At 37.4% G+C, this 288358-nt stretch overlaps 5 protein-coding genes across 6 annotated transcripts; 3 read left to right on the forward strand and 2 right to left on the reverse strand.

Moving 5' to 3' along the window:
* Window positions 1-24555: 24555 nt before the first annotated feature.
* asic4a (acid-sensing (proton-gated) ion channel family member 4a) lies at window positions 24556-193748 on the forward strand. Its single transcript, XM_038276364.1, has 10 exons — window positions 24556-25665; window positions 162991-163135; window positions 165001-165128; window positions 165264-165417; window positions 178762-178815; window positions 181034-181187; window positions 184202-184293; window positions 184436-184515; window positions 187612-187722; window positions 191929-193748. Exons 1-10 carry the CDS (start codon window positions 25090-25092, stop codon window positions 192112-192114), a joined length of 1680 nt encoding a protein of 559 aa, XP_038132292.1. The 5' UTR covers window positions 24556-25089; the 3' UTR covers window positions 192115-193748.
* Window positions 193749-204926: 11178 nt separating this feature from the next.
* Window positions 204927-218020, reverse strand: chpfa (chondroitin polymerizing factor a). The gene is made up of 4 exons (XM_038276365.1): window positions 217525-218020; window positions 213491-214055; window positions 209001-209183; window positions 204927-207525 (listed from the first exon to the last, which is right to left on the reverse strand). The coding sequence occupies exons 1-4, from the start codon at window positions 217812-217814 to the stop codon at window positions 206263-206265; spliced, it is 2301 nt and encodes a 766-aa protein (XP_038132293.1). The 5' UTR covers window positions 217815-218020; the 3' UTR covers window positions 204927-206262.
* A 10731-nt stretch (window positions 218021-228751) lies between these two features.
* On the forward strand, window positions 228752-247778 carry LOC119777479 (pyridoxal kinase-like). Its single transcript, XM_038276366.1, has 11 exons — window positions 228752-229004; window positions 234580-234634; window positions 240445-240549; window positions 241896-241979; window positions 242061-242095; window positions 242251-242336; window positions 242407-242452; window positions 242544-242655; window positions 244535-244671; window positions 244793-244859; window positions 246665-247778. The coding sequence occupies exons 1-11, from the start codon at window positions 228924-228926 to the stop codon at window positions 246799-246801; spliced, it is 945 nt and encodes a 314-aa protein (XP_038132294.1). The 5' UTR covers window positions 228752-228923; the 3' UTR covers window positions 246802-247778.
* A 3991-nt stretch (window positions 247779-251769) lies between these two features.
* Window positions 251770-272877, forward strand: agpat3 (1-acylglycerol-3-phosphate O-acyltransferase 3). Of its 2 annotated transcripts, none has more exons than XM_038276367.1 (10): window positions 251770-251990; window positions 265105-265162; window positions 265284-265515; window positions 267726-267895; window positions 268001-268162; window positions 268490-268643; window positions 268727-268829; window positions 270213-270288; window positions 270379-270577; window positions 271164-272877. In XM_038276367.1, the coding sequence occupies exons 3-10, from the start codon at window positions 265338-265340 to the stop codon at window positions 271253-271255; spliced, it is 1134 nt and encodes a 377-aa protein (XP_038132295.1). In that variant the 5' UTR covers window positions 251770-251990; window positions 265105-265162; window positions 265284-265337; the 3' UTR covers window positions 271256-272877. The 2 variants fall into 2 exon arrangements, with proteins under 2 accessions (XP_038132295.1, XP_038132296.1); XM_038276368.1 differs by lacking the exon at window positions 251770-251990 and adding an exon at window positions 259653-259927.
* An 8034-nt stretch (window positions 272878-280911) lies between these two features.
* LOC119777525 (olfactory receptor 52K1-like) lies at window positions 280912-282033 on the reverse strand. Its single transcript, XM_038276429.1, has 2 exons — window positions 281916-282033; window positions 280912-281738 (listed from the first exon to the last, which is right to left on the reverse strand). The coding sequence occupies exons 1-2, from the start codon at window positions 281983-281985 to the stop codon at window positions 281053-281055; spliced, it is 756 nt and encodes a 251-aa protein (XP_038132357.1). The 5' UTR covers window positions 281986-282033; the 3' UTR covers window positions 280912-281052.
* Between the last annotated feature and the right edge of the window lie 6325 nt (window positions 282034-288358).

Consider the following 288358-nt stretch of genomic DNA (forward strand, 5'->3'; position numbering starts at 1 on the left):
ATTTGTCCTGAAGTACCCCAACAAGTGTGACTCTCAGTTTTGGTTCCAGGTTAATATTAAATACACAACATAATGTTCCAAATATTTTTTCACAGAAATCATTCAAACTAGGGCATTGGGAGAACATATGGTCAAGACAAGCCTCCACAAGATTACATCTGATACATAGTGGGCTGAGACTAGGGTACATGAAAGACAGCTTAGCTCTTGAAATATGGGCCCAGTGCACACTGGATCAACCGGTGTTGTTCACAGAGTAAAGATGAGTTAACCAGCCCAAGAGCAGGACCCCAGGCCTCATCGGATATGGCAAGACCAACAGCCACATCCCAAGCCAACTTCAATTTATCTGTCAAAATTTTTTTCATATCCAGCATTAGAGTTGTACAGCTTACTGTAGCAATAAGAGTTTTTTTGATTGGTTTAACTACGTGATTTTTTGTGTGGTGTGGTAGGTGTAAATTTAGATGTTATCATAGACATAATAACTTGTTTTTGGTGAGTGTTATTTCTGCCTTGGTGCCAGATTTAAAATCAGACTCTACTAGCTCTTTTCTAGAGTGATATGCAGGCTAGAGGAGTCATGAACTTTGCATCGACCCTCAGTGGCATGAGCAGAGGTCATAGGAGTGGGCTCTACAGCACGTCCTCTCTAATGTGAGAGGATGTGGAGGATAAGGTGGTGATGGGTGTCAGTAGAGTGTCTTTACCGCTGCCTTAAATCTCTCCTTTAGTTCAGCAGATGATTGAAGATGTGTTAATCCTCTTTTCTGCTTAATATTGCTGGCATAACCACAGTGACTCTTGCAGCTCATCAGCTAAGGCCGAGGAGTGCTAAGCAGATGGGATGTAGATGACACTGCTGTGGATGATGTGGGTAAGTGCCTGGGAGACACAACTGCAGCTGACAAAGCCTTGGGAATATGGAAACTGCCCCATGACAGCATTGTCTGAGACCTGAGGAAGAGGTTGACGTCATTGCTGTGACGACAACATGCAGGAGAGCTGTAGAGGAGGTGGACCTGTCTCGGGAAGAAGGATTTCTTGCATTAGGTCATCGTAAAGTGATGGCCACCTTAATGCAAGATTCATACTGATCAGGTTTTATCCATCAAAAAAGTATTTAGTTCCTTTACCTGGAGACACATGTAATTTGAAGTCAGTTACTCTGGATGTTTGATGCTCCAGTTATTTAAGTAGATGCCCTGTTATTTCCATTGCATTCTAGAGAGTGATTTGGCTTTATTTGCTTTGATAAGTTGAAATAAAGTGGTTTTGACATGTTTTGAATCAAGAAGGGCACAATGAATTGTAATCTGTGCAGTCATGTCATCAGGGCTACGATCCTACTTAAATATTCTGTTCTGACCCCTCGCATACTGGTGGGGTACTGCCTGGGTATCATTAGTGAAAGCTCTACAAAGCCGACCAGGCTATCAGGTATTTCCTGCTACTATTAGGAGTGGCTGAAAGCGGATTTAAGGCATTGTTTAGTTTTGTTGTAAAAACTGCAATTACCAAAATATCAACTTTTATTTTTTTGCTGGTTTTAAAATTTTTATTTAATGTTGGCGTTATAAACTGTTATGCCACAGCTCACTAAGAACATATTTTGGTGGAATAATATAATATAAAATATAATCAGAGCATTCTCTTTTCCTTGTACATACAACTTATATTCTCCAGGCTTTTTAAAACCAGTGGGGTTTAACCCCTTAGCATGTATAAAATTTGTTATATGCTGACAGCTCTGCAAAAGTGATCATGGCTTGCATGTAGTGTCAGTCTCCAGGATAGCCCCTTGATCAGTTTCTCTTATTGATTGAGGCTCCCGGTCCAGTTGCAAAAGCTTAGATTTTCCAACTCTAGCATATGGAAGCTCTAGTGGATTAATGCCTGTTAAGCAAAAGGCATAACAGGAAACAGCAACAACACCTTGAGGCACATCCACCATTGACTTTGTATGTAAACCAGATTCCCTTGACACTTAAGACACAATCAGTTTGAGTGCATACACAAGGGTTTGCAGTATAACAAACCCTGTGAATGGCATAGGTTCTTATCTTCCTCCAGAGAAAGAAAAGGTTAAAGGTATATAATATGTTGCTTGATTCTACCTTGATGGGTGACTTTTGTTGAGAGAAGTGGTTCTTGGTGTTGGAATCCAATCCAGACAGCCAGGCAGAGAAAACAATTGTGGGCCTAATCCTCAAAAAGAAAAAGGAAAAGGTTACATTGATGACATGGGTTTAGAAAAAAGGCATGGCATGGTAAACATTAATGTTTAAAGGCATGGTGTTGCAAAACAGAGGTAAGCTAGCATTAAAAAACATGTATAACAAAAAGAGATAAAGGCATGACAAGAAGCAAGAAAGTAAAAAGACTACAACTCAAAAAGAAAAATTCCACAAAGAAATTATGAGCTATAAAGAAAGAAAGTAAGTAACTTTGCAATATACTGTATACTATAAAACAAAACTACCTTTTACCGGAGGCACTGGAAACTGCTAAACAGAGTCTCACAACTCTGGCTTTACTTTATGAAAAGGTACATATGTTGGCTAAATGTTTTGATGAGAACAGCTCACCACATCATTGACAATGACAAGTAATATAGAAAGCACATGTGAGAAACGAATCTTGTAATGTATTTACTGTCTGACTGATGTGATAGCATGCCAGAAAATTCACAGAGAACAGGAACATAGAACCATTATGAAAAACATTATATATGTTGGAATTGTGCAGGCAGCTTACATGGAAATTCTGAAAAAAAGATAATCAAAGGGTTAAAGAAGTGTAAACCTGTTATAACTTTTCTACTTTTCTCAGAGACAAATCTCCCAAAGGAAACACTGCATTTCTCAGTGAAAGTGTCATGATCTTGGTCCTGATTCCTGGTGGAATTATTAATTTCACATACCTGCTTAGCTCCCCCAAGTTCTCCCTTCTAGCTTATCTGACCCACCTGCGTTAGTCACTATATAATCAGCCTTCAGACCAGTCATCAGTGCCAAATTATTTCGAGCCATTGGTGAGACTTATTCTAGCATTTCTGTGTTCCAGTTACCTGATCCTGACCTGTTCTGCCACTCGACCTCTGAGCCTGCCTGTTTTCATTGGATCTGTTTGCCTGACCTGTCTTCTGACTCCTGCCGGATCTCTGCCTACTGGCAGAGATGGGAAATGTGGGTTCAACAAGTCATCTCCATGTCATGTATTTGTTCTACCCACCCACTGAAGCAGGTGAGTCCAACCTTCAACCTGTGCAGATTGGACTCACCGGGTTAATTGGTTGTTGAGATTAAATACATGATATGGAGATCACTTGTTGACTCCACATTTCCCATCTCTGCCTCCTGGCTCTGACACCCGAGCACATCACCGACATTCACTTTGGCTTCGCCCTCTGGATTATCCTGCCTACTCAGTTGCTGCTCAGTTCTGACCTGCTGCCTGTCCTCTGACCATGAAACGTCAGCGTCTGGGACTACCGTGCTGCGTTAGCTGCAGGCCGAATGGAACCATTCTCACCTCTGGATTCAGAATGAATCATAATGCTGCATTCAGACCAGAGCGCTGCTGAACGATCTGCTGAACGATCTGCTGAACGATCTGCTTTGCTATATTTGCTGTTATGAGTGGCTAAAAAGTAGTTTTAATATGTTCTTAAGTGAGAAAGTCCACCTGAAAACTTAATCTGTGCAGTCAGTTTTTCAAGATTACAACTCTGCTTTAACTATTATTTCGCTGTTGGACCAGCACGAAACCCCTGTACACCGGCGGTGCTCTGTCACTAAAAATCCCCTTCAAGGGCAGCCTCTGGCCGGGTCGCCTCTTGGGGGGTTTTTGCTACTGTTCATGGTAACTGGAAGGTGTTTTTCCTGTAAGTAATCCAAACTGTAGGCACCAGAATAATAAAAGCAAATATATCTTGCTGGCATTTTAACTTAATTTAGTCACTGATAAACTGTTTTACAGGAGTGATGATAGCTATCATAGCAGGGCTGTGTCTGTCTCCCTGCCAGCTCCCAGCTCAGCTTCTCTGATTGGTTGATGTGGCACGTTGAGGAGCAAAAATTGAATTTTTCGAACTCCATCAGCTGCTGCTTGTGCAGAGCGTCCCATGCCTCAGATGCTCATGAGGTGCTGCTCAACTGTGTCAAGATGCGCTTCTCCAGCTTCTCTAGACCTGCAGTACCTTTTGATGTGCCCTGATGTGGGTCAACCATTGACTTTGCGTGTATAATAGCTGCTTCTGCTACTTCTGCAGCATGTGGTCTGAACATAGCATTAGACTAGGTAAGTGACTCACATGTTCATAATCATCTACTTCCAGAAAGACATGGTCAATGACCTGCTGTATCCGCCCACAGAGGTTCCCGCCTTTGATAAAGACGCCACTCACTCAGATTCAGTTTTTAATCTGTTTGGCCGTTTTGGAAACTGGATCATTCTGTTCTGAACTTGACAGATAAAAAATATGTACAGAGGCTATAATGCTACAGTATAAGATCTGGGCTGTATGTCTCTCGCTTCCTTCTCTGCTACCTTCTTCCTCTCAAAACAAAACCAAACAAATGAAACAGAGTATTGGGTAGGGTGACCAAACGTCCGTATTTCCCGGGACATATCCGTATTTCACGTCCTGTCCCGGGCGTCCCGGGTTTTTTTTAGAAAGTGAGGAAATGTCCTGATTTCACTGCGCACGACGCTCAGTGTGACGTAATCCCTGAGCCGCGTCAGTGCAGGCAGCCCTGCTCTTAATCAGAGGCTCTGTTCAAAAACCTGGGCTGCATCCTCCAAGGACGCGGTCTACCTAGACTGGTTCCTTCGAAGTCCTTGAAAATAAGGAGGCCGGAAGAGTTCTGTCTGTAAATTCGACCAGGTCTACCCTTCGGCGGGTTTTACCGCCGTATGCTCTGTTGCTTAGCAACCGTGAAAGTTGACACACAAAGCAGGAAAAGAATGAATACCGAGGTTTTCAAAACTGTTTGTTTATTTATTTATTTTTTTTAAAGTTAAAGTGAACAAAGACTTCACTCACAAGAATCCAGAGTGGAATAAAGGTTCCAACCACCGGGAGGAGGAACAAATCAAATCAAATGTAATGATAGAAACCTTAGTCAGTTAAATAACAAGCTGCTGTCATTCTGCACATCTCTGATGTTGCTGCTATTTTCAAACATCCATTACTGTAAAAATGTCCATAGCTGCATATTGGTTATTAATTCTCCAGTTTTATATTGTTAAAACACTTTACAGAATTTTATTTTTTATATTTTAACTCTTCCCTATTATGTTATTCTTATACATTTCTCTAAGGTCCTCATTTGTGTGACCATTTTCAATAATCTTTTTGCTGCTGTAAATTTGCCCATTGTGGGACAATAAAGGGATTTTCTATTCTATTCTATAAAAGGGTTAGAAATGTATAAGTAAATCTAAACAATGTATCTACAAAATATATCTGCAAAATCTCTAATATTCAACAACAAAAAATACTTAGTTGAGCATATTGTGCAAAACAACAATAAAAAAATTAAAATCCTATCAGATTTATAGTTCCCACTCTGCAGATCTATTAGAATCTGTCCTTAAATTACAGCCAAACTCATTTACACAGTAACAGATTAAAACCTTTAGATAAACCAAGCCACATATCTGACTCAATAACCACCACTATTTTCATTAATTTCAGACGGAACTATTCACAGAGTTGTATTATTATATTAAACTGAACTTCAAATTTTCTGCGCCAAGTAACATTTCCCCTGATCACGGAGCAAATCCCGATGATGAGACATTTGTTCTTCCAAAATCCCCCCCCCCCTTCCAAGGTGTCCTGGTTTTCACAAATGAAAATATGGTCACCCTAGTATTGGGGATGTTTTTTATTTCACATAATTTGAGAACTTAGCAGCTTGGTTACAAGGTATGGAGTTGTGTACTTTATTTATTTATTTATTTTTGTGTCCTGTTTTGCCCATATGGGTCTGGGGATAGATGTCCCAGAGTTAGATGATAGCCCAACAGCTTTGCTTTCACAAGCAGACTATTATGACTGTTGCCATAAGGTTCCTTTTTATTCTTGTACATTAAACTGTATTGAAAACTTTTCAGAGTAAAATCATACAATGGACACAGAGATTGAAAGGGAGGTGAGAAAGAGGCTATAAGAACTAATAGGAGAGAGAGAGATAGAGACAGGAGAGGGTGCATCAAAAGAGAGAAAATAAGACAAAAAAGCATTATATTCTATTATAGATATACCGTAACTCCTGGAAGTCTGCTTTCAGACCTGTATGGAATGAAAAAGGTTAAAGAAGACAACATACAATCAACCCGAGCCCAGGTGTCAGCCCCTACCATCTGTTAAAATAAAAAACTTGAGCTTCCCTACTCTTACAAGATGAACTGCAGTTTATTTATGCAGCACGAATAGTCTAAAGTAGAGCACAGTAGCAATTTCACCTCGGAAGAAAAAAAGGAAGTTTAAAGTCAAAGTGTAGTCAAAATTTTAATTTAATCAAACTGAGATGCTGAGTAAGGGAAGAAACATATTATTGCCATAGTTCTTATTCTATTTCTTTCTTAATGAGATTCTTTTAGTTTTCTAATTGCAGGTCAGTATAGAGAACTAAAACATCTAAAAAAAAGACCAGTGGATGCTTAGGTGCTAAGGGGTAAATGCCTCTAATGTAGTGTTTTATTCCCCTTTTGATCTATATTAAAACACAAATCTGAAGACTGAGTTTTTTAATACATTTTCTTTATATTTACCTTTTTTACGGGGTGGGGGTGCTTTATCCATTGTACTCCTTACACAAAAATTGTATCCCGTTGGCTAATCACAGGAAATAAAGCATTAGTTAACAGTTACAGTTTTTAATATGTTTCATTAAATGTTGATTATGTGTATGTGTGTGAATGTTACATTGCAGTGCTTAATAGAATAGTATGCTTGGAGTGTAGTTGAAGAGAAGCTAGCCCGAGGGCTATTAAAAAAAAAAAAAATCACTGAACCCTGTACTTTGCACTCATGTGCAAAGCATGGCAATTCCTCACTCCACTGCACAAGCTTCCCATATTTTCTTTTCCCTTCAGGCAGTGTGTTCTTATATATACAAAATAAATTTGTTCGCATATGGTCTCTCAGAAGATAGTACAACCCTAATAATGAGAGCTCTCATTAGGGAAACAGAACCTTTGACTTTCATCTACCATTATAACATTGTAGCAGAATTTGTGCTCACAGAGGCTGAACTAAGCTACTGAACCACACCATGTCCAATCTCAGCATTAATGCAAGTTGATATGTTACCTTGCAAGCCACACCATTTCAGTTCAGCATTTTAATGAAGATGAAAGTCGCATTATAACTTAAGCGCTCAGAATGTTCAATGAAGTAGCAACTGAGCTGAATGGCTTTTGATTCCCAGCTGTGGAATAACATCAGAATCCTAAAAGCTTAATCACAATCGAAAGGACATATAGGCTGTATAGGACTGTGTCAGCCTATTTCCTGTTTTTGTGACATTGTTTGTATTATGCTAGATCATATCTTGACATAAAAGTGTCAAGCATTTGATTTATTTATGGCAACATTGTCATAAAATAGCTGCATTAAACATAATACCAGTAATCAATCAAACCTCAGTCCCAAAGGGTGGAGGCTTATCTTTTCCGACAGCAACAGGAATGATTTGGGGCGCCGTTCTTTAAAGGGTTTTTAAAGTAATATAATTTGATTTTTCATTTTAAAACTTTACAACTGTAGGACACTCTGTGACTGACTGTAAAACCATATTCCACACTTTTTTCACCTTTAACTATTTTGCACAATGACAGTTACTTTAGGAATATCATGCCAATGCGTACATCAAATTGGATTAAAAATAAGAGAGGTTATAACTTTTTTTTTGTAACATGTAGAATCGCCTCTTTTTGTGTTAGCTTTATGTTTTCACTAGAAATGTATTAGAAATGACAACAGTTTTAATTAATGTCTTTAGAATCCGTACACTTTTTGCAATTTATTGTGATTTTGACCTGAAGGTAAACTGGTTGTTATGCCAAAAATGCTGGTTTGTGTTTTAGAAACTAAATGAAGATTTCAGAAATCATAAACTATGTGTCAAAGTTCAAATTAAACCAATTCTACAAAAATCGTGGTATCATAATTTGTTGGCTGGGACCAATCAGCAGACAGAAACTAGGAAGAAGCATAATTGATTATTTAATAAAATAATAACTTTACTGGAAACCAGAACTTGAGCATGTAGACAAGAGACAAACCAGAGGATCCAATAAAGAATGACCCCTCATTCACTGGAGGCATGGTTAGTTTCCGCTGTAGTGCTGTTCTGAATGGTAAAATAATACACTGTATTACTTTTTCACTTAGTACGGTTGGTTTCACACTGGGTTTCTGTCACTCAGGACCAAAGGCCGCAGTTCTTGGACAGCATCATGTCTACATTACAATTTGTTGAAATCTGGAACTGCTGAAACAGGTATAAATGGATAAAACTTTCGCGGTGGAGATTGAGGTATGCTGGTTGTTATAGCTCTCAACTTTACTCTAAGCAGGCTGATAGCAGGTTGGAGAAGGCAGATGATAGAAGAACAACATGGTAAAAGGCTTAACAGTAAAGAATACTTGAAGAGGCAGATAAATACAGAACCAGTGGATGACAGGCTAGACAAGCTGATAGGAGGCTTGCGAAGGGGGTTGATGGATGAACAATGCAATGACTGGCTTTGAGCAGGTTACAGACAGGTAGAATAGACTGTTGACAGGCAGAGGGAATCTGGGAAATAACCAGAGTCAGAAGCCAATGAGTATTCAAGGCAGGGCAAGGATGGGAGGCGATGCACACAATCAGTGGGATTAAGCATATGCAAAGAAGAGACTATCTGGTGGAGACTGACAGAGAGACAAAAACAAGAAAACAGGCAGAGTGTATACTGTAGCAGAGTTTTTGACTGATGCCCTCCACATTTTATGAGAATAAGTAAGTGGAGGAAGAATTTATTATGCGTGAAGCTGATCTACCAACAGGCTGAATGTTTAAATAAAGCAGGGCACAGGTGCAGTACATAGGCAATCTGAGGAGACTGAGGTGAACATAATCTACTTATCTAATGGCTCTGACTGAGGCAGAGATGAAAACAAACTATTTCTTAGTGTTCTAACTGTCATGGTTTTGGTTATGTTGTGCTTTACTTTGCTCCTTGTTTTCTAGTTTTATTGGTTTGATTCCTATTTTGTTGTAATTTCTAGATTTATGTTAGTTCCTATGTTTTGCTGTTGTCCTCTGTTGCCTTCTTGTGTGTGTGTGTTCCTTTCCCCTTGGCTCCCTCGTTGTCTCCTCACACCTGCTCCTTGTCAGCTCGTTAGCCCTCCCTTTGTCTATGTCAGCTATTTATGCTCTCCCTCTGCTCTCACTCTTTGTTGGTTCCCCTGTTGTTGCTGGTCCTGTCTTCGCTGTAGTCATCTCCCCTCGTCTCTCCCTGGCTCCTTGTACGTGTTTTCCCTTGATGTCTTCATGGTTCTGGTCTGTTGCATTTTTAGTTGGATTTTTTGGACTGCCTTTGTTTACCATTTTCATTAAAACTGCAAGTATTCACCTCAGCCTCTCTGCCTCTGCCTTTGGGTCCTAAACCACAACCAACCCTGACACTAACTACTAGAACACTAAGAAATACACAATGGAATAAGTTTAAAAAAAACAAACCAAAAAAAACAGGAAAAGTCAGTATAAAGAACTAATATGGCAACCCCCCCCAAAATGGAACATAATAAACACTAGGGCAGAGGCTGTTAGACATGAAGAAAATCAAAACCATAAGCTAACAACCGCAAATTGACACAGGGATTAAGCTCTTGTAGTTTTGCTACAAACATTGGATCTCTCTGTCTCTATGTTGTTTTCACCTGTAAAGAAGTTTGCCCTGGGCAGAATATTCCTTTTTTTTTGCATTATTTCTTGTGACTCTTCTTGGTTTGCATTATGAGACATTTAACTTTCTGCATTTTTCTCTCTGTCCCAAAAGTACTTCACCAATAGTTAAAATACAACAAAAATTCAAAACATAAGGTGGCCTAAAGTAAACTCGAGGCTGTGTTTTCTGGCACTTATTTTATCTGCACCATTCTGTGTTTAAAGTGAAAGAAACAGTTTACACTAAAAGCTAAAAATAAAATGACGCAGAAGTATATTTTCTCTATCAACTGAGAAGGCAGTACTTGGAAATTATAATGACCTTTTCCCAAGGGTTCTCTGAGAAGCAGATTCATGTCAAACAGAGTTACGTATTTAAGGTATTGCACTATGGAACAAAAAATATGAGTACAAAAATGTCAGTTTTATTTTTTATTTTTTGAACGAAATTTGTGCAAAGTGGTTCACTTTTTAAAGAAGTGTAATTGTGTCAGTGATAAAATGAAAATATAACTTTTAATCTAATTTTTTATACTAAAGGCATTATAAGGAGTTGGGTGGTATTATCCTGTGTTGTTATACATTTATTCAATTAACTGGGTGTAAAAAAAAAAATGAATGGAATGGTTTTCATCACTCATTTCACTTTTCACAGTTGGAGCATGTTTAAAGCAAATAGAAAAAAGACAAAAAAAAAAACTGCTAAAATATAATTTAGCAATTTTTTTGTGAGTAGACACCCTATCATACATTTTCATCAAGGGGTGAGTTTGAGCAAAACAATGTTGCACTACAGATGACGTTTTAGATGAAATGGTAAGTCCATGGAGAGACCTATCCAGATAAGGATAAAAAAAATGAAATAAATATAAAAAACATCAAAAGTAGGCTTAGTGACTTAATTCACTGGAGTACTCTTCGGTACATTTCCTCATTAGATTATGAAGGTTCAATTGAAGTTTTTCATTCGATGAGCAGCGATCTCTGCTGTTTGTTCAAGAAAAAGGACAAACATTAGCTTGCTGTCTGGGGACTCTACAATCTGAGTCCTTCAAATATGGAACAAGTAGAAAAACAAGAAATACAATATTTTGCAGCCTTTTATGCAAATTTGACATTTCCCCTGCGGTTTTCAGAGAGCCAGGTTTTCTGTTGCCCACAGATATCTCGCTGTGTTAGTGCTGAGGTAGCAGCAGACCCTGTTGCATTTAGTCATCATGAATGTTATCATTACATTGATATCAGTCAAAAAAACACTCATGCAAGCTTTGACATTGAGTTGCATCTGTACCGAACCTAAAAGTGTTAAACATAAATGCATATCCTTTTCCTGCACCTTAGAAATGTAAATGTATTACTTGAGTTAGAATTCACTGGGTTTGGATTGTAAAAAAAAAAAGGCACCTATAGTACAAAAGAGCAATTTTTTCACATAATTGGTTTTCTAAATAACAGATTTTGTCTAAAACACTGCAGCATATTTGTATAAAAATTCTATAGTGGAAGGCATTCCCAAAATTTGGTATAAACTGGAGCTGAACCACAACTACTTATTTTTCAGCTCTTGAAATATTTCCTACCTTTTATCATATAGATATCACAGTGCAACACTTCAGGCTTTCATAATCAGCAGACCACATCTAAATCATAATTAATGCCAGAAAATCGCTGTTATGGTAACAGCTTTACTCAAACCTGAGTGCTATCTGTTGACCCGTATCCACAAAACAGCCTTGAGCAAATCAAGTATTTCAAAAAAGGTTCAAAGACAGAGAAACACAGAAACACTTGAGAGCAAAAGGGTACATTCAAACTGTCAGCTTTTAGAAGGCTTTTAAAGGTACAAATATGTGTCATTATTGCAATGAGAACCCATAAAAATATCATCATCTGGTCTACATTTTTGTCAAGTGGACTGTTAATAATGGAAAATTCAGAGGTCAGGTTTGTACAGGCAGATAGAAGAACAATCATACATGTTATCTAGCAGAAATGTTCACATTTCTTGACTGTAAGTCACTGAATTCTACTTTTTGTGGACATAAAGACACAATTACTAAATTGCATAAATTGTAAATATTAGGCTAAATATTCTGTCTGACTGAAAAATAAAGCACATTATGTAGCCTTAGAAAATTTTCAGAATAAAATTAATACTTTTGAGTTGTCACAAAGTAGGGGGAACTTATTCGCATATAAAACGGTATTGGTTAATGTAAGGATGAAAACTAATCCTATTACAAAAATATATGTAAGAGCACAAAATGACAATGGTCCTCCATTAACTACCCAATTAAAAGAAGATAAAGAAAATGTTTTACCATTACGATCAAGCTAGCATTGAGAATAAAAGCAGGGCTTTAAACAGCTTCTTCAAAACAGCTTCTTCAAAACCTTCACTTTATTGTCCTTAATTGTCTTTCTAGCTAACTTGTTGGTTTGCTTAGACTTAGACTTATACTACTTTTATTGTCATTTTGTGTAAACAGAGCATATACAAAACAAAGGATTGTTTTGTACAGCTTTCAAAACATTTCCATTTCATTAAGTGCAGCATTGATCAAATGGAAACAGTGTGGGAGAAAAGACATGGTGCAAAAACGCATTGATATAGAAGTTCAGAGCATTAATATAAGTCATGCAAATATGCAGTATTTTGGTTTGGTGTTATCAGTGTGATGCAGAGTTTGTGACATGATTTAGAGTTTATTCCACAGCTCAGCAGTCTGATGGCAGTAGGGAAGAAACTGTTGCAGAATCTGCTAGACCTACATTGATTGCAGTGAAGCTTCTTCCCAGGGGGCAGCAGGGAGATCAATCCATGGTGGGGGTGTGAGGGTTCATTGATGATGTTAGGGGCTCAGGACACGCAGTGCTAGGACGAAATGCCTTTTATTGAGGGAAGAGAAGCCTTGATGATCCTCTCTGCTGTTCTCACCGCTCTTCTCACCTTCTTTCAGTCTGCGGTGCTGCAGCCTCACACAGTGAGGCATCTGGTCAGAATGCTCTCGGTTGTGCTTCTGGAGAAGGTTGTGAGGATAGGATAGGTGGGGGCAGTTGGGCTCATCCTCCTCAGGAAGTACAAGAGCTTTTTTTGCCCTTTTGACTAGTGATATGGTGTTTCCATTCCAGGTGAGATTGTCTGTGATGTGCGACCCCAGGAATTTCATGCTGCTGTCCACCTCTACAGCTGAGATGTTGATGAGAAGTGGAACATGTTTGGGCCGCTTCTTCCTGAAGTCGATGATCTCCTTCATCTTCTCCACATTCAGGATCAGGCTGGTATCTCTGCACCAGCCCACCAGCTGCTTTGCCTCCTCTCTATAGTCTTGGTCGTTGACGTCTTTTGGATAAGATAATAAGATAATTTAACTTTATTGATCTCACATTGGAGAAATTAACCTCTGCATTTAACCCATCCCCTTGGGGAGCAGTGGGCTGCCATCTTGGGGCACCTGGGGAGCAGTGTGGGGTTAAGGGTCTTCCTCAGAGACCCAGAGTAGCAGACTGTGTAAGTGTTGTCCATGGCTCTACTAACTAATTATTTTGATACTAAATTAACTTGCCACTTCTCTGGGGAAGTAACCTGTAACTAGCCTATACCTATTACATTTTAAAGTTAACTTTCCTACACGTTGTAAAGCACATTGTATCCTTGATGAACTACAGAGGATACGTCTTTATAGAGCAGGATGGCTACCTCTGCCTTTCTGCAAGTGGAACAGGAGGAGCACTGCCAGAGCCCTGCAAAATGGCCTGCAAAATGACATCATGCAGGCCACAAATGTGCATGTGTCTGTACAAACAGTTAGCAACCGAGTCCATGAGGATCGGACGAGGGCCCAACATCCACAAATGGGTTGTGCTCAATGCCCAATACAGTGCAGGATACTTGGCATTTGCCAGGGAACAACAGGATAGTGGCCTGATATTCAGACTAAATGTGAGATTAAATGTGTCATTTAGTCTGTTAAATACGTCCTTCTTAAAAATGAATGACCGTGGAGCCTCTTCCTGCTCACAGTTCAACAAAAACCCCAAGTCTAATCCTTCCAAAACTGATTCCAAAGCTGAGTCGAACGAGAACTGTTCAATAGTTGTTGCCATCTTCCTTGTTGTGCTTTCTCCAGCGTCGCGCAGCTTTGTCGTCACGCCCTCAAAACCCCGTCTGAATGGCATCCAAAAATTAAAAACACATCTCTGCGTTGTGATTGGCCCGCCAGTTCTAGGGCCTGGGGCATTGATCAAGGCTAGACCACTCGCACACAAAAATGAATTTGGCCACTGGCAGGTGGGGCTAGTTTACTAGGCTACCAGGATAGGCTAATTCGTACCTGGCAACCTTTGCTCTTTACATATGGAAGACGTGACATAGCTAAACAGTTTTTACTTAAACTGAAATGTCGATTACAATGCAAACTGTAGTCGACAATAAAGATTGATTGATTGATTGCATCTGATAGCCAATTTTACTAATAATGTTTGTGCCCAGAAGAAGATAAATACATTGGATTTTAAAGACTTGTATGGGTTTAATAAACATTTGCTCCTCAATGGAAAGCTATTAAGGCTTTATGAGCCCTAACATTAACAGTTAATTTATTAAGGTGATTATTCAGTCTACAAAAAGTATACATTTTTTCACACTGAAAGGAATATACATATTTTGATTTTATATTTCTCAATTCTGGTATTTTTTCCCCATCATTTTAAACATGGAGTGATTATTTTTATATATCATCACACTAACTTAACTTTATTTCCTCAGACAAAATCAAAGAAAGAATAAGGAAATTACTGTCCTATCATCGTCTGAATGAAGACTTTTATTTTGTATTTTCCCCTCAGCTTTCTGCCAGCATAAGTCTATCAGCTCACCCAGGTGTGTGCTTCTTAGCTAATTAGTCGCTCTTCTGGGAAATGTGTGCTGACGCCACGCCAGCAGCTCTGCAGTTAGTCTGCTACATGTTAAAACCACAATTAAGCTGTAAATTATGTTAGCTGCCAAAGACGACTTGATGGGTATCATCAACTGGGACGCTAACTCACATTTATTTTTTGCTGGATGTTAACAGGAGACCAAGTAGCCTAACATTTTGTTGCAACAAAGCAAGCAAGATTGATTCCTACTTGAAATAGAATCTATTCCATTTTATTTGTTTAACCTATTTATGATATACAGCTCAGAAAGGGTTCCACTTTTCAAAAAGTCCAGGCCAAATCCTCCTAGAACATAGTGCCATGGGAACATATTTACTCTTGTACAAGTTCAAGAGCAAGAAAGAAAAAGGTTTTAATCTAATTAAGAGGGCCAGGACTTCTGTGCCATTCCTGTGCTGGCATTGAATATAACAGTGGGCATATTTACCTTTACCCCTGGCAACCCCGTGTCATTACCTGTCAAAGTCTCACTGTCTGACAGCATTTCACAATAAAAGCACAGGTGAAACCTAACACCACAGATTTTTTGTGGGAGAATATATATGTAGCGCCCCGATCCACCCTCCATTCCAGTAGATGGTGGTAATGCATCAGTAAGTTGCTTGCCAACCGCCATAAAAAAGAAGAAGAAGAACATCACAGACTAATGCTAAATTGTCCCTTAGAAAAATCTTTTGAACCGACTTGTGAAGACCATCATTTTTTGGAAAAGCCCCAAAAGCTCAGAGAAAGAGTCCAATTTGGTTAGTCCAGATGCTGCTCTTATGCGGCGAGATTTCCGTCTAAATCTACCTTCTGCAGGCTTTTTTTAAACCCACTTAAAGACCTCTAGAGCACAATCCTTATTTCTACCTATGTTTATATTGTTTATCTCTATATTCCATTTTAAGTGAAAAAAGCTTAGTCAAGATTCTGCCATGTCAAGATTTCATAAAAAGTTCTGAATTTGTTTACTTCAGTGATCTCCGCTCCTCTCTCTCCATGCGGTGCCACTGTTTGACAACACCTCACTCTATCTAGTAGCACGAGGTGAGGGAGGGGCAGTGAACATGCTCATTGTGTGGAGTTCACCACTTGCCGCTACACCGCCCTTCACAGCACGGCCTTTATAGGGATCGGTTGTGGATGCACCATAAGGCTTTGGAATTTTAGTAATATTTGAAATATACTTACACATCTATGTTTCATACTCAGTGTGCTGACCTAATACAGAAACAACATTTGCTAAAATGTCTGAATGCAATTTAAAATAACAAAAAGTGAACCACTACAATTTGTTTGATGTCCTTCACTCTATTAATTTTTTTGGTTACTTGTTAAGTAAATTTTTTTCTTTTAATTGCTTTTGTGGCTTACACTTTTTATGCATTAAATGGTTGCTGTAGCACCCCTGGGTTCCACAGTCGAGGAGAGTGGATTGGACTGGGACTGGTTTGAATGGCATTCATGTGTATGTAGCATCAGAGCACAAAAAGTGTAAATTCAGGGTAAGAATTTGGTTGGCTAATTTAGACCTAGACAACTTTTATTGTCATTTTGTATACACAGAGTGTATACAAAACAAACTTTAGTTCTGTACAGCTCTCGTGACATTTCCATTTCTTAAATTGATCAAATGTAACCAACGTGGGAGAAAAAAACTCATCTTAACAGATTATTGACACTTGTCTGAGGTATAAGTGCTCCTGTATCTGAACAAACAAGGACATACAACTTATACAATCTTCTTTTCATTCTGTTTTTTAGAACATTAATAGGTTTACATATGTGGTTGATAGATCTGTAACAAAAAGCTTAATTCCAATGGGAAGAAATAGTTTTTTAGAGCACTGGAATTTTTTTTTACGTAACAGCTCTTTTCTCAAACTTTGGAAGCATTCAGCCCGCATGTTTTTTTTTTAACTGTTGACCTGTTCGGGGAGGTCACTGATAATAACATGGTCCATTTAACATTGTTGCCTAGCAACATGTGTGCCTAAAGAGATAGTCATACAATATTGGCTTTTATTTTCACAAATTACAGAAATAAAACCAACTTTTTGCATTCAGAAAAGAAGTCAACTAAGCTGATTCACCTTTCCCCCTTAATTAACAATCATAGATGGACATTGCTGGAAGATCAAAGCCCAACCCTTTTCATTTTGGAAAAATATAGATATATCTCCTATTAAATTATTAGAGGAACCTACATATAACATGAAAACATAAAGAGGGTAATCAAGAAATTAGGAAATTAGGAAAAAAATGAGGATGCAGTTTCAGGTCTCCCTGCCATTGTTGATATAATGATTTAGTTTGATATAGAGAGAAGAAAGACAACAGCAAGAATCACAAACAGAGGTAACCATGCCAAGGGTGGCGCTACCTGTTTCTCTGAAGCACAAATGACTTACTTTCAGAAAGTAGCTACTTAAAAAAACAGACATGTCACACATTTTATCCACCTCACTTCCCAGTGGTAAGAAACAATAATAAACTCAAACTTAAGATTTTGGATTAGACTGCATGTGTTTCATGTAATTACTATGGTCAAATCACAGTACCTTCTAAAACGGGTAGGGAGCAGTATTGGGAATGAGTTGAGTGTAATTGAGCTGTGACTAAGCAGAAATGGAAAGAAATTACAGCAGGAAGAGAAAGGAAGAGCGAAAAAGATAAAAACAAAAAATGTTTCTCTGAATCACCTAGAGAGATGTTTACCAGTTCCATTTCAGAGATTTATGATCAACCTTGGCTGTGGTGCAGTTTCTAAAGAGGCATATTCTAATTATTACTATTACTGATTAAGATTACTATTGATGATTTATTATTAAACACATTTTGCAATTTAAACAAGGTTATTTACAAATTATTCAGTAACTGCTTACAGTACTGATAAGATTCTACCTTAACATTTAGTTTCCATAGTGTAGTGGTTATCACGTTTGCCTGACACGTCAAAGGTCCCCAGTTTGAAATTGGACTGAAACATCAATCTGTAAAGGAGAGCTCTGTGTTTACACCTTCAAGCTTTCTCTCCCTGAATTTTTCCTGAGAGGACATGACTTGTAAGAAACACTTTACAACGTATATGTATTGAATGATTCTAAGACATGACAGCAGGTTTAACAAAATGTATTCTAACTTACCAATGAGATAGTTTGCATGGATACAATGGCAGCACTCATCATTGGGCTCGCTTCTGCAGGAAGTCAGCTTACAATAACAGTTAAGGAAAGCGTTTTATACATCTCTGGAATCACACCCTGCCACATCACACCATGCAAGCATGTTGTTTGTAAATGAGGATCATCACTGTCTCAAGACATATCAAGATCATACACTGTGTTCTAGATCAAGGGCAATCTGAAACCACATTAAAAGAGCTCTGTGTCTGAATTTCATAAACTGCTGGGGAAAATATTAACCTTAGTACAGGTAGAACAGGTAGGTAATATAAGCATTTAACAAGAACATACATGCATACAGTAATAAAAAAAAATCCTAACATTCCACATTGCATTTTACAGTCAACTTGCTAAATCACCCCAAAAAATAGCTTTTAGGAGCTGTCTTGTTTGTTTTCCTCCCACAAAATAAGATAACTTTTTGCCCTTGTTAGCAAGTGTCACTGCATGGCTATTACTGTAAATGAGCTAAATAGCATAACAAGCGCTATAAAACTTTACTTGTATCTTCTGTATATTTCTCAAGAAAGCCTACTTAACTGAAATCTCTCAGTTATGTCTGTGATTTACTATGGGTAGGTAGAGATGTATGACAATGACGCTTTCAAACTACAACATGAAGAAATACTGTAATTACTGTGTTCTACCAGATTTATTTTTTTGCAACATCATTAAAAAACCTAAAACAACTTGTCACAATTATTTGCTGAAATGCTTAACCACAAAGCTAACGGTAAACTGCCTCTGGCACTGATCAACTAGACTTCATATACTGCTCATGTTTTTCCCACAGCAGCGTTTGTATTACAGCTGTCAGACACAATGCAAGTAAAACCAAATCTGTCTAGATGACATGTAAAGAACAAGCTGTATGAACTACCAAGCTGGGGCAACAGAATGATGCCATATTTCTCTTGCAGCTCTGGAATAGCAAACATTTTTTTTCTTTTCTTGGGGAGTTTGTATAAACTTGTAGACATCCAATCCATTCATGTTTTATTCCAAAAAAAACAAAAAAAGATTATTCGGTTCTGTTTTCTGTTTGTTCTTTTTGATTTGTTTCTTTTCTTATTCATTTCTGTTTAGTGTTTGTTTTTCTTCTTCTTCCCTTTTCCTCTCCTCTCGGATTCTCCACTCTGCTTTCACTCTAATAATGAGGCTCAAACCTGCTTCTTGTTTCGCTAATCTCTCCTCATCAGCTTGTATGCCTGATTTGTTCAGTTGTATCTACTCTTTGTGCCCCAGTCACTACATTGTTTTGTAAACTAACCAAACACTGACAGTTTCATAGACCAGTTAGAGTCCTTCAAAAAAATATATTTGAACTTTTTTCTAAAATAAAACAAAAAATGTGGGATCTTTTTTCAGACAAGCACAGATTTTATTTATAAAATAACTGATTCTAATTGTTGTTTAGCTTTCCACTGCATTCTCATTGTGTTCAAAGGTAGTTAGTATCTTTGCAAGGAACTCTTAAAAAAAGTGTTTTGGTGACATTATGGCAGCCCATGTGCTTTTATTTTGTTGTTTCCATTTTTATTGTTAAAAAAGTGGGAAAAAGGTAAGTTATAAGGATATGTTTTATGTGAAGTTATGTGTGTTTTGCTGACTTAAACGAAAAGTTCGGTCATATTCAGAATTTAAACTTCTGAAAGTACTTTGAATATGAAATTATTACATACTGTTCAATAGATAAGTGTTTTTAATCAAGAGTAATTTCATTTGAATGTGCTTTACAGGAGGCATCCATGTTTGTCAAAGAACACTACTGCCACCTACCGGATTGTGATGTCATGGTGATGTATTGGCTGTTGATCAAGTCCCAGTGCTGTATCTGGTGTTTGTCACAACACGCTCTTATCCAGATTATCTTGAAAACATTCTTCTTCCCAATGTTGGCTACATATTATGTATTTTTTCTCTGGCCAGAAGTTTGATGGCAAATCCTCCCTCTTCAAGTTGGCAATCCAACAACGAACCCGTACTTGGAGGATCATGATTTAAAAATATGAAATGGCTAATTTCTTTTTTCACTTTTACCCAATGTATTTCAACATCCAACCGCCATGCATGTGGGAATTGTCAGTTTAACTATAGCTCTTGCGTAGTTCAGTGGGGAAGTTATCTCGGAATCTTAAATTATTGTTGTTGATTGCAGATGTGTCTAGTAGTTCCCATTGATTTTGCTTGTAAAGCGGGAAGAATGGCCTTTGGCTTACCGCACTGTGACGTCACAACCGGAAGATGTCAGGAGTGAAGTGTTACTATAATTGGGCAAAAATGGCCGCTCCCGGAATCAGTGATTTGGACGAAAATTATAATTAAATTTTTTTTACTGATTAACGCTAACTTCATTAAATCACCGCAAACGTATTAGTTTTAGGTAAAAATAATGATCCATTGATAATTCCTTGCTGACCAGACTTTTTCTTTAAATGATTGCTTATTTTCTTTGCTAATGTTTTTGCTAATGTTTAAGTTACCCCTGATATATACTTCTACCTTTTTCCCAAAATTTGCCTTAATGCTGGCACAGGTTTATTCCGTTTTTATGTACTGTAATTGAGTTCCAAGATCAAACTAGATTTCTGGAAAAAAAAAATATTTTGGATTGTGGTCCACATTAAGAACTCATTTCAGGGGCTTCAAAACAATATACTCTCTGTGTGCATCAGTGCACTGACTTTACGGTGAATATATCTTTTTTTCTAGGGCATGCCTGTTGCTGAGTTACAGCACCATATTTGGCATACTTGGGGTAGTCAATGCAGTTTGTTTTTTTTGTCCTTTCCAGAATGAATAATTCTGGAGAGTGCATACTGTTGAATCTGAAGTTTTTGTTAATAATACATTAAAAATAGTTTTTACAGAATATTTGATATTTATATTCACAAGACAGCTTCACAATTGTCAAGTCTGACTTTGGTGTGACACAGTTGTCCAAGTTTTGATTTGATATGGCCAACAGCTAAAGAACACACAAAACCACTGACTTTTTACCTGTCTATTCATTAGTTTATACTGTGACAGCCTCACTACTCTAATGATTGAAAAGCAGCTGATGACATAGCAACTATTGACTGCAGAGGCATCCAATAGATGGAGCTCTTGTGCATTGAAACAATCTGCCTTTTCTCTAAAGTACCTTATTTTCTAGATTCATAAGCTTTGATTGGATCCTGAACAAACCAGTCAAAAAGGCCAACTTAAACTATTTCTTTGGAATAGAATAAAGTTACAGCCTTGTGGCCATGAAGTTGTATAGCACAAAGAGCCCCTGCTAATGTTTTAGCAATGAAGTGGCATTATTCATATAGTCAAAAATAACCTGAAGGTCAGTGGCATTTAATTGTGGTAATTGTGTGGCATCACACAAAAGCAAGCCTTCTGTTTAGCGTGAATTCGGCTCTGACAAACTATGATGCCATCTACTCCTTGAGTGGTTTCCATTCACCAGATGTGTCTGCATGCTTTTTATTCACATTCGGTATTTAGCCATGGCGTGGAGTCTGAGCTTTTATTCCCTCTGTGAGACTGTAAATAACCCCAATATCCTCAGGGGTTCACAGCAATAAACACTGCTGTTAGGGGACCAAAGTGCCTGCAATAGGCTGAGCCTAAACATGAACTCTTCTATTCTTCAAAACTAATATCCTCCATATCTCTCTTGACCTAACTAGAAAAAATCATGACAGACATGCCCGCTCAGAACCAGTGCTAATTTGTGAAGGAGAGAAGGATTTATTGATCAGAGTTCCTATCCTTTACATTTGTATACTTTTTTCAGAACCATATTGTGAGAGCTCTCCAATGGCTGGATGGCTGATAGAGAAAGATTTGGATGCATTGACAACTTGTGCATACTTAGAGAAATGAAAAACAGATGGATGGATGCTAAATAAAAATGTACATTTGGGTACAGGTAGTCACTCTGCTGTTTGGTGACATGGTGTATACCACACTGAACATGGAACAGAGGAAGCAAAGGAAAGAGTTTGAGATTAGAAAGAAAATTATAGACAATCATGTTAAAAGGTAAAAGCTATAAGACAATCTCTTAACCACTTGATGTTCCGGTGAATACAGCTGCACATATTATTCAGAAATTTAAGATCCACCTGGCTTTAGCCAGCCTCCTTGGAAATGGTTGCATGAGAAAATTTGATGACAAATTATAGCATTGTTACAACAATCTGTAACAAAAGACCCCAGAATATTTTGCAAAGGTAAGCTTCAAGCTTAAAGGATATTAGTAATGTCAGATCGTATCTGTCATTTGAGTCAAAATGAACTTAATGGGAGATTACCAAAGAAGACACCATTGATAAAAAATTTAGTATAAAAAAGCATTTCTAGAATTCACCAGGCTAAATGTTGACAAGCCATAAAACTTCTGGGAGAATGTCCTATGGACAGATGAGGCAGAAATATTTAACTTCTTACCTTGCCACATCAGCTCTATGTTCATGGATGGAAAAATGAAGCATATGAAAAGAACACTGTCCCTACTGGGAAGCATGGAGAAGGCTCTGTTATGTTTTGGGGTTGTGTTGCTTCATCTGGAACAGGGTGCCTTAAATCGGTGCAAAATGGAATGAAATCTCACTACTATAGAATAGACAATTATGGCGTTACGGCAGCAAAAAGATTATAGCAAAAGTGCTTACACAAATCAAAATGAATGTGACAATTTATTGACGTTGTTGGGAACAGTGATGGTTATAAAGTCTTACAGCTGCTGAGAGGAAGGGACTGTGATAACGCTCCCTGGTGCATTTAGGGTGCAGCAGTCTGTCACTGAAGGAGCTCTCCAGTTCAGCAACAGCTTCATGCATGGGGTGGGAGACATTATCCAACTGAGATGTTAATTTAGTTAGGATCCTTTTGTTTCCCATCTCCTGCACTGAGTCCAGGGGTCATCCAAACACAGAGCTGGCCTTCCTGATCAGGTTTCTCTCAGCTTCAGATGAGCCACTGCTTCAACAGACAGCTCCATAGAAGATGGCTGATGCCACAACAGTGTCATAGAAGGTCTATTTAAGAGTGCCCCCTGCACTCCAAAATACCTCAGTCTCTCCAGGAAGGGATTCTAGAGAAAAATGGGCTGCCCAGTGTGAGAAAGCCTGGTCACAGTTGCAGGTCATGACTTGCAACAGAATGATGGTCCAAAACACACAGCTAACACCCCAGAATAGCTTAGAGAGCAAAACATTTAACTACAGTATTCGGAGGATGCCTTCTATGAGCCCTGACCTAAATTCTTTTAAGTGTCTTTGGAAGGAGCTGAAACATGCTGTCTGAAAAATATACCTGTCAGACCTGAGACAAATGGAACAGTGTGTGGATGAGGAGGTGGCCAAAATACCTGCTGCGAGGAGCAGACGTCTTATTGACAGTTACAAGAATTGTTTGATTCTAGTCATTGCCTGAAAAGGTTGGCAACAAAACATCAAGCAAAGGGTACCAAATTGTTTTGTCCAGACCTGTTTCATTAGTTATGTTTTTTTTTTATGATCCTGTGGAAGCATTGTAGAAAAAGCATGGCTCTCATTTTTCATTTTCATAGATATACAGATGCAAGATAGATGGATGGTTCAATTTTTAGAAAATTTTAAATTAAAATTTAAGTGATTTCAATTTGAAATAGGTAAATACAAATTATTAATCTCCTCCTAAATCAGTCATTAATTTGATCAAATTTCCATTTTTGCTTTTTACAAAATGCACAAGAAATGTGTGCCTTTCACAAAATCTAATGTTTAATTCTATTTTTCGGAGTGACACCTTTTTTTATATATATATATATATATATATTTTAATTACTGTCTACTAATTTGTATTCTTGTTTTAAGTTAAGTTAAATTTCAGAAGCTCTGTGTGACTTGAACTGGCTCGTGTTTTCAGAGCGGTTGAATTCACTTTTAAATATGCCTTTCCTCTGGAGGTCCCAGCCCCTTGCGATGTGACCCGCATGACTAATTCCTTTTAAAGGGGAATAACATGCATTAGAGCTCTCACTTTTCTTCCTTCTATTTGCATAATTTTGTTTGGCAACTTGGAAAGAGGCCATTAACGGCACAAAGACTTGCACTGTAAAGGTTAGGGATGGGAGGTAGATCGATACTTTTATTTCAACATCTTCAGCTGCATCAAGCTCCAGATTAGGAATGCATTCCTTGATTTAAATCCACATAGAATGCTTTTTTTTTGTTATAAGCAACAACATCACTCCACCTTTCATAATCTCAGAAATTCACATTTCCCGGATTAATTATTTTTATTGCTCTTTAAAACAAAAAACAGCTTGATTGCCTTGTTTCTTGCTTGGTTTCATTTCTGTTTATAGGTTTTAATTGGACTTTCCCTTGAGATGTTATCTGAATTGACATTAGACCTCCTGTAGTCAAGCTGTGTGGGAAAAACCTCTGACACTGGTTGTATTCAGGTCAAAATGTGAAAGCAGCAGCGAAACAAGTGGATTACGTAGGAAGAGAGGGTTGAGTCAGGAGGATGACCGGGAGAAGTTGTGACTAGCGCCAGTCAGGAGGAAATACTCAAAATCTTATCTTCTCATCAAATATTAATCTTCCTCTTACTATTTTAGCTTGGTTTTAAAGAAATCTGCATTTCATTTTTATGCTTAAAACAGCAAGAAATAGGGGTTGTTGTTTATTTTTTATTTCTCTAGGTTTTTTACAGCAACATTATTGCTGATAAGTGGGTCTGTGCGAGCTGATCAAGTAGTGAGACAAGCATTCAGAGCAGCGGCAGCAGCACAGCAGCAGCGCTGTAGTCACAAGGAGCCGTGGCAGAGAAGCAGCAGCAGCACTATCAGTCACAGCGCAGGCAGTAGCAGCGACAGCAGCAGCAACAAACTCTCTCCCGTCTTCCCCCCCTTCTTTCTGGAGTTGTATCCCGCTTCGAGGACAAAAGCCGGGGAAGTAGGAGGGAAGTGATCCAGGGCTTAAAGCTGCCATCAAGAAGAAACAAACAAAACAAAAAAAGAAAAAAAAAACGCAGACCTGGCTGCCCACATGCCTATCGAATTTGTTTGCAAAATCAAATTTGCAGAAGAGGATGAGAAGCAGAAAAGCAAGCAAGATGGGGATAAGGAGAGCCTGATCGAGGAGAGCTGCACGCCGGCGGCCAAAGACTTGGCAGGGTTTGCTAACTCTTGCTCCCTCCATGGGATCAACCACATCTTCGTCTCTGGCCGCCTGGGCATCCGGCAGACTCTCTGGGCTCTTGCTTTCTTGACTTCTTTGGCACTCTTCCTGTACCAAGCAGCCAAGTGTGCCATCTCTTACCTGGAGCATCCTCATGTGACGGCTCTGAATGAGGAGGCAACACCTGAGATGGTCTTCCCTGCTGTGACCATCTGCAACATCAACCGATTCCGTTTCTCGGCTCTCACAGATGGAGACATCTATCACCTGGCAAACTTGACGGGTCTGCCTCCCAAGAACCGGGATGGACACAAACCAACTGATTTGATGTATCCTGCACCCGATATGCAGGACATCTTCAACAGGACAGGACATCAGTTGGAGGAGATGCTGATGAGCTGTAATTTCAGTGGGCAGAACTGCTCAGTTGAGGACTTCTCTGTGGTGAGTGTAAAACTTTCAGAAAGTTTTGCTTTTGCTGTATAAATTACATCTATTATTTTTCAGCTTTCTCAAGCAAAAAGTGAAAATGAACAGGAGAAAGAAAAGTGAATCTCTTTACTTCTATACCTACATTTCAAGGATATGCAGATCTGCAAGAAAAATGTTTTTTGCTTTGCTGGATCATAGGGCTGAATGTCTCGTTAAGTTCCGAGCAGCAACAGTGCTTCTCTTCAGACTAAATTATTTTATGTTAATGAACAAAGTCTGCCTCTAACAGATGGAAAACACAAAGCTGTCACATGCATTTATGTACTTTCCTGTGTTTCTCCTAAGCAAACTGCACTTTAACGCCACCTCTACACGAGGTAGCTGGGAGCGCATGGCAACCAAAGTCTTATCAAAAATAGCCGAGCATTTTCTCTTCCTTCCATCTCTTTCTCTCTCTCTCCTGCTTTCTCTCTCTCTCTCCCCTAGTCTGACATTGTAGATCAGGAGCCTCTGCCTCTCTATCCAGCTCTCAGAGCTCTTGTACCTTTCAGGAGGAGAAGGAGTAATGCTTCTTCAATGTTGTATTTCAATCCTGCTGCTGTTAGGATTAAATATTGAAAGACTGACATACATGATTTTTGCATTAGCTAGATTGACTAAAAGGAATGAAACAATTTATATGAGAGGGAAAGTGTGTTTATGTGTGAGTGTTGGTGTGAAAGAGAGGAAAGGAAGAGAGGGGATCAGGTGAAAGAAGGGCAGATTGTGCCTGTTGTCTGTTTATTTAAGGCATTGTCCTTACAGGAGATGGATTTCCCCCCATTTTCCCTGCTGGAATATTCAATTGATTTAGTGATGATAAACTGCAGGTGTCAAGGCTTAATAGGGTATGTTGAGCATTGACGGCGTTGCAAAGATTGTGTTTTATCCCTCAGATGATGCACAATAATGTGCAACTGTAGGTAAAACAAAAAGAAAATTCCCTATTTCTTTTCTTTTCTGACCACATTTGGGATGTTTATTATCATTTTTTTAAGCAGCCTTTCATGCTAAGATGCAAAATTACCTGTGACATTAAAATGGATGCCCCTTGAAGAAATTTTCACAATTGCTCAATCAGGCGAAAGGAAATGTCAAGCTCCTTGGGGGAGCTGGAAACTTTGATAAAATTGTGTCCAAAGTAAAAGACGACAATTTCTTTGTTGATATCCTGCAACTCTCTGACCCATGCTTCCCCACTTCTCCTGAACGCTTTTAAGCAGACATGAAAGAAGTCCAGGAATCATCCATCCTATATCGGCCTCCTTCGGACTTCATCGCAGATTAAGATCCTGTTGAAAGTTTGCCCCAAGGCGCTGTTTTGTCTCCTGTCAGCTGTGTGATCTGCATTTCCCTGCCGCTGGCAGTTAGATCTTTTTCAGACAACTTCACAGCTCCCTCAGCCTGCATCCTGGTGGGGAAACACAACTTGTGGAAACACTGGGATCTCTGGGACCACGCCTGAGAGCAACACATTATAAAAAGAAAAGAAAGTGTCTGAACGAACCCACTACAACACACATATGTTGGACCGCTGCTGCTGTTTGTGATTGAATGCTCTAAATATATTTTTTTTAAAAAGCAAAAGAAATGAACCAATTTATCAGCCAGAGACCGGAAATGGATACTCTATGATTACATCGGTCTGATTAGTCATCTGCAACAAAAAACTGTGAATAATGTTTTGCTTCCAATATAACTCCCATTGTTTTATTTAAACAACCCAATACACAACATGTCCTATACAAGTATAAATGAATCAAAAATCAGTATGAGGTTTAGGACATTTAGTTGGATTTCACAAGTGTTTATACCCTTGTTAGAAACAGCAGATTCTGGTGGTGAAGGAAATAAAATTGTCAATCATTTTAAATCTATTTCATCTCCAATATGGTCTCTATGCAGTCCAAAATAGCTGGAAAAACTGGAAAAGAAAAAAGAAAAAATCTAAGTGGGGAATTATTTACAGATACAATCAATGCATTAGGTTTCTCAGATGTTCCATATTTAAACAAAAAAGGTTAGGTTAGGGATGGGTGGGAAATCAGGGATGTTTTCTGTGATTTAATTTCATGTCCATTCTGTTAATGCACTATGTCTTGACTCTGTTAACAATCCTTGTTAAAGTTCTCTGTGTTTATTATATGTGGAATATATCTCTTATACACAGGCTTGCTCAGATGACCTGACTGGCTTTGGTTATGAATTTAAAACATATCTGTCTTTCTTTATGCCATTCTTTTATCAAGATGGATCAGTGGTGAATGGCTGAAAACTAAATCTTCAACTTTTAAGGAGATACCTATCAGTTTTTCTACAAAAATGGAGCCATTTAAAGCTGATCATGTTTTTAGCCACCTTGACTGAAACTTTAGTTTCATACAAAGTGAAAATATGCAAGGCATGATGCTCCCGCAACCATGTTCTGTTGTGGGACGTACTTCATCTAGTGGCAATCATATCTTTTTTCTTTGTATAGCAACAAACTCCTTTCAATATTGTTCCTAAAATAGTTGCATAAGATCTTCAAAAAAGGTTGAGAGAAATCTTAATGCCAAGCTTTATTTCTAGTCTGCTGTGACTGTTGATGTTATATTGTATGCTGATGTTATAGTGTATACTTACCCACAATGAAAATATGTTCAAACTGTTGTTTTGATTTTAATTTAAACGATTAGTATAGTTTTGTAAGCAGGTTATTGCCCGGTTGCATGAATATGCAACTGGGCAATACCTGGTTCCAAAAATAATATTCTGAACAGGATTTCCTCAACATTCTCCTTCTATATATGATTTCACGTTAAATATGAAAAATACAATGTTTTATACGTTGTTGTTTATCTGGACTTATTTTTGTGATATATTTTATTAAGGAGGGGATTCACTCTGAGCTTTGATTTAATGATCTGAAAAAACTATAATTTTCAGCTTCGGTGTTGGTTTTAATTGTATTTATTTTATCAAAGAAAAGGCACCATTTCTTTTCTTGGACATAATTTATAAGGGAAGAAAATCTGATGGGAACTGGTCAAAACTTCTCAAAGAATATGTGCCTGTGAGGCACTGAGCTGTGCACCTTTTAGAACAAGGATATTTAATACCAGTGAGCCCTGATTTATCACATATGCAAACACATAAACAAGCCTTGTAGAATCGGTGATTATTGCCGCTCCCATGTGATCCTCTTTTTGGATCAGTTGCTTGTAATGTGTTTTAGTTTGGTTGATCATACATGGAGATGATATTTTTTCAGAAAAAAAGGCTTTGTGAATTTGTGGCTCATGGGGAAGATTTGTGATAAAAATAAAGATTCTCCATTTTCTGACATCATGTATGTAAAAGATCTTGATTTTTACCTCTGAATTCCAAGTTTTGTTGTTTCTCCCAGCATCTCTATCAAAAAAAATATATTAGATATATCTATTAATGTTACATTCAACCTAAAAAATTAGGTCATTTAGTCCAACTTATTGCTGCACATATTCAATATCAAAACTCCACATTTACTTACTGTTTTGCAGTCCAGCTTAAGGATTTATACCTTGATTTCCAATCAGCTTATCATTATCCTTCAATTAGAGGTCAATCTTTAAATAAGGAACATGTAAAACTATAAATATCATAGAATAGGATGGATAAGAGGGGAAGGATGGACTGTTGAATAGAAACCTACATTTATGGATAAATGATGGAACAAGGAATAAAGTCTGGAAATGGACATTTTCTTTTATGTCTCCAACCTGAAAGAAGGTTAGGGTGGTTAGAGTACTGAAATCTTTTCAGGCTTTTCTGAAAGTAAAAACCACTGTTGATTTATTTATAGCAGACGTTTGTACCATGGCCAGGCTTTTGAATATGCAACCTTTGCCGACAATGATGAAGCAGGTGAACAGATGAGCAGAAGAATGGACAGATGGATATGCAAACATGGTTGGATGAATGTATGTGACTTTATAAAAAATGATATTGGAAATAATTTCTTAAAACACAATAATTTTTGCATATGTTCACCATACTTTACTACAATAGAAAAAAAGAACTACTTTTTAGGATAAAAATATCTGGAGATTTCATATCTGTTTTGCTCATTCCAATTAAATAAGGTTGGCTTATTTTATAGCAGTTGCTTTTGCAAAGGCTTTGTTTAATCAACCAAAAAATACAGAAAGTAATGAAGCAGGTTGTGTGGTTACATGGACTGTAAATAAGTGCATAGATGGAAGAACATAACTATTTATCACTGGGATACTTTTTGTACCATTATGTATAATTTTTGTCTCTGCTTATCCAGACTTGGAAAATACAGAGGAATGTATGAGTTTCCAATTCATTTTCTCATATGGGATGGATGGATGGATGGATGGATGGATGGATGGATGGATGGATGGATGGATGGATGGATGGATGGATGGATGGATGGATGGATGGATGGATGGATGGATGGATGGATGGATGGATGGATGGATGGATGATTAATTTTTTTATAATCCTATTGTTGCTTCAATAACTGTTCATTTTATATGGTTGATGAATGCTGTTTTAGCAAGGTGTTAAAGCTTCTATTTTGAATAGTATTTTATTAGAAAATCGTTTCTCACTCATCATACAAAAACAAAAATAACAAGGCCAGAGCCATCAAAGTCCTCTAATTTATTGCCGGAAAATAAACGGTCATGCAACAGAGAAATGTGTTTTGCTCCTTTCACCGTCACAGACTACCGTGATTATTTGATGTAGGCAAAAAGGTTATTCCTTATAATTAAAGATAGCATTATTGACTTGGATTAATCTCAGAAGATAAAGCTGAATCAACAAGCCTCGAATAAATAGATTAATATTTTTTTCACAAAGTCCGACTGCCTGCATAATTGTTCATCTAGTGCTGAGAGCTGTCGTGAAGGAAAGCAGCAAACCCTTTGGTTGTTCTTTTTTTTTCTTCTTTTCTAAACAAAGCTTTGAATTGGTTTGCTCTAACTCTCAGCTGTGTTTGCTGCTATCAGATTTCACTCACAGCAAGGACAGAGCCCCGCTGCATATATTCATGGGGTTTGCTGAAACACCTCCCCTTATGGGTGGCATGTGAGGTAATCTATAAAAACCTGTGTTAACAGCGATGGCGCTGAAGAGCTCTTCGACTTCAATTTGTCATTTCACTGACTGAAGCCTCTGTCGTGTATTTTATAGATAATTGAACATATAATAGTGAGAAGGCACAGATGATGTTTACCCTGTTTAAGTCCCTGACAAGAGCAAAAGGATCTTAAACCACATTAATTTCATTTCATAATATAGAGAATTTGCAGGAAATTAGAAATCTCAAGTGTGCTTCATTAGAACAGAAAATTATGATTACCATGTGAATAAATTTGGGTAACTAAATGCTTTATTAACATCACACAGTGAAGTCAAGTAAAAATGTAAAGAATTAGTAAAACAAAATCAAATGGAAAAAAAAATCACAGTAATAATTACATCAGTAAGCATTTGAAATACGTAGTGATATCAGTTTGACTGTTTATGTTAAAAAAGCAGTGTTTGTCTGCAGGGCTTTGAAATAAGGATAACCGTGTGAGTACACTGCAAAAATCATCTAGAATTAAGTAAAACAATTCTTAAATTGAGTGTATTTACCCTTAATTTTAGTAGATAAATAAGATGATTTGCCAATTGAATGAGTATTTTTACTCCTAAAACAAAATAATTAGATAAAACGTACTTGAAATAGGAAAAAGGATTTTTTTTTTCTTATTTTAAATGTAAATTGTCTTTTTCCATTGGCAAAGTATCTCAATTACCTCCTCAATTCAAGAAAAAATGCACTTAATTTAAACAAAGATGACTAATTTAGATTTCCATTTTTTTGCAGTGTACAGTAGTGATGTGGTGCCAAGACAATAGCTAAGAATGGAGGCTTTTCCAGTGGTTAATAAAAACCCCTAAGGACGACTACCTTCATTAATGAGAATTATAATTCTAATACCCTTTTAAGTCTATCAAGATAAACTATGAGTAAATATATAACAAAATATTGCCCATGGCATGACGGAGCATTAATTTGTTGTGAAATGTTGTTGTTTTCTAAGAAAACAAAAAGAAAGGCGCTTGCCTTTACTGTACGGTGCCTCTTGTTGTTTTGGCTCCCCTTAGTGGTTTGATTCCAATTCTGTAGCTGTTACAGCGCCACCAAAGGGTCTGGCATATGTAGTGCAGTATTTCATGTGTGTTGTGTGTAGAAGCAATTTTTCCTTTAAGCCGTTATAAAAAAAATATATATCTAGTTTGTCTTCGTATGGACTAGGCAATAAAACTACAACTGATAACTAAATTTCAGAAATAACTCTATGCAACATTTGTAAAATCTCTCTAAACTCAATAAAAAGGATTAACTTTTACAAGATTGAAGCTTAATTAATTTTTGCCTAATTTGAGATATATTAAATGATTTTTGGGTCAATATAGAGCAGTGTCACTGAATGAGTCGTGACCCAGAACACCTCTTTACTGCAGTCTGAGCTCCTCTTATACACCAGTGCTAACTATGCTAAAAGTTGTTGTTAGGCAGCAAATACAGTAGATGTGACACTTACCTAATCAAGCATATTTGTTGGTTCTCTTGTGTAGGATTTATTCTAAAAGGGTGAATGTAACTTTGTCTTTAGTCTTTGTCTAGAGTGGTGGCTAAGTGTATAGAGCATTTTGTTTCGGTCCCTGAAGTTGTGGGTTCAACTCTCACAGACTGCCACTCTGGGGGCCTGAGCAAGACCCTTAAATCCACTGCTCTCCAAAGGGATGGGTTAAATTCACTGGTGAATTTTCTACCATGTCAAATCAATAAAGTTGAATTATTATTGAATTTTTGCAACAGTGCACTGTTGCCAGTTGCTTTCCAGGGAGCTAATTCTGGTAGTTGATGGTATAGCGCCCGTAATAGAACTTATATTCCGAATTCCTATTAACCTGCAGAAGAGAAAAATAAAGAAAATAAAACGGCAAGAGTAATAGTCTGAGTTTCCATACCAGAAGCTTTTTAGTGCATCTAATTTAATTGTCTAAAAGAGGAATTGCTTAGAAATCTGAGAAATTTTGTCTCCTTTACTCATGTTTATTTCATATAAAGTAAACAATGCATTCTAAGAGGAGCACATGCACAGACTTAAAATGAGTTGATGCTGCATAATACTGGGAAAGAGTTATTGTTAATTTGTATACCTGAACACACTGTAAAATATAACAACAATACCTAAAGCAGACCCAAAAATAGATACCATGAGTGTTTTTATTCCCTCTGCCTCCACAGATACGGAAAGCTGAAGTCCATACTTGATTTAATCACTTTAATTAATATTTCCACTTAGGATTGCTGAATTTATTAATGCATTTCAATGTAAACAAGTACTTTAAAACTGTGATGTGGATGGGGCTGAATGTTGTCTGCAAAAAAAAGTTCTCCATTCCTTTAATGAATAATTTAAAGAAGAAAAAATATAAACTCCAGATGAATTTAAGGTTGAGATTAATTAATTGTAGTACTGGTTATACTCAAGAGTAGTTTGTGATCAGATCACATACTTTTATTTATTAATTTTTTTATCTAGTGGTCCTCATTTTAATATTTTTGAAGTAGGCAGACAAGTGATGAGATTAGAGAAAGGGGGGGAGACAAGCAGCAAATGACAAAAGGCCAAGACCTGAACCTGTGACGGCTGCAGATCACATGCTTAAAAATAGATTCATTATCAAAATTGGTTGATAAAATGTTATGTTATACAAAAACCCAAGGTTTTGTACGGAGCTGGGATAGCAAAGTCACCTGTTGGAAATAAACAACAAGTTTGATCATTTTGTTTTATACTTTGTTGTTTTTCTATTTGATCATAGATGGTTAAACATTTGAACTCATTTATTATATCTTATACTATGATTTAAAGTATTTCTATGAGATTGAAGTTTGTAGTAGGTTTAGAACCATAAAGATTAACCCTTTCATGAAACAAAACTTTGCTCATAGTTGATTGTACAGTAAATAAAAAAGTGCTTCTGCTGTCCCTTTATAACTAATTAATTGTAGTTTCCACAGTATAACAACAGTGAAAAAGGCCTTGGAATTAACAGTTAAGATTTTTTTTTTATTAAAGCCTTGAACAAATTAAGTTTTCAGTTTTTAGGAGCAAAATGATAGTGAGAGTGAAATACACTTCCCTGGTGGTTCAAATGTCTGAACACCACTTAGCCTGCACACCAACACAACCAAACCCCCGCCCACACACCCACTCCCCCACTCACATGCATTTTTTCCAGCTACCAGCCTCTCCCCCTGGCGGGGAACACAAAGTGTGGGAGCGTGAAAGTGACTGGCTATCCTGACTTGCTTCATCTCCACCAGCCTGTCAATTAGCCATCCACAGTTGCACTGTTGTGGGAGTCCCTGCAGCTCAACATGCTGTCTGATATCTGATCCACACACACCCAACCCTGGAGACTGGCTTAAAGTGTTATTACGTTCCTCACAACCAATAAACAAACAAATGCATGTCAATTTTTCCATGCCTTGACATCACATTGATCCCTTTTTAATAAAAAAACTAAAGAAAATAAAACACGAGAATCTGTAGGAGAATCTATAGCTCCTCCTCCAGTGTATATCCGTGGAAGATGAATTGCAGTACTGTGCAACTGGTCGACTGCCCCCTCTGATATGAATCACTGCTGTCTAATCAGATTAAACCCACCTGTGAACAGAAACTGGATAACAGCAATATGCAAACGTTTGGGTAAGGTTTACTTTTTTTTCTCTCGCACTGGCTGTCTGAGCCAAGAGCCTGATGAGGAGAATCTGCAGCTCTGGGATGGCTTTTAACTCCACGATAAAGGCTTCCGATGTTGTGGTGGAGCTAAACCCCCCCATTCTCTAACCCCTGGGAGTCTTTTACTCACACAGACATTTGTCTCTCTCTGACAAGTCATACACCAAGCTGCCGGTACTGTTAATGTACCTGGAAAAGACACACATACAAGCCTTCTACCTGCACACCACACAAATGTGTAGTGTGCAGGCAGAAGGCTTCCCCGGACAAACACACAAGTCTCATCACAGATTGAGAGAGTCGGCTCGCAAGATTGATCATGACTCCTGACTGGGTGCCCCTCCCTCTCTGGAGGATCAATACATCCTTCAGTCAGATTGCTTCCCTTCCCTCCCTCCACCTAGTCTGGTGTGACTAATTATCTTGTGTCTGTGTTTTGGGCCTGGTCTCAGCTGCATTTGTTAATGGTGTGAGAGCAGGCGTAGAATTTGATCTTTAGAACAAGATATCTGTTTATTTTAGCTTATATCCAGCTCATATCAATCAATACACAATGTCTGCTGATTCCCAAAGGGCACTGAAATTATGGAGCGATATGAGATGAGTCACAGCCCGTGCTGTCTGTGCAACAGAGGAGGAAGGAGCATGTTAGGCAAAGTAAATCAGGATTCAAAGTCGGAAGTAAAGGTAAAAATAGAAACATGTCTTATATTAAGCACTGTTGGTGTTAAAGCTTCACTTGATCAATGCAAACACTACTTGATATATTATTATATAATTTAGTGTGGTTGATTCTAATAGCTGGATAATCTTAAGCAAAATCTCAGGACTTTGCAAGTACTGAAATCAAACAGCTTAGGTATGATATGATGTTTGATATGAGCTTCTAACTTAAACTTGGAAACAAAAAGTTACCGTGATAAGGACATTATCTAAAATAATGACATAATATTTGTTGTTTTATTTATATAGTGCTCTTATTTAAACATTTGATTTGGGATTATTTTAGCTTTTTTCTCTATTCATTTCATCATCTGAGGATCAAGGTTCAGTGCTTCAGTTCTAGAAATGCCCTCAAGTCACCAAATAATCATTTGCTTAATTATTAATAAACTAAGGCCAGGTTGTCGGACATGTCATTCTCTTTAGGTATTTTGCATACAGTGGTGAGTGAATCTTCATTAGTGCAGATAAAGCAGCTGTTCAGCAAAGTACAAGATTAAGTAATGGTATTTTCGTGTCATTGCTGCAACATTTGAGTTGTTACTTGTTTAGAATCTTCAGCAGTACAAATAAGTGCAGTTTATATGGCACCAGGTTTAGCATAGGGAATGAAACCCTTTATTTGTGTATACATAATGTCAATATCACAGATGTTACATCTATTAGAGATTATTCTACTTTTAAATATGGGCTGCACAGTGGGACAGCTTTTGGAGCCTTTTCTTTGAAGCAAGAAGGTTCTGGGTTTGATTCCCAGCCTGAGGTCTTTCTGCATGGATTCTGCATGTTCTCCCCATGCATGCGTGGTTTCTCTCCGGGTACTCCAACTTCCTCCCACAGATCAAAAACATGACTGTTAGGTTAACAGGTGTCTCTGTAGTCAGTGTGTATATGGTTGTATGTCTCTTAGTTTCCCTGTAACAGAATGGCGACCTGTCCATGTACCCCACCTTTAGCCCCAAGTGTGCTGGAGATGGAGACCAGCTCTACTATGACCCTGATGGATAAATGGAAGAAGATGGATGGATGTATTTTTAAACTGCTATGTGCAATCTAAACTTTTCTTAAAATTTCTTCTGTCTAAAGTAACATAACTGTAGTAGATATTAACAGAATGGCTCTGTAAATATAATTTCCTGAGAAAATATATTAATTTCAGCAACACAATCTTTTAATTTGTCCATCTGTATTTTCTCATCTTTGGTCATAATAAATTGTTTTTTCTCACACTTTGCTTTAACGATGAATGGCATTTCTCATGCAGATAGTTGTGATTATGAAACTCTCTGCCTAAGCTTACTTTAATTTCACATGTCATCCTGCCTGCCAATGTAAGCTCTCTATTTTGTCATATTTCCCAGACTTTGAATGCATTAGTGGAAAATCCTCTGAAAAATTAACCAAGCTTGCTCTTAGGTCGGCACATAATGGGTTTGTGCTTCTTCATCCCCCTCACACGTAAGGTTTAATTAGTTTGTGAGAAATGGCAAACACTTGTAGACCAAATAAAAAAAAAACAGAAAAGAGACACGGTACGAAATAATTTGGTGCTTACGTAAGAGTGAGTTTTGCTTATGAAAGCTAGAATGTCATTTCTAAAACACTGAGATGTGCCATCTGAGGGTTAATTAATAGCTTAAAGCAATACATCTATATATATATTTTTTTATAATTTAATGCCTGATTATTAAAAACATTCTACAGAACTTACATTGAGCCCTTAGATAATGTTAAACAGTTTATTCTTCCATTCTAATGGCAATGGCTGATAACCTATAAATATAGCATTAGATTTGGAAGAAAAAAAACAGATACTAACTGCTGCATATCAGATGTTTTACAGACTTTGACAGACTGTGACAGAGTTACTAAAAGCTTTGAAACACAAAGCTCAAGCTGGTTTGTAAAAATGAAACAACATGTGGGCTTGTGCATAAAGCTGTAGGCTTTAGAGTGGAAGATTGAAAGCCACTGTAATGAATGAAAGATTCGACATGCTGCCTTATTTGGCAAAGGCTAGTTACCAGTGTAAAGTTAGCAAAGTCACAGTTTGAAATTTGTCTCGAATTTCCTCTACCATTTCTTTGGTTAAAAGTAATTCTAATGAGAAACCAAAGAAAGTCTCCTAGTGTGGCTTTTTTTTTAAGTACAGCAGGTAAGTCATGATAAGCATGTGGCCCGCTATATGAGGAGTCTGCCCAACCATTGAACCTGCAAGTATCAGCTTGTTATAGTTGTGTTAGTCTATTTAAAGTAGGGCTGAAACAACTAATCAAATCAATTGATTGATTATTGGAATATTCGTCAACTAATTTAGTAATCGAGACTGTAAAACATGCATTAAGCTGGCAGAGTGACCCCCTTAGAGCAAAATTGTAAGAAAATATAAAAACATTTTGTATTTAAGAATTGTTTGTTTCACCTCGTTTAATTTAATAACATAATTTAATAGATCTTCTTTAAGGAATCTTTGGTTATCCAATTATTAATCGATTCATCACAAAAATAATAAACGGAATAATTGATTTACAGAATAATCATTAGATGCAGCTCTAATTTAAAGTGAAACATAACTGTATAATATACATGCTGACCACCTGACAACCTTCACTATATTTATTTTATCCATTGTTTTTTCTTTATTATTGTTGACCACTGTAGCTTCCAGTGTCAAACATTACAGATATGTAAAAATAATTTTTTCCATTCAATTTTTCCTTACCTGATGCTATTTTTTACACCTTCCAGGGTGCAGGTTTGGTTTTTCTCTGTGATTAAAGTAAAACTGAGGTTAAAGGCATGTCTAGACCAAAGTTTACTGATGAAGTAGGGAGAGTGGATACTGCCCAAAGCACATCACTAATCAGATGTTAAATTAAATTTTTTATGGCAGTAGTAGCATTGCATGCACATTTCTCAGTAAGTTGATCACTGTCATTCTTTGCAAACTGTCATTTTTTTTTTAAATGATGGTAGAAACATGGCAAGTCTGACTCTGATGAAAATGTCATTCGGCAACAATCTAGCCAACAGAGACCGCATAGAACACAAATGTCATAGTGAATATTTACCCCTGGCATAGTCAGAACATGAGACTCGTCTGTCCGCTTGGCTGGACACTTGGCCCTTATTCTGAAATACGTCTAATGTCACACATTTGGCTGTGCCCTGACTACTTTTTCTAGTATATTACCACACACACAATGTCTCACCGTGTCTTTTTAGCATCACTGTTCCATCACTCCTCTTCTGTTTTTTTTCCCCACAATTTACCGTAAGCTACAATAAAGCAAACAGAGTTAGAGGCATGAACAAAAAGAGGTTTTGACAGGTGTGATATTTTGTCTGAGTCTATATAAGTTGGTGGTGTGAACCACCTGAGTAAAGCCTTCCTTTATGGCGATGCTTGGCTCCTAGCTTGCTCTTAGGAGGTGCACGTAATCATTTACCAAACAGCCTTTAGGCTATCTCACCAGCAAATGCAATACATGAGCATTTTCCGTGTTTGTTCGCTGCTTCTTATGTTGCTTAGTATTGTACATGATGCTTATAAAACACAAGGTCGTGCTATGATAGAAACCGCTAAATAATTCAAGTATATACTTTCCAAATGTTAGTAGCTCATTGGCCTTTGAGGCCGTTTGCTGTGCAGGAGCCTTTATATATTTACACCATAATATAAAGCTAATATGAAAAAGCATTGAATAATAGTTTTTTACTTAAATTACCTTTTACTGTTTCTATTCAGAAGGTACACCTCATGAAACAATATAGCATAAACAGAATAGCTCAACCTTCGAAGAACTAAAGAAATGCAATTTTATTTTACTGCCATACTAGATGATCAATATTGAGTGAATAAGAATGATGCAATTTTAGATATGATACAAAAAATGTCTGTCCATAAATAGTATTAAAGTACATTTACTAAGCCATCTATGGCTTTACACTTTTAAATCTACATTGGTTTTATCAGGTTGGGGCCCCTATTGCCTTTAGTGCTACCATAATTCATCATGGCATAGATTCAAGGTGGGGGGGGGGGGGTCCATGTTAAAAAAACAGCATGATGCACCATTGCAATAGGTTTTTAACCAATTCTATTTCTTGTAATCCAAGCTCAGGGATGCCAAAGCTCCACGCTTATAAGTCAAAATGTTTGCTTGTTGGATGAATTAACCCACACAACTCATTAAGCCATCCCCCAGTCTCTGTGCCACTACATGATCAGATCTCTATTATCAAACCACCAAATGGGTTAGACTGGAACTTCCTGCAACCTGAAGGGGGGTGGGATGTAAACTACTTTACTTGCTTTTTAAAAAATTGCACCCAAAGAATGCACCTCTCAACGGGAGTAAAATTGCTGCGTGTGAAGCTACCATAATGGGACATTTACACCAAAGAACTGCAGCTCCACTAGAACTGACTGATTTAGAAGGGGATACAAAGGGTTTCAAAGCATGTTTTTATCCTTTAAATACCAGTCTACACGACACTGTCAACCCTGCTGCATTAGGAGTAACTGATTCTATTTGAACTTAAGCAAATTTGACCAAATTCTGTCTGACTAATTACTTGTCGAAAACGCAGTTGATGGGTTTACATAAAAAAGTGATTGGTTAGTGTATCTATACACCGGACATCTGAATAAATTTAGATATAATTTACATTTTTACAATAAAATATATATATATATATATATATATATATATATATATATATATATATATATATATATATATATATATATATATATATATATATATATATATATATATATATATATATATCATTTTTACAATAAAATATATATATATATATATATATATATATATATATATATATATATATATATATATATATATATATATATATATATATATATATATATATATATATATATACATAATAACAGTATTGTCTGCCTTATGGAGAAGAGATAAATGACCAAGAAGAAGAAAAATCTTCAAATCTTCACAAAAATTGTCATATTTATCTTTGTCTAATGCTAGATTTTATATTTTTGACCTTTTTTGAACACTTAAATTACAAATACTTACAGTAAGCTTACGAAAGAATAATGTATTAAGATTAAGATTAAACACAATTTTAATTTTTTGGAAGCCTAAGTTAGTCTGTTTGTGCTTTCAAAAATACTTTTTTTGTGGGTGATTTTGACCAGCTCTGTGAGTTGAATATCTACAATAATTAATCTGAAGGTTTGAAACCTTTGTAGCAGCAGGGAGGTCACATTCCAACATGCATCTTTTATTTGCCTCTTGGCTTGGCAAGCTCACACGAGGTCCATGTTGGTTTGGAGCTGTTAGATAGTGGTTGTTAGAATATTATTTCACACCCAGACAGAGCGTCTCAAAACAGTGTAGATCTTCACACAATTAAAACTAACTTTGTCTAATTTAACACACAGCATTAGCCAAGTTGTTCTGTTAGTACCAGTGTCATCTTTTGGTAAATTAACATTTCAAGGCAGAAGTCCTAATGTGTTTTGAGGTTATCTAAAGGCATAATTTCTTAATGATCTCTGAAATCCAAAACTCCTAAAACAAAAATAATACATCCATGATTAGAGTGAGCAGATGTCCTTCTTTGAGTTTGATTGCAAACTGTTTGAGTTCTGAATGATACTGTTTTTCAAAAGGCAGCCATTCAGGATGATTTGTCTCCCTAACTTGGCCTTCATCCAATGATTGTGAAGAAAAGAAAGAGGGTTCACATTACAGGGGTTGGGTAAATGTCCAAAAAACTGCATATGTCTGTCCATTAGATTAACTCTCCTCAGCTGCTCTTGCTGGTTATATCAAGAAGGGAAAACGAGACAAAACCAGAAAAATTTATTTAAAAAATCCATTAAATGAATTAAAAAATGGAAGATGAAAAAATACAATCACACTCTGTGTAATATTGTTCACTATAGGCTGATTGCTGTCAGGCAAGCAGGCTCCATTTGGAGTCTTATAATGAACAAAAAAATATCAAATAAATAAATGTGTATGTCCCATTAAATAATGAAATGTACCATTAAATGTCCCAATATATAATTAAATGTATAAGTCTTTTTACTTACTAAATTACTTGATACATCATTAAATAGCTTAATGTACCATATATTACAATATTAAATGCACAATTAAGCAATTGACCCATTCAATATTTAGATATACCCTTTTTAATGTTTACATTAGACAATTAAAATGTCATATTTAAAATATAAATAGATGTATCACTATTTAACTATGTCATTTTTTTTATTTCAATATTTCCAAGCAGTAAAAAGGAAATTGTTTTAAACTGTCAAGTTAAACATTCAAACACAGCAGGCAGGGTTAGGACAGCTCCTGTAAAGACTCTAAAATATTATTGGCAAGCAGCAAATGGAAAGGACCCATCTGCAGGGACTACAAATATTTCCAGTTTACACCTAATGTCCCATTCATTTCTTCTTTGTGATTTTTGCTTTTTCAGAGCCAGTGAGAATAAGCATAGCCCTTCATACTCTATGCAGTATTGCCAAAAGTATTTGTTCAAGTATTTGTGACTCAGGTCTAAGCTTAAGTGGTATCCAATTCCTTAGCCATAGGGGCTATATCATGTTGGTTCACCCTTACAGCTAGAAAACTTTCAACTCTTGTGGGTACGCTGTGCATAAGGTTTAACAGTGTGTTTATGCAAATTTTTGACAAATTTTCCAGAGGAGAATTTGTGAGGTCACAACGAAAGGTCAGGCAAACATATCAGAATGAAACAGGCAGGCTCAGAGGTTGAGAGGCAGAACAGGTCAGCATAAGGCAATCAGAAACACTAAGGTACACAGGAACACCCTCACCACTACTGTAGCTCGAGAATAATCTGATGCTGATGACTGGTTGGAGGGGTTGTTAAATACAAGCAGGAGCAGATGATCAGAGGACTGGTAACAGACATTTGAATAAAATGAATAATTAAGCCAGTCATCAGCACCAGGATCATGACATTATTTTTTTGTTACTGCATTAAAAGATACTAACTAATTTTTGAAATAAATAAACTTCCTCAAAATTAAAACAATTAAAGTATAATAATAAGCACAAAAGAAGAGGACGTCCAAACATAATGCTTAATATTGGATCTCGTTTTTTAAATCTATCTTTTAGCATGAATGAAGTGCACTCATCGGCCACTTTAATAAATACTCTTTTTCAGTTGTATGTTAACACAAATATCGACTCAGTCAATCAATGACAGCATCTCAATGCTTTTAGGCATCTAAACAAGGTGAGGACAACTTGCTAAAGTTCAAATAGAGTCTCAAATGGGAAAGAAAGTGGATGTAGGTCAATTTGAACATGACATGGAGATGAAAGGAGCTGGACTGAGTCTTTCACTGATGTACTGTCTGCATTTTCTAACAAATACTTGAAATGGTCTGGAAAAATTTAAATATGTGGGCATCAGCTGTGTTTAAAAATTACTTTACTGATTTAGGATAAGAGTAGGCAGACTGGTTCCAATGACAGATTAGCAAAAGGGGTAAAAAAAAAAAAAAAAAAAAAAGAAAAAAAAAAGAAAAAAAAACACCTATGTTTTTATAATGTCATCCATAAAAAAGACTTAATCCTTGCAGCAGAAGAAATCATGAAACTGAGAAAATACTTCAGAAATATGGATACCTTACAGGTACTGTAACATTTAACATTATCAATTTCAGCTGCAACATTCAGATGATTGGGTCAGTATTTATAATAACTGAAAAGCTTGAATGAGTGGTGAAGACAAGTGGTGGTATAATTCTGTGGAGGATGTATTCTTGGTAAAGTTTAGGCCACTTCCTACATTGCAAGCCGCATAAAAAAGGACAGATGTAAGCCTTTTCTGATAATATTGTGCATCTCTCCATGAATATACAACAGGATAACGCCCTTTATCAGAAAACTTGAGTCCACTCAGTCTTCTATGTATGTATGTATATAATTATATATATATATATATATATATATATATATATATATATATATATATATATATATATATATATATATATATATATATATATATATATATATATATATATATATATATATATATATATATTAACGGAAAACAATCTTAGAATAGTATTTCAAACAGAGGGTAAAGTTTATATTGTGAATATTTAAGGCAGTTCTACAGGAAAAGGGGGATAAGGTATAATACCTGCAAGGTGCACCCAGTAAAATACCCCTTTATTTATTTTTTTCTTTTTGCTTTCTAAAAATATTGCTTGTTTCTTTATCTAATAGCCCTCATTAAATTTACATAAAACAGTTAAAATATTAGTTATCAGTGGAATAAAGAAAAAACATATTTTAGTGTGTCATAAATGGTATATTACTGAAGTGTGTTCTCTTCATCAGAATAATTATAATTAAGTTTTGCAGGCTTAAAGTAGAGTTACATGCTTAGTTTAGTGGGGTATCCATTTACCTTCCCTTACGTCGACCTTGCATCCTAGGAACCTTTTATCGCAGCTTAAAATATGTGTTTATGTCTTGTTTGGGTAATATGCGGATATTAAATCTTTCACTTGATTTTGGCTGCCTTCTCGTCTCCTCCTCTGTCCTTGTTAACAAAAAAACACTTGACCTTCAGATGCAGTGAAATGCCATCTGATTTAATACGCCCAGTTTGAATTGCCACCACTCATTTTGTCATCCTTGCACTGCATTTTCCTGTGGAAGTGTCAAAGCAAAGACATTACAATGCAATGAGCTTGTTTGGAGGGCGAGACTAACACACAACTGGGTTTATGTGATAATTGCTGCATAGAATTTTCACAGCAGAAGCATTTGTTTGTGCATGTCTCATTGTAATTATAGAGACAAATAAATGTGAAAAGCGATGGATATTTAGTGTTTAGTTCCAACAAGGGTTTGAGCCATCTAGATTGTTGCTGCCCTGCAGGACCAAGGTACTAAATATATGCCCTACAAATCCTTGAAGTTTCATTCATGCTGAAAGCTATGATTTTATCCAAAATGACAGTTGGGGTGGTCATGATTCACTGAGGTCTTGAAAGATTTAAGACAAAATCGTAGATTGTTTTATCATGCAATGTTTCATTTATATTTAGAAAACAGGCTATCTGGTCTCTGCTTCTTTGCTGAATTCCCCATGAGTTAGCACAGTGGCTTTTTGTCCAGGGTAATGTCTTCGCAAGCTTCATTTCCCAACAGTCCTTCTATTTCTATTCTCTTATAGACACTAAGTCACTGTTAGGTATGTTTGCTTAAATAAGCATGTAACAGCAGTCATGTTCCCCACTGCTGTTGTCAAGATTAATTTTGTGTTATCCTAATGCATGCTAATGAGAAAGTTGTGTCTGTTTGATTGTCAATAACGTGAAAAACTGCTCTGCTCCCGAAATGCTGGCTTCGTTCAATATCCTATTAAAGTTGAATCACAGATAGCTTGGCGCGCATCAGGAAAGCAATCTGAAATTTGTGCTGACATTGATCCAGCAGGAAGGAGACCTATTGCTCCGATTAACACTGTTGCCCCAAGAGAGGAGTCCCTTGACCATTAATAGCCCACTGTCCCAGATTCTACTTAGGCCATCTAAAATGCTTTTATTTATGAGCTACACCGCAGCAAAAGCTTTATGGACATTGAACAGCAGAAACGTTTTTTAACTATCCCTGGGAGCTATGTTGTTTATCACAATGTGTTTCATTTCCAGGCGATACCCTCACTAAAATTATTTTGTGCTTATTGGCCCACATAAGCTGTTTCCTTTCTCCAACATATTTACTCAATGAATGTTATACATACATTTAGGTCTAAAATGTAAAAAAAATATATATCATTTAAACCCAGTATTTACTTGAATGTAGATTATACAGTATCTTCACATATTTGAAGATTTAAAAGTCTTTTTTAAACTTAAAAACACTCACCTCATTAAAGCGGTATACCCGCAGGGGGCCCTTTAACGCCCTTCAGGGGCCTCAAGGCATTGACTCTCAGGGAAACAAAGAACACAGCTACAAGAGTAACAAATACACTGTATTAAAAAAAAACCTGAAATAGGCCAGATGATCCCAAATTTAATCATTTGATATCAAAATAGTGCTGTAATATAAGCAGCTAATCATGTGGTTTTATATTATTTAGTATAACAATGGCACCATGGTAAATTACATCTGAGGACTAATATTAATGCAGTTTTATCAAATCCCCTGTGCAGCTCTTAACTCTTCATTAAAATAGTAAGTAGGGCTGCAATTGATGATTATTTTACAAACCAATTAATCTGTCGATTATTTTTAGGATCAATTGAATAATATCAGACAGCAAAAATTCCTTGAAGAAGACTTTTTGCTAAATTAAACCAGGTGAAACTTAAACCTTTCTACTTCTGAGTTCTGGATAGAGCATACTGACAGAAGAAAAATATTTTTTTTTGTCTTGAATGCAAAATGTTTATACAATTTTTTAAAATAACTCCTGCTATAAGTGAGTCGCTCTGTAAGCTAAAGGTATGTTTTAGAGTCTCTATACTCCAGTTAACGATTAATTGATTACTAAAGTAGTTGATGATTATTTCTATAATCGATTAATCATGATTAATCTAATTAGTTGTTGCAGTAGCAGTAATAGCGTTCTGAATTCTAACTCTAATATTTTTATTTATCATAACACTAAAGCACCTACTTTACATTCTACATTCTAAAATCGACAGATGTTGCTAATTAAGCTTTAAGCTAAATTTGAATTGATCCAACCATGGTGGGATTTAAACAGACGTGTCAAGTAACAAAGTACAAATACTTCGTTACTGTACGTAAGTACACTTTTTAGGTTTCTATACTTTACCTCATTACTTAATTTTCTTCCTACTTCTTACTTCTACTCATTACATTTTCACACAAGTACCTTTCTATTCCTTACATTTTTAAAACAAACGTTACTTGTTACTCTTGGCTTCGAATTTATGTTTATAAATATTTATTTTACTTCATGTGCACCATCCAATGCAGATCTAGTGAAAACTAGTGTAATTGGATGAGTCATATAACGCAAACACTCATTGGTTAGCTAAAGGAAATTATCAGAAGCAAGCAGGTGTTTTTCAAACTGCAAACGTGAATTGTCTATGCCATGTTAGAAATGTTGGATTCAGAAAAATATGTTAAAATGTCTGAAAGGTCGGGCACAGGCGAGAGCGTATCGGGAGATTGAGACCAACAAGACCTCCCTCATCCTGGGCCTTATCTCAAAGAATTTTTTCGAAATAGTCGAAAATTTAGCTTTTGATTCATATAGTGGCATCTGGCTGTTTTTTTTTTTTTAAGGTAACTTTATACTTTTATACTTTAAGTTTTTTTTGAGCACATAGTTTTTCAATTTTACTTGAGTAATGAGTTTAAGTTGATACTTCAACTTTTACCAGAGTTTTTTTAAACTGCAGTATCTATACTTCTACTTAAGTAACAAATGTGTGAACTTTTGACACCACTAGATTTAAATCAACAAAGTTGAGTTTAACATGTGATCCATTACAACAGAAAAGAGGGTTAGAGTGACTAATGTCTGATGCCAAAATACTAACCCATAATTTGAATTGTTAAGAAGGTAATATTTGAATTGAGATAAGTTGTTTAGCTTTTGTTCAATAAGAGCTGAAATATATGACCGGATTGTTGTATAGTTCCATTATGACAGTACTAAAAAATGACTTAGATCCTTTTCTTCTCGTCATTAACCTAACAAATTGATTTGTGTTAGAATTTTCCAAACAGTTTCCAGTTAAAATTTCCCTCCTTCCATCATTTGGCATAATCCTAGCATTTGAGTTATCTAAATAACCAAACAGGTATTTAGTTATTTAGTTTTGCTTTAATCCCTGTTGCACAAAAGATAATGCGTTCTAATTGGTTTTGTGTGTTTTCTGTCCACTTGAGGTTAAGTCTAAATAATTTTATACTAATCTATATTTAAAAAACCCTTGAGCTGGCAGAGGGAGTACTTTGCTTTAAGCATAATAAACTCTAAAACAGAAAACAGACTAGTAATATTTTACTGTGCCACAGATTAGGGAAATTTCACTACTATAAGCCAAGTGCAGCTCAAGTTAAGGTATTTTCTTTTTTTTTTTATAACAGATGATATTCATTACACTACATTCCATTTGTAGAATTACTTTTATGACGAAAAATAAGCATATTGGAATAAGTGTCAGAGCTCTGCCCTCTGCTTTGGTTTATTTTATTTTTTTGTGTGTGTGTTCTGTGTCTTTGTAGTTATTTCTACCAGTGCTGAGTTCTTTAGTTACCCTCTGTCCTCCTAGCTGGTCTTGCCCACACCTGCTCCCAATCGGCTGATTTGCTTGTCTTGGTTCAGTCTCCCAAAATATACACCACCTCTGCAGTCACTCAGTGCTGGTTTGTTGTTTTGTTGTTTCCTCGCCTCTGGCTTCATGAGTTTTCCCTGATGGAATCTTAGTTTTGGTTCTCTGTATTCTAGATTTTTGTATTTCTGCCTCAGTTGCCTATTAAATCTGCAAGATTCACCTCTGCCTCCATATCTCTGTATTTAGGTCCTCAAAAACCTCCAACCCACCGTGACATTAAGCTCATTAAACAGATGGCGTAAAATATCTTACTTTCAGAGTTTGTTACAAACTCTAAAATAAATGGTTTAATCTTATTCTCAAGGTTGCAAGAACAAGAAAAATGTTTTCTTTACCAACAAGTATTCGTTGTTGGTCAGATGCTCAGCTACCAAACTAATAGAAAGTCATGTCTGCAAAAGAAAAAACAACAGCAGCCCAATGGTAGAGGAGGCATTTTTTGGATAGATTAGGAGGAAAGCAACATGCTTTCTATTTCTTTAAGGTCCTAGGGAAATCATATTTGAAAGTCAAATCATTCCAGCTTAAACATGTATATAAATGTACTCTTCATCAGACGATACTGTCTCACAATTTAGAAAATTTAAATTTTTAAAAAATCCTGTCTTAAAATCTGTAGGGGGGTTTTCGCTATTTTATGCATGCCAGTTAGTTGTACGTCAGCCTGAACACTTAAATTCAGCCAATCATATATCAACGGTCATCTATCAATAAGATTTTTTTGGTCATAGCATCTTTCTTGATATGTCGCAGCTAATATATGCAACAGTTGAAATAAGAATCATTTCCCATTGAGATCCGTCCCAGCTCTATGCGTGTCTTCGGCAGGCGTAGAGCTAACAGAACTGGCAGAGTTGTGAGGCAAGGGCTCAAACATGTACGGCTGTAAGCCTTCTACACCAAACCAAGCTCCTGCTGCCCTGGCGTCCTCTTCCCCAACAACTTCATCCCCGCTTTCCTCCTCTAAATAAAAAATGTATGATGGAGGAGACTCATCCACGACCTCCGACACAAAACTCTCCTCCTCTTGCATGTTTCCGCTGTCCATAGCGTTCCTTGACAGTGTCGTTTCTAAGTCACCAATTTAGTGATACTTGGTCCCAATGGAATTTCCCACTGGGACCCTGCTAGCACCAAGTTGGTAACTGGTTAGCATGATGCCTCTGACAAACTGGCCACAATCAAAGTTGCTTGCAAATCTTTGGCTACAACAATCCCACCCTCTTGATAAAGGACCGACATTCACTTTATTCACTCGTGTAAAGTCGTACACCACTCGGGAGAATTCAGAAGTGCAACAGTTGGAAGAGCATTTTCCCTACGACTTTAAAGACGTATCATAAAAATCTTCAGTCCTCAAACTATCCATTGCATAACAGATCGTTGTACGGATTTCCACACTTCAAATACATAAAAGACCTTCTAATCCAAAAACAAAAGTGATAAACCACCTCCGCTTTCCTTACTTAACAACAACCACTCAAAATATAAAATATTATACAACTGTTTTCTGATACGCTGCAAGAAAAAAGTTCTGCCCAGACGTGTCAAGAACAAACAGGGAGAACACCCAAGGCAGGACTGAGAGAACAAAGTTACTTCATTTTGGTATTGGGGGTCTGACAGGCAGAAAAAAAAATCTCACTCTTTGTGATGCATGTAACAATCTTTTTGGGCCATACCAGAGAAGTAATCTTACTGCTAATAGCTGAGGCCTTGTTTGCTGCATGAAGCTGAAGGATGCTTTCCCAATTACATTTAAGATTTACATTATTTCTAGGAACTTTTTAAGTTGTATGTCAGTACATTGCCATAGCCTAAGTTCTTCTGTTCTTCTTTTTGAGCCTTAAGTACTTTTAACATAAGTTTAGGTCATTTAAAATTAAATTGATGTTAAATTGACATAAACATTTTACCCCCTCTTTTTGCCCACCTCTGCTAAACAAGTAATCAAGTCAATCATGGAAATTCAAGACCCTGCTTGTTGCAAGTTCAAGTTTGTAAGGCATTTTAATTTAGAGTCTAAATAAATAAGGAATACCTTCTAAAGTACAGTTTTCTTTGCATTAATACTGATTGGTCAGGTTAAAACTGATATAATGGATGCATTTTATTAAACTTAGCCAGTACCGGTAAATGTATTAATTTATATAAATTGCAGCTAAATCAAACAGCAACGCAGTATTATCAAGTTCCTTTTGTTAAAGAGATTTGAGGAAAATAAATGTTGCTAAAAGGTGGCAAAAGGAAGGAAATTGTATTTAATTTTTTTTATTACTAAACTATTGTAAAAAGTTTTCCTTGTAAATCCCCAACAATATTTTTTGATGGACATTTCATCAGCAGTTCACCAGTCAATAAATTCTGAAACCGACATGTTTATTGGAAAAATAGATTAGAAACACCTTTTTAAGATGATTAGATGAGTGGAATGCTCCTGGGCACAAGTCCTCATTAGCCCTACAGTAGCCCTCTGATAACCCTAATGTCATTAGTATTCTTAAACTGTCTGGTTCTGTTAAATATAACCTTGATACCAGAGATTTACAATATTTAGACCAAATAAATGGCTAAAACAGATTTGGATGAAGCGATTATCTGTGAGGTTACTGTGAGGTTTTGTCATTGTGTCACAACATTACTGATTTCTCAAGGCTTTAGATTTGCTCGTAAAAGAGTTGGAGGTCCTCACCTACTTTTCAAAACCTTATTTTGCAAGATGAATAGTGTTTTTAAAAACTCGATAACAAGCGAAGTCCTTTTAAATTTAATCTCTGCTCTTTTCTTCATTTCTTTTAGCTACGCTTAAAGATGTGAAACCTAACCTGTCCTTAACACTGTTTGAAGATAAATACGTCTGAAATCTGAGATTTCTGGTGTCTGTCACTTTAACAGACAATTTGCAAAAGCTGGCAAAAATGGGCAAAAGCTTCTAGAAAATGTCACAAAACCTTTTAAAACTTTCTTATCATACACCACAATCAACACAATGTATATTTATATTGTGCCTTTTTAACAAAGGTATTTTCAAAGATGTTTATAAAGAAAATAGAATTAATGGAGCTGAAGAGTAAACAGCTGATAAAATAGTCATAATAAGTAAAGGGACAACTAATAAATAAAACTCTTTTGATCCAATTCTTAACTATTTTTCGGATTTCTGGAGCTTCAGAGTATATTTCATTAGTATATTTACCTACGCTAAATGACACCAAACTTATTTCTTATAGATGCCTTGACAAAACTTTGGAATATTGTGTAGGTGATTATTCTGTACCTTGATACTTATCAAAAATGATAATTATGTAAGAGCAATTATTAACTAACAGGCTGTGTGTTAGGACAACGAATGAAAGTGGGAATTGAGCAGTTACCTCCTGACACATATGGGATAAATTCACCACAATTACCATAATAACCATAATGATGCAATGATATCACAGCTCAGCATCGACTTTATGTTTGAGAACCAAGTTTCATCAGTTTTTTTATTTTTATTTTTTTTGTACAGTGTCCTGTCTGGCAGTGTGGCGATAGGAATAATTCTTGATGCCAAAAAGAGCCCAACAGATTTTGCTTTCACAAGTGGAGCAGTACGGCTATCGTCATGGTGTTCCGCCTGATTTATGCATATAAATAGCTTTATTATAATTCATGCAGGGAGTATTACAGATTATATGGACACTGCAATGTAAGTAGAACAGGAAAGGAAAAACTGAAAAAATGAGAAAAGATGAAAGAAAGAAGAGATGAAAGGAAGATAATGATAAAAAGTCTTCAGTCTGCTTCATCACCTACAAAGAGATGTAAAAAGAACAGCACAACCAGCAGATATAGTATAAGAGATACAATAAAGTGGCACCTTGATACTATCGCTGAATTATAACTTGTATTATTTAATTTGACATGTATACTGTGGTAACTGAAGATAAGAATATGGGTCAAAAAGCTTTTAACTAACTTAAATGTGCTCAAACCCATTCTAAATACAAATCCAAGGAGGTAAATAAAATATTCTTTGGTAAAATTAGAAGGATTTGCCAAGATCATAAATCAAAAAACTTTGAGACAATTGATTCTTAACCTTCAGTGATTAATCACAGATTAACCCTCTGTGATCAATGAGCACATAAGGAGAAACAAAAGTTAAAGCTATCTAAGTCTTTAATCCCTTAGTGAAATAAAGTTTGTTTTAGGTTTATAAAAAAACAGCTCATAAAATGTCACAATGGGGTACCATGGGGTCACCATTAGCTTTTGAACTTTACAAGGCCTCCAAAATTTTGAGTCACAGTTGGACGTGATGGTGTTCCTGTGGTCCTTGTCCTGCTGAAAAATCACATTCAAATCAACTGAATGCTGATGACTGCATTCTTCTTCAGGATTTGGTGCTAGATTTTAGGATTAATGGTTCCTGCGCTCACATTATCTACTCCGTTTCCTGAGGCAACAACGCAGGGCAGGACGATCAAACCACACTGAACATTGTTACATAGTTGTCTATTTGTGGATAATGGCTCCTCTTTTGGTACTAAAGCATTAGAAATGTTCTTGTAAACTTTTCCACACAAAAGTTATATGCCTTTGTTACTCGCCTAATCTGTACTCATTAGGGGTATGGTGTATTTTTTGATTATTTGAAGCTTACCTCATAACATTTAACAAGCTTTATGTATAAGTTTTGTTTTAGGTGGGGGCTTTTCTATGGATTTAACAGATCTGGCAATAATCAGACTTGGTGTGGCTCATGATATTGAACTCATTTGCTTTCAAAATGGGAGGGTAGAAAATTTTGCAGAAAATATTTTGTTTAATTAGTTTATTGCTAACAACACTTTAGGATTTAGCTGTTACAAAGAAGCAAACTAATCAATCTGAAAGGGTTTAAACACTAAAGCTTGGTTTATGCTTGCCTCGCCCCTCCACAGAATACTTGTAACTATAGAAATGTGTCACTACCCGATTCATACCGGTACCACTATCCGTACCATCATCTCATTTGTGCATGTGCCACCAGATATAAAAAACACCTCAATTACATTTTTCCCTCCTTAAAAATAGTAAGCAGACTTAACTATACCATGCTAAAGGTTAATAATGTAGTTCCTGAGAAAATAAAGGCATTAAAATCCTTGCTGTTTTATCACTCGTCTATGACCGCTCTGTGCCGGAAATGGGACTCTCTGCCACTTCTGGGAGCTTTGGATTTAAACATATATATATAGTCTTTTTGAGTTTTCTTTTTTTTTCCCTTTTTTTTAACCGTATGGTATATAGTGCATGAGCTAAAGAAAGAAAAAAACTAAAACGCAGAAGAACATGGTTTACTCATACTTTGCCAGACTACTCTGAGAATGTCCGATGATGACATCAGACAAGCAGTTTAATGGAGAAAATGTACACAGCATCAAATTGTCTCAGAAAAGTCATTAAAAATTATTTTAGAGATGCAGTATTTCATAATATTTTGATTTGAGGATACAAATAAGTACTTTTAGTACCATAAGTATGTTATTTATGGTGACCTGGATTAATATCTGCTTGCACGTGCGCAAATGAGCTGATGGTACCGATAGTTCTTCCGGTAGGAATCGAGTAGAGACAGGATGGATCTGCACTGAAAACAGCGAGCGAAAAACTCTAGTAAAAAAAATAGAAGAAAAGTTGTAGTGTTGTCAGCTTGATGTTTGTGGAGCCGGCTAAAATGGGTGAAAGCCGCACAGAGACGCTGTGACGGGCGGTTAATTTCTCGAGCCGAATGTCCATGCTTCAAGAATAATGAGCCCTTTACTGCACTGCTAGTCTCACAAAACCAAGCATGATTATGCTAATAGACAGCTGCCAAGAGAAGAAAAAATAAGATAACTGAGATAGCGTTACTTTTATTTCTAAAATTGGTTAATCAATTTCATTTTGATAAGGGCATCATCTTTGACTAAAGAGGGCCAGTAATGAGCTATGGCATCCCTGTTTATGCATGTCCTTGACATTCACTTTGAGAAAAGAGGTAAAGACATCCCTCTAAACAGATCTTAAAAGTCCATTGGAAGAGATAAATGTCAGCAGGCCTCACTGAGAAATTGCCATCTCTTTTTTCCTCTCTCCTGACCTTCCCTTTGCCTATCCTAAAGAGAATTAGCAGAATATTAATAAATAATCAGTATGTGTACTATGATGAAAGTGATCCCTTGAGACAGATTGGGCATGTCTGCCATGAAAGAATGCCCTTAAACTGACAATTAATTAGTGTGTTTAGTTAATGATAAATAATTAATAAGCATGACATTGAGGGACTTCTGGGACAGAGCGACAAGTGGATAAATTACAGAAATAAGTGTGAGGATGCAGCCTGTGCCTCATAAACCCACGGTGCATTTGAATATCAGTGTAATCTAATAGTTGCCATCATATCTCTGTTGGCAAGAGCTTTGCCGGAGGATACTGTTTGGCTGCTCCAGTGGAAGTGTAACAGATCAATAGATGTCACGCACATGATTATGTTACAATAATACACTAGGAGAAGAGAGGAAAGGGCTTTGAAGAGGGGGTACCACACCTCTTGGCACAGCTCCTTTGGCTGGGAAAAAAAAACTCAGTGGGAAGCAGAGTGGTCAGCACGCCTGGCTGCAGCACTGCTTCAGGACCAGCTGGCTCAAGAGCAAAATTAGAGCCTCCCTTCTTGTTTCCACCTGCCGTATGCTGCTCAAGTGTTCCAAATCACACCATTATTTGCTTCATTTCCTTGCTGTCCCACTCAACTCGCAAGTAAGTCAGCTGCTCACCCGTGCTGCATGAAAACCTCCCTGCTTAGAGGAATCATGGAGAGGAGAGTCATCCCAAATAATTAGCATTCCAATGAGTTTTGCCCAGCATATCCACGAGAGCAAGATGTCAACATGAATTTTTCTCCTTTAACTCTCTGCTTTCATAATGCAGCCTGTTTGGGGATTTTTGCTGTGGATAACTGAGCATGCTGCGCTTAGAAATCCGTTATGATATGAAAAACAAATCAGAGGAGATCCTCACAGAGCTGGCAAAGATTCTCAGAAGAGGTCACCTTTCACCAGGCTTCTAACTAATGCAGGTTACGATGTTGGACCTCAATACGCGTTGCCTGTGTGCAGAATAGATGCATATGAATAACTAAAAAACCTCACCTTCAAAACAATAGCTCAAGATTCCTGTATTACCTCCTTTTACTTGCATATGAAAAGAGCGGGAAAGTTTTTAATGACCTAGGATTACATGTGAAGCACATAATACGGTGAGGTGGAATTTATTTTTGTGTAGGCTACAGTTATTGCTTTAAACATTCACCCAAAGAGATAGCGTAATCTAGAGAATACTAGCAGTGGGAAAAAAAAAACAACTTGGTGACAGTTTACTTCAGAGATAAATTGGCCTCAGCAAAAGTGTCTCCTGCTGGTGGCCAGTCTGTGTTATCTGTGCCACGAACATGCAATTTCCCCTTGATTGTGCTCCCCCACGGATAAGTAAACACATTCAGCAGAGCGGTAAACTACATAGGACAAGCCCCAAAAAGACAGTGGGGTTTAATCTGCCTGAGGAGACAAGATCTAAGCCCAGTTCACAGGGATGTTAGCTTTTGAAATAAATAAAAAAACATTTTATTATCAATATAATTTCCCATATATCATAGAGACATGCTGGTTAGCTCTACCAAACTATCACCTTTGTACTGCTGTGTAGATGCAAGTTGCAGATTTGTATAGAATAGGTTTCCAGGGTTTTCAAATGCTCACTGAGATGTTTGCCTTATTTATAAACTGTTACACTTTTATAACTTAGAGTTGATTTAAATGAGTTCTTCTTTATGTTGGGTTTATATAAAATATTGATAGAAGAGACAAATTTAGTGATGATTAGTGTACTTTTCCTATTCAAACACAGTCTAAATTACTCTCTCAAATACAGCACTTTGGCCACTGTTATTAACAGAATGGGTAGAGGTGTTGACCTCTGTTCTCCTACTAAGTCAGTTTGTAAGCAGTCAGTAAAGTTTTAAAAGAAATCAGCTTTACGCTTTGTCAGGTTAATGCTTTTCTTTAACCAGTTTGAGATTGTTACCCTGGAGAAACACAACAGTGTGGCCAAATCGACCTGTCTAAGAGGTGATTCTTATTATTTGATAAGATTTTTTAAAGAATTTGTTTACAATACAATATTTGCTCTGAGCAGTGCAACAGTTTCATAATCAATGCAACAGTCCCAGTTTATAAACCATGTTGGTACAGTGTTTTTATTGTGAAAAACCTTTACTTCAACTTATTTCTTGGCATAATAGTCAAAAACGTTTTTGTCTTTATTGCCCATGAAATTTTCCAGTAAAATAATTTCAATCATCACTGTTAGATATTGCATGTTTCCCCCATCTTACAGATCCTGATTCCATTTAAGTCTGGAATTCTGGTCGGTTGCCACCATCTTGTCTGACATTGTTTATTCTCTCCTGAGAGTGGCTCTGGTCCTCCAGCATTTTCCTGTTTGTGTTAACCTTAGCAATTGATGGTTACTAAGCTGTTGTTGGACAACATAACCAATATATATCCTTCCTCATAGGCTGACTGTTTTGATCAGATGTACAAACTTAGCATTCTAACAGGTTAAACATCTTGCAATGGATAAAGTAAGCATTAAGCGTCTACACAGGTCTCCATAGGCACAAACTTCAACCATCTTACAAATTTGGGAATAATGCTTAAATGTTAGACTTTTTTTTCCCTCCAGAAACTATTTACAATTTAGATTAACTCTGCTAAAAGGAGAGGTCAGATTGTTTTAGTCGGTAAGTGACAACTTTTTTAGAAATATTTATTTAAAATGTAATGACAGACTATGGGAAGGTAAGTTTATTTATAGAACAGAGTTGGATTCTCCCGGTCCAGAAAGTAAAACCCCTGCCTTGTTTTCCTTCATCATGTTCACATACCCATTTGATTAGCTCCCAGTTTGCATTGCAGATCTGTTCATGCAAATGGTTGGAATTAATCTCAATCTCTCCATTCCTAATGTCTGGACCTGGATTACGCACCTCTAGTAGCAAGACAATTCAAGGTGCTTTAAGAGATAAGAGAAAACGAAAGTACATATCAGAGGCATTAAAGTAACACAAATATTTACACAGAATAAAGATAAATAATTTAAATAAAATGGTTTTATAAAAATTATGAAATGCTGAAAAAAAAATAAAAGGAAATTTGGACTGAAAACGTATTATGTTTAGTAAGCACAATCACGTGAACAAAAGGGACATGTTTATTATTTGAGTTAAATCAGATGTTATGGCAGGAAGCTTTTTTAAACAATGATGTGAATGAAATATCAAGAAAGCAGTAGAAAGAGTTTAGTTGTTGTACGACGTCTTCCACGTGTTTGTAGTTTTTCTGGGGAGGTTGCGAAACTTTGTCAAACTTCATTTTAGTTGGAGACATCCTTGGTTCTGGACATACACGCTGCAAAAACAATCTGGAAATTAGTAAAGATTTCTTAAATCAAGTGTATTTACCCTTAATTTGAGTAGGTAAGTAAGAGGATTTGCCAATGGAATGAGTATTTTTACTCTTAAAATAAGACAATTAGATCAAATTCACTTGAAATAAGACAATGCAATTGTTTTTTTCTTATTTTAAATGTAAATTATCTTGTTCCATTGGCAAAGTGTCTCACTTACCTCCTCATTTCAAGGAAAAATGCACTTATTTTAAGAAAGAATTACTTATTAAGATTTAAATTTTTTGCAGTGCTAATCTCTTAGTTTCTTCCAGTTAAGAAACTAGAAGAACCGTAGCAGGTCCTGGTAGAGTGGAGTTACACTGCTACAGTTACAGGAGGGTCTGTTAACCTGGCAACCTTTGAAAATACGGCATAAGCAATGTTAATATTTTTGCTAATGATCTCAGAGAAGAAAGATTTTTCGCCTTTTTCAGTTGTAAGCACTGAGCTGTAGAGCCAATCTTTATTGATGTTATATTGAACCAGACTTTTGCCACCAGTAAAAAATATCTTAGGCTGTTTATAATTTTTCACACTAAGAAAAACTGCGTAATTATTTCAGACTAAAGAAAATATCACAGATATAATATTTTCATAATCATTCTACCTTGAAAATAATGGGCATCCGAATACATTAATTAAACCTCAAATTTAACATGACCTTGACATCCACGATAAACATAATTATATAAACTCCTCATTGAAACACTGGGGCTCTTATTTCCCATGTTTAGATCTGCAAGTTGTTCTAGTTTTAAATCCTCACTTCCAAATGGATGGTGAAAAGGGAATTTCCTTAGATAAGATAAATTGATACAAACTATAAGCAGTAAATGGATGTTTTGACTGAAACGACAGCAATGTGTTTCCTTTTTGGATGCTGATGGGACTGTAATCTCTCAATCAGAGAGTTAGAGTTGTTAGTCTGCAGCTTTATCATAAAAAATAATCCCATCAGAAGTAGCACGGTGAGAAGTCACACATTGAATTTTATTGAAGTTAAAATTTCCTGCCTTGTCATCATCTCGGCAGAGTCTTAAATTAACTTCTTTGCTCACTGCCAAAGGCTTTAAACTGAAATAAAAAATTACTGTCCGACAGAACCTTCTCTTATCAGGTTAAATATGTTTTTTCTTAAATAAAAAAACATCAAAATACAAGAACAGAAATTGCATTCAAGTTTTGTTAATTTAAAACAGTGACATTTGTTTTTGATGGTTCACCAAACAGTTAGCTTTCAGCTGTTTGGATTCGCTCAGGCAGCTCACTAGTGGATTTCACTGTGAGAAATATAAAAGCCTGCCCACCTGCTGACAGGTTAGAAAGCTTTTCTTCAAGCACACAGTGAGCAGTCTATTAAAGATATCTGAAGCTGATAGAAAAGGCCAAATGTGGTAAAGAAACAAGCATTTAAAGAAAAAAAAATTGAGCACTCATGTTTGCTTTTCTGCATGCACCACTGACTCAGCTGATATAATGTTCTTCTTGGAAAATTTATTTAATTTAACCTTATATTGGAAAGTTATAGGGAACGAAGATAAACTGGCTGCTCTGTCAAACTTTGATTTAGTTTTATTGCTAGAAAAACACATTTAAGTGAATGTGACCACTACTGATACTTTCTGTCTTCCTGCTACAATTTTTTAAGGCTTTTACAATGATTCACCTTGTGGTCTGGTCCACTTTTGGGTCAGAGTGACATTTTGGCTGAACATGAATTTCCAAAAATGTGTTCGCCTAACAGTTTTGGTGACTGGTCAGTCCTAAATTATGACCAGCACTCAGACCTGCAAGGCATTATAAAAACACGCCATTTTATTGATTTGCAGTAAGTCTTTGCTTTATGCTTAATGGAGATAGAATTAATGGTTGTGTAAATATAACATCAATGGATATCAGGGTTTGTTTATATTAGGTTGCAGGTTAATGCAATATTTGGAACTTTTGCCCAATATTGCATGATTATTAACTGACAATTCAACCATAAATAATTTCTTAGTGTGGTTGTACATTAAAAAAACAGGTTAGAAATGTTGAAATGGTGAAATCTGAGAGGGATTTTGTGCAATATCAGTTGTGGCTCTTTTGAGATGTTCCTGATTTGAATAGTGTGTGTTTTGGTATTAAGGGTCTGAAATTCAGTTTATCAGATCTGGGTGTATTACTTTTAGTGCATCTTGTATTTTCTTCCCACATCCCACAATTGACCATCTGTAAAGGACAGAGGATTATTAGAATTTAGAAAGTAGTTCATACCATTTCCTTAACTTCTAGATTGGATTCTGCAAAGGTGAGTAAATCTTTTTTTCTGCGAGACCATTGTGTTTCCACAATGCTGCGTGAGATTTAATGCTTTCAGTACTGCTTCACTGCTGTGATATCTGGGTGACAGCTTTGCAAAGTCACAAGCATGCTAATCAGTAAAAACCTGGTGATTATAGTGCATAAAACTAGATGAATAAAAATGTGAAGCTATTCAAGGAAGGTATACAAAAGGGACTGATGTGATATTTTGGATTCCATTCCTGTTAATAGTAAAAAAAAAAAGTGGCATTAGATATTAGAAATGATCATTGATTTGCTCCATCTAAGCTGACATTTTAAAAGAGGCATGGTTTATATATGTTCAGATCAGTCATAATTTAGCTTTTAACATGAATTGGTTAAAATTTGGAAGTAATTCAAGTTAATAATCAAGGTTTACATATTAGGTTTTATTAGAAAAAAAATACTAAAAAGAAATAATAAAATGAACAAGATCCCTGTTTTCTGGCTGCTAATAGTTTCTTAAGAGCTAATGACGTTTTGCCCTGTAACACCCTGGTTCAGTCCAAATTAAAACATTTTAAATAGTTGAAAAAGCAAAGTGCGGAGATGTGTTTAGATTCATTGGAACAAATTCACCCTACGCTGCAAAAACAATCTAGAAATAAGTCAACATTTCTTAAATTTAGTGCATTTACCCTTAATTTGAGCAGATAAATAAGAGGATTTGCCAATGGAATGAGTATTTTATTCTTAGAATAAAAAAATTTAATAATATGCACTTGAAACAAGACAATGCTATTTTTTTTCTTATTTAACATGTAAATTGTCTTGTTCCATTGGCAAATTGTCCCACTTACCTGCTCAATTCAAGGAAAAATGCACTTATTTTAAGAAAAAATGACTGATTTAATTTTTTGCAGTGTAACAGGAAGTGGAGATAGCAAGCAGGCTTGGACCACAGTTGTCCTTTTGTTTATGTCGTCGGCGCCAGTAAGAACATAGTTGTTACCAAGGTATGTACTTTTTGCTATAAATGAAAAGAGAGCATGGTCATTTGATGAAAAACAGGTGGGATGCGCTATCACCTACTCCAGAGTGCAGAGATGTAATTCATTTTTTAAATTCACAGGCACAGAGGAACATTATCAGACAAAATCAAGAAAAAAGGCTCCTGGTGGTGAACACCACTGGGCTGTGGAAAATCAGACATCTAAATGTTACAGCTTAGTATCGGCTGAATAATAGAAAGCTACTTAGACCCATTGTTTTCCCTTTGATGTACCGTCAGTATGTCTGAAGGCAAGTGGTGACAAATAGAGAAAAGAGAGGCATTGAATTGTTGCTTAAAAGGCAGTGTTAATTTCGGCAGATTACAGTTGTCAGGGTTGTGAATGACTATAATTTGGTTTTTCAATTTAGAAAAGATTAAAAAAAAACAAAAGGACTGCAGGGATTGTTTTTTTTTCTCTTGTGATTATAGTAAAAATTATGTCAAATCATATGTTTTTTGAGGTTTGCTTTTTATTTTTATAACTGCTAACAGAGAGTGGAGGTGATGATATGCACAAAACCTTGTTCCTGCTTAACTTCTCTACATTTTAAATGCTACAGTTATTAGGAAACCAACACAGATGTCGGTGTATAGTTAAGTGGAAGGAAAATATATATTTTATTTATCGATTGATTTTTGTTTAACTCTGTCATTTACAACCGTGATGGGTCAATAATTTGTAAAAGATCTGTAATTCAGTGCTCTTTGTGCTATGTCTGTAGCAGCTTTGTGTATCAACAGACTGAAATGTTTGCCTATTCTTCTTTGCAAACAGCGGAAGCCCAGGCAGCCTAGATGGAATGTGTCTGTGTGTCATGTTTTGGTGTAGTTGAGAACCCAAATGCAGAGAGAAGGATGGCAGCAACACAAAAAAAGGTCATTTAATAAACTAGAATGGAAATACCTTTATTATCCTGCACTGGAGGAAATAACAGTTCAGACCAGAAAAAACAGGATGAAGACAGGAAAGGATCTGACATGGAGTAACTGAACCAAGGAGAATTCATAGTGGATGCTGCACAGATGAGTACATGAGCAGATGGGCACAGACTGTAAAAGAAAGGAAAACTGTGGTTAAAGCAACTTTTACAGCCTAAAACCCCTTAACCATTATTGTTTTTTTAAGGGTCCTGCAAAAAGGTGCACCCATGCCCCTGTCTTATGTCTAAACTATAACAGGTTAATTTTCTTCCCTTTATATTTGTCTAATGATTCTGTCCCAGCTTAAGAAAAGGAATCCCTACAGATAGATGCTGCAACCAAAATGTGTCATTGTTGCTAATTGGACTTTACACAACTGGGTGACTTCTGAAAGCAAATTTTTTTTACTTCCTTTATCTAAAAAAGGACAATGCACAGAAAATATTTATCTCAAAACGAGAAGAAATGCTCTGCACCGATTTAAGCTATTAGATGCTCTATCTTAAGCCAGTCACACCACAATTCATACTGTATACCACTATAAAACCTGCAGTATACAGTGATTCAATCATTCTTCCAAATCAACACTATAATCAATATAATTGTACAATAAAAACTACATAAAAGTCATCATCCTCAATGTATACAGTATGTCTTGAATCAGTCACATGCAAATCTATTATACATGTAAATCAGGACACTGCATTCACCCATACAAACATTAAAACGCTACTTAATGTTGGCAGGTTTGCAAACTCAGAAGCTATTGTTTTAAGCCCATAAGCGAAAGTATGATAGTTGATGCAGGTTTTTTAGCTCAACAGGGAACATATTTTTATGTTTGTTTGTGAAAGACGCCAGACTGTCCCATCATAGTGTCTGAGAGGGATGGTCGAATCAGAACTAGCAGCTGATTGAGACGTTCTAATTGTTGGATCTGGTCAAAGCCGAATTAATTCTTCTAGAGGAGATGGAGCAGTGTTATATAAAATACTAAAAAGCAGTCAGAGTAAAGTTTCATGCGATCAAACTTGAACAGATTGTCTCCATTTAATATATTACAGTGATGGAAGTTCAATGTTTTTCAATCAAATACTTGTTTAAAAAGACTCTATTCAGGTGGATTAGGATCAAGAGGCCTGAATAGAGATAAATATTACATATTAAAAAACATATATGTTTCTATTTTAGAAATATATGTACTTTGTATTTGTATATCATATAAAATAAAACTTTAACTCCAAAAAGGAAAAGATCAAGTGGTTATGAATACTTTGGCGAAGCCATGCTGCACAGTGGAATATCGGCCTAATAATTTTAAAGCTGCTATCTCCTCCCATGAAATATTGACAGGAATTTGTGTGAGCAGCTTCTCCAGAGGTGTGCCTGTGCTGGAAAAGTTAATACCATTTGATCATCCCAACTCAGACATCAATAGAAGTGATTTACTCACTGTATTTTATCTTATATTTCCATCGAGCCAGACATCTGACTTGGCTTGAGGTGTGGATCCTGGATTTACCCTCTGTATTCTGTCAACCAGATTACATCGGTTCATCAGGCATTTGCTGCCCACTGTTCATCTGAAGCCTTTTGAGGGGCCTCTGGGACATGGCTTTATGCCGATGATTCTGAGATGGTGCTTGAGGTTTAATCCCTGCACTGTGAGAAATGAGGTTCTCCCGCTCTCCCTCTTGCTCCTGCAACTTTGATCAAGCACTAATGTGATTAGGCAGTGACCCTGACGTGACTGGCTCAGGAAGTTGTAAAGGAAGCTCAGAAAAGGGGAATGCTGGAAGATCGTCTGATCTGACCAGTAAACCAGGAGAAGAAAGGAATTATTCTAAAGGTGTCTTGTCCCGCTGCCTTGCCTTGTGGGTAATAAAGGTTTCATGTATTCGCTTTACCCTGGCAAAAATTGCGATTCATAATGACCTGACATTTCTTTTTCTTTTTTTCGTTTTAACTAGCCAAGAGGCCCGTGATTTGAATGTTAACCAGGACTTTACGAGATGTAAGGTGACGTCCACTGGGAGCAAACTTCATTTGAATTTCACTGGATCTAAGCACGACTGAGATGAGTCTTCATGGTAAATTAATGTAAATCTTCCGCTGCCTGTTTTACAGACTGAAAAATCTGAATCAGCTTCCTGCCACTGCACTTCAGCTGTGAAAATAACACACGTCAGTTATTCACAGAAATAAGACTGCTCAAACATATCTGCTATCTGCAATCACAGACTGAGCTTGTCTTTGGTGTCATGCCTGGGACTGCCCCCATATGCTCAAAGTATTATTCTTTGCTTTAGCGTTTGTCTGATGTGTGAGTGTGGAATATGGGGCCTTCATCTCCACAAGCCAAATGTGTCAAGTCTCAATAAATTAACTATTAACTACAACATATTTTATCGTCTGTGGTTCAGAAAACCATGAAGATTAGAGCAGAGGGAGGGACTGCTGGATTACTTTCAAACACTACTGTATGCTGGCAGCAGCATTAGTATACAGTACCTTAAAAAAAGTATACATACTCTTAAAGATAATATATTTTCTGACATTATTAGTTGTGTGTCATAAGTATTTTATTAAAACATGCAGTAAAATGGATTAAAAATTAAACACAATTTTCATTGTTTTTTTATTTAAAAATATGAGAAGTGAGAATAAACATAATAATTTTTGTCTTTTATTCGGGTCCCACAGGGCCCACAGTAACTATTATGGTTATGGTTTGCTACATGTTTTTTTGGTAAAATGCTATGGGGAAAACATCATGCTGAGAAGATGCTGGAGATAATCGATGATAAGAGAGATAAAAGTAAAAAACAGGGCTGTCCTGTAAGAAAACCTTTTTATCAGACTGAAGAGACCCTCCAGCAGGTCAGTGATACAGAAATACAGCAAGAACTCCCATTGAACGGCTTTCATAAAAAAAATGCATGTTATATCAGCTCAGTTTTGAAGACACTCTTCATCCTCTCTGAGCTTCAAGTCTTTACACTGGTAGCCATTCAAAATTTCCCCACTTTCCTTGATGGGCCATTGGCTGGTCCTTGGGTGATCCCCTAAAATTCCTTTTTTAACATCAATCTTTGTACTAAACTATTCTTTCTGTCATGATTTGTGGACATTAAGATCTAAAGAGAAGCATTATCTCCTGATCAGACCCTGTAATTTAGTGAAAGGGTGGAGTCAGAGAAAACAAAATATGCAAGAGCACTCCAGTGGCTGGAAGTTGGAGGGGATTTCACAGGCAGTTGGAGGGAAATGGGCTGCCATTGAGCTGGCATTTGACTGGGAAGGGCCATTTTGAACTGATGCCGGTATATGCTGCCTTCACCCTCACCAAAACTAAGAAAATGGAGCACACCACCCAAATTTAAAATACTTCCGTTAGTCTATGAATCCCTTCTCACAAAAAAATGCATTACAGACTTGATAACAAACCTCTCAGGTCTTCTTGCCCAAATCAACTTTGCAGACTTAAAACAAGAACCAAACATGGAAAAGCAGCATTTACTTCTTCTGCTCTGCTAATCTCGAATAAACTCCCAGAAAAATGTAAAAGTGCTGAAGCATTCAGTTGCTTTAAATCAAGATTAAAATGTATTTGTTTAGAGCGGACTGTCACTGTTCCTTCTTTGCGAGTTTTTATATTTTAAATATAATTGCCTTATATTAATGTCACTTTTGTTCTCTTTAATTACTTGGGTTGCCACTGCTGTACTCTACTGTACTGAATTATCTTGGCACTAAAATGTGCTATATAAATAAATTTGCCTTGCCTTGTCTATACAATACATTGAGATAAGTGACTGTAAAATTTTAATAGGTTATATGCTGATAAAGAATCCCCATCCAGATGAGGGTTTTAACCTAAACACAATAACGCATTAAGAAGGTCTATTCTTTGGATTTCAATTGCTTTTTCCCTCAGTCCTAAAATCCAACCATGACATTGTTTTACACAATATATGTTTATAAAATCCTATTGTATAAGCAGAAAATGCTTAAAACATTTATTACTAAAAAGAGCATCTAAAATATGAAATAAAATATTTAATATCAAACTTAAAGGACTTTTTTTGTTTTTTGTTGATTAAACTTGATTAGAACTAATTGTTTGTTTGAGATCAGCTTCTAGTAACAGACCTAAAGATCATATAGGCGTTAGAGTTAAGTAGCAAATGTTCAAACATAGGAATGCAGTTTTTTAAAGATCTTCAGGAAGCATTAATACATAATGTCAAATATCCACCTAAATAGTAATAGGAAAGTTTGCCCGCTTAGAAGCATAAAAAACTGCATACTACTTTGAAATGCTCTTAACGAGCTTGCTCACATTTAAGAAAGAATGTTGCTTGTAGTTCTGCCTACAGTATTCTGTGTATTCCTTCCTTCCTTTGGCAGCCCAAAAAAGGGACAATGTCAAAGAAGAGACGGAAAATGAAAGATGCTCTGTTCTATTGGCAGTAAGATGGGAAAAGATGCAGCACCACAAGGGATGCTTGGCTATTAGACCAGAATGGCAGAGCTGGAGTAGAATTGAAATGGGCTGATTTAAAGACACAATTGTTCTTTGGATCACACAAACAAAAAAAAAAAGAAAAAAAAAAAGAAAATAACAAAAAACAGCAAAACACATTAGTGAATGCATGCAATATTAAACTTTGGCAAAATCCAGAGATACACTTTGAGCCAGAATACATATATACCTAGAATTTACTTAAACTATTCTGTTTTCTTGAAAATATAGCTTATTTGCCATGCCAAGCAACTGACAAATTAACCTAACAGTCATGTTTTTGGACTGTGGGAGGAAGCCTGAGTACCCGGAGAGAATCCATACATACACTGGGAGAACATGCAAACTCCATGGAGAAAGACGCCGGGCCTGGAATCGAACCCAGAAGCTTCTTGCTGCAAGGCAGCAGTGCTACCCACTGCGCTGGGTATTAAATATTGGCTTATTTAATAATTTATGTTGAAGGTGGTTAATATCTAATAGAACAATGAATCTAATAGATTCACCTTTTTGTAAAGCGTTCTCTAACAAAAAATCATCTGTAATGCTTGACCACATGAAGCAGTTTACATATTTTTCTAAACGATGTTAGACTACTGTGTTTACATTTAGTTTTTTTGTCTTCATAGAAACAACTTTTTATAAAACAGATAAATAAGAGGCCCATTCTGAAGGTAAAAAGCTAGTTTCAGCTAAAAAAAAAAAAACATTTAAACTACCAACTTTTTGTGGCTCCGGAGATTTTAAGGAACCAAACGGAACCAGAGGAAGTGTAGACAAAACCAGATAATGAGGCTGGATTTGTGTGGGATGCATGACTCATAGTATTTCTCAGTTTGACAAGATATGCAAAAGACTTTTTGAATTAAATTTAACAAAAGATACACCTTAGTGATAACTGTTCTAGATTGTATTATACAACCAGTGATTCTTTGGGAAACATGATGAGTCTACTTTCCTACCTCACCTGCCTTAAGAGAAAGGATTTAACTCAGCGGCTGCAAAAATTTCAGAAACATTAAGATTGCCATTACAGAGACAGTTTTTGGTTTGTCACCCTAACATGACCATTACGCCCACTCTGGTGCAAGTTACAGAGGAAAGCAAAAAGATATGAAGCAAAACTGGAAAAAAAAAAAGTGAACTGATTTAAGTTAATGGAGGGTATCAGTGGGTCAACAAAGAAAGGCTGAAATAAAAGTAAGATGAAAATGAAGTTCAAGGACATGTTTTGTTTTATTTGTTATCTTTTGGCGCTTTCCAATAAAAAAAAGCTCAGAAAATCTCCACCATCAACAACCTAGAAAGCGAAAAGTGGAAGACATTTATGTTTCGACCAGCACAGAAGACTTATTTACTAGTTCCTTTTATAGTCACTAAAAATATATACTAAATGCTGCCAATGCATGTAAAGAATTGGAATTAAATCGGTTTGATAAGGAAAAACGGACTTGTTTGATTAGTGCAGAATCTGATGAAGAAACAGTGGGCTTCCAAACATGACCAGCCATGTAACATAAACTTCTGGTATTTAGAGGCTTGGCTTGGGAAGTCGCGGCCCGGGCGGTTGCAGAGGCAAAATCTCGGGCCTGGGAGGAGTTCGGAGAGGCCATGGAAAAAGACTATCGGTTGGCCTGAAAGCGATTCTGGCAAACCGTCCGGAGGGGAAAGCAGTGCTTCACTAACACTGTTTTTAGTGGGTGTGGGGAGCTGCTGACCTTGAAGGAGGATATTGTCGGGCGGTGGAAGGAATACTTTGAGGATCTCCTCAACCCGACAGACATGCCTTCCGTGGGGGAAGAAGAGACGAGGTGCTTGGGGCTGGGTTCGTCCATCACCCAGGCTGAAGTCACCGAGGTAGTCAAAAAACTCCACGGTGGCAAGGCTTCGGGGGTGGACGAGATCCGTCCTGAGTATCTCAGAGCTCTGGATGTTGTCGGGCTGTCATGGTTGACACGTCTCTTCAACATCGCGTGGAGGTCGGGGACAGTTCCCCTGGATTGGCAGACTGGGGTGGTGGTTCCCCTCCACAAGAAGGGGGACCGGAGGGTGTGTTCCAACTATCGGGGAATCACACTTCTCAGCCTCCCCGGAAAGGCCTATGCCAGGGTGCTGGAGAGGAGAGTCCGGCTGATTGTCGAACCTCGGCTGAAGGAGGAGCAGTGTGGTTTTCGTCCTGGCCGTGGAACGGTGGACCAGCTCTACACCCTCTGCAGGGTGCTTGAGGGTTCATGGGAGTTTGCCCAACCAGTCCACATGTGTTTTGTGGACTTGGAGAAGGCATTCGACCGTGTCCCTCGTGCTGCCCTGTGGGGGGTGCTCCAGGAGTATGGAGTCGGGGGCCCTTTATTAGGGGCCATCCGTTCTCTGTACAAGCGGAGCAGGAGTCTGGTTCGCATTGCCGGCATTAAATCGGACCTGTTCCCGGTGCATGTTGGACTCCGACAGGGCTGCCCTCTGTCACCGGTCCTGTTCATAACTTTTATGGACAGGATTTCTAGGTGCAGCCAAGGACCGGAGGGGGTCTGGTTTGGGGAACAGCGGATCTCGTCCCTGCTTTTTGCGGATGACGTAGTTCTGCTGGCTCCCTCCTGCCAAGACCTACAGCGTGCGCTGGGGCGGTTCGCAGCCGAGTGTGAAGCGGCCGGGATGAGAATCAGCTCCTCCAAATCCGAGGCCATGGTTCTCGACCGGAAAAAGGTGGCATGTCCCCTTCGGGTTGGAGGGGAGTCCTTGCCTCAAGTGGAGGAGTTCAAGTATCTTGGGGTCCTGTTCACGAGTGAGGGAAGAATGGAGCGGGAGATCGATAGACGGATCGGTGCGGCTGCTGCAATAATGCGGACGCTACACCGGTCTGTCCTGGTGAAGAGAGAGCTGAGCGAAAAGGCAAAGCTCTCAATTTACCGGTCGGTCTACGTTCCTACCCTCACCTATGGTCATGAAATTTGGATCATGACCGAAAGAACGAGATCCCGGATACAAGCGGCTGAAATGAGCTTTCTCCGCAGGGTGGCTGGGCTCTCCCTTAGAGATAGGGTGAGGAGCTCGGTCATTCGGGAGAGGCTCAGTGTAGAGCCGGTTCTCCTCCACATCGAGAGGAGTCAGTTGAGGTGGCTCGGACATCTTCTTCGGATGCCCCCTGGACGCCTCCCTCGGGAGGTGTTCCAGGCATGTCCCACCGGGAGGAGGCCCAGGGGACGACCCAGGACACGCTGGAGAGACTATGTCTCTCGGCTGGCCTGGGAGCGCCTAGGGCTTCCCCCAACAGAGCTGGAGGAGGTGTCTGCGGAGAGGGAAATCTGGGAGTCTCTGCTTAGTCTGCTGCCCCCGCGACCTGGTTCCGGATAAAGCGGGAGACGACGAGACGAGAGACGAGGCTTGGGAAGCCCTGGAAATACATGAATTTTTCAAGACAGATTTTTTTTGAGAGTCCAAAACTATTTTTTTGTTGCAGCTAAATGGAACATAATGAATTAAACATTATGAGGTGAGATATGTTTCTGAACATTCCCATAGATGGTTAGTTTTTAAAAATTTAATTTTACTTTAAATTAAAAACCTGGATATTTGACCCAAAAAGAAATCATTATTATTATTATTATTATAAATATGGTTTAATAATCTGTCAATTTAGAAGAATCAGGTAAAGAATCAGAGCCAGAATAAGTTGAATTAAAGTGTAAGAAAAACAAGTTTTAATCAAAGTAATATAGGCAAATTAAAAATGATATATATATCAGAATTAAGCATATCTATGACAGTTTATATGCTGAACTATAACAGTTAATTTATAAAGGTTCAAAATTGGGGATTAATGGGAAAAATGGAGGTTTGAAGGGATGAAATAGCAATACATTGGTGAGAATTTAAGTTATTAAAGGAAACAAACTTACATAGAATTGACACAGAGGTGTTAGTAACATCCTAACACCTTAATCAGACCTACACACATGGACAAAATTGTTGGTATCCCTCATAATGGTCATAGAAAGAACTTAAATCTGACAAAAGTAACAATTAATAAAAATTCTATGAAAATAAACAAATGAAAGTCAGATGTTTTTAACTAGGCTTCAACAGATTAAAAAAAAAAATCAAACAGACCTGAATAAAAACTATGGTACACCTAGAAAATAATATGACCAAAAGGACATTTTAAATCAAGGTATGTCTACTACAGTAATCAGAACAACAGCTGTTTACAGTCTTGCAATTAGTCACTGGGTCTATATATATAGGGCTACAGGTAATTACTGCACTGTGTGGTGATGTGGTGTATATCACACTCAACATGGACCAGAGGAAGTAAGGGAAAGAGTTTTCTTAAAAGACATTTATAGACAGATATGTTATAGATAAAGGCTTTGAGACCATCTCCACCCATTTTAATATTCCTGTGATTACAGTTGAAAATAATATTCAGAAAGTTAAGATCTATGGGACAGTGGCCAACCTCCCAGGACGTGGCTGAGCAGTTTTGTCCTGAGGAAGAGGCCAAAATACCTGCTGAGAATTGCAGAAGACTCATTTACAGCTACAGGAAGGATTTGATTGTTTCATGTTTTTTATCATTATTCTGTTGGAGCATGGTTAAAAATTTGTTTTTTATTTTTTATTAGTTTATCTTTAAATATTTTTTATTTCTTATTTCTTTTGTTAGATTCCAGTTGGTTCTGTGACACGTATGGATTTTTAGTTAATTAAATGAGGGGTACAAAAAATTTTATTCACCTGTGTAAAAAACAGAAAGCAAATGATGATGTGTTTCTCAAAAAATAAACTAGTAAAATAAATCAGTGGCCAAAACGAAAACGCAACAGTTCTCAGGCTGTAACAGATGCAATATACTGAAGTCTTTACAGTTGACAAAAGACCTGAATAGAAACGCTGCAGCACAATTATTTCTAATTTCATGTGATTCCACACCGATCAAAACATCATTAGGATTATTATGGATGGATCTCTTTTCTCCCAAGCCATCACAAATGTCACAAATTAGATCATTGTTCAGCTTATAAAACCTAATGAGAATTTGTCTTGCTCTGAAACAAGCAATTGGTGTTACTGGCAGGTAAATGTGACAAAGATTTAAATAACACTTATACTTCTATAGATATTTTTTTCTGTAAATAGAGCAGGGTTGCTCTTGTAATTGAGGTTACACATGTACTGAAAACTAGTGAGCAAATACTTCCTCAAAATCCCCTCTTCCACCTTTACCAACCTTGAAGAATGTCTGTTTGCTCCATTAGGTCTCAGCACTCAAAACTGGAGCACTTACTTTGCACCGGCATCCCAAAGACACTGACTGCCTCACTGCACCTCAAGTCCCTCAGCATTCAGCGACGCCATCCGAGGTCACGTGAGGCCAGACAAGAACATAAACTTAAAAAGAGATGTGTGCATGGTGGCCTTGATAGATCAAGCAATAAATACACCATTTGAGCAATTTGTCTGCCTCGCCCATCGGCTTAAGGCTGTCTATTTTTTTCCGCTCAGTAAATTTAAGGTCATATATTTGGTCAATTAGAATGACTTATCTGAAGTGTTGGTTCTCATGGTACTGTAAGCTTCTGCTTTAAGATTCTAAGATTTATTTTATGTTTTTACTAGCCTGCACTGCAAACCTGTACATTGCAAAATGTGAAGAGAATTTTTGTGAGATTAATAACAAATGAATAAAGACTTTTTGAAGATTTCTTGATACTTTTTAGATTTTTTTTCCTCACATACTTAGGTGTATCCACAACCTCGCTTCTTGGTCTAGACCAGGCATCCCCAAAGTCTGTCCTCGAGGGCCGCTGTCCTGCAGGCTTTAGAGGTTTCCCTGCATTAGCACAGCTGATTATGATGATTGGAGTTGAGCAAAAGCCTGTTAATCAGTTTTCAGTTAAAATCAGCAGTGCTGGAGCAAGGAAACCTCTAAAACCTGCAGGACAGCGGCCCTCGTGGACAGACTTTGGGGATGCCTGGTCTAGACCTTTTGTACAGCTGTGACCATTTTTTTGCCCCCGAAACCCGATAGCGCTACCATCTGTTTGAAATTGATGTGTGTGTGTGTATATATATATATATATATATATATATATATATATATATACACTTGCCGATACGGATACCACCATTTTAGTGCTGGATGGAGGCCCTGCCCGATACTGGTATCGGTGCAACACTACTTTTTACTCTAGCTCCTTACAATCACAGGTAAATTTAGCCTGCCATAGAGCCTTCCTTTTCTGTTTTCACAACAAACTAATTTCCAAATATAAAGGTGAATCTTGTGCACTTCCGCTTTACATTTCACATTTTCTACTGATTAGAAAACATCTGTATTTTTATTAACTAATCAGCGACATGGGGTTGCACTAAGTGAAGTGTTTTATTTCTATGTAAAATGGTAAATTTCCTGTGCTTATATAGCACTTTTTCAGGTCAGGAGGCTTGACCAAAGCACTTTACACTACATTCAGTCATTAACCCACATACTACATACTACACTGTAGCCGCAGCTGCCCTGGGGCTCACTGACAGAAGCAAGGCTGCAGTACCCTGGTGCCAACAGTCCCTCTGACCACCATTGGTAGGCAATGCAGGTGAAGTTTCTTACCCAAGGACGCAACAACCCAGAAAGCCGGCCCTGGGGCTCAAACAGACATCCCTCCGTTTGCAGGGCAAACTCCTGCAACCAACGCCACTGTCTACCCCTGTGTACTGTATGGTGACCACTACAACTTTACATACTTTTAAAGAGGATCAGTACTCTCTGGCTAGTGCTGCAAGGAGAAATCATGCATGCAAAATACAAAGCAGGTGTGTTTTTCAGTGATCACTTGTTGATCATCCCACTGAGTTTGTGGAGTCTTAGATAGCCGATGAGTTATTGTGAGAACTGTTAAAAAGAAAAAAATCAAACCTGATGTAACTGTTTTCACTTTTCTTCTCCTCTCTTATCGCCATTAAGGAAGAGAGCAAAAAATTATTTTTGAGCTTCTGAAAATTATTATCTTGCATTTAAATTGGCACGAACAAGCGAGGGTACTATTTCGAGACATGCCACCTGTTGAAACAAGGATAGTTTTGCACTTAAATCAATGCAACCCTATGTGTGTGTGTACCTGTTAATCTCACCTAAATATGACCATTATTGATATATTCAGTAACCTTTTTTGTAACCCCGTTTTGTTAATGACTTTAGGTTAAGGTTAGGTAAAGGAATTGGCTGACAATGGTTAGGGTTACGATAAGTGTTTTTGTTAAGACAGGAAAACATAATGTGTGTTTTTTATTTTGGAGGTGTGTGATATTTTCAATGAGCCTAGAGAATACAGGTTTCTATGATCATGGGGCCTGCGTCTGGTGCGGTACTTACCTGTTAAAAGAGACTTATTTTTTGCTGCGGCTGCTCTGTGAGAAAATTTTAGTTGAAGTGATAACAGTGTCTGCACACCTCATACAGAGCAGCACTGGTTGGAGAGGAGCCTCGTCATGAAACCAGTGTGAAAAGCTTTAAATCAGATACTCTGATGAACAAGTCATGGAGGTGTGCACCACCCCTTTAAAATAGATCAAATTCATATTTGAAAATAAACTACGATGACCTCCCTGTTGAAGTTTAGTGCACCTTTAAACACTCAGGAATCTCATATACTCTCTCAAGCTTAATGGGGACCGTCTGAGCATTTAATATGGGCCAGTAGAGACCTACCACAGACTGTGCATAAACTGGCTAATTTGTAACAGTGTTATTATAGTGTGAGGGGTGGTGGTGGGGGTTTTTTTTTTGAATACCAGATTTTGTTTGGTCAAGTTTTCGTGCCATAAATTATCAAGTTTTTTTTTCTATGTTTGTTTGTTTTTGCTTTTTTTTTGCATTCAAAAAAGGTGTGTCTTATCCGTCTTTGAAAATTATCAGCTGATGCAGAAAAACTGGCACAAATCAATAATTTTGTTTCCAAAAAAAATCTAGACCTCATAACCCAGTGGTAAATTCTCTGGACTCCTATTTTCCAATTCAATCGCCACTTTTTTATTTCTTTTTCAGTGCAACATACAGAAGTGCAACAGAGCATTAAAATCCATTTTGAGGTCTCAATAGAGCTGGAGAGTGCAGAGCATGATTGGTCTTGCTGTTTACAACATGTTATGGCTCACCAGACTGAATGCTTATATCGCTACTGGTAAGGTTACTTTTCTTCTCCTGGATATTGTACTAACCTTAAAAATAACTCCAAAGAGTTCACTTAAGGGTGTATCTATAAGTTAGATGGTGTCATCTGTCAGTTCACTGAATTCTCCATTGCTTTTGGCAATAACAGAAACTCTGGCTTTGACTTAACCATTAAAGAGCAAGAAATAGCCCTATAAATGATGATAAATTGGAAAATGATGAAAAATTGATTAGAGTAAATATTGCTTTTATTTCTGTCTTAAGTGGAACATTTGTTGTAAATCAGACAAAGAGCGGTCATGAGTGGTTAACAGCCAAGAGTGTTGAAAATAAATAGAGATGATGATGTTTTTTATTGTTTTGAAATTATTAAGAAAGGCTGAGGATATTTTTATTTGGAATTGACATCTAGGAAAACAATAACATTTTACATAAAATCATATTACAATCAAAATGCAATGTTTTTTATTATTATTTAATGATTTATGAGGTAGACCAATTCTAATTATAATTCTTAATTTAAGAAAGACATTTCCCGCTGTTTTTCATGTTTAGACCCATTTACCGTGCTAACCTCTAAAGCCGGTCATACACTGATATTTTTCAATCGTTGCACGCAGCTACAGCTCAAACTGTATGACGAAATAACAGAGTTTAAAAGTTCAAAGCTCACGTTTCATGTTCTCACGCTGTGCGGCCCGACGCTCTGATGCAATCTTACGACAGCCGGCTGAATTTCAAACATGTTGGATTTTCTCCCGACCTTACGATTCCTGATTCAGGAGTTGGTCGTGAGAGGCCAATAGCCCCCTCATTAACCCCTGTAAATTACATATGCACAATAAAGCTGAAATTCGGCCAAATAATCTCGCAAGACTGGAGAATCAGCCCAACAAATGCAAAAAATTGTACAGTGTATGCCCGGCTTAAACAGAATGCATGGTAGCCTCCATTGGGTATTGAATAAAGTCCACCTGTTTACCTAAACTACAGCCTTGACAGTTCTCACTGCTTGCTGTGGACACATCTGTTGAATCTGACTACAGCAAATCAGTAGGACTCAGAGGTATCTCATTCTTCACTATAATAAGAGCAATAAAAAGGGTGTAGGAAAAAGTTGCCTGTATGCTTTGCATGCTTCTGATCATAGATCCTTTAGCCCAGAGACCTCACGCTGATCCTACTATCTTTATCTGACAGGATGTATATAAACAGCCCACCTCATTGTTGTTTTACCTGTACTATGTGTACCTAAGGCAAATTTACACATATGCTTTGATTTTTTTTTTTGAGAGTTTGAGCTATGCTCTACATTTGCATAAGTTGCATATTTGAAGGGCCGTAGCCCCAGTTTAACTAGCATTATCCATGTACGTTTTCATTGTATAATGACATCCTGAAGGCTCAGGGCAGTTCAGATGTGACACACCAGTCTGGAGCTCCTTTTGTACCCATGATAGGGTTTTTACTGCTAAACCTGCAAAAGGTAAAGGAACTGAAGTAGAAACAGGAGGGAAGAGGTGCATTCTGGGTATTTATATTGAGCCATCATCTTGGCAGAACTTTTTTTTTTGCAGGATGTCTCTCAGTTTTGTGACTGGTGAGAATTTGGACAGACATGGTCAAGCAGGAAAACATATATATATATTTATCATCCTGTTTTCTGGTGTAGAATGAGGGGTCCAAAACGCTGCCTGCATTAATTTTTTATTCTTTTTTCAGTCCTTCATCAATCCAAAAAATGCCTCCTCTGCTGCTGTCTTATATTGCTGTAATAAATTATGAACAATTGGGTGACTCTAATCTAGATCTTCTATAAGTTTGGAAGCTGAGCTTTGAATACTTGGAAGCAAAATAAACTTTTCCTTGTTCTTGACAACTGTAGAACAGGAAGAAATGTATCAGTATCTGCAGAGTAAAGCTAATCAAGCTTTACTCTATAGTAGATTCAGATGACTGCAGCTACTATTAGAAATACACTCCACTCCATGCAGAAGGGGTTTAAAAATAGTTTAAAATCCATGATATGTATTTGAAAGATGAAACACCTTAAAGATGTTGGTAATGTTACAAAACACTTCAAAGGGTTTAAATATTTAAAATCAGTGTGTTAAATGTTCATGCATCGAGTTTAGAAAAAAATTAATCTCCCTTAATTTAATGAACACTGTCTGGTAAATTAATTTCAAATAAAATCTCAAGCTCTGTTCCTGTGGTGATGTTCATTTCTTGTTTTTCAGTGTAGGAGCTCTGGCCTCAAAACTATAACACCAGGCAGCTTTCCACTCTACCTAGAATAGAAAAAGCACTCGTTTACATCCCACGCAGAGTGGGCCAGACATTACACCATCTCCTGCATTGGCCTTTTGTTACTTCTTTTCCTCAACAGCACACAAGAACACGCACACAACTTTACCTGCCTTCAGCTGCGTTTTCTGCTACTATATCAACAGAGATCTCAAAGTAGTGTTCTCCCTGAGGGAAGTCAATCAAAGCCTCCAAGTGCTGAGCCATTTCTCCGACCCTAGCCAATCATTTTCCCTTTAATATCCACAGTCCCACCTGCTCAAAGGCTGATCAATGTTGCTGAAAACAGAAAACTGTCTGTTGTTTCTGGGAGCTGTGGGGGAAGTGAAAAGCACACTGAATTGATGACTTTGTAAACAGAAGCTGGGGTAGACTTTGCGACACCCCTAGCTTCCCCCCCCCGATTCTCTCAAAACCTGTTCCCTGCCGCCTCATCACAAACAAATTAGCAATTCAAAGCGTGGCCCTGGGGTTGGTGAGTGTTTATGTGGATGCCTCATGCGATGAAGGCTCACATTTGTTTCTTTCAGCTGACCTGTCAGTCATCCTGCCATTAGAGCTGAAGGCGACGCTGATTTTGACCCCAAATCGTTGGGCAGATGTTAGCTGTGATCAAAGAGAGGGGCGGGGAGCAGAGAAAGAAAGATAAGCAGAGTTAAACGGAGTAATGCTCGCCCATCCCACCCATCCACCCTCCCCCCCTCCCAAAATCAGCCCTTCTCTCTCAAACAAAGTGGGCATTATATCATCAAGCCTTTCGGGGAGAGATGCCCTTCACAAAAGTAGCAAGCTGGCATGCTTTCACAGCGGAGTACATGGTGAGAGACCAACTCCGTGTTTTTAAACACTATCGCATTGGATCAATATCCCTAATTAGCACTTCGAAAGCCGCATAAAGTGCTTGTTAAAAATGTAGATGATGCTTTCCGATGAGTGGATCAATTAGCTGTTTGAAGTGTCATCTTAAGCGGTGGTGATTCTCACGCAGAGAACATAGTACTCCAGGAAACTTATATTAGCCTCACTACACCAGAACATGTAGCCCGAAAGCTTCTCACTGAGATTGCTGTTAATAAGATATATTTAACATGACATTTAATGCTCAACAACCAAGTCACCCATGTATGAACAGCAGGTGTTAAATGAAATTCAGTGTGAGGAATGTTTGTGGGCTGATGGGGGAGATAACACCCGGTGCTATGCATGTTATTTGTATTTATTTAATTATAATCCAGTATTCCCTCCATGCATACAAGCTTGCAGTATTTTTTTTTCTTGTTGGCTTACAGCCGCTGGTATAAATATGTTGTTTTTTTAATATCTTTAAGTTAAACTTGATATTTGTATGTTGTGAGATATCATAGGCCACTAATTCCCTTTAAATAAAATCAGATTTTCATGTCTTAACTGTATCAGGTTCACATACCAACTGGAAAGAGGATTTAAACACAGCTGGAGTGAAAAAACAAAACAAAAAGACTTCAAGCATTTTTTTCTTAGACCAATGGCTGAATAATTAGAGTATCTTAACCCTATGTTGACTTATTTTGTGAATAAAAATGGCCGTATATAATCTTACTCTAATTGAGCTGCCCTAATGTCAGTCTGCAATTTCGCACATTTTTAGGTAAACTTGTTTAAATCTACAATATTTGGCCTAAAACCATCTTAGTACTGATCTCGATGGGTTGAAACCTGGCTACTGAATTTGAATCTCCCCATAGGTTAAAATGGTACTTGTCTACATTTAATGGAACATGTCAAATCACAGCATTATGTTCAGGAATAACGATGCATTTAATTTACCTTGAAAGTGAAAAGTCACTGTGCAGTCTTAGGCGCTCCAGTTCCTGCTTGTGGACACTTTTGGATTTTTACAGCCATAACAATGACAAAAGTATAAGAGGCATTCTGAATTCCAAGCAGAAACTGAACATACATAAAACCCTCTCCTTCAGTGCGAGCATAGTTTCAGGCTCTGGCTTAACAAGGTATTGCCATAGGGCAAGGTACCGGTTTTTATCACTTCCATACCCCTTAGAAATGGAGTCCTCCCGTCCCTCAGTGAGATCTAGAAGCACAAGATCTATATCCATTTAGCAAAGATACTGCTACATGGCTGTACATCTTATTTAGGCATTTTAACAATTAGATGAGCCCTTGAATAATATATTACCTGCTGTAAATTGGGGAAAAAAAGTTAAAAAGTGAAGAACAAAAGGTAAAAAAGTTAATTGATAAGTTAAAAAGTAAAGTTAAAAGCTAATAAGCCTAGTTAACAATTATATTTAGGTTTATAAACTAAAACATGTAAATGGCAGTATCAGCATTAATGCCTAAGGTTATGTTGTACCAAAGAAATTGTGTTTCTGTCATTCAGAGTGTTTTTCATTAATTTCTTATAGAAGCACTTATGTTATTTTTCTTAATATATTTGGGCAAGTTTGGAGTTGACATTAATTTTTGCCATCCAAATATCCAAATAAGGTCTTGTCCTAGATTCCAATAACACTATTGGCTTAAAATTTGGATTTTCATAGTATTTCGCTGAGTGCCCAATAAAGGGTTAAGTAAATCATGTGTTTTTTTATTTCATGCAAATGTCCTTTTTTTTCTTAGTTTATTTAACAAGAAAAACTTAATTTGTCAAATTTTTTTGCAAAATGTGTAAATTTGTAGCATTAAATAAACAGATGAAGTAAAAAAAAAATCAACAAGAAATTCAGATGGTTACATTGGCTTTAAGGGATGAAGATGCCATTTCTTGTTTCACAGAGGGGAGAGATGTCTTCCCGTACTGTACCACTATACTGACTCTACTAAAAAGTGATTAGAAGAAAAATATTCTTCATAGGTGCAGATTGTGTGTCAAATTCTCCTGCTATATAACCACTAACTAGTTTCTTTACAAAGTTTTCACTAATTGAAGAAAGAAAGGCATTCCAATAGTTTAATATCATGCCTAAAATTATTGTTGCAACAGAGAATATATGGGGTAAATAAAGATTCCCCATCTTTTTGTGTTTATATATGCATACAATAAAGGGGAAAAATGCAAATAGTGAACTGGTATAGTTATCCTTTGTAAGACATGGTTATTACAGTTTGACATGTTAATCCCAAAATGTTTCATGCAGGAGAGAGGCTTTTCTCCGGATCACTGCCCATAGGAGACCCCTTTTTTTGCATTTCAAAGCTAATGTGTTCCCCTGGCTGCTGGTGACCTGACTCGCCTGCCTCAAATGTGTCTGTTTTCTGATGACGACTGCACAGCAGGATCAGCTCTCAGTCAGCTTGGCTTTAATAGCTCTGTATGCCTTGGAGTTTCTATTAGCGCTGATAATATAATGTGCCTTCCAGATAATAATGAGAGTGCCATGTTATTACTGCCGACTCTGCAGTCTGTGCTTCGACATGATAAAAACAAACAAGAACACATGTTCCCCTTTACTGCTATCGAACAAGAACCTGCACATGCATTTCTGCTTTTATAGGCCCTGATTCATAAGACCACTGTTAACCTTGACAACAAAAGCACTTAACTTTGCAGCCTGTATTTGTTTATTTTTGCATCTAGATTTATTGATATTCGTTTTCTGAATGCATTCACTTATCCAGGTTATGAGGTGAATTTTCACCCCAATAAAATAGCTCTTAATTAAAATTGTTTTAATGGTAAAAGATAACAGTCCTATTGTCTGCCTGACAATAAAATTATCAACAGTGGTTCAAATAGAAAACAAGATTATGAAGAGAAAGACATTTGCTTGTCTCCAGCGTCACCCTTATTGCCTCTTATTTGCAATAAAAGCCTTTCGACTGAAAGGACTCTATGGAGGTTGGTCTCTCCTTCTTTCACGATAGCCTCCCACCGGGAAGCCCCCTCTTGCACAAAACTGGGAATTCAGACATCCTTCATTATACCAGGCTGGATTGATTTCCAGGCCACCTGAGGTGTAAGGAAACGTGAAATAAGGGGAATGAGGGGAACCAACTGTTTACATCCCCTCTTGCTCGCCAGCAGCCTTTTACCTCTATGCATTAATGTGGTGCCTTGCAACATTTCAAGGCATATTTCCCCAACCAGCTCTGCACAGAAAGAAACTATCAGTGAAGTCTATCACTGCTCTAAGATGTAGCTTTTTTTAATAAATCACAACACTCTGAAATCTTTATTAAAACTATATAAATTCCTTGTATGTATTTGGTATCATTATATTTATTTATTTTTGCAAAACTTAAATTATCTGAAAATAACAAAAATGGGCAGTGAGACATGGATAAGTTAAGAATGCAGTGCAGTTAAAATAAATAAAATACAAAAAATTATGTATGGCAATTTATATACTTTATTTATTTACAAAATGATTCATTTTATGAATGTTTTTGATGGATTTGTCAGTGCAATATTTATTTAATAAAGTTATTCATTTAGTTTTATTTTTCATTACCGGTTTGGTTTTCCATAAGCATCAACCAGACCAAGTGAATTTACATGGGCTTGGATTTCACCTTTGAGAAAATGCCATCTGGTTTAGCCCCTACTTCTTTAGTCTGGACATATAGAGAAAGAAAAAAAATGGTTTTAGACTTTAATCCAACTCAGCATGTCCATTTTTATTTCATGTAAGAAAAACAATAATCTATGGAGCTCTGAAAGCTCATCAAAGCTAAAACTTTTCCAATGCTTGACACAGCTCAGACAAAGTGTTTTAATGAAAATATAATAAAGCTTACTTATAGATGAGAAGTAATTCCAGGTCCATGGAAGAATATTTAGCTCTAACGCTTTTTGGTCACAGCAGGTTTTCATCGGAGATAATTATTATTATTATCATGATCATAGAGTCGAGCCCATCATCAACCTCGTATTAATGCTCAGCGTTGATAACAGTGGCTTGTTAATGTATACCCTTTAAGCTGTTCTTCATTTTGTAACTTTACATTATTATGTCAAAACTTGACTGTTACTGCTTATTTTCATATGATCTCCCTAAATAGTTTTGTCCTTACATATATTTTTGTTAATTTTCCAGTTTTTGCAAGGTCGCTGATCCAAACATGGTCACTGATTCCCCAATTATGAGGACTGTTTTCACAGAGCAATGTTATATATAATGCTTGGGAATTTATTTTTTATAGTTTATTCTAGTATATATTGGTTTGCAGATATAGGTTAAATACCAGTGGAGTATTATTGTTAGCATTTGCTCAATTAATGACCCAGCAGGTTTTAACCTCTTGAGATCCAATTAAATATTTTTAAAGATTATTATTTAACCATTTTGCATGTTAAATATTGTTTTATAAACTATATGTTGTTTTGTTAAAGGGAATATGTTTGCATCCAATCTTTATGTTTAGTCCAAACACATTAAAATAATGGTTATGATGCTTCCACTTTAACTGCTACTAACTGAGGTCTTATTTTCAAAATGGAAACCAACTACCGGCAAAACATCTCATTTGTGTATGAATGGCATCCAGTGGGGTTTGTGAGAAATCGGAATGATGCCTGCTGCATGAAACAGATTAATCAACATGTTATTTCCTTCCATATTTTTATCCACCACCTCCATATAGGATGACAGCTTATTGTAGCCGCAAGTCATTAAATTCTGCTGTGGTCATGTCGGCTCTGTTTTATATATATATTCTGCTTGTCCGCTGCCGACCCTAATTATTTAAATTTAGCATTAATCCTCCAAATCAGAGGGATTTTCAGTCTGAATTAGGGTCAGCTTGAGGTTAATGATGGTCAGAATTACCCCGCAGTTTTCTTTTCTTTTTTTCTTAAACCGTCTTTTCAAAAACCTTCATTTAATGTGGCAGCTGAGTGGTGATTAAGGCCTGTGGACTCACTTTGTAGGTGTGCCTTTTTATTGGCCATGTTTGCATTTACAGAAACAAGGATAATATTTACTTTGCTAAAGTATTGGCTGTACTGTATATACAGGCCTACTGCCAACTGATCGCTTTGTTTGACTTTTTGTTTGTCAAATGTCATTAACTACACAAATAACCCAACAAACAGAGCTGTTTAATTTTACAGATCACAGCAGGTGAGCGGTCAGCGTTTGGCTCCTTTTGATCTTCGTCAAAAGACTGAGAGTGTCTGATCTTTCAGTGGGCTACAGACCAATCAATAGAAACTTGGGAGGCCACTTACATGTTCTGCATGAGAGCATTTACTTTGTCTGAAAACAAAGCTCCCAGAAAATTGAGTAAAGTTTGGTGGAAATACCAGCTGGAGTTCTATAGGTGAAAAATGTGAATGCTAATTCAATATCTCCTGAAAGCACCATGATGGGATTTTGACTTTCCTTCAGGCTGTATTGGAGTCTCGACGATCAATTGCCATGACTTTTACTGGAAGGCAACATAAGAGTCTCTTTATTCAAAATAAACGATATTGTTATTTGTAATCATAGCAGACCTTTTACCGATTTTACCCAGAAAACCTGCTCTTTTTGTCTTTTGTTCTTTAATGTTTTAGTTTTTATTGGACAGGTCATTCTTAATTTGATTAAAATTTAAGCACAGTATGTAGATGATAATTTCTGTGCCTTATAGTTTTTAATATGAAGACTTAAATAACTGCAGCACTGATGTTTTATTAATCAAACTTCAGCTAAAACATTTCTAGACACGATAAAAACTTTTCAAATATGTTTTAAGAAAGCTACGGGATTAAACAGAGGGAAATTTTGCAGAATTAGTCTTTACTCTATCAGTCATGCAAAGATTATGGTTTCAAAATTACTTAGAAGTTTCTTTTTAAACTCACTTCTTTATTTTTTCTTTATTTTTGAAATTAACTTTGTAGAAGCTTTTTAAACAAATACGTTTAACCTTGAACCCAACTCTACCTTCTTACGTAAAACTTGATTTTGCAGTATAAAGATTGCAGTTTTTGAATCTTTATTATTGCTTTTTTTAATTATGCTTTTTGTGAGTGATCAAAGTAATACTTTGAGTGAAAAACAAAATGATCGACTATTTCATCAAGATAGGCTACTTTAAGTTATACAGTAAAGTGTGTATTTAGAAAATAGTTAAAAATGTATCCTTACCCGTATTTGAAACCAAAGCAAGACAATAGTAAAAGAATTTACCATGAGAAACCCAAAATAATGTTTTTTAATATAAACCTAAGCTTCGAGATAACAAAAATAAATATACTCAAAAAAAAAAACATTTTGGGGTTGGTTTTAAAGTGATGCTTGGAGCTGATTCAGAGTACAAATGTTGCACATGTAAAAACTAGCTTTAAAACGGGTAAATTCAAAAAAGCAGAGTTACCTACAGTATCTAATGTACCGTCAGACATGAAAATTATTTGTCAATTGCTGGAATTGTGACCAATTTACTTGCGTTTTTTGCTGGGTTGTAATCATTCTCTCTTTGGAGCCACAAACACAATGGCAGGCAGAAATCTAGTTATATTTTGTCTTGCCAAACGTCCTAAAAAAAACCAAGACACAAACGTTTCAGCAGAAAAGGAATCACCTTTGAGATGGTGTTTCTGAATCCATCAATGGTTTGGATGTTTTTAATGCAGTTATTGAAGACAGTCGGGTGAATTATTCTGTTACCTAATTCATTAAAGACTTGAACTAATGTCAGAATAACACCCACCTATGATTACGTATGTTATTATACATGTCTGCTGTTTATTTTTGGGTATTTTCCAAATTTTTATTTTTTTTTCTACATTTATGTTAAAGTAAGCCTTCTTTTATATGCAACCTGTAAAGAGATAGATCACTCAATACTCTATTGCAAACTAGAGTCCAGCGACTAGTAAACATGAGGTAATAACATGGATTTACTTATTATTTGATGTGTTAATCCTAAATCAAGTAAATAGTTATTTTGTTTTTTGCTACAGAGTTATATTTTAGTCAGTCATTTAGTGGCATTTTCAACAAATTATAGAGGGTGATTTGGAGTTTAGAATTTTTAAAATGCCAAATACATCACAGGATAATAATCAGATATAACATCCTTGATCTGATATGACAAACAAAAACATAGTTATTAAACAACAAGTAAGGGTATATCATTTGATCAAACTTTTGATTATAATTTACACAGATTTGTGCAAATAGTCCCTTTCATGCCTGCACAACATGACATTTGCAGGTAAACTGTCGGTTGCACACCTTCACACACAATTTATGATTTGACTAACAGCTTCAAATACTTTCTGTGTCATGATGAAATTGGATGCTGTAAATCGATGTGATGGATGAAGCAACACCATGCATTAAAATCATCATTAACATTTAAGGTATTGAAATTACAAATGACTGAAATATATTCAGATAATTGAACAAACTTCTGCAGAAAAAAAGGGCAAACTCTAGGATTACAGGCATTGCCATCACTAGCTGTCACAGATCTTTGAGCCTGAATTCTTTCATGTCATCTCCCACCATACTGACATTTTCAGAAAATGTAAGATGTCAGCTCATTGCTCTCATCAAGTTCCAGATGGATGGAGGAGGTCTGTTTGTGACCCTCACACAAAGATCGGGACTACAGAGAGAAAGGGCTTTAATGTAATTAATAATGTGTCATGGCTTCGGTGGCATACATGTAGAGTTAAATAGCCCCAATCAAGTCTATCTTGATGGCACTGGTAGGCCGTGACTTAGCATAAGCAGTATCTAAGGAGGAGTGCGTGGGGGCCCAGGGGTGCACTTGATTTGGTCATTAACGTAATGAGGTAATTTTAAACAGATTGCAGCAAAGACAGATAATAGGCACATCATCAATGTGCCAGCCTGACCTTTACTAACAAAGCATAAAACTGTCTTGCTCTGCCTTGATGTTCATGTTCTCGAGGCGGTCTTGCATTTAGCCTTTACATCAAGTTATGAAGTTTCCAGACAGTTCCATTTTTTAAATCTTGTTTTTTTCTGTCTTAGTGGAACTATGTCATAAAAAGGTTGTTCTTACAATGCAAGATATTTCAAAATTATTTCAGAAGTGGATAAACCTAAATAAAAATAATATGTTAAAATGCTTCCAAATCATCTGGTGAATAGAGTCAGATAATAACAGCGTGACAAACCAAAGACACTTAAGGATTTTATTTTTATTTAAGGCCAGTAAATGCATCATCAATTAGAGCTGGCAAGTTGCAGTGACAGTAAAACCTTTTGCTTTCAGTGTTTTTACTGAGTGAATAAATCTCAAAAAGTCAAAATAAACACAAACCTATCAGACTCTAAATTAAAACACCATTTTCTACAGATATTTGCACATCAGCATTTGCTGGTCATTTCACCGTTCATTTAGTTATGTTCCCTCAGTACTTTCAGTGTGAAAATCCATCATATTTGGTTTCGTCTTTCAGCCCTAATCTTACCTTATTCTCATATATATTCTAGTCTTGAGGTGTGTTCCACCAAACACAAATTTTGCTCCAGGAGCAAAGTATTTACTGTGCATGTTATCCCCATATAGAAAGCGGTTCAGGAACACTGCAAGGCGGAGTTACGGAACGGGAAAGCGAGAGAAAGGCCCTTTCACTTGTGGCAAATACTTCACTGCACCTGCGAAAAATGCAAAGGAAATTCACAGGAGTTTAAAAATCAGAAATTTTATATATATTTGCATTGTGAAAATCAATCAGGGTCTAGATGTATATATGACGTGAGGTGAAGGAGCGCAGCTAAGACAAAATGGATGATAGAGCACAGATACAGGCCAGCCATTGTCACCTCTCCCTTGCACTGAAACTCTGAAACTCCGCATGCTCAACAGACTTCTCCGATCTCCCGCTGTGGTACCTTAGCTCCAGAAGGGGGCACAGCAGCCAGCTTGTCCCGGTTCTGGTGCTCTGTCTGACAAGGTTCCAGTTTGGACCACCCTGCTGCTCCTGTCTGAGCCTCAGAACGTGGTCTTACCTTACCTTAAGTTCTACGAAAAGCTGCTGTGATGCGGCCGTAGCTCCTGCTCTCCCAGGACTGACCGGCTGTCTGGAAGATCTGCTGAACTCTGGGAAACTGGCGGCATTATTTGGCATTCTATTGTAAATAAAGCAGGCCCACCATGTTGAGGCGAAATCCGATTAGTCAGATTTGACGATGTAGCAAAGCATTTCACCCACTGTACGAAGTTTCCCGCTCTGTGAGTTCCTGTTGCTCGACAGGCAAATTTCTGGCGAAACAAGGTCAGATTAGCAAAAGCATGTGAAACCAGCTGGGTTTTTATCACAGGTTTTTGTGTTTGGTGTGAACTCAACATGAGGCGGGGACTCTTAACCCTGGTCCTTAGGGTCCACTGTCTTTCATGTTTTAAATGTCTCTGCTTCCCCACACCTGATTCAAATGATAGCATCTCCATCAGCAACCTTCAAATCCTGCAGAATCCTGTTAATCATTCATTCAGCTCAGTTGTGTGGAAGCAACGAAACAACCAAAACATGTAAGACAGCGGACCCTGAGCATCAGAGAAAGGAAACCCCAGTCTAAGCTAAGGTTTTTTTCCTTCTCCCATTTTCTAGAGAACCTAATGTGCAGTTCTGTGTTGATTGTGGGTTTTGGTGTAGTTTAAAGCTCCAGATTATTTTGAAAAATCTTTCTTTGCTTGTCTACTTTGTGTTATATATCCCTATGTTTCTGCTTCTACCTGTATCTGAGTTCATCAACTGGTCGCTTATGTAGTTTAGCTCAGTTTTTTTTTTATTTTGCTCACTAGCTTTCCCTCAGACTGCACAGTCACAGTTTTATGCACTACTTTCAGGACTCCGGTTTGAATCCCAACCGCTCCCTTCAATCCTCTAAATTACGACTGTCTATTTAAGTTGCCCTTAGAATAAGGTGACCAGATTTCTGAAATCAAATCTGGGGACATTTCTTGCTCGTGGATAAAAATCAATACATCTTATCGAGATGAAATTAGGAAACGGGGACAGTAATGGTTTCATATATTTTTACGTATTTATTAATATTTAAACAACAAAAATCAAGTGTAAAAGCCAGGAATGTGCCTTTCCAAACGTTTAGTATATCCTAAGATTAATAACATGAATAGTGTTATTAGTAGAAAACTAGAACTGTGTCTCTGGGTTGGGGCAAAGTGGTGGGGGTGGGAGCGGAGGGGTCAAGGGTCATTAGCAGGGCTTTCCAATTTTGGGGGCCCAATGAGCTCTGCCGCCTCCTAAGGGGAGAGTGACATGAGGAAAAGAAATTTAGAAAAGTAAATACAAACATTTATTCTATGCCTGTGGCTGTCTGTTGAGACAGAGTTTCCCCACCTCTTCAAAAAAGTGCAACAAATACTTATTCTGTTTACATCTACTGTACATACCTATAAGAAATATTTTTTTTCTTCATTAACATAAAAAAAACAAGTAGTAGTCAAGCCTGCAGGTAAAGGTTCATATATGTTTCTTACTGTCACCTAGCCAGATCAATTCAATTTAGTTTATTTATATAGCGCCAAATTCACAACACATGTCATCTCAAGGCCCTTTACAGTTCAACCAGATCATACAGTCAAATCGATACAAAGTTTTCTATCTAAGGAAAACCAGTTGATTGCATCGACTCATTGACTCTTCAGCAATCCCTCACACTAAGCATGCTTGTAGCGACAGTGGAGAGGAAAAACTCCCTTTGAACAGGAAGAAACCTCCAGCAGAACCAGGCTCAGTGTGAGCGGCCATCTGCTGAGGCCCACTGGGGTTCAAGGAGACAGAAGCAGAGATACAAAAAGCAGCTGTAAAAGGCGGCCCCGTCCAGGAAACACACAGCCAGGCAGACGAGCTCCGAACCAGCTCCCATGCCAGAGGACGAAGAGAGCACATCCAGTTAGTCACAGTCAGAGAAACAGGACTACACTGGAAAACAGGCCGATCTCCAACATCTATAAACAAGGGTGTTGATGGCAGCAGCACAGCTGATGTTTCTTTCCAGGATGACGTCACAGCCAAACAGGAACAGACGAGGCAAAGCTACTCTGAGGAAAAGCAGAGAGAGCAGAACGTTAGAGATTGAACTAACAGATTCTGCAGAATAGGAGAACAGAGAGAGAATGAAGCAGAATGATGAAAAAGGGGTCCCTATGTCCTCCAGCAGTCTAAGCCTATAGCAGCAGAACTATAGAGATAGATCAGGATAACCTGAGCCACTCTAACTAGAAGCTTTATCAAAAAGGAAAGTTTTAAGCCTAGCCTTAAAAGTAGACAGGGTGTCTGCCTCACGGACTAAAACTGGTAGTTGGTTCCCCATCAGGGGCCTGTGTGTCTCAAAGTAGCAGGTTCATTTTTCCTACTAACCTGAGTATACAGCCACTCTGTGTTCCACAGCATACTTTGCACACTACATCACTCAATATGTTAGTTTATCACTCAAATCATGTCAACGCTTTATCACTTGAACTTTATTAATACATATTATACATTTTAAATGTTTGAAACAGAAATATTAACTGAACAGGGTCTGAGGCAGTGGCCCTGGTAATTTGGGTAAAATAATATAAGAGAAGACATAGCAAGTAAAAAGCAAAATAACCTTTTTAATGTCTTAAACAAGTTTAACCATTGAACAGCAGAATAGGCTTAACATCAACACAATGTATATAATCCAAGAACAGTCCATATTTATAAACAGCAATAACATATACATATATAATTTCCTTCTTTTCACAGCTTCTGTATTGTGCATTAAGGCTTCCTCTTATGTTTCCTGCTCTCTGCTTTACTCCTCAAAGTAAATTTTTCTCCCTTCTTGTCAACCGTTTTTTCTATCAGAGTTCCTAGTTTCCTCCTCTCTCATTCAATCTCCTTTCTGTCTTTCTATCTTCTTCCTCACTCCTCCAGCATCAATCTTACATTATTCTAAAACAGAGACATTATATAATCAAAATCACCTCCAAAAAAATTAGGATGTGCAACATGAAAACTTATTATTATTATTAATATCTCATCTAAATACTAAAAATGCTAATTACCACAATATTAGGAGCTACAAGCAAAAACCACATAATAAATGGACATTAAACAGGTGGTTATCTCCATCATTCTCAAATCATGTAGATCTTGTCTTATTCAGTTCTCCTGTTACTGACTCCTATTTTTTCACAAGGAACTTTCATATATATCCAAACTGAGCAGTAAAAAAGCACACCAAAAACTGGAAGTCTATGCTCATAAATCACAACCATAAATCATCAAAACAAATTGAAATAACTCTACTTATAATAACTATCTGAAATATAAACTAAAGGTCACCTATCCATTCTAAATCATCTTTATACAAACCCTTGTTGATCCCTGGAGAACCAGCGTACCAGATTAGCGCCTTACAAGGAGTTTTCAATCATTTTGCTACATTTTAACCCAGCGTCTTTTACTCATGCTCAACTCGTGGTCTTGTCTTACTTTTTATTACTGTTTTAACCTGGACACAAACCAAACATTTATCACAAGATCAGGCCGATCAGAATAAAATTAATTGATTAACACACTCACCATCACTCAGCGTAGCTCCCCATCAGTTGCCACAGGTTGTAAAAAACAAACTTCCTCTTCTTCTTCTTCTTCTGTTTTAAAAGTGATGCGCTCTTCTTCCTCTTTGTCTTTTAATGGCAGCTGACATCCAAAAGGATCATTACCGCCCTTATTGTGGTGCGCTCTGTTCCTTATCTTTATGTTATCAGCAGCGCAACCAGCTACCGTAATACCTATTTTTGCGCGCAACAGCTCTACTGTAATAACAGTCTACACGCAACATTTTTCGCCTCGGTAAAATCGGGGACATTTCCGGGGACAGCTTTAGCCGGGGACAGGTGGTCCAAAACGGGGACAGTCCCCGGAAATCGGGGACGTCTGGTCACCCTACCTTAGAAATACAGGTGTATATGCATGATTATCCGTTTTATTTTTCACCTTTTTGCAGACTGCTGACCTGTCCCTGCTTCTCACCCAGTGACCCCTAGATCAGACCTCCTTTGTCCCCTCTCAGTTACACCTTCCTTAACTTTGTGCTGTCATTAAATTTGCCTTTTTCACAACCCTACTGAACTCTTGACATGTCCGTCATCTTCTACTCTAGAAAATTGCTTTACTTTCTCAGGCAGGAGGAATGCTCTGAGGTGTTTTTGTTTTCTTTTTTAGCCTTCAACCAGTGCCTGTTATGAAACACGATACGGTTTGGACATGCTGGTAGTCTTTCAGAAATCTTAGTCACCACTCTACTTTCTCACAGAAACGCATGGGAACTGATTTCTCCGATAGTGATTAGCATACTAATATAAAGTGAAAATTTAATTGCTGTCATGATGCCTCTGCTGCTTATGTAAATAATTAATGACTGCTCCTTACAGGAAGGTGAGAAAAAAAAAAGACATTTTGAAGGTAGCTCACTTTTGATTCATAAAAAAACACTTTTTTAATGCTAAAATGTATTTTGGAAAAAAAATAGCTCATATCAACCTGAGTCTTATTTTTCTTATATCTTATTGCAAGAACTAACAGCTCTTAATCATATTTATGATCCGATTCCATTCATCAAAATCAATTCCTCTTCCTGCTAAAATAATATTTTTTGATTTTACATTTTTAAACAGATGCTTCAGATTAACATCTGTTAATTATAATAGTTTTTCATGCACTTGCTGCAAACAATACTGTGGCTTTTGTTTCATTTTTTCATATAAAGAAACACCTGAGAGTGTCAGAAGCCGGTAATTTATCAGGATATCCTCTCAAGTAGCCAGACAGATGACAGGCTGATATGTTGCTCAGAGCTCGCAAACAGGAGTGATTGGTGGAGGGGTGTTCTTTTATTTTGAAACTGGGTCTTTCTTTCTGGCCTTGAAATATTTTCTACATCTGAATTTGTGTTTTTCATAATGAGAAAGATCGTTTAACCCGACAGTCTTGCAGTGCAGATCATGCCCTGCCCTCCAAGCCTTAAATACCCGCACCCCTGCAAGATTAAAAATGTATGTAATTTCAAAACTGTAATTTTATTAAACCTCTGTATGCCTTGATCCCAATAATCAGCCCATATCTTTTTGAAACTCCATTAAAGGTCTAACCTGTATTTTAACACACGTAATGTGGAGTTTTAGAGGGAAAATGCCCTTATATCAACAATGTCTTGTTTTTCATACATTTCATCCAACTACTAGGAAAAAAAATCCCGGCAGTAAACAATGTAAACATTTAATTTGGCTTTTTTGCAAGAAAAAAAGGTTAGTCCCATCATTTGAATCGCATTGACAAGGAATTTTCTTTAGCCTATATTTTGCTTCTTTGTCTTCGTATAAGAATCCAAACATCCACCTTGTTTTTTAAAGGGCTGCAGATTAAATGTAGGAACTGGCTGTTATTTACTTTCTCTAAATTGACAACCTCAAACAGAATTTCTGCTTTGACTGATGTTCTAATCTTTCCTCACTGCACAGAAGAAGATTCACACTTTATCTCTGGTCAGTGAAGAAATTGTGATTTTGCTTTGAGCAGATGTGACAATTTGTACTATATGTACCGTCAAGCCTTAGCAGGGCGCCGACTGATCTGCTGCAGCTACTGCCTGTGATTTCATGTGCTTTCTTTTTTCTTTTATTTATTTATTTTAACCCTGCTGCACGGCTGGCAATAACACAAAGCTTTGGCAACCTGAACATGTTGCTTTGGGAAGCGAAATGTCACACCGAGACAACGCAGCCATATTAACAAGTGAGGATGAATACAGCGCAGCTTGTCATTAATCTGCCAATGAATTATGTCTTTGTGGCCTTTCGGCTCTGTGGTTCGTCTCAGCATCAACTTTTGGCTCTTGGAAATAAAAATCAGCATTATATCATCTTGTAAAAGAATTTTCCAATGTATAGCAATACAAATGAAATTGCCTGAAGAACAAATGTAATAATAGAGCGTAATGGTCCCCATGCATCATGGGTTGTTATGGTGCCTGTTATCAACATCCTGGATATTACTCATCATGGACAAATGCTCGGTCTTGCTGGCAACAGGAATTAGAGAGATTGAAGACAGCAGAGTGATGACGGATGTATTATCCATATTTTAGCGGCAATCAAGCCATTTGTCTTCTGTTCACCCTTTAGCCGTACAAGAGCTGTACTTTTCATTCAAAGTTCCTTCTTCAGAATTTTGATTTGACATCCGTTTTGAATGTAATGATGCATCTTTCCAATACATGCATTTCTTTATCAGTTACATGTATTTTGCCCAGGATGAAAAAGAAATATATATATCTTTTTTTTTTATCAGAAATGTGTTCTTGGATCAACAACTTACCCGCCTCCTAGTCCTTGTCAACAGTGCCACAGATCACATCACGGGGAGAGAAGCAGCACAAATTAAAAATGTCAGTTTCAAACTTCACACTCTCTCACTCTCAGATATAGCCACAGCCTGGGGTTGGGAATACACACATGAATCCAAACAAGAAATCTTCACTCAAATATTGCTCTGAAAAAGAGAGAGACCCAGATGCGTTTGTTGCGAGCACATTCTGGACATGACTGTGTCTGACTGCTCGTGACATGACTATACACTCTGATCTCCGTCAGGGCTCAAACCAGCGTGCCTTGCGCCTCACTCTGAATAATGCCCCCTCAATGCAATGCTGGCCTTTGACTTGTTTACACAGATTAAAGATGTGATGTTGAAACATGTGCTGGATCAAACGGCGGCTCTGCCGAGGCGTTACAAATGTCAGCGTGATGAAGGTGAGGACTGTAATGCTGTATTATCTCTGCTATTTTGGGAAGCAGGTGTGATGAATGTCCGGCAAGACAGCCGCGCATTTTTTACCTGTCTCCGCCCGTGTGAGGATGTGGGGAGGGATGTATTTAGCCTGAAGCTAAGAGCGGTGGTGGAGGTAGAGGGGGGTTCAGGGCTCAGGCAATCCAATCTGAAGATGTTTCCTGGTTGACAGGGTGGAAGCGGTGAATGGACATGGCACAGTCAGGCCCGGGGAGATTTCTGCCTGACGCTGCCAGGCAGGATAGACAGGAGTGGGTCGAGGACAAAATAGAAAGGTCAGCATGGGACAGGCAGGTGTCGGCTGATGTATTGTGGGTTAACAGCCTCACAACCGTGTTGCCATCGGCACAGCTCACAGGAGGGACGGCTATGAAAAGAAGCTGAAGCCTCTCCTCCTGATGCAGGTTTCTGACTCAACCAAATAACTATTTCAACACATTTCTACCTAATGTAAGTCTATTATAAAATGTACACTGATTAGGTCTTAATATGCTGCAAAGTAAGAATATTTTATGGAATATATAAAATGTTAATCTGAAAAGAGTGTTTGCTCATGTGCCATTTACCCAACCCTCATTAATTAGATATTGGTTATGTTTTGGTTTCCTATCTGCCTCCTAATGTTCTGTTTATTCACACTGCATTAAATTCAAAGTACTATTAATGCAGTTATATTTCTTATTGCAACTGGTTAAAATAACTATGTATAGTCCTGGGGAAAAGTTTTTTGGGGCAACATTTAACTTAAAGAGTGACTTACCACTACAGTAAGTCCAGATTTCATTTAGGGGGTTGCTTAGTCTTTCCACTCTTACATTTCACATTTATTTTCTTAATATTTCTTTGGGTCATATTTAATTTTTCTTAATCAAGAGTGTTTGGTTATAATAATCGACAGTCGCTACAAGGAAGGGCATTTGTGGGAGGAGGAAGTCACCACACAGAATTAGCCAGCGTCTCGAACCAGTACAGCTCAGGCCTCCTCCACAGAACGTTCCTCTCGTTCCTCCTATTTCAACTTCCTTTGGTGAAGATGATAGAGAGAAATCCAAGGGCTCTATCACAAGACAACCATCGCTAGGATTACTCTGCTCGCCAAGTTTGTGCTATGTGCCAGTGTTTCACTGTCGGCCACAGCTGAGACCCAGCCCAGCTCTAAACCCGCCTGCATGTTCTTCGGTTCTCCAGGTACACCTTTCTTTTAGAGGTTATTCAGATATAATACATGGTCAGAAGTGTGGCTGTGGAACGGCATGAGTTGTACGTCGGGTAAATACGTATTATGATGGAGAAAATCTTTCCAAACCTATAATAAAGCTAATTGCACTCTTAACTTTAATTACTAGTGGTGACGTTAACAAAGGCCATTAATCATTTTCTTTTGCATGTCATCTTTTACATGGTTGCATAACATGAACAGACCAATATATAAGAAGCAGCACCACGTTTGCCTGCAGGAATGATGATACTTTAGAAAATGTTGTATTTTAATGCTGAAGGCAATGCAAACCTTCCAAAAAGTTCCACTTTTCTGTTACCAATATAATATTTTTTAAAAGGTTTGAGGATGACTGAGATGCTTTTTTAAATATTTTTGTTTTACAAAACTTTACATACACTTTAAATACGATTTACATAGGCCAAGCAGATTTTTCTGAGTCTGCTCTCTTTTAGTATTTGCAGAATCATGCATACCAGCCTAAGTGCCTAAGATATTCCGCATTTTTAAGCCAGGCTAATCCTGCAGAGGTTCTTCCTCTCTTATGTTCTTACCATCTATGAATATTGATTCTTACAAAATATTGGCTCCCTGAAACTTCAAAATTGCTTTTGTTTTTCATTGCCTTTAGATAAAAGTATGATGTGTTGCTTTTCGAGGTATATTATTATATACTGTAATGAAATTAAACTCTAAACGCACTCTAAAAAAATGTGATTGATATGATAACAAGGGAGGCAACTGCTGTATATTTTCTTCTGGACTGGGTTAATTTGGAAGGCTTTTTACCTTCAAAGATAAAATTATTAGAAAACTACTAAGTTTATATAAGATTAACTTTGACCGACATCAAAAGATCATAATTTGATTTCCATATATAAGGGACCTAGTTTTACTTACATTCAAACTAAAATAATAACAGAATCTAATAATTAGATTTCTAAACGACTCACCTCGATCTCTGTGGCTGAAGCCTGTCTTGTTCCTTTGCTCTTCTAATTGGATTTTTCATTCTATTTTTGTGATATTTTATTATGTGTAAGGCATTACATCCAAACTCTGTAATGAGGACTCTGGGTCCAGGTTCCGTAAAGCAGCAAAAAAAGAAAAGAATTCCCTTTTTTATCCCAAGAATTGAACTGAAAAATAAGCCTCTCTAAAACAGTGACAGATACAAGGAGACTTTTTTGGAGTAGGCTAGGTGCAGTGAGATAAAACTTGCCTATTATCAGGTGCTATGGCATTTTGCTTATAAGGAATCAGGGACCACAGCAACCAGTATAAATGTCCAGCTCTGGATAAAGATAATACAGATGCATACTTTGATCAGATGCATACTCCTCTGATTATTTGTAATTATAGGTTTGAGTAAATTTAACATCATACTTCAATTGTTTTAAGACACTACACTGGAAAAACGATCTAGAAATAATTAAAAATGTCTTAAATTACGTGTATTTACCCTTAATTTGAGTAGGTAATTATGATGGGTTGCCAATGGAATTAGTATTTTTACTCTTAAAATAAGATATTTGGATAAAATGCACTTGAAATAAGACAATGCAATTGTGTTGTCTTATTTCAAAGGTAAATTGTTTTGTTCTATTGGCAAAATGTCTCTTTTACCTTCTAAATTCAAGAACAAATGCACTTATTTTAAAAAAAAATGACTTATCTAGATTTTTATTTTTTCCAGTGTGTAACCCTTATTCAGAGTTGGTAAAGGGGACTCCAGTCCACGACAGTCAGTGTCCTTGCTCTAGAACAGGTAAATCAAACAACTGAATTATATCCTCATGCAGGTTCTTCAGAGTCAAGTTCACCCTTTATTTATTTGATTCAGCTGTACTGAAGCAGGGACATATCTAAATGTGTCAGGACACGACGACTGGAGTTGCCCATCCCTGATTTATGCGGTCACATAATGAGTACCTCATGAAGTAGAGGATGTGTAATTTTATTACAATTTAACAGCTATGGGATTAGGGGTCTGGATCAGCTTACTATATTCATGTCAGAAAGGCCTAGTCAAAGTCCAGACTTAAATATAATTGGGAATCTACAGCTACATTTTCGCAACTGCTGTTCAAGGATGCTGTGCATCCAGTTTGACTAAACTTGAGATGTTATGGCAAAGAAAAGCATCCGGATGTGCAATGCTGGTAGAGAGTAATGACCAAAGACTTCTAGCATTCACTTTAGCAAAAACCATCTATACAAATCTACACCTATTGAAAGAATGTTTTTTTTTTCTTCTTTCGTGGGTTTTGCTTAGGAATGTAGTATTTTGAGTAGCCTTTCATATATCATTAGAGTTGCTATAAGTTGAAATCGACTGCAAGAATTTGTTGCCTTTAAAAATGCCTTTGCTGCAAAATATTAGGAGACGTGCTTTACGAGTCAGAGAGGTCATTTTCAGTTTAAATAAACAAAGTTTAAATCATGCTAGTGAATTAATGATACACGGTGCTGTGAATAATAGTTAGCGTTTGTAAAGAGCTAAAGCCTTTGCATTTTTTTAAGCAATCCATGCGACATCAATGTGAGTCAATTACCTCCAAGACTTTAGTTAATGAATCAGAGTTTTAGCAGCAAAGAGAGCAGGTAAGGCTTCCTTTGTATCATATTGTATCTGTGTCAGGTTTCTAAGGAACAAAAATAAATGGCACTGTGGTTTTAACAGGTAAAATAATTATAATATAGCGCACTGACCTTCTTCACTGACCCCTTTTTTAAAAGGCCGCTCTGCTGACAGGCTCTAATTAACATCAGACTCCAGAAGCTTGACTGCTGTCTTCTGGGAAGTAGAGAACAATCTTAGCCAGGCTGTAGCGCTGTAAAACACAGCAAAAGGCCATCAGTTCATCTGTTTCACAATCCCTCCCCCACCCCCCCATTCCCATCACCCCCCTCCAACCCATTTCTGCTCCCTCCCGCCACTCACCATCCACTTTCTCCTCATCTCCCACTCATGTAAGGAAAGAGGAGCGGGTAAGATGCTCAAAGATGCTGCTATTAAAGACGTTTTCTCTTTGTTGTTAGACTTGATCTTTTCTCTTTATATTTGTTGTTGCGAGTCTGACAGGCGCCTCACAGGAAACGCAGAACAACATGTAGGTGGTGACTGAGTTTAAAAACACTTTGACGTCCCAAGAAGAACCTGTGATAAAAATAAAACATTTAAAACAGTTGCTCAGATGAAGCTAGGCAGGAGTCATAATCGGAGATTTTGTTCAAAGAAAGCCTGCAAAGCTAACCTTACACCTGTTGCATTGAAATAAATGCGTTACTCTAAGCATAAAGATGCAAAAAGCCAAATTTCAACTAGCAGCTCCAAACTGAATCGTTCTGAAGTTTAGTCAGGGTTTCTACAAAGACTATGGGAAAATACAGAATTTAAATATTTTCCAGGTCCAAATAAAACAGTATGTTTTCCATAGTTTATTTAAAGCTTTGCTTTATTCATCTGTCATTCATTTCTTTAATCTAAATAAAACCATGACCAAAGGATATATAATTCTGGAAAACATGGAATTTGAACATGTAAGATGTGTAGAAACAGTGTTTCTACACATCTTTATCCACAATACTACCACTGTGTTACAGAAATCACCTGAATAAAAAGGCTCTAAGGGACGATATAAAAAAGATAATCACCAGGATGATGTAATAATGCGGTCATATACATCAATACTGACTTTGGCATGGTTTGTTTTATTCTGAACTGTGAGAACAAAAAGAACATTTAAGAAACTGTGTTCGTTATCTAATTGTAAGCACCAAAACATGCTGATGTATCTCACCAGTGAGCAAAATGGACTCTTCTGTATTGAGCATAATCATAGTCCTTATTTAATTCTCATTATCTCCATTGAACTTTGAACATTGGTGGGTAGTAGGAAGAGACACAACACAAATCTGTGCATAACACAAAAAACAGGGAATTTAACCTTTACTAAAATGATAATTTAAGATCTTAAGCTAAATAATTTTTTTGCACCGCAAAGTAGAATTTATTTATCTTAATATGCAACTGGATGAATAATTAGAGTCACATCACAATACAGATAACAACAGCATCACAGTTTTATAGTTCTTTCTATAAATATTGATGACTTAAAAAGTAATAAACTAGTAAAAATGTGAATTGATTATATAAAAAATGCAAAAATCTATAGAAAATAAGGTATAATATAGTCTATAAACTTCAACTAGAGGCTGAAGACTCGGGTCTGATTTCAGGTCTACAAGAAGGCTGTCCTTCACCTGAGCTCCTAAATCAGAAAAAAGATGCCTCTCCGCATGTTTATGTTCCAGCTTTTGGTAACAGAACATTTTCCAGGAGACATGCAGGACCTGGAAGGGCTGAATGGAAGGAGATCAGATGAACAGAATGAGATAAGAGCTGCAGAAATGATGCAAGGGCAACTTATTCCATTGACCTAACAGTTCAGACATTTCAGTCACAGTAGGAGACTGGGTGATTGAAATCAAGTAATCCTGTTTGGCTGATTACCTGAAAACTTAAGCTCAGTCATAGTGCATCAAAGTTTCATTACCAAGTAGCGTTTAGATTTATTAAAAAGCAACAACAAAACAAATGAGATGCTAATATCCTGATGCAGAGCAACACATTTCCACACACTAAGACTCAGTATACATGTCCAGCATATAAATTTAATTAATTTAGTTTCTTTTATTAACGTTTTGGGCTGAGACTCTGTTTTGTTACAGTAAATGTCAAATCTTAAAGGAGGCGAATCAATATCAGCTAGAAAAATGTTTAATCACATCATCTCTACATCTTTCCATTTTCCTCATCCTTGTAACTATAATTTTTTTGTATTTCATATTTATGCAGATAGTTTTGATTGACTCACAAGACATTTGATATTATTTTCACAACAGTTAACATCATATGCTGCTCCTTGCATAGGACTCCCTATGTGCATAAGATAAAGCATCAGTGAAGCAGCACTTCTAGCACTCACTTTCTCTTTGAAGATTCTGCTGCTTAATTCAAACATCAGGAATATAATTGAAAATTAAAGAACTGTTTCTCCTTATATGTGCTTTATATTTGACTTTTGATTCTAATAAAAAATTTAAACCAAAACAGATAAATGAGCTTTGGATGTTTTATCATCTATTTCTGTTGCACATTTTGATCTTAACTTTTCTTTCCACTGTGAGGTATTAAGCTGGGTTTAGGTGCTGATTTCCTAAAATCTCAGCTCCAGCAGTTCAGCGTGACATCACCCTTATGCTTTATGAACTAAACCATTACTTAAGGCATAATATCAACATGGTTAGGATTTTTCTTTTTGATCAGAGAAGCTGTCAGCTGGATCACTTTAAAAGCTCCTCATCTTCTTGCTTAAAAATGTTTTTATATTATCAGTCAAACAAAAAAAAAAGTTCAGGTATTTTTCCTTTTATTTTACCCATGCAGTTTGATCCCAGAGTGAGTTTTCAAATCTGTGCATGATTTGAAATGTTTCATCAAGGTCAACACCTTTTTGCTCAGGCTCATAAGGCTTACCGTTTTCCCTCATACACCATGATAAAATCAGGTAACAGGAGAATATCAATTGGAAACGATTCCCCATACATCTACGATTTGTGTAGTCATCCCTGCACACATGCCATTTTTCACTGGCAAGAAAAAAAAAAAATCAATCAGCATCAGGGGGCCTAATTTTCATCATCACTTCATTGACTTTCTCCCCAGCTAAATTTTCTTTATAACCACCTAGTCATACAGCTGGAGGCCAGTCAGATCATAACACATCCTAATGAGCTTGCCCGTACGCATGGCTCCTTTTTTTCCTTAAGCCTTGTTAGCTGACATTTAGTTAAGAAGCTCATGTTGCTGACAAAAGCGTCCTAGTAATGCTCTTAGATGAGGCATGTATGACTCTGTTTGATCCTGACAGCTCAGATGTGCAATCATCACACAGGCGCTTGGAAGAACAAACAGGGTGACAACATGGGCGCCCTGCAGAGATATCAGGTTGATTCAGCAATTTTGATATTTCATGATAGCACTGTTTAAGCTCATAATGAAAGAGATAAAGCTGCAAAAATGCATCATCTAAATACCTGTTTTGATAGGAACTCCAGTAAATGGAAACTTTTACTCATAACATTTATGATACTTACATTGATTATTATTGTTGATATTATTATTAATATTAAACCTTTTTTAAAGTAAAAAAAAATAACAGATCACATAAAGAGAGTTATATCTAAGGTGTAACAGGTAAATTGGCGGTGTAATGGTCATAACACTTTTTGAGTACAGTATACGTACGGGTAGACAGGGAACTGCTGAGGCATAGAAACGTTTCTTTTATTTACGCCTATCCTTTTCTGTCAAACAATCGTGCATCTGGACTCAGCTCTGTCCTTTTACAAATTCAAGGCTTCCTCTCTCCTACTCTTCTGCTCTGACCTCATCCTGAGGATGTGTGATGTGATCCATCATGACATTCAAGTATGTCCTCTGGACCATCGAATAACTCTTAGTGCCTAAGTGTGTGCATATGGAGGTCCAGTTCACTGGTTCTCACAACAAACCAATGACGAATGGGCCTCTTGTCACTTGTTGTCTCCTGTTTCCCTAATATAGAGCTGCTCACTGGCAGTTTGAAAGGCGGAAATAAATTTCACAGAACGGGGGGGAAAAAAAAACTGAAATTTCCTTTTAACCCCAAATGTTTTGTAGATAAAAGAACAATGGAGTGCCCCCATGTTTCTCAACAAAGCAGTGAAGTGTGTTAAACAAGCAGCCCCACTGAGACGACCTTGTCCCCACCCACGAGATGCAAACTGTGCTAATGGAAATCAATGAAACCACAAGTTTTTCAAATGCAGCTTGATGAGATGTGTGCAGCCCCTGAGAGAAACCCATGGATCCAGAGATTACATCGATGCAGCGGGGGGAACTTAAACATGTCGTCAGCTGGTTTGGTTTAATGCTTCTCTAAGGTAGAGGCTGGGTGTAGTGACCCAAAGCTCCTCACCATCCAGCTACGGTGTCAAAACCCAACACTGAGCAGTTCCACTGGGGGTTACAGTGTACTGATGCTGCAGGGGCAGCCACACCAATCGGAAGAAGAGACAAAGCTTCGGCAAATGATGCTGTGAAATGTTAGACTGTGCTATTACTAACTGAGAAACAGATCTTAAATTGAAGTTATGTGGGTGTTGGATGTGTTTTAGTTGGTCCCCCTGGAGAATCACGGTGAGAAATGATCTTTGCCAGAAGGATGAGTGAGAGAGAAAAAAGCTCCATTCCTACCTCTTCTCTAAAAAGTATACAGTTCAAAGGTGAACCGCCAGCCTCCTCATCTCATCCCCTCATTATTTTGGCACAAATATCGTTCTTATTTGTCAAGACACAAAAACATAACATCTTACTGCTCGCCTCCTGCATGTTTGTCTGACATACAAATGGGGATTTTGTTCAAAATATATAATAAAATAAGATGTTTTATACATTTCCTGAAGGCATGTATGAATTATAAATCTTGGGTGAAGTATTCAAACAACATTGTGCACAAAACAGCAAAGGAATTTATTTTACTCTGGTTAACCTGTTATATTTGCATTCATTTCTCGTAAGAAGGAGGCAGTCTTATCTGTGGATTGCAGGGTGTAAATAAGAGAAGTCTTGATAAGAACAAAAGAGGAGGGCTAATGGAATTCATCAAATAAATGTGTTATGCTTCTTTCATTTTATAAGAACCTCTACAATCCTTCCTGTAGGGCACACTAATACTCAAGATTTAACCTTTTACCCACTTTAATTGCTGTTCTGCAGATTACTTAAACTCTGATGCCTCTAGCTAAAATAATCCTCTTATTTTACACTGATAACATCCTGAGATCTCTGAAATATTAACATTTCCATTATGTTTATGGTTGTCATGTTCAAACTGCTTTGAGAAGATTTATGAATAGAGTTTCATTACCATTAATAAAAGCTGATCTTAATTAAGGTAGAAATAAAAAAACTGAAACCAAGACCAAGCAAAATACCGAGTACAATTTTGGACACTATGAGAGAAATCAAAGTCATTTTTGATAAATATAAAAACTATTTTACCAATAGTAGTAGGATAATATAGTTAAAAATTGCAAAATTACCAACTTACCAAAATTATGACTAAGTTGAATAATGAAAGAAGATGTTCCTGTTAATAACTTGTTCAACTCATTTCCCCAAAACAGGCATCCTCAACCTCGGTCCTCGAGGCCCGCTGTCCTGCAGGTTTTAGAGGTTTCCTTGCTCCGAAACAGCTGATTTTAATTGAAAGCTGATTAACAGACTTTTGGTCTACTGCAATCATTATAATCAGCTGTGCTAAAGCAGGGAAACCTCTAAAACCTGCAGGACAGCGGGCCTCGAGGACCGAGGTTGGGGATGCCTGTCTAAAAAAACACTAAATGGTATTTTTTAATGGTCCTGTTCAGTTTCTGTACTTCTATCAGATTTTCGATCCTACTTGCTTTCATGGTGAAATTGTAGGTTGTCATGGTTTACTGGCATGTTTAAAGTCCGAATATAAGCTTTAGGTTAAGTCTTAAAGTGGTCCGTATTAATGTTAGAATTTTGTATTGCACCTTGTTTATTGTGAAATACACTGAGACACCCCCAACAAACTGAAAAACATTGCTTTAAGGCAACTACTTTACAATTAAGGTATAGTGGCTAAACTTCTTCCTTGATCATAAAATTTGTTTCGCCACTCTCGCAGGACGTAACGTTTCTGACTCATTGACCTTCCTTTTTTTGTAAGAACTGAAGCAAAACGGATATTAAAATAACTATAACTTATTACGAAGCTCAGGGTTTACAAAAAGAAGGGAATGGTCTGTCACATACATAAACTTGTAATGATAGTTAAACTTATAATAACCTTAACGGTAAAAAAAACTGTTTCTCCTCATCCTGCTTCATCAATTCTTGTCATGAACTCTTAAAAAGGCAAAACTGTGCGCCTGAGCCTAACTAAACACAAGAAGATTAAAGGAGCTTAAGTGAAAAAACATAAATATACGCAACTGCTTGATGAAATTAACAGTATATTCCCCATAACTAAATTCTAATTAGATCTCATCTACAGGTGCTGGTCATAAAATTAGAATATCATGAAAAAGTAGATTGATTTCAGTAATTCCATTTAAAAAGTGAAACTTGTATATTATATTCATACATTACATACAAACTCATATATTTCAGATGTTTATTTTGTTTAATTTCGATGATTACAAATGACAACAAATGAAAATCTCAAATTCATCATATCAGAAAATTAGAATATTGTGAAAAGGTTCAAAATTGATGGCCCCTGGTGCCACACTCTAATCAGCTAATTAACTCAAACCACCTGCAAAAGCCTTTAAATGGTCTTTCAGTCTAGTTCTATAGGCTACACAATCATGGGGAAGACTGCTGACTTGACAGTTGTCCAAAAGACGACCATCGACACCTTGCACAAGGAGGGCAAGACACAAAAGGTCATCGCTAAAGAGGCTGGCTGTTCACAGAGCTCAGTGTCCAAGCACATTAATAGAGAGGCGAAGGGAAGGAAAAGATGTGGTCGAAAAAAGTGTACAAGCAAGAGAGATAACCGCACCCTGGAGAGGATTGTGAAACAAAACCCCTTCAAAAATGTGGGGGAGATTCACAAAGAGTGGACTGCAGCTGGAGTGAGTGCTTTCAAGAACCACCACACACAGACGTATGAAAGACATGGGTTTCTGCTGTCGCATTCCTTGTGTCAAGCCACTCTTGAACCACAGACAGCGTCAGAAGCGTCTAAAGAGAAACAGGACTGGACTGCTGGTGAGTGGTCCAAAGTCATGTTCTCTGATGAAAGTAAATTTTGCATTTCCTTTGGAAATCAAGGTCCCAGAGTCTGGAGGAAAAGAAGAGAGGCACTTCATCCACGTTGCTTGAAGTCCAGTGTAAAGTTTCCACAGTCAGTGATGGTTTGGGGTGCCATGTCATCTGCTGGTGTTGGTCCATTGTGTTTTCTGAGGTCCAGGGTCAACGCAGCCACATACCAGGAAGTTTTAGAGCACTTCATGCTTCCTGCAGCTGACCAACTTTTTGGAGATGCAGATTTCATTTTCCAACAGGACTTGGCACCTGCACACAGTGCCAAAGCTACCAGTACCTGGTTGAAGGACCATGGTATCCCTGTTCTTAATTGGCCAGCAAACTCTCCTGACCTTAACCCCATAGAAAATCTATGGGGTATTGTGAAGAAGAAGATGCAATACACCAGACCCAACAATTCAGAAGAGCTAAAAGCCACTATTAGAGCAACCTGGGCTATCATAACACCTGAGCAGTGCCACAGACTGATCGACTCCATGCCACGCCGCATTGCTGCAGTAATACAGGCCAAAGGAGGCCCAACTAAATACTGAGTGCTGTACATGCTCATACTTTTCATGTTCATACTTTTCAGTTGGCCAACATTTCTATAAATCCTTTGTTTTTATTGGTCTTCAGTAATATTCTAATTTTCTGATATGATGAATTTGAGATTTTCATTTGTTGTCATTTGTAATCATCAAAATTAAACAAAATAAACATCTGAAATATATGAGTTTGTATGTAATGTATGAATATAATATACAAGTTTCACTTTTTAAATGGAATTACTGAAATCAATCTACTTTTTCATGATATTCTAATTTTATGACCAGCACCTGTACAATATAATCATTATTTCTATATTGGCCTGACATAAGGAGAATAATAGAGCTATGGTGAGAAAAGTTTTTATAGATGAATGGAAAACCAACTTGGAACTAAATATAAATTAGAAAACAATTTTCTTCAAGTCTCTAACAAAGTCAGTTTTCAAAATTCTTCTTAAAGTTTTCAGCTGGAGCTAAGCTTGCTTAAGCCAAGCCTTTCTCTCTATCTGAACACCTAAACAGGCCTCAAAGGCACTTCTTTTGGTTCACTTGGTTGCAGGAGTTTTAAACCTTGAGCAGCAGCTCACTGCTATGATTTCCAGCCCACATTGTTCAGGTAAGCTGCTGCAGGGGAGAGAAAAGAGGGACTAGTCTGTGTTTCTAAAGGTTTGCTGTGCCAAGTCGTGCCAACTTGGAGATAACAGCTGTGTTGTGCGGATTTTAATGTTAAAGACAATCTTTAAAATAATTATTTTGACAGACTTATTATTGTAATTAATATATATAAATAAATACGTAGTATATAAAGCAGTTGTTTTCTTTGTTTCTTTTATTTTTCTTTATTTCAAGGGTCTAAGAAATGTAATGGGGCTGAAATGATCATATTCTATTGGGCTGTTTAACATGGGATAGCTTTTCTATATATCTGTTATGAGTTCTTCCATATTTCGCATTATATGCAGCACTATATCTGTTTAATTATATGTAAATATAATTTCCCTTCATTCACCTGGTATCCAGGTTAAATTGACGAATAAACCAGACATCCAATAGGCTTGGCACGACCTGACAGCCGCCACTTTTAGAGTGAACTTCCAGCTTAGATACCAGCTGTTTCTACCAAGATTTCCCTGTCAGACAAGTTGAGAGATGAGACGGTGGGAACTAGGGGTGAGTATTGGCATGTGTGTTGTGATACGATACGTGTCACGATACTTGGGTCCCGGTACAATCTTATCGATATTGTAACATCACTATACAGTATGTTCCAATATTTTCCCAGCTATCAAAATTAAATTTACAGATAAAAACACAATTGCTATATATGTTCATCAGAATATATTCATCATTTAGTTATTTTGGTATCCATGTTGTTTCAGGTGTGAGTCAGTCCACGTCTTCCACTGTGACTGTCTCAAGTACAGATATAGTGCTGCGCCGCACAGCGCTAACTGCCAGAGTGGCGTTGCAGAAAAAGCCTTGATTGTTTTAGCTAAAAATATTTTGCTTTTTTTTAATCGATTTAGGGTCGGCTCAGTGGTGCAGTGGGTAGCACTGCTGCCTTGCAGCAAGAACATTCTGGGTTTTATTCCTGGCCCGGGATCTTTCTGCATGGAGTTTGCATGTTCTCCCTGAGCATGCGTGGGTTCTCTCCGGTTACTCCGGCTTCCTCCAACACTCCAAAAACATGACTGTTAGAATAATTGGCTTCTCTAAATTCTCCTTAGGTGTGTGTGAATAGTTGTTTGTCCTGTTTGTCTCTGTGTCGCCCTACGATGGACTGGCGACCTGTGCAGGGTGTACCCCGCCTCTTGTCCGTAGACAGCTGGAGATAGGCACCAGTACCCCTTGCGACCCCACGTGGGATTAGGCATGTCAGAAAATGGATGGATGGATGTATGGATGGAAATCGATCTTATAAACTGAAAGATCAATATAATATCGTGCAGCTGAAAATTACAATATATTGCCTAAGCAATTTTTTCCCCACACCCCTAGTTTATTAACACTTATGAGATATCTACTTAGTCCTGAGAGTGAAATAAAAGCCCAAGTCATAGTGAACAGTCATAGTTCATATTCTCTCCTTAGAAATTCTCATGCATAAAACTGACTAATCTATGTGGACTTTAAATTCCTTCTTGTATTCTCCCTTTCAAATTAATATACAACAGAACTCAAGAAAACTGATTTATCATGACAAAAATGTCATGATAAATCTTTGAAAAGTTAGAAATTGTCCTTGTTAAAAAATGTATCCTTCATATTTATTTTTGTCAGGTTTTTGAAACTTATTCAACATTTTTGCAGTTTCTCTATACAGAGAGAGAATCCATTAACAGGTAACCATCAGACTTGTAATAGAAAAAACAGAGGCTGGTGTTTTTCAGATATTCTGGCTTAAAAAGCTAAAGGTGGCTGCACTAGATGAGGAGAACAAAAGAGAAACTTGGAGTAGAGAGCTGTATGTTTGGCAGACACGCCGGTGCTGCAGCTGCTCTCACAGGCTTTCTGCAGAATCTGCCTTTGACAGTCAGGGATAAGTGGCCATTAAAATCCCATGATCACTTAATACACCTGTCATTAGCCATCAGCTGTGCATTAACACCGCTGGCTGTGGCTTACTACAGACAAAGAAATAGTGCTGTCTCAATTAAAAACTGGCTGTTAATGTGCTCTGTTGAGTAGAAAAGGAATTTGAACATGAAGGGCCTCTTAGCTATGTGACATTATGATTTAACGTAGAAGACATTCTTTATTATGGTATGAGCAAATTTGATGATAAACTGTAAGCATTTTACCAAAAATATTCTAGATAATCTTAAGAATCAAACAGTTTTTATAATGTTTATTAGGATTTCAGCAAAGAACAACTAGAACAAAAAATTAATTGAATTCTTTATTAAAAGTCATTGATTAATATAAAAATAATAACTCCTATTGCTACACTGTATTTATTTTCTATTTTAATGTAAAATGTGCTTGATGTTCAGACTAGTGTCCACAAAAAGACAGTACAATCCTAAACCACATTGAAATAATTAACAAACATTTCATAAACATGTCAAGTAGTTTAAAAGTAATTATTTGTACATCAAAATCTAATCTAAATGTATATCTTGAACACAACATTGTGCATTTTCCTTTGCAGAATAACCCTCTGATTCCATCATGAGTGGGGCTGGTGCCTATGGACAGAAGGTGGGATTCTATCAGTCTATCGCAGGGCAGAGAGATACAATCATGCACACCTAAGAGCAATTTAGAAACACCAATTAACTTAACAATCATGTGTTCGTGCAATGTAATCATGTCACTGCGGGAGGAAGCCAGGGCGCACAGAGAGCCCAACCATGCATTGGGAGAACATGCAAACTCCATGCAACAGTGCTACAAATTGTGCAACCATAAACCTCTTACTCCTCTGCTAAAACCATCCATTTCTGTAGTTTATGTGATGGAGTTTCCATCTGAGGAAGAATGCTGCATATTTTTTGGCTATGTCCAAACATTTTTTTTTTGTCCAGCGTTTTATCGTCGTTACAGTATCACAAGTACAGAGCAACGAAATTAACTCTCTGCATTTAACCCACCCCCTTGGGGAGTAGTGGGCTGCCATTGTGCGGCATCATCCCAAGATGGTCATGCAACGTATAAATACAGTATCAGGAAACATAAGAAGAAAATGCATGAATGTCAATGTAAAAAAAATAAATAAAATAAAGTTGCATTGCATGTTTAAAAACCATCGTAATTTTCAAACTCTATTCAAAATAAGGTCTGTAATTAGACACAGACGCGCTTATTACATCTTTTTGACTAAACGCTCTTCATACGCAGGGCTCACACTGTCCTCTTCTGCTATAAAAGGCTTAAGATTTAAAATCTAAATCTTTACAATGTGGCTGTCCTTGCAACCCTTTATTTAATGCTCTGAATGTGTAAATAAGAGCATTAAAGTCAGCCTTCTTTACCCTCATTTAAGGATTGATGTCTCTGTGGGATGGTGTGACGTGATTTTCCTGCTGCATTGAATCCTAAAGTCTGGCATCTAATAAATCCTACAATGCACTCCTAACATTTGTTTAATCAAAAGTCTATAATTTAAAAGGCTCACAATCTGATATGAGTCCTTACACACTTACCAAGCATTATATGCTAAAATCATCCTGTTGGTTTGAGAAATTTAACAGCTGGATATGAGTTTAGATCTCAGTAACGTTTTCCCTTTATATATAATTTTTCACATGAAGTCATGTTAGGGAAATATACATAAGCCTGAAAGTACAATTCAAAACCCAAAACTTAAAATGTGTGTGCTTTATTTTCACTATTGAAAATGATTAGCAGTATTTAATTTTTATATTTTCGTATGTCATAAAATGACATGCTAATTCCCCCATAAAAATAATTTAGCATGGATTTACAAAAAAATCAACCAGCTGCTAGAACACAAGCTCACTGAGACTGAACCTTTGTGTTCTTTTAATTAGGTAATTAGATGCATTTACTTTTATTGGTGCTAAAATCAGAATTTTAAATGTCAGTTTGTTGGGTGAAGTTTTCTAATTTCAAATTAAAGAATAGGAAAATATAACAATATCTGCAAACATAAAGATTTTGCTTTATGGAAGAACAGATAATAACATTATTTATACTTCTTTCCTGTTTTTGCTTTTTTTTTTTTTTTTATCTTAAGCATCTGCTTCGCTATATTCCTCTCTGAAGCAGTCATTTGTTTTTTTTTTCTTTTGCTGTCTTGTTCTGGGCTGCTCAGCGGCGCAGTGTGTAGCACTGCTGCCTTGGTTCCAGGTCCGATTCCCGGCCCAGGCTCTTTCTGCATGGAGTTAGCATGTTTTCCCTGAGCATGTGTGGGTTCTCTCCGGGTACTCCGGCTTCCTCCCAAATTGCAAAAACATGACTGTTAATTGGCTTATCTAAATTCTCCTTTAGGTGTGAGTGTGTGTGTGACTGATTGTTTGTCCTGTTTGTCTCTGTGTTGCCCTGCGATGGACTGGTGACCTGTCCAGGGTGTGCCTCACCTCTCGCCCGTAGAAAGCTGGAGATAGGCACCAGCACCCCTCGCCACCCCAGCTTGGATAAAGCGTTACTGAAAATGGATGATATGTCTTGTTCTTAGAATGAACAGCAAAAAGTCTTTCTTCTAAGTAATGGTAGTAACTCTAAAAGCATTCGTGTTCATGGATTTTTTTTCTCCCATGCTTAAATATCATGATATTCTCCTTCTGTTGATACATCTGCTTAAGTAAGTTGTACATGAATAATCGCCAAACTTTTAATGGAATAGCTGATAATGTAGTGCTCCTTCATCTGACAAACACGGGGGTGACAGCATAAATACAAACATCAGGTGAAATAGAAAATACTCAGGTATGAAACAGCTGCTTTTAATTTTCTTTTCCCTCCGTAAACAGGGAAGGGTTGTGTTCCCCTGTCTGCCCATAAAAAGCCCCAAAGTGGCTGACACAGATTGGACCTTTGCTAGTCAATGAAACATTTTCATTAATAGTGTCATTAAAAGAATAGGAAGCTGTCTATGTATAAATGGATTTTCTGGTAATTGTTTTTGTAGCCTCAGGCTCGGGATGCAGATTTGTTTTATTGGTTTGTTTGATTCCGTCTGTATCATAGCTAAGAGTTGCCCATTTTCTTCACCAGCATACAATTTAAGCAGGGTGATTGCCAGTACATTTTAATTGGGTTGAAATGGTTCGATATTAGGCTTTTTCCAGCCCACATTTTTAATTCTGCACACTAAATAAAAAGGAAAGTATAAACCTGATGAAGAAAATTCTGTATCTTTCTAACATGTTTACTTTACTGAGGTTCAACAGCTAATACATAGCATCAGAGCAACAGTCCCACTCAATGCTGGCAGTTTCATTATTTATGCTTTTACTTTCCATCAAAAACACAAATTAAAATAAATACCATTGGATATCTTGTGCTTTATATTCAAATTATAATTGTGATTTACCCCTAGCTTACTAATTGAGGAGAAAGTCACAGTGGGTGAAATTATAGGTTAGGAAATAGAAATAACAAATAAAGCTCTGAAAAAAAAGGATCAGACAACAAAACCAAAAAACACTATGCTAACTTAATATGATAATTTTCAAAGAAAAACAAAAAACAAAGGCACTTATCATTTCTATCACATAATAGATAATAGCAAAACAGCTCAAGATTACGGTTTGTTTAGGGTCATTTTAAAGTAGTTCTTCTTTTGTTTTAAGAATTTAGATTATGAAAAAGCATACTAACATTAACAGATGGGTTTTCACTATGTGACAAGATAAACGGTCCTATTAACCTTCATTACTGTAAGTGAATAAGGGCTGGAAGACATTATTACTCGAAGAAAAGGTCTTAAACCTTCAACATATTAAGCTACCAAATAAGTTCACTACTGTATATTTAACTGACCTAACTTAAAATAATAAGACAAATATATATATATCCAAGATCCTGTGGAACTTCCAGGCACATACGGACCAAATGGTTATTGCAAACCAACCGGACATTGTGATGGTGGATAAAAAGCAGAGGAAAGCAATTGTGGTTGACATAGAAATACCAAGTGATTGCAACATCAGAAAAAAAGAACATGAAAAACTAGAGAAATACCAGGGGCTCAGAGAAGAGCTGGAGAAAACATGGAAGGTCAAGACATGTTGTGGTGCCTGTGGTCATTGGGGCCCTCAGGGCCGTGACCCACAAACTTGAGGAGGGGTTACAGCAGATCCCTGGAAATACATCAGTAATATGGGTCCAGAGAAGTGCAGTTCTAGGAACAGCAAATATACTGAGCAGAACCCTCAGGCTCTCAGGCCTCTGGTGGAGGACCTGAGCTTAGAGGGAAAAAAAGGGAGACCGCCCGCATTGGGTAAGTAAGAGTTTTTTTATATATATATATATATATATATATATATATATATATATATATATATATATATATATATATATATATATATATATATATATATATAAAACTCTTACAGAAATTTACCTAATGATTGCTATTGATAGGCATCCTGAACAAATTCCCCAGGCTCCAGAGGTACCATAAGTATTTCTGATTCTGAAATATGTTTACTTAGTATGCAACAGTTTTACACAGTGGGTGTTGGTTGCACTTTTGCTTTGCACCAGTAAAGTAGAATCCTGAGATAATTCTGCATTTTCTCACTATGCATGCAATGGTTTTCTTCAGTCACTTCAGCATTTATATTCCAGATGTGTGCTACTTAGAGGTATAAATAAGTGGTCCTCCTAAGTGTCAGTCATTCTGGTGAAATGTTTACGTAAGGCCGTCCTACGTGCTCTTCCCACTAGCTATCTTTTTTCTGCGCACTCTCAGCCATATATCTGTGGTGAGCTACGGTTTAAGACAGTTATTGAAGCTCACCTCTCTCACCGCATTTATTTTCAGAAAAAAGTGTCTATGAGAAGAAAAGAAAGGCCTGAGTAGAGGCAGATATATCTCAGAATGCTAAGAGCTCTCCTCGCAGAGCATTATGGGATTTGCTGTCACTACCCGACAGTGGCGACTAATAACAAAGATGGCGGTCACAAAGATGTGACCGGAAAAAAGCAATGATCATCTGTCCGAATGGTCAGTTAACTGTGTTCACAATAAAGTCCACTATATAGTCCCCGCTCTATGTAATGATTGAGGGATTGACGTTTGACGCAGTACGCTTGTATGAGCTATAAGAACAGCAGCTTTAAACAGAGCGTACACTTGGAGAATTGGGTTTGTGCATGCTCACACAAAATTCTCCTTTATGTCCATCTATCCAAATAGTGCTTTGGTATAAGTGTGACCCTGAATGGTAGTGGGTCCTGGAGATAGACTAGCAAACAACACCAGTTAACCAATGACCGTTATTGATAGGCACCAGCCCCCTGTGACCCTGTGCGTAGTACCTGACCACTTCTGCTGACAAATCACAATTATTTTTAGTTGAAAATGTTTCATTTTCCAATAACATGCATCTTTCTATGCCGCTAGATAATAGTTATGATAAAATATTAACCAAACATCTTATTCTGGGCATTTCATTAGTATCAGCTTTTGGTGAGGTTCGTTTTTTTTTTTTTTTTTTTTTTTTTTTTCACAATTCCCCTTTTTCTGGGCCAAGGCTTCTGTAGAAAAAAATCATGTACTAAAAGTCTAAATTTGTATTTTGCTATTTTTATAATTGGCTGCAAAGTTTCTTTTATATTATGATAAAATGCCTTTGAAGGTAACTAAAACATTAAGATTCTGTTGTTTTGGTTTGACTAATTCCTGAAAGTAAGAGAGAAGCAACAAACGAAAGAATATCTCTTAGTGTTGTTTGTAGTGTTAATTTTTATAACTGTAAATCTAAACAATAGCAGAAAAAGTTCAGTCAACAAGGCTAATGATGTGTGGAGCCCTAAAGCAAAGGGTTTTGTTTTCAATGTTTAAAAGTTTAATGGCTGCATTGAGGTCAAGTGAAGGTCGTCTTAAAAAAATGGTGCTTAATGCAACTCAGTCATTTTTTGCTGATTTATTCTTGACACGAGCAGAATTTGGGATCGACTTATCTGCTGTTTTTGTTGGAAATTAGGGTCATTTTGTAATGACATGGCTCTACTTCTATATAGCTTTAGCCATTTCCCTACACTGAAGTCTTGCTGTGTGCAGATGGTTGCATCTCATGGTTTTACCCGAAAAACAAATACAGGAGTTGTCATTTTTGTCTTAGGAGACGCTGAACTGAGTTTGCTTTATCCGATTCCCTGTGGTTGTCACCAAGATGAACGACACCCTACGTGGGAGGTACTGCTTGTACCACAGGTAGCAAAGGTACTCAAAGTTGCTGCAGCTGGTTCGTCTTTCCCCTTCACCCCAGCAGCCCACCCACCACCTCAGCCCATCGCTGAGTGATGTCAGACATTCAGGGATGCTGGATGCTGAGGAAGAGCGCGGTGGCAGCAGGCGGCAAAGATAAGACCCCATACCTCCACAGATTAAACAGCAGGATTAACCTCTCTACTCCACCACTGCCACCACGGTGTCTTTCACCCCCTTATCTACCCCCAGCTCACCCCCCCTTTCTCCACCAACATTTGCCGCCATACATTTGTGCAGTTGTCATGATGTGGGAAATTGCTTTTTAACCCTGTGTGGTTTTTGCCGCTGTGCCTCTTTTCGAAATTGAAACATAAGAAAAAAAGAGCAAACCTGCCAGAAATAAACAGATATTTTACCTCAGGGTTGTTCAGCTCATCTCCAGCAACACTTGAATCACTTCACACAGAAACAAAGAAAAAGATCACTGACACATTTTCCCCATTTTAGCTGTTCTTCCAAATATTTTCTCCCGCTTCTGATTTCAAATTGTAAATATTTGGTCATACCAACTTAATGTTTTTTAAGGGTGAAAAAGAAAAGACAAAACGCACCCCTGAAGCAACATAAAAGAAATCATCAATGCTGTATGTATTTTATGTAATGGCAGTCCTACCAAGGGTTGGGGCCAATGTTTTTATTTTTTTATAGGGGCACAGAACAAAAGAATAAAACAAACAAACAAACAAAAAATTTAAAAAGGGCAACAGTTAATCATTAATTGTGAAAAGCGGGCCACAAAGCTATAGAGCTACTTGCAGGCAGATCAAATTAGCAAATGAAAAATGTGATCCCATCTTGGCACAAGCTAAAAGTGCCTTAATTCTTTAATAATTGATAAAGTAAAACAATAAAGATAAAGGAAACGTGTCCAAGGAACCCATCAGTGACAGTTTCTGCGGCAAGACACATCATTATGCAAAATTGATTTATCATTATGTCTTCAGCACAGGGACCATAACAGGGAACCAGAACCAGTTTTACAGATGCATTGGCCCCTTTCTAAAGCTGCCCAGTAGCATGCTTCAGTTCTGAAAATATAGGACTAAAGTCTCCATGCTGTCCTGTTTAACGGGACTGTATAATAGGTTAACATTTCCTCACCATTACATTAAATGGCTTGAGATCAATAAAGAACAACATAGTTAGTTGTTCCTGTTTTTCGGTTACTTAAAAGTCTGTTTTACCTTTTTGTGGCTATTGTATGTTGGTTATTTTGCCACTCAGGGTCGATCTGCCCCTTTGGTCGGTTCATGCTCATATTTTCTTCCAACCTTGTTCTGTTTGCTGCACATAAATAAACCTTTCTGTGTCCATTCCCAGAGAGATCTGCTCCAATGTTTTGAAGTCCAAAATATCAACAACAAAAAGGCATAATTCTGTTCTGCAGTTAGCTTTTTTGTTGCTGGTCTGTAGAGATTCATCCTTTCTGGAAAGATAACCACAGAAAGCAAGATTAAGTCAAAATGAGGCCTCAACCTGATATGCAAGTCTTTTAGAGTGATTCTTTATCAGGTACTTGAATATGAGAACCATTTTAATGGGGTATTTGTCTCCCCACAGCAAAAAGCTAGATTATCATCAGATTACTCAATAAATTGATCCTTGAGTGTATTGAAACAAGGAAATGTGTTTATTTTCTATCTTGTGCTCCAGTATGATGCTGAGTAAGGGGAGCGTTGAGTGATTCAAACGGTTCGCTTGTGCTCTGAGAAGGTTGCAAATACCTGGTTCGATCCCTACAGCCTGCACTGTGGGTTTCTGATCAAGACCCTTAATTCCACACTGCTCCCTGGATGCCGCACAATGGCAGCCCACTGCTCCCCATAGGGAAGGCTTAAATGCAGAGGTAAATTTCTCCAGTTTAAGATTAAGAAAGTTTTATAAATTGTAAAAAAAAAAAAAAAAAAAAAAAAGAGTAGCAACACCTCTGGCATGATCTGCTGTAAGGAGTTGCTTTAGACAGGAATCATTGGCACCGCACAGCTTGCTGTCTACATTTTCAGAGAAAATAAAATAATGGAGCATTTATTATAAAGTAGAAACAGCTGACTGTCAGTATCTCACACCAGTCATCAGACCAACAAATATGGATTTATACTAAACAAGAAACAGTAAGAGAGTTTTCTACTGCTGATTAGACATTAACAGCTAATGACATTTAAAAAGAACCTAACTCTGCATAATGCTGAATCATCCTTTTTAGACTTGGTTCAGTAAGAGACAGACAGTGAAAAAAGTGGTAATAACACAGAATGTGAATCAGAGCAGCTTTAAAATGTTTATAAGTGAATTTATTTTCTCCACCATGTCTCCATCCTTTGACTTTATGGTGAAAGGGTGCATGATTTAGTGCATATATATGGCTGCTATAGTGCTTATCAGTTTTATTGCATCAGTAAGATTCCATGTTATTCTCTCATTTTAAATTCCATAGCATTTAAAAAAGCAGCTTCTACTGTAATTATAATGTGCTGTGATTAAAACTTACAAAGAAATTCATATTATTTTAACTTTGCACTTTGACTTTTGTGGAAGAACTGGATACAATGATTGGCTGTTTTAACCCTCCAGGTGAGCTCTGGCTTAGATGGAGGAAATGTTGCTCCGTGAGCTCTCTAAACCAGCCAATTAGCATAACATCCCCATGTGTTTGGTACCAATGATAAGAGGGGCCAGTGACCAAGTGGGATACGACATTCCATTGAACCAGAAAATTGCTGCAGAGCCAGCCTTGAAATTAGTTTAAATTGCTGAATAAAAAAAAATGTTATCCTTGGGCCTGGCAAGGCCAGCGTAAACCTCATGCCTCTAATCCCCCAACTGATGTGAAAGTTGTAGAAGATCGTGTCGCCCACCTCCGCCATTGATGAGGGAGTTTGAATCGAGTGTGACAGAAGGAGACACAGTTGCATGCAACTGGGATTTGACTTGGCTTCTACTCATGGCTACCGGGATTGTGACTTCAAATCTGCAGGCTTTGGGAATTTCCACTGCGATCCTCTGCCGCTTTTGTGCTTTTCAATTTAATTACAAACCACCTCTTTGCTCTGTGACAATATTAGATCTTCAAGCCCTCTTAGATGTGAGTTGAGTCATAAATCTAAGCTTTGACGCACAGTTTGAGGACTGAGGGGGGGATAATTTACCATCAGTCAGGTGCCTCGTTTCATGCTCTTTAGATTGCTCTGAAAATAGCTGCAAATCGCAGCATTCAAGTTGCAGATTGATGGAAAAAGTGAGCAAGCAGGAGGATGTCAACTCCAAAAACCCCATAATGTGAAATAAGTTCTAGGAAGAGGATCTCTGAGGCAAACATGAGTGGATTAAAGATCATTTCTTCTGTACCCAGCAAAATAAGTCTGAAGCCAGGAACAGCAACAGTAGAAATTGAAGAACACGTTTTCACCATTTGGACAAGGAAATGAAGACTGATTGCTCACAATGACGCAAATAGTGGTGTGTCAAACTCCAAGTGAGGTTTTAATTTGAACTTTAAGAACTCAACCCACTCCTTTGTTGGCACATTGTACTTTTCACACAGTAATTAAGCTGGCTATAGATGCAGTCCTCAAAACCAATTTGCACTCCTCGATTGGCTGCAATCTGAGGCTGCCTCAGTGTACAGAAGCTCCTCAATAATAAAGGTTTGAAGTGTGGTTTTATTTTAATTGTGGTCTATATTTGCTCTTATAAGCCCTGAGGTAACAGTTTTTACAGATAAACCTGCAGCTGCATGTTTAAATGCTGGTTTTTAAATCATTCAATCCCACAGATGTTCACTAGGGAAACTTTAAATTATCTAATATAAAAACAATTTATATATATATATATATATATATATATATATATATATATATATATATATATATATATATATATATATATATATATATATATATATATATATATATATATATATATACACTATATTGCCAAAAGTATTTGCTCACCCAACCAAATTATTGGAATCAGGTGTTCCAATCACTTCCATGGCCACAGGTGTATAAATTCAAGCACCTAGGCATGCAGACTGTTTTTACAAACATTTGTGAAAGAATGGGTCGCTCTCAGGAGCTCAGTGAATTCCAGCGTGGAACTGTGATAGGATGCCACCTGTGCAACAAATCCAGTCGTGAAATTTCCTCGCTCCTAAATATTCCACAGTCAACTGTCAGCTGTATTATAAGAAAATGGAAGTGTTTGGGAACGACAGCAACTCAGCCACGAAGTGGTAGGCCACGTAAACTGACGGAGCGGGGTCAGCGGATGCTGAAGCGCATAGTGCGAAGAGGTCGCCAACTTTCTGCAGAGTCAATCACTACAGACCTCCAAACTTCATGTGGCCTTCAGATTAGCTCAAGAACAGTGCGCAGAGAGCTTCATGGAATGGGTTTCCATGGTCGAGCAGCTGCATCCAAGCCATACATCACCAAGTGCAATGCAAAGCGTCGGATGCGGTGGTGTAAAGCACGCCGCCACTGGACTCTAGAGCAGTGGAGACGCGTTCTCTGGAGTGACGAATCGCGCTTCTCCATCTGGCAATCTGATGGACGGGTCTGGGTTTGGCGGTTGCCAGGAGAACGGTACTTGTCTGACTGCATTGTGCCAAGTGTAAAGTTTGGTGAAGGGGGGATTATGGTGTGGGGTTGTTTTTCAGGAGCTGGGCTTGGCCCCTTAGTTCCAAGGAAAGGAACTCTGAATGCTTCAGCATACCAAGACATTTTGGACAATTCCATGCTCCCAACTTTGTGGGAACAGTTTGGAGCTGGCCCCTTCCTCTTCCAACATGACTGTGCACCAGTGCACAAAGCAAGGTCCATAAAGACATGGATGACAGAGTCTGGTGTGGATGAACTTGACTGGCCTGCACAGAGTCCTGACCTCAACCCGATAGAACACCTTTGGGATGAATTAGAGCGGAGACTGAGAGCCAGGCCTTCTCGTCCAACATCAGTGTGCGACCTCACAAATGCGCTTCTGGAAGAATGGTCAAAAATTCCCATAAACACACTCCTAAACCTTGTGGACAGCCTTCCCAGAAGAGTTGAAGCTGTTCTAGCTGCAAAGGGTGGACCGACGTCATATTGAACCCTATGGATTAGGAACGGGATGTCACTTAAGCTCATATGTGAGTCAAGGCAGGTGAGCAAATACTTTTGGCAATATAGTGTATATATATATGTATTGGATGTAAGCCATTTCAATTACCAAAACCAAAAAACTGATGTTGATTTCAATTAATCACTTTGGAAAGAAAACTAAAAAATATCTGCTGTGAATTAACTAATTAAAAAGGTTAAATTTTGACTCACCTCAGAAGTATTATTTTTGCTAAATTAAACTTGCATAAACCGGTGGCTATTATATATATAAATTGAAAAACAAGCAATTTTAACAATTTGTGTAATGGAATAATTAACACCAATAAACCCCACAGCTGAAGTGGCCCCTCCTTTACTTTACATGCAGCTCTTTTCTATACTCAAACCAAAACATGTATAAAACATGGATTTGCATCATTAACTAATCCTTCCATCCATCCATCCATCCATCATCCATCCATCCATCCATCCATCCATCCTTCCATCCATCATCCATCTATCCATCCATCCATCGTTAATCCTTCCATCCATCCATCCATCCATCGTTAATCCTTCCACCTGTCCATCCATCCATCCATCCATCCATCGTTAATCCTTCCACCTGTCCATCCATCCATCCATCCATCCATCCATCATTAATCCATCCATCCATCCATCCATCCATCCATCGTTAATCCATCCATCCATCGTTAATCCTTCCACCTGTCCATCCATCCATCCATCATTAATCCATCCATCCATCCATCCATCGTTAATCCATCCATCCATCGTTAATCCTTCCACCTGTCCATCCATCCATCCATCATCCATCCATCCATCCATCCATCCATCATCCATCCATCCATCCATCCATCCATCGTTAATCCATCCATCCATCCATCGTTAATCCTTCCACCTGTCCATCCATCCATCCATCCATCCATCCATCCATCCATCCATCCATCGTTAATCCATCCATCCATCCATCCATCCATCGTTAATCCTTCCACCTGTCCATCCATCCATCCATCCATCCATCCATCATTAATCCATCCATCCATCCATCCATCCATCGTTAATCCATCCATCCATCGTTAATCCTTCCACCTGTCCATCCATCCATCCATCCATCATCCATCCATCCATCCATCCATCCATCCATCCATCATCCATCCATCCATCCATCGTTAATCCATCCATCCATCGTTAATCCTTCCATCTGTCCATCCATCCATCCATCCATCCATCCATCCATCCATCCATCCATTCATCCATTTTCTTCGGCTTATCCTGGGTCAGGTCTCGGGGGTAACAGCTTCAGTAGGGAGGCCCCTCTTTTGGGCCAGCTCCTCCAGGGGAATCCCAAGGTTATCCTTGGTCCTAGCAAGTTCAGATGTTTAGAGGACCGTGGCAAGCAGCGGACCTCTGAGGCTAACCGCAGCCAGGGCTAACGTTAGCACATCTGCAGCAGCCTCTCTAGGCATAGCCATGTGTAACTGATGGAGTTTTTTTTATTTTTTATTTGTGTGTATCTGACTGTGTTAATTAGTATTTCCCAAATAAATGAAAAAAGTAAGAATGTATTATTATCTAGAGACTATTGATAACAGGATTTGAAATGCTGAGTACGTTTCTGTTCCAATTGAACCATATTTATGCTGCATGCTCCCATTCTCCCAGAGTCCATACTGTTCTGTGTTCTTGTCAAGAACTTGGCGAGGACACGAGTCCATAATCGCGTTTTTGTAAATTGAGAAACAGCCTCAGTTTTGTGACGCATGCCGTAAAGCAGTCTGCACATTTGTAGTTGTTTCCTCAACAGACCCCCTTGTGCCATTAAAGAGGTGTCAGTCAAATAGTTGTAAGTCAACTTATATCACAAAAATTATGAAAATATTTTATGAAGGTTGAAAAGTTAGTTAATTTTTGTTTTACAATAGAATATGTATTAATAATTTAGAGCCGTTGAAAAGGAGTTCCTACTGTAAAGGCTGCTTTATCGTCGCCTTAAATAAAGGCAACAAACAAACAGTAGAAGCTGCTGTTTACTCCTGTTACTAACATTTATTGTTGACAAATATTACAGACAACCTAGATGCACTCTGTACAGCGTTGCTGTAACAACCAGTCTTTTTTATACACTTGTAATACATTTTTAAGTATATGATTTGAAGTTCCTTGTTTGCTTTTACCTGTAGTTACATCAGATAATATTGTTTTATGACTCTAGTCACAAACCTTGGGGCTGAGTTTAGTCATGTGTCAAGCCAAGTCTTATGTTAAGTGTAAAATCCTTGTTGTGTGACACAACTGTGACTCACTGACTCAAGTCCTATGTTTTCAATGCTTTTGTCAAGTAGGGAGAACTTGAACTTTCACTGTGTAACATCAGGGTCTCTAAAATCAAGTTTGAAGAAGGAAATGAGGTGGAAGAGGGAACTAAAAATACATTATTCTGTTGGCTGCTGCTCATATGGTCTGAGGGTTTTTGTTCAAGCACCAGCTGTCCAGCTTCCTCTGGAAGCAAAAGGGATCTTAGTAGACCAGGGAAAGAAAGGATTACAGAAAGCATTCTCTGTTTTATTATTTTGAGTTTCCAGCCTCTGTTTTTTCATAGAACATATTTGATTCAGAAATATTTGCAGCCTGCCAGATACGGTTAAACATGAAAGCCTAGAGTAAATGGGAGAGCTAAATCCATTTACCTGTATAACTAAGGATATAAGTATTTCATATATATTACAATTGTTATAAATATATATATATATATATATATATATATATATATATATATATATATATATATATACTGTATATATATATATATATATATATATATATTCAATAATTATTGCAAATGAGTGATAACATTAAAACGAAGCTGAGAGCTTTAGCTCATCACTACGTTATTGTAAGTTTTTTGTAGTTAAGTTTCATTTTGAGCAGCGTCATTCATGAGCGTGTTCATCCCATAATGATGACCATAAGGGTAAAGGCTGTCCAGATTCAGCACAGGGCGGAGTTCCTTTCATACCAACAAAAATTACTTACTGGTGATGCTTTGAAAGGTGATGGATGAGGAGCTCGCAACAGGAACTATGAAATACACTTACTGTGTTTCTTTCATTATTTTATTATTGCTTTTTATTTTATAACTACTTTTATACATCACTTTATTTATTTATTGTTTTTATGATTGATTATTTGTATACTATGATTGTGTATTGCATCTTGGTCCTGTTGGGTGTTAAAAGTGCTTTATAAATACACTTGGTATGGTACAAAATGGTACAGTTTGAAGTATTTAAAGGGGTCATAGAATTCAAAACCAAGTTTACAAAGTCGTAGATGAATAACGATAGTTCAGTGGGTGAAATGGACGTACAGAGAAGCTCAAACCCCATCGACACCACGTTTCTTTACAAATCTCACAATTCTAAACTTCCACCATAAAATGGGCGAATCCAAACGAAGCACCCAATTGATATCAATTCGGGGATGTTGCCCTATTTGGTTCTGGCCTGTACTTTTGTAATGCGCTGAAATTGACATACAGTAAATGCAGCGTTCCAGGCTGCATGGAGAAAGGGGAAAATTTTCACAGTCTTCCCAAGGATCCAAAGACTCAACAGGCATGGATTATTTTTGTCTATCAAAAGATCCTTGCAAAGTTTGAGCATTTTACCAAAGCCAGCTTTCAAAATGTTGGACAGTTCAAAGCTGGATTTGCTAAACTTCTTTTAGTGAAACGAGTGGCTGTTCCGTCGATAAGGCCATCACAACCACAAGATGTAAGTATGATTGTGTCGGTAAGCTGTTGATAGCAATGCTATCATATCTAGGGTGACCAAATTTGGGTTTGGGCTGCTGGGCCACTGACTGGACCGGACCGGGTATTCGAACCGAGACATCAGCTCCAGGGCTGATCCCAGCCGGGGAACGGTGCGACCGAACCCGACCCGGTGACAGTATGCTTCCACCTACCTGCCTTACCGTGCAAAGCCGGGTTCAGTCCGTCCCCCACTGGCTCCCTCTCCCCCGTCCGCCAGAGTTCCCTGACCAGAACCCAGCATAACCTCCTTTCCCAGCAGAACCCAGCTCACGGCACTGTATCCGACCAAAATCTCTGACGATTTTGAAACTCCCACCGGACATTTTTTTAGCTATGAAAAGTAGGACTGAGGCTTTGCTCAGCAGCTTTGCTCATTGTAAACCAACCAGTCAGCGCACAGCTCATCTAAATATTCATGAGCACCATAAAAGGAGGAAAACCTGTAGTTTCTAGGGCTTCTAACCAGGCTTGGATTAGGGCTCATAGAACAGCAAATATGCCATTTTCAGCCCAACCAATGTTACACAGCCTATTCAGAGACCTTAAGGACACCCTTAACACCCTATAGAATTATTCTATGACCCCTTTAAGGGAAATCCCTGGACTTGGTGATTACTCGCCCTGCAGGTATTAAGAAATAAGTAAATATTTTTTTCTTGAAATGAGGATATTTTCTCTTGATTTCAGCAGATAATTAAGACAAATTGCAAATGCGATGATTTACATTTAAAATAACAACAAAAAAATTTTTATCTGATTTAAGACAGGAATCCTTATTTTACTGGCAGATCATTTCATTTATCTGCTGAAATTAAGGGGAAATACACTTATTTTAAGAAATCTCTCTTTTTTTAGATTAGTAGGCACTGCTACACGCTGCAAAAACAATCTACAAAACTAAGGGAACTTTTTTTTAATTAAGTGTATTTACCCTTAATTGGAGTTGGTTAATAAGATCATTTGCCAAAGGAATTAGTATTTTACTATTAAAATAAGATAATAAGATAAATATACACTTGAAATAAGACAATGCAATGTTTTTTTCTCATTTTAAATATAAATTGTCTTGTTCCATTGACAAAGTCACTTACCTCCGCAATTCAAGAAGAAAATGCACTAATAAGAGAAAATTACTTATTTAGATTAAATTTTTTTTTTTTTTTTTGCAGTGCAGATCCCATTCACTGACACTATGCACCTCTTGGCTGCCTTCTATCAAGAAAACGATTCAGGGATGTTATTTAATGGAAAACAGAGTCATAAACAGCTTATTTCATCAAAGCTGTGATGGCAATCGTCATTGCTAAAAATAAAACAAACCTTGTACCTGCCATTTCATAAGGTATAATTGATATCAAACATAGAATTTACAGAATAATATGTATCTAAACATTTTTTTCCATAAAGGAAATTTCTGTCAGGATTGGGTTGAGGTTTGTGGATCCACATGCAGAGGCAGGGAGGCAGAGGTGAGTTTTTGTAGATTTAATGCAAGGTAAACCAAAAACTGAGGCAGGAATCCAAAAAATCCAACAAGAAAAAAGTTAAACAAACCATAAACCATGGGGACATCACGGGAAAACAATCATGAGGAGGTAAGACACTGGAAGACGCTGTAGGTCGAAGTTAGACGAGGAACCAGCACTGAGGAACTACAGGTGCTGGTCATAAAATTAGAATATCATGAAAAAGTAGATTGATTTCAGTAATTCCATTTAAAAAGTGAAACTTGTATATTATATTCATACATTACATACAAACTCATATATTTCAGATGTTTATTTTGTTTAATTTTGATGATTACAAATGACAACAAATGAAAATCTCAAATTCATCATATCAGAAAATTAGAATATTACTGAAGACCAATAAAAACAAAGGATTTATAGAAATGTTGGCCAACTGAAAAGTATGAACATGAAAAGTATGAGCATGTACAGCACTCAGTATTTAGTTGGGCCTCCTTTGGCCTGTATTACTGCAGCAATGCGGCGTGGCATGGAGTCGATCAGTCTGTGGCACTGCTCAGGTGTTATGATAGCCCAGGTTGCTCTAATAGTGGCTTTTAGCTCTTCTGAATTGTTGGGTCTGGTGTATTGCATCTTCTTCTTCACAATACCCCATAGATTTTCTATGGGGTTAAGGTCAGGAGAGTTTGCTGGCCAATTAAGAACAGGGATACCATGGTCCTTCAACCAGGTACTGGTAGCTTTGGCACTGTGTGCAGGTGCCAAGTCCTGTTGGAAAATGAAATCTGCATCTCCAAAAAGTTGGTCAGCTGCAGGAAGCATGAAGTGCTCTAAAACTTCCTGGTATGTGGCTGCGTTGACCCTGGACCTCAGAAAACACAATGGACCAACACCAGCAGATGACATGGCACCCCAAACCATCACTGACTGTGGAAACTTTACACTGGACTTCAAGCAACGTGGATGAAGTGCCTCTCTTCTTTTCCTCCAGACTCTGGGACCTTGATTTCCAAAGGAAATGCAAAATTTACTTTCATCAGAGAACATGACTTTGGACCACTCACCAGCAGTCCAGTCCTGTTTCTCTTTAGACGCTTCTGACGCTGTCTGTGGTTCAAGAGTGGCTTGACACAAGGAATGCGACAGCAGAAACCCATGTCTTTCATACGTCTGTGTGTGGTGGTTCTTGAAAGCACTCACTCCAGCTGCAGTCCACTCTTTGTGAATCTCCCCCACATTTTTGAAGGGGTTTTGTTTCACAATCCTCTCCAGGGTGCGGTTATCTCTCTTGCTTGTACACTTTTTTCGACCACATCTTTTCCTTCCCTTCGCCTCTCTATTAATGTGCTTGGACACTGAGCTCTGTGAACAGCCAGCCTCTTTAGCGATGACCTTTTGTGTCTTGCCCTCCTTGTGCAAGGTGTCGATGGTCGTCTTTTGGACAACTGTCAAGTCAGCAGTCTTCCCCATGATTGTGTAGCCTATAGAACTAGACTGAAAGACCATTTAAAGGCTTTTGCAGGTGGTTTGAGTTAATTAGCTGATTAGAGTGTGGCACCAGGGGCCATCAATTTTGAACCTTTTCACAATATTCTAATTTTCTGATATGATGAATTTGAGATTTTCATTTGTTGTCATTTGTAATCATCAAAATTAAACAAAATAAACATCTGAAATATATGAGTTTGTATGTAATGTATGAATATAATATAAAAGTTTCACTTTTTAAATGGAATTACTGAAATCAATCTACTTTTTCATGATATTCTAATTTTATGACCAGCACCTGTATTTATGGGAGACTGAAACAAAGAGAGGGCTAACGAACAGATTGGGAGCAGGTGTGAACAGAGCAGAACAGAAAGGAGCTAGGGAAAAAGGAGAACTCAAGAGGGCAGCAGAGGGCAACAAATAAAAACCTGAAAACAACCAGAAAACACCACAAAAAAAGAATTAAACCACTAAAACTAGAAAAAATATGGAGCAAAATAAAACGGAATACTGAAAAGAAAATATAACAGAACAAAGACTGTGACAATTTCCATTTGCTTTCATTTCTTTAAACGCGTCGATCTTTATCCTGGTGGTTTAAACTGTTTATTATTTAGGTTTTATTTGTACAACACCTGTTCAATTATTCAAAAACTGTATAAGTATATCGCAGTTAGAAATACCTGCTTTACAAATTCTATCATTAACACATTTTCAGTGTTGACAAAATTGTATAGAAAAAATGATATGGTAAATCAAAGTTGTCTGAAAAATACTACCAGGTTAAATATCAGAAATTAGGATTCCCCACAATATGTGGTTAAATTTATTCTTCAATTATTCTCCCTGTATACAGACCTGTACCTTTAATAATCTAGAATTTTCTGATTTTATTTAACTGCCAGGATTATATAAACTTTCATCCTTATAATCTTTTGTGCTCTTTAATGAAAGTAAATATAAAGCGGTTCTTTGTAGATTCCTCTCTAGACTCATTTGAGGAAAAGTTCAACTCTAACTGCATGAAGCTTTAAGTATTGTACTTAATCCCTCCTGCTTCTGACAGGAATAAGTAACTTGCCCTAAAGTCCATTCATTGGATTTTTAAGTTAGTGTGTGAAAATCCGGCAGGATAAAGGAATGCCCCACTGGATACAGAAGGATTAGTATCTCTATTGATTTGTGTCATCATGAGGAACACACAGTATATTACCATCACATTAGTAGACAGCATCTTTAAAAAAAAACAGCAAAGCAAGCTGCTGCTTCAAAAAGCTGCTTACAGATTCAGAGGGTGTGTTTTTCCCCGACAGGTATGGAATAATGGTTTTCATTAGAACCCAAACATCAAAGAGCAAATAAAAAAAAACTCTTAATATCTGCAAGCAAAGACAAGAGACTTATTTGCTTAGGAAGACACCTCATAAGGTTAATAATCATAAATCTGATGCAACCTCAAAAATGGTACGTTAGGTGAAGGAGGGATTGCTGCAGTAACCACTGCTCCACCTGAGCAATCTTCACTGCTTTGTCTGCTTAAAGCCACACAGCGGAAAGCAGCAACCATAAGGCCTGATGGTGTGTTGAGTCTGCAGATTGTTGATAGTGTCACCCCAGCACAGGTGCTGATAAAGCCAAACATAGCATGTTCAGTATCTAGCAAAGCAAAAAATGTTTTCTTGCCCTCTGTCACAATTCCTCTGAGGAATAATGTCCTTCTTTAGCAATTTAATAAAAATTATAACATCACACAGAAAAACTAGTTTTCTCTATTTTAGTCCTTTTTTTATATATTTATATATATATATATATAACTACCTGTTGTCCATCAGGTGCATACTTGTGGTATCAATGTTTAGTTGTAAATCTCAGTCATTCAGATTAGGATTATTATGATAGTTTTAACAGAGAGAAATTAAAATTCCTTCCTGATTGTTAAAAACATTTCTTATCTATGTAGTGCATGACAGACAAATGAAAATATTAATTTAAAAACACCAGATTACATTAAAAGGATTAGATTTTTCCTAGCTGATAGTAATTTGCAGTTTTCTTTAAATCCTAGTTGCTGGTTTAGGAGTGTAATATAAAAAAAATGCTGTAGATCGTTCGACCAAAAAGTTCTACAGCAAACTAAGTAATATCAAAATTATAATATGCCCCTAATCTTTACCCAGTTTATAGGAAACCAAAGGAAACTAGATGATGTTTGTTTTTTTTCTGGCAGGCTGTTAATGTGCAATTTCATTTATTTTTACTGTATATCACCAAATAAATAGAAGTATTTGCAAGGAAAATGTAATTTTCATAATCATCAAAAGGATTAATTCATGTGGATTGATTTAGATATTTATTATTTACTTATTTTATTGCCGTAACCATGAAATGTATAATTAGCTTTGTGATACCTTTTTAAATTTGGATTTTGAGATTGAGAAAAAGGGCTGACAAAATAGATAGATTACAGAAAAAAAAGTGCTCTTTAGCATTGGGGACACATTTAGTATTTTTGCTGAGTGTTGATCAGAGCCGCTTATCAGCTGCTGCTTCATCAAAACAATTCAGATTCAGAAAAGGACTAAAAAGATGCAGGATGTTGTTAATCAGTCTCGGTGGGTGACATGGCAACGCTGCAGAAATATTCACCGAATGGGGAAAAAAACACATTTTTGTGAGATCTAACGCAGGAGTTACAATCATTTCCTCAAACAAGGTTCTGGGGACATATTTTGCTTCAACTTTCACAATTTTATAAAACTACTATGTTATGTCAGTTGTAAATATTTTGAAGGAGTAAAGCAAATGTTGTTTCCTATTCTTTTAACAGAGATACATTAAACAGGAAAACAGCAGTAGCAAGATTGCAACAATATGGTATTTGTTAACATTTTTGCATTTTTGGTTTATGTAAAATGTGGCCTTTTGATTCTAATTGGAGACACTTCCAGCATTTTTAGGTTATTAATTATTCATAAGTGTACAGATGATATCATGGTGTGTGAAAGAGCAGCCACTGTAATAATGGTTTAAGTTAGCTAAATATTAAATTATTTGCTACTGTCATTGAAGGTAGGTTTCTTATATTTTCACATTTATATTACAGTTATGATTACTTGTTTTAACCCCTGGATGTTGAAAAGGTTTCTAACATTTTCAAATCCAACATGATCCAAGTCAGACAGAGGTTGGAAGCTCAAAGTAAAAAACAAAGCCTTCCTTTAATCTACTGATCATGCTCTTAGTTTGCTCCTTGGCTCACTTGACCAAACATAACCAAGGCAGGATCAAAACAATGCTCTGCTTTAGACGGCTTCCTTTTCAGACATGAAACAACTAAAACAGAAAAAGTACAAAATGGCAAAAGAGCTAAATGACTAACACCGACCCAAGGCTAACAGTCTGTAGCAGCCTGAATGTACAGCCAACACGCCTCGGTACAAAACACTGTTTTCTGTCTCAAAGCCTCTCACAGCTTTTCCTGCTTCTTTTTGAATACACCAATGTTGACAAAAATAATTCATTTAAAATCTTTTTTTCCAGCAATAACAACTTTTACACTGAAGAGTGTTTTCTTTAAAAACTGGTCTGACTTTCATATGTTGACTTTATCAATTTTAGAAAACGCTTTTCTGCACATCAAACTGAAGAATCCTTCATTTATGCTGAAAAGCATTTGTCTCATTGGATTTGTAATAAAAGCCCATAAATTTAGGAAACATTGCATTAAGTCAACTGTATAAAACAATTATAAAATATTAAAGAGGTAAATCAGATTAATGTTTTAACCATTGTTTGTTTGTTTTGTATAAGCAAAAAAGCAATTATTGTTGTTTGATACCAGTACTTTCCTGAGACAAAAATGAAAACGCTAAACTTACATCCCTCATCCAGTAAAAATGTTACAACAGAAGATGGATATTTTCTCTGGACTTTGATGGAGACGATAAAAGAGACAAGTAACTGACATAGACTCCAAACTTTAGTGAACTTCTCCTCTTTGGATTTAACTTGCTTAGCTTTAAATTTCATTGACGGCAAACACAGACAAGCACTGTGAAAAATAATAATGTAAAAAAGTGGCAACCCCCTAAAACTACATAATCACTTAATTACTTTACTCTATATTTACTAATACATACTGTATAAAGTAGAGTAAATATATTCATTTTTAGATAATTGCATGTTTTTTCCTCATTTAATGGGACATTTAAAGAATTTTACACTTAACTATTGAACGGTATATGTAATATTTCAATCCTTAATTAGATAATGTGACTTACATGTTCTTATTTCATAGTACATTTATTTATTTGCTGGAAAATTAACATGTGGCCTATTCTTTTTATGATATTTTTTGTCCCTTCATATATCTCAGGGTATATGGATGTACCTCACAATGATTTTGAAAACCATCTCCCAACCCCCCCAGAGGGTACTCACCACCCGCTTTGGAAACACCTGCCATAGTGAAAACAAAAAGAAAAAAATAAAAGGAATTTATCTAAAATCAAAATTGGGTTTTTCTTCCATTTACAGAAACTTTAATCATTTTTTATTTTAATGTGACCCACTCTGAAACACTAAAAAACATTAAAGCATGTCTGAATTATTATTAAAAATACTTCTTTCCTTTATTTTCTCCATATATTTCCTCACCAACCACATTTTTTTCTGTTGGAATAGTCGCACTGTGTGAAAATATGCTCTCATTCTAATAGTTTCTGAATTAAATAACAAAACTAGATTTTCAAATATTTTTATTTGTTTAGTTTTTTTTCCTGTTTTTCCTTTTTCAAAAATCAAATAAAGCCTAGTTGGAGTAGAATTTGTGTGAAATGTCATATTTCTAAGTGATGCTGGGCTCCTAAAAGGAGGTCGTCTTTCTAATGAATAAATAAACCTAAAATTGAAATGAGAGTCACTAAAATTTCAGTTTAAAAGCAGATATACATAAAAATGTTTAATGATACCGTAAATTTATAATTTACTATAAATGACAATGACTGCATCAATATTTCTAAGACATAATGAGAGATAAGGGATTGAGAAGAATGGCTCATAGAGTCATTATAGTTTGACTGAGTCCAGTTCTGGTTTTTGTCCCGATGGGAAGCAAAAGAAAAGCCACACTTCTTTCAGGAGGATGATGAGGGCTTCATGCATATAGGCACAATATTTCATGTTGGGGTCAGTCATAATGACAAAAGAGGAAAAAAAAAAAAAGCCTACCTTTTGGTTTCTTTCAGCTGAGCTCCTCTGTCGTTAAATAGTTGCTGCGCAAGGACCTCTGGGGAAATTAAAGGCATATTGTGCCACAATTTCCCTGTGACTCAGGGACTCCCTGGGGAAAGTACTTTTAAAATTTCTAATAAAGGAGACTTCAAATTACAGAGAAGGGACCTGACATTAATTAAATTGGGGATTTCAGCAGGGTCAACTTCTCATATTTATCTGTTTATACCATTGCTTTGGTCTCCTGTAAAGACTACCTGGTGTATTAAGGTTAGAAGCCACAGCTCCTGGGTATAAACAAACATATGGAGCATCTGATGTAAGAGACAGAGGTGATCTATGTGTCACAATATATAAACCTCAAAGTGATGAAAAATAGATGTAGCGGCCCAACCAGGGAGATCTGACAAAATTATTTTGTTCACTTTTATAAAACCCTACTAATTACTAGTGTCGTCACCTCATTCTACATATTAACCTTTTTCAGAGAACGTGAACTGAAAGTTTGTTTAACAAGGCGTGCAACATGCATTAGCGCGTAACTGCCATTATTTCTGCTGTACTTTAATGATCACTCAGCAGCTACCAGCAATTTTCAAGACTAAAAGCACCAGCAATTTACCGTCCTGCTACAGCCGACTGCTGTGATTTCTTTTCCTGCTACGATGCTTGAACTTGCGGCTAATGCTGTTTGCAGCCTTGACCCTGCAGACAGAAGTTCAGACGGGTTGGCAGGCAATAAACAACGAGTATGGGATGTTGTTTTTCTGAGTTTGTATTCTTTGCGGGTCTGTCTGAAGCAGAACAGTGATGAGGCATCAATAATAACACAGTTAACTATTCCGACAAATACCTAGAGCAGTTCAGATGTGCTTTTCTATTCCTTTGATGAAAATGAAACATAGATACAGCCTTGCAAAGAGGCTTGTACCTTTTTCATAACTTGTCACATTATTGCAATAAAATTGAATGTGTTGTCATAGTTTCATAACATCTTTTAATAAAATGACATGCATACATGAGTAATTTAAAAAATATTTTAAACATAGTTAAAGTAGAGTCAGATTAGATGGTGAACATGTGTGACCATCAATGGTGTTCTTGGTTTTAACTGGACCCTACAGCTCTTGCTATATATTTGATGTTGGGTTTTTTTACTCAAGCCTTAATCTGTATATTAAAGTGTATGTATTACTAATTACATCACAATTTGCTGTAACTTTTCAGTCATATTTTATATGTTGGTATTGACAATTTTGGGCAACAACTGTGACATCGATTCATTTACTTAAATATTCTAATGACTGGTCATTAGAATATTTAAGTAAATGAATCAATGTCACAGTTGTTGCCCAAAACAACTGTGGCAGGTCTCCAGACCTGCCGGTTTTATAAACTTTTAGTTATTTTTTGCATTCCCCAGACTTATCAGGTATATATGCACAAAATATTGTATTATACTGAGTATCAGATAAGAAATAAAATTGTGGGATTTAACATACCGTAACTAGTTTTTATGCGGACTAAAGTCTAACTGCAGTTGCCAGGTTTTAATCCATAGAGGGCAGCACTAAGATGGTTTTAGGCCTAAAATAGCAGAATTAAACAAGAGCACACAAAAATTTTGTCACAGTAAAGACAGCACCCTTAAGGGCTCATTTATTTGCAAAAATAAAACATTAAGCTGGGGTACTGCCTTGCAAAGAGGCTTGTATCTTTTCACATTATTGCATTAAAATTTTATGTGTTTTCATAGTTTCATGAGTGAAAAAAAGGTGTGTGATTGTGAAACCAGGGCAAAAGAACAGATGATTTAACCTCTCTTATTAAAAAAAAAAAGCAGCATACATGAGTTATTTTACAAATTTGTCAAATTAAAATATAGAGTCATATTAGATGGCGAACATGTTTGACCATCAATTGTGTTTTGGGTTTTAATGGGCCGTACAGCAGCTCTTGCTATATGTTTGATGTGGGATTTTTTACTCAAGCCTTAAATTGTATCTGAAAGTGATGTAAAAGCATAAACCCATCCAAGAAGAGAATTTGAAATATGCCAACGGCAGTTCCAAGACACGGCCAAGTATGGGGATGAGTGGAGGAGGTTAAGCATGGGTGTAGTTAGGATGAGGTAGAGTGACAGTGAATTTAATATGACTAATTAATCTGAGTACCTGAAATAAAACACTTTTGCTGACTAATAATTAATAAAATGCTCAGTCAGTCAAGGCTTGTAGGGCTCTCAATTCCAACTCTTGAGTCGTGTCAGAGTGACGTGGTCTAATGCTAAATTTTTTTTGCTCGAAATACGACAGAGAACAGTGTTTTTGCCATTGCTATGGTTTCTACAATAGAAGCAGCGGCCTGATATGAACAATAGAGAATATAGTCATCTAGAAATAGGAAACTAAAATACCATCATCTTAAAAAATAACCACATTTGTCAATAAATGGAGAAGTTTGTATCTGGACCCAAAATGCATAGGCTGAAGCAGAGATGGTTACTTGTAGATTTATTGCAGACAAAATATAATATATAAGTCCAAAATTAAACATCTAAGGAATATGGGAACCAGAACAGAGTTAACAGGAGTTGAGTGACAGGAACAGATGAAGACATGACATAATGATGATGATCCAGCGAAAACAAACTGCAGGGGAACGATATATATATATATATATATATATATATATATATATATATATATATATATATATATATATATATATATATATATATATATATATATATATATATATATATATATATATATATATATATATATTTTTTTTTTTTTACACACTGAGGAGGAGAATAACATGACAAAAATTGGAGTAATGATCTGAGTGGGATCAGGTGTGCAGAGAAAGAACTAGAAGAATAGTGACACTAGGGGGCAATGGAGAGTAACTGGGAAATATAACCTAAAGATAACTGTAAACAATGAATGACAAAAATAAAACTAGAGCAAATACTAAGGACTACTGAATAGGAGATAACTAAACTAAACATGAACAGTAAGACTAGGAAGTATTAAAAAAAAAAAACTCTTAAGAGTTAAACAGAATAACATACATCCAAGCCTAACTAAAAAACCCAAAGTGAAACCCAACAGAACCAAAAATCCCAAAATGGCAGATAATAACAATATTATTTTCGGACTAGCAATGTGCAGAGTGATACTAAAGTATTGGTACATCCGATACCAGAACTTAAGGCTTTAAAATCAATTCTAAAATCCAAATATCAATGCTTTTGATGATGCAGAGGTAATGCCAAGCAAAGCCTGCATGTTGAACATAAAATAAAAAAAATAACACTATAAAACATAATGTTATGTATTATTATTTACATCACAATTTGCTGTTCCTTTCCAATCATATTCTAAATGTTTGTATTGATAATTTTGGGCAATAATTGTGACATTGATTCATTTATTTAAATACTCTAATGACAATTTTATCTGGACCCACCAGTTTTATAAACTTTTAGTTATTAATTTAAAATTTAACTGCAGTTGCCAGGTTTCAATCCATAGAGGGCAGCACTAAGATGGTTTTAGGCCTAACATAGCAGAATTAAACAAGTTCACACAAAAGTGTCGACACAGTAATATAAAGAAAGCACCCTTAAGGGCTCATTTATTTGCAAAAATACAACATTTATTTGGGGTTTAGCTATTTTTCAAACTTCTTTTCTGCTGGATATTTTATTACTTATAACTTCTATAACTTCATTCATTTTTTCCTTTAAATGTGTAGTGAAGGATGTTCTATTTCTGGATGGATCATCAAAATAAGTGGTCTTCATAATTTTCAATCTTTCTGGTGATACGTTTACATAAGGCCATGCTATGTCTTTGTCCATTTTCACTTACCTGTGGTGAGTGTGATAGTGGAAAAATTGCAAATCTTCTTTTTGAAAGTAAGCTTGTATGAGCAACTTTTAAACAGAGTGTGCACGAGGAGAAATGGGCTTGTGCACGCTCTCGCATGTGTTAAAAGGTTCCCTCTCGGGAGCAGGTACAGGGTTTTCCATGTGCATTTTTTTTTAAATGGAGAGGGTGGGTTTTTCAAAGATTCTCAAAAATCCTCCACTACTGTATACCTTTAATTCTGATGAGTCCCTGCTACAAAAAAGGAATATCCCTATAGCATGATGTTGCCACCTCTGTGGCAGGGTAGTAATTTTCCTTACATAATGTTAGAATACAGCTATTTTGCTCATTTATGCTATCCATATCTGTACTATTAGTCTAGGTCAGATTATCTGCTGATTGTTCACTAATGTTCTTTATAAAACCTTCTAAAGCTTTCTTCAGAGCAGTTGGATATGTAATCATGTTGAGTTTCTTTACTAAGAAGGTGATTCTGAAAACAATTGGTTTCACTGCCTTTCAATGACTGTTTTTTAAGTAAAGGGGGGCAGCTTCATGTGTTTTCTCTCGTATCCGCCTGCATTCTGATTTTAAATACAGAGGGCTCATATTTTAATGTGTTTTGCTTTTTTTTTTATTAGTTTGATTGACATTTCTCCAGTTATTCTCTCCCATGGCCATGAAAGGCTAAAGCTGACCATTTTTTCCTCAAGTTATTGAGGTCCTGAGAATTAAAACCTCAACACGTGGCATTTCCTTACCCCCTCTGTGGGATCAACTTCTTATTTAACATCTAATACCAAATTCAGTTCCTCTCTGGATCCATTCATGTGTTTATATTCGGCCTAAATGCCAAAGGGAGTATTGATGTTGGACAATGCTTCAAAAAGCACGATTTACATTCAGTGACATTTTTAAAGCTGCTGCTGACACTGTTTTCATATTAACGGTGAAACAAATAAATATCAGTATCCTGATAGGTGACATTTGTGTAACAAACCACAGAGTAATATCAAATGACTCTGCGGGTCCTCTCAGCTAGATGGAGGATTTACTATCACCGCTCTCGTCACGGCTTCCAGGCACAGCAGGGACTCTTGTTCAGGAAAATATTACCCTGATACACTGATTGAGGTGGCCAACTCATAAAAATAAGTTATATCATAGGAAATAAGGAGCTGAGGAAATATTGTTGTTTTTAGGAGCTGGAAGTGATCATCATTTTTAGTGATAAATATCCAAAGCCTATAGAGCTCTGGTTTGTATAGGTTAAAACAAAATAAAAGAAATTGTCTATTATTTATGTCAGGGGTCCAAATTACTCTCCAGGCCCTCAGAGGAATTTTGATTTACCCCTAAACACAATTTAAGAATGGCTAACACAATTTTTCTATTGTTTAAGAAATACTAGAGATCAAATTTTTTTTTTAATAATACTGCATAAAGGAAACATTCTTAAAATGGAAATGTTAGGTGCAACACGTTATTTTAACCTTTTATCAGTCATGTTTTTGTTATGGTTCTTCCCTTTTGGACTCTTTTTGAATTTCTTTTTGCGTTTTCAGTTATGTATGTAATTCTGAGTAACATTTTGAGTTAATATCTGTTGCCCCTTAGTGCCAGTCTCTTTTCCCCTCGCTCCCTTCTAGTTGCTTCTATCCACACCTGCTCCATATCAGCTCATTAGTCTAGTCTTTGTTCCGCCCCTATATATACACCTCCTGTGCAGTTCCTTATTGCTGGTTTCTTGTTGTTACATTGCTTTCATGTGCAGTTTTTCCTGGTATTTATGTGGTTTTCTGTATTTTGTTCCTGGATTTGTGTTTCTGTTGCCGTCTTCATTATCTTATCTCTGCATTTGGGTCCTCAACCAACCTCCACCCAACCTGACAGTTTTTTAGCTTTTGTTTTTACTTAATAGCAACTACAACAAAAACTATCAAGTAACCTTTACTGAAGAACACACCTAGACAAGCAAATGTATTAAAAAATACATTAATTAAAGACCGTCAAATAAAGCATGATCACAGAGCTTCATTGTTACTGAGAAAGAAAAAAAACAATAGAACAAACACAAACATATGATGACTTACAGATCCCCTTTCTACAAAATCATTTAGCTACTTTGCTTCATTTAAATTTCATTATTTTATTGTTGGAGTTATAAAATAAAAATTATTTTTGATTTTTGTATTTTTAAAAAAATAAATAAATAGCTGGTCTAAAATCACTTTGCTGTTTTTCTAAAATCTTGATAAAAAGCCTACCAAGAAAAATTCACACACAAATGCACACAAATTTCTATAAGCTTGTTCTGTTTTCCTTATAAAAACTGATCTCCAGCTGCCTTGGACTCTCAGCACAGAGCAATGAAGGTGAACTAAACTTTATTTGATTGCAATAACTAAAAAATAATTTCATTAAGGTTTGTATTAAATGTCTACTCTATCTGTTTAAATAAACAGGTAACCTTTTCATTTGATTAGACTATTTTTTACAGTTTTATATTAAATGACATCTCTGAAATATTTTCCATTTACTAAATGTATAAATGATCAGAACATTTTTACAGCTTCATCCACTTGTACAGGATTCCTTTTTTATGTTGCCTTTTAAACTGTATTGCGTCAGATTTTGGGGTTATTATTCCAACCGTTTTTCAGAAGATCAGGGCTTTGAGATGCCAACCACAAACATTGACTTATGCTTCCTGTCTGGTGTCTTTGGATACTTTTACAAAATCTCTTTAACCATGACGTCCCCTCGATATAAAACAACCTCAAAACCTGATGCTTTTATCATTGTGATTGATTGTTGGGATGATGCTCTGATTTAGTTTTAAAATAAAAGGGCTTTGTCACAAAGAGAAAGCTGTATTGTTGCTTTCTGTGTTGCTTCAGATAAATGGATTGTTTCTCTGTGGCCTTTCAAACTTTTGGAGAAAAAGACTTGTTTTATTTTGGGGTTAGGAGGTTTAGTCAGTATGTCACAAGTAGTTTTCCTGTTCTAAAGATTATAAACACATTTTATACCAAAACAAATTCAGCTTTAGTCGTGATAGCTGGACTTTCATATAGTGTCTCAATTTGTTTATGATTAGTGAAACGAATGAAAGCAGAACCTTCAGACCTCTGGAAGATGTTTGACTACGAACCAGACTTTTAGACGTCCACAGTTCTCTTTGGATTATGCTTTTATTTCTCTTACATAAAGAGGCGACGTGACTGAAGTCCTACCTCTAAAGGTGTCTGAAGATGTGCCTCCCTTTCATTCAATGTAGAAAACCACTGAATTGCTTACAAAGTGGCAACATCATCATGTAAGCTCTCCCAAACTCTTTAAAGCAGAGGTCTTCAACGTTTTCCAGGCCAAGGATCCCCAAACTGATGACAAGATAGAGCAGGGCTCCCCTAATTATATATATATTGTATGAAATTGTGTTATATCAAACTGGTCCTATAGTCACTCTATTAAAGATGGAGTCATGTAACAAAAGTAATTCCTCCCTGGGATTATTAAAGTATTTCTGATTCTGATTCCTCATTGATGGGACAGGTGTTGTGAATGAAACGGTGCCCAGCTTGAAAGAGCTCCTGTGTGTCTCTGAATGTGTGCATTGATGACTGAAAGACATTTTCAGCCTTCATTTATCTGTTTACTACAGTGTGTTGAATTCATGTTAATGTGTATTTAAAGGCATTTTAGTTAGTGGAAAAAATTGCAAGGGGGGAATATAAAAAAAAAAAAAAAGTCTAATCAACCAAAACTGTTGCAACGCCCATGCAGAACCTCCTTGGACCCCCTAGGGGTCGCAGACCCCATATTGAAGACCTACGCTTTAAGGGCTTCAGATTTTACCATATATAAACTCCCTGTAATATCTTATCACACATGGTTGTAGTCAAAGTTGTATGTAAACTTTTGAATTTCCATTATTAGGCATTAAGCTAAAGAAAAGGATTTAACTCATCCTAAATTACATAAAACAGAAAAGATTTTATGTCTGACCATAAAAAAGTGATTGTTTTTTATTGTGAGTAAATATGTAAGTTAAATTGTCATGAGAATTACAAGGGTTTTATTTAGCAAAGATCTTATCCCTATCTATGGATCTATAAGAGAGTTAGGATCTATTAGAGGTTAGAGCAGTGCGCTTGAGCTCTGACAAGGTTCAATCCCCACAGCCTGCACTCTGGGTCCCTGAGCAAGACCCTCAACCCAAAATGATGGGTCAAATGCAGAGAGTGAATTTCCCCATCGAGAGACAATAAAGTAATTTACATTTTTTATAAGAATACATTCTAACTTTCAGTCAGAAAATACAGTTTAACCAAAAGTATTTTGTCTTGTTAATTGTATTTATGTTTCCTTATATTTTTATTGTAGTATTGTAGGTAAACATGGGTGATTAATATGAAAAATTATACCGCTATCTATTATCATCTTTAAGCTGTATTATTATTATTTCTAAGAAATGTGCTCCTTTTTCTATTTAAATTCCATATAAAACTCCTGGGAAGGTGTCACTCATGCCTCTGTGGCTTTACCTTTTTAGTTTTATGATAAATCAGGTGCAATGTTTCTCAGCATGCTGGTTGGTTCATAGACTGATAGTCTCTATACAAGAAAGTTTTTCTTTTTTCTAATAATTAATTCCAATATCAGCAGTGCCCTAAATACAAGGTGAGCTGCTTGTGTTTAGCATTTCAGCTTTGGGTGATGTTTCATGAGGCTTAATTGAAGATAAGACCAACTTTATCTCCTACTCAGCAAACAGCAGGCCAGAGCCAAGTAGGACGTGATGGATGGTCCCTCCTTGCTTCTCTTGTTGCTCGTTTCATCTCTCGCTGTGTTTAAAAATGACCCTTCAAAACACTGTGAAGGGTTGGAAACTAGTGTTCGCTCCCACACTGAAAGCAGCCGAAACATGCCTGCCTCGGTAATTCTTTACCATGGATTTTACAAGGAGACTTTTTTTAGCATCCAGGCGCCCATTTCGAACATCAATATTGGGCTGTGTGCCGCTATCCCCTTTGGGTGAGTTCCACTGATGGCCTTCCTTCCGTGTATGAGGGGTTTCTGGCAGAGATGGACGCGCTGTGGGAACGAACTGACATTGATTTCTTCATCCCAGTGCACACTCTGATGTATCGACTGCTGGGCTGATCAGTTAGAGACTTTCTGTTTGTTACTGTTTGGTGGAGCTGAAAGACCTTGAGCAGGAAGAGTCAAACGCTGCACTCGTTTTGTTTATCAGGGTTCTACCCCCGAATATAACGGTACATGTGCTGAACTTTTCAAGAGGTAATTTACGGCGAGAAAGGATTAACTTTTCCTTTTAAATTTAAAGTTTAGGTTTTCTGTGAAAAAAGTATTAGAGCAGTGGATTGTTGCTCTAGGAGCAACTTTCATGAACTCTGCTGCTCTGAAAATGTTTCCCTCAAACCCTTCGATAGCAGAGATGATGTAACATTGATGACTGATCATTCATTAGATATTTTAATCATGATTTAGTCACATCACTGATGCCGTCCAGCACAGGAGTCAGGATGAAAAGGTCTTTCATTTCCTTCGGCATAGAGGTGCATCTCAGAAATTAGAAAGTGATTTAGTTCATTAATTGACTTCAAATAAGGAAACTCCTTCATTAGATACTTTAGATTCAAAGTGATTTATTTCAAGCCTTCATGGTTCTGTTGATTATGATTATGGCTTACAGCTAAATTCAGTTTTTCATAAAACTATTATTCACCCTAAGACCAATTTAAAAAGTAATTTTGATGTAGAAATCCTTTTTTTCAGTCATGTGTGATAAATGAGACTTTGTGCTGCTGTATGAGGCTTGTTTATCATATTAAAAGTACCTATTGAATAGAAAAACCTTAAAGCGATTTTAAACAAATTTTTCAGTAAGCCACAGTTCATGTGCTAAATGTCTTTTAGTCTGATTTTAAATGTTGTGTTTTCATTAGTTGTAAGTCGAAAATGATTACAATAATTTAAAAAAAGTAAGAATTTAATCTTAGGGCTGCTCAGTGCTGCAGTGGATAACACTGCTGGATTTCAGCAAGAAGGTTTTGGGTTCAATTACCGGCACGGGGTCTTTCTGCATAGAGTTTGCACGTTCTCCCTGTGCATGTGTGGGTTCTCTCCAGGTACTCCGGCTTCCTCCCACAGTCCAAAAACAAGACTGTTAGGTTAATTGGCTTATTTAAATTCTCCTTAGGTGTGAGGGTGAGTGTGAATAGTTGTTTGTCCTGTTTGCTTCTGTGTTGCCCTGCGATGCACTGGTGACCTGTCCAGGGTGTACCCCGCCTCTCATCCACAGACAGCTGGAGATAGTCCCCAGCACCCTTCGCGACCCCGCTTCGGATAAGCGTGGTTGAAAATGGATGGATGGAAGATCCGAATCATCCTCTTTCTCTTGGTGCCTAATGAATCTATATGATGTGTTTCATAAAGTGCAGTCAGTTCCTGAAAAGGATGACTTTTACAATAGTATTCCAATTTATTGCATTTGACTGCCGTCATGTCATTGCCAACACAATGAGGAGGATTCACTGTAATTGTTTTCCAGCAAAAAGTCTTTGACATTTGGAAGGATAATCTGTTAAAACCACAGGCAGTATGTTTACAGAGGCTTTGTTCAAGCCTATTGATAGAAATTTTAGTGGAAGGAAACACCTATAAAAATCATGAAAATAAAAAAAAAACATTAAGGAAGGTGGTGAAATTCCTAAGGCCAAAGTTATTTTTCCGAATAAAAATTACAAATCAAAATCCCAAAGTCTAAAGGAATAGCAGAAAGGGAAATTTGTTCTCCGGGATGAAGTTTTTACACTAAGTTTTGATTCGGTGAGATATATGTTAATCCATTGCTGATTTAATTTTCAAAAAAAACTTCACAAAAGTATCAACATTAACTTTAATAACTGATGCTATCACTGTCCCTGATTGACCAGCCAACACAGCTGTCCTATTACAAATAGGAGTATTCTCAAATTAAAGGAAAGGCAACTTCAATTCAGTACATGGACAATTCAAAGTGCTTTACATTAATTAGATAATATAATAGAAGAAAAATAAAAGCACAGGAGCCAGTGGAAGGACTTAAAAACTGGGCTGGTGCGCTCTACTTTCTTAGCTCTAGTGAGAACACGGGCAGCAGCATTTTGCGGAAACACGTCACCAATCCGATGAGGAACAAAACTGTTTATTTCGTCATTAAAGAGCAAAAATGTATCTTGTACATCAATATACTTTGTCATTTTATAATTTCATTTTTATTTGTTTTGGGTTTTGTATGTCTTAATCAAGTTATAGGGTAAGTGAGGTGGTGCCCTTGCACCCTCTATTGGCCAGCCGCCACTGGACTTCAGTCACATTAAAACTATGCGGTTTTTCTAAGCTCTGAAAAGTTTGTTGTTTCACAGTCCTTCCAAAACTGCTATTGCACATTTTTCCTGCTATTTAACTTTCTACAAATATAATTAGATTTAACGATCTGAGCAGCCAGCTGTGTTGTTGTTAACTCACCTTGTGGAGGGTGTTTGTTCATACTCAATACTTGATCAACTGTTTCTGTTATAATTTATGGAGATGCACCTGGTTATCTATAAACAAATAGTAAGATCTCTATGAAAATAATCATCAATAGTATATATATATTTTTAATCTTTGTTAAATAAAAGAGTCAAACACTTCAGGTTGTACAACACTTTCCTCTCTTTAGAGGTATGTTTACAAATGACCTAAATGCAGTTTATTTTTCATAACACCAATGTAGGACAAAAGTCATCTCAGTGTACAAGACAGAAAAGGTAAACACATCCAATCCAGCTAATCGTCACGTCGAAAACAAAATAAACATTGTTTGTCTCTAAAATCAGTCAAAGTGAATTATAGATCTGGGAAAGAGTTGCACAAGTCACTACAAAGTCACAAGTCACTTTTTAGTCTGTTAGAAAACAGAAAAGACGTCAGATGAGTGTTTTTTGGAGGGTCTAACTCAAATGTGACAGATAACACATGCTGTAGAGGCAGAATACAAGAGGAGAACACATGCAGCTGCTTCCCTTCCTTCAGGTATTGATGTCGATCTTGAGTTTGTGTAAATATCTGGTGTTTTTTTTTTTGTCCTCCTGTGTCTCTGATTGTTTTCTACAGCTCAAATCGCAGCTGCAGAGCAATAACCCAGCATACTTATTATAATGTAGAAGATATGTTAATTCTTGGCTATAATTTGGATTGAAGGGTTCTGAAAATGGACTGAATCCCAGATACGGTGAATATTTATGTCATCCATACTCAGCCTGTCACCAGGAGCATCCGGGTTTGCTTTGTGTCTTTTAAAAGCAAGGGAATTGCTTTGAGTTTTACTAATGGAATTCAGTCACAATTTAAGCAGCTTGAGACAAGGTCAGAGTCACGCCTAGCCCCTTAGAAATTGGTCTGACACAGATTCATTCGCGTGCAGCAAATGCGCGTTAAAAATGCATACTGCTTGATATTGTTGTATTAGAAATGTTGAAGCAATATTCACCTCTGACACGCTGGAAATGCATCCATCTCGCCTCCTGCAGAGAGAGTGATATTCTATAAATGCCACTATGTGCATTACAGTCTTTATGTGTTTCTGGAAGAGTTTTTCCTTTTTTTTATTAAACACAAGAGTTACTTTTGATCCCTTCAAAGATGCAAACTACTGAACAAAATCATTGGGTTTATTTCTCATGAAATATTTGATGATGGTTTTCTAATGGAAATGCAAAAAAAAGAAAGTATGTCATTGTTGTGTCGGTTGTGTTACATTATAGTGCTAGATGATCTGTGGGTTTATTGTTTAATTACACATCTAGAGCCACTTGCAAATGTTTTATACTGGTTGATTTTTTTTTTCTTGTTTTGTCACATTACAACAACCTGCAGATGTTGTCTGCAAAAACATTTTGCAAGCTGTGTTTCATTTTCTTTCCACTTCACGATCATGAGCTTCTTTTAATCTAATAAAATATGTTGAATTTTATGAGTTTGCAGCATGTACAATGTGTAAATGTTCAAGAATTCTTAAGGGGACATTAATATAAGGCCAAATATACGGGGAGAAAAAAAATGAGGGGAGATATCAATAGCCTGCTCCGTCTAAAGGTTTGATACAAAAAGACATCTGTGATGTTGTTAGAGACAACTGCTTAGGTTTGAACCATCTGTCGACTTATCCATATCACATCCGCATGGAGAAATCCATCCTATGCTGAAGTCAGTCTGAAAAACATTTTCTCGTATTTATATCCGTGTATATATATATATATATATATATATATATATATATATATATATATATATACTGGCTAAAGCAGTAATATGAGGTTTAAGAACAGGTTATTTTGTCTCTAATGACTCTTTACTCAAAAATGTTAAAGGAATAGTACACCCAAAACATGATTAGCCTTCATTTTCTACTCCCCCCCATGCTGAACAACACTCTGGAGTACTTTTTTGATATCTCAAATGCATCTGGAGATCTGGGAGGCTTCTTGCTGTCTGCTGACATTCAAATAATGGAGGTCTATGGCACCCGAGGCAGAAAGGTCCATAAAAGTCCACAAAAAACGTGTCAATATTCCTCCATACTGCTCGTCCAATGTATTCCAAGTTTCCTGAGTGGGTAGCATCCAGAATTTACTCGAAACGAAGTCATTTAGAATGTTTTTAGAGCATAAACAGTAGTGTATAGGATTTCCTGAAAGCGCGCGCCTGCGAGTTCACGGCGCTACGGAAACCGCGGCAGACCAAACCAGATGAAAGTGCGCATTCAGCTCGGCAAAGAACTCATGCTCTTCCTCAACACTGAAGTCCTCAGACATTTTTCTTTCGTTGTTTCTTTCTTTGCACAGGTAAACAGCACATTTCTTCTTCTACGCTTGCATTATCGGCAGAGCAGACGCTGAATGCGCACTTTCATCTGGTTTGGTCTGCCGCGGTTTCCGTAGAGTCGTGAACTCGCAGGCGCGCGCTTTTAGGAAATCCTATACACTACTGTTTATGCTCTAAAAACATTCGAAATGACTTTGTTTCGAGTAAATTATGGACGCTACCCACTCAGGACACTTGGAATACATTGGACGAGCAGTATGGAGGAATATTGACACGTTTTTTGTGGACTTTTATGGACCTTTCTGTCTCGGTCACCATAGACCTCCATTATTTGAATGTCAGCAGACAGCAAGAAACCTCCCAGATCTCCAGATGCATTTGAGATATCAAATAAGTACTCCAGGGTGTTGTTCAGCATGGAGGTGAGTAGAAAATGAAGGCTAATCATGTTTTGGGTGTACTATTCCTTTAAGGTTTCTTTCTGATTTGAGATGTAAAAGTCACTGAACAAACAAAAATCAGTGTTCAATACCAAAATATATTGGTATTAAGGATCTAGTTTACTATTAAATCTAAAATATGCAAGCTCTAAAAATCCTGAAAACCATGATTGTGCTTTGCATTGATTCTGCTTTGAGACTTCTCTGGAGCTTCTGAAGATGATTCTACTGATAACAAGTACAGTATATCTTAATATAAAATTAAAGGACAAATATGGCAAAGAAACCTCAAGGATCCTCTTCATGAGTTTGTGATCTATAAGAGATTTTTTGATCCCTTATTCAGAGGCTCCTCAGATCCACTATCATACAGACAATTACAGCAAATTCTTTCAATGACTTTGATAGACTAACTTAATAAATTCATCTTTAATGGTAACAGGTTGATTCATAATTGGAAATATGGACTTATTAGCTTGTTTCAGCTTTGTTCCTTAGAAAATGTATCTAGTGTCTTCCAAATACAGAATTGCTGATTGATGCAGTTTGTTTGTTTGTTTTTTTTTATCTCTGATTTTATGGTACGGAGTCACAGTACTTAAATAGTTAATAATAATTCCAGCAGAAAAAATTTTTTTTAAATTTTTCTCTGATTCCCCCCTCCCCTTTTTTCTTATTTTTATTTATCTCCTTCATTGTCAATAAAGGAGATAAATAAAAATAAAAAAAATTAAGTACTATTCAGTACTTAATAAAACATATTAATTACAAATGAAGGTCAGAGACATAAAATTTTAGGAAAAGTATTGAATTACGGTTCAGGAGTGTCGTTCGCTGTAGCCACAGATGTATAAAGCCAAGTAATGAGGTGTAAGACTGTTTCCAGAAGAAAAATCTATTGACAGACATTTAAAGTGAGAGCCTAAAAATACCAGAAACTAAAAGGGTGATCGGTGCATCTCTAATTTTATTTGTTTGATTCCGTTATGTGTGATTTATTTAAACTGTTTTCCCACATGCTTTTAGCTATGTTTACTTCCTGCTTTTTGTGTCACACCAGGTTTCCCTTCCAATCAGTACCTCTGCAATGCATTTAGGTAATATCTCCAGCAATAAGTCACTGGTTTTAAGTTATTTATTTTGGCAAATTCTTGTCATGGTTTGAACTGAGTTAAGGTTTCATTGTTTAGTTCTTTACCTGGAAAAATAAATTCTCTACTTATCCACTTGCCTGGATACAAATTTCCCCATTGAGCTTTTATTTAGCAACACTTTTTCCATTTAATCATAGGATCTAATTTACAAGAAAATGTTTCACTATGTGTTTTAGATTTTAGCCTCTCTGCAGGTCTAATTTTGACTGCCCGTAATGTTTCTCAGTAATGGGCCACATAATTGCAACAATCACCTCGACCTTCTCAACACTTCAGTGGTACAGGGGAGCAGACTACTACATCTGAGGGGCTTTTGGCTGCAAATAACAGCAAACAACTTCAGTGTGAATGGACTCTGTGGAGATGAAATGCACATTGACAGTTGGGGGCTGTTACCACTGGAAGCCTTCCAACGGTTTTGAGCGCCTATCACGGGCGAGTTCTTTAACTGACAGTCAAAGCCGAGGAAAAAGGCCTGAGATCGTCGCACAAAGACAACTGTGTCTGACACACACTGAGCCTTTTGGGCCTGATGCAGGATTTCAAATGTGTGGTATCTTTTCAGTAAAGGGAAATGTTAATGCAAGATAGGTGTGTCACTAACATCTAAAGAGCAAGTTAAGAAACATTGTTAGCAAGATGGGACATTAAAGTTTAGGAAAATGTTATTTTAAGCCCTCTAAATATTCAGTGGTTTTATTTACTGATAAAGACTATCTGAATCCAGAAATAGTTTCCTCTGGTATCAGGTAGCAAACCTTGATAGCTGATATTTACATAAAACAAACTTTATATCCTTGCTGATCTCTTGAATCTTAATGCCAGGTCAAGACTTGAAGCTAGATTTTATTTTCGCAGTGTGGAAAGGTCCATTGTGCTGCTAAGAGGGACATCTGACATTAGGGCAAAACAGTTTGCATTATGGGTTTTAGTTGGTCAGTACTGGATTTATTTGACATGTAGATGAATATTAGAATCCACCAGAGCCATGCCTGAAGCAAAGTAACTGCTTTGCCAGTGCCAGCCAGACTGGTGATGTTGTTTTCCCAGACAAACGATGCATACGGAGGCAGTTTTTCCCATTTAATTGTTCCAAAGTCCTGTAATATATTTATGAAAATATTAAATATGAGCTGTATTATCATTATTTCTATATGCCAACTCATGACAGTTGAGATAAAACAAGTTGAAAATATGCCAAATGTATTATTAGATCCCAAAATTATTACATTGAAAGTGGTGCCAGTAGCATTAACCTCTTTTCCAAAAACAAGACTGTTAGATTATTTGCTCTTCATAAATTACCCTTAGGTATGTGTTTATGGGTGGTTGTTTGTCCTGTGTGTCTGTGAGGGACTAGCTGCCTTGGGTTATACTGTAGAGTCTACTGAGGATACTTATATTTTTTTAAAGCCTTTTAAAGAGCATTTTGTGTTTTAAAGACTTTGTCTACTGGTTGGGATGGGGAGTTTTTTCTGCTGTATTGATGTTTTGACAAAAAAGATGCTCATCTTATTGTTTCATTTCGGCTGTCACACTAATTAGACACGGGTCAATTTAATCTAAGACATCTGAGAAGATGGGAAGAAATAAACAAACAAGACAGACCAATGAAGAGCGCCAACATCCATCTAAAAGTGAACTCCTCCAAAGGAAAGGAGGCAAAAGGCTGTCTGTGTCCACTGTTGTAATTTTGAATTAAACATGTTTAAGAAAAAAATTCCTCGATACATTAGAATTATGAAAAAGAACTATAGGTCTGGATGAAATCAGAGGAGGGGCCAAGTCATTGTATTGTTAGTCTCCAGTAAGTCTCAAATCTTTATCCTCAAGTCAGAGTCAAGTCCCAAACGTCTGAACTTTAAACCTTTTTAGTCTTAATTATTATTATAGGTTACATGTAAATAATTGACCGTGTGTTCTTTTTTAAATCTGTTCTTATCTTGACACGTGATGAAACCAGTTCAGCTGATCTGTCAACGAAACAAAGATGGCTGAAGTTTTATCTGATAACGTCAAAAGAAAAATCACACCCAATGTTCTCAAATCAACTTTAAATATAAGAAATATTGGAAGTTGTTCCTTCTCCATTTGATTGTGTTGATGAATGTTTTGCGCAGGGCATTTAATTTTTTGTTGGGTGCATTAATGTTTACTTACCTGAAATAAAATAGTCTTGGGAGAGTATTTGTCTTCTTTTTTTTCTTTAATTGGCTCCTTTGATTGGCTCTGCCCCATCATACATGCTTGCATGATTATAATGATGCATGCATGATGGTTATAATGACTTAATTTTACACACTGTTAAAATAAAAGTGTTTATAAACTTAAGATTTAGGCTAAAATCAAGTCTTTTCAAGGAAACAGGTTTAATCCAGTCCAAGTTGTGAGTTATTTGTCAAGATTTCTATGGAGGTTGGTTGAGGATGCGAATGCAGAGACCAGGAGACAGAGGTGAATCTTGTAGATTTAATGAAAAACTGAGGCAAAGAAAAAAAATACAAAGAAAAAAAAAAGAAAGCATCAGGGAAACTCACGTGGGAAACCAGAGACAAGGGGACAATAAAACAACAAGAAGGAACCAGCACTGAGTGACTGCAGAGGTGGAGTATATAAGGGTAACAGAACAAAGGCTGGACTAATGAGCTGAATAAGGAGCAGGTGTGAGTGGAACTAACTAGAAGGAAGCCAATGGGAAACAAGCACAAGGGGGCAACAGAGAGTAACTAAAGGCTGCTTAAATATAATGGAAAATATCTTATCACAACAATGGGGACAACAATGACATTATTAGTGAAAATCTAAACTCATAAAATTATTGATTCAAGTTGGACTAGAGTCCAAATCTTGTGACTCCATTCTTTATTACAGGATAAAATATCTCTGCTTTACATTTGCTAAATGGTGTAAAACTTGATTTCACATCTTCTACTAAATCTACAAGAAATAAAAGGCTCCAATGCCATCATCTTTCACTAAAGAATTTTTTTTTCTTGCAGAAATAATAAACAGAAGCAGTATCTCCTATTCCCTGTTTGCCATAGTGGACAGGTTGACAAAACCACTTGGGATTTTTACCCCCTTTGTTGAACTTTCCCAGGGTCCGCACTAAATTTGCTAGCTTTTTTTAAATATTTGTATAAACTGAATGGTTTAGCATGACACTGAATTAAAGACCTACTATCATTGTATCAACCTTTCAGAGCTTTCATATTCATGCACCTTTAATCTGGAACAAACTCCCAGAAAACTACAAAACAGCCGAAACACTAAATTCCTTTGAATCAAGACTGAAGACCCGCCTGTGATTAGGAGTCCATCTATCCATTTTCTGTCACGCTTATCCCAAGCGGGGTCGCGAGGGGTGCTGGTGCCTCTCTCCAGCTGTTTACCTGCAAGAAGTGGAATGCACCACGGACAGGTCACCAGTCTATCGCAGGGCAACACAAAGACAAACAACCATTCACACTTACACCTCAGAAGAATTTAGAGAAACCAATTACACTAAAAGTCATGTTTTTGGACTGTGAGAGGAAGCCGGAGTACCCCGAAAGATCCCATGAATGCTCAGGGAGAACATGCAAGGTGACAGTGCTACCCACTGCTCCACTGAGTAGCCTTGATTCAGTAAACATAAACAGGTGAAAAGCTGCTCTGGACAAAATACCTTGTCACATACATACTTGTGTGCCTCTAGTTGATGATTTTTATGATTTTGTGTGATGATTCTGATGTTTTGATAATGTTCTGTGTAGCTGTTTGATGTTTTTAATGATTTTACTTTACACTTATCCTAATTTTTCTATGACGGAAAGAAATGTGCCAAATAAATTGTTTTTTCACACCTGATGGAATGTTGTGTTTAATGGAAAATTATAAAATATTTTCGTGGTCCATTTACCCAATACAGTTTAAATGATGATCTTTAACAGTGATCAGCAGACTGTTAAACAGGGCAAATGTCTTTCAAGATACTGAGCAACAATGTTGTTGGTATCATTATTTCAACCTATGATTTGCCTTCATATCATTTTTGCCATTTTTAAGTTAAAGGGAATTTAGGAGTGTCTTTTTTTTAATTATTATTCAAATAATAGGGATGTTTAATCATAAATAGTTTTTCTTTTAAGACTTTATTTTTCTAAAACATTTACCATTGAGGTTGTGAGGTATGGAGGCACAGTGAAGGTGTCTCTCTGTTCCTGCCATCCTGATCTGGTAGAACCTGCGTCCACAAGCCAAACATCTGGGCAGGTGGCGTCGGGCCACTCTGCTAATAGAGGGCCAGATTTCCTGCGTGTCTTTGATGTGCAGACAGGGATTACCGTGGTCCTCGGCTCTAGCTCTTAACAACCTGCTATTACAGAGCCATCGAAACATCCATAATCTTTATTGACCTGCGTTGGCGAACGGTAGGTGTTGCAACAACAGCGATAGATCAGGCGCAAGCACCAAGGAGAGGGAAAGCAAAGGAAATAAATCCACAAGAGGTTGAGGAGGAATGTCCAGCTGAGAAGTTAGGAAATGTGTGATTATTATAAAACAAAGTCATTATAGTGATTTATTTTTGGGAAGGCTTAGTATTCATGACTGTAGTGTGAGCAGGTTGCTCATCTGAAGAGTTTCGCCCTGTGTGTGGATGTGGGTGGACAGGAAATTATTATTTTTTTTTCTGTTATCTTGGAATAGAACAAGCACCTGTACTTTTTTTTTTTAATACCAGAAATGTCAGCACCTCAGTTGTAATCATTAATTCCCAGAAATTAATCATCAGCTCCGTTGGTCGCCTGCAGGTCCTCTGTGGTCCTTTTTGATCCTCTAACATTGTGTTTCTTCTTTTATCAGTTAGACTCAAGGACAGAATAAGAATCCAAAGCTTTTCTTTTTTATTATTTCTGCTTGATCTAACTACAGTTTCTGCCCCTGCTTCATTTTCTTCTTCTTTACGTCTGTGATGGTGGAGGGGTGCGATTTAAGCCTCTGGGTCTGCAAAACTCTCATGGATTCCAACTTTGTCTCTTTGGATTAAAATAATATCTTTCTGCAGGACAAAACCTCTAATCACTTTTGTTTACTTAAGTGATTTATAGTGCATGGAAAACATGAATTGCAACCCTTATAAATGTTAAAAAGCTGAGAAGAAAATGTTATTTTATACAAAAGGGATTGCAGGAATGTGTGGGTAAGTGCATGCACTTATTGCACCATCTTGTGAATAAAGCAAGTGTTGCATGCAATTTGGAGTCTCAGGACAATAGATCTCTCACATCATGGGAAAATAACACATCCAAAAGCAACAGATGCAGCCACAATCATTTTGCATAAGCTGATATGTTTGCACAGCTATGAATAACTTGTCATGCAATGACAAGACCAAGCACCTGATATTTAATTTGCTTTGGCATCTCTCCTATCCCGAAGGTAGCTCATATTTTGAAATGACGATTCTTGTCAAAAGATAGGAGACTAGGCTTCTCCTTTCCAGAAGTTTCAACAACCGTCAGCGTGTAAATCCAGCCCAACAGATATCATTTCCCCAGAGTCCATGTAAAAGGAAAACAACCAGCAGGTGTCCTGAGTTATGATATATACTAAATAAATGGCTCCCCTGGAAGATCTGTTTGCATTTTTTCTGTGTCTGTCATCGAAGACATGTTTGTCAGAGTCAAAGAAAGGAAGAAAGTGGCGTGAGATTGAGTGTTTCGCAAATGAGATCCGTTGTTAACGACAGAGGTAGCTTAATTAAAGCTGAACATCTAAATGACTGCAGGAAAACAGAATTGACAGTCAGACAAATGCCTAAGGCTCAGTGGTTTGTCGGTGCAATGCCTTGGGCAAATTCCTCCTTAACTATGTCGTATTTATACAGCAGGACTTATCAGAACTGTGTGACGAGGGGAAAAAAAGCTCCTTTGTAACCTTGACAGCAAGAAAACCTTTCATATATCTCTGACCTTAAGCCCTGCAGAGGAAAGAATACGGTGAAATTCCTAAATGAATAACTATAAAACAATATGTTTGATGGAGCGCTTCCTTATCCAATGAAAGAACCAACAACATCTTCTTCACATTCTGCAATGTTACAACCATATACACAACTTTTTGTTGCCATTTCATCTGATGGATCACCACCAAGTAGTTTATTAATATGAATCTCTGTGAGAATCCCTAAATAAAAGGAAATTGCAATCAAATTAATTCAGTCATTTATTTAGTAAAAGGGTTTCCATTTATATCAAATCTCTTTATAAATCCAGACTTTCAGCTGAAGCCTCAGAGGTTTGTTTGAGTTTTTTTTATTTAAAAGGCAACAAACAGCATCATGATGACAATGGTTGAAAATAAGGTTGCATAGAAGTTTAAGGTTAACCAGCTTGAAATGTGTGGTTCGATATGATTCTGCATAGTATCCCCTGTGTGAAATGTTGCAAAGGGGAGGGACATTCAGAACAATGCTTGAGCCAATTGGGTAAATCAGCACCTGCCTCCCATGTCGAGCTTTTAGCCAATTAAAGGTATGGTTAGGTTACTGAACAATGTTCCGAATCATCTCATAGATCACTATTTAATCTAACACCTGGAAATGGAAAGCATTAAAGCCTATATTACCACAAGCTTTAATCAGAGACACAGCTAAGAAAAACCTTCTGGAGGAATTCTGTAAAAGTTTAGAAAAAACGAGCCACTGGACTTGGTTTTCAAGGTTTGAAGGGGGGGGATGGTCGTTAACGATAGACAGGTAACGATCATAGACAGGTTTCAGGTATTACAGGCCAACAATGGAACCAAGCAACCCGCTCATCGGTTCAATTTGCATGTTTCTAAGCAATACAAGGCCTTGTCCATATAAAGCCTCAACTCACTGCGGATCCGGACATTTGAATTGAGAAAGCTTCCTGAAGATGGAGCGAAACGTCTTCAAACCTTGAAAACCAAGTCCAGTGGATCGTTTTTCTAAACTTTTACAGAATGACTATGACCTGGATGACTGAGAATCCTCATCAGCTTCTGGAGGAACTGCAGAAAAGCTGTTGATGGACTATTGTTAGAAATGCATTCCATATGTCAGGCATGTATGATTTCAAAAAAGGTGCATTGATTAAAGGAACCAGCTATGAACTCTTACATTAGAACTTTGTAAAGGTGAAAAGCATACCCCTCTGATTTAGCAATTTTTAAACACCTTTATTTGTTTTTGCATTTTAAAAATATGAGCTATTTTCTTTCCTCTTGATAAAATTTGCTCAAAGACCTTAAAATGTGTCGTAACATGAGAAAATGTGAGAAAGATCCAGATTTTAAAAGAACGTTTTAGTCCAACCTCTAAAAACTTCAAATAGTTTCTTTTTTTCTTGGGTATATTTTTGTAACGGTTATCGTTCCCCGGATGGGGAGGGCACAATTAATAGAAGCTGCTCAACTTTAAAGGTCAAGAATTATTTTCCTGTTTTCGATTGGACACTGGCTCCAGATTCAGCTCCAGGAGATGATTTGTCTCAATTACACATAAAGACTGATTAGGGGCCAATCCCACTGTGGTGATCCAAATAAATTATCCCCATTATGACTGTAATTTCTAATCACATTTATAAAACGCTGCCATTACGGGATGTGATGTTGGTGGAGAGATCGCAGGAAGCTTTCACCTCACAGAGAGTGGAGAATGTAGTGGACTCTTGTGTTTGTGAGGCTCTGCATTGTGCTGGAGAGCATGTCCATTTTCAGCCGCTGTTTCAAGAGCATCCCTCGTCGCTCCATTAGTCGAGTACGCTTGGACATGTAGGGAGAAGCAAGAGAGTGGGGAGCTGGAGAGGGGGAGACTGAAAGCAGTCCTCTGGCTTCGGAGCAGGAAGGATAGCAAAGAAAAGGAAGAGATTAGTCACAACCCTTACTCTGATGCTTAAAACAAGGCTTGCAGAATCTCATCTGAGCTTTAGTGTATTAAATATAGAACTCTGCATGCAGTTTATTTTAAATAATTGAATTAGACCATCAAAATGTGCTGACAATCCCAAAATCCCAAACGCTAAACAGTTAGATGAGTCCGATTGTATTTAATATGTATTTTTACAACTACAGCATCCTCCTTTCAACTCCAGCAACCGCACTGTATTTACTTTACGTCTATGACTACATTAAATTTCCATTGGGATCTCAATACCCAGTTGTGTAATGAAGGTTGGAAATGACACACTGTAATGCTTTGAATTGCTTTCCAGAGCTGCGTCCCTGTGTTACGAGACACTGAGATGGAGGTTAATGGTGCAAAACATGCCAACCTCACATGCAGCTGCACCGCTTTGCGTCTGTGCCTCCTCTCTGCACTTCCCGTTCGTGTGGGAAAGGTTGTGTTACGTCAGAGCTAAACTTAGTATCCCACAGCTTTGATTCCAATTATGTGTCTGACATTTGATTGAGGAGTATTTATAATTTTTGTAAGTTAACCATGCCGTGTGAGGGGGGGGATTAAAAAGTCTTATAAATTTAAGTTTTGCAAGCATGTTTACAAATTGAGATCATTTTTTTTCTTAATCTGAATTTAGATATGCGTAAAATCCCAGTAACCTTGCTGCCTGGCTTGTCTGAAACCTTCTAAATGTTGCCACAATAGTGAGATAATAACACAGTGATACAAATTTATTTAGTAAATATACTCTCTATTATTACTGTTTTTTGTTTTAGTTCCAAATTTGTTTTAATTGCATTACATTTGCATTACATGGTAAAAGCTTAAAAATATATATAAAAAAATACTTCTCAGTTACATAATAAAAGAAAAAAAGTTAGACTGTAGAGTAAAACTATAATGTTAGCATTTAGATGGTTTTTCCTGTGTCTTTTTGAGATTAGTGGAGCTTTAACACTGAAGGGTGCTTCTCCATGGTTCTAATTCTGGGGATACGAAGTCAACTCAAACCAGAAGGTCTGATTGTTCTGGAAGGTTTAAACAATCAAAGCTAATCTTTAAAAACACCTAAAATAATTAAAATAAAAAATTGTATGTTTACATTATCTGTTAAAAGATGTGAAAGTGTTCACGCTTATTCATTTTATTTATTTAAAAGGGATTTTTAAACTCACAAATTATTTATCATACTCATTTTTATATTCTATAAATAAACTCTATCAGATTCTAAGTCAATAATTTAAGTTTTTAGGGCATGTCTCTTACAACTTTGCATGTCTAGACTGATTAATTTCTCCCTTTTGCTAAAGAGTTTTGGCTCAGTGAAACTAGATGGAGGCGGTTTATCACTGCACACTTTCAGGTCTTCCTACAGATTTAGGTCTGGACTTTGATTGGACCATTCTAATGCATAATCTTCATGTTAATATCCTAGTCATTGTGGTGATTTTCTTTCTGGAAAGTGAACCTGTGCACCAAATTAAAGTGTTGTTATGCCAATAAAAGGTGCAGAGCTCTTTCTAAATCCATGTCAAATCTTACCAAAAAGCAGCCTCACAGCATGCAGCCACCATGATGCATTTTGGGAGGAGCACTTTCAGGGTAACTTACTGTGTTATCTTCTGCCATATTTAAAGGCAGAAAGCAAATGCATGCCACAGTTTTCAGGCTTTAAATTCCAACAGATTGTTATCCCTATACCAACTTACTTTGTGCAGCTTTGTCACATAAAATCTTAATAAATCAATGAAAGACTGTGGATGTTATGTTGTATAACATGAAGGAGTTCAAGTGAGATGCTTTCTTTTCAAATGGACTGTGATGGGAATATATGAAGCAATATCATTTTCGCTAGAACTAATAGAAAACACGATTGCTCATCTGAACAAATTCCATAATAAAAAGATTTCTGTGTGTTTTTCTGTTGTTTAGATCAAACTCAATTTGAAAATGTGCTACTGCTCTTGATAGTTCTTTCATGGATTTATTTCTGCAGACACTCCATTTGATGTTGGAAAATTCACTTTGCTGCAGGTTTAAAAAGTAACATGGTTACTTCACAAAGGAAGTTTTTTTTTAAGGAGCCCAAATGGATGTTTTTGACTGTATAGCTGAAGGGAAAAACATGATATTGTAAAAACTCCTTTGCTGTGTTTGCTTTTTTTACTTAAACACTGAAAATTGTGGGGAGCTTTTCTTGTTGTTTTTGTTTTTGAAAACTCATTTTTTGCATTCTTCCCTCTTCTGTTTTTAGAGAAAATAGGACCTTACATTTTTAGACAGACTTCTGAAGCCTGTAAACAACAATAGCTTACAGGGAGCTAAGAGGGCTCCTTAAGGTCTTTTTAAGTCAGCTTTGTGGTTTTTTTACCCTTTGACCATCAGAGTACAGCAAAACATTTGCATAAAGTTGATGTGTTGATATGTACACACTTGTTTTTGTACATTTTTATATCATACTGTTCCCACATGTCCTCATGCAATGGTCCAAATAATGCAAAACAAAATTTGCATTTTTAGAGAGGAAAGCAAAACAACTCCTTTAAAACTGAATGTTTATCAAAACCAGGCTGCAACTAACGATTACTTTGGAAATCGATTACTTTGTCGATTACTTTTCGGATTAAGGTTCCTTAAAGAAGATTTTTATTTTTTGTTACTTTAAATTAATTAAAAAATATATATATATAAATAAAATAAATAAATAAATAAATAAATAAAATAAGTTTTTTTTTTTTTTTTTTTGCAAAATTAAACCAGGTGAAAATAACATTTTTGCACTTGATGAGTTACGGATAGAGGAGATTGACAGATTTTTTTTTTCCATCTAAAATGCAAAATATTTAAATAATTTTTTTACAATTTTCACATAATTACTGATCTAATTGGGTCACTCTATCAGCTAATGGCATGTTTCAGAGTCTCCGTACTGATTATAACGATTCATCGATTACTAAATTAGTTGACGATTATTTCAATAATCGATTAATCACGATTAATCTGATTAATTGCTTCATTTTTATTCAAAACAACAATTATTTCATTATTTTTTTAAAAAGAAAAGAAAGGACGAAAAAACAGTAAATTGAAAGTTTTATTTTTAATCCTTAATTAAATTACCTTTTCACATAGTAGGGACATTCAATTAAATCTTAGAAAATTAGAATAAAGTGAAAAAGTTCTGGATTGTCTAATTTGAACTCATACATTATATAAATTTATTACATATGGACTAGAATATTTCAATCCTTTTCTTCTTCTAATATTCATACAGAAGGATATACTATGCCGTGTGAGACAAAATACAACAATATAACATGTTATGATGCAAAATAAACCATAATAATTATTCTTTAAATGAGGTTAAAAATGTTTGTTGTTTAGTTATAAGCAGCTTTTTCTAAGAATTGGGTAATGAAAACAAATCATTGGATGAAAAGAAAAGGGTTTTGTAACACAACCTGCTTCCCTCACTTGCAAAAGTAATAGAAGGATTATTAAGGAATTTTAAAAAACAACATGTACATACTAATTTAATGTGGCATTGTTATTCAGGTCTCACTTCTGGGAAGTTGTAATGAAGCCATTAAACCGTTGAACGCTCGGTGTCAACCTTAAACTTTCATGAGCCATTCGTAATGGTTTTTATCTGCCAATCAGCTGCTCTCACACTTGCACCCACCCTGTGTAAATGAATTCAAATCCTCCTTTATCATACTCGGAGAACTACCCGATGACATGCAGCCTGCCTGGAAATGGATGTCCTCTGGTGAAGTACTGAAGTGATCCCCGCAGATTCTCTAAAAGGGAGAAGTTAGGACTGTCAGATCAGGGCCATAAAAAGAGGGTGTTTAAAGGTTTAGCCCACCAGGGCTTTAGAATTACATGGTAAGAGCCTCGGCTCCAAATGCATTTGTGGTGGAGAGACAGAAAGTGAAACAAGCTCTTGCAAAAAAGCACATAATGAATTCGCATTTAAAGTGTTCACAATGTAATTAGTGAGATACACTTTATGCTCATAAGATCAATTCAGGCAAATCTCCCAAAGTGTGTTTTGCTAAAATGAAAGCAAGGTTTTATTTTGATGCCTTTGTACATTCGTGCTGCAGTCTGTATAAGTTTAAAAAAAAAAACTTTATTCAAAATGCTGTTTCAATGCTTTCACAATATAAACATGCACAGTCTATCATTGAGTTTACAGACGCAGCACAGAATGCAGGAGAAATATGTGAGAGGGAAACATTTCTCCTTGAAGGATCAAGGAAAAACCGCCAAGGCTACAAGAAGACAATAAGAGGAGCCGGGATTCTGCAGGATAAAACATAGAGGTTTTTAATGTTTCCAAGTTCTGCTTTATATTTATATGAAAATAATTATGCAAACTACTGATGGACGACATTGCAGCTATATTTTGTTGTGCAAAAACAAGCTGCCAGCCTAACAAAAAAAAGATTTTGATAATAATTTGACAAGAAAATATTTGCCATTCAAAGGCAGATACTAATCCTTTATTTCTAGTTACTATTCCAACTTCCACCTGTTATTGACATAGAGTTTTACTGAACCTTGAAAAATATCCCTTCAAATATTTGTCTATAATTGAAACCATAAACTTCTATGTGTTTTACTGGGAATTAATTAAATAAACCAGTGCAAAGCTATTTCTTTATGGCAAATCTGTGAAATCTCTCTAACTGACAGGTGTTGTATAAATAATTATCCTTCTTTTAGTCACTAATTTCTAGAGCAACTTTTCACTGCCATAACAGTTGCAGAGAAAGATTGTCTATGTTTCTACCAGATCTACTCACTAAAATTGATGAACATTTTCCTTCTAAAGAAACTGCTCTCCCGCCCCTTTAATCAGTCAGCTGAGTGAAAGATGGTTAACATCCAACATTTTTATATATGGGCCTCTTCAGCGTGATCATGTCTCTAAAAGGCCTTTTCCAGCAGCATAAAGGAAACATTTTATTTCATTACTTCATTTTCAAATAGAAAATTGCTCTATGATTTTAAGTTTACTCTCATTTATTTAGCAGATTTAGCCACTTGGTACGCTTTTAGAGAACATGTGAATCAATTATATGACATAATTTTTCCTTTTTTAAACTCTTGGGAACTGGATAGGTTGCCATGGCGGGGCCATATTTGCCCTGCAGGTCTTAAGCTTGACACGCCTGATCTTGCCCCAGATTCAGAAGCAATTGTAGCTCTAGTCTTTGAATAGGCCATTCCAACTTATCAATATGCTTTGATCCAAGTCAGTGCGTTGAAGCTCAGATCTTTTGTGTAGGCTAATTGTCAGGCAAAACCAAGCCATGGCCTCTAACTGTTTTTCCTACAGGTCTGTCTTCTTTCTAATGCCACACCTCTTCCCATTAACTCAATCCATTTTACCTGTGCCCTCAGCATGATGCTTGCACCAGCTTGTGACACTCAATGTTTCATGAAGGCCAAAAATTTAGTTTAGAGTCCGGTACTACCAGGACAGTTTCTCCATATCTCTGCTGTTTCACTCTAAAGGCTTGCAGCAAACAGCCCAAATTACTTCTGACTATCTTTCAACAGTTCCTCTCTGTTTGTCAGTCTTTAATAACAGCCAAATCTGTAGAGCGCATACCTAAAAGTTCTCTGGTTGGGCGAGATGCCCCTCCTAAACTGTAGCTATTTTGCAATGTACTGTAAATAAAGCGTATGACACACAATGCAGCTTAGTTAGAGCATGTTTTATTAAGAAACAGCCATTAAGTGGGGTTCAGGGTTCTGTAAGAGACCATTGTTGACACTGGCACAACAAAGCCTACTGTTTAAATTCTCCAAATGTCACATAAGTAAACTATTCTCTGTGAGTTGTTGTGATAGTTCTGGTTTTAATCAAAGGAGTATAATAAATCCTTTCTTTCAGGGCCTAACTTCCTTGGTGCCGCTTTGTTTCAGCTTGTCAGCAGCAAAGCCAAGTCCCCAGTTGGGATTTGCCCGAGTCATTCCTGTAACTTTTGCTAAATTCGGTGCTAGATGTAACAGGAGAAAAATGCTCCATCAATCACATTGATGTGGAGAGAAACCGGAGGAAGGTTCAGTAGCTGAGAAATAAACCAGTGGAAGCTCTGCCAGCATCCATTTCCTGGGGGAGATGATGGGAAAAATTCTCCATCCTCTCTGGAGATATCATTCGGGAACACACAGGCGTCCTTCACAGGCAGAAGTTTTAGAGCGGAACCCAGGCACTTGGTTAGGGTGTCTGGAGCCCTTCTGAAGTGAAATCCTCCTTTGCCTCGGTTGGTTCGCTCTATCAGATAAAGACTTCCAGTTGAGGCTTAAGTGTGTCAATGAACCCGGGTGGAGGCGGGGAATCAATGATAAGTGCAGCTTACCTCCGCAGCACCAGCCAAATAGAGATTAAACCATTTCAGCCTAATAGCACACGTCAGTCAAAAGTCACACTCGAGTACTTGAACCCTCTCTCCTTTGCCAACTTTCATTTTATAATCACTTACCCTGAAAAGAGGTTGCAATTTACAAAAATATGGAGTTTGCTGTTAGTTAGAGGCAGCTGAAAGGCTGTGTATACCACATCTGAGCCTGAATCTGTAATTGTCAACCGTTCCTCAGGACTCAATTTGAGTGTAACCATTTGTCGTTTATTCAAAGACACACGTATACACACCGAGCATAAACTAGCATGCTCAAACACTATGATCAAAGGCCCAGAGATCTGTTACAGCATGAAAAACAGATACAGCTGTCTCTCTGAGCAGCGGCTTTTTGTAAACGCCACTCGTTTCTTCGCTCTAATCACTGTTGTGGACATCGCAAAATTACCCACCGTTCCGTAGAATTACTCGACTGGATCCAATAACAGTGGCTTTGATTTGCTGTTCCGCCGTCTCACAGACGGATACACCCTGTGGTCTGTAAATGAGAGCTTGTGCTGTTCAGCCGGTATCCCTAATTTAGGCATCATAGGGCTCATTAGATATATCAAACTGATATCAAAGTCAGAGCACAGACAGTTGTGCTTTAGCAAACACTGATGCTGTGGCAGTATTTCATAAAATGTATGACTGGATATGGGGTGCATCTCGTGTTTTATATCCCAGTTTTCCGCTAGAGACTTGACTACACAGATTTTTATTTTTTTTAACAGCAAATACAAATGTTCACCATGATGGAGGGACAGATGGACATGCAGATTTACCAAATGTCTTCTGGAGATTTAGTCATATTAGACAAAGATTGGGCACAATGATGAGAAAGAATGTTTAAAAGACTCAAGGTGAGGCTTTGAAACCTAAGAACATTGAAGCAGCTGGCAGCCAGAGTGGTGGCGCCATCATGCCGAGCTTGCTCTGCCAACAATGTTGTCAAATGTTCTGCCAGAAACATGCCAATAGCTTGATGATGAGTAAACACTTTATGTGGTTCAGGTAGATTTGTCTATGTCTGAGGGCTTGGTGCATTCAAGTATCTTAAGGTTTTCAGTAGTAAGGGAATAATGGGACTGAAGGTAGATAGAGAGACAAGGTCTTCTACAGAAATTGAGGCATTGCTTCAGTCTCTTGGAAGGAAAAAACTGGAGTGGAAGCAGTCAAGCTCTGAAAATACATGTCTGTCTATTTAGAGGGGTTCCCCAATACAAGCAGTTAAAAACGAGCGTCTTCGGTAGGAAGTTCCTGCCAAGCTCAGAAGCTTCACCATGTTGCAGAAGCTTAAAATTAGCCAGCAAATCCTTTTCAGGATGTCCGAATCAGAGGAGACCTGAAACTCAATGGGTTGGTTTAATCCAGAATGAGCTGGAGAATGTTGCTGAGTGCAGGGTTTGTTTGGTTTCCCACCTGGATCTGTTTGCGTGCACGAGGAGACGTGGGCTCGTGCATACTCTTGCACTTGCATACTAGTGGAGAGGGCGGGTCTTTTAAAAAATCCTCCACAATATCTTTAGGTTGACATTTATGCCAATGATAAATGCATGTAGACTTTATTTTCACACACATTCATAAACAACGAAGTGGATCATTATGTTTGCTTCAATTAAAAATCCATTAAAAGATGCAACAACAAAAAACAGAAACACCTGATTTACTAATCCATCTGTTATGCTTTTTGGAGGATAAAGGCACAAAGAAACACATACACCAGCTTCTGTTTAAAAGGATCAAGGTACTTTTGCAAGGGCCTGGTGTACACTGCATCAGTGTGCAGAAAGATCCAAAACTGGTCACCTGCCATACCTGGTTATGGTTGCTAATTGCACCTTCACAGTTCAGTAGACGGATTTCACAAGTGCTCAGCTGAATAGCCTTCCCAAACAAACTGTACTTGGGATCAAATATCCATGATACCAAAACACACAAACACATGCAGGTTAGCTTTTAGTGTTCATGTCTGTGTAATTCATTTTTCTTTTAATCTGTAGGCTTTGCTGCAGCACCCCTTTTGTTTGCAAGGGAATCACAGTTTGTGCCTTTGAAACTCTTAGGAGAGAGCAGTCATATGGTGTGTAAGCTGAATCTTTTCTGCAGTGCAGCAGTTTAAATGAAAGGTATAAACAAAGAGATGATGTGTCCCCTCCGAGACAGCTCCCCAGATAGGTGGAGCTGTGATAGCTCATTTAAAGCAGCTTCTCTATTATTGTCTTTTGTTTCCTTTTGAAGAAAGATTAAAAAAGTCTCACTCCTTTTTGACGCTACGGTGGGATGCTGGTACTGCTGAGCGGTGCTGTGTAGTGTCAGAAATTGATTCAAAGACAGCTTATCTCGTTTCATGTGGGACCGAGCCAGCAGTCTGCATCCAGAGGTTTCTGGGTAATATTCAGCTGTCTGTTCGGGCTTGTTTATTTATTTTTTTCCTGATGCCATATCTGCAGTCATTTCAATGCATTGCTCATCACATGCAGCGTGTGAACTCTGTCATGTTTGCAGTGAAGATATGAATCTCTCTCTTTTTTCGCAGGTGTACACCAGATATGGGAAATGCTACACTTTTAATGGCAACAAGACAACATCCAAAAAGACCAAACAGGGTGGAATGGGAAATGGGCTGGAGATCATGTTGGATATCCAGCAGGATGAGTATCTGCCCATCTGGAGAGAGACAAGTAAGGCCCAGAATCATTTGTTTGTTGTAGTCTCATGATTTGGTATGATATATATATATGCTGTATTTTTTTTTTTTTTTATAAAAACAAAAACATCCCTATATTATTCTATAGAAAACACCATAGATATGAAACACATTGTCATGTATTCATAACCCCTTGAAGAATTCGTGCAAATAACTTCTGTGCATTTTATTAGCAGCTTATTCAGTTAACCAAAGCAGATGACTATATAATTATGAATGAGAGGGAAATAGTTTTTTTTTTTTTTTTTTTCATGTCTGTGTTTTTTTTAAGGACCTCAAATTTTGAAATTAAACTCTATCATGTGCTTATGCACGCTTAAGTCCAAAAGATTAATGCCTCTGGCATATCTAGATTGAAAATTATGGTTTCCTTCAGCCAATAAGTTATCTGGTGGAAAATTAGTCTGGCAAAACAAGAACATCAGTGTTCTGGTTCCTTCTTTAAATGGGTCATGTGACCCAGGATGCTGCTTTATGACAGTCTGAGCTCCCCCTAAACACCAGAGCAATGACAATCACCTGATCAGAGATAACGGATTTTGCAACAGTGCACAGTTATCACTTAATTTCAGACTGAACTGGTCAGGTTTAGCGCCCCTAGTGGCTAAAAAATTACACAGGTTTTTTTAACCCAAACAACCTTGCAAGTCAAAACTCTAATTAGGCCACTTTAGTTTATGATTTAAAGATTTCCAGGGGTATAAATACTTTTACTTTACATAATTCTGTACTCTGGTACATCTCAATAGAAACATGTTCAACATATTGCACTAGGATTTAACAGCATGGCATCTATCGAGATAGGAGAGCTTTAATCAGACAGGGAGCCATGAGGTCATCTTCCCCCTGGAGGAGCTGCAGAGTTTCACAGCTGATCCTAGCTAATTGGTGCATGAATATACTGTAGATAAGTCCTGAGTGAAAACCTGTTAGAAATTGTGACAGAGGTTTACTTTTTAGCAAAACAATGCTACCTAACATAAAAACAAAGCTAGTACAATTTAGATTAAATAAAAAATGTGTTAGAATGTCCTCTAAATGTCCAAATGTGACACACACAAAAAAAATCACTTCAGTTTCAGTTCAGTAAATTTTAGTGGCACTAATCCACAAACAAAAGTGAAACAAAAGTCCAGGATCAGGAATCTTTGTTGTCATTATACAACCAGAACAACATTTCAGCAGACGCCTTTAAAGGCACACATAAAAGGCAGACAAAAAATATTCTTTAAAACCTCAGGAGAAAAATTCTTAGAAGAAAAATCAGAGAGACTTATAAACTTTAAAACATATGTATATAGAAATGAAAGTACTAGTAAAGTATAGGAAGTATTGTCAGCTGAGGTGTGTGCATAAAGTGCAGCTGGTGTCAGTCCAGCCTGAGATGGGCTGATTCCTGTTTGTTATCATAGAGGGTTTGTGTCTGTTTGAGGAAGGAATAGAAAAAAAAAAAAGGCCAATCCAATCATCAAGAGAAATTTCTCTACCACAGAGTAAAGTTTTTGGTTATCATATCAGTTGAAATAAATACTTTCACAACTTCAATACTTTTGCGAGGCTCTCTTTAAGGCTTTTTTATTGTGCTGTTACATGTGAAAACATGGCATTTGTTAAAGGGAATTCCTGAACAAGATGCATTACTTTTGATCTGTGCTTCCACCGTGGCTGCATAATACCATTCCCTGTTGGCTTATTTCTAAACCTGCTTGAAATATGGTTTGCAGTTAGCTTCAAACTAAGTCCAAGCTGTCAAATGATGCAGGCTCCTGAAATTCTCACTTTCTCTCCTCTTCCGCCATTGCACTCTCACGCTCTGTTTCACCCTGTTTCGTTGAGAAGATGAGACGTCCCTGGAGGCCGGCATCCGAGTTCAGATTCACAGTCAAGACGAGCCTCCCTACATCCACCAGCTGGGCTTCGGCGTCTCCCCTGGATTCCAGACCTTTGTTTCATGTCAGGAGCAAAGGGTAGGCCCTTTATTCATTCCTGCATACAACCTCTGCACCCTCCACATGACAACCACTGCTGTTTATGCTGCTCTCCCTGAAACTGCTCGCCCCTCGTGGCTCAGACTGCAGTCTAATAAATCTCTATGTGCTTAGCTGACCTACCTGCCCCAGCCCTGGGGGAACTGCCGCTCCACCAGCAAAGAGAAGTTCCCAGGATACGACACGTACAGCATCAGCGCCTGCCGCCTGCTCTGCGAGACCAATGAGGTCATGCGTGTGTGCAACTGCAGAATGGTGCACATGCCTGGTAAGATCTCTCTCTGGATCATTTTTACACAGGAAACAACATCTAGAACTAGATCCATATGTGTGAATTAAAAAGAAATACGTCTATAAGTCATGTATCCTCTCCTGCAAAAAAAAAAAAAAACAGTAGATAACATAATAAATACAAACACGAGTTCTTCGGACCTTATTTACGGCTATGAAATAAAGCATAAGCAAGTACAATAAGTCAAAATCTAACAGCTCCAAAACAGAAGTTAACATTTTGCTTTATCTGATGTTTCCATCACATCGTTTTTCTACTGAGATATATCTTTATTTGGGGCGGATTGCATATGTTCTTCAGTAAAGCTGTCAGCTCTCTGTCAGTTTTAAAGCAGCATGTTGCTTATCAATTTTTTATCTCTTTGGTAAATGCTATGTTCTTCAAAGTGTTATTTTCTTTTATGATTATTATTATTATTTAAATTATTGTTATTATCCTTTTAATCTCTACAATTTTTATTTCTCACTACATCGTAAATTAAAATCAAATATTTCCTTTTGACTTTTTGCATTGATTCGAATAATGTGTATCATAAAAATCTTGTTTATAGTGAAATAAAAAATGATTTCATGAAAATCAAAAAGTGAAGCAGGAGCCTTCAGGTCACAGGATGTAAAACACTGAGACCAGTATAAACCAATCATTGTAATGTATATCTTGCACAATTAAACTAAAAAAAACAAGCATTTTGTAACTTTTTTTAAACACCTTTTGGCTACATTTCTGCTCTTTGTAGTCTTTGGTAGAATAATGTATGAATCCAACGTGCCAGGTGTTCTACAGGTATATTTTGAGGACATTTGTTGCCCATAGCCATCTTCTAGTGACTGATTATTTTTTTGTCTGATTTAGCTATGGATTCTGCCAAAATAAATTCCCCATCTTTAAATTTCCTCTCCCCCCCAATTCTTGTTTATTTGCCTGAATGCCTAAAGGCACTATGATTTAGACAAAACACACTTTATCTTCAGCTTCAAAGCAGACATCTAAGTTTAGGGACATAATTCCATTGAAGTTGACTAAACCCAATTTCCAATTGAGGAAATACAACCATTCATGTGGTGTTCCTTTGGTGATGCCCAGGATTTTATTTTGTTTTGTTTAGTTTTTTATGTTTTTGAGTTGTTTGGTTAAGGCAGACCACAACGCATTCTTCTACAGATTTTATCCAGAACGAATGTTTTCTTTGGAAAAAAAATATTTTTTGACTCACAGCACGACTCCTTACTTCTTATGGGGAATGTTGGAGAAAGTTGTCACTTGTAAAAGGCAATGATTACTAACCAGGCTTGTCCTGACTGATACTGTACGTTTGTGCAATGATATGCTTTTGATCTTTTGTAGCCGCAGACTATGCCCTTAGCCAACAGGTGCAAATTGACAAATTTCAAGAAAGTTGAACCAGCCCAGCCAAATTTTTGTTCTGCCCCAACCATTAAAAGTTGGCTCATGCAGGGTTATGAAACAGAACTATTGTCCAAACTACAGCAAAATGCTTTGATGGGACCACAATAAAAGTTTGCAGAAACAAATATCTCCAAACTTGATTAAACTGAAGCAGAGTGGATCAAACTTGCTTTCAGAATGATGTCATAGACCGATAACATCATACATAAAGTGGATAATTCAAGTTATTCCAGCTTAAGGTGATTATACAAGCTGTTGAGTCATATTGTATTTTCCCCAGGACTTTATTGGCAGTGATGAAATCTTTCCTCCTCCACTGACTGTTTTGTGATTTGTTTCTTGGAATTACATTGAAAGCGTAGCTGAGGTTGATGTGAATGTTGCTGGTTTTCACTGATGTGGTCATAAACCAATTTGGAAACGATTAAAGTTCATGAAATTTGAAGACATCATCACAGATGCCATAATTCATCCTGTTGGGTTCAGCGTGTGGAACCATTTAACGGCTAGATTAAAAGTCAGAGGGTTAATCACGATCAGCACGACATGTCATATGGAAAGAACAGAAAAGCAAGTATGAGATTTCACAGGATTAAAAGACATGAAGGAAATTTATGTCTTCAAAAGTATTTTCAATGAGAACACTGATTGCTTTTTTTTTCTGCTTGTAGGAAACCATTTGAGCAACCTTCCTGTGGAGAATCTGAATATGTTTGAGGATTGTGCCTGACAAACATTAGGCGAGATATTTGCGCTTGTGCGTCATCATGGCTTGAGAGCAGGAAGTCAAAGAGCTGAGTCACTGAAAGCAAGCTTTTGACTGATGCTGCTAACAGGCTGGTGAGGAGGACAGAGCTTTTGACTTGTGGAGGGAACCCACACTGTGTCCAAGCTCTCACAGCACAGCTGACACTTGGTAATATGAATGGTACATCTAATTTGAGGTAGAATAAGTTGAAAGACCAACCTTAATCCAGAAAAAATGTGTCTATCATTGTTTTTATTCCTGACAGAGGGAATTCAGTCAACTGATAAGCTGCTCTCTAATATCCAAAACACAATTCAATTAAGTTTGTTTGTCACTTTCCAGCAAGTGCTACCTAGTGCAACTTTAAAAAAAAAAACTAATTAACTTATAAACAGAACTTATTTGCAGATAGAAAATGTTAATTCAGTCTATGATATAAACAGATTCATATTTTATGGAAAGCAGTAATGGGCAAATTTAATGGAAGAAAAACCTAAAGTGGTCACAGAAATACCTTGAATATGACTAAAGTAGTAATACATAAATATTAAATTAAAATCAGAAATTGAAAGCTAGAAATTGTTTTTCAAACATGCATCATAAAATTATTTAAAAAATAAATCCAGGAAAGAGGCCTGGACAAAAATTATGCTGCCCTCATATTTATTATTATTATGCACTAAGAACATAAGAGAATTAGACTTATATAACTTGTATACAGAGTGTATACAAAACGATATTTCCTTTAGTACAGCTATTAAATCAACATTTCCATTCCATACGGTGCAGCAGTGATCAAATGTGGGAGAAAAAAACATGGTGCAAAAAAACGCATTGATATGGAAGCTCATAGCATTAAATATATATGGTGCAAATATGCAGTATGTTTTGTTTTGGTGTTATGAGTGTAATGCAGAGTTTGTGATATGATTTAGAGTTTTTTTAACAGTTCAGCAGTCTGATGGCAGTGGGGAATAAGCTGTTGCAGAATCTGCTGGTCCTGCATTGAATGCTTCAAAGCCTCTTCCCAGTGGGCAGCAGGGAGGACAGTTCATGGTGGGGGTGTGAGGAGTCATTGATGAGGTTACATGCTCGGAAAACGTAGCGCTCGGATGAAATGTCTTTTTATGGAGGGAAGAGGAGCCCCTATCCATGTTTCTTTTCTTGATTTTTGCATCTGTGAACATAGAGCTCTTGCACAAAGGAAAGGAGTTACATTTGTGTCTTATCTGTCCATAGGACATTCTCCCAGAGGCTTTTTGGCTCTCTTTACTCATCTCCCATTATGTCCAATATGGATCAAACAACAATGGAGGGTGCGATCTGACTCTAATGTTTCTTGAGCCTGAAGTTCACCTTTAATCTCTTCAGAGGTTTTTCTGGCTCTTTTAGTTCCATTCATTATCCGTCTCTTTGATTTGTCATCAAATTTCCTCCTATTGCCGCATCCAGGGAGTTTGACTATAGTCCTCTGGATCTTAAAATTCTGCATAATATGTGCAACTGTATTCATAGTAACGTCAAGCTTTTTGGACATGGTCTTATAGCCTTTACCTTTAACATGCTTGTCTATAATTCTCTTTCTAATCTCCAGAGACAACTCTTTCCTTTGCTTCCTCTGTTCCTTGTTGAGTGTGGTACACACCATGTCACCAAACAGCACAGTCGCTACATGTAGCCTACATAAAGCCCCACTGACTGACTACAAGATTGTAGACACCAGTGATGCTCATTAGTGGACACACTGTGATGTAACATGTCTCTCTGGCCAGATTCGTTTAAGTATTTCCTAGTGGTACTATAATTACTGTCAAGGCCTGTTTCCTGAGTTTATTTTTCAAAATCATTCTATTGAAGCATGGAAGAAACGTAATGCCTGACGCTCATTTTTTATTATTTTTTTTTCGTAGAAGTTTGATACAAATTCTTTCTGTGTCCATTGTTTTTTCTTTCTTTTCCTTAAACTAAGCGTATCACCAATTTCTTCTTTGTGTGTACATCTTATTTAAGTGGTAGTGTTTTAATGGTCTAGTCAAAGTAAATCCAGCTTAGACACTTTTGGTGTATTTTTATCATGCAATTCCTAGTCAAAGACGATCCACTGTGACTGAATTTAATAAATTCTGCAATGAGGAGTCGTCCACAGTGAAATAAGTGACTTACTGCCAGTTATTTCAAATACTTAGACCAGCAGTCAGTGATACAAAGGGTGGGCTCAACCAGCAATTAGTTTTGGCAGGAAGATTACTTTTGACACATTGCCCCATTGTTTTAAACAGTTATTTTCTCAATATGTGAAGTAAGAGTATGAATACTGATTTTTCATTAACTCAGGTTATTCTCAATCTGACTGATATAATAAAATATTTTAATGGTAGCAAAAAGGCATACCTATTTACTGATAACTGTAAGTAAAAGTAGTGTGGTTGGAAATTTTGGATTTCTCTTATTTTATATATTGATTTATGCAATTTATCCACTGAAAGAAAGTTTTTCACTCAGTCTGTTCAACCTGCAAGGCCACACAACGCCTGAGTGAGGGGTGTTTGTAGAGAAGACATACTTATTCCCATAACAAATCAGATTCTTTCTCAAGGTTTATTCATAACATGTTACTGTCTGTAATTTGTTTTGACTCTGACTACTTTCCATTACTGTAAGTAAGGGGAACGAACGCTGCCCAGATCAGAACAGGGCTGATATCCATGCAATAGGGGCCATATGATGAAATGTTCACTCTTTTCAAAGATAAAATAAAGTGCCGACTGAGTAAAATCCATTTATCTCTGTTTATTAAAGTGGAGTGAACAGTTGAATACTTTTGTCCCACGACAGTATTCAAATAACTGAAGAGTCTGTCGTTTTCTCAGGTTTTTGTTATTTTTCACTGCTTTGTTAAAATAGCGGCACAAAGACATTGTATTTTTTCTTATAGCTGATTAACAAAACACTGCAACAGTCAATATAGACATTTTGCATATTGATAAAAAGCTTTCTATAGAGCCCTTATTGATGTGTCTGTGTTGCAACATTCAAAGGTTATGACCTTTTTCTTTAAATTATCCATCGGAGTGTCCAAACAGTCTCTCTGCAAAACCGCAGGGACAAAGTCAGATATAAATTGGTGTAACATTCTGATTTTTCCAGCTATTGTTTTGCCCTTTAAATTAGAACTGGTCCTGGAAAAAGTCTACTGCATGCTGTCATTTAGTCCATTCCTTCAAACTACAGCTCTCCTAGCTTTCATTTCTGCAATGAAAATTGGACAAGTTAAATAAAAAAACATATTTTTTGTCTGGGTACCAAAGCTGCAACTATTTAACAATGTTACTTTTATTATCTGAAAGCAGAGACTGTGTCCTTTACAATTTTGAATTATAAGGCATTTTCCATATAGTCAATGAAGGTTTATTCTTTTGCATTTGTATTAACATTTCTGTATTTTCTGTATATTTGTATCATTCTTTCCGTGTATATTTTTGTTTGCCTTTTACTTCTCTTTCTGCTACAGTGTATAACCTTGACCACTTTTGGTTTGTTAGTCCTTTTTCCTCTAAAATGCCTAACAAAGGCTTCTCCAAATATAAATCCATGCTGTTTTGTCCTTTTAGAATACATTAAGGTCTTTGTCTCTCTTACTTTCTCTTGCTTCTCAAAGGTGCCTGAGTTTATTTTTATCTTTTTTTTAAATGTATTTTTTATTTTTATTTTTTTGCCACGAGGGAAAGCTGGATAAAATCCGGTTTTAAAAAATCAGAACTGTTACATAACATGCTGATCTTCCCTACTGAATAATTTTTTTCTCAGTTGAATAAAAAAAAACTACATTTGATTTAAATAACCACAAAACACCGCTGCAATAAAACACAAAGTCCCTTTCTATATATTCCCAGAAAAAGTCTACCATTTTTGCCTTAATTAAGAATGCACTGACTTTATAAGAAAAGCTACCTGCAGGTCCTTTGATGCAGACTTTGTTGCTTTAAACGCTGTGCTGTCAGGCACAATGTGCTCTGGGCATTTCTGGATAAACTAAAAGTCATTGGAAATCCAGTTGATTTATTTTAATTGTTCTGTGGAACTCTTTAAATGCCTTATTTGACTCGAGGGACCATCTAAAGACATTAGAGAACTCTTTAGATCTTATCATAACACCACAGACTTCAATAGCAGAGAGAGCAGTTCATTTGTGAGTGATTTAAATAGGGGAAGTATTCACCTGAGACTCTTTAAGAATAATTTAATCAGCATAATCTCACATCTGAAGTGGAAAGGAAAGGTTTAGGAGGGAAAACACGTTGACATGCAGCGGTTTAGGAAACTCGTTAATCCTTTTCTCTTTTTCTTATGTTATAATCCAACATAAACTGAGACTTTCCCAACAGAAAATAACACATAATTATTAATTTGAGGATTTTTCACAAATAAAATTCTTTTGTGCATACATTTCCATTTAGCCCCGTGTGCTGGAATTAGAGCTATAAATCTATAGCAATGTCTCTGCAAGCTTTGTAAGTCCAGAAACAGATTTTTGTTGCTGATTTTCCTCCATAACCTGAGTCTCTGATTGGATGGAGAACAGCCATAAACATCAGGTTACATATGTTGTCACAGATTCTTGATTGTTTTTAAGGCTAGAGTTTGCCTGCACTTTTGTAACACCTGGATATGCTCTGATCTAAACCAAAGCTGCCCTGCTGAAAGAAGACCCTTCTCTCCAGAAACAAGCCTTTCAGCATCGACTGTAACAGGAGTGCACTTTATCTTTCCATCAGCTCAAACACAGTGTTTGTTTTCTGTCACACATGCAATTTTACTTTTAGCTCAAGACAGTAGGCGCCCCAATCTATGCTTTTTTTAAACAATGATTAGCTGACAAGTAGGAAGAGATCCTTATAGTCTTAGAGATGGCATTATTATACATTAACTGTTTCTTAAAAGTACCCCAGAGGGCCATACATTCGGATAGATAATGAACAGCCCCACAGGGAGGGACAGGACTGATTCATGTGGGCTAGCCTGGGAGAAAAGCTATAGAAATGGTGGGAATTGTGATGTAAAAGAGAAGTTGCTGGAAGAGGAGTGATTTGCAGACATCCAAGGCCTCAGTGGTGCCACAAAATCAGCCAATAGATTACAACATCAGCTGAGAGTCTTAAGACAGCCCCCAGAAAGAAGGAAAGTATGTTTTGTCACCATATCAGGACACAAAAAAAGTCCACTGAAAGTGGACAGTCCTAAAAAGGACAGAATCTAGCTTAAAGTAAGATGCTCAGCCTGAAGTTTATAGTTTTGAAGCAGACATGGATATAGGATGTAGCTATTGTACTTACTTTTTTGTTTTACTTTAAAAAATGTTCTGCCTTTTACCTTTAAAATATGAGTATATATTTAGAAATTTAAGCCTATTGGTTTAAACTCAAGGCCATATAGGCAAAATTTAATTGAAAGGTTGTAATGGGGAAAAACTATTCAACTATTTACCCCAGTTAAATAAACAGAGATCGATGGGTTTCACTCAGTCTGCACTTTATTTTCATATCTTTGCAAAGAGAGAACAGTTCATCATACGGATTCTTATGGCAGAGTAATCAACCCTGTTCTGACCTGACAGTTTGTCTCCCTTACTTATGTTGATGAAAAAACTGTGCAGGTTGTGTCAGAGTCAAAACAAATTATACACACTTTAACAAACCTTGAGAAACAATTTGGCTTGTCATGGGAATAAGTACCGTATTTTCACGACCATAAGGCGCACCGGACTAAAAGGCGCACTCTCAGTTATGTGTCCCATTTCTGTATTTAACACACACATACGGCGCACCGGACTATAGGGCGCGTTTTTTATATACAGGTACAAGTCCTCTACTACCTTTAAATACCTCTACTATGTATTTAAAAATACAGCGGGGGCAAAACTGAGTATGACTGTGCTTTATTCATGTATTTATTACAAAGTATTAATCAAACCTGGCAGCTGAGACAGACACATCGCAGATGACACAGCGCTGTGATCACTCCTAAATTAACTTAAAATCCTGAAACCTGCTGACGGAATATGTTCGCTTTTATTGCCGGTATCCTGGTGCCTGCAGCTAAAATTATTTAGATGAAAAACACCTGCCAGCCACCGCGGTGAACCCCAGGCTGCCCAGCCTACAGGCTGCTGATGAAGAGATTTCTGCTGTCAGCGCACCGCTGGTATGTGGGGGGCTGAGCGCCTCCGACAGAAATAGATAATCTGGATGAACTGACTGCAATTATTAAGTTTTCAGGTGGACTTTCTCACTTAAAAACATATTAAAACTACTTCATTCCCACTGATCACAGCAAATATAGCTGCAAGATTTAGATTATTTAGATGAAAAAACACCTGCCAGCCACCGCGATGAAGAGGAGGAGACGCGCCAGGGCTGCTGTTGAATTAAGTTTTCAGGTAGAAAAATACAGCGGGAGCATAACTGAGTACGATTGTGCTTTATTCATGTATTTATTACAAAGTATTAATCAAACCCATCAAAGTCATCATCCTCTGTTTCTGAATAAAACAGCTGCGCTAAATCAGACATGCCAATTTCCCCTTCTTCGCTGTCAGAGTCACTTTCCGTGCAGCGCAGCTCCTCAGAAATAATGCCGGCTTTTGCGAAAGCTTGAACAACAGAGCCAGCAGACACGTTAGTCCAAGCATCTACAATCCATCCGCAAACTGTGGCGTAATCTGCCCGGCGCTGCCTTCTTATCCTGAAACTGTGGTCTCCGTCGGTCATCCATCGCTCCCACGCCGCTCGCAGCCTTACTTCGAACGGCTGCTTCACACCGATGTCGAGCGGTTGAAGCTCCTTTGTCAGACCCCCGGGATAACGGCGAGCACAGCGTTCATTTGATTCACCTTTTTTTCACATCGGCTGTGAGATGGGCACGCAGCGATGGTGATGCGTGGAAAAAACCACCTAGTCTTCTCACATACACCTGCCTCAGCCACGCATCCATCCAGCCTTTTCCATTTGCGTTAATATCATATGTCATCAGAGCGCTGTCTGTCTCGCTGGCAGCTCCCAGATCAGCTTCTCTGATTGGTTGATGCGGCGCGTACAGCAGCAAAACTTCAATTTTTCCATCTGAGCAGCAGCAGCGCGTTGGCGGTGCTTCAGATGCTTAAACGCTCCCGACGTGCTGCACCAAAATGCGCTGCGGGACCTTTTGCTGCACCTATATGCGCCAACCATTGACTTTGCATGTAAACACGCTGCTTCTGCTGCACCTGCTGGGTCCGGTTCACACCGATGTCGAGCAGCGTTAATTTGTTTCCCCATGTTTTTCACATCAGCTGTGAGATGGGCACGCATGGAGTTACATATTAACAGCGATGGTGAGGGGTGGAAAAAAAACACCTGGCCTCCTTACATTCAGCCACTCTTTCATCATCTCCTCAATGAGGTGGTCTCAAAAGTCGCAGTTACAACACACATAAGGCGCACCGCACCATAGGGCGCACCGCACATTTTGAGGAAAAAAAAAGACGTTTAAGTGCGCCTTATAGTCGTGAAAATACGGTATGTATTGTGTTAAACCACCCCTCACTCAGAGATTTTCTCAGCCTTGCAGGTGAAACAAACTGAGTAAAAACATTTTTCACTGGATAAATAGCATAACTAAATATATGAGACAAGAGAAATCAAAATTTTCCAACCACTAAGGTATAGTGGAAGATGTTCTCCGGATGTTTTCCGGGTGGATCATTAAAATAAGTGGTCCTCCTAATTGTGAATCATTGTAGTGATATGTTTACCTGCACGTCCCCATTTTCACTTACCTGTGGTGAGTCTGACATACTGGAATAATTACAAATCTTCTTTTGCAAAGTAAGCTTGTATGAGCGATGCAAACAGCAACTTTTAAACAGAGCATGCATGAGGAGAAATGGGCTCCTGCATGCTCTCGCACGCGAATAATAGGTGTTCCCTCTCAGGGGCGGGTACAGGGTTGTGCATGTGCATTTTTCTGGAGTGGAGAGGGCGGGTCTTTTCAAAAATCCTTAAAAATCATCCTCTATACCGTCTAAGTTCCATGTACCTATGTTTATTTCTCCAAACCCAAAACACTCCTAGAGTACATCTTTCGTGTCAGGAGTCAGATTTTAAAGCAGAAGTCGTGACTATATGTGTGCTGAAAAATGTTGTGGATAATTTTAGACTACTGTAGCTTCTGGTAACGGAACCTAAATCCCTCATGGCTGTGGTTGGGGTATTGAATGTGTTTTAATTAACAATGATATAAATATTTTTTTCTTTTCCATATAAAATAGTTTCATTCTTATAATTATCAGTTATTGTTTAACATTAACAGAAATGACCCCGCCAGGTTATATAAAGCAGCTGTTTCCATGGGACAGTGAGGGCAAATATTTTTTTTTCTTTACTGCAGTGATGTGACCACACATTGTGCCTTAAATAATTGAAACTCTGTCTTCCTCCACAAGTTTTCTCTCTTAGTGCTGCAGTTTGCTCTCCCTGATCACTGTGAGGCTCAGGGCGAACGTTAGGGACTGTTTATTTTCCTCCAGCTTATATTTTTGATTAAACATTTTATTATCGGTTTAATTTCTACCTTTACCAGTGCTATCTATTGTTGTTTAACACTCACTGCATTCAGGATTTTAAAGATATTTTCCAGAACTTAAGGCTAGCTGAATTTGCTACTTGTCTAAAGATCATAAGAATATGCATCTTTTCTTTTCTTTTCTTTGGCTTTTGACACCATGTAGAGTGTTGATTTTATGTATATACATGCATATTTTTTTCCTGTGTGGGCAGTGCTTTTATTATTTTATTTTATTTACTTTTATTTTTTACTTTTTGTAGTTATTTTATCTTTTTGTGCAGCACTTTGGAAACCTTGTGTTTATTGAAATGTGCTATATAAGTAAAGTGGATTGGATTGGATAAATAGTAATAAACCATATAATTTATAAGAATCGGGTAATATTATACCTTATAAACATATTTAAAAACATCAACAACTTTTCTAGAGCATATATATTCATATTTTCCCACACCATAAACCACAGTTTGTCCATTGGGGGAATTTTATGCAATGGACCGCATCAAATCGTAGTCTAATTGGGAAGGGGAAGGGAAGGTATACATGATTTTTAATTTCATTTCAGTGAAAATAAAGAATAATAAAGCTTAAAAAGCCTTCCGGCATATAAAGCTTGTGTCTCTGTGGGTAAAAAGTTCCCCTCAGCTTTCTCCCCTTACAGACTGATGTAAACCTTTAAAATGAGATTCTAATTGCTTTACTTTAGCAATATATGTTTTTCTCTACTCTTTTATTCAGGTCAAATGTGTATTTAATGATGTATTGTTGGATTTTACTCAGTAGTATGAAATTAGAGGGTACTGAAATTAAATCCATGATGCATATTAAATAAATATTCACTACACTACACAAAGAGGTCCACAGGCAAACCTGCACATACAGTCCTGCTCACCATTATTGGCAACCCTTCATGTTTTTTATAGCTGAGTGAATATAAATGTTAAAAAGTTATATCAGCAAGATCCTTCAATTTATGGTCCAAAATAATTTAAGAAAGACAGTTACCATTTCAACACAAATATTTTAATTCCAAAAGACAAAACCTCAAACCAGCATGTGCACTAATATAGATACCCCTCCCTAATATTTGGTTGCAATATTTGGTTGGCAGCAATGACAGCCTCCAAACATTTCTTATATTCTTCTATAAGCTTCTTGCACATCTCGGGTGGCATTTTCTCCCACTCTTCTTTTGCAATCTGCTCAAGCTTTTGTACATTTGCAGGGTTCCTTTCTCCAATGGCAGATTTCAGCTCTACCCAAAGATTTTCAATTGGATTGAGATCAAGACTCATTGCTGGCCATTTTAAAACAGTCCATTTTTTTCCCTTTCAACCATGCCTGCATGCTTTTGGAGGTGTGCTTTGGGTCATTATCTTGCAGGAAGACCAAGGATCTTTGCCTCAAACCAAGTTTTCTTATACTGGGCAAGACTTTTCGCTCTAGAATTTTTTGATAATCTTCTGATTTCATGATGCCTGTGATACGGTCAAGGCCTCCGGTACCAGATGCCGCAAACAGCCCCACAGCATTATGCATCCTCCACCATGCTTGAATGTTGGTATGGTGTTCATCATTTTAAAGGCTTCATTGCGCCGTCTGTAAACATACTGTTGGTGTGAATTACCAAAAAGCTCCACTTTTGTTTCATCTGTCCATAAAATGTTGTCCCAGAAGGCTTGAGGATTGTCCAGGTTCTCTTTTGCGAAGACCATTGTTCTTTTTTATGTCTTTTCTTTAGGAAATATTCCATCATTTGTACTTAAACTTCAGGGGTGGCAATAATGGTGATCAGGGCTGCAGATTTGTTCATCTGTATTTGAGATTTTTTGGGGGGTTTTTATCAAAAACCTCACAAATTTGTCTAAAACAGTCATTTTAAACACACCCATTAATTAATACACATTTGGACTCTTGAACAGCAAGAGCATAAATTGTTCTTTTTTAGAGATTTCCAAGGTCTTAAATCAATATTTCAGCGTCTGAGTCTGTGTCTATATTTGGGCGACCTGTCCGAAAAGAAGCTATTAAGTTGTTCTTGTTCTTGATGTGTGGACAGCGGACAGAGAATGGCTTTTTGCTACATCTCTAAAGTACACCTGGAAATGCAAAAAAAATGATCTAAAATAAAGTTAGAATTCGGAGCATGGGGGTTCTGTTTTTAGAGCAAAAGACACAAACATTTTAACAGCCCACAGACAGACAAACATATATCTGCAAAATTAATTGTCTCGCTGATGAATACCTGTCATTAATGGCCTGGGAAATGTGTGTTTGTCTGCAAAGAAGTGCCTCGTTGATCGGTTTTTAAAGACTGTCTAAATATGCCTCGCGGGTGGAGCCACCATGCTCCATTTCTCTGTGCAATCAAGGACGGACGTCCAAGACGAGGCCCTGATGTGTGGATGGAAGTCATCCTCGGTGCGCCTGCCTTCATTTGGAGGCGAATGATAAGCTGCAGAGGAGTGTTGTTCGCAGACATGCTCTCTCATTGCAGCCGACACGGGTCACTGAATATTTTAGCTCTGATTGATCAAACTCATATTCCGCTCTTCTCTTTCCAGGAACTGCAGATATTTGCCCTCCCAGTAAAATCACCTGTGTTGACAAGGCACTCGGTAAGAAACAATCTCCCTTCATTTCTTTTCCTATTGCAATATACTCCCACGCCAAAAAGGGAAATGGAAACACAATCAGTAAATATGATAAGGATTTTTTTATTATTATTATTATTATTATTCTCTTCTATACAGATACATGAAGGTAGACTAGATGTTTTGAAATTACCTTTTTTTTTCCTGGTGATATCAATACATTGGAGATTGATGGGCCGTGCTGCTTTAAAGCAAAATGTTTTAATATCAACCTGCGCTTCATTCCCATCACCCATGACTCTCATCCCTTCCCCCTTCAGCGGACGTCGTGGCCGAACCTTGGTTTCAGAGAAATTCCAATGAAAGGGGACCGTTTTATTGATTTGGCTGGACAATTATCATTTCTCAGCCAAATAAGCCAGAAATTTAATTATGTCTCTCTTCACTGAATTGAAAATCTGTTTAAAATGTAGCTGAATGAGATCTTAGATATATCTTACAAGAATAGGCCGTATTCATGAGGGTCATATTCCCGAATCAAACAGATGGATCCACCACTTCATAAAAAGGGAATGCATTAAAAACTAATTTTTCCATTCATGTGGAGATGCATTTTCCTGCATCAGGCTGAATGTAAGCCCGCATGATCCTGAATACAAATAACCTTATTTTTAGAATTGTAAAATCCATAAATCATCAAGTTATAATTTCTCTGTTCCTCTGTGCATTTTAGTAACAGCTGAATGCTTTCAGAATTTAAAGAAAGACGGCCCGATAAAAAGACATTTACTGAGAGTCCGGTTGTTTTAGAGCTGGGATCACAAATATGTGTTTATGGTATTAATAATCCAGCCAATTACCGTATGTTTGTCTTAATTGAATAAAAGGCACTATGTGTGAATTCTCCCGTAGGCTTTCCTTGATAATTTATTCAGAGATAAAGTACTCTTGTGTAATTATAGTGAACTCGACTGCTGCAGTTCTCTGTTAGGTGATGTAAAATCACTCTAATGGTTTGTTGTGAGAACCCTGAACCCTGAAGATGCACTGATCACAAATGCGTGCCCATGGTTGGTCTCTGAGTTTGCAAAGCTTCATCCTGCAGATAAGTGGAGTAATCGATTTCAATTTCTTTGTAAAAATCTTTAAGATAAGACAACATAAGGAATGCATTTAGAATGTTTTTTTTTTTTTTTGTCAAGTCCTCCCGCCTAAGAGGTTGTTAATTATTTATAGTGGAAGAAGAGACAAGCTGCATGAAAGAACAGTCGTGATAAAACAAGCTATTGCTAAATCTCAAGATTTGAAAAAGGACTTAAGTGTCCAATAAAAGCAAATGATGAGTTAGCTAAAATAAAAAATGGCAAACTTTGTGTATTATGCTAAAGAAAGTAGAACCAAACCTTAAGTGTCAGATTTGAAAAAAGCTTCCAACATTACAAAATCACATTTTTTTTTACAACTGACAGACTGTAAATGATCATTTATACACAGAAACTTTGATTCACTCCATTCACTTTTTCTGTTACCTGTATATGTCTCCATACGCCACATCTCAACAAGATAGCCCTAAAATTAAGCTGTTTTTTCCACATTAGAATTATACGTTATCCATTCAGGAGACAGATTTAACTTTAGGCAGACATCAGTGTAACATAATGATGACATCTTGATCTGTAAATGAAGTTTTTGCTAAATGAGATATGTTTTGATGCCCTAAAAAGTATGAATTAAAAAAAAAAAATCTTGAACTGGGGCTAAATAGTGAGGATTTTGGTATTTTGGTGGAACTGTTACCTGGTATTAAGGAGCTCCTGGGTTCAGTTCCCCCATTGGCTCTTTCTGCAGGGGGAATGCATGATTTCCCGATGTATGTTTGGGTTTCCTAAATGTAACTTTATCAATCCCAAGGAAGGAAGGAAGGAAGGAAGGAAGGAAGGAAGGAAGGAAGGAAGGAAGGAAGGAAGGAAGGAAGGAAGGAAGGAAGGAAGGAAGGAAAACAAAATTGTCCTTAGGAGGTAATGGCTTAGTAAACTTTCCATCGTGGGTGTAGCTACTAGCCTCCAGCTAAGGAAAAGCATGTACGGTATACAGAATTAATGAATGGATGGATGAAACATTTACTGGAAATCAAAACATCTATAACTCCGTATTAATCATATGGGTATTAATGACATAAAACTGCATTTCATCTAAGTTTTATATTGAAAACACCCCCTCCTATATCTCTCTGTGTTTGCAGCTCAACTACAGAAGAACAGTGGAGATATCTGTCCATGTGAGACACCCTGTAATCTCACACGCTATGGCAAAGAGCTGTCTATGGTTAAAATCCCCAGCAAGGGCTCTGCTCGCTATCTCTCCAGGAAGTATGACAAGTCGGAGGACTACATCAGGTAAGAAGAGGGACGTTCAACAGAAACCAGGTTACTTCGAACAGTGATATCTTTATCAGATGGGGAGCCATAAACTGTGGCATCCAGTCTGTGATAACAACCACTAGTGGGAACATTGAAATAGATTTTTATCCAGAAATCAGTTTTATATCTGTTCCAGTAGAAGGTTGTTGAATATTGGTATTCTTTTTTAATCAATCAAGTGGTGATAAATATTTATTAATGTGTTTATTTTGTGTGTTAGACTTTCTTTCACTAAAAAGATAAACCTTTGACCAAAAAAGCTAATAGACCAGCGCCTGAAGTTAGTAGTGAAAGTGATTAGATAACCTCCACAGGGGTTATGAGCAACATTTAAATGTTATAATATTCATGTTTACAAAAAGTGTAACACCCCTTGAGGTTGTTTACACTTTGTCAAGTTAAAACCTCAGACCTCAGTGTGCTTTAGGTGGATTTTATGTTACAGAGAAACTAAAAGTTAACAGCATCGACAAGTCTGGCCATTAATATTACGGTAAATTAAGATTTAAATATTTACTGGGGTATTCTAATATTTGCTGGAATTGATCTAAAACCATTTTAAAACAGCTCTTTCTTGGCTTGGTATGATACTACCACCACCATGTTTTATTGATAGTTTAGACAATGGTAATAGACTGGTTAAGCTAGCGGCTATCTGATAGATTACAGCTTTTTTATATTAATATTAAATCGTCCTCACCTTTAAGAGTTGGTTATGGTGCACCTCAAGGTCCCATACATGGGCCACTTCTCTTTGATATTCTGTGACAGGTATTTACTTACATTTCCAAACAATCTGAATCAGGTGCTCCAATCACCTCTATTTCCATAGATGATTAACAAACACTTATGCATGCAGTTTTCTTGTAAAAACATTTGTGAGAGTCTGTCGCTCTCAGCAGAAACCAGCTTAGTGGATTCCAGGCCTTTATCCTATTAGGAAGCAACCTCAGCAATAAGTTCAGTTAACTAATTTCCTCTCAACAAATATTTCACATGCAATCGCTAGTATTAGTTGCATTGTAAAACAGAGATGTGCTAAAATGCTAGGAGGAGGTTCTTGGGTCACTAATGTATTGCAGAGCACTTAGATTGCTGCAGACCTTCAACCTCCAGAACAGTACGCAGACAGCTTCATGTGATGAGCTTTCATTGCCTGGTATCTACATTCAAATATTTCATTGCCAAATGCAATGCAAGAAGTTTAATAAAGTTATGAAAAGCATCCTTCAACTTTATTCTTTAGCAGCAGAGACATGTTCCCTATAATAACGGGTTGTACTCCGCTGTCTGGAAACTCAATGGACACTTCTAGGATTGGAAGGTGTCAGGAGAATGGGACTTATCTGACTGCATTGTGTGAAATGAAAGTTTTCGGTCAGAGAGGGGTTTATGGTGTGGGGGCTGTTTTTCCCAGATTTAAACTCAGCCCCTTAGTTCCTAAAAGGTGACACTGCACCAGTGCACAAATCAAGGTTCATAAAGACATAGATGAGTGAGTTTAATGGGAAAGAACTTGACTGACACAGGGTCCAGATCTCAACCTGATAAAAAAAAACCTTTGGGATGAATTTGAGCAGAGACTGTAAGCCATGTCTCTGGTCCAACATCATCCTTTCACCTCAAAAATACACAAAAATGCCCACAAACTCTTTCATAAACCCAGTGAAAAGAATTCCCAGAAGCCTCAAGCTGTTAAAGCTGCAAAGGACCGAGCTGACATCATACCAACCCCCATGGATTAGGAATAGGATGTCACTCAAGCTAATAAGTGTGTCAAGGCTGAAGAGGTTACACTTTTGGCAATAGAGTGGATGTGGTTCCTGGGCATTATAACCTGAATTTGTCTTTTTATATAAAATCCTGGTTCAGATTAAACTTATGCCATCATTTAATATAATCTGTTGAAGTAATTAGATTGTGTTGGTAGGACTTTAATTCACTGTGTGTTTTTGTATAACTGGGAATGATTTAGGCCAGACTGTTTTTTCCTTGCTCAGTGGCGCAGTGGGTATCACTGCTACCTTGCAGCAAAAAGGTTCTGGGTTTGATTCCTGGCCCAAGATCTTTCTGCATGGGGTTTGCATGTTTTCCCTGAGCATGCATGGGTTCTCTCCGGGTACCCCGGCTTCCTCCCTCAGTCCAAAAACATGGCTGTTAGGTTAATTGGCTTCTCTACAGTCCCCTTAGGTGTGAGTGTGTGCGTGAATGGTTGTTTGTCATGTTTGTCTCTGTGTTGCCCTGTGATGGACTGGCGACCAGTCCAGGATGTACCCCACCTCTCGCATGTAGACAACTGGAGATAGGCACCAGCACCCCTTGCGACCCCACTCGGGATAAGTGTATTAGAAAATGGATCGATGGATGGATGTTTTTTCCTTTAGATATTATTTTTTTATTACATGTTTGGTAAAGTTTGGTATGAAAACAACTCCCCACAACTGAGATTCATTACAACATGTAGGACTTTCCTCCCAATTCAGAGTTCTATGTGGGTGTCAGTCTCACCCCAGACACTGATTTTTGCTGTAATAAAATGACAAAAGATGGAAAAGTTCAAGGGACATGGTCAAGATTTTCTTAGGAGCACCTGCTGATATTAAAAAGCGAATTCAGTGTAGAGCAAGTCTGTAATGCTTCTCAGTGTCTAATCATAGAGATGTAGGAGAGGGTAAACACAGCTAAGCCACAGAGCCCATGAAGATTCACAACATTTAATATTACTAGACTTTATAAACTCCAGAGAGACCAGGGACGCGAGTGACTGAGCATGCTGTCGGTGCACGGCCCGCTCATCTCTGTTAAACCCTGAAAGACCTCATTATCTCGCAATCATGGTTAGATCTATTCAAAGCACCGTAGGCCTCGTTATCCTATCATGTGATAACGTGACTAGAAAGATGACGATGTGTTTATGTGAAATTAGGTCTATTTGAAGTGAACAGACATATTCTCAACTGTTCTGTCTCTTGTTTGTTTCTTCTCCCCAGAGACAACTTCTTAGTATTAGATATTTTCTTTGAAGCACTAAACTACGAAACGATTGAGCAAAAGAAGGCATACGACGTTGCAGGTTTATTAGGTAGGAAATCCTCCTCTACAGATGTTTTTTTTTTATAAAAGACCTTTTTTAAAGCAGTGGATATCAGTTTTGTAAAATTGTAAAACAAAATTACAACCAGCCTTGAATTTGCTCTCCTTAAGCACTTGTTTTTATGTTTCAGGTGACATTGGAGGACAAATGGGTTTATTCATCGGTGCCAGCATCCTGACTGTCTTAGAAATACTGGATTACATCTATGAGGTAAGTATTCAAGCTGACTTAAACTTAACATCTATTTCCATAAGCAATAATTAACAACTTGATGGATTTCAAAGAGCTGCTGTCATTGTTTTGTTGTTTTCTTTTAGGAGGAAAAAATTATCATTCTGTGTATATACAGATCTGTTTGTGGTCATACAATTGCGGAAACCCAACAAGTTCTGGATTTTTAAAGATTTATTCAGACTAATATTTTTTCTGGATGAAATTATGTTGTAAAAGACAACTTCTAAAGAACAATCAGGTTATGTATTTTTGTGACAATTGTCCTATTTGGAAACTCTGCTCTAATCCTACTTAGGAACAATAAATAGTTTTAACAATCAAAAACATTAACATGCATTTAATTCATGTTGCAGGTGACATTCAGATTGCCTACAAAATTTCAGTGCAAACATTTCGAAAATTTAGGTGCAAAGTGGGTTGTACCACCCCATTAACATGGGGGTTTTACACCTTAAATTCACTTAAACTCTGCCCCGGTCCTTTCTAGATCAGATCCACATTAAAACAATGCAAGGATCACATAAGAATAGAACTATATTTTATCGCTTTAAGCTAACAAGGTAGAGCAAATGCTACAGAAATCAGAGCCAAGGCTCGTACAGATTGATGAAACACACTCAGTCAAAAGTCCAAGAGTTTCAATCTCTGCTTTACTCTGGCTTCTACACTGATGGTAGGTACGTCCTCAATAAATCAGTGAAATAAAAATGCGTTGGGTTTTAAAGGGTCTTATCTCTTAACCACAGATGTTTTTTTTAGTTACGTGTACCCTATTAATATGTGAGCTTATGTCGCACTCAGAGGAACATTGTATTCCAACTTTCCACCACCCCTCAGTTTCTGTTCATTAAAAAAGCCACAGGAACTTAAGTCAGCAAAACAGTTCATGGTAATCTGCTCTATAAGCTGAGGCTTGATTAAAACAAAGTCTCAAACAGTGTGTTACTGGCTATTACCATGGAGAACGGATTTTATTTATTTTTTTCTCCCAAAGGTAGTTTCGATTTGCAACAGCAGTGCACGCAGATGCCCTTTATGATGAAGATTCATATAAAGGAAAAGAGAAACTGTCTTCTCCTTCTTAGTGAAATGAAAAAATAAGGAGAAACTAGTATATAAAATGATATTGAACCACAAAAAGTGGTAGCATAGCCACTGGCATCTGGATTACATCAGCTGTTGTAATCAGTCAGTTTTAATGTTTCTGTTTCTGAACATCTTTACCTAATTTCTGTGACATCATCTATCAAGACAGCCATCTTTGTTTAATGCATAATGATTTTATTTTGATAAAAAAAACTATTAAACTGTAACTCAAATGGTTCTAGAACCTTGAACCTGCCCACATACAGTATACTATTTGAAAAATTGCGCCAAGCAGGGATAGCAAAGAGGACAACTTAACATTATGGGGTTAAGAGCACAGCGGAGATGGACAGTGGCAATCTGACAACACAGCAACACAAACATGGATTGCAGGGCAATCCCAATGATAATGCTGCAACCATCATAGGAACCTTCAATAAATATAGAAACAGACTTGATGAACAATGATGGGTAACATTGAGGTCATGTAACCCATTAATACAAAAAAACACAAGCTATAATTTTAGACTAAAATAAAAGTCTCTTCTTTTTAGTCCAGGTTTAAGACATTTTCATTTTTTGGTTATTTATGTCTTCAAAATAAAAGTTTTTGTATATTCATACAGTCATGTGACTGACTGAGAAAAAACTAATCTTTCTACTCATCTGGACAAATAAGGAATACTTGATTTTATCTAACTTTAATGCATTTACTATTTCCTATCATCTTTATACTGATGAAACGCATTGTTACGTTGTTGTTATTCTTTTTTGTGTCTTAAAAGCATAACAATGTATAGGATTTTCTTTTACAATTCGAATTGTTTGAGTAACCAATCTTCAATAGGCTAGGCTGATTGTTAATTTTGCAAATTTGCTTTAGAAATATGCAAAATATTTGTAGTTTTTGGGTAATGATTTATTTTTATGTACTTAGACCAAAAACAACTATCCAAACCAACCTGTTCCTATAGAAAAATAACCTCAACAGAGGAGCGATTGTTGCAACATTTGTCAGCAAGAATTAAAATCAAGTGTTTGGAATAACTGCAAATTAATCTTTTTCATTGCTGTGATGAAAGCGTGAGTGGCCTACCTAAGATAGAGCCACATAATCAATTCAGTATTTTGATTGTTATTACGATTTATTTTTTGGAAAATCAAGATTCTTTTCACCAATAAACTTCTTTGGCCTCCTTCTTTGACATCAGTTAATAACTGATAAACTACGGCAGGCCAGCCCAACTCTGTTGGTTTTAAGATGGATCTTCGACGAGGCTACTTCAAATCCCTAGTTTTATTTAATTTTTTATAAACACTTCAGCAGAGAACTTACTGGTTTTCTTTAGTTCATATGCAATCATGTGTCTGTGTTTGCTCCTGTTTTAGAATAAGATTGAGGACCATTTTCAGTTTTTAACCTTTGGAGTGGGGACCTTTTTATAAAGTGAGGACATTTTGGCTGGCTCAGCTATTTTGCTAATGGTTGGGTTTAGGGTTAAGGTGTAAATTGGGTTAGGATGAGGTATGTACCCGTAATTGTAAGGTTTAGGGTTGTTTTCAGGTTCAGGGCATAGAAACGGTTGAAATGGCTAAAAATCAATGGGAGTCGACACATGGTCCTCACTACCTACAGTCAAATGAGAATGTATGTGTGTTTTATACTGTATTTTTTTATATTGGCGGTTGAAATGTAATTATTTAATATGGAGCAGATACATTTTCTTATGAGCTCTTGCTAAATTGCATTATTTAAAAACTCCAGTTGTCTTCAATTTATATTAATATTTGTCAGATGTTATGAGAAATGTGTTGCAAAAAAAAAGCAAATCTAGGAGAAATTTGAAAAGGAGCAAATACTTTTGAACCCATCATATATGATTGAGATTAATTAAAAAGATCGCAAACGTTATTCAAGATTACATGTACCAAGTAGTGTATTTGTTTCTTGTTTCTTATTACTTGATGTGCTCTTGGTGTAACCAGCTGATCAAGCATCGGCTAAAGCGTCTGCTGAGACCGCAGAAAGAAGAGAAGAAGAATACCCAGCCGACCACAACTGTTGCAACTGTGGGTCTGGAAGAAATAAAAGCAAAGGTACTTAACAAAAACCACACAGTAATAAATTACTCTTTCCTTGTTTTCATTCAGCTCTTACATCCTACACCCTTACCCTGCGGCATTGCAACTGTATTAGAAAACAGCTACTTGATAAGTAAGAGAGAAGCAAATTAATATTTTTCTACCACATGAGAATAAGGAGTGTAATGCTTCTAATTATTTTTTAACCACTTTGCAAAACACAGCCTCCTCTGGAGCTTAAATTCATTATTGCCCAACTGAATTCCTGCTTCTATTCAAAACAATAGACGTCCTATGCTGAATCTAAGCAGAAGTTAGCTAAAGTCTGCTTTGCATTTTGCAATTGTGACAGATGGTGTAAGTAATTTGGCTAAACAGCTGTAAACTCCAGCAGGGATTCAAAGTCAGACGGGAGCCCTGTTGAGCTGTTTCATTGGAGACCTTTAGGAGTCACAGAGAGGTGAAGAACAATGACGTTAACTGTTGCATATGTTGTGTAAAGCAGAACTTTTGCTGTATTCTGATTCTATGTGATTTTATTAAAATCATAATTTGAATCACTAAGAACCTTACAGCTTATTCTGATATAAAACTAATAAAATATCTTTAGATGCTAAAAGTTTTTACTATTTTTCTGTTAAGGTCGCTTTTTATTACATAGTAAGCCAATTCTAAGAAAGGGCAACAGCTGCATGTTAGAAACACACTGATAAGCAGAATGTAATGAAGATAATCTGCTTAGAATGAACAGCTTTGCCTTTAAAGCAGCTGCTGCATCTAAACAGCTGGTAACTTAAAGTCATTTAAATTACAAAGTTGTGTCAAAGTCCCTTTGGTTCTGCAGTCCAAACCGTGTGCTATGAAAGCACACACAGCTCCATAGTCTGACCACATGACTATAAATCAGAGGTCACAGTTTAGGGGACCGGATCCGGACCCACCTGCTGGCTAATCCGGACCCAACCTGATTTAAAACATTGAGAAATGACAGAGTGTCTAACTTCACTTGCGCCGCTTCTCCTGTTAATATGGTAAAGCCGTCCAGAGCCTCTGGGACCAGGCTGCCATAATACAAATTATCCAATGTGCTGTCAGTCTGGGTTGCTGCTGCTGCCACTTTTAGACACAGCAGGCAAACCTGTGGCAAGCCGGGCGATGGGAAAGAAGGAGAAGACAATGAGAAAAAGAGAGCAGAAAAAGTGTGGACTGCTGGAAGAACTGCGATGAACTGCTGAAACGAAAGTGTAATGGTGCTCAAAAATGACCCTGCACATTCAAAGTATGTTTGGCTCAACCTGCTGCTGTAAAGTAGGATTCTCTACCATGAACAGAATCAAAAATAGAAATGGATCCAGGCTCAAAATGAGTTCCTTGATATGTGCTTTAAAATGGGATTTAAAAGCCTTGCAGGGCAGCCTAAAGCCCACTGCTCTCATTAAGCCATAAAAAAAGAAAGAAAAAAATGACAAAAGCTCAGTTCAAGTGTTTTATAAAATATATGAAACTGGAAATTGTCTATATACCAAACTGAGCAATTGTTGTTCTCTACTTTTAAATTTTCTTTTATTTATATATATACAGTATATATATATATATATATATATATATATATATATATATATATATATATATATATATATATATATATATATATATATATATATATATATATATATATATATATATATATATATATATATACTGTATATATATAAATAAAAGAAAATTTAAAAGTAGAGAACAACAATTGCTCAGTTTGGTATATAGACAATTTCCAGTTTCATATATTTTATAAAACACCTGAACTGAGCTTTTGTCATTTTTTTCTTTCTTTTTTATATATTCTTTATCTCTATATATATATATATATAGATATATATATATCTATATATATATATATCTATATATCTATCTATCTATCTATATATCTATCTATCTATCTATCTATATATATATATATATATATATATATATATATATATATATATATATATATATATACTGTATATATATAAATAATATATATATTATATTTTATTCAATGTATAACATGCATGCATAAAAATCTCATTTTATTTCAGTGTTAAATTCTGTTTAAAGTAACAGATTATAATTAAAAATGTCCTAATCGACCTTTACTGGTTGATTTTCTTTATTCGGACCCCGCTGATTTTTAATTAGTTACCCCTGCTATATATTATTAAATCATGGGGGTAAAAAGGTATTTCAAGGTTGTTAGTTGAAAGATTCTTGAATTATTTAATGGGCAAGGAACTACGTTTTAAGATGGGATTTATTTATGGTTTACCATATCACAACCAGTAACACAGCTGAGAATTCCTATGAAATAATTATGCTGGGTTGCCCGGTGTTATAGGGTAAAGTGGTTAGGCAGTAAAAAAAACTAGTCTAATAAACAAGGAAAGGTGACACAAAGATCTGAGGTTCAGGACTATTAGTTATTGCAAACCCCTGAGTTATTTCCCCTTTGTTCAATCTTTCATAGTATTTACATCTCTTTCCTGAAAAGGTGTGAAAAAAATCCCAATTAGTTAGCTCCCTGATCACTTTCAATCATACAGTTGTGAGGTTTTACTGACATTGTGTTGTTCCACACTTCTGCTACCCCTAATTGCAAAAGGTCTCATTGATCTCGCATTATATGTGGACGAAGGTTTTTAAATGATTCGTCATGTTCTCATTTTCAGTGTATTGTTGAATCTTAAGAAGCTGCTTCGATCAACTGGTTTGATAAAATTGACTTAATTGGGGGAAAAACATTTAAACTGGAGGCTTTTATATTTATTGAATTATATTTTTTATATTGATACATAAAACCTTTTGCAAGGAAAAAAAAGCTAACACTAACTCGTAGAACCAGCTGAGTGTTTCCTGTACATAAATGTCAAAAAATAAAAAGCTAATAGTTAGGCTACTGTAGCTAACAAAAATTATAGAGAATAAAACCAAGCAAATATTAAATTAAAACTTTTACAGGCCTTCTACTTTTTACTATCCTTCTGTTAGAGATATATAGAGAGATATATAGAGAGTTATATTCTGTTTGGATATGGCAGAAAACAGTACAGGTGCTAAAAGCACAAGGGTTGTCCAAATCCAAAATAAATATTGGATCCGATATGAGCCAAAACATTAATATCAGATCATATTTTCCTTCAGACCCCTGAGTTATTTCCTCTTTGTTCAATCTTCCATAGTATTTACATCTCTTTCCTGCAAAGGTGTCAAAAAAAATCACAAATTGTTAGGATTTGTTTTAGGATTGTTGACCTAAAGCAGAGTCAGGAAGGCAGAGGTGAATAGAAGGTTGATTCAATGATGAATTACTCAAAAAACAAAGTCCAAACAAACAGGCAAACAAAAATCCAAAAACGAAAACAAAGGTCGAAAACAAACAAGAAACCAGGAGTCCAAAATTCAAAGATAAAAAAAAACAAAACAAGAAAACTCAAGTCAAACGTTACCAAAAAATTATGGAATCAACAGGGGAAGAATTGTAACCAGGAGAAAGGCTCAGAGAGACGAGTTGGAGGAAGACAGACGAAGTTTAGACGAGGACCTAGCAAAGAGGAACTGAAGAGAAAGGGCTTTTAAAGGGGACAGAGACAAAGAGAGGGCTAATTAGAAGATTGGGAACAGGTGAGGACAGAGCAGGAACAAAACAGGAGCTAGGGACAAAAGGAGAACACAAGAGGGCAGCAGAGGGCAACAAATGAAAAACCTGGAAGACTGGAAATAACTAGAAAACACAACAAAATAATAATTAAACCACTAAGACTATAAAACATGGAGAAAAGAAAAACTAAACACTCAAAAGAAAACATAACAAAACCAAGACTGAAACAGAAACTAACTAGAGAACACAGCAAAATAAAAATAAAACCACTTACACTAGAAAACAAGGAGCAAAGCAAAACTAAACACCAAAAAGAAAAAATAACAGAACCAAGACTACGACAGTAACAGAGAAAAAAAACAAAGAACACAATAAACTAAGAATTAAACCATAAAAACTAGGAAACAAGGAGAAAAGCAAAACTGGATACTCAAAAGAAAAACATGACAGAAAACAGAAACCTAACACAAATAAACATTTAGGAACTTCTAAATTATTGGTATCAGAATAATAACAAATGGCTATTTTTATTTTTGATTCAGCATTTGTCCGCGACTCTGAATTTGCTTTGTTTTATTCAACAGGAGCCCAATGACACGACACGGAGTCACCCAGAGGGGGCGTACGCCAACACCATCCTCCCTAACCACCACATCCCTCACCCACACCCTCACCCTCTTCCTCCTCCTCAGCATCATCCTCCTCCTCATCCCCCTCCTCACCATCATCGCCCAGGACACCGCGGGGTGTTTGAAGACTTTGCTTGCTAAAGCAAACATTTGTTTCCAGTCCTGGTGACAAAATAAGACAGGAACTTTCTGTGTTGAGACAACAGACTCCTCCCCTTCGCCCCTCTGCATCTCCGTTGTTTATTTGCTCTCACCAGTGAAAAGCTACGGCCAAAGTCAAAAACACAAAACTTGTGCTGCTAACAAGCCACGTGTACAGTATAGGCACAAATCAGACACGGCTTCTTTTCTTCATATTTTTCATTTTTTTCTTGCTTTGATCTGAATGGGAAACAGTCCTAACTCAGCATCACTTTGACTCTGACATATTGGGACTACGGGACCAACTCTCTGGTTCATGATCACTACCAAGGAGGAGAAATGGCCGTCACGGTGATCCAGTTTATTCTTCATTCAGTTGGCATCTGTTTAAATTATTGATATTATTACGTCTGTGTTCCTAAATTTACTCAGACTTCATGAAAACTGTACCAAACCATTGCACATGATAAATTATGTAATTATTTAACAAAATACTATTATCTGTCTGTTCTGTATTGTACACAAGATAACAGTACTTGGGTAAGCCAGCCTTGTTGGTGTTAAACCATCCAAAGCGTGATGGGCTTGTTTAGGCTTTGAAGAGGTAGCGGCATCTTTCCACTTGAAACATTCTGTCTGGTTTGTGGTTAAGGTGTTAGAGAGTAGCAGCATACCTGTACATAAATCAGAAAATCCTACAAGGTTTGTTTTAATGGTTGTTGTTTATATTTACTTTCTATATAACTTACGTATTATTAGTTTAAATCATCTATAAATTTTTAAAATGAAAATAACGATTACGATTGTAGCAGCTACTGCACAGCAGATGTACCCGACTCCAGGACATTTCCCAATTGTCTCAAATTTACAGTGCAGCACAAAAGTATTCATGACCCCTTGCAGTTTTTTTTTATGTTTCCTTAAATTACAACCACCAAAAAAAATGTTATAATAGTGATGTTTTTCATTGGGTTTTTCAGTGAGAGGCATAACAGAGTCGTGCACAGTTGTTTTCCATCATTCTGATTAGCTAAAGAGAAGAATCAAGGGTCCAGAGTGTTTATTAGAGCTCCTTTCTGCCACACACAGCATTTTGCATGCAGGCAAAAAAGTTCTTCTTCTGTTTCCTGTATTTGTTCAACGTCCTGAGGTGGTTAAAGTATCCAAAAACTGTACCCACGTAAAAGCAATACTACTTCATCATATTTTTATTTAAGTACGAATAAAAAGTAACCATCTAAGAAATCACTCATGTCAGAGTATAAAAGGTATTTGGTAGAAAAGGGGAGTAACTCTTTATAACTGGCTTAATCTTAATTTATGTAATAAATGAACAAAAGTTATGTGCAAAATTCTGGTCTTTTAAAGACTATAATAAAATAATGAAAACAGACAAAGAATGTAACTTAAAAATTAAATTTCCTGCCAAAAAATAAAAGCACTTTTCCAAACCAATTTTTTATTTAATATATAGCTTATAAAAATCAGTACCCCCAGTGACAATAATTCAGAATCAGAATAGTTTTATTTCTCATCCAGCTTGGAGTAGAACTCCGAAAAGGTACAATTTCAGTTTCAGTACAACCTGTCCAAGAAAAGACAAAGACATTATACATGGGGGGCACGGAGTTAAATAAGGAAAAAGATTAAATAGAGGAGGAAGAAAGTTGTATGTACTCCTTGCTGTATGTTAGCTTGTAAACAAAAATAGAAAACAAATTTTGACATAAATAACAGTGTCTTTTCTGGAGCATTTCTTTTTTCAAACAAGCTTTTTGGTTATTCTGTGAAGTTACTCACCGTGGATGGAGTAGCAAAATATTTTATTCAAGAAGGGTAATGATATTTTATGAAGATATAAGTAAAACTTATGGTGCAGTAAAACTGCTCAGAAAAGTATTAACTGAGTAAATGTAACTAGTTTCTACCCACCTCTGCTTATGGTAATTTTTAGATATATGTGTGATTAGAACAGAAAAGCTGTGATGTTGATCCATTCTTCTACCAGAGCCACTCATCTCTACAGCTGCTCCAGAGTTACTGTTGGATCAGGTTTTCTGATTAATCCTCCCATAGCACCAACTGTCAGTCTAGAGTGGACCAATGGAAATGTCTTCTTAAGATGGAAAAGGCTCCAACAGGTGTTTAAAGCTTTGAATTTTACTTCATAAGATAACCCCACTTTAAAATTCTTTGGTTCTCTTCAAGATGGCGTTTGTTCATGTGCACTCTGAAAAACCCCTAAGGTTTACCCCAAATGATAAAAACAGGTGGAAAATATTTACTACAGATACATTTTGATGGCGTTTTGGAGCAGTTTAACTAAATTAATAATTTTTAAAGTACAACAGAGTAGTAAGGCCTGGCTAGAGATTTTTAGAGAGCTAGAGAGAGTTTTTTTGTAATTTTAAGAATTAAGTCGTAAAATTACGAGAATAAAGTCTCAACGAGAATAGTCACAAAATTATGAAAATAAAGTCGTAAAATTACGAGAATAAAGTCTCAACGAGAATAGTCACAAATTATGAAAATAAAGTCGTAAAATTACGTGAATAAAGTCATAAAATTCTGAGCATAAAGTCATAAAATTACGAGAATAAAGTCATAACATTACAAAAATAAAGTGTCAATGAGAATAGTCACAAAATTATAAGAATAAAGTCGTAAAATTACGAGAGTAAAGTCATAAAATTCTGAGCATAAAGTCATAAAATTACGAGAATAAAGTCATAACATTACGAAAATAAAGTCTCAAGGAGAATAGTCACATAATTATGAGAATAAAGTCGTAAAATTATGAGAATAAAGTCATAACATTACAAAAATAAAGTCGCAACGAGAATATTCACAAATTTATGAGAATAAAGTCATAAAATTACAAGAATAAAGTTGTAAAATTACGAGAATAAAGTCGCAATGAGAATAGTCATATAAATTGGTTAATAAAGTCGTAAAATTACAAGAATAAAGTCATAATAATATTAGAATAAAGTCCTAATTTTACAAGAATAAAGTTGTATTTTATGAAAACTATTACAAGAAGCACTTTCTTCCCTAATATGAGGAATGTCGAGCATCATGTGAAATTATACTTTGGCATCAGTTTTAGAAATTAGCAAATCTTTTAGCACCAGCATCAAGTTGGGCAGGATGTCAAAGTGGACCCAGGTTACTGTTTGGTGGTGCTGGTCGGCCATTATGCTGGTGGGAGCTCAAAGCTTTCTTTCTGAAGCGGTTTTGTGGTATGATGACTTTATTCTCGTTATTTTTCAACTTTATTCTCATGATATTATGACTTTATTCTTGTAATGTTACGATTTTCATTTAGAAATAAAAATTTAAAAAATCTTTAGCCTGGGCCTAATACTCCCTCATAATAAAGAGACTATAAATAAACACATTGCAAACTTTTAATGAAATGTATTTGTATAAATGTAGAAACCCTTCAATAATTAAAATTAGGTTAAAATTGTGCAGTACTTTGCATTTAGCTATCACATAAAATCCAAGTGAGACACAGTTAATTGTGTGATTGTAGTATGACCATAAATTAAGGAGTATGATTACTTTTGAACAATAAGGTATGTTTTTGCTTTTTTTGTATTTTATTCTTAAAAACCTTTCCATAGAACTGACAGGCCGTTTATGACTTTAGTTGTAAAATGCTTGTGCTTGAATTATCCTATAAGTTTTTCTACCCCCTCCACCCGCCCCTCCATTTTGGTTAATAACACAACTTTCAGCTGACATAAGCAATAAGAGACAGAATCTTAGTTCTTTTGCCAAGTCATCTCCTTCAGATGTGGGCCGGAGCGACTGCAAGCAGCACAGCAGCCTATTACAGTGTGAAGCTGGCATTAAGATGTGTGAGTGTGTGTTTATGTTTGCATGCATACTTTAACATTTTGCACACATGACTGAGCACATTACGGTGACAGCTCAGCTAAGCTGATCTAGTTGAAATAGTGGATTAGAATCAGAGAAGTTAGCAGGAAAACTAGGCTAGTTTTATTACAGTTTGTGGGTTTTATCTACAAAATGCAGCTTTGTAGACCGAAAAAAAATGCTGTAATATAAACAAGCTTATGGAGGGTGTTGAAGTCTTTTTGGTTTAGGCGTGTAAAAATGTGGGACACGGTAAATGTTAAGAGCACAAGTAAGAAAAGTGGAAATGGAATTTAATAACGAAGTCTTGTACTTTGATTCGCTTATGTTCATATTTTCCACAAGGTCAGTCTAGTCACTGACAGCTTTTTCCTCTGCAGAAACATCTTAAATTTACATGGCTGGAACCTGGAAGAATTTCATACAAGGTTCTCTTTTTCTTTTTTTTTTTTTTCTTTTAAAGTATTTTTTTGGGATTTTATATAACAAAATAATTTACTCTGGCTTTCTAAAGCAGGAAGTTAACTATACATTAGTTCCCACATTTTTTATAAATGCAAATGCAAAACCTGATCCATTTATTACAGTTGTAGGTAACATGTCTACCAGCATTGTAGGCTAAATATGGAGATCGATATCTTTGACTGTTTTTAGCAAAATTACACAAACTCAGTCAGTTTGAACTTAAGATGTTGTACCGCTAAATTTTAATATGTTTTCCATTCTTCAACCTTTTCTTCCTAGATTGCTTTGTATTAAGTCCAGTCTATCTTCCCATCAGCTCTCAGCAGCTTCCCTTGTCCCAATTAAAGAGGAGCATCATCACTGAATGATGCTGCACCACAATGTTTCACCCTGGAGGGATATATTTTTAGGGCTATTTATCCATTTCTACTACAGTATCAAAAAGTAAAAACCAATCCCACTGGTGCATATTATTAATTGCTTAATCAATAGCTTAATTGGCTATGTTTGATTAATCACAGGAATTATATATAGCAGCTGGTTGCTAAAGTTAAGTCCATGTTGGTGTAATATAGAATACAAATAAAATACAGGGCTGTGACGTAAAAAAGGAGAGATACAGGAGTCATTATGCTTTTTGTTTTGTACTTCTCTCTCTTTTATTTTTATAGAAAGCTATAACAGATAGTTTTTTGTTTGTTTACAAACAATTGCACAAAGCACAAATTTAGCTCTAAATTGCACTTTCCAAATTTGTACAGCAGTGGAAGATAAGGAAGGCTCCATGTTCTGCTTTTGTTTTTACTTGCTTTCCTCAGATTGCGCTAATAAGAGCACAGAGGTTACCTTTAACTATCAGTGAAAGAGGAACTATCACGAAAATATAAACAAGCTAGCACATAATTTAGAGTTCTGCCCTAATCAGTGGGCCTCTGCAGAGAGTAAATGAAAGTAGAGTTTATTTTTTATTTTTTTGTTGCACAGTTAGCTCATCATGTTCATTAATTCTGCAATCATTGCTCTTGATTTATAGCGATGTTTTGTTTTTATTTAAATGGCCATCCATCACCATATCAGCCTAGCTGCAGCAACTGCTAACCCTGCAGCTCGAGAGTACATGTAAGATTCCACAAAGTGATTTGTAGGATCTGAGCAGGAAATTTCCTCTCATGATTCAGTTTGGAGATAAATGAGGGAATACAATTAATTTTAATATTACTCCTTGCATTACATACATTTAATGCAAAGATATTTCAGAAAAAATATGAATCTATACACCAAATATATAAGTTTATTCAAACTACAAAAACATGAATATTAAACACATATTAAGATACTTTTAACATCACTCTAACATAATCAGATCATTTTAAAAAGTGTATTTTGACAACAAGAAGCCATCATGGCCAAACAGGAAGTAAAAAAGCACATGCAGGAGAAGTGTATCTAATGGACCAGCTTAAATGTACCATTTGTACTTGAACATAGTAGCTTGATGCCTGGCCTCAGTTTGTTTGTGATCATACATTTTTAAAAATTGCTTTATTCTACACGCATGATTTTTGTTTTTTTAGTAATACCAAATGTCTGCTGCGGCCCCCAGAAAATTAGAAGAAATACTCTCGTTCAGTTTGGCTGCTTGTATCTGAGTGCATATACTCTCCTCCATCCACCACAAGCTGCTTTAGCTTGAAATGGTTTCTCAGGCACAGAAGAAAGGTGTAATCTGTTGGCAGCATTATAAAGTTAAGATATTATTACAAAGGTTTACCTCGTTACGTTTGAACGGCTTCTGTGTTGTTCTGTAGACCTTTAAATTAAATAGCGAGTTAAAATATTTATGAGGTCAAAAGTGAGATTTGCACAAATGCCGAGTGGCACTAAAACCCCAACTGATGTTTATCTTCCATAAATTTCAACACCTTAAATAGTACACTTCAGTTACTTGAAGCCATAACACTGTCAATTTGAAATAGTACTTCAAAGATCAACAAATGAAGATTCTGCCATCTTAGGTCCAATGTTTATTTTGTTTATTTTTTCTAAATATAAAAAAAACAACACTACACAACCATAGAACACTGAGATGTCATCCCTGGTTGATCCCTTAAGCCCCATTTACGCTACCCTTTCAAAACCGATCTGTGCCGAGCTTGGATCAGTTAATAGTCTAGAGCTTGGTTCCTTACAACCATTTAAGGCTGATTTATGCTTCTGACGCATAGCCTCTCCAACCGTCAAATCTGTCTCTGCGACCGCGCCCCCGCGCAGAGGTTCTGAAGCCGTCGTCGCACACCTCAAATATATCCTAACTACGCGCCAGATGGTCGACCTGAAGCGGAAGTGCGCAGACATGTGCGCAGGTGTGATTGGTCCTTGGTATTTCCAGCTGTCTGTGTGGTCATCCTTCTCGATTCAGTGCCGGGGCGTGCCATTTTTAAAAACCGAGGAACAACTACAATGGACAACCTACACGCGTTCTCATTTGTCCATTAACAGAACCTGTTCCTCTTCGATGTCTAAACTCTAAATCCATCTCCATGACCGTGATATCTTGCAGATGTACCATTGTTGTTTTAAAAGATAAACACTTCCGCCAGTGCCGGCGAAGTTCTTGTGACCATCCGCCGAAGTTCTTGCGAGTTCTCCAATAGACTCCCCCTTGAGCTTTGGCAGGAAACTGCTGTGCGTCCCTAGAAATTCCAGACCAACGGTGCAGAAGCAAACCAGCAAAACTGGTTTGCGACCATACCCAAGCGACATTTTGATGTGTGTGGTTCCAGTTCTCTAGAGGTAAACAAGTAAAACACCATAGTGGTGCCCGTAACATTCAGGAAGTTCGTGGAGAGTCAGGCTAAGAAGGCAACCTTTGGTGAATTTACTTTACATAGTCGGCTTTTGGGAAGTGGATACGACAAACGATAGTCTAATCAGGGCTTACAGACGGAGGAAACAACAACAGGAGTTGAGACTCATCACACTGCTAAGCAGAATCATCACTAGAAATCGTGTGGAACGATAGGGTAGCTTCTTTTTTATGAATATTTGAAATTTCCTGATTACGGAGGCTGACTGTAAAGAGATGACGCAGTCTGCTCCAGTGCTCTTACCTGAGAACATGCAGTTCAGTTATGCGTGCCATTTACACTCAACAGTTATCTCGGTTACCGTGCTCGGACCGATCTCAGCACGGTTTCAAAAGGGTAGTGTAAATGGGGCTTTAATATGAGGGGGGTTGGAGTGGTGACGTCCTGACCCCGCCCACTGTTTAAACTGGAGGTGCACAAAACAGACACACCTATTGCAGAGACTTGGCAGGGCTTGACATCAACATGCCAACATAGATGGCAGAGAGGGAAACAGCATGTCTAACATAAAGCAGGCCTGTCTGGTTCCACGACGGTTGGAAGGTAGGAGTCGATGTACGCATTACAAGATTTAACCACAACGTTTGGCCCAGGTGGCTCCTAACCAAGGTGGCTAATCATAACAGACTACTCCCAGAGGAGAGAGCTTATTTAAAAAACTGTAAGGTTCTTGTTTGTTAGATGCTTCTGTCAGATTTATTTTTCTTTTGCCATTAATACTCTTATAAATTTCAATGAAGACCTACAGACTGTCACTGCTTTTGTCCATTAGACATTGATGCCAGTGTTAGGTGGCGGTTTTTTTTTTTTAACAAATTTTGTGAGTTACATATTTCTCAGCTTTGGGCATAATAAAAAATGAAGAAGTTATGATATATGTTGCTTAATCCAATCAAATTATGTTATTCTGTTGTTGATTTGTTCAAAGTATTCAGTTGTAGCAGTTCTGCCATATTTAACTGAGGCTCACAATGAGATTCCAGTATCCGAATGTTGACCCCAAACTCACCCCCCCCCCTTCAAGTAATCATGTTCTTCACATGGATGTTTAATATTCATAATCATGTGTCACTTTGACATTTTCAAAAGGTTCCCAATCATCGTCTCTGATGGCATCCTGTACGGGCCATGCATAGTAATCTTCTCCTCTGTCATCAATAATTGTATCCATCCTCTGAGAAGTCACACAGGAGGGGGCTGCTAGTGGAGCTGAATACAGGCATGAGTTACCCCATGGAGTTTTACACTAAACTCTATGCACAGAGACACTATCCTAAAAGAAAAAAAAGAAGCGTGTTCAGCAGTTCTAAAACACAGCTCTGGTGAATCTGAATCTGAAACCTCTTTCAAGCAAAAGTTATCATCCTGATAGAGCTGGCGCCACAACAGCACTAAGTGTGCATGACGTCCGGCAGGAGTGTAACAGAAATAGACACCTTCACTGCTTCACAACATGTGGCTCACATTGCTGGAATTTCTAAAGCTCCTTATCGGAGCTCCTGTCCTGCACAGCTCCTGAGACTTAGACTTTTTTTTTTCCTCCCTACAGCTCTATGGCTCCATGGCTTGTATTCGCTTGTTACATTGTGTCTAAAACCCACATATTCCAACCAGCCACGGATGTTAAGTTTTGAAATCTCTTTTTTCTTTTTCTTTTCTAACCAAATATTTCTAACCTGATGCCTGAGGGGGGAAAAAAGCATGTAAGATGTTGGTGATGCAAGCTTCTGTCTGGATTTCACTGGGAGAAATTTCATCTTGTATCCCGCAGAAATGGAAATGGACCATCCCACAGAGGAAAGATGGATGGAGAGCGTATATTTTGTACATAAGTGTTACGATGATGTGAATATTTCTGTTAGAGAAAATTTTATAAATGTTAAATATGGTAAATACAATGAATATTAAAGTTTAGATTTAAAAAAACAACTTAGTTTAGTTTGTGTATTGTGTCAAGTGTTTTTTTTCTATTATGTTCACTAGTAATCCTTCTATTTGAATCGTTTCCAGCTATTTCAAGAATGAACAAGAGTTAAAAACCTTGAACGCCTCAGAAAGCATCACTCTGGGCAAACACTTCAATCTGAAGGGTTTTCCACAAAATGAGCAATTTTATTTCAGTGTTCCCTGACTGAGCACATTTTTGAAAAATAAAATAAAAACATTTATAGATTTTCACCTTGCCGGTTGACTTTGGGACTGTTGGCCCACGAGGGAGGAGAAAGTCCTGAGACTGAACATGAAATGAAGTACAAAATAATGGCTTACAATTAAAACCAGGCTGCTCTGTAGTTATGTGGTTTTACAGCATGCCTAAGGGTAGTGCACATAGACCCTCGAAATAGCTAAAGCTGTAATTAAGGTCGCAACATTTCTCTGTTTTTAACCCAACCCAGACATCAGGAGTATGTCGGATATAACATGACTAGGAACAGCCTGCAGAGTCTGAATGACAGCGGATTAAAAGCATGCTGTTTGGTTGTTTCCTTTTGTGAAATAAAACTGGATTTCTCATTGTTCAGTCGTAGTTTTCCTCATTGCAAACCAGCAGTCACTGGCTGACTAAAAAAAACCTGAAGGAAACACGTAGCTGTGCTGACACCTAAAGGACAAAATGAATTCTGTAGGCATAATGCAAAGAAAAATGTACAGTTTATAAATTAATATTTATCTTAAGGATTTTCTCTTCTTTAAAAACATATGCCGACAAATGCTTTTTCTGTCATTGATAACTTTCATATTGTTTATGCATTTTATGTTAAAGAAAATCTTTAATTTACTAATAAAAAGAAACAAGAGACTTGATTAATATTAATTTTTTTTATTTAGAAAAATTACAATGATTCACAGTTTATTGAGAAATACAGCACTCAATTACATGTCATGTGCATCAACCAAAATGTACCGCTTTGGTTTAACAAGTACCAATATGTGTGAAATAGTACAAACCAGTGATTGGGGTGAACATGGAAAACTTCAGATGCTTGTTGCAATATATTTGAAATGTACTCCACATAAATGATTTTCTCAGGACCACAAAATTTAAAAAAAACTAAACAAAAAAACATGCCGTGGAAAGATAAAAACAGGTTTAAATACGGTGTGTGTAATTAAATAAAAAACTATTTGTGAATAAAGGAAGTCCTGAAAGCGTACCTTAGTGCAGAAAATATTCAGAATCTGCGTAATTCAGGTGATGTGACTGATAAATAAATTATGGACTAAATACTAAACGAGCCTTCGGTCAGCGACGGTGGCTGCGTTTACAAGAACGGGATAATCAATCCTGCGCCTCGTTTAATTTGAGACCTTTCGTGCTGACAGGAGGCAAAAAAAAAAGAATACACATCTCTGTAACTTCATATTGAAATCTCAACCTCCTTATTTCACAGTGATTTTTCTGGAAGACTCTTTAGGAAAACATTCACACCAACTTAGATAAAGAAAAAAAAGAAATACTTTTTTCATACAAAATATCTAACTTAATCGTTTAAAAACAAAGAAGAAAAAAAATTTGTGATATTTGAACTTAATGCTCTGTGTTCACACTGAATAATACAGCAAACAACTGCTGTGGACCTCCACTGTAGTGTTTCCAACATATATATTAAATCCAATTACAGTTAAATAAAAGGACTCTTCTCGCTTTCTATGTATTTCAAAGCAAATGTGATGAAAAACTGTCTACAGAGAGCAAAATACATTAAAAGGGCCTGTCAGCGAAATTACAGTGTATTCACTCTGCCTCAAACAGAAGGTACGAGTCATCAACAGTACTGTGACATACACACTGCTGCACTTGAAGTAAAATAAAAAGTCTTTGAAATAGAGAGTCCTGTCATCCAAAAGCTGCCTATCCAGCTGTATTATCTGTAATATTGCACATTTTACGTACTAATAAATTACTGCTGTTCAGTACCACTACATCCATTAGCGCTCAGAGACAGAAGTGATCCCCTACTGCATTTCACAACATCTGGAAGAGGGTTCACCAAGCGGAGGACAAGCAAAAAGAAAATCCAAAGCACTTTGGGATGCTAAATGTTTACTTTTTTCTGCTTCTGCTGATATAGAAAAATATTTCTAATGTAATTAAAATATAACCTGACATATTTCAGATCTAAAAAGTTCAGAAAGTACCAACAGGTTTGTTCATTGGGCTTTTGCACCTTTTGCTTGTCTTTTTTTTTTTTTGTATTATAAAGTTTAATTAAAAAAAAAAAACATTTCCAGTAAGTCAAGTCTTCATGTATCAAACCCGACAAATACTTTTCCGGAGAGCTCCTCCCTGCTTTGAGGCACATGTGCAGCCTGCAGATGGTATGTCCCAGTTTGCAATAAAAAACTAAAACCAAGAACCCACTTTAGTCTCCCAGCTGTAACAGGGTTTATAAACACAGAAAGCTCAACTCTCCTATCCCATTCAGCACAGCCGTACAGGCTGTGACAATACCAGAATACCACTTTATTAAAGAAAAAAAAAACAAACAAAAAAAACAGCCAACATATAAAATGTCTTTGTCAAGGCACGTTATACAAATACACACTTCTATAAATACTCAAACCAGTTAAGTATCAAAAGTGCAAGATCTCAGAGCCCCTATGTAATTTATTCATTTATTTTTTTATTTGGGGGGGTCACAAGCTCTGGCGCAATCTACCATCGGAAATAAAATTAGAGCTGGACATTAACTATCAATCTAGTAACAGACTGTTAATGAAAGAAGCAAAGGAGTCGCTTCTTATTCCTCTAACCCATCTAAGAGCAGCAATGAACGCTTTTTTTTTTTATTTAAATAATTACCTACTTCTTATTGTTTAAGTCATTGGTCCAACAACCCACCCTTGCTCATGAGCAGCCATACCCGGTACATCACGTCACCTAATGAAAACTATCGTCGCTATGTGAGCCGATCAGGACGCAAAATCTGAATTTAGAAAATGTTGAAAATTATTCACCTCTCCTGATGCCACAACAGGTTCAATCAATCTGGGGGGGGGGCAACACGGTTTGCAAAACGTCAGGACTGAATATGGTGCAACTAAAACCTTAACGTTACTTAAGAAGTGACTTGGGTCAGATGAGACAAAAATAAAATGTTTGGACTTAAAATTATTTTGGAGGCGCCGTCCCCATTATGAAACACAGTGATGACAGCATCATGCTGTGAGGGCATCCTTTTTCTGCGTTTAAATGGAAGTTAAAATGAGAGGAAACATGAAAGGCGCTAAATAAAATGTAATCCAGATAGATTATCTGTAAGAGGCTGCAAAACACTAAAGACTGGAGCGGCAGTTCGTCTTCCAGCTAAACCTGGGGGGAAAAATGCAGACATTTTTTTTTTTTATTCACAATTCTACACTGCTAGTACTCTATCAACTACTCTTAAAAGTTAAATGAAATAAATTAAAGTTGGGTTCCTACCTGAGAAGAAGGAAGCAAAAAAAGTTCAAGGACTAATAATACTTTTACTAGACGCTGTGGGTTACTGTTCTCACCTGATCCATTTTCGCCTAAGGTGAGTTTTGTGTACTCCATCTTTGCATTGGATTTCGTCACATTCTTCCTCAAACAGTATCCAATCAACATATCTAAGGGTCGGTATGAGATTCTTACAGCTTGAGGACCTTCAGTAAAACACCTCAATAAAGTTTTCAAAAGGGCCCAAAAAAATAAAGAGGAACGTTGATTTTTTTTTTTCTTAAATCGAACTGCTATTCCTTAACACAATGTATTAAAAAAAAAAAAAAAAAAAACATTAAATCATTTACTGTAGTTTTGATTTCAACACAGAACAAAAATACAGAATAAATAGAAGTAAATTTTGTTGTCATTTTCAAGTAAACTTGCTTGTTGCACAGAATATTATCACCGTTAGCTGGGCTGTCTGCTCCGGTAGCCAGCCTACAGTGACTTCACCCCAAGAGAATTTTAAATAAACACTGAGAAGACATAATTGCATTATGCTGAAATAATGTTAAAGTGTGGATCAATAAAGTATAAAATAAATAAACATCAACATGAAGATGAAGATGTTTTCAGATACCTAAATAAGGTTAGAATAGCAAACCCATACGCTCAATAACTCGTTTTAGGCCAAATGTCGTTAATTAAGAATTATGCCATAAAAACATCTGACTTTTGAAATATTTTCCTGGGTTACACAATTACAAGCAGTGGACGTCCGTGGGCTTACCTTCTCCGGAGAGTTAAAGGGCTGGCGACTGCGTCTCTGAGTGATCGGTGGAGCTATTTTTCTTTCAATAGCTTGACTGATTTTCAAAGGGGCTAAATTTGTCCTTGTTAGCATAGGAGAAAAGAAGTAGTCTTTTTCAGTCAGATTACCTGAAGTGTGCAGCAACAAGTGGGAAAGAAGTAGTGGCTCCAACTCTAAACTCCAACTGCTTTGACAAGTCCTATTAACTCAACAGAAAAAATTTCAAACTGCCAGGATACCAGCATGCGGCCATGCCTACTGCTAATTAGCGTTAGCCTTTGGTAGCTAGCGTGGCAACAGCTTCCAGTTGAAAGCTGATAAATCCTTTACCACCAAGGACAACCTCCTTAAAGGTACCACAAAACCACAAGTTATTGGGGGGTTTTATGCTCCCCTGGTGGTCAAAATTGCTTGATGCCATTTTTCTGATTTGCCAGTGTCGCTAACACATTTGGCTCCAGCGAATCCTGAAGAAACAGCTTCTTTCCAAACTTGTATTGCATCAGTATATCAAAACTAGGCTAAAAAAAATAGAAACTAAACGAAAGCTGACCAAACAGCCTTTAATAAAAGGCATTGAGGGAGAAATGAAGGGTTGGACTTAAAGCTGGTAGAGGACTTGTTGCTGTGTTACCCATGAAGGACTCTGAAAAGATCCAACAACTTCAGTCCATTTTAACAAAAACATAGCAGTTGAAATGTGTCGGGTATCTTCAAGTACTGTTTCCTTGTTCTTGTTCAAAAAGCAGCATGGCGAGCTGCGATCGCGAACCAAGGCCCTCCATGTTGCTCTGAATACACCTGTGGTAGATGTCTTCACTGAGTTTTGGGTTGCAGGTCTGATAGCGGTACTGCTGGTGAAGAGCTGGCTCAACAGCTCGGAAGACATGCAGACCCGAATACTTTACAAATATGTCATAGATATCCAGGCTCTCCAGAATATCCTCGTTCTCTTGGACGTCGGCCAACATTCGAGATCGCGTGGCCATGTAGTCAGAGTTGTAGAAGCACGCCTCGTCGAACGACCTGCGGTCAAAATGTCCCGCGTCTTTTACAAGATCTACCGTCGCTGGACGCGGCTGGTTGTGATAGGTCACGTCAGGGTTGTACTCCTGGAAGTGGATGGGAAAGAAAACCTGCCAGTTGTTAATCGAATTCATGCGGCAGCGATTCAGAAATTCAGCGTTGATGTTTGTGTTGACGTGGGCCAGGAAGAACAACGTGTCCACCGGGTGTTTTTTGGAGATTATGTCCATGAATTTAATCTGCGACGGTATTTCCGTTTTGACGCTTATCCAGGGGATTTTCACTGCGGGGTACTTTCGCTCGTAAACATTGATTTGATTTTTCACATCCGCAAATATATCATTGTGATTAACATGCTGAGCCTCCTCCGGGTCGTAGATAAACAGAAACGTCAGGATTGCATTTTCGCTCGTCTCAAAGGCGTTGGAGGCAAAAACCTCCAGGAAATGGCTGACATAGGTCCGGTCTTCAGCAGTAAGAGGTATAATGATGTGAACTCTTGTAGCTTCTGTGACATAGGGCATGGGAATGATCTCAATCAGGCTTAAGGGTCGCAACAGGTGGACTCTCTTGGTTATAGACCGGCTGTGACCTTTCTGATTAACAACCTCGAGCTGCAGGTCTAAGGTGTACTCCATGCCCCTGGTGGGGTCAAAGCGCCTGTATCCGTTAATTAGCTGCTGCTTCTTCAGATGTAAGGTGGGCTTGTACTTTTTGTTCAGCTCCTCTATGGCTGTTTCTATGACGTCCGCTACATCCATTTTATCAATGCCGCGGAGCTCGCATTTAGGAGCATCATCGATGCAGGAATATATCTCCTCTTCTGTAAAGTACTCCCACTTCAGAACTTCAAACCGAGATTTCGGCTCAAACGGTGGATTGACCCCGACAGGCCACTGAGAGGTTCTGTTGCCTTCAAAAGCGAGCACACTGACATTTTTAATCTCCGCCTGCAGACACACAACGAGGGTTTTTAATTAGGCATTCAGCAAATCACCCAAAACTAACAAGCACATCTTACAGAGTGTTATGTATTACTGATAAATATGACTGGCAGCCAATAAAAAAAGCTTTTAAATTCTCTGAAATAATTACATAATGGCAATAACAATTTTAATAGTCAGAACTTTCACAATGAGGGAACACTTCTGGACCATCACTGCAAACAAAGTTGCACATCATAGACTGCTATATACAATAAAACATATAGAAAGTTAGGCGGAAAAAGAAAGTATGGTGGGCATAGCTGCCCAATCAGGTTTAAATGTGTCAGGATTCTAATATTTTGAATTTAATACACGTGTGTTGCATTGAAAACGTATAGTAAGACTTGTATTAATCATCAACACTACACATGTTACTTAAACATTTTCTGGAAGGAATACTTTTTAAGGTCCAAAGTCTGAAACTTTGAACGTTTTAATGCAACCAGTGCATTATCTAAAAGAAAAATTAGAAACATTGAAAAACTGGTGAAATAAAAATTTTAATAAAGAGACGAGGAATGTTACCGGCCAAATCTTAAAACATGTTTTTAAATCCCCAAATTAAAACTATAACAGAGTTACCGGCAGGCATGTGAGGATTTTAGTTTGAGGTAAAAAAAAAAAAAAAACAACAAAAAAAGAAAAATTAGGAGTGAACTAATTAGGGGTGTGCAAAATAATCGTCATGATGATGCATCGTGATTCTAATTTTCATGATCTACTGCATCGATTCTTGACGGCAAGTATCGATTATTAATTTAAAAAAATGAGTAAATAAAATTGCATGAATGGTTGGTGAACATCAGCCAAAAACAAGTGTAATACAACTTCAAGTCCAGTAGATGTCGCTGCTGATGTGTTGATGCACACTGCCTTGTGTCACAAGCATTTCTACTGCGCCGTGTCATTCAAAAACAAAACATGGAGGAGAAAATATTGCAATGCATCGCAATAATTCAAGTATCGTGATGCATCGTGATAGAATCGCATCGTGGCCTGTGAATCGAGATTCGAATCGAATCGTGACTCCTTTGTCAATACCCACCCCTAGAACTAATGCACTGATGGAGTAATCTACACCTAAAACTAGCGCAGAATCCATTTACTGACCAGCTTTACTGCTATTTCTTTATAAAATAAACTTTTTTCTAGGATCTATTTTCTATAAAACTGGATTCTTGGTTTATGTTACTTAAAGCCATAATCATCCAACCTAACAGCAAAAAAGCATATAGAAAATATCAATCTGTGTTGTAAATGAATTATATAAGGTTCATGTCCTGAATGGAACAAAATAATTACATGATACTCTAATTAGCTGAGAAGTCTGCTTTACTCCTATTTTGTCATTTTGTGTGGGGTATAATAAGATGAGAAATGCCCAGATTGCTTTTCAGACCGACTCGCAGGTGATTCGTGACTCTTGGCAATCTGCTTACCTGCAGCTTAGCGATCTCATTGTAAGTCTTCTGGAGCTCAATCTCAGAGAAGAATCTGTGCAGTCGGTACATCTGCTCAGGATCAGACACCGGATGAACAGTCAAAGCTCTCTTGAACTTTTCGTTCCGTTCTTTGCTCAGATCAGAGTTTTTTCCGAGCTCGTAATGGTGGTACTCAAGTCCCTGTAAAGAGAAAACAAAGAGCACTCTTCATCAGACGTGATGGCATGACAGAAACATGCCGAATGCTGGTTGTTATGGAGCGTTACTTCCTTTCCAACATTTCTGCCATCTAGACTACATATCAGAGTCCTCTCTCCATGGGAAAGTTTGCTCAGTGAGCTGAACCTTCACACTACTCTATCACATGCTGATAAAAAAAAAAACAATCTAATGAAGTCATGGAAAGAAGAAAGAAGGAGGAAGTGCTTAACGAAGCAGCAAGGCCGCTCTATTACAAATGTTTGCCAACAGCTTACAGCCTGTAGCCCTGCACTTACTGAAGCATTGTCCGTGCCTAATTGGCATCAGTGTTCCCTTTGTACAGAAAAAAAGAGAAAGAAAAGACGTCTGGTCCTGTTTTCAAGCTGTTTCTCAACCATTCAGGGCCTGTTAACTTCTCCCTGCCTGTCTCCTTTATCTAAGGGGCTAACTTTTGGCTCAGGACACTTACAGATAGCCCAGTAATCCCCCCTTAACTATGCAACAAGATGGCTTGCAGCTCTGGACAGGAGCCAAGAAGTAGAAAAAGGGACTAAAGGACATTTTCAAATCAATTTAGTGAATCTAAAATTAAAATAAATCTAAAGATTGCACATACTTACTACATTGTTCTTTTACAAATTCTTCTGCTAAATCTACTAAGTTCTCCATAGATATTACATACAGTGGAAAACTCTGCCCCCATTCTGTCTCTTTTATTTAAATGCTTCAAATCAAATCTTTTTAGACAAATATAACTTTAGTAAATCCAAAAAGTAGTCTTTAAATAATGATTCCTTAAAAGGGAAAAGAGCAATGCAAACTAAACAGACTTTGTTCAAATAATTCCCACTAAACTTAAGCACAAGCTGCTCCAGCTGTTCAAGGTTCCTTTTATGATAACAGTCCATAGTCTTGTGTTCAGATAACTGGCTTCATTCGAGTAAATGTTTACTATTATATTTCACTCCACAGCAGCTAATCAGATTAAGGTGCATACTTTGACTACACCACTTTAAGACCTACAGTGAGAGTTTTTTGTTAATGAGCCATTCAGATATGGACCTACTGATGCACTTTGGCTCAATGTGTGGCTGGATTTTCCCAAATGTAAAAATGACATCATCCCTGAGGATTAAAGGCATGAATGATTGTCTTGTTCCAGAGACAGCAATGCAGAGGCAGACTATGACACTTTGCCACCATGATGCTGGCGTGCTGGCTTTAGTTTCTGTCAGATGTAGTGGAACGGGGATACTGTGTTTAATTTTGACTCAGTCTACATCGCATTCCCCAAAAGCCTTGGTGATCAATAAAATGTTGCCAGCTGTAGGGGTTTTATCCTCATGGAAGCCATCTTTCCCCCATCATTCCTTTCTGTTGAGTCGAATACCCTTTTCACACTAGCCGGAAAAAAACCTGTTAAAGTCGTAAAGAAGTGATATATAAATCTAATCATTCTGGCTTAAACATGTATATAAATATACTCTTTATCAGACCATATTGTCCCAAAATTTAGAAAAATCCTGTCCTAAAATCTGTGGGGGGGTTTTCTTATGCAGGTCAGTTAGTTATACGTCAGCATATGCACCTAAATTCGGCCAATCATATATCAACAGTCATCTGTCAATCAAATTTTTTCGATCATTGCATCTTTATTCATATGTCGCAGCTAATATACGCAATGGTTGAAATAAGAAATAAGAATCATTTACTTTCCCACTGAGTTCTGTCCCAGTGTTCACAGGGATGGATGTCTGTGTCTTCGGCAGGTGTAGAGCTATCAGAACTGGCAGCGTTGCGAGGCAAGGGCTCAAACTTGTACGGCTGTAAGCCTTCTACACCAAACCAAGCTTCTGCCGCCCTGGCGTCCTCTTCCACAACATCTCAGTCCCCACACTCCTCCTCTAAATAAAAACTGTATGAAGGAGGAGACTCATCCATGTCCTCCGACACAAAACTCTCCTCCTCTTGCTTGTTTCCTCTGTCCATAGCGTTCCTTGACAGTGTCGTTTCTAAGTCACCAATTTAGTGCTACTTGGTCTGAATGTAACTTCCCATTGGGAACCTACTAGCACTAAGTTGCTAACTGGTTAGCAAGATGCTTCCGACAAACCGGCCACAACCCAACTTGCTTGCGAACCTTGCGAACCACAAATGGTCAAATGGGAAAAGAGCCAAAAGCCGATTGTTAGCGGGTCGACCCGGTTTTGAAAAACCTGGGTTTCAGTGGCAAAGCGGTTTATGGTAAGTGAGGTCTCTGGGAACTCAGATGTTGTGCTTGATTCCTCTCAGACCTCCTGCATAAAACTTGGTTTATGCTTGACGCATCCCTGCGACCAAATGTCAGTTTCAGCTTCCACACCCCTCCATGCAGACAGAATTTCTGCATCATAAAAAAATTTAGAACTACAAGGACAGATCAATGTGGAAAAACATGGCGAGCAAGCATCGATCCAACAGCTGACGATACAATGCATCGAAACGTCCGCAAGAGTTTAGATTCATGTTTTGTTTTTTCTCCAGCCTATTTTTATCCATTTTCTCCTGGACATAATTCTGACTCCTTTCCTGTGGTGTCGCTAAAGCCAATTTACCCTCCTACCTCGCTTCCTTTAACCACTATCTTCTTTCCGCTTACACGCACATTTGCAAAAACAGTAGGCAGGCTAGACATGGCGGAGGAAAAAGATGACTTACACACCCTTGCGGGTTAAAGTCATTTGTGTGTAAGTATTTCGTGATGTATTCTTGAGTATCGTAAATAATCGAATCGTTCGGTCAGGAAATTGATACTGAATCAAATCGCCATGATGGGTGGGATTTACACCCCTAATAATTAGTGCAGATATTGTAATGGGCAGCTCATTTTCTGTGCATCAAATATAACCTAACCATTAGTATCTGTAGGAAAGTTTCCATCCAACTGAAAAGAAAATTTTAAGTAAAGTAAAGTTTGTTTGTGGTGTTTCCAATTAGTTTGAAGCCAATTAACCAAGCACCCGAATACTGTAATGTCATCATAGGTCATCCAAATTACGTTGTCATGTATGGCTGTAATAAACAGTAAGTAGTGGCTGCAGTCTAGCAATGACCACTTGCTGACGGTCAAGTTGTTCTTTCGTCAACATATTTTTAATGTTAGTTAAATTTTTTTGCGAAAGCCAAAAGCCAGCTCATACGAGCGTTAAATCTTTTTTTTTTTTTTTTTTTTTTTAATATACATATATTTGATGGAGTTGTTTTTTCCAGATTTAAGCATTTTCATCAAGCTTTTTCTGATGCGATACTTCAAAATGCGCATTATTGGATTTTGGTAGATACGACTGTGAAGACACAGGTAGATGACAATCTATAAATGATTTTCTTTAGACAGAGACATGCTGATTTTTTGTCAACTTTTAGCAAACCATCTGTAACCAGTTATGTTCTACTGAAACGATTTCAGTAACCAGGCCATGGTGGTAAATTCAGACTGAACTAAACAAAAGTTATCAATCATGGTTAACTCAAGAATCAACAAGGGATGTATTATTTTTCCACATAAGGCCAGGTTGGTTGAGATAAACCCGCCCTCGGGGTATTTTTTTAGTCTGGAATAAACTTTTGTTTGATTTTTTTATAACCATTCAATGTGACAAAAACAAAGAAAATCTGTAAGATTACAAATACTGTTTAACGGCACTGCACACATTTGTAAACAAAATGCATAATTAAAGAAAAACATTTTGCAAAGAATAGAAGAAACGAAAGCAAACGGTGCTGAAAGACACAAGAAAATGCCTGCAGGCAGAAGGACAAAAGCTTGTTTGACCTTAAATGCTAATGACATTAGAGGAGCAGAGCATGTTGACCCACAGGGGATTTTCACACCATTGAACCTAACCTAACCTCTCAGCTGTGTATCCAAAGCCTGTTTACCTGTCCTTCTTGCCCCCGGTGCAGCGCAGAGTTAAAAGGCTGGAGCTCTCTGCTCTGTAATATGAATACAGTCTTTCTGCCAGCACCGTTATTATAGTTCTATATAGCTGTCTGTCATTTTAAGTGCTGCCCCAGAGGCAAAGTAATGATTTCTACAGGGACTGTTATGTTTTCCTTGAGAGGAGGAGAACCCCCCTGCTGCAGCCTGTCAAACAGCTGTCTCAGATGACTCTTCTTTGTGGCTTAATAATCGTCTAAACTAGGAACTGCTTCCTACCATATCGTTTCCGTCTGAAACCTTTATACCCTCAAGATGGTGTTATTAACTGGGGAAAAAAGAAAAAAGACATGAATACAAGTCAACTCACCTCATATTCACTGACGCAGTTGGTGCTGGTATAATCAATGATGCATCTTCCCAGCCACTCGTCCGGCCTGGAGCTAAGGATGTCATTCCTGCAGTTTTCCAGGAAGGGCTGAAGTCGTAGGAGTAAGCTGCGTGACAGGAGGTAACCGAACCCCCCGTAGCAGTACTTCCCTTCCATCTCCCCGCCGATGAACTCTTCAGGGCTCCCCATGTACAGCTCCCGATCCATGCTCAGGTGCTCCACCAGTTCTCTGATGCGGTCCGCTTCCACGTAGGCGTCGTCTTGAATGAAGTAGAACCAGTCGTATTCGTTGATGTAGTGGTCTAAGACATACCTGACAGTCTGAAACATGTTCCAGATCAGCCGCTCGTCTCCGTGGGAGACCACGAACATGCCATGGGGGACTTTGCGGTTGCGAGAGCCGGTGAAAAAGACCACGATGTCCAGGTGGTGGCTGATGGTGCGGTTCACCGCCACGCCCAGAGTATTGATGGTGTTTTTGGAGGTCAGGACTCCGACGAACAGACGCTCTCGCATCCCAAGCTCCGTGCTTATGTACTTCGCCCTAAAAAAAACATGGCAGCAAGTGCAGAAAGAAAGGATTTTAAAACTGCTCAAACGGTCTGTTACACTATTCATTGTGTTTAGAGGCACAAGCGAGTTCTGGAGTGAACAGAGTGCTGACACTGCTGCACACTGCACACTGCCTGTCAGCTGGTTGAAAAAAGTGAATGATTCCTTCCTCTCATACTAGAAAAAAAGAAATAATCAAATTATATTATTAAAGGTATAGTGGAGAATGTTCTTTTTCCAGGTGGATCATCAAAATAAACGGTCCTCCTAATTGTCAATCATTTTGGTGATACGTTTACGTAAGGCCGTCCTACGTGCTCATCACCATTTTCATTACCGGTGGAGTCTGACATAATGAAAAAATTACAAATCTTCTTTTAGAAATTAAGCTTGTATGAGCGATGCAAACAGAGAATTTTAAACAGAGCGTGCACGAAGAGAAATGGGCTCGTGCACGCCCTCTCACACGTTTAATAGGCGTACCCTCTCAGAAGCAGGTACAGGGTTGTGCAAGTGCATTTTCTTGTAGAGAGGGTGCCCTGAAAAAAAATAATGCAACCGCTTTTGGCATTTAGTTAATCATATTTAGTTACTTTAACATAACTGTTTTATGTCCTACCCTGGTAACATGAAACAATTGTGTTAAAGTAACTAAATACGATTTAGTAAATGCCAAAAATGGTGTCATTATTATTTTCAGTGTGGGTCTTTTCAAAAATTCCAGAAATTCCTCCACTATACCTTTAAAAAGACTGCTGGATAGCTGGTTGAATGAAGGTTTGGTTTCCTTGTCTTGCTCACAAGACAGCCACATTTAGACGTTTTAAAAATACTTTTGGTCACAAAAGTCACACAAAAACTGCAGAAAGCCATACATGCTTTTCACTCAGCTAAAACCATTTTTTTCTCTATAGTTCTCCTACGCTCTTTAATGCGTCTCTCTGCAACCCCATTATTTGCCACAAAGTTCCAACCTTGTTCACACACATGCACGAAACGTGCAGCTGCACAGGTGAACCCAGATTCATGCCAGAAAAGATGTCGCAATCACCTGTAAAACAAACTAACATGTCTGTCTTCCTTAAACGCCCCAGAGTTGTGAGGATAGCAGCACGTTCTCTCCTGCAAGCAGCAGCCATTGAAAGTGGCTAAAGTGGTTCAGTCCACACCCTTCAACAAATTCAGGGGGGAAAAGCTGAGCAAGCTGACCATAAAGCCTGACAAATTTACCACCAAATATAATATTATCATAGTTTACTCAATTAGGAGCAGAGGAGCAGAACGGTACATCATTCTGTTTCTCAAATTTAACTGTTCTATCTTAAACCAACAGATCTAAATCTTAAAGAATTGTTTCACGGCTGAAAGAAGGAATGGGAGCAAGAGACAAAAGCTAGAAAAAACAACAACAATTGAGCTAAAATAGGCCAGAGTGCCTAGTTGTTGATGGCTAGTATCCAGATTAAAACAGAAGACCACAGGATTGGAGAAATGGGTCGGACGATTTTATCAGTTTCTATGGATATCTGAGATGTGTCAAATGTTGTGACACAAAGAGGGAAAAAACGACAAACCCGCTTTCTGCAGAAAATGAAACGGGTAAGGACTTGCAATGTGATTCATCATAATCAACAGAGTAGTTTAGTTTCCTTCCTACATCCCACATGGCATCAGTTAAGCCCTAGTTATTGGTGGTTAATCTCCTTGTAAAACTACAGCATCTTAAAAGATTTTACATCTTAAAACCGTCACTTTTTCTACTTCTATCGGTTAGGTATTAGCAGCTTTTGTTTGTTTATTAAATGTGTAAGAAACATAAAGGTGATCTCACTTTAGGTTCCTCAAAAATGTGTTTTCCTCATTTTTTAATGTAGATAAAGTAACTTAATCCTTAGCAATATAAGATTTTTTTTCAGTTATTATCCGTCATGGGACATTTTGTCCCAACCATGCATCAATATTTAAACTGAAGCCAACAGTTGCAGATACTTCTCAAAAGGAAAGTATCGTGTAAATGTTCCTTTAATTGTCCTTAAGTAAAGAAACTACATGTGAAATTTGAGCCTTTTAAAACTGTTTATCTGGATAATTCACACAAATATTAGATTACAAGCAAAACTACTCCAGCCGTGAGAGGTTTAAGTATTTGGGTGTGCAAAAAAAGTTTGTGTACAGGTAAATAATAGCAATGATTTGGTATATAGGGGCTGCCGATCATTAAAATATCACCTTCTAACCTTCCTAAAAGGATTCTCAAAAGGACATCTTTAATTTTAGCAAAACCTTCACCTGGACATAAGGACCATTTCAAGAAACTGAAATGAAATTCAGCCACTCTTGGATGTGCGGGTTAACATTCAAACAAGCTCTCTATCCACAGGTTCTAGGAAATGTTTGCCTGCTTATGCAGAAAATGTAAGTTAGACATCCTTCAGTGTGTAGGCATACAGTGGCACCTTGTCAGCCTCAGCTTCAGTCTTAAGGCCTGGTCAGTATTAATAAGCAGAAAACTTCTGGAGAGCTCTGACAGCTTGCTTCACGCTTTAATTAGACTGTGGATAGATAATATAAACCATCTTTCAGTCGTCACTGTTAGTGGTGGAAGAAAGGGTGGGGATGTGGAGAAAAAAAAGGGGGGGGTGCAATTTAGGAGCAGTTTTTAAATGTTTTTGACACAAGCTGATAAGCTAAAAGATAATCAAACAAAAGGTCCTATCTTTGTTTCTAAATTTAACTACTGGTTTCTTTCCTAAATGATTCATACAGAACAATATTTTTGTAACACCAAGAATTGTGTTGTTGTTTTTTTTGGTGTTTTATTCACCTGAAGACAAGCAGATTTTTTTTTTTTTAAACACCTTTTTTTATTTTGGCTTTATTAGCCTTTTGTTTTTCATCTTTTTTCCCCCACCATCAACTCTAATTGCATGTATGAAAAAAAGCAGGCTTTTGGCAGTTTTCTTTAAAAACAAAACTTCTTTTATCTTTTCATTTTAAATATCAGATTTCTCAGAAAGAAATGTGCATTTTTTATATTTTCCAACATCTGGAAATCCCAAAGTTTTTTAAATCCCAAAGTTTTCAAAACTAATTCTAATTGAACTAAAAATTAAAACTACATAAAATGTTTATTGTGTGTCTTAAGAAATAACGTTTAAAATTAAATTATTGAAAGAATTACAAAGGTAAAAAAGTTTTCCTTAAACTTTTTTTTCTGGTTGTTTTTTTTTTTTTTTTTTTTTTTTTTTTTTGGGGGGGGGGGGTGCAGGGCCCCCCCCACGTTCCCTCTTGTAGAACTTACTGGGGTCGCCCCTGTGTTTTACATTAATAATCTTATAATTACTAGCCTTACTGTGACACCTGACCATCTGTGTTTTGTGAGGTCTGAAGTAACTGATCATCATCACATTGTTCATTTATCTGAATCTGAAACCAAGAATGAACGGGGACCCTAAACTGACCTGAAAACTTTCTTTGGAGCACTCGGTTGGACTTGTTTGTATGGGACTATTCTCGGCTCGAAATCCTCTTCAGACTCCACATCGTTGCCAGTTGAAATGGAGTTGGGCTTTCGGGCTCCTTTGAGGAGTCCTTCCTGACCCGAAGCCACATCCTCGCTCTCCTTGACCTCCAGGGGACACGCTTCTTCCGTCCAGCTTACACTCAGCAAACTCAGCGTGAAGCCCAATGAAATGCCGATAACCACCGGGCCGAGAGAGCGCAGGACAGAAATAAACACTGAAAACCTCATTTTAAACTTCGGCTTTCCCTTTGCTTCTATCTGATAGTCCTGAGTCGGTCGCTTCCGGAGGCCCCTCCAAGCGGCTAGGATGGAGCAGCTGGGTTGTTCATCAAGTCTGAAGTGGGTCAGATGGCTCCAAAGAGAGTTTATAGAAAAAGATGCAGCTTCTTCCTTAAATTCTACGCAGGACTGTTACGTGTCAGTGTCTGCTCCATGGCTCCTCCCCCTCCTGCTTGGCGTGGGGGGATCAGGGGGCGGGGCTTCAAGCTGCGCGGGGCGGAGGGATATAAGAATGAAGAGCCAAGTAACGGCAGGTAATGGTCAGGGAAATGAAGAAGCCTCATCCGCTTTGCAGTTCACTCAGCTGTCTTTTACATTTGGCTCATTACTTATATTTTAGGGTTAGGTTCATGTAGACCAGTGCTTAAATAAAGTGTTCTTTTTATCAAAGTGAAACAAACACAAGCTGTAGTATTTGTCAAATATGTAAAAGGTTTATACATTTATCCCACTCCACTGCTGCTGACTTTTATATGATTGAAAAAAGACATACAATAGTGCAGAACTGTGAAACAGAAGGTAAAATACGGATTAGTAGATTATATATATATATATATATATATATATATATATATATATATATATATATATATATATATATATATATATATATATATATATATATATATATATATACACTATATTGCCAAAAGTATTTGCTCACCCATCCAAATTATTGGAATCAGGTGTTCCAATCACTTCCATGGCCACAGGTGTATAAATTCAAGCACCTAGGCATGCAGACTGTTTTTACAAACATTTGTGAAAGAATGGGTCGCTCTCAGGAGCTCAGTGAATTCCAGCGTGGAACTGTGATAGGATGCCACCTGTGCAACAAATCCAGTCGTGAAATTTCCTCGCTCCTAAATATTCCACAGTCAACTGTCAGCTGTATTATAAGAAAATGGAAGTGTTTGGGAACGACAGCAACTCAGCCACGAAGTGGTAGGCCACGTAAACTGACGGAGCGGGGTCAGCGGATGCTGAAGCGCATAGTGCGAAGAGGTCGCCAACTTTCTGCAGAGTCAATCACTACAGACCTCCAAACTTCATGTGGCCTTCAGATTAGCTCAAGAACAGTGCGCAGAGAGCTTCATGGAATGGGTTTCCATGGTCGAGCAGCTGCATCCAAGCCATACATCACCAAGTGCAATGCAAAGCGTCGGATGCGGTGGTGTAAAGCACGCCGCCACTGGACTCTAGAGCAGTGGAGACGCGTTCTCTGGAGTGACGAATCGCGCTTCTCCATCTGGCAATCTGATGGACGGGTCTGGGTTTGGCGGTTGCCAGGAGAACGGTACTTGTCTGACTGCATTGTGCCAAGTGTAAAGTTTGGTGGAGGGGGGATTATGGTGTGAGGTTGTTTTTCAGGAGCTGGGCTTGGCCCCTTAGTTCCAGTGAAAGGAACTCTGAATGCTTCAGCATACCAAGACATTTTGGACAATTCCATGCTCCCAACTTTGTGGGAACAGTTTGGAGCTGGCCCCTTCCTCTTCCAACATGACTGTGCACCAGTGCACAAAGCAAGGTCCATAAAGACATGGATGACAGAGTCTGGTGTGGATGAACTTGACTGGCCTGCACAGAGTCCTGACCTCAACCCGATAGAACACCTTTGGGATGAATTAGAGCGGAGACTGAGAGCCAGGCCTTCTCGTCCAACATCAGTGTGCGACCTCACAAATGCGCTTCTGAAAGAATGGTCAAAAATTCCCATAAACACACTCCTAAACCTTGTGGACAGCCTTCCCAGAAGAGTTGAAGCTGTTCTAGCTGCAAAGGGTGGACCAACGTCATATTGAACCCTATGGATTAGGAACGGGATGTCACTTAAGCTCATATGTGAGTCAAGGCAGGTGAGCAAACACTTTTGGCAATATAGTGTATATATATATATATATATATATATATATATATATATATATATATATATATATATATATATATATATATACAGACATACATATAAATACATATCTATTTTCGGAAATAAATTGCTGTAAATTATTAAAATTCAACCAATATCTTGACTAGGACTGTTTTGCTGCTTTTACAGCTGCTAATCTTTTGAGGTCCGTCTACTATTACACAACCGAATTTTAAAAACTGAATTTTTGCCAATTCGTCTTTGAAAAATAGCTTAACTAGCGTTCAATTCGTATAATCTTTATAAATACTTGAGAATAGTTTTGCATAGGTGCACTCCTTCCAATTGAATGCTAGTAAAGAATTTAAAACTAGCGTTCAGTTGGAAGGAGTGAACCTATGCACAACTATTGTCAAGTATTTATAAAGATTATTCCAAGCTATGGACTTTCACTGGGCTGCTCTAACCCATAAAGATGCTTTGGTCTAAACCTCCAATGTAACCAAAGGGTTATTATGGAGCCTCTAACTGACTCCAATATAACCCTTTGGTTAAAGCAGTTTTCCTGCTGAAGAAAAGTATCTCCTGACCATGATACTACTACTATTATTCAGTATTATGATGATGTGTTTTGAGTGACCTGTGATTGTTTTCCATCAAATGCAGGCTCTTGGATAAATTCAAAAAGCTAATAACTAAACCAGGTATCACATTTTCAGCATCTATGCTGTGTCTTCTACATGGGTTTTCACAAACCAGACTTATTTAAGCTTTCTTTCAACAGTTGCTTCACATTTCTATTAAAACCAACCCTGTGGTGTGCACAACTAATATTTCTCCTGTTGACAGATTTTCCTATCTTAGAGGGATTTATTCAGTTCATCCACAGTTACCATGGCCCTCTGGGCTGTTGCTCTGAATAATGCTCAGTCAACCTGGCTGCCTTTCTTGCAGACAAAAACTGAGATCAGGAATTAAAAAGACACCCAGAGTTTCATGAAAGACTAAAAATAAAAAGAGAAAAAAAAAATAATGAAATACATTTGTTCCTAGTTTTAGTAAGTGGCTACAGGTTTATTACTATATCCAACATGATAGTATTAAGCACTGTCATAAGTTGAGGTTTAGAATCATTTAAGCAGTTAATTTATTGATTAAAAAGTCTAAAGGCATAATGTGTTTTGCACTTTCTATCTCTGAAGTCCGACCTCTGGGAACAGCAGTTTCTTTTACCAGCTGATGATAACTCAATCTTTTTTCAGAGCAGTTATGGTGATGCTGCAGATGTTTGAAGAAACAACTTAAATCCAACTTCAAGAGATTTCGCTCCAAGCATAACATGAAATCCAGTATGTGTTTCATATGGAATAGAGAGGTGTATTATAAAAATGCTTATTAGTGCTTCTGTGGGTCAGACATATTTTATTGAACTTGCACCTCTATTGTTTGAATTAATAAAATGCAGGTACAACTATGCATTAAAGATATAGAGGACGATCTATTATTTGAGGAGGGAACATCTCAGTAAGTGGACCTCCTAATTGTCAATCATTCTGGTCCTGTCAATCCTTCTCGTCCTACATGCTCGTCTTTTTCTGGGCATGCACACTTTCAGGCATATATGTGTTGAGAGCTACGGATTCAGACAGTCAGAGAACAGCACGAGGAGAAATGGCCGATTGCATGGTCCTGCACATGCATTTTTTTTTTAAGTTGAGAGGGCGGGTCTTTTCAAAAATTTTGCGAAAATCCTCCAATATACCTTTAAGAAAAGATAAAAATTAACCCAGTAAAACAGAAAAACTCCAGACCACTAGGGGGAGATGATAACCAACTCATATGGTATCAGACCTTTCGTAAAGGCATAATTAGGATGCTCTGGCTCGATCCTAATACCTCAAATTGGTAAGAACACTTAAAAGTACATATGCCCAACCATGTTCCCGCTCCAGAGAGGGAACACCTAATAAACCTGTGCAAGAGCGTGCACAAGCCCATTTCTCCTCTCACACTCATACAAGCTTACTTTCCAAAAGAAGATTTGCAATTTTTACACCATGTCAGACTCACCACCGATAAGTGAAAATGGGGACAAGCATGTAGGACGGCCTTACGTAAACATATCACTGGAATGATTGACAATTAGGAGAACCACTTATTTTGATGATCCACCCGGGGAAAGAACAGCCTCCCTGAAACCTTTAAGTGACGGCAGAAATCTGTCCACAGTCACCTAATTAAGTGCTATCTGAATAGTACTGACAGCTGGGAAGGAGCTAGGACCAGGAAGCAGTATGCTTCCTAGCATAGTGACCTCCTGACCTGCCTTGCGGCTGCTTTAAGCTATGTGGTCGTCCACAATCCTTTGCACCTTATGGAGTTTAATAAAACATTATTTCTTTACATGTACTGTGTGTCACACATGCTAATGTTATCACCTTTGTGTGTTTGGGGCTTTATAACCAATAGTTTTAGCTGTTCAATATATTTGTGTGACTTTTGTATTTGCTTTCCAGGAGGCTGTAGTCCCAATGTGACCAGCATCATTAGTGTGTGTCCTCTGCTTAATGATGTCTGTAAGAATGAAGGCTCTCTGGATTCAGTACAGCAGACCAGAGCTCATTTCCTACCCTGGATAGTGTTCTCACTGTTGACCCTGAGAAAGGTGAAAGGATAGGAGCCAAGATCAGGATGTACGAGCTTGAATTTGAGGTATTCAGGTCTGGCCCCAGAGAGATTAGATGTTGTATACCTCCAAAGAAGGAGGTTATTTACTTTAGTTTTTTTTATATTTGTTTGTCTGTCTATCTGTCTGTGTAAAGGATAACTTCAAAACTTATGAACGTATTTTATAGATTATTTGTTTTACCAGAGATGTTCCTCATGCCGAAAGAACAACTTATTTAAATTTTGTAATGATCCAGAAGATATGAAAGTTTTCACTATACCGGTAGGTGTAAGTCCCAAATTGGTGCAAAATATGCTGCTTGGCGGACGTCTGCTCTCTCTGAATGCTTTTCTAATCTTTATAAATTTTTGTGTTTGCAGGTCTTTTTCAAGTTGCTGTGAATTAATGTATCTGCATGACGTTTGCACCCCCCCAGCCACAGTAATAAACTGCTTTCAACTATTTCAATTTCCTTCAAAACATGAAAAAGTTGACAACCAATAAGGAAAAATAATTATGTAGTTCATTTATTTTTAACACCCGAAGTTGTTTATAAATGCAAAATAATACTTTTAATGTGTATATTTAATTAACATGCAAACATGCAAACATCTTTTTTTTCACAGTGCTTTTCCCCTTGTGTTTAACTAAATGATGCTTTTCTGCTCCTGCATCCCCTTTACCCCACTGACCCTCAGTAGGGACTGATATAACTGCTTAACACTGACAGGGATTATTACTTTGCATTGCCGTCATAAACCTTAATCCTCCAATCTTCTTGAATTGGGATGCACAGGCAGACGAAAGAATTTAGCCCATTATTTATTTTTTTTATTTTTTGCAATGCTTGATATAAAAAATTCAAAAAAACATATTTTATGATGAAACTCTTGCTGTTTACAGTTTAATTCATACTCTTTTAACATAGACATGCTGCACATTAGAGATGTGTCTAAAATGACCACAGTAATACATTGCCAGGGAAATGTTATTGACAAGCCTCTGTGAAGGTCTTCCACCACAGCTGCCTCATAGGCATGCTGCTGATGATTAGCTTTCAGCCCTTCCACCTGGTTTCTCTCTTCACTGTGTGGCCTCTGTGCTCCTCACCAAGGTGTGGGGTGGGAGGCTTTGTGTATGGATCATTCAGCTGCATGTCTTTAAGCGTACTCCCCCATTTTACGCTGAGACCTCGGCCTTCAAAGGCTGATGAAGCAAAGTCCCTGTTGTCAATTTGAAGGTCTTCAGATTTTTTTTTTCCTCTTTCAAATGCCCCGTCTGTTCTTGTCTTAAGAGCTGGAGTGGCTCTTTGAACAACTGATGTGATTCATTGTTGATTCTTTAGTGGTGAGTTTGTGAAAGGTGCCTCAAACTCATCAAGTGCTTTCTTTGCACACGGTCGTCAGGTGAACGCAAAGCTACACCCATGTGAATGAGTGTTTGAATAAAGGACAAAGACCCATAGAAATCAAATCTGATGCTTTTAAAGAGGCTGACCTGTTCAATAAAACAGGTTTACTTCAAATCATGATTAATGCTCCTATCTGATAAAAAATAAAGGCATGAAAAAATATCCCATGTGCTTTTTTAAGTGCACTCCACACTTGCAATGAGCACATTTAAGGTTAATTATTAGTATTAGTATTTTTTTCTCTGAAGCATGTAGCGTATCTCTGTTCTCTTGCGCCCTCTAGTGGTAATCAAGAATACAACACAATAGTTTTAAATTCTACACTTAAATAAAAAAGAAATACTTTCATTTATTATAAGCATTTTGAAAAAAGAAAAAAAAAATACTGAAAAAAATTATATTTCGGTTCTTAATAAAAAGAATTTGGTGGTTTCATTCAAGGCTAAACAAAACGTTTTACTTCATTTTATGAATGTAGAGATTGGGTGATGTGACTTATTTAAGATTTACAGGGCTTAAATTTCAGCTGAGTATTTTGATGGAGATAAAATGAGGAGTGGTTTCTGACGTGAATTAGTGTGCAAATGATTGAATACATGACCATCCCCCTGATGGAAGGAATAGAAGGAGCATTGAGCAGGTAAGCAGGACCATGGTGACTGGAACAGCTGCAATAGTCATCTGCTTTGGTGGGAAGATCTGATCAGAAATCTGACCTTTATGGGAGCGTGGCAAGGAAATAAAACTACTGTTGAAAGATGTTTCAGGTTTATACATTTTACAAGCTATGTAGGAGACAGAGATACATAAGGGGATAAGGATGATACCACATGTGTGAACTTTCTTGCCTACAGAACTAAATAGTTTAGTTCAAGAAATGTGTTTTAAAATGTCACATTAAGATTCAGACCTGAATCCTATCATTTTGGCCAAAACCTGAAAATTTATATTTTCCAGACATCTTCCATTGAATTTGACTGAGCTTGTCCTACTTTATAAAAAAGTATTGGTGATAATTGGTGATAAATGTCGGTCTCCAGATGTGCAAAGCTGGCAGAAGCAAACGATTTGTCGCTTTAACTGCAGTGAAAGGTGGTTCTGCAATGTGACGTCTTAAGAAGGCCTGAACACAAATGTATGCAACACCTTTTAAATTAAAAATGCATTATTTATTTTTCACTAAACAATTTTTCCACTCTTTAGTGTTGGTCTATAATATAAAATCCCAATAAAGCACTTTTAAATGAGTGGATATAAAATAAATTTATAAAAAGGAAAGACTCCTTTACAAGTCACTATATATATATATATATATATATATATATATATATATATATATATATATATATATATATATATATATATATATATATATATATATATATATATATATATATATTTATTTATTTTTATTTTTTTTTTTATCCCAAACATATGTTTTGTAAATGTTAAGCAGTAGCACTGTTTTCACTTTTTCCGAGTAACAATCTACACAATAAAAATGTTGCCTGCATGTTCAGTACGTAACGGTTTTGAGTTTAACTGTTGTGCAACTTCCTTCTATTTATTTTTAAGCATGTTGGTAGCAGCCTTTGGGTAAACTTTGTCATAGCAAACACTCTGTTTGCTGCTTAATAAGAGAATTGCAATCAAACACAGATAAAGCTTTAGAAGCCAAAAGGTGAGGATAATTAATCCTCAGGGACGTTTTAATACTGCAAATCAGAAGGTCCATTGATTTTAAAACTGCTTGACCGTTCGTTGCACAGCATTATGTAATAATGCTTGCAATATTTGTCTTTTACAAAACACAGTTATTTGTAAATCACTCTATATATGTGGATAATACACCGGTTAATTTCAGTTTCTGTTTTTCGGAGAGTATTGATTAAAAACTTTTGACTTTTGACCAGTTTTCAGATATCTAATTGCAAAAACCACGTCCTGCCACCACATTAAACCTAACCAGAGTTTTTATAGGACTGCCATCATGGGGTTATCTGGGTCAAAAACTACTGTAATCTTTTAAAGAAAAATATGTTACCTACAATTTTTAAAAATCTAGATATATATCTGACTTTACACATAGTACTACTAACTTGACAATGGTTTCAGGCAAAGTAATTGGTTAAAGCGCTAAGCTGCAGTTAGCATGTTGGCAGACTGTTTCAGAATCTTTGAAGATTCTCAGTCATCATGGTGAAGCTTGAAAAAGTTCAGTTTAAGCAACTGGATGTGAAGACTTTTTGCTTCTCATTCAAGCGGCTTCTTCACTTCTAACTAAACACAAGACAGCGTGTTAACAACCATTAACAGAAGAAAAAAGCCCTCTTTTTTCCCCCCGAATTCTTTGTTAGACCTCCAGTATATTAATATTAATCTCAGTGCTCCCCTCCATCAGTTAGTACTGGGGACGTCTCTTGGATGAGAGACAAAAGGCAGGGCTGTCAACTCTCACCCATTGGGAGTGAGACTCACCCATCTCAATGTCTTGAAACACTCTCACTCCATATTCTCAATTTCTCACACTAAAAAATGACAGAGATTAAAACTCAACTCCATTCCACCTATTTATGCATAAAATACCATGGTGATCAAAATCCAGTCTGCGTTTTTAATACAACCTTAGTGCTAAAACACAAGGACTTGCCAGGTTCATATCCAGTCCGTATTCCCACCTATTCACTGTGCCAGATGTTGAAAAAAGACAGTTGCTATGAGGTATGTCATTTTTATTTTTATCTTATCTCATCTGCACTAGGATAATTCTATTTGTAAATTATTGAAGATTTTAAGCAATATTGTACTTGGGTAAATATGAATAAAAATACAGCAACCTTCTTAAAGTACTGATGTGGAGACTGAGTGTAGGATCACATCCAATGGTTTGTTTTCTCTTTACCTGGTGCTTTTTTTAGTCCCAGTTTTAGTCCATGTTTTCCTCCCAAGTTAAATAATTATTGCTCAGTCTAGTTTAATAATCTCCCGTTGGAATTTAGGAGTAATTAAAAAAAACACAAATATTTTTATTCTTAAAGCTTCCAGGTTTGCCTCTCAAACCCATAGGAGCTCCACAAAAAGAAAAATAGCCATTGCATTTTATTTTTCAAAAGATCAGCATCCCAAAAAAGACCAAACACATACAGAGAAGATGTGCAGAACATCTCAGTTATCCTGGATTCATAAAGGAGAAACAACAGGGATGCTTTTCTTTTATTATTACTTATTTTATTCATTTATCTTTATTTTGGTCCTTTGATTATGTTTAAAACTTAATTTCCATCACACTTTCCAAACTGAAACATCCAGAGAAATGCTGTCTCCTGTCATGGTGAGTTTTTCTAAAATATACAGCCTCCTAGAAGGTCTGAGTTGTTTAGCTGTTTTGTCAATTGTAAGACAAGCTAATAACATAATGAATGAAGCTTTTAATCCTTAGCCTATTACCAAATATTCATACACAGTGAAGTTTGCATAGGTTTCGATTGCACTGGTTCCTGTTTCAGTGCCAGTTATCCAGTAATAACTTATTAGTTCCCCATTGTTTAATTGACATGAATTGCATAGAATAATTAATGAACAAAGTTGTGAAATTCTTTGTTTAAAGTTTTTTTAAGATGTAAGTATTTTAGTAGGGCTTATTCTGCTTTATTTCAATTCTCTAAAAATCACCAGAATGTAGAAAATAATGGATATTGTGAGAAAAATGTTCCACATAACTACAGACCACTTATTATTACTCAGTAACATTTACTGTGCAATAAAAATTCCACATTTTCCCACTTTGCTTCAGTTAAATCCTCTGAAAACCTCCAACCTATAGCTGCACCTATCCTCATCTAACCCTGACAGGGTTTCCTTTCCAAACTATTTCAAAATCTCACCCCAAGGTTTGGTGAAAAGTTGGCAGCCCTGCAAACATCTTCTAGAAAACCATGTCCAGCTGCCTAGACTGAATTTTTCAAGCTTGCTTCAATATGACTCTTTGATCATACAAATTTCATTGCAGTTCCAGTCCAGTTGATGTGCAGAGACGGTTGAGAAAGGTTTTCCTGACCGAAATGAAGCTGCGGAAGTATGAATTGTCTGTCTTTCACTGTGGGTATCAATGTAAACCTTGAAACCAGCTGTATTTGTAGAAAAAGCTCAGATTTGTTTGACCAAAATAAGGTGGAAGACCTATAATACAGCTTTGCAAGCTGTGAAAAAAAGGCTACACAATACACAGCTGTGTAGCTGATATAAAATCACATGTAGTACAGTTACCAATGCACCGTTATCTGAAAAATCTCTGTATTAAATGCAAATGGTATTTTAATAACATTTAAACAGACACCATATTTGCATTAAGTGGTTATTTACATGACAATTAAGGTTGGAAGCTGTGCGTGTGCAACAAAAAAAGATATTCTGGATAAACACGGCCCAAAAATGAAACATGTATAGAAGTTTTAGCCCTGATAAACACCTAATAAAAAAGGTAAGGGAGTTTTAAAAGCATTAAAATATGGTCACTTAAAGAGGCTAGACTGCTTTTATTTTAAACATCACTTTATTGTTCATTATATGTTTCTTTTTACTATTGGAATGTGTTACACAGGAAGATTACTGGTGGAACATTGTGATTTTTAAGCACTATTTTATGAATAATCAGCTGTTACTTTATAAAATAAAAATGCAAAGATAAAGTATTTAGTTTTAAGGTAAAAAAAAAAAAAGAAAGAAAGAAAAAGCATTTGGGTTTTTACGTATTTGAGGTTAACTTCAGGCCCCTCTAAGATCTGAATTCATACAAAGTGAAGACGCGGATGTTATTAATTAATCCTTATAACCTTAACCAAAACCGCAATTCAATTATCCTGATCTGTAGCTTTAAGCTGTCTGTGTCGAAGTTCCCATTTCTTCCGACTCCTTGAACGCCTCACGTTAGGTGTCCCTTTAGCTGCCTGAAGAAAAAAAGCTGCTACCAGCCTGAGCATCGTAAACGGCGTCGGCTTGTGTCCTTCAATGGCGGACCACTAATTTGCTAACTTTTAGCATTTCACTGAGCTTTAAATTTGGTTTTTGGTTTGATTTCATTCATCTCCCTCGGGTGCTTTTAAAAATACTGTCATGGAGTGTAGGATCTTGTCAATCCAGAGTCATGTTGTCAGGGGTTACGTGGGGAACAAGTCTGCAACATTTCCTTTACAGGTGAGGTTAAAAGCCGTTGCTCCTGTCACCACTTTTCATTTACAGAAGATGTTTGCTTTTAGAAGCGACCCTAAACTAATTAATTCTATGACTTTCCATCACAGAACGGTTTAATGATCCAGACAGGTTCCCGTCACTGTATGAAATTAATTTGGAAATGGTAGATTTGTCACTTTTTATAAGGTTAATCTGTAAATGTTTTCATCCCTTTTGAACTTTTAAACATTTCTTCATTTTAAAAGACTGATTATGTTTTATTGGGACCTAAATATAATACTTGTTCTGTACATTTGTATACTGCTCCCTTGCTTCAGTTGACAGCTGCAGGTCTTGTAGTGAATGTTTTCTTCAGCCTTTCCACTGCTTCCATATTTTTGCTTCTCTTTTGTAAAACAACTGAGTCTCAATTCAATTCAGTTTATTTCTATAGCGCCAATTCAACACATGTCATCTCAAGGCTCTTTACAGTTCACCAGATCATACAGTCAAATTGATTCAAAGTTTTCTACCTAAGGAAAGCCAGTTAATTGCATCGACTCAATGACTCATGCAATCCCTAACACTAAGCATGCTTGTAGCGACAGTGGAGAGGAAAAACTGCCTTTTAACCTCCAGCAGAACCAGGCTCAGTGTGAGCGGCCATCTGCCGAGGCCGACTGGGGTTCAAGGAGACAGATGTAGAGATACAAAAAGGAGCTGTAAGGGTGGCCTCGTCCAGGAAACACACAGCCAGGCAGACGAGCTTTGAGCCAGCTACCATGTCAAAAGATGAAGAGAGCACATCCAGCCAGTCACAGTCAGAGAAACAGTACTACACTGGAAAAACAGGCCAATCTCCAACATCTACAGGTGCTGGTCATAAAATTTGAATATCATGAAAAAGTAGATTGATTTCAGTAATTCCATTTAAAAAGTGAAACTTGTATATTATATTCATACATTACATACAAACTCATATATTTCAGATGTTTATTTTGTTTAATTTTGATGATTACAAATGACAACAAATGAAAATCTCAAATTCATCATATCAGAAAATTAGAATATTACTGAAGACCAATAAAAACAAAGGATTTATAGAAATGTTGGCCAACTGAAAAGTATGAACATGAAAAGTATGAGCATGTACAGCACTCAGTATTTAGTTGGGCCTCCTTTGGCCTGTATTACTGCAGCAATGCGGCGTGGCATGGAGTCGATCAGTCTGTGGCACTGCTCAGGTGTTATGATAGCCCAGGTTGCTCTAATAGTGGCTTTTAGCTCTTCTGAATTGTTGGGTCTGGTGTATTGCATCTTCTTCTTCACAATACCCCATAGATTTTCTATGGGGTTAAGGTCAGGAGAGTTTGCTGGCCAATTAAGAACAGGGATACCATGGTCCTTCAACCAGGTACTGGTAGCTTTGGCACTGTGTGCAGGTGCCAAGTCCTGTTGGAAAATGAAATCTGCATCTCCAAAAAGTTGGTCAGCTGCAGGAAGCATGAAGTGCTCTAAAACTTCCTGGTATGTGGCTGCGTTGACCCTGGACCTCAGAAAACACAATGGACCAACACCAGCAGATGACATGGCACCCCAAACCATCACTGACTGTGGAAACTTTACACTGGACTTCAAGCAACGTGGATGAAGTGCCTCTCTTCTTTTCCTCCAGACTCTGGGACCTTGATTTCCAAAGGAAATGCAAAATTTACTTTCATCAGAGGACATGACTTTGGACCACTCACCAGCAGTCCAGTCCTGTTTCTCTTTAGCCCAGGCAAGACGCTTCTGACGCTGTCTGTGGTTCAAGAGTGGCTTGACACAAGGAATGCGACAGCAGAAACCCATGTCTTTCATACGTCTGTGTGTGGTGGTTCTTGAAGCACTCACTCCAGCTGCAGTCCACTCTTTGTGAATCTCCCCCACATTTTTGAATGGGTTTTGTTTCACAATCCTCTCCAGGGTGCGGTTATCTCTCTTGCTTGTACACTTTTTTCGACCACATCTTTTCCTTCCCTTCGCCTCTCTATTAATGTGCTTGGACACTGAGCTCTGTGAACAGCCAGCCTCTTTAGCGATGACCTTTTGTGTCTTGCCCTCCTTGTGCAAGGTGTCGATGGTCGTCTTTTGGACAACTGTCAAGTCAGCAGTCTTCCCCATGATTGTGTAGCCTATAGAACTAGACTGAAAGACCATTTAAAGGCTTTTGCAGGTGGTTTGAGTTAATTAGCTGATTAGAGTGTGGCACCAGGGGCCATCAATTTTGAACCTTTTCACAATATTCTAATTTTCAAAGTACCCTATTTTCAAAAGTATCGATACAGTGCCACCACCAGTGCCACCTAAACAGTCATTCATCTTATGCGCAGATTAGAGGAAAATGCACTTTCTGAACACAGTGTGATTGAATAATTCTGTGCAATTTTCGGTTTCAGACTTTTTTCTGTAACAGGTGCAGCTGCTGAGAATTATTTTTCGTTTTTTAACCGGTTTGTCTAGTGTCATTGTTATGTGTGTAAAGTAGGGCTGCAACAACGAATCGATAAAATCGATAAAAATCGACTTTTAAAAGCGTTGGCAACGAATTTAATCATCGATTAGTTGTGTCGCGCGATTAATGCGTCATCCGCCGCCGCCGTCATCCGGGGGAAGAAAAAAAAATATGGCGGAGCGAGTCAGCGCCGCAGTTGCAGTGTTGCCAACTCAGCGACTTTTCAGACCCCTCCAGCGACTATTTTTCAAAAAAGCGACTAGCGACAAATCTGGCGACTTTTTACGGTGTCACTGGCGGCTTTTGCCTGCCTTGGGGCGCCTCCCCCATCCCAACGCCTTTCTCCCTCTCCCACAGGAATCCCTCTCAGCGCGGCAGTCAGAGCCGCAGGATTTTAGTGAGGAGTTTACCCTCAGCGTCCAGACTGCAAATGAAGCGCGCATGCGCCGGGATTGACGGCGCAAATTGATCACAATAATTAAAATAGCCTGCGCTTTGTAAAGTGAAAAAAGTGATAACATGCAACTTTTTTCAAAAGAAATTAACATGGCACGGAAGCACCACTGTTATGACGCAGCACCTGAAAAGAAAACACTTTGGAGCCTTCGATGGCAGTGAAGATAGCTGATCAGCAGGATGAGTAACCATGTTTGTTTGGTTTTAAAGTGGGGAAACGTAACGTTAGTTTCTCAGGTAGCTCATCTGATGCTTTCCTTACCTTGTTAGTAGGTTACAGACAGGGATAAGGTTGGCTACTTATTTTACTTTTAATTTCATTTACATTTGTTTAAGCAGCGTTTATATTTTCTTTATAAATAAATTAACTTGCAAATTATGAGGGCAAGGCTTTTAAAGTTTAAATCTTCTGGCAAAGATAAAGAAAAGAAGATCCTGCAATTTATGGAAGTAAAGCAGAACAAAATCCAGCAAGATCAGTAATATGTCAATTAATTATCTGCCACATTCCCATGTAAATATCTGTCTTTGGAGGATGTGTTTTTTTACCACCCCTAGTTCTCTCATTTTTATTCCAAATACAATTTATAATTTGAATCACAGGGCTATTTTTATCTCTATGGTTCAGTATTTTCTCAAGCAGCAACTTTAACTGCTATACTTTCCTGTCTTAAAAGGCAGAACTCTTCTAGTCTAAAAAAAACTAATTTCTTGAAATGGGGGGACCTATTGTTGAACCCCTTAGGGGCTTTAAAAAACAAAAATGCCTGTCTCTTTTTGCGCTTTATGAACCAAAGTAGCCTATATTTTGTGGATGTACAGCTACATTTCTCATGTAAGTTTGCGTAGTTTTTACACAAACATTTATTTTTCATATTGCACCAGTACAGTTAATGAGCAACCTGTACTTGTGTGCTTGTTTGTTCTGTCTAAAATGTTTATTTTGGAATAAAGAGGTTAATATAAAATTTTTTTTTTGGTCCGATTCATCGATTAATCGAAAAAATAATCGGCCGATTCATCGATTTTTAAAATAATCGTTAGTTGCAGCCCTAGTGTAAAGCATAGACAAGGAAGGAACACATAATTTTAATTTTGTAAGTTTTTTTTATCAAGCTTGCTTAATATTGTGCACAGCATACAACCTCAAAATATTTTTATTGTATTTATTTATCTATTTATTGTATTTTGTTTATTAATGAAAAAAAGTTCTGTTGAATTTTTGAGTCTTTGTTTTTATCCTTGTGGTATCGAAAATGACATTGAGTATCGAATATTTTACTTGGTATCGGTATCGAGTTGAAAAGTTTAGTATCGTGACAACCCTACTTTATTGATCTCACAATGGAAACTCTGCATTTAACCCATCCCCTTTGGGGAGCAGTGGGCTGCCATTGTGCAGCGCCCGGGGAGCAATCAGGGATTGAGGGTCTTGCTCAGAGACCCAGAGTGGCAGTCTGTGGAACTGGGCCCTATGCCCTAACCACTATATTTGTATCATTTGATGGGGGCAGCTTCTTTCACATTATTTTCATGGCTTTGAAGCAAGGCAAACTGCAGATGGGAGCTTTTCAGAGTGTCTTTAGAAATGTCTCTGTTCTTCTAATGCTTGCAAAAAATAGGACAACTTTTTAGATTGACTGACTAGTAGATGTCATGTTTATGAGCTGTGGATCTATTTGCTGCTTCTATGATTAAAGCTCTCCTTGTCTGACTGTCGGATACATCTTGGTGGGTTTTAGACATGGTTCGCTCTTTTCATTTTAAGATGATGGATTTTTCAGAGGGACTCTTGGTCTTCATGATGCTCACTAATGTTCTCTAACAAATTGCTGAGGCCTTCATAGAGGAGCTGCTTGTATTTAGCTCAGTTTTTATTTTTAAGAGGTTTATTGGAGGCTAATACGAGTGCACGTCATGCTTTTTTATAGATTTTGATTTGTAATCGGACAATTTTTCTGCCTATTTCACTTGCATTCTACTGTCGATCTGTATATTTAATGAACTCCAAATGAAATGCATTGAAATTCGAATTGTCAGTATCATTGATTAAATAAATACATCAAGAAATTTAAGTTTTTGTAAATTACTTCAAACTGAAAGTTTTGAAATGAAAGATCTTCTCAGTTCGGCTTTTTAGAAACTGAGTCTTTTAGAAACTAAAGCTAATTTAATTCTATATGCAAAAAATAATTATAATTAATACAAATTAAGTCTTTAACTCTTTAATTTCTTGCAGCCTTTTAATGAATAAAACCATTTCTATTTAATAACACAAAACGGCAAACAATTTAAAAAGGTTCTGAACCAGTGCTGGGTTCCCACTGAGCTAAAAGCTAAAAGAAAATGCTATTTTCAACATGACATCCACTTTGAAACATTAAAGATTTTGTATTAAAGGCAGACCTTGGGCCTAGCTGGGCTTAAATTGTTCTAAAAAGATAGTTTCCCAGTCCCGTTGTTGATCCATTTACTGTACGTTTGCGTTAGCGGCCTCTCCTGGTATCACCTTTTGGATGGAAAACAGAACTTGATCCTCATCCCTGCTGTTCTCACTGTTCAGTGTAACAGAGACGCCTATTGGGATCAGCGTTTGTGGAGATGTTATTGTTTTCTCTTTTCACAGCTGCTCCATTCCTGTTTTTCCAGGTGCTGGGCTTTGAGGTGGACTCCATCAACTCTGTGCAGTTTTCCAATCACACAGGTCAGTGTCGTGTCCTCAAGTAACATCGGGATGCTCAGTCAATTCATGGTATCAAAGAAGCTCCGAGGCCCTCTGTGTTTTACAGCTTCATACATGTTCAAACACATGAGGAAGTTGGCGTATGTAACAGCTGTAATTTGTACTGTCTCTTTAAGATAGTGGGGTATTGCTACGTGCCACTGCTTCTCTGTAGAGAGCGTGGGAGATGTGATGCAGAAAGAAAAAGGTACTGATATTTTCTTTGTAATGTTAGGGGTTGTTTGGACAAAGCCTGTTCAACCGGGCTTTGTAAGGTTGGTGCAGAGCGTGTGGAATTCCCAGCACCAGTGTGGCTTGTGGTTTTTGACAACCTTTTCCTTCCTTAAACGCAAACGATTACAAAAGACCATCAATCTTCATCCTATGCTGATTAAAAAATCACCAGATCCCTTTATTTGCTCATCATCATGTGGCCTCAGGAAACAAAAGCAGCTTTGTTTTCATAAGAAACCCCCCTGACCACATCAGGACAGTCAGCTGGACTGCAAAGCTCAAAGGTTTTACACGCAAAAACACTTGAGCAAAGTGGCCGTCGTGCTAAAGATTTCTCTCAATCTTCATTTTATGCCACAAGCTAAAAACTGGATGTAGTTTATTTGAAGCTCCTTGGATCCCCGTTAAACATGAGTCCTATTAAACCTAAAGGGTTAGCAGACACTGGAGTTGAAGAAGAAACTTTTGAACAAAATGGGGTTAAAAGGAAAAAAGATCTAACACAGGATGGTTTTGCGTTTCTTTTTTTAATTTAAATTTTGTCTTAAATAACTTTAATTACAAATAAATCCCATGCTAACAAGCATTGGTGGTTTTATTGTATAATAAATATGTGAGAAATGCAAAGGGTTATCAATACTTTTTCCAATTGTTGTCCTTTTTTTTTACCTATGTGAGGGACCGAGTGCTGATTATCAAGAAAATGGGTTTTATTTCCCCAAAGTAAAAACAATCCAAACAAGGATTACAATGCCCTTAAAAGAGGTCAAATGAAGAGACTAACTTAGGGCAAAAATATCAAAGTTAAACATACAACTTCAAACTAACTGCACAAAGAAAGGGGACTTAAATACTGGCTGATCAGAGCAGACTGACACACTGAGGAAGAGTTAGAAAGAACATCTACACATATTTAACAACAAATAACTAAACAGTTAGCTTAAGGATTCATTTTAAATTACTATTACTAAACAAAATGAACAAAATGAGCAATGAGTATGTCAGCAAGATTCCTTTGCATTCTCCCACAACACCAGAAAAGAAAGCACAAACAATATTAAGCATTTGAAAAAATAAAATATACAAATGTTAACCAAATCTGCACGCTACAATTAGAGCTAATGTCTTCTAATATTGTCAAAATAAAAATAAACAAACCAATACATTTATGCCACTGTGTGTTAAAACATGAAAAAGTGGTTGTGTGGTGTTACTGAACATGTGACCATCACAACATAAATTAAGTTTTTAAAAAGAATCACTCCTTCATTTAAATGTCTGGACAATCCCGTGAGGTTTTGTTTTTGGCTGCAGCCCACTGGTTTCCCAGAAGTCCAGCCTTGGTCTGGCCAACATGTGGTTCCGACAGCAGGACAAGAGCTGAGCAGAGGAACACCACCATCTTAATGATGGCTTAGTCTTCCAAGAAGACATGTTAAAGCTGATTCTGTGCCAACGGGATGAACTAAGGTTATGTTTATGGGTTTCTAAACTAGTCTGGCCTGTCATGTCCGTTCCTTCAGTACTGATGGAAACAAAACCAGTTTCATAGCCAAATCTTACTCTTTATTTATTTTTTAAACAAAAAACCCTCTCTGATAAGTGATTCAAAAAACTAAAAGAGTGACTTCTTTTAGTTTGGATTTAAAGCAATGTGTTTAGACACAGTGTACTATTACTGAGCTCAGAAAAAAGCAGTGAAACACAGAGTTAATCTGTACTTTGTCTTCTAAGATGTTCTTTATGTGTGGTTTATCTATCTGTGTTTAAAGGAGGTCATCAGGTTCAGAGACGTGGACTTAGTGTTTGACCGAAAAATGAGAAGTTAATGGTTTTCTAAAGGGCAGATTATACTTCTGCAACCGCACACATCTAATGCCACTTGGGTCTGGTCAAGAACCAGTTTTGCTGATATGCTTTTGCACCGTCGACCTGGAACTTCTAGGGACGTAAAGCAGTTTCTTGCCAAAGCGCAAGGGGGAGACTATTCTAGAACACGCGAGAACTTCGACGGATCACACCGAATCGAGAAGGACGACCAAACAGACAGCAGGAAGGGCATACCAATGACCAATCATATCTGCTTTTTGTCTGCGCACTTCCGCTTGAGGTTTGCGACCCTCTGACGCGTACTCAGGATTTTTGGCACAGAGACCGATTTGACATTTGCAGAGGCTATGCGTCAGAAGCATAAATGGGCCTTAAAACCCGTCTCCTCCAGGTTCAGCCCACAGAACAGAACCGAGCGCTGCGGGATCTCTTCTTGGATCTCTTTTAAAATAAATATCAGTCAAAGTATCTTCATTAATCTTTTTTTCTGTTTTGTTGCTTCATGCTGCTATTTATATCTTGTCAGAATATTAAACTTAATCAGGATTATCAAATACAAAAACTCTTAAAACCCCTAGTTAGGAAAGTAAGGAATATATTATTGATTATATTAGCATAAACTGGTAAGGAAGGATCCGAAATGAGCTGGATTGCATAATTATATGTGTGCAGTTGGACTTGGGACATGGATCCAAAGACAGGAGCAAATTACCTTGTTGCCTAAAGCAGTTTTACATGCTTGAAAGAAACCCTGGAGTTTATTAACTCATCTCTGTTATGAACAAAACATTGAGCTGCTCTGATGTCTAGTAGACCTGCTTAATTTTGTCCTTATTTTTTTTTTCTAAGAAAAGAACTTAAATGGTTCAGCTTTAGAGGAAATGGTTTAATAATTTATTTATTATTGTGATTTATGAACACTGAGTTTCTGGCCTCTGAATGTTTGCTAATTGAGAGGAGTAAGTGAGAGGGGAACTGACAGACAGGATAATGATGGGTGTGCAGGTGGTGCAGTGGTTAGTGCGCACCACCCTTAAGGCCAATTTATGCTAATGAGGCATAGCCTCTGCAACCATCAAATCTGTCCCTGACTATCCATCGGACGGCCGCAAACCCGCACAGACCTCAAGTGGAAGAGTGCGCAGACAAAAAGCAGCTGTGATTGGTCCTTGGTATGCCTTTCCAACTGTCTGTGAGGTCGTCCTTCTCGATTCGGTGCCGGGGCGCGCTGTTTTTAAAAACCGGGGAACAACTACAATGGACAACTATGACGAAAGGTTAATCGAGGAGGTTCGGTAGTACAACCACTTGTACGATGCTTCAGACAAATTATATAAAGATGCCAAGGTCTCTGCCAACTCCTGGAGGGAGATCAGCCAGATCCTTGAGTGGGATCCAAAGGAGTGTTATTGCGTGTTTTCGAATAAGCTCCCGCTTGCGCTTTAGCGAGAAACTGCTGTGCGTCCCTAGAAATTCCAGACCGACGGTGCAGAAGCATTCCAGCAAAACTGGTTCTTGACCAGACCCAAGGGACATTTGATATGTGCGGTTGCAGAAGTATCATCTGTGGTTTAGTCCCGGGTTTGAATCCGACCTGTAGTCCTTGGCCGCATGTCTCTCCCCTGTCTCATACCTGCTTTCCTACTGTCAGAAAAACTAGCCAATATGCCAGTGTAGGTACCAGATCTTCTTTGGTCCTTCGCATGCCAGTGACGTTACGCTACTTGATTGGTTGAACATTGCCGCATGATGTAAAACATAGTGGTTGCCCTGACAACGATAACATCACGCAGCGTCCGTTAGCGTGTCTAATGACCGATGAAGTTTTACCTGATCGATAAACAAACTGAAAAAAGTCTGTTTATGGTGAACAAACTAACTGTTAGACCATGGTATAAAGGGATAGAGCTGGGTAGCGCTGTGGCTAGCTGTGATCAGTAGCTAACAGGTTAGCCTCTTTTAGCTCAGTCAGTTAGCCATATTAAGCTACACTACTTTTGAATTTGTATCAACAACAGTTCATTTTCTACAAGTAGATTGTTGTTTTCTTCGTCTAAAATCTCTACAAAAGTAATTTTTTAGGATGTTCCATTTGCTCTTCTCTGCCCTCAGATCTTAACAAAAAGAATAAAAATAAACTTAGACTTTTTGGCTATGTTCACACTGCAGCCAGAAATGACCCAAATCCGATTTTGTTTGGCCCATATGCGACCTGTGTCTGATTTTTTTTTAATGGCAGTCTGACCACAACACGGATACGATTTTTTCCAATGCGAACCAGACCAATTGGCTCTATGGTCCTGAATCCGATACAAATCTGTTCTTTTCAAATGCGACCTGTGTCTGAACGATCAGGTCGCATTCATCCGACCTGAATGTCATTAATACCCGACAAAGGTCACTATTCTGGGCAGCAAGCAAACATGGTGGACAATGATGATGCAGAGAACAGTATTTATATTTAACCGTCTTGAAAATATTTTATGTTTTTATGGTTAGCATTACCATCCATGTTTACTTCCGTAAGCACAGAGAACGCTGCTTTGTGACGTCATTGGGTCCTCTACTGCGCATGCGGGACACTTGCGTTGTATGACTACAGTTCACACAGGAGATCACATACAGGTCGCATACATTTAAAAAATGTGTTTTTTGCTAAATATAGTCATTTTAGACTATATAAGCTGAGCAAAATAGTCAAATCAATAAAAACCAGGTTTTTAGTCAATGTGTTTTAACAAATGATGATGCATAATATATTCACATGTTTTTAAACAAAATACCATAGATATGCAGTATATCTGTTTTGTCTTCTCTTGCTGACTTTTATAGGAGGTGTAATTCATATGCAGGTAATTTACAGATAGAATACATTTAAATAAATCTAAAACGGGACAAAAACAGAGTTTTATTTTTGACTAAAACCCTCACATATGAAATGACTGAATTGTGACTAAAACTATTATGAATTTTCATCTGAAAAACTAAAAATGCAGTGTAGTGAAATGGGTATTAAAATGTTGCTGAAAGGAAGGATAGCTACAGCCTTGTGCAAGTAGAACAGCTCAGGACGCATGCAGAGATGATGAGATTATTTTCTGAGCGTCATGTGCCAGAATATGGGAAGAATGCACCTCCTCCAAAGGATTGGAAGACATTTACATTGGAGTTACTTGGAAAACAAAAAACGTGTTTGGAAGGTTTTCTGATCAATCATTGAGCTGTAATCTTCATACTTCTTCCAGATGTGTGTAAATGATGCAGCCATGGTGCAAGTTTCTGCTTTGCAGTGATCTTTCCTTATAGAGGTGCATTTACTGTTCAGTGGTACTTTGGGGTGCAGGAAACTAGAAATGTGCGTCTGTCATCATTAGCAGTCAGAGCAGCTTCTTTGGGATTTATTCCAGGTTAGTGGTGAACAGGAAACAAAAGGAAGAGGGAGTAGGCTTCCAGAATACAAGGTTCCCATTCAGTCAGTGTGGAGGCCCCTGTTGGCACAAAGAAATTGAGACTAGACGCATAGCAAATGGGGGGAGGGTTATCTTTTTAAATAAAATGTTGTTGTTTTTTCCTTCTTTAATAAGTTCTGTTAACATTTAGCTAAAAAAAAATGTCTCACCTTCAACATTTATTCATTTTGGGGGGCATCTTCCTGTTTTGTTTTGGTTTCAATCAAACCCAGTTTGCTTTCAGGACACTGACCTTTGACCTTTGCGTTTTTTGCTCAGGCTATGCCCACTGGAAGGGACAGGTGCTGACCGCCGAGGAGCTGAATGTGCTCTATGAAGGCATCAAACTCAACAAGGTCAACCAGTATGACTATATTCTAACAGGTGGGTTTAAGATGATGGTAGACATTATATAAACAAGTTGATACTGAAAGATCAAAGTACGGTATTTTCAGGACTATAAGCCGCTACTTTTTTCCCATGCTTTGAACCGTGCAGCTTATAAGAAGGCGAGGCTTTTCTGTGACTTTTTCCTTTTATTTTTTTCTAACCACCAGAGGGAGAAGTCACATTTGGAAATGAAAGAGTAAGGGGCTAATTATCATTTAGCATAAGAACATGCTAGCAGCAGGCAAGAACAAATGTCGCAAATTCGCACTTTATGACATTTATTTGCCACATTAAAGCTTCCAAACCAGTGAAAAGACTGGACCCAACCCCACCAGAGCTAAAATAAACAGCTGATGTAGCCCCATCTTTCAGTAGAAGCTCTTACTGCTGCGAGCCAACATGCTAACAGGAGCTAGCATTCTTCTTCTTTGTCCCTACTCAAGGGGCTATATGTAGAGCTCCCCCTAAAGGTTTGGTTGGAGACAGTTCAGTAGATCGGAGATCGAACAAGGGGTCCACGGAGGTACAGCATGGGTCACAAAGGTTTTGTTGATTAAATGTGACCAGATGTCCTCCTTTTCCCGATCATGTCCTACTTTTCATACCTAAAAAAATGTCCGGGGTGAATTTCAAAGTCGTCCGGGATTTTGGTCGACTACAGTGCAGCAGAACCGAGGCGTCACATCCAGGGCTGGTCCGAGAACTCCGGCGGACGTGGGAGGGAGCCAGCGGGGAACGGAACAACCGAACCCGACCCGAAGCCACGGCTAACGGCCTGCCCAGTAAGGCCTGCGGGGAGAAGCATACCGTCACATTTTTGTGACGGTATGTGTCTTCCATTTAATGGAAGACACATTTAAAAATGTGTCTTCCATTAATGACAACTGCTTAACTGGACAACCAATCTGCTTTCCAGCATTTTCTAAATAAATCCTCTTGGGAAATAAGCACTAAACTAGTTAAGCTCATATGTCATTTTATGCAAAAGTGGAATTATAAACATTTTATTCCAACATGTTTGATATCTGAATGTAAAGAAGTGGCCATGACGGAATGCATGACGGGATGTTTAAGGACATTACGCTCTCAACAATCTGCTCTAAATCTCTGAAGCAAACATCTTTAGCTCTTAAAAGACTAAATTATCTGAATTTGATGCAATAGGATTCATGATTAAACCTCTGATTTTCTTTAATATTTAACTTCTTGAGGACACCCATAGACTAATCTATAGTCTGTGCAGTACGACATGCATGGAACAATATTTCCACTCATCATGAAACATTTAGAGCTAAGGCATAAGTAAAATTAAATGTCATGTTTTTTTTTATTTCCCTAAGGCTACAGCAGAGATATATCCTTCTTGGAAGTGGTGGTTGATATTATCCAGGAACTAAAGAAGGCCTCCCCCAGCTTGGTATATGGTAGGTATGGTATGGATGACTTTCTAGCTTTAAACAATAAAACATGTCCCTAAGTGATGCCAAATGTTGTTTTTATTCCAGTTTGCGATCCTGTTATGGGAGACAATGGTGCTATGGTAAGAAGCTGTCATCAGATGTCCATCTGTTTTCTCTGCAGCATCTCTATAGTGATCCAATAAATATCTGGACGTTTAAAGCTGTAAATATGTTTTTCATCTGTGAATGTTTAGTCTCTTTGAAAAGTGTTATGTTTTTTTTCTGTGTTTGTCAGTATGTTCCAGAAAATCTGCTGCCCGTCTACAAGAACAAAGTGGTTCCTTTGGCAGATATTCTCACCCCAAACCAGTTTGAAGCAGAGTAAGTGCACTTTAAGCTGCTGTCACACACCTTTCCCTAAGCTTGTGATCCGCATTTATGGTTTTATCAGGTTGTTAACTGGAAAGAAAATAAACACAGAGGAAGACGCTGTTAAGGTGAGTATTGGCAACATTTCCTCTGTGTTGAATTTGGATTCAAATGTCAGTTTTAGCCTTTGATGAAGCAGGTTCCTTCTCTGTTCTCCAGGTGATGGACTTGCTTCATGAAATGGGTCCAGAGACGGTAGTCCTCACCAGTACAGATCTGCGCTCCAAAAATGGGGACCAGTTCTTGGTGGCACTTGGGAGCCAAAAAATAAGTAAATTGATTTTTTATTTTTTTTTTTGTTTCTAGATTGATCACAGCAACAGAGATGAGTGTTTTCTAATGGGCGTGTTGGGATGTTTATGTTGGTTTGACCATCCCACGTTAAATCATACAAAGAGATTGCCTGTAGAGCAGGGGTGTCCAAAGTGTGGCCCTCCGGGACCATTTGAGACCCTTAGAACTATTTGCTTCGTTCGCTAATTAAAGAATGGCCTGAAGTTGTCTTTTGATGCAAATACACATTTAAAATCTGATGGGGTTCATATTTTACAGGCTTTTCAAAAAAAAAGATGCTGACAAATACGATATCTTCTCAAAATTGAAAGCAGCACTTTGTATTCATCACATGTTTTTGTTCTTTTTCATTTAATTGTGAAAAGATATCAAACATCTAGACTTGGATGCAACCATTTGTTAAACTTGGTTTAAGAGAAGAGAGCTATACTCTGTTCATGCTGCAGGAAAGTCAACCCCCCACCCCCCGATTTTGAATCGATTCCTTTACATTTTTGCAAGTTTACTTTAAGTCAGACAGCTGCAAATATAGCCAATAGGTTGACTGAAGACATTAACAATTGTGGGCTGACCAGCAAACACCCTGTAGTTGTTACAGACAACGCTGCAAATATGGTTTGTGCAGTGAAGTTAATGCAGGTCATGCATGTCTGAGTGAGTGAGGCTTCAATTTTTTTATTTTCACAAAGAAGTTTGCACTTATGAGACAGTTTTGTTCAAGTTTAAACTCTGATTTACAAGTTTGCGCTATGTGTTTAATAAGACAGGAAAAAATAAAATACATGAGTATTTTGAAACACAGTTGAACCACTTTCATTGTTGCAAAAACAGATCTAATCGAAATTATTCGATTTAGAACGTTATTAATCAAAATCGAATCGATTCAGGACTTTGGAGAAAGATACCCAGCCCTTACAACCCTAGAATTTTACTTGATTTTTGTTTTTTATTGGGAACCAGGAAAGACGCCACTGGTAAAAAGATTCGCTCACCGCTTCTCTAGAGATTCGTAAAAACGTTCAGAGAAAATGTTTTCCCCTCCTTCTTTTGCAAAATGACAGGCTGGAATCTGTCAATGACCAGCTCAGAGTTTATGATTCAATATGGCTGCCATGTTTTTAGACGATAGTAGATGTTGCTTATTTAATAACTATTAGGTTTTCAGTGTGGTGTTACTAACATGTAGTGCTGTACAGCTTATATTCATCAAGGTTTTCCTTTTAAAGGTTTAAACTGCTTAAAGAAGAACCGTGTTAAATTTGCTTGAGTTGTTGAATTTGTTGCTTGAGTTGATGTGAGTGTGACATCATCTATGGACTGTTTGAGTCCCTGGATGATGTCACACTCACATCAATGGTCTTAATGCTTAAACAAATCAAAGTTAGCTCTGAGTTATTAAGCAGCACAAATGTAATAAAAAAACCTATAAATCTGCTTCTGAATAGCTCAATATTAATGTTTTGAAATGGCCTCGTTAAAGTCTGGACCTAGTTTAAATTAGATGGTTCGACTTGAACTCACGCCTTGAACGCCTCATTGATGGTTAACAGAAACTACCTATGAGAGTGGTTGCTGCAAAGGATCCCAAAACCAGTTAATTCATTTCAGAGTGATTCATATTTCTTCTCCTATTAATAATGTTTTAAACAGAAGGATTGAATAGTATAACTATTGTAATCATCGACTAAGAGGCGAATGCTTTTTCATTTCACTTTGATCACTACGAAATAAAGTCAATTTGTTTATTTCTCTTTATTGTTTTAGCTTTCCGCTGTTTATTTCCAGTTAATATGCACCCGCAAGTCCATTTCCGTCTTCTAATGTGGTCGATCTTTGGGACCTGTTGTTTTTCTCAGAGAACCCAGATGGGACCAGTACCAGCCAGAAAATCAGCCTGGACATCCCAAAAGTCGACGCCGTGTTTGTGGGGACAGGGGACCTGTTTGCTGCCATGCTGCTGGCCTGGACTCACCATCATCCCAAGGACCTTAAGGTAAGGGTCGGTCTTCAGTCAAACGCTCCAGTAATCTTAGAACAAGTTCTAAAGGTGTTCAGAACTTCCTTTAAAGGAAAATTGCATTTCAACATAACCTTTGCTCCTTTTTACTTTTCAGACTGCCTGTGAAAAGACGGCTTCAGTTATGCACCATGTCATTAAGAGGACCATCACTTATGCCAATGGTAAGCTCCTGACTGTTTTCTGAACATTGTTTTAATGCCTGTCATGTTTCCACATTCTCTAAGGGGTCACTCCAACACACATTATTCATTATGTTTGACTGGTAGACTTTTTATCAAAACAGTGAAGCCTCGCTTTTCGGGGGGGTTATGTTCTGTGATAGGCGAAATCCGTGAAGTAGTAACCTTTATTTTTTTATAGTAATTATTAAAAACTAGTTCAGGCTTGTATCTGCGTATTGTTCACAAATGCTTTTCCACCAGGCACCAGTAGCAGAGGCGGTCTCTCCATGCGGAGAAACATATTTAAGTCCAAATTGTTTCTTACATTTTTCAAACCAGCCCTTGCTAGCATTAAATACGCTTGGTACTGTGTGAACAGCACTCATTAATGGCCCGGTATCTGCATCCTCCTCCTCTTCTGTCGTGAATGTCATCGCTGTCAGTTTGATACCGTTATCTAGCTTTGTGCAGATAACGTTCCTATCTAGCGTAATGTTCTTTTTTTCTGCACTCATTAATCCATAAAGCTAATGCAGCCTCCATCCTAGCCACGGTCTTGTTGTGGACAGTTGCAGCCCTTTTTTGCATCCTTATTAAAACTTTTTGCTGCTGTCATCCTTATGTTATTTTCCAACTTCTTTATGAAACAAACGGAATATTCATTAGTTTTGTTATGGCGACCTACAGCCGCATAGCTTCTACCCTCCTTAAGCATGCCCAGAAGTTTAACTTATTCTACGATAGTTAACATCTTCCTCTGCCTATTGGGCCCATCCGCATGTGCCTTTGTCGGTGCAAACTTATATTTGGCAAAGCATTTGTATATGTCTATTAAACCCCAACGTTATTGACACACAGGTAGAGAAGATGCGTGGAGACTGTTTAGCCAGTCAGAATGCAGAACACAATGCAATCTGTGAAGCTGCTAGGCCGCTAAAGGAGAACCACGTCATAGCGAGGGTTTACTGTATACAATCAGCCCAAATGAGTTAGTAGTTTGCAGAACCACCTTTTTCTCGAGCAGCAGCTGTGCCTCTTTCAGCGTTTATCTCAAACTGCTTATTCTTCCTTAGAAATGACCTCCAGTTCAGTCGGATTTGAGGTGTATGTAAACATGATCTTAATTCATGAATGTGATTTGATTTCATTCGTTCCTCTGGAAGCGAACCTCCACCCAACTCTCATGTAGAACTCTTAACAGGTTTTCTTGCCCTGTATGTGGGCCCATCCGTCTCCTCCCTTATTTGGAGCCGAGTTTGGGTGGACGGTCGTATCTCGGTCGGGTTGCAGCTGTGGCCTCCTCAGAAGATGGATTACAAAGATATCTGGGAGATGTATATAAAGCGTGCATTGCTTCATAAGCTAACCCTAGTTTAGATTTTTATTCTTTCTGATGCTTTTGTATCAAAACTGTTCTCCAACAAAGAACAGCTGGACTTATTCTGAGAGATAATTCTAAACATAAGGAATTTATTTTTATTAACAAGGACTTCTGAGGGAGATTTGTTTAACTGGATTTATTTTAATTTTTTACAGGTGTCTGAGTAGAAGGGCTTCTTGCCACATTAAGACTTTAATTATAAAAATGTAGACATGTAGAAAATGCTGATAATTTCCTTTAAACTTCCCATTTATGCTATACTTTTACCCTGTCGTTAAAAAAATCCAGATAAACTATTTATAGGTTTTGGTTGAGATGTGACAAAATGTGAACAAGTTGAGATGGATTTTTTTTTTTTTTATGAAAGCTGCAAAGAGCCAAACATGTGAGATTTTGTTTGGTAACTGCATCTCTTTCCCTGCAGAGATGGCCGGCCCTGGGAAGAAGCCCAGTCCAGCTCAGCTGGAGCTGAGGATGGTCCAGAGCAAAGCGGATATCGAAAACCCTTCCATCGCTGTCAAAGCTAAGGTCATAGAGAAGACTTCGGACCAAAAGCCGTAGACTTCCTGTGAACATAAAAAAAAAAAAAAACATTGTTACAGAATCAATCGGGCGTCTGGACACATGTAGGACTTACTCATTAAAGAGCCTTACCGAACCTCAGAGAGCGTCTAACCATGTCAGCAGGATCACCCTGGTATCACTGCCATACGTGTCAGTGTTGGTCTGTGTTGATGACATCTGTCCTCCAGTTAGAACAAAATAATAACATAAAATCTAAAAGTGATAGAATTGTACTTAAATTGTCCTAGAATAGTAAAATTAACTCCTTCATAAAGCACCTCATTCCAGCGCTCTGTAAATGAAAACCTGTCTTCTTTGCATGACAATGCATTTGCCTGTTTTGGCTGATCAGGATTAGTAATCTACTTAGAAGCACAACAGTCTCATGTTTGTAACGGCATTAGAGCAGCCTTCCAGTGGGCTGTTATCACATCATTAATTTTTTCATCTTATTTTTTTTTTTTTTGCACCTCCCGTAAAATGTTTAACATCTTATGCACCTCATCTAGTTTTATTAACACTGTTAATTCTACCTTGATTTGTTTTGTTTTTTAACAAAATGTAACTTAAATGAGGATCATGTTGATAACTGATGTAAAAAGCGGTTATTTTTAATCACTTTTTTTAATTATGCAATGCTTTCTTGAACTAGCAGGTGTGTTAGATTCATGTCCTATCTCAAATTGAGGTATTTGCACAGATAATCTTTGATATATTCACAAGTGATCGCCGTTTTCGTTTCTGACTCTGTTGTCCTGCATCATAAAGAGTCCCTACGAGAGACCACACTGTATAGCCTTAACAGGGTTAGAGAGGAGGAAAAAAAATCTAATAGAAACTATATTTGTCATGAATGTTTTAGCAGAAAATTACAATTAGTGTTAGAGGGTCAAGTGCCAAACCTTTTAACTATTGCTCATTTGTAGAGCAATGTGATGAAATAAAAAAATAAATGATTAATCTTTTACTGAAAATGTCTTGGTTCTGTTTTTATTGTTTCTTTGTTTGTTTACATGTTTAGTTGTTTTCAAGGTGGTCTCCAAAATGCATATATTTTATTTATGCTGCAGATATTTCAAGAAGTCCAAAGTATAGAGATTTTCTTTAAGGAAATAATCAATACTGGCTCGTTTATATGCATGCACACCCACTAATAAATATCCTTTGCTGGGAAACTTCTCACGTTTTAGAGCCATCATCAACATTCTGTAATAACGCTAGCTTATATCTGGCCTTCCGGGTTTCTGAATAGAAATAAATTTGAAGCAAAGACCTAACTTCAGCTGGCGTCAGAGATTTTGAACACCATTTCCAAGAGCGTAATGTTTTATTATCCATCCCAAAACCAGTGTAGGTACTTTTTTTTATTGGAACTTCTAGTTTTGTCCAAGTTTAAACCATTGCACCCAAAACTGTTAGTAAGGGTGCTAAGCTACTTAGCTACAAAGGCTGAAAGCTTATAATAAACCACAAGGTAACATACAGTAGCATAAATACAGACGGGGGTATTGATTTTTTTTTTTTTTTTTTAAATGGATCCCCTGCTTGCAAACTGCCAAAATGAAAAAGCTAATTTCCGGCCAAAGACAGGAAAGATCTATTTGGTCACATAAGAAGGCCTGTATAAACAATAACTATACCAACAGTAAAGTACAATAGTGGCAGCATCATGCTGAGGAGATGCCCACCTCCAAATACTTCAACATATATGTTTAACCTGTTAAAATCAAAAGCTGCAGCTCTAACATCAGGCTAAAAGGTCTGTGAGGAAAACGAAAAGGTTTAAATGACTGCTCTCATCTCTGATGAAAAGAAGGAACAAATATGTGCTAAGAAAAATACCAGAAGAGTATTAGCAACACATTGCATGTGGTTTCTCTGTAGTGGGCCAGAGGGAATTTATTCATGCATCCATGGAAGTAACTCTTCACAAATGCTCATGGGGGGAATTGGCCAAAATATTCTAATTGGCAAGTATCCAAAATAAAAATAACCTAAACATACACCTAGTAAGAAATGCATCAAATCATATTTTTATATCAGGCTTAATAAAATTCTAGAAAGGTTGGAATGTCTTGGCTGTAATGCCAGATTGTTTCTTCCTTTAGTGAAGGCAGCCAGGTGACAAAGCTCTCTTCGGCCAGCACTAATCCACAATAAGACTAGCAGCATTAGCCCAGATAACCAGGCAAGGCTTTGTCTGGCCGACTACGGCCTTAACACTGCAGCAAGGTTAAAACTTTGTTTTGGGGGGAGTGAACTACAGGAAAAATGTTTACTTTGTTCAACTAGCCTAGTTTATTAATATAGCCCCATTGAAGCCAATCCAAAGTGCTTTAAAGGACACTAAGGAAAGAAAAAAATAAATGTGCTGAAGCAGTGCAATTGGGCTGTTAAAGCTCTGCATCAGAGATGAGATGCAGTACTCCATATTCACCAGCAGAGGGCTGAAGATGAGAAGGAATGTGCAAAAAAGGCTGGACTGAAGAAGATTAGAAAACATAAATTACTCAACATCTATGTGCCAGCTGCTATAGGTATATCTTTATAAGTTAGAATACAGTATATAGTTTGTGTATTGCAATGTGTTCAAATGTGAAGCATTTTTTTTTTTTGCTTTTGAGGATCATGACACCCAAAATGTTTGTTAGAAGATATGAAATATTGCATCCTAGCAGGAAAATGAGTTTTTAAACAGAAACAAAACATTGGAATGCAAAATGAAAGCACTCTTTGTATGGTGAGGGCTCCCTTTGCAACAACTGATGTATCAGTAGATGGCTTCCAGTCAGACCATGTGGCATCTAAGATGTTCAAAAAAAGGAAACTTTTAAAAGTGCTTTTCTCTATAATCAATTTGAAGATGATTCCTTTTTCCCTCCATTTAAACATCCAATTCGAGTGTAATATTTAGTCCTCTAATTTGGCTGTTATTTACCAAACCAGATATGAAATAAAACAGAGTAGTGTTATTAAAGTAAAGGCCACAAAAAGGGATGTTTATTTTATTTTATTTGAAGCCTTTCATTTGATCTTTAATCAGAATACTGCATATTAGTTGCTTGGAAAGGAATTGTTTATAATATATAGAATATACAATATATATATTTAGGAAATATTTCCTTTTTAAGTATGTCATGTGTTTTAAAACCCTGACATAGAAATACGCTTTGTTTTTGTTTCTTTAGAAGAAGAAAAAAACTGTAGTTAAGCATAGAACTTAAAAAGCAAGCTACCGATATAAAGATCTAGAAAGTGAGGCAACCCTGGACAAATTTTGATAGGAGTGAGGCCCTTCAGGACGTAATGGGTGCTTAGCCCTTACATCCTGACACAACTTCACTAAATTAAAAGAATGTATATATAAATTAATCCTAGTTAACATTAATAAAATAACTCTGAGAACTGAATGTGGAGTTTTAAATAACTGTAACCCATAACTACCAAAATTCGAAACCTTGTTTTTTTTTTGAATGAATATTATTAGGTCTTACTGAAAGTTTCATTGTTGTTTTATCTTTTTTTTCCACTTTTATTATATTTTTAGTGTATACTGTTACTTTTATTCTTTTTTTTTAACAGTTCTCATGTATTTTCTGGGGCGCTGGACCCCAGGAAGACTAGTTGCTGCTTTTGGACAACAAATTGAGATCCTAATAACAAATACAACTTTAAATCAAACTAGATGACTTATGTGTTTCAATTTTTATTTTGTTTTTGTTTTGCTAAAGCAAAATTTCAGTTTTATTCATATTTTTTAAAGTGTTTAGGCACATTGTATGGGTAAAAAAAAAAAGAAAAAAGAAAATGGAGTAATATTTGGAGGCCCATGATGGCAAGCTTGGTTTGCTCTGTCCCGTTCTTTTAGATTTTAAGGAGGTATCTGAATCAGATTAGTACATATTTAGGAAATAGGAGACTTGGTTCACTTTCAAAGAACCAGATACTACAGCTGTATTAAAAAACAAAGAAAATATGTAGAGCTGATTGCAGCTTTTTTAGCTGAATGGGTGTAATATGAGGGAAAATGAGAAAAACCCAATAAGACCAGAAGTCAGGAAAGGATTAGGGCTACTGGGAGAAAAAATTACTGATTTTTACATTTTATTTCAGTTTAATATGGGAAAAAAGTCAGAATTCTGACTTTAATCTAAGAATTCTGACTTTTTTCTCAGAATTCTGACTTTAATCTCAGAATTCAGACTTTTTTCTCAGAATTCTGACTTTAATCACAGAATTCTAACTTTTTTCCTCAGAATTCTTACTTTAATCTCAAAATTCAGACTTTTTTCCTCAGAATACTGACTTTAATCTCAGAATTCTAACTTTAATCTCAGAATTCTGACCTTTTCCCTCAGAATTGTGATTTTGATCTAAGAATGTTGACTTTAATCTCAGAATTCTGAAATTTTTCCTCAGAATTCTGACTTTAATTTTATTTTAAGTCAGAATTCTGAGGGGAAAAAAAGTCGGCATCCTGAGAATTTTGACTTCAATCTCAGAATGCTGACATTTTCCCCATATGTGGGCGACAGTGGCGTTGGATGTAATCGAAGGGTTGACGGTTCAAGCCCCGACTCCGACTTTCATTGTCGTTGTGTCCTTGGGCAAGACACTTCACCTGCATTGTCTACTGATGGTGGTCAGAGGGCCCGGTGGCGCCAGTGTACGGCAGCCTCGCTTCTGTCAGTGAGCCCTAGGGCAGCTGTGGCTACAATGTAGCTTGCCACCATGAGTGTGTGTGTGAATGGGTGAATGAATGTAGTGTAAAGCGCTTTGGTCAGGTCTCCTAACTTGAATAAAGGCGCTATATAAGTACATGCCATTTACCATATTAAACTGAAATAAAATGTAAAAATCAGTGAAGTTTTTTTATTTTTTTCAGTGGCCCTAATCCACTTCCGTAGATCAGGACTGGGTTTTCCTATCGATCCGTGGAAATAAATGAGGGGCCGGACCGGATGTAGGACCAGCAGCTACCTTCAGCTGAAATGTGCTGCTTTAACGGACAAACAATAGAGTCCGTCTAAATCCCTTCACCTGAAGTCAATTCTGCTGCATTTTTTTCCCCCCAGGAAAAGGAGGAGCAGACAGCCTGCGTTCATTTACAGATGCACTTTACGCCCTCCTTTGGAGCAGAAAGCAGAAAAAAGTGTCGCTAAATCCACAGACTGATCCTCCTGCAGGTAAGAACAGAGAACCGTTACTGACTCCTGCTGCCAATGTCAGCAGCTAACTAGCTTAGCTTAGCTGCAGTCTCTAAATTAAACACGACGTTGTCAGCGTGGATAAAGTTGACTTTTATAATCACTTCGTTGTTAATGAAAATTCTCCCACATTCAGACCTAAAACATTTTTTTTTCACTGCGACACAAATGTAGCTAACTAAGCATGCTAGCAAGCTAGTATGGCTCCAGCTCTCTGAGTTGCAGCAGTAGTTTTACTTTGCAGTGTTTTGCTGCCAGATTTCACCCATTTAAATAACGATCACAATTCTTGCAGTTTATACATATTTTAATTTCAAGGCGAATATTTCCTCGCCGTCAAGTTTGAAGTTATCTAGTTGTTCTGTAACCGCATAAAGCCATGTGTGTGTGATAAGATAAGCTCTGTCAGTGCTGGCCAGTTCTTTCAGCCTGTCGTGTCGCAGCCTGGCATTTAGATCCACATGGAGTTGCAAGACAGTTTAGTCATGACTCATTATAAAAACACAAGTGACCTGCAGCACTCACACCCGCATAAAGGTTACCTGAGTTCATCTAATTATTCCTGCATATGAGGAGCAGAGTGTAATCTTGGAATAGAGGAGCCTGAAAAGTGAATGTTATTCTGATAGGGATTATTTTGTTGCTAATGTGGATAATCTGATGTTGGATGTTTGGTGTACTTTTGCCTTTTGACTTTTTTTTTTTTTTTTTAAAGCTGTGTCACTGTATTTTTGGTCTTTTTGACAAAAAACCACTAACATAGGCAATACTACATTTAAGGGGAAGTGCACTAGTTCCTCCTGGCTTTTAAGCTATTTGTGTCACAGATGCATTCAGTAGAAAGGATATTGCATTATTAAAACCTTCAAAAATATTTTGTTTTTTTGCAAAGCATAAAACTATATTCATGCACATCAAGGGTGTAACTTTGTGATGAAAGTTGGTGGGGACACTCTGGTGATGGCTGATTGACCTGCAGTTACTCAACCCGAATGCTTTCCATGCTTTTTTGTATTTTCCAAAAATTTGCCCAAATATATATTTATTGCGTGTTGCATATCCCAGTAAACCTGTTCACATTTAAATCTGCAGATCTCCCTACTTCTCTCTGTGCTCTGTTTAAAAAAAGATTTATGACTCTCTTTACTAATATAATGATGCCAGAAACAAACGTTTAAGATATGCAGAAGCTCTGCAGTCTGATTCTATCTGTAAAATAAGAATGCAAATCTGTTAATCTGTTTATTTTTTCCATAAATCAATTAAGAATCTGATAGCAGAAGGTTCCTTAAAGAAGATTTTTTTTTTTTTATGAAATTTAACCAGGTGAAACAAACTTTTCCACTTGATGAGTTCTGGATAGAGCACATTGACATATGAAAACATTTTTTTAACTTGAATGCAATATATATATATATATATATATATATATATATATATATATATATATATAATTTTTTTTTTTTAACAAAGTATAATTACTGCTCTAAGTGGGTCTCTCTGTCAGCTAAAAGCATGTTTTAGAGTCTATACTCCAGTTAACGAATAATCAATTACTAACTTAATTGACGATTATTTCAATAACCAACTAATCACGATTAAGCCGATTAATTGTTTTAGCCCTATGTAGATTATTTAAAGCGCTATGTTCTTTTGATTGCAGTGAATGTGCTCCTATGTTTATTTATCCAGGTCGAGGTGCTTTGATTTTTGCCGCATGGTGCATTGTATTGATGTATTGTACATGTCTCATACCTCAAACTAGTCTTTGTACTCCATCTTCCTATCTAGAAATACTTGCGAATACACTCCTGCTTATTAGATTTTTTTTCTCCTTTTTTTTTTAAATCACTATAAATCTGAAAGGTTTTTTCTGTTACATATTCAAGCCAGCCAATCTGAGCCGAGGCTGATTTCATTGAGTTGATTATAAAAGGGAAAAAGAGAAGGGCTCTCATTGTGGGATTATTAAAAATTGTTTGTCCTTTTTCTCTTAAAACCTTTCCGTCACAGACACACAGCTATTCTCCTTAAGTTTCAAAACCTTTATCACTTCAATCTTTTCTAGTTTTGCAGATCGGTGGCCATGTACCTTCATCAGGCCTAAATAAATGGTATAAAAAGTAAAGACAGGCCAAACTTTGCACCCAGGTAGTCTTTTGACTAGTGCCGGCTCTGCACACATTCACATCGCTAATTAAATTTTAATGTAAAGCTTCCTGCTCTGAGAGATCTATATGTCAATTCCAGGCTGAGACTGTGGGCTGCTTCGTACAGTCATCTTTATTTCTGCTCAAGATGTTTTTCATGTTCAGTCTAGTTTAATGAAGGTCTCAAACATCATCAACTAGTTTTTTCTTTGCCTTGAACCAAAGTGTGGAAATAAATGCTTTGTTGAGCTCAGAAAACATGGTGCAAATAAAATAAAGTGTCCTGATTAGAGGTCTACTTCCAAACGTGTTTGAACAAAGTTCAGTCTCATGTGGACACGTACTGGTAACCCATTGATCTCCCTTATCCACCTATCGTTCCCTCTGGTGGCCTATGGGACTTTGAGGTATATGTGCATTGATAAGAGCTTATCAAAGAACTGATTTCTTGGAAAGAGAAATCAAATGCTTTAATGAATTTAGACGGTAATTTATTATTCAATATTAGGAGAGAATAGGTAAGAGCACAGAGGCTTTAGGTGCATTGATTTCACCCCTTTGCCATTAGTCCTCTCTTTCTCCCAACACCAGGAACAAGGCGGTTGGGTATCGCTGGGTCTTATTAGTCACTGCCTGCCTATTAGTGTGGCCACATCCCCACAAAGTGCTGAGGCAGCTTTGAAGGGGTTTATAATCCTGTTTTAGGAACGCAGAGCCATTCAGCTTGAACTAATTGTTTGTTAGACTTGTCTTTTCTGGAATAACCCAATTTCAGATGAGTAGGATACTAAATATGAGTAGTTAGGGGGATTATTTTACACTTTGTTGAAAATGTCAACATAGTTTGCTGCTAATTCTGATGTTATTTTATAGCTTTATGTTGGCCTGGCCTTCTTTTTGTGTCGGCTAATCAATGTTCCTTCTGCATGAATAAAATGTCTAGAGGGTTGGGATTTTAAATCCTTTTAAAAAAGATTGATCATTTAAAGTAAAAACACTTTATTATAATTGAACTTTATTAATCTCACCCTGGAGAAATTTACCTCTGCACTTAACCCATCCCCTTGGGGAGCATTGTGGGGGTTAAGGGTCTTGCTCAGGGACCCAGAGTGCCGTCTGTGGGGATCGAATCGGGTACTTGTAACCTTCTCAGAGCACAAGCGCACTGCTCTAACTACTAGACCAAAACTCACCTAAGCCACTGCATGCTGTACGTATAGTGGCTTTTTGCTTTAGCATAGATTTGTTGCAACTTAATTGTATGGACTATTAACAGCTTCTCTGTTGCAGTTGATAACATGCAGATGAGCTATCAATAAATCAGGTTGTTTGAGCAGAGACGTTTCTATTACATGCAGGACAGGGCACCTCAGGACATGTGGCCCGCTTGATTAAAATGGCAAATACAAGTATTTGGTCTTCTATGATTATTATTATTTTTTTAAAGATGCACTGATCTAACAATCAGTTCAGATATTTGCTTTCATTATTGGCAAATTAGCTGCATCAGGTATCCATCAGGCCATTTCTTTTTTTTATTATTATTATCATACACAGCAATACAGTTACAGTGAGTTATAGGCTGCTGCAAGATATTTTATATAACATTTTTAAATAGGTTTGACTTGTACTTTATTTGGAAGTGTTTTTTTTTGTTGCTCCTATTGTACATTTTATTTGTGTTAAATATTTTAGTTTAGAGCTGAAACAATGAATCTGATTGTGATTATCCGGTTATTGAAATAATCGTCAACTAATTTAGTAATCGATTAATCGTTAACTGGAGTATAGAGACTGTAAAATATGCCTTAAGCTGACAGAGCGGCCCACTTGGAGCAGTAATTATACTAACATTTAAAAAAGAAATTTAAAGCTACTGTGTGTAACTTTTAGCGACATCTAGTGGTCAGACTGCAGACTGCAGCAACATGAACATCTCCCCCCCCCACCCCTTTTCCCCCCCAACAGTACGGCGAGCGTTACGGGACAAAATGTCTTCCACGACGTCCGCATCACCTACCTTCTCAAGTGATGAGGTTTGTTTACATAGATAATTTTACAGATAGTATTTCATTAGTCTGTGTAGGGTATAGATTTCATGTAGACTTAAGATAATAAATATACCCGTTATTTTTTCTACATCGTTGTGACATTTTGGCGATCTCGCAATCGCTAGTTTGTTTGCTCTGCGCTGCCGTAGCGCAAAGATGTCAGCCTCCATGGCTGCGAGACCCGCTCCTATGTAATCATAAATAACGAATTCTAAGGCAACGCAAATATTAAGGTTAAGAGGCTGAGCTCATAGATGATGATAAAATAACATAGTTATGTATAATATATTACATTTCTGACTGTATATCCCTGTAATTATTACACACTGTAGCTTTAAACATTTTAAATTTAAGATAAAAAAAATATTTTGTCAGTCAAGTGGAAATGTTTTAGTTTCACCTGGTTTAATTTTGTAAAAAATCTTCTTTAAGGAACTTTTTGTTATCCGATTATTAATCGATTAATCAAAAAAACAATATTGACAGATTCATCGTTTTGCAAAAGAGTCTTTAGTTGCAGCCCTATTATAGTTCTATGGAGAGAGTTGTAGTCTAAACATCCAATAAGCAGTTTTACAGTCTCGAAATATTTATATTAAATGCCTATAATGTTGTACAAATGACAAAAGTTTCATAAATTCTCAAATATTGTGATTTTGGAAAGTATACAGAAACTGCCTTAAAATGGCTGTTGTTTTTTGGTAAATGATTGGTTTGTTACTATGGCTCTATTCGCTTCATATCACTGTAAACAACCCAGAAACTGGAAGATATGTGGCTGCTTTTATTTCCTCTCACCAACAGCAATATTTTTCTATGTTCTTCCTAAGTACAGCAGTGTTCCTTAAAGCTGAAGTCTGTAAGTTTTAAAAAATCACTTTTTTGTCATATTGGTTAAAACTGTCCCTATGCCCAGACAGCAGTACATGTGATATGTAACCTGTGAAAAAAACTGCTTCAATTGGTCCCGCCTACTGCCTGTATTTCAATCTGGAAAGAATAATTCGGGACAAGTCAAAACAACCAATCACAGCCAGAGGAGCGTCTGATGGAGTGTCAATCACAGCTCACACACGCTGAATCCCCCCCCCCTTTCTGGTCGCATGCGGTAGCCGCGCAGATGCTGTGAGAGGGGTGGAGCTTGGAGGTGGGGCATGAGTGAAGCAGAGAGGGTGGGGGAGTGGCATGAAACCTGTTTTTCTTCAAATTTTTAGTCGAAGTCTGCTCTCTTCTCAATGTTACAGACTGCAGCTTTAAGGTAGTTTGGGTCCAGGGCAGCGCACTAATGCCATGTGAAGAGTGTGGGCAGTGAAACATGAACAGAATTCACTCTTCAGGGATCACAATATATTTTTATCTCCTTCTGGTCTCTGTGCCTGGTGGTGGGGCCTCCGGGTGGGTCTGTGACCTTTAACAGCGTTCTTCTTTAACGTCGGACAGCTTGTCTCCACAGTCTCACTGAAATCATGAACGTTTCTCTTAAAGGAGTGGTGTTCTATTGTGGGTCATTTCCCTATGGATAATGTATCCAAAAATGCATTGATTGCGTGCAAACGTTTTTTATTTATTTATTCTTATTCCATTTAAATTGCCTGTCCTTATTTTTTGGTACACCTTGAACCTTTTGCAGTTTACCATTTTGCAGACTCAAGCAAGCTTGTATCAGAGAACTGCTGATGCACTGTGGGCATATTTCTTTAAAATGTCCAAACCCTGGAAGTTGTATCTTACAGTTTTTAGTTTAGCAAACAATAAACAAAAAAAAAAAAAAAAAAAAACATTTTCTGTTGTTTCTTCTGCTTTAGTAGAAAAGAAACCCCTGCCACTTTGTTTTTAAAAGATATAAATATAAAAAATATGACTGCGGATGTCTGGGGGACAGTGATTCGCCTACATGTGATGAATGCTGGCTTACCATAGAGGATAAATTCTGAACAGTTTGGTTTGTGCCTTCAACTCGTTGCCCATAGGAAGACGTTACTTGGGTATAACCTAACCAAATATCTTCAGAACAGCTCCAAATGACACAAAACTCATATGGGTGAGTAGAACATGATGTAATAATGTAAAATCAAGGGCCCAATATAAAAAAATAAAACCTGTGTTTCCCTTTAAAAATTTCGCTGTTGGAGCCGCTCAGATCACCACCTACAGGCGGTGTGCTGTCACTGGGAATCCCCAGCACCGGCTCCCTTAGGCCCAGTCGCGTACTGGTGGATTTCTTACTATTTGTGGCTGCTGGATGTAAACGTTGGTATTTTTCAGGTATGTGGTACAAACTGCAAGCCCCAGAATAATAAAGGCGAACATATTTTGCAGGCAGGTTTCAACATTTAAAGTTAATTTAGGCATTAATGAATTTTCTAGTAGAGTTATCATAGCGCTCTGCATCAGGAGCGCTGTCTGTCTCCCGGCCACCTTCCAGATCAGCTTCTCTGATTGGTTGATGTGGCGCATCGAGCAGCAAAAGTTATATTTTTCCAACTCCAGCATCTCTTCTAGTTAAACTTTGAACATTGGAGTGAAGATTTCAGGGGAAAAACAGGATGTAAAGTATGTCTTTATTTTAGTAAAGGGCGTGAAATGTATGGCCGTACGCATTGCTAGCTAAAAGCCTGATGCTGGCCCTTTATTGGTACTCATACTCACAAAAATAGTGCCTGATCTTTGTGGCTGGCTTACAAATACAGAATAGGAAATTAAATTATTAACATACTGCAAAAAACAAATCATTGGAAATAACCCCAAATATAAACTAGTCAAAAAACAATTGAAACAAAATTCAAAGTAAAGAAATGTTCCTCCAAAAGAGAGCATCGAGGCCGATGGTTACTCTGGAGGAGCTGTAGAGATTCCCAGCTCAGGTGGAGCAAGCTGTCAACAGGAAGTTATTTTTTTATTTAAAAAAAGGGGAATTTTAATGCAGCAAAATGAGGCGAATTCAAGCAGTACGAATACTTTATAAAAGGCGGACATTGGCAGGTAGAAGAAACACAGAGGTGTATTAGATTAAATTCAATCATCTCTGGAATCTGTTAGCTTCTTAATGTAAGGTCATATCAGTAGGTGGCTAAAGCCCTGATTTCTAAGAAAATCTTGTACCACAACAGATGCCATCAGTGTCCTGGTAGAAAGAAGCGTGTCTTGTTCTGTGTTAATGGGATGTGACATATTCAGGGTGCACATAGCCTTCTAATCAGCCCTAATCTGATCCTCTGGATTAGAGGATGTGAATCCAAGACTCTGCTTACTGTACATGTGCAGCTCCTGCCTTCCAGAAGTAAACCATCTTTCTACAGAATCTCTAAAGATTATTCATTTTGGCTGCAATTTGCTTGGATCGCTCTCTCAGAATGGAAATGCATTCTTTTTGGTGACATTTAAAAAAAAATATATTTTTTCCTTGCTGCTGATGGGCAAGGCTTTACTCAGCGCACAGCTTCTTCGCCTATGCTGATCTGGTCCTGGGATCTGGCTGTATTCTGCTGTCATCATCATAATCTCCCCTTTTCCCAACTGTGGGATTATCGCGGCTATGAAGCAGGCCAGCCTGTAACCATCCACTGCTCTGTGTGGGCTTTTACTTTCATATTTTTGTACTTTTTGGCTTTGGTGGGATCCAAAGAGCCAAAATGCTGAACCAGAGTGCTGTCATAATCTTCACAGGAATCTGTGGGGCCATGGTGTTCATGGCCTTGGCCTACTATGTCTACTGGTAAGTTCAACGAAGGACAGGTGTTTAATTGTGCGGCTGTGGTATGACAGGATGTGTCCAACCGGATTTTACTATGCTTTTTAGAAGATCCTCTACGTGCATCTTAGGTGTTTCTTGGTATTTAATCAGTTTTAAAGTTTGCCTCACTTTTCCTCTGGTGTCATTTGCATTTTGAAACTTTTTATACTGTAAATGTCAACAGAAATATGGTAATTTTTTTAGCATAAATGCTATATTTGGGTGATGTAGAGCAGAGGCAGCAACCCAGCCTTAAGCAGCTTTAACCCAATCAGCATTACTTATCTTTTCCTCCAGGCTGTTTGCTCACCATTGAGGCCTCTATTGTGTTTAACTACATATATTTTTTACACCGAGCCACCTGTACATGTTTTCCTTCTCTCATGCTACAGGGAAGGAGGGAATGAATGAATATGTTTGTTTTGGTTTTGGGAGAACAAGAAGTAAAACAAACTGACAGGAAAGGTTGTTTACAGATGTTCCAGGTTTGTTTTCCACACTGTTGGCTGATAACAAAGGCCAGCTGCACTGAGGACGGGTTGGATTGCACATGAAAGTGTATTAATCACAATTAACCATTAAACCATCTTTCGAAAGCTATGTCAAACTCTTTATTTAGTTGAGTCTCTTGTAGTTTACATGTTTGATCTTGCTCATTGCATAAATGGACTCGGAAAGGAGTGTCTTCAGAAAGAGGAATGAGAGCAAAGTTCATGTTGTATTTGGAAATGCCTCCGTCTGCCTGAGCCCAGCATGCTGCAGCAGCAAAGCATTTGGCCAAGCAGGCAGTCTGGTTGGCAGCTTGGGGTGAAACAAACCAACAGTTTCTGATCGTTGAGACTGAGCCACAATAAGATAGAAATCATATTCCTGATTGTAGAAAAATCAAGACATCGAACCTTAATGTGATTTGTTTGTTTTGGAATCATTATGATTATTTGTTTTAGATGAATGTGAGAGACCGCTAAGGGAGAAGCGAGTCCTTTGTCGGCTCGTGTGCAAACACGGCTGTTGGTAACCGGTTATACAGATAGGGGTTTCCACCCACAGTCGTCATGGAAGAGAGGCTTTTTTTTTTACCCACACTTGGTGCAGGTGTCCTATGCTGCTTTCTGGAGCATTTCGTCTAACAGGGACCCCCTATCTGACCAATGAACCTCGCTTCATGTAGATTAGAAGTTAGTTTTAATCTTAAACAGTCTTTGTTGTGCTGCTTATTGTAACCTGAATCAGACTTTGCAGGCCTGTCTGGAATATAATGTACTTTAAAAAATTTTTTTTATCATTGCAGTGAAATTCAAACAAATCTGAATAAAGCTTCCATTCTGTTTTGCTTACTCAGTGCTAGCGGTTATCCGTTTTCCTTCATTTAAAGTCCACCTTTCATGGGTACTTTGACTATTACACAGTATGAGATTCAAATTTTGTGATAACCGTGAGGGAAGAATCCCACAGTTTCATGCTTTTTGCGGTATTTACAAAGCAATTGTTAGCATAGCTGTTAGCTTCAAGCAGGGGAGGGTTGGCTTTAATCTCCCTTTTACTTGCCAGAAAAACCTTTGGTCACTTGGGTCCTTCATGTACCTTTAACAAGGATCTTCTCCTAAATGCTTGGAAAATTAAACTGAATTGTTTCTCTTGCTTTATTCATTACCTTAGAGAAAAGAGTTGGGTTTGGTGTTGATTAATTGAGTTGTCTGAAGCTTCTTGCTAGGAACGGATATAAAGTTTACTGTAGGTGTTGAAGCTGGGTTACTTAGGCGTGGAAATACTTGGTTCACAAGCAGAGACGCCTAATTAAGGAGGCATGGTGAAGTCTTCTAATGATACTGCCACTTGTGGCCAAAGCACGGAACTGCAGCACTCTTCTGCTCGTTCTTGTAGCACACGCTCATATTTGACAAGTTTGTTTTGTGTCTGTGTGTTTAATGTGTTTTATTTTTAACTTTGTTCACCTTACTTTGAGTTGCCATTTGTGTCCGAGTTGAGCTGGATGCCGGTCGCCTCTGTATCCAGAAAACCCATCTTGAGTATAACGCTTTGTTTGCTAGGTTGGACCCATTCAACATGGACACGCAGGACGTCACATCAGCATGACTGTGCGGGAACTTCTGACCTGATGTAAATTCAGGAAATAGGCTACAGGCTTACAGATGAATTGGGGCTGAACTACTGAGGTGTCAGTCTGCTCATCAAACAATATTGTAGCCAAAACAGTCAAATAAAAAGGCTATTTTAAAGATATTGTTCAGTAAAAATGTCCATATTGTCTTTATAAAGTAATTATAATGCTATGTAACCTAAGTTGTAAAGCTTGTGCATTTGAATAAATGAGTAAAACATGAATAAAACCGTGATTTTAAAAGGGAAGAAAAGTGAATGGAAACATGCATTAGCTGTTTGAGAAATGCTCAGCTTTTCTAACAAAGTACAGGAGTTATTTAAAAGCTGTTGTTAATGGCTGCCTGGCAGGTATGGAGTGGATTTATCCTCACCACTCTTCGTTTGGGATTTGGTCAAGCATGTTTGTCTAATAATTACCAACCTCTTAGCTTTTGAGATAAAATGTACCATGATCTGTTATTGACAAAATGGTCCCATCTTTAACATGATACTGAGACATTTAAGCAAACTTAAAGCTGATAAACCTCAGATCTGTAACTAATTTAATCCTACATTTTGACATTCACTGGCCCCAAAATATGACTGGAACTAGGATGAAATATGTTGCTTTTTTTCCCTGCTTTTCTGGAAGTTATGTCCTTAGAAACTCAGCGAGCAAAAAGAAGCAGCAACTTTTATTAGAGAAAGGCCTTTATTGGGTCATTTATTGTTACAGGGAGGTCCTGATGTTAATACATCTAATTAATGTTGGCTAAGCTAAAGCATGATTGGTCGGTTTACTGAGATAATTTTAAATTCATCATTTTTGTTTGAACATATTGTAAAAAAAATTGCATATATCTCTGCATCTCTGCAGTGTTGAATTCATATCCGTAAACATGACAGTGGCTTTCTAAGTACTTATTATAAGCAGAGGATCCCATGTAAAACAAAAATATAACAGAGTTTGCTGTTTTACCAAAGCCAGTCAGTGGAGCCGTCCTGGAGAACCGAGGGGTTTTTAGACCACAGATTAGAAATTTTGGTCAGAACTGCATTAAAATGGGCTTAACTTACACTAATGGGCTTTGCTGCAGATGTGGGAACCCTCCATTCAGGATTGTTTGTTCTGTTGTCCACTTTCTACACAAGCTGTGATTGTCGATTTAACCTACCGGTACATTTCTTCCTACATGAGGCCTCCTTTTGTAATCATTTTTTTTTATTAAATTGACCTACAGTTTAGTGTGTGAATCATTAAAAACATTGTAGCTGTTATAATGTCTGCTTTAAACAAAAAAAAGAAAATCGGATACGTTTCGATTTAGACCAGCATTCCTTGCAGGAGCAGCCTGGACTTGGATGTGGGACACAGGGTCATCTTGGGCTGAGGCTATTAATCATTTATTAGATCATAATTTCTTATTCTTCACTATAATAAACCAGAATTCACATTACTAATTAATCTGATGTCAAAAAGATTTTTTCCTTTTAATTTTCTACCATTCTGGCTTTAATTATATATTTTGAAAAGTAAAAATTTCAAGCTTTGTGCAAACAAGATACTTCTTAACCAAACGCCATTCGATTCTATATGGAATGATAACTTTGAGTAATGGTATATTTTTACAGCATAGAAGAAATTATACTCAAACACTGTATCTGGATTCAGTACTAATTTGCTAAAAAGTCCATCTCACATATTTTTGTTGTTCATTTTAGATTTCTAGATTTTATTCACAGTAAAGGAAAATACCCAAATCTGTTGATAAATATATTTATATTCATTGATTGGGCATTCTTTTATCCTCATTTTATATAGAATTTTCTATTTGGGATCAAATTATTTCCTGGATATCAAGTGTAAAATTTTTGTATTGTGAAATCCCTAGTCATGTTAAGACTGGGGTGTCCAGATAGTTTTTTTCCCTTGGTCATAAAAACTAAACAAATTATTTGCAAATTTTTTTATTTTTTTTATTTTACCTGCTCTGTTATTTTTTCTACTTTATTAGAATATTGCACATTTATTTTTTTCCAATTTAAAATGTTTGCCTCAAAAAATGAAATTTTTATTTATGTATTTTTTTTGGTGTTGAATCTTCCCAACTTTCCTGGTTTAGAAAATGTTTATTTGAAGCAGGAATATTCAGGGCATCTAAAACACTGAGCGGGTCACCTTTTGGGAAAAAAAATAAATAAATACATAAAAGTTCTAATAATTTGACAATACAAACATATTGGCATAAATCTAATGTGTTTTTAAAGCATTCATGCAAATTTTAACATCTGTCTAAAGGAGGCTTTTTCCATTTTAAAGAGAAAAAAAAATTAAGTCCCGTTAAAGTGTAATTTCTCACAATTTTCAATAAAAACTATTATGCCCATACTGCCTTTACTTCAGGCCTAGATTAAAGATGCCAATGTACATGTTAAAGGGATAGTTCGGTATTTTTGACATGAATCTGTATGGCATCCCGATCACCAGCGGCATGCAATCACACTGACTTACCCCTGGCAGCGTCCTGTGAGCAGAGTTATCGTCCAGTTTTGGTCAAGCCGAAAGTAGTCCTGCAGGTTTTTAGGAACAGCGAAATAAAACGTTTCTCTTCCCAAAACATTATGTGTCCAAAAGAGTGATATTTTCGCATCCCAAAAACATTGTAGTTGAAAAAGTCACACGTCGTTATCAATTGGTCCTATTTTCTCTCTGTTCGTATCAGTGCGCGCCGTCATTCAGACAGCGAGCCCAACAACAGCCATGTCTCCTTCCGCGGCGGAGGAGCTTGCTGTGGTGCGAACTGACAGAACTGACTAACACTCCTGGATAGGTGCTGAAACTTCTTTAAAAAAAACTTAGCGAAAGTCCAGCTGCCTTCCAATTTAAGCCTTTTTGTTGTTGCTGTGACCAAGATGACTTTTTACTGGCTTGTTAAATAAGACCCAATGCTGAGACAGAGAGACTATTTTATTCTTATATGGTAAATATGTTTGCACGAATAGTGCTGTGGTCTTCCCTCATCGTTTACTGAGTTCCTCCTCTGTTCTGTTCACAGGTCGGTGGTTTTGGCTGAAGGGCCGTGTAAGCGCGGCTTGTAAAGGAACTCCACCGTGGTAGGGGCCACCTGAATATTTTTATTTCCGTTATATGTGCATCACATTATAGTGTCTGAACTATTATATGGATGTGCAAACACTGGTAATGGTTCCTTTTTGCTGTCCCTGCTGTGCTCAGGTTGGTCGTAGTGTATAGAGAGGAGCCCGCTCAGCCCCTCCAGGCCCCTCAGCCATGGCTCTCCTGGCTTACCTGAAGAGCCTGTTCATCCTGCAGCTGCTGATGGGCTTTGTGTTTGTGGTGAGCGGCCTCATCATTAACTTCATCCAGCTGTGCACGTGCATCCTCTGGCCGATCAACAGGCAGCTCTACCGCAGAATCAACTGCCGCCTCGCCTACTCTCTGTGGAGTCGTGAGTACATCACCCACCCCATGTTTCTTCTAAGTTTCACTTTAATGCCGTATTGCAAACATCTTCCTATTTAATAGTTTCTTTTTGTTTTCTTCTGGGTTTAGTAATTTGTAGGGGTGTAAAGAATCGTTTTGTATTGATGCATCAGTTCAACAGCCGATGATCCGATGCATCGACACGTCCGCAAGAGTATCGATTCATGTTTTTTTTTTTGCGCTCCGGTCTTTTTTTATCTATTTACTCCAGTGCTGCGGTGGCACTAAACAGAGGCATTATTATTTTTCAGTGAATGAGGTTACGATTTTGCTACTTCTTTGCTGTCGTTTCTCAAATAAAATGCATAACGATATTACAGCTTTCATTGATTTTATTTCAAATTTGAAGCATTGTCTAGCCTGTAAGGCAAAAAAGAGTTAACCAATTAATCAAATCATGTTTTATTCTTGAGTATCGAAAATAATCGAATCGTTGGGTCAGGAAATTGATACTGAATCAAATCGCTATAATGGGTGTGATTTACACCCCTAGTAATTAGATGGTGTTACTCTCACCTGACCAGGAAACTCTTCTTCCATTTCCATAGCTGCTTGTCCTATTAAAACCTTCCCCACGCATCAGATGCTTAGGATAATGTTTTATAATCTAACCCTGCTTTCAAGTTTATGTTAATGTTGCGATAAAGTAAAAAAGCTGCAAAGGTAGGAATTAGGAAAGCAACTAACATTTATTTTGCAAAGCGATTAATCTGTCAATTAATCTGTCGATTATTTTCTCGATTAATCGATTATAATCTGATAGCCAAAAATTACTTAAAGACTTTTTACGAATTTAAACAAGGTGAAAACTTAAACTTTTCGACTTGTGGAGTTCTGGATAGAGCATATTAACAAAGTTTTTTTTTTTAATCTTGAAGTTGTAGGGAAATCATATTTAAATGTCAATTAATTCTGGCTTAAACATGTATACAAATGTTCTCCTTATCAGACCATATTGTCCCAAAATTTAGAAAATTTCTATTTAAAAAAATCCTGTCTTAAAGGAATAGTACACCCAAAACATGATTAGCCTTCATTTTCTACTCACCCCCATGCTGAACAACACTCTGGAGTACTTTTTTGATATCTCAAATGTATCTGGAGATCTGGGAGGCTTCTTGCTGTCTGCTGACATTCAAATAATGGAGGTCTATGGCGCCCGAGGCAGAAAGGTCCATAAAAGTCCACAAAAAACGTGTCAATATTCCTCCATACTGCTCGTCCAATGTATTCCAAGTGTCCTGAGTGGGTAGCGTCCATAATTTACTCGAAACGAAGTCATTTAGAATGTTTTTAGAGCATAAACAGTAGTGTATAGGATTTCCTAAAAGCGCGTTCACGACTCTACGGAAACCGCGGCAGACCAAACCAGACGAAAGTGCGCATTCAGCTCGGCAAAGAACTCATGCTCTTCCTCAACACTGAAGTCCTCAGACATTTTTCTTTCGTTGTTTCTTTCTTTGCACAGGTAAACAGCACATTTCTTCTTCTACGGTTGCATTATCGGCAGAGCAGACGCTAACTCTAACTGCAACTTGCAAGATGCCTCCAAGAATCCGGCCACACTCAAACTTGCTTGTGAACCTTCCGCCACAACAATCCCGCCCCCTTGATAAACGACCAATCACTTTCACTTTATTCACTCCTGTAAAGCCGTGCACCACCCAGGAGAATTTGGAAATGCAATGGTTGGAACAGCCGCTTCCCAAATGCTAAATGTTCATTTATTTTTTATTTTGGTATAATTACAGCTCTAAGTGAGTTTCTCTATCAGCTAAAGGCACGTTTTAGTGTCTCTACACTCCAGTTATGATTAATCAATTACTAAATTTGTTAAAAAAATCCATCTGATTGATGGTTTAGCCCTTGTATGAGTACTTTTGCATGGCTCTTTATCTACCAAGTGTTTCCTGCACATCTGACAGAGGAAGCTGAGGCCACTGGCATGTCTGTTGAATGTTGAACTTTCACCTACTTCCACTACAAACTGACACATACCGCTCAGCTGCTGCTAACCTTTCACAGATATTTTAATCTGCTAAAAACCTCCCACATATTAACTGGATGGAAGACAAAACATTGAGCCCAAACGCTGGAACATTGTTGTGATTTTACTTTTTATTTTGATGTTAGTTTTTCTGTTCTGGTCCTTTGATTGTTGTTGTTCTCATTCAGAGCTGGTGATGATGCTGGAGTGGTGGTCGGGCACAGAATGCACCCTGTACACTGACCAGGCTACGGTGGACAAGTTCGGCAAAGAGCACGTCATCATTATCCTCAACCACAACTTTGAAATTGACTTCCTCTGTGGCTGGACAATTTGTGAAAGATACGGCGTCCTAGGGGTCAGTTTGGCTCCAAAGTGTAAACAACAGCATGGATGAAAAAAATTCCCAGGTGCCTGTTTTTGTATCGCTCTGACTGTAAACGTTTCCTCCTCGTCTCTACAGAGTTCCAAAGTGCTGGCCAAACATGAGCTGCTGAAGGTTCCTTTGATCGGCTGGACCTGGTACTTCTTAGAAATAGTTTTTTGCAAAAGAAAGTGGGAGGAGGACCGAGAAACTGTCTTTGCAGGCCTGGACAGGCTCAAAGACTATCCTGAATATATGTGGGTGCGTACTGCATGGACGTTTTGACGAGTAGCAAGAAATGTGTTGTAGGTATTATTCATATCCAGTCTGATAGAGGTTTGTAATAAACAGCCAAATATTGTCCCAAAACTGAGACGGGAGCTTGCAGACATCCGTTTCACTTTTTCTGTTCACTAAAAACATCATAACAGTAAAACTACTAGTCATGTTTTTCACATGTAATACAGTTTTTAAATCAGACATCCTGATAAATGAGGCAGAGTTGCGTCGGTTTACTCTCTGTCTGCTAGCTTTAGTGATTTTCCTCTCTGGTATTTGTGTATAAACGCAGCTTCTGTCTCCACACAGTTTCTGCTGTACTGTGAAGGCACCCGCTTCACGGAGAAGAAGCACCAAATCAGTATGCAGGTTGCAGAGAGTAAAGGCCTGCCCAAGCTCAAGTATCACCTTTTACCCCGAACCAAAGGATTCACCACCACAATGAAGTGTCTTAAAGGCACAGGTGCAGCACATGGCAACACACTAACGGGAAAAACTTATCGCACAGTTTTGTTTGTTTTGACTGAATTTGTCTCCGTGTTGCAGTCACTGCTGTGTACGATGTGACTCTAAACTTCAAGGACAACCAGACTCCCACCCTGCTGGGTATCGTCAATGGCAAGAACTACAAAGCTGACCTGCGTGTTAAGTAAGTTCAGCCTACGCCCTTTGTTCATTTTTCATTTTAATCAAGCATGAGATTATAATAAAGTTTTCCTCCCTCCTGCTCATTCGGTGGCTTCCTTTTTATCAGTCGGACGATGCAGCTGGCTGAAATCCAGCATCTTAATAGTTTCCAAATAATGGCTCCAGTGGTAGTAAAAACCTGCTTAGGAGAATGATTGATGAGGTCTGTTCATGTTGTTCGCTACGTTTGATGCTGGACCTCAATACATTATTGATTTTATTTCTATTTAAAATTGGTTATTTTAACCTGTAAGCAATGTATCATAACATAGCAGGTAGTTCCTGAGATTTAAATGAATTAGCAAGGTGCCCCCTAGTGGTTTAAAGTCAAAACTACAGACTGCATGTTTCCAGTGTTACTATTCAGTCTTAAAGCCTTAAAGTTTTCAGTTTTTGCCTACATCATTTTAAATACTGATAAGTCTTTAAAAAAAAGTCTTTATTAGTTGTTTTTAATTTTAAAAGATTATAAAAGAGATTCCAAAGATAAGATCAAGTTTTGTAGCTTGTAAGACATGATTTTGAGTTGCCTTTCAGTTATTATTATTATTATTATTATTATGATTAATGTTATTATTGATCTTGTTGTGAACAGCAGTTGGATATAAAATATGAACGACTAAAGCCAGGCGTACACTGTGGGATTTTTGGGGCGAATCTTTGTAGACTTTCAGCCTGATCGTGAGTCGTGTACTGCACAGGGGATGACGAGGGCTCATCAGCCTCTCACGACCACCTCCCGATCAGGAATCATGAGGTCTGGAGAAAATCAAACGTGTTGGACGTTGGATACGACTAAACTCCTGCAGTTTGGACGTACAGTGTGAGCTGTAGCTGCGTGCAACGACTGAAAAAATCACAGTAGAAGCCTGGGTTAACTTAAAAGTTTAAATACCTAATGGTATCTGAATCAGTCATAGCACAATTTCATATTCAATTCTTATCATGATGAAGTTAATAATGTGCTATTATTAACCCCTTACTCCTATCAGTCTTTATCAGCCATCTTAATATTATAAAAGGGTTTAAAAAGCATTACAATTAGTAATATAACTTAAATAAAAAGAAGAAAAAGTTTGAAAACTAGTTTAAGACCGGTGAGAGATGAGATTTCAGTATTTATATTGAACTATAACAGAGGTATAAAGTTGTGATTGCTACGTTTTATCTTTCCATTGCTGCTCTCATCTTATATTGCCCAACATAAAAAAAAAAAGTTTTTGTGGGTCCTTCTCTGTAAGATTAACTTTCCAGCGAATACCAGGGCCTGTTAATATACAGCTCATGTGGTGATTTGTTTTTGGATATAACTGAGGTCCATTTCTTGTTGATTTGTTCCATCCAGGCGTTATTCTGTGGAGGAAATACCAGACGATGAGCAAGAGTGTGGCGAATGGCTGCACAAGCTGTACCAGGAGAAGGTAAGCTTATATCTTTTGGATCAGGATCCATTTTGTTTATGATCATGTTGACGAATCGTACCACATTAAATCCAACCCTCTCTTTGTCAGGACGCCTTACAGGAACAGTACAACAAAGAAGGAAAGTTCCCAGGACCTACAATCATCCCTCCGCGCCGCCCTTGGACGCTGCTTAACTTCTTGTTCTGGGCCGCTCTCCTGTTGTCGCCCCTCATCAAATTTGCATGTGGCGTTGTCGTCAGCGGCTCCCCGCTCCTCATCATTGGTTTCATCACCTTCCTCGTCATTGGTAGGTTTCTGGTCCAGATGGCAAATCGGATTCAGATTCTTTCATGATGAATAAAAATCCAGGAGCACCCTATTTGACTTTTATTTACCTGGGATTTTGAGTTTTTCACATAAAATCCTTAAGGAATATTTTAAGTTACTGGTTTAACTTTACAAATTCAAGTACAATCTCTTCAAGGAATTGTAAATGATAAGTTTGACCTTTTTATGTGGTTGTCCAAAACAAACAAATTGACTTTGTTTTACAAGTTTGAAGAAGTTTTGTTTCCCAACCAGGAAGCTTTTTCATTTCAAAATGTCTGGATTAGTGTTGAGTTTCAAGCCCAACAAAGCCTCGTTATGGCTCAGAAATAGGCAAATTAAACTGGAAGAACAGGTCCACCCCTTAGGAATGGGGAGTAGTTGCAATATACGATACTGGTTTATGCCTGTGATTAAGAGGGAGTCGTTTAGGGTCGTTGTTGGGCTGTCTGACTAGTCTAGTGGATTATTGTTTAACTTTTTTGGAATGACTATGACCTGGATGACTGAGAATCTTCACCAGCATTTACCACTGTTGTTTTTGTTCCCTCTTTTGTCCTTCCCAGCCTCTGTAGCTATCCGCCGTCTCATCGGGGTCACAGAGGTGAAGAAAACAGGCTCCAGTTACGGGAACCAGGAGGCCAAGAAACAAAACTAAACTGTGTAACCCCCCTCCCACGTTTGGGACGGCCGCTCCTCCCCCCCGCGGCGTCTCGCTCCATTCTCCTCCTACCATCGGCTCAGTTGGTAGGCCGGGGAGGAGGCCACCTGTGAAAACATAGCGACACCAGAGTCAAATGAATCCTGCCGACACTAGTGTCTGAGAGAGAATAACAGAAGGTGCGGGAATATCGCTCTCTGGTGTATCACGGATTATAAGGAGGGGGGAGGGGGATGCAGTACTGAAAAATCACCAAACCATCATCTAAATCCCATTAAATCCCAATTACTAACAAGAATGAGCCCCTGAAATGTCTCTGAGGTCATTTCCTAAACTACATAACCCACGTTTGCAGATGACGTTTGGTTCCTTTCACCAGTTTTCTGTCTAAAACCAGGCTGTATCCGCTCCCCTTTCTCTCTGAGAGATTCTTGTGATGGAAATCGGTGCCTTTAGGCCCAGCCTGGCTTTCCTTCAGGTCACATCACACAAATAACTCAAAGCCTGCTTCATGTTTTATTTTGTACGCTCACCATCTCAGATTATACAACTAAACCACAAATCTAAACAAGTGGTGATCCACTGATCAGGACTGTGCTCAATATCTGACATCAGGCTCCAGATTTAAGACCATTTATGAAAAAGTTCCTCTCTCTGCTCTGAGCCATTTTTACTAGAGGAGGTAATATGAGTGATCTCTGTAAAACAGTGTTTACTAATAAAGGCAAAGAAAAGAGGCTCCAGTTATTATTATTTCAAGTTTCTTCATCTAATTCCTAATAAAAGCAGGTTAAAGGCTGAATGGATAAAACATCTTTTAATCCCCTTAGTGAAAGTTTCCACACTGAAGAGGAATATTAGAGGTTTTTGCAGTCTGGTTTGGAAAAAAGATTGGATCGGCTAATTTTCAGTCAGCAGTCTAAAACAAAACTGTTCTGAGAATCACTATTAATTTGTTTATACATATGAATCGCAGATTTATTTGCAAATTCCTCACCTGTTGGATCGGACAGGCTGGTGTCTGTTAAACTACAGCAAGGGCTCTGAAAACTGCTCCCATCAAGGATACCTGCATCTGTTACTGGTCTCTTTAAAACACTCGCTTCATGCTTTTCTTTCTCCCATCGATTTATTTCTCCTCTAAGATTTAGGAGTTTACGTATTCTCATCAACCTGAGCAGACATTCTCCGACCTCCTAAATGTGATGCTTCAACATGCCAAGTCCTGCCCCCTCCCCTGACATGGAAGTGCAGCTCGCTGTGGGACATGACTGGCAGCTGGTTCGAGCGGAGAAGGTCACCAACTGTCTTTATGTAGCCACACAGCTGTTAGCCTAGCCTGCAGTAGGAGTATTTTTAACCTTTGCCTTAAACCAAGCTTGCTCAGGCAAGGGATTGCTTATTTACCTCCCGTTGAAACGCATAACGCCACTTTTGTGTTGGAGATATTCGCCCTTCATTCCTCATATTACAGTAAAACATAAAGTAGGAGGAGCATATTGGTGAAACGACTGATTAACAGGAACTCTTTAAAGTTGAGGAAGTTCTTGGAAGGTTTTGTTTTTGATTAAAATCACTTAAAAACTTTAAAATGGAAAAAAATAGTTTGTTTAGCAAAAGAAAGAAGGAAAAATATTCTAATTTGATTAACTGATAAATAGAAAGTTGATTTTTTTTTTTATTCAAATCCTAGTTGTTTTATACAAGAAAATCTTTTATTATCCTTTTAAAAAGATTTCTAGGAAGTTTTTGGTTTCATTAAAGATTGAATATGACATATATATATATTTTTTGATTTCTTGATTATAAAAAGCAGGAAGGTTTTCACAATGCGGGTCCACCTGGGTGACGCATGATTTTAGTTGCGTTTTGAAATGATGAATGAAGTTTTCCGGGATTATTGCTCTGCAGCAGTGAAATGTCCTTTTCTTCTCTCTGTAGTCGCCTCTAACAGGACAGATTTCGTGCAAGCCTTAATTAGTATCGAGAGCTAAAAATGCCTCAATTTGTTGAATTAAAAAGATCCTTATAAGCATTTATATATGTGACTCTTTCAATTGGAAATGTATGCAAATTATAAAATAAATTCATACTTATTATCTAGAGTTCGCATACTTCAGGTGTTTATAAAAAAAAAACGTAAGTTTAAATTTCTATGATTTAAAGTTCATTATTTTGTATTATGTGCAGTAATTGAATATCTAAAATATGTTTGTTTTTTTATTAATCCCATGAAATCAAATGTAATTTATAAATTATTGAAACATTCAGATGTTTCTATTCTTTGTACAACTTTATCAAATTGATCACATCTATTAATGTTTAACGACTTTAAATTTATTGAATAAAGGCACTCTTGGACCTCAGTAAATTAGTACTGCTTAATAATTATATATAATGGAAATGTAGATGGTAACCCATGTGGTAGAGATTCGATTGGAACACAAGATAATTTACTTGGTCAATTTGCAGATGCTGGGATTAATTATCCTTCTTTCTCCACTAAGAAGTATTTAGACATGTTTTTAAAATAGGAACCAGCACTGATATCAATTTATCCAAACAAATTCTTTCATTCTCACAAAAAAAAATCCAATTGAGAAGCGGACAAACTTTTTTCAGGAGCGTTTTTTTATTAAGCCGTAAATTTTTGGGTTTTTTTTGCCCCTTAATTTTTTTAATTAAACTCACTAACAACACTTCACTTTGGAAACGTCCACTATCCCATTAGCTACACCTCTTACATCAGATGTTTTGTTTTGGAGTTTTTTTTGTTTTTTTTCTACAGCTCTTATTTTTTATGTTCCATTGAAAACAAATTATTTGACAATATTAAAGGATTTATTCACAAATCAACTTCTACTCCTTGGATTTCTTTGGCTTTGTCTGAGTTTCTCTGCATGCATCCCTAAGCCTGCAGCTTCAGGCCGCCCATGTTCAGAGTCACGCTTGCATTTGTTCATCACATGCTTGTCATCAAACATCACAAACGCCACAGCAGCGGGACTTAGGGTGTGCTACCGATGTGAATATAAGATCAATGCTGAACGTCCGACTCCCCCTTTAGCTTCTAGAGCTCTGCTTAGCTGCTTTTTGGACTTTTTAAATGACATAAATCAGCATTTCTCCCCATAATTGCTGGGTTTTATGTACATGATGTAAATAAGGATGAAGATCTGTAGAAATGTCCTAGATGCTCTTTGTTACTTTCCGCAGTGCTCGCTCTGAATGACTGCACTGCTCTTTCAGGCTACAACCAAATCTACCGGTGGAGCTGCAGGAGAACGTTTCAATCTCTTTCACTTGAAACACGTTAAATTATGCTCTCAAAGCAGTTTTCAGACCTTGCAGTTAATCGTTTCTTACTCCGCTCCCTTTTTTTTTTATTGCATGAGTGCATTATTGCACAGTCGGTGAATCCAGTTGATTCTGACTCAGGGATTCTTTTACAGACTGATGATTCAAATGCTGTGGCATTACCTGAATAAAAATGCTTTCTGGGGAAGCTATCGGTGTGTTTCTTGCTTCTGATTCTCATGTTTTGCATATTTTGGTTTATTTTGAAGATAACTTTCATTGATCTCACTTTTTAAAAGTAGGATTTTTCAAACAAAAAGGATTAAATGATTATTAGGAAGCAGATTTTGGGGAAGCTGATCAGTGATGAGGCAACAACGCGATACTGAAGGAGTTTATGTTGCAGCAGACTTCAGAGAAAGGTTCCCTTTGCAGGAGTTGCAAGGACGACAATCACATTCAGCCAATCACAGCGCTCCTCTCTCTTTAGGCATCAGTACAGCTGCAGACTAAAAGGATGGATTTTACACATATCCTATTTGAACTTTATTTTATCCCCCATGGGAGAAATTGCAACATAAACAGGATGGAAACAACAGAAGTAAAAAAAAAATATTTAATGTAAACAAATCATAAATCTAAAGGAAGGTGTTAAAAGACCTACCTCAAAATGGAACATAAAATTAATTTATAGTTATGTGTAGGGCTGAAACAATCGTGATTAATTATTGTAATAATCGTCAACTAACTTAGTAATCGATTAATTGTTAACTGGAGTTTAGAGACTAAAATATGCTTTAGGTGACAGATCAACCAACTCTTGAGCACCAATTATACTAAAAGTGTAAAATAAATATACAAACATTTAGAATTTAAGATAAAAAAAAAAAAGCTCTTTCATCTTTTCATGCTCTATCCAGAACTCGAGTTCAAAAGTTTTAGTTTGACCTTGTTTAATGTCATAAGAAATCTCCTTCAAGGAACCTTTTGCTATTCGATTATTAATCGAGTAAAAAAAAATAATCATTAGTTGCAGCCCTAGTTGTAGTATTTGACCTAATAACTGTAAATCGAATTGCACCTTTTTAGGATAACAAAATCTGCAATGGCAGGCCGACTTCTGAGCTGATTTTCTAACCTGTTTATAGTTTTCATTCAGGATTTATTTTGTGGTGAAAACAAGTCTCAGATGTAACATGCTGTCTCTTTCAAAGGTATTAATATCCTTAAGCAATTTTACAATTTCTGACATCGCAGAGAATCAAGCTCAGTTCTCTCTAAACATTGTCTTGTCTCATATTCTCAATTGTTTTGCACTTTGGGCCACTCTAACATAAGAACATTAAGTTGTTCCTTTGTGTCTCTGGTTTATTGTTTAGTTTCTCTGTCATGCTGCCACTCCAGCCTCTTCTTACTTTATCTCCATTCATCCTCCTGCCCTGTCTGACCAACCTTTACTAAAGAAAATCACCCACACAGCATGACACAGCCACTACCATGCTTCACGGTTAGAAAGATTATGTTAATTTTATACTGAGCATAACCATTTCGATTGGAACATCAAGTTCAGTTTTAGTCTTAGTGAGAAAACAGCATCTATTGCTCAGATAGCTGCTTCTCTGAATAGGAAAGGACGGAAATAACTGTTTTTAACAATCTAGAATTTGAGTTTTTGCAGCCTCTTGAGGACCTAAAGCCTCCCGCTCTCTTCCGCTCCCACCGTGGTTAACGCTCTCCTTGTAGCTGTCAGAGTTGGGTTGAGGCTTTGAGGACCCAAATGCAGAAGTGAGGAGGCAGAGGTGAGTTCTTGCAGATTTAATGAAATATTTGAGGCAAAAATCTAAAACAAGGAACCAAAAACCAGACTACTTCAGGGAAAAACTCACTTGGGAAGCCAGGAAAAGACAAGGAGCCAGCACCTAGGAACTGCAGAGGTAGTGTATATATAGGAGACGGAACAAAGTCTGAACTAATGACTTGGTAAGGAACAGGCGTGGATGGAAGCATCTAGAAGGAGCAAGGGAAAAGGAGACAAACACAAGACGGCAATCAAGAAATATCTAAGAACTAAAATACATCCAGAAAACACCACAAAATAGTAATAAAACTAGAAAAGAAAGAAAACATGGATCTAAGTGAAACTGAAAACTTAAACAGAACCAGAACACCAGCCAGCTCAGATGAATTTGTATTCCTTGGTAGGTTTGCAGCTGTGCAATATTCTACATTTTGGATTGTTGATCTAACAGAGTTCTGACCCACTGATTCAGGTTTTATTCTGTTAAATTGAATAGGGTGGTTTTCACTCACAGCCAATGAAAACAAAGTTAAATGTATATGTCAAATTTATTTATATAGCACTTTAAAAGAGGTATTATACTGCACCAAAGTGCTTTACAGGAAAGACAACATCAATTAACAAAACAGAATGTTAAACACTGCTTCAATGAAAAGCCGAAGAATACACTCACCGGCCACTTTATTAGGTACACCTGTCCAACTGCTCGTTAACACTTAATTTCTAAGCAGCCAATCACATGGCGGCAACTCAGTGCATTTAGGCATGTAGACATGGTCAAGACAATCTCCTGCAGTTCAAACCGAGCATCAGTATGGGGAAGAAAGGAGATTTGAGTGACTTTGAACGTGGCATGATTGTTGGTGCCAGAAGGGCTGGTCTGAGTATTTCAGAAACTGCTGATCTACTGGGATTTTCACGCACAACCATCTCTAGGGTTTACAGAGAATGGTCCGAAAAAGAAAAAACATCCAGTGAGCGGCAGTTCTGTGGGCGGAAATGCCTTGTTGATGCCAGAGGTCAGAGCTGATAGAAGGGCAACAGTGACTCAAATAACCACCCGTTACAACCAAGGTGGGCAGAAGAGCATCTCTGAACGCACAGTACGTTGAACTTTGAGGCAGATGGGCTACAGCAGCAGAAGACCACACCGGGTGCCCCTCCTTTCAGCTAAGAACAGGAAACTGAGGCTACAATTTGCACAAGCTCATCGAAATTGGACAATAGAAGATTGGAAAAACGTTGCCTGGTCTGATGAGTCTCGATTTCTGCTGCGACATTCGGATGCTAGGGTCAGAATTTGGCGTCTACAACATGAAAGCATGGATCCATCCTGCCTTGTATCAACGGTTCAGGCTGGTGGTGGTGGTGTCATGGTGTGGGGAATATTTTCTTGGCACTCTTTGGGCCCCTTGGTACCAATTGAGCATTGTTGCACCGCCACAGCCTACCTGAGTATTGTTGCTGACCATGTCCATCCCTTTATGACCACAATGTACCCAACTTCTGATGGCTACTTTCAGCAGGATAATGCGCCATGTCATAAAGCTGGAATCATCTCAGACTGGTTTCTTGAACATGACAATGAGTTCACTGTACTCAAATGGCCTCCACAGTCACCAGATCTCAATCCAATATAGCATCTTTGGGATGTGGTGGAACGGGAGATTCGCATCATGGATGTGCAGCCGACAAATCTGCGGCAACTGTGTGATGCCATCATGTCAATATGGACCAAACTCCCTGAGGAATGCTTCCAGCACCTTGTTGAATCTATGCCACGAAGAATTGAGGCAGTTCTGAAGGCAAAAGGGGGTCCAACCCGTTACTAGCATGGGGTACCTAATAAAGTGGCCGGTGAGTGTAAAAATAAGCTTTAAGAAGCGATTTAAAATGATCCAGGCTGTGGGCGGATTTAATTTATAGAGGTAAATGACTCTACAGAAATGGAGCAACAACAGAGAAGGCCCGATCTCCTTTCCTCTTCCAGTCCGAGGAACTGTCAGTAATAGTTGATTATTTGAACGTAGACTTCTCGACACAGACTGGAATTTTAAAAGGTCTCTAAGATAAGGAGGAGCTAATCCATTTAGGACTTTATAAGTTAATAAGAGAATCTTAAAATCTATTCAGTAAAAGATTAAAGATTTAAAAAAAGACCAAAAAATGAAATGTGGGATTAATAAAAGATATGTTTAACTTTTAATCAGACGTTTGATATTTTAATATTGTGACTTTATATATAGTAGAGTGGGTTACCTGTGCTGCCTTCAGGTACCGTCTGTTTCTCAGCCGTTTTGACTTCTGTTGTAAATATAAAACCATAATAAATATCATAATGTCTTATAAAACATGAGTATAACTTCAATAAAATATTGCATTCAGGTTTTAACTCTGAATGTCAGTTTAATAACACTGTAACAAAGCTGCCCTGTGTGCTGAATCACATTTCTTCTCTGCAGAGTCACACTGGCTGAACTTTACCTCCAAGCAAGAAAAAATTTAGTTTTACACCGAAATCTGATGTTTTAACTCCACTTTGCTTTTATATAAGTACATTTTTTAAATGCAATAGTTAAGCTATAAGGGTAAAAGGTTGAAATAATAAACGAATTGACTTGCAAAAAAGAGAGAGGGGAAGATAATTTACTCAATAATACAATCATTTTCTTTCAGTTTTTAATGCTATTAACTTTTATCTGAGATAATTATAGATGTAACGGTCAAGTTTGATGACCTTTTACCCGATCTATGTGTATCAGTTACATATTTAACTCCTAAACCCTGTCAATTAGAGGTTGTAAAACATCTAATATTAATTACTGACAGATGTATGTTTTGTTTTTTTTGTTTTTTTTTTCAAAATTAGGTGAAAAATGCAAACATTGATGACAGCATCAAGATTAGTGACACAGTCAACTGCTGAACTAATTCATCTCAGCTAAAATTCCTGTAACCTTGAAGAATCATGTTCATTAATGATGTATTTATGATTTCAAAATATCAATCACAAATCTTTAAGCATTTAGTAAATAAAAGCCCTTCACACAAACGTGGATTTTCTCCTTAGGTTGCTTTATCTGAATTAATGGAATCATACAAAAACAGAGACTTTGACAAACAGGAAATGTGATTTTATCCCCAAATAGATTATTTCCAAAGATTTAAAAGCTGAAAAGGCTCAGTACAGTAGATTATTAATAAAGAATTAATTTGTTTTAATTCTAAATACTGGTATTACTTTGAATTTTCACTAACGAGACCTAACCTGGATTGACGGCCTCACAGCAGTATCAAGAAATGATGAAGTTGATCTTCATATCGCAGATAAAATTAGGATAAAAGAGAACCAATTTTTTTTTTTTACTCAAATTAAACACAAATACGGCACCCTGCTAAAATACTCACACCCCTTTACATTTTGAACATTTTGCTCAGTGTATCTTATTGGTATTTTTTGCTGCAAAACACCAACACAAAGAAATACACCATTGCAAAGCTGTAGAACGACACAAAAAGGATTCACTTTTTATAAAAATGAAGCACATAGAGTTAACAAGCCCCTTTAACGCTTTTACCCCTTAAAAGTGTTTCCTCATGTCTAAATTTTCTCTGAGCGTAACAGATTCAACTCCTGACAAGTCCGCCTTACATCTTAAACATCTGGCATTAATGGACATGAATGTTGGATTAAAGAAAGAAAATTCAATATTTATTCTTTGCTCCGATCACATCAGATTAATGAGTATTTGTTAAGCCACAAGGCAAATTAATACAGCTAATCACAAGGTGCTAAAATGAGCTTTAGTTAAGGGATTTTGCAAAGATTTAAAAGAACAAATGATGTTCGCAGATGATCTCTGTCAAAAAGGTCAGAATTTTAGTTTGTCTGAATAATTGTACCCCAAAGCGCTCACAGCTGCAGGAAAAGATGGTTCTACCAAGTAAAGGCTGGAAAAATGAACACAGAAACCTTATTTCGATTTTTTTTTTTCTTCCACTTCAGTTATAAGGCATTGATTTTTCTCAATCAAGTTTAAAACAAAAAAGTTTTTAAGGGGTGGAAGAATTATGCATTATTTTGAAAGGTATTGAACCTCAGCAGCTGTAGTTTGTTCCCTAAGAAATGCAAAGAGAACATTAATGTGAACACAGTTAATATGGCAAAATTTTAACGACTAATTTATAAGAAAAACACACAGAAACAAAGAAAAAGTCAGGACTTTTACCTTTACGCCTCGTGGTTGTTGTCCATTTATTAGTTTACTCTGTTATTAAGCCCAGAAATCTTCATTAGGTCACTTTTTACATTATTTTGTGACAAACATCCTACGTGTGTTGACTACAAATCTTCAGCACAAATTAGATTAGATTAGATTAGATTAGATTAGCTTTATTGATCTCACAGCTGAGAAATTTACTGGTCACATATTGGCATAGAAGTTAAAGAAGAAGGTGCAAACAAGGAGGAAAAAGGTGCATTAAGAATAAACTATATATATACAGTAAATCAAGATAAATAAGGATTAAGGTGCAAGTGTACATGTATCACACACAATAAAAAACAAATAAAAAATACAAGGGAGTAGCACAGAGATTTGAGGTGTCATATATACAATCCGGATGGCTTATATTAACGATGTAAAGAAAAAAACTTTCAAATGACACCATAAATACACAAACTGAATCCTTCTCTTCTTCATCGTCCTCTCAGATAAATCAAACTCAGGACCCTGTTGCGTATTTTGGTCAATTTAAATCCATATATCAAAGGGTTCATCATCGGGGGGAAGACAAGAAACTCTATGGCGATGAAGTTTTGAAGGCTTTGAGGCAAACCTGCAGAGCCGAACCTCATATACATCAAATCGAACACAATCACAGTGAGGAAAGTGATCAGAGAGATCAAATGAGGCAAGCACGTCTGCATGAACTTCACCCTGTCGTCTTTGGAGGCTGCACACGTTCTGATGAGGTGCATGTAAGTCCAGATGATGAAAAAGCCATGAGACACATAGATGAAAATTGTGGCATATGAGACGATGCTGTTTGAGAGGGTGTTGCTGCCTGGGCAGGCCAGCTGAACGATGATCCAGTTCACACAGAGGAGTCTCTGAATCTTCAGGCTGCACAGCTCCAGTCTGGATGTGAGCAGAATACTGATGGAGAATATGCAGAAAGGAGTTAGCCAGGAGAAACTCACCAGCTGAGAGAGCCTCCTCTTGGTCATCAACAAGCGGTAGTGCAGGGGGCGACAGATGGCCAGGTACCTGTCGTAGGCCATGACGGCCAGGATGGACAGCTCGCAGCAGGCGAAGGAGTACATGACAAAAGCTTGGAAGAGGCACCACTCGTAGGAGATTTCCTGAGCAATCGACAGCAGGTCTAACAGGAATTTAGGATAGAAACCAGTGGTGCCATAAACTGCGTTAATGCAAACACAGCACAGTAAAACATACATGGGTTCATGCAGGTTTTCATCCCACACAATAAGGACAACCAGGGAGATATTTAAGAATAAAATCACACAGTAATACACCAAAGAGAGCGAGAAGATTGCACCTCTGTAGTCCATCGTCTCATTTATCCCTGTGAGAGTAAAGCTTCTAACAACGGAAACATTATCCATCATCAGAGAGCAAAGTTTCAGAGTTCAGCCTGTGAAATGTTTCATGACGGAGCAGAGAGGCTCTGCTCTGACTCTCCTCCCTTCATTTCAGCTATTAATAACCGCTCTGACTGACAGACTCCAGCCTCTGCTTTCTGCAAACTTAATGAACCAATTAGAGCCACAAACAGCTGCTGATGATTCTCCAACATCTGTTGCTTAACCAACGTTTTTCTGTTTGAAAGACTTACATCCTTTTATTACTTATCATTAATGATCCAAATTATAAATAAACAGTTTAACTTATGGTATTTATTTATGTTTTATTCAAACTAAGTCAAATGAATCCTTTCAAAAATATTTTATATTTTACTACAGAAATGCCTCAAATATCTATTACTATATAAGACTGTCTAAAACAATTGATTTAATCGATTTTGGATTGATTCCTTTACATTTTTGCAAAATTGATGTGTAGGCAATGAGATCGATTAGTTTTATAGTGACACGCTTGACGTTTACATTCAAATGAGTGTGCAAATGCCGACCCAAGTAACACACCGCTCAGCAAGCTGTCCCAACTGAAGTCTGATGTCTGGAACCATTTTGGATTTAAAACAGCTACAGATAATGTGCTGGATATGTGACATCAAGGTGACTTCCCATTACACTGATAATGAGTGGCGCCTCGCATCTCGTGCTACAGTCCAACAAGATTACTTCGAGCCAGACAGCTGCAAATTTTTTTTATGCAAACATTAACAAATGGGGGCCTTCCAGCAAACACCCTGTAGTTGTTACAGACAATGCTGCAAATACGGTTTGTGCAAAGAAGATTATGCAGCTCATGCATGTCTGCTGTTTCCCCGCTGTGTCACGTCTGCTTGCGCGTGTGAGGCTTCACTTTTTCACTTTTCACAAACAAGTTTACTCTTCTAAGAAAGTTTTGTTCACATCTTAAGTTTAAACTGTCTGATTTACAAGTTTGCAATTTGTGTTTAATACGACATGAAAAAATAACAGACATGAGCATTTTGAAACACAGTTGATCCATTATTCATTATTGTAAAAACAGATTGAATCGAGTTGAATCGATTTAGAACTGTATGAATCTAAATCGAATGGATTCAGGACTTTGGCCAAAATACCGAACCCTATTACTATACCTTCAACCTTTCTTATTATATTACATTAAAACTAAAAATTCAACCTACTGAATGATAGCATCCCCACAGCATGGTTCTGCCTCCACCATGTTCCACAGTCTTGATGGGGTGTGCAAATGTTCGCTTTGAACCTTGTGGTGTTTTTTTTTTGCATGTTGGCAAAAATATTAACTGCTGCTCTTATTTGAACGTAACACAATTGCCTCGCATTAGCTTTTACAATTAGGCAAGAACATGGGTCTGGGGATATTTTTATGGTTTATTGTACTATTTAAAAACAAAATGATAAAGCAGTTTTTAAATCTTAACATGACAGGACAGCAAAACTAATTTAGACGAGTGTGAAAATTGTGGTTGTAAACAAACACGTACAACTCTGCAAAGAATTGCATGATAATTCAGTTTTTTTCAAAATGTTTTTAAATTAGACAGACATTTTGCCAATGGAATAAGACAATTTACATTAAAAACAAGAAAAATCAACCTCAGTCTCTTTTTTCAAGTGCATAATATGCAATTATCTTATTTAAGTGTAAAAATACTCATTACATGTCAGATCATGTTATTTACATTCTAAAATTAAGGGTAAATACTTACAAATATTTGTATCTTAAGAAATTTTCTCACATTTTTAGATAATTTTTGCAGTAAAAGTGCTTTTCTCATGTATTAAAACCAACCCCCTTCCAGCAGTTTATAGAATAGATAAAAAAACATTAATATTTGTTATCAGATGTCATTTTGAAACTGCTAAACCACATTTGACTTAAAAAAAAAAGACAGAGTCAGAATATTTGTATAACTAAAAGAAGAAACATGCTGGTGTAATTGGATGATCCCACTGTAGTGGGAAGCCTTTTAGCCTTTTCAAAGTTGGACAAAGGATCCAGATCTGGTTTCACTCTTTTGTCTCAGACCGAAACTGCTGCATAAAAAGACCCAGAAACATTTTTAGGTCACCGTCTAATGTCAAAACAGACAAAAAAATTCATATTTTAAGAAATAATATGGTTACCAGCATTATTTCTATTTGGTCAATAACAGAAATAGAGATAAAACCCAAAAAGTTTGGAATAAACAACAAAAAAACATGGACTTAATTTCTTATATCTAAAAACGTTTTGTTGCTTTTTGGATTCATCCTGCCCTGGATGGCTCAGTCTTTAAAAGTAGACATTTACATAGACTGACACTACTTTGCTAGTAACGTTTTGAGAAAGTCCTGAAGATAATGTCAGTTTATAACCTAACATTTTTTGGAGGCCCACCACTGGAAGCATTTGGAGTAATCATCGTAAACACACAGTTTTCATTTGTGAGATCATGAGGAACAAATCCAAAGCAATCACTTGGTACCATCTGGTGGTATCATTTATTTATAAAATTACATTTAACAATTATGCATAAAAGGTTTAGGTCTAAAACTACATTGTTTGTCTGTGATTGGTGAAGACAGAAAATAAGCAAATGTTGCAAAAGTGGCATTAATTTAAAATAGAAAGCCCTGATTTTATTTAGATGTGTCAGGAGTAATCTATAAAATAAAATCTCCATAGGCATTATGACAGTAAAACTCTTGTTATATTTGCAGACTAGCCTTTTTCATGTTTCCACCTGAAAGGCCTCCTTGCCATAACCCTAATTCAATTCAATTCAGTTTATTTATATAGCGCCAAATTCACAACACATGTCATCTCAAGGCACTTTACAGTTCAACCAGATCATACAGTCAAATTGATACAAAGTTTTCTATCTAAGGAAAACCAGTTGATTGCAATGACTCATTGACTCAAATACAATCCCTCACACTAAGCATGCTTGTAGCGACAGTGGAGAGGAAAAACTCCCTTTTAACAGGAAGAAACCTCCAGCAGAACCAGGCTCAGTGTGAGCAGCCATCTGCTGAGGCCGACTGGGGTTCAAGGAGACAGAAGCAGAGACACAAAAAGCAGCTATTAAAGGCGGCCCCGTCCAGGAAACACACAGCCAGGCAGACAAGCTCCGAGCCAGCTCCCATGCCAGAGGACGAAGAGAGCACATCCAGCCAGTCACAGTCAGAGAAACAGGACACTGGAAAACAGGCCGATCTCCAATATCTATAAACAAGGGTGTTGATGGAAGCAGCACAGCTGATGTTTCTTTCCAGGATGACGTCACAGCCAAACAGGAACAGACGAGGCAAAGCTACTCTGAGGAAAAGCAGATAGAGCATAACGTTAGAGATTGAACTAACATATTCTGCAGAGTGGGAAAATAGAGAGAGAATGAAGCAGAATGATGAAATGGGGGTCTCTATGTCCTCCAGAAGTCTAAGCCTATAGCAGCATAACTATAGAGATAGCTCAGGATAACCTGAGCCACCCTAACTATAAGCTTTATCAAAAAGGAAAGTTTTAAGCCTAGTCTTAAGAGTAGACAGGGTGTCTGCCTCACGGACTAAAATTGGTAGTTGGTTTCACAGGAGAGGAGCCTGATAACTAAAAGATCTGCCTCCCATTCTAATTTTAGAAATTCTAGTAACCACTAGTAAACCTGCAGATTTAGAGCGAAGTGCTCTGTTAGGAACATAAGGAACAATCAGATCTCTGATATCAGATGGAGCTTGGCCATTTAAGGCTTTATATGTGAGAAGGAGGATTTTAAATTCAATTCTTGATTTAACAGGAAGCCAATGAAGAGAAGCCAGGATAGGAGAGATGTGATCTCGCTTTTTAATTTTCATCAGAACTCTGGCTGCAGCATTTTGGATCAGCTGAAGGCTTTTAACTATAGTTTGTGGACTTCCTGATAGTAAAGAATTACAATAGTCCAGCCTTGAAGTAACAAATGCATGGACTAGTTTCTCAGCATCACCCCTGGACAGGAGATTTCTAATTTTTGCAATGTTCCTCAGATGAAAGAAGGAAATTCTAGAAACCTCTTTGATATGGGATTTAAATGACAGGTCCTGATCAAAAATAACACCAAGATTTTTTACTTTATTATCTGAAATCAGTTTAATCCCATCAAAATGAAGTGACTGACTAATCAACTTCTTTTTCAGAGACTCTGGTCCAAAGACTATAACTTCTGTTTTGTCTGCATTCAGAAGCAGAAAGTTAAGAGTCATCCAGGTTTTTATGTCTTCAAAACATGCCTGTAATCTATGTAATGGGTTAGCTTCATCTGGATTTATAGACAGATATAGCTGGGTATCATCAGCATAACAGTGGAAATTAATCCAATGCTGTCTAATAATTCTACCAATTGGGAGCATGTATAAAGTAAAGAGAATTGGTCCTAGCACTGATCCCTGTGGTACTCCACAGGTAACCTTTGAGAATGTTGAAGATTTATCATTAACATGAACAAACTGAATTCGATCAGATAGATAAGATTTAAACCAGTCTAGTGCTGTTCCTTTAATTCCAACAAAATATTCAAGTCTTTCTAAAAGAATATTATGGTCAACTGTATCAAATGCAGCACTAAGATCCAACAGGACGAGCACAGATACAAGTCCATTATCTGAGGCCATGAGAATATCATTAGTGACTTTCACCAGAGCTGTTTCAGTGCTATGATGAGCTCTAAAGCCAGACTGAAACTCTTCAAAAAGTTCATTATGGTGTAAGTGATCGCAAACTTGTTTGGCAACTACTTTCTCAAGAATTTTGGATAAGAAAGGAAGATTGGATATAGGTCTATAATTGACCAAGTCATCTGGGTCAAGAGACGGTTTCTTAAGCAGAGGTTTAATTACAGCAACCTTAAAAGCTTTAGGTACATATCCCTGTAACAGAGATAGATTAATCACATCTAAAATGGAGGAGGAGATCAAAGGGAATACCTCCTTAAATAACCTGGTTGGAACTGGATCTAACATACAAGTTGAAGGCTTAGATGAAGACAATAATTTTGCTAATTCAGAAAGTTCAACTGGATACCCTTTATAGGGGAAATTGCTGTTTTTGGTCACTTGTATGCATACCCCTTACTAATGGCATCCCCCTCATCCCTTAGCCAGTTCTAGATGCACAGATTTATATCCAACCATTCAGCAAAGATTCTGCTACATGGCTGTAGCCTACATGTTATTTTGGCAATTGACCAATTAGATGAGCCCTTTAATGATACATTAGATCCTGTAAATGAAGTTCAAAAATAAGTTGAATTGAGAAAAACAGGTAAAAAGCTAATTGAAAACCTGAAAATAAAGTTTTTGTTGTTGTTTTTTAACTCATACTCAAGTTAAAATGTGTTGAAGTAGTGCTACTGTCTTACCTACATTTTTGATACCCTGCCCACCTCTACATGGACTACAGCTTAATAAGCTTAGACAGAGGCTGTAAAAGTCACATAAAATCCTTTCTTTGCAATAGAAAAATGCTCCTTAGTAGTGTCTATTGAAAAGATGAGTGTGTCTGCCCCACTGTGCTAGCAGTGGCAGAAAGCTGTTTAATGCTTTCACTTTCATAAAATTAGCTTCATAGGTGAAGAGCTGTTGGTTGCATGGAGGAGCATCTTGCTCAGCCTAAAAATGCATTGCACAAGTGTTGTTTTCTTTCCCATACAGTAGATGTCCTTAAGATTGCCCAACATGTACAATAAGCTTTCCTGTACGTACCACAGCTCCCCTTATATGCTACATTATTCACTGCAAAAACGATCTAGAAATAAGTAAAAATTTCTTAAATTAAGTGTATTCACCCTTAATTTGAGTGGGTAAAGGAGATAGTTTGCCAATGGAATGAGTAATTTTACTCATAAAATCAGATAATTAGATAATATGTACTTAAAATAAAACAATGCAATTCTGTTTTTTTTATTTTAAGTGTAAATTGTCTTGTTCCATTGGCAAAATGTCTCTTTTACCTCCTCAATTCAAGAACAAATGCACTTATTTTAAGAAACAAGGACTTATATAGATTTTGATTTTTTTCAGTGTTTATGGGGGGGTGATTTACCACATACAAAACAACCAGTTTTCAAGCTCAGCTTCTCTGACAAACAAATGCACTTAATAAATATACTGTATATATAATCATTTTAGGAATTATAATTCTTATTTAAAAACTGGTTATCAGAACTTTTTGTTGATAACAGAAAATGTAATAATTGACACTAATGATGAAGACAATAAATATGGCATTTTATCCTAAAGTCCAATATTAATCATTTATTAATAAAAGTTATTTGTAGGATTTGTATACCAAAACCGTTCATTTTTCACCAGAAATTCATTTCAGCGC

The sequence above is a fragment of the Cyprinodon tularosa genome, unplaced genomic scaffold (genome assembly GCF_016077235.1).
Source record: "Cyprinodon tularosa strain WSP-4 unplaced genomic scaffold, ASM1607723v1 ctg124, whole genome shotgun sequence".
Classification (NCBI taxonomy): Eukaryota; Metazoa; Chordata; class Actinopteri; order Cyprinodontiformes; family Cyprinodontidae; genus Cyprinodon; species Cyprinodon tularosa.

What these genes read in the sequence shown, in the direction of transcription:
- LOC119777525 (XM_038276429.1), bottom strand. Translation starts at nt 281,985, where the DNA reads ATGATGGATAATGTTTCCGTTGTTAGAAGCTTTACTCTCACAGGGATA. An exon ending in TGAGACGATGGACTACAGAG is followed by an intron (nt 281,739 to 281,915) that starts GTGCAATCTTCT and finishes AATTCCTGTTAG; the next exon opens with ACCTGCTGTCGATTGCTCAG.
- chpfa (XM_038276365.1), bottom strand. Translation starts at nt 217,814, where the DNA reads ATGAGGTTTTCAGTGTTTATTTCTGTCCTGCGCTCTCTCGGCCCGGTG. An exon ending in GCTCCAAAGAAAGTTTTCAG is followed by an intron (nt 214,056 to 217,524) that starts GTCAGTTTAGGG and finishes TGTTTTTTTTAG; the next exon opens with GGCGAAGTACATAAGCACGG. An exon ending in ACTGCGTCAGTGAATATGAG is followed by an intron (nt 209,184 to 213,490) that starts GTGAGTTGACTT and finishes TTCTCTTTACAG; the next exon opens with GGACTTGAGTACCACCATTA.
- LOC119777479 (XM_038276366.1), top strand. Translation starts at nt 228,924, where the DNA reads ATGGAGTGTAGGATCTTGTCAATCCAGAGTCATGTTGTCAGGGGTTAC. An exon ending in GCAGTTTTCCAATCACACAG is followed by an intron (nt 234,635 to 240,444) that starts GTCAGTGTCGTG and finishes TTTTTTGCTCAG; the next exon opens with GCTATGCCCACTGGAAGGGA. An exon ending in GTATGACTATATTCTAACAG is followed by an intron (nt 240,550 to 241,895) that starts GTGGGTTTAAGA and finishes TATTTCCCTAAG; the next exon opens with GCTACAGCAGAGATATATCC.
- agpat3 (XM_038276367.1), top strand. Translation starts at nt 265,338, where the DNA reads ATGGCTCTCCTGGCTTACCTGAAGAGCCTGTTCATCCTGCAGCTGCTG. An exon ending in CGCCTACTCTCTGTGGAGTC is followed by an intron (nt 265,516 to 267,725) that starts GTGAGTACATCA and finishes GTTCTCATTCAG; the next exon opens with AGCTGGTGATGATGCTGGAG. An exon ending in GAAGTGTCTTAAAGGCACAG is followed by an intron (nt 268,644 to 268,726) that starts GTGCAGCACATG and finishes TCCGTGTTGCAG; the next exon opens with TCACTGCTGTGTACGATGTG.
- asic4a (XM_038276364.1), top strand. Translation starts at nt 25,090, where the DNA reads ATGCCTATCGAATTTGTTTGCAAAATCAAATTTGCAGAAGAGGATGAG. An exon ending in CAGAATGGTGCACATGCCTG is followed by an intron (nt 165,418 to 178,761) that starts GTAAGATCTCTC and finishes TTCTCTTTCCAG; the next exon opens with GAACTGCAGATATTTGCCCT. An exon ending in CGACGTTGCAGGTTTATTAG is followed by an intron (nt 184,294 to 184,435) that starts GTAGGAAATCCT and finishes TTTATGTTTCAG; the next exon opens with GTGACATTGGAGGACAAATG.